General features: G+C 44.2%; 1 protein-coding gene across 1 annotated transcript; it reads left to right on the forward strand.

Annotated features, from left to right (window-relative positions):
* The first annotated feature begins 25334 nt into the window (after positions 1-25334).
* HS3ST2 (heparan sulfate-glucosamine 3-sulfotransferase 2) lies at positions 25335-117823 on the forward strand. The gene is made up of 2 exons (XM_060031890.2): positions 25335-26242; positions 116456-117823. The coding sequence occupies exons 1-2, from the start codon at positions 25758-25760 to the stop codon at positions 117072-117074; spliced, it is 1104 nt and encodes a 367-aa protein (XP_059887873.1). The 5' UTR covers positions 25335-25757; the 3' UTR covers positions 117075-117823.
* The last annotated feature ends 91635 nt before the right edge of the window (positions 117824-209458 follow it).

A 209458-nucleotide genomic window follows, 5' to 3' on the forward strand; every position in this document is an offset into this window, starting at 1 on the left:
TTGCAAAAACGTTAAGGATGAGAAAAATTGATTTGGGGGCACATTTGAAGCAAGAAGATGAATGACAGGATTGTGCCAACACATGACAGATTAAAAGCAGAACTCGGGTCTTAGTTTGCTTCCAACAAAGAAAGTGGTCTTTAGATTTGAAATAAGAAATCCTTAAAAATGAGACTTAAAGAGCAACAGAGATACAGAAAGAGACAGAACTCTGCTTCATTAAATGAGGTTAAGCCTCCAATGTAATTGCCAACCCAATCCCCCACTTCATTTCATGGGTCTTTTTCTACTTCCCCCCAAGCTTAGCAATCAGGGTACCCATCTAGTTCTGGGCATATTCCCACCTCGTTCTACAGCTCAGTCTGATGAAAGAGACAACTAGGGAGCCATATCAGGTGGGTAGAGGAGTCTCTCCTTATCCATGACCAGACTAGAAGGGTCATGAGCAGGTAGGCACCCACGTGCTTGGTTGTATTGCATATATGTACAAGTGCATTTCTTTACTAGGGAAGTCAAGGGGGTGTCTTCTGATGACAGTGAACTAGGCTTTACTGTAGCCAAACATCTCCTCCACCAGAGATAGGAGAGTTTGGGGTGTATAAGGGCTATTGCTCCCCTGCTGCTAATAAGTCAAACAGAGACATACTTTTGGATTTTCCCACTTCCCATTAAATACTCCAAGAACAGCTTCTAAGACCTTACCTTCTCTCTGGGAGCCCCACAAAATGTTCCTGAGATGCAGGAAACCCTGGGAAGTTTGTTGGAGAGATGTCCCAAATAACAATGGCTGACCATATCTTTCAAAGTGATACCCTCTGCATCATTCTGGATGGATAGCAATATTCACCATCCCAGCTCATAATTCTGGCCTAATACAATACAGCAAATGGAACCGTTTGCTTCACGTCCTAATCCTGCATCCAGATCTCCTCATGCCCTCTTCTCCCATTCTTTCTATTGCCACTGATGGAAAGTATTTTTCAACATTTGATTATTGCTTTGATTAATATGCTTTAATCCACGTACAAATTCTTTCCTCTAGAATTTGCTGCCCCTCTCCCCACTGACCTGTCCCTATCATGCTCTTCTTGACCTCTCCTTTTCATAGGCCAAACTCATACTTTACCCATTGTCTCCCTGACAGACTGATCTTGACTATTGTAGTCTGGATTGACCACTGGGTTTCCATGTGGTCATCTAACCACTGGGATCCAACTCTGTCCCCCAGTATACACCCCATTCCCAGTTCAGAGGCATGGCTTCCGTTTTGACGTCCACTCTTTGTTCTGATTCTTACAAATAGTTTATGCCTTTTATCTCCCAGAAGGACACTGTCTTCATTCCAGCTGGGGGCTGGGACCTGTCACCCACGAGGAGCCTTCTCAGATACTGCCTTTCTGTCTGCCTGGGCTTCTGAGCACTGCTCCTCTGGGGCCTCCCCCCACCATATGTCGTCACTCTTCATAGCCATTGTGTCAACCAACCACGCACTTAAACCATGACCGCAGCTCGTCATACTCCTTGGAAACCAGACCTACTGATTCAACCTGGGAGGCCAGCTTCCCCACCTACTTTCCATGCCTTTTTCTTTCTAGGAAAATCTATTCCAGATCATAGTCTCTCTAGCCGACCTACTATATTTTGCTGTGAATTCTTTCCTTCCTGACTCACTTTGAAATACAGTAGTTCTAAAATACATGAAAATGGGATTCCCAGACAACTGCCAGTAACCAATTGACTTCTTGAGGGGCAGAAACTGAGTCTCATTAATCTCTGTAACCTGGGACAGCAAGCAGCCGCAGACTTCATGGGAAGAAAAACCAGAGACTAGAAAAAACGCTAATCTCTGTTTCTAAAAAAAAGGCAAATTTCAAGATGCACAAGAGAGTTAAGCAGCAAAACCCTAAGTGCATCCTTACATCTTTGCTTTGTGAGCACTTGGAAAAGAATGACCTGGTCACCAAGAAAGGGGTATGAGATTGATTTAATTTCCTGATTCTGAGGGGATCGGACTCAGGATATATATGACATAGAAGTTGCGTATCTCGATATTTTTTTACTATATAATGTTTCTTTTCTTTTCTTTTCTTTTCTTTCTATTGTGGTAAAATATATATAACACAGAATTTACAGTTTTAACTATTTTTATGTGTACATCTCAGTGGCATTAAGTACAATTCACATGGCTGTGCAACCACCTCTAGAAAATTTTCATCTTCCCAAACTGAAACTGTACCCATTAAACAATAACTCCCAGGTCCCCTCCTCCTCTAGCCCCTGGCAACCATCATTCTACTTTCGGTCTCTATGAATTTGACAGCTCTAGGAACCTCATGTAAGTGGAATCGTGCAACATTTGTCCTTTTGTGACTTGCTTATTTCACTTAGTGTAATGTCCTCAAGGTTCATCCATGTTGTCAAGTGTGTCAGAATTTCCTCCCTTTTTAAAGACCGAGTAATAGTGTATCTGAATTTTAACTTAAGACAATTTTTCTCCCAACATCCTGTGGATAATCGGCAGGAATGGGGGCTGAGGGATGGGATACTGGGACATTTTGGAGTCCGTGTCATGTGGGGGAAGTTCCACAGTCCTCTTGTCCAGACTGCCTGGGACAGCACTTCTAACAATGTCTTAAATGAGGACAAAGTAGGGCTGCCAAGCTAATAACATGTGAATGACACAAAATTGGGCATAAAAGCTCTTCTGTTGAATGACGAATATAGATTCAAAATCTTTAGTATATTATAATGATAAACTGAAACCAAGGAGATGAAATTTAACAACAGTAAATGTAAGATACTAAAATTAGGTTAAAGGGCATATGTGCGGACACACACACACACACACACACACACACACACACACAGCAGTACAGGATGGCGTAAACTGGCCTAAGAGCAGCATGACCAAGGTTGTGGGTTTTAATTGACCACAAGCTCAGTCTGAGTCAACAGTGGAATGTGGTTGCCAAAAAAAAAACAACGAGTGTGATCCAAAGGTGCATTAATAGAAGCACAATGTTCGAACTGAGGCAGGAAATAGCTCCTCTGCTGGCTTTGCTGGTTAGGCCACACCTGGAATGTTGTGTTGGACGGGGTTCCGCAGTTTCTGAGGGACAGCCAAGACCAGGAGGGCATTTGGTGGAGGACAAACGGTCTGGAAAACGTACCTTGTGAGGGGCAGGAAACAAATCGGGGAACATAGCGGGTAGAGGAAAAGACTACGGGGGAACACAGGAGGTGACTTTAAAATTTGGAAAGCTTGCCTTCATGTGGCCTTAGAAAATGGAACTGGAACTCATGGATGGAAGTTATGGGAAGGTTAAGTTCTCCTTAGAAAAATAAACAACGTCCTGATCGTTGATGTACCAGACAATAGAATGGGAGGGTGCAGGAGTGAGTTTCTCATGGTTGGAGGCAAGTAATGAGAGTTGTTTGAGAATAGTGGTTCTCAGGAGGAATTCCTCCCCCAGGAGATAGAGATATTGTTGATCTACACTAATATGCTTCTAAACACCCTACAATGCACAGAACAAAGAATTATCCAGTCCACAATGCAAATAGTGCTGAGCTTGAGAAACCTGCTTTAGAAGGAATCCCTACACTAAGAAGGTTAAGAACAGAGGCCCAAGCCCCCGGGCTGGATCTGGCCTGCAGATTTTTTTCTTTTTCTATCACTTGTCAATTTCACATAAAGATCTGAATTCCAATCTTCCTTTAAAAAAATCCTTACATGGGGTCTGCCTTCCGGCATGGCAACAACTGCCTGGAGCTGCTGAGTAGCTGACGGCTCTTTTGGATGAATCCAGAGCTCTCTAGTTCATCACAGTCGTCACCTCATTACCTGTTAGATCACCGCAGGCATTTGAATTTGTGACCCCCGGGCCTTTGATCCAGCGGTTCTCAACTTTGTCTTCGTATCAAATCACCTGGGAAGCTTTAAGAAATCCCAGTGCTGAGGCTGCACCCCAGACCAATTAATCAGACCCCCTGGGGGTGGGCCCCAGGCAGCAGTGTTTCTTACAGCCCCCAAAATGGTTCCAAGTTTCCAAGGTGTAGTCAAGGGCAAAAACCACAGTTTTATAATGCAATGATAACCCGTGGGAAGAGGCTCTAAGGCAAATAAAATCATACCTAGTCGACAGAACTTTCTAGTCGTCAAAGAATTTAAACAAGCTTCAGAAGTGAGCTCCACATTTCTGGAGGTAATCAAGCAAGAGAATTTTCAAGAAGAAATCCCTACTTTGGAATACTTAAAGGGGAGGGAGACTGGACCAGAGCAGAGGTGTTTACCCTGTGTGTGGGTAAGATTCACCTGAGGAGTTTCCCCGAGTACAGAGGTCCAGGGCTCACTCTGGAAGATTATCATCTAGTAAAGTCAGGTAAGGGCTGAGCAGGTATGGACTGAAAAAGCTCTCCAGGTGCTACTGCTAAGCGCTCCTAGGGAAGAACCACTGAGCGAGGTGGATGACCTCTACAAGCCCCAACCTGAACCTTAGCAATGACTCAGGTTCTTTAAAAAAACCTGCGTACATCTTCTGAAATAGAAACATAAATAAGATGACCACCATGGGTTGGGGAGTATTTTAACACAGGAAGATGAGGTTACATTTGAAGCTGCAAAATTCTCTGATTCAGTCTAACACTGAGACCTAAAGGATTCAAGGAAGGAACTGTTTTCTAGGTTCCAGCTCTTTTTCTGACATACTTGACATGTGATGTTTGCTTACATAACCTCTCAAAAAGCAGCTTATGTGCTTGTGTCAGAGTGCTTAGCTTCAAGCGACAGATACTGACGCTGCCTGCGAAAAAGAGATCCATTGAATGGTTATTGGGACAGCGTAAGAAGGCTTTAAAATATGCTTGCCTTAATAAAGTGTGATACATCAATGTGATGACTTATTATACAGCCATTAGAAATTATCATACAGATTAAAATGTATTGGAGTATAAAGGTGTCCACAATATAGCACTCTGTGAGAAAATTAGGTTATAGAATAAGTCATAAGATATGACACAATTCATTTTTATAATAGCATATATTTATATTAATAGTTATATACAAAATCTGGAAAATATGAAGAGCACATATTTATATTAATAGTTATATACAAAATCTGAACCTTGGCCTAACCCTCACATCTTATACAAAAATTAACTCAAAATGGATCATGGACTTAAATATAAAATGTAAACCTATGAAACTTTCAGGAAAAAAAAAACAACACAAGAGAAAACCTTTAAGGTCTAGGGCCAGGTAAAGAATTCTTAGACTTGACACAAAAAACACAATCTGTAAAAGGAGAGATTGATATATTTGACCTCATCAAGATTAAAAGCTTCTGCTCTGGAAAGAACTGTTGAAAGAATGAAAAGACAAACTGCAGACTGGGAGCAAATATTTACAAACCACACAGCTGACAAAGGACTAGTATCTAGAATATATAAAGTACTCTCAAGACTCAACAGTAAAATAAAATAAAATAAAATTAGAAAATGGGCAAAAGACATGAAGAGACATTTCACCAAAAAGGATATGTAGATAGGAAATAAGTACATGAAAAGATGTTCAATTATTAGCCGTCAGGGAAACATAAGTAAAACCACAGTAAGGTATCGCTACATACCTACCAGCATGGCGGAAATAAAAACCAGGGACAATACCAAGTGCTGGTGAGGATGTACAGAACCTGGATCACTTACATACTGTAAAACAATGCAACTATTTTGGAAGATAACTTGGCAGTTTCTTACAAACTAAACACGTAATTATCATTTGATCCAGCAGTTGAGCTCTTGGGCATCTATCCCAGAGAAATGAAAACTTATGTCCACACAAAAACCTGTACCTGAATCTTCCTAGAGGCTATATTTGTAATAGGCAAAAATGGGAAAGGTCCTTTAATGGGTGAATGATGAAAGAAACTGTGATATATCCGTACCATGAAATACTACTCAGAAATAAAAAGGAATGAACTATCGATACACAAAACAAATTGGATGGCTCTCCAGGGAATTATGCTGAGTGAAAAAAGCCAGCCTCAAAAGGTTACATACTGTATGGTTCTTTTAATGTAACATCTGTGAAAAGACAAACTATCAGAAGTGAAGAACAGATTTGGGGGTTAGGGGTGGAGAATGGGCTGGGGGAGAGGTGGGTATACTTATTACAGGACAACATGAAGGGCCCATGTGATGATGGAACTGTTCTGTATGTTGACTCTGCTGGTGGATACATGAACATGTGATAATGTTGTATAGAGATAAATCCACACACACGAGTACAATTAAAACTGGGGAAATCTGAATGAGATCAGTGTATTGTACCAATGTCAATATCCTCGTTGTGATGTTGTACCATAGTTTTGCTAGAGGTTACCATTGGGAGAAACTGGGTAATGAGTATGCAGTTCTCTGTATTATTCTCTGTATTATTTCTTACAAGTGCATATGAATCCATAATTATCTCAAAATTAAAAGTTTAAGTTAAAAAACTGCCTTGGCATGTAAAGATGTCCACAGTATAGGGTTTTGTGAGAAAATTAGGTTACAAAATGGAATAAAGAATACAATAAAGAAACAATTTATTTTGATCATTTCGTGTATTTATATTAATAGTTAGGTATAAAATATGGAATATATGCTGAAGTGATAATAATGAATTCTTCTGGGTGGAGGGACTATGGGTAACTTTATCTTTTATTTCTGTGTATGTTTTATTTTTTCTACTGGACACATGGATTAGTGGGGTGAAAATAAGTAAACATTTAAAAAAAGAAAATAAAAGGCTGTTGGGTAAGTAGTTCACAGAATCGCTGAGATGTCTGGAGAAAGAAAAGTGGGGAAGAACCAGGAGGGGCTGGGCAGCAGGAATCCCTGGCCAGGTTCCCTCAAAGGATCTGGCTGGGGCAGCACTGTTGCTGCCCTGAGCTGCTCTGATGACATAACTTGCCCATCAGCATCACAGGCAATGGACTGGGTGCCCCCAATTTCCCTGCTACCGCTTACCTCCAGAACTTCAATCTTGCTGCAACCACTATTGCTGCACGCACACACACACGGACACACACACACACACACAGACACACACACACACACACACAGGGAGAGATGGAGACAGAAAGAAAGATCTCTCTGGTTCCTGCTTCCTGGTATCCTTTGCTCCTGACTCAAAGCCTGGAGCAGGTACTCAAGCAAATCTCATCATTTTCAGAATCTGGAGCAAGAACAGAAATGGAGGTCCACATACTATATGCTTAAACATTTAAAAGTTATGAATAAAACCTACAAACTATTAAATAAAGTATGTTCTATAATCCAATCCTGACAGATATACCTTCAGAGCATCCTGGAAGGCCAAGTTCAGATTTAGAATTCTGACTCCTCGGAGATCTACACTTGAAGGTGATGGTATGGGGAAACCCCCGCCCCGCCCGGCCTGTGGGCCACCCCACTTCTCTTTCCACTCCTGGCTCTTCCTTCACACGAGCATGTAAACATCAGAGCTCCATTCACACCCTCTCTTGTAAAGAGTCATTTCTTGGCCACCCTTTGGTCTTCAGGGTGCTGATGCAATCCACCCTCGGCAGGACAAACGTGGGGAAGAGATCTGTGTGGACTTAGAAATGAGTTGAGGCTGTTTGACCAGGTATTCCAGGATCCAGGATACCTGGAATGTGGTCTATAAGGAGGGGTGAGCACACCTCCTTAGTCCTGTGGACTCCTCACTCCATGGGAAGGGACACAGCCAGAATCTGGCTCTCCCTAGCTGCAAGGGAGTCCAGGAAAGTGAGATCTGACACTTTCAGCTTCTTAGTAGAGGATAGGTTCTGCCAGCTACCAAGACTCATAGCATGGGGAATTCCAGAAACATAGGAAAGATGCTCAGAGCTGGGCAGCCTAAAAGAAGAATAAATGTTTACTATGATGCTTTAACACTTAGATGTTATCCATTGCCATCTCAGAGATTCATACTTGGTGATGATGATGATGATGAGGGAGGCTAATATCTATTGAGTACTCATTTCTGTCGGGCACCGTGCAAACCTCCTTACATACTTCATCTTATTTCATCCTCTAAGCTGTAGCCCCTTTTGTTATTGCCACCTCCATCAGAGACAAGAAAGCTGTGATGCTAAGAGGTTAGGTAACCTGGTCAAGGTCACTCGGGCAGCTAGTAGCAAAGACAGGCTTTGAACTCAAGAATGCTTGGCTCCAGGGTCTACAAGCTTTACCACTACATTGGGTATCCTCTATAGAGTAGACTGGTAGAGATGATTTTGAACCTAAAAATCAAAATGTGTGCTAATAGCTATTTGTTGCCTTGACTGTAGAAAACCTGAATAATACCCCCTACAAATGTCTGAGCCTGAATAGGGACACCCAGTGGGATGAGTTCACTGTAGGTGTGTCCCCTGAGCAGGCTATCAAGCTGAGGTGAATGATACTTTACCACTGTTGCCCTGATACCCTTCCCTCTCACCAGTCTTCTTTAGGACCAAGGATTCCCAGAGGTCAAAGTTGTAGAGATAGGGCTAAAGAGTCCCAGTAGCAATGGAGAAGAAAGGGCAAGTGATTGGGAGGTAAGCATGTGTCACCCTGGTGCATAGACAGTTGGCCTGGTTTAACGGAAAAATGATCCAAAATGGTGTCTGGACAGAGAGAGGATCCCATCAGAAATAAAAAGTCAGCACTGGGCTACAGCAGTGCTTCTCTCACTGTGGGGTGTTTGTTGTGACGGCACCAAGATAATTTCCGGTGTCACACAGCCATCAACTCACAAAGAAAGTTATTCTTTTACAAACATCTTCCAATCCTTCTGAATACATAGAGGAGACTTCTCAGTCTGGTGCTAAAATGTCCTTAAAACCTCTCTTGTTTATTCACCTTTTGAACAAGGAGACAAGTCTCAAACTCAGTGTCTAACAGACAACAATATCTAAAGGATGAAATAACTCCATTTTGTCTTTATTGTATAAGTTCTTGAAGTTCCCTTCAATTTGGGGAAACGATGCTGGTTTTTACTTTTAGTAATGGTCAGGCTCACCTTAATAATGATCAGGTTCATTTTAACTGTAAAAAGTGAGATGATATAAAGAAATTTGACAGAAATAGTCATAATGTTGGTAGGGCAGAAATCATGAAGGTGGCATGTAAATGACTGAAGTTGGAGAAACGCTGCCCTGGAATATCTCCAATTCCCTGCGTTCTCTCTCTTGAGAATCTGAGCATGGTGGAAAGGGCACCGAAAATTACAGAACCCCAATAAATAGTATCCATATCTTTCCCCCTTCCATTTTATTCTCTCATTTTATACTTAGAAGGGGGATTCTAGACATGAATACATCACCTCTTTTAGTATGTTAATAAATTATCAGAAATGTGTCCTTGCAACTCACAGTATCATTACACAGGGGCTGGGATGGCTGGGAGGCAGAGACAGGGTGGAGGGAAGGATTAGGGAAGGCGCAGTCGCCGATGAAAATAAAGAAGCATTTTCAAGGTCTGCAGCTAAGCCTCAAGCCATCACTGTGTGAGCAAGGAAGTGCTAGAAAGTTGTTTGTGTGAAATGGAGCGTAAACTGCAAACGTTGTTGAGGTGGAGGAGAAGGGAGCAGAGATTGAGGGGGTAGGGATGAAATGTGCGGAAAGAAGGAGGGACCCATTTAGGAAGCATCAGCCCCCACTGCAAGTGGGAGACCGTAGGAGTTTGGCTGTCCTTATTTATACAATACCAGATAACGCTGCAGCTCACACGCCATGTGTTTGTTGCTGCATCTCCATCAACAGATGGAGGTAATAAAGAGGCTAAAAATGGAAACACGAACTGGTGTGTAGCTTTGTTGTGGCAGTTTGTCACGAACAGTCAAGATTCCCTCGCCAGTAAGTGTGCTTGTCAAGGTCACCCATGACCTCTTTGGTATTAAATCTAACAGACACTTGGTTGGCCAGGCTGTAGCAAGGCTAGGGAGGCCAGTCTCTTGGGGTATGAGGTTGGCCGCTGCCCACTTGCGATGAGCCCAGCTCAAGCAATGCTTTGGCTTCCCTGGGGCTTCTGGAGGCTGTTAGTTCCAGCTTTGGTCAATAACCTATGTAGTTAATCAACTTAAAGGGAGTGCTGTTAGCAATGGTTCTTGACCCTGGCTGTGCACTGGAATCACCTAGGGAGCTTTAAAAATAATACCAGTCCTAGACCTCACCCAGGACCAATTGGTGAGGCCTCAGATATCAGCATTTTTTAAATCACTCCAGTTGATTTTTAAATCACTCCAGTTGATTCTCATGTGCAGTCAGGGCTGAGAACCACTAGGCTAGATCATTAGGGGCCAAGTTCAGACACAGATATACAACGGCAATCTTGTTCCTTCTCTACTCTGTGACCTCCTACCTCTCCCTAGTACACTCTGCATTGGGGTGGATATAGGGGATTGGCATTGAGAGAGCAAGAGGCAGTAATTTATTTAAGCAAAAACCAATTGATGCAGTTTTAAGATTGCTTCCAGTTTTATATGAATAATGCTGTAACTAACCAATAATCTCATGCACAAACCTGTGTATGTATCCATCATTTATTTTCTTGGGATAAATTTCTACCCTGAGTAAAAAGGTATGAATACTTTCTAAAGTTTGTAATGTAGATTGTCAAATTGTCTTCCAGAACAATTGTTCCAATTGATATACTCAAGGATGCATGAGGGAGCCCTTTCTCAATATATTTGATGGCCTAGAGTTTATCATTTAAAATTACTGGCCAACTTGATTGGTAATAAATTCTACTTAACATGATTTTACTTTGTACTTCTTTAATGTTCGATTTTTCCATTTGTATATTAGTCATTTGTATTTCTTTTTTTCTGAAATAGCCATTCATATAAGTTGACCATTTTTCCATTGTGGTGTTCATCTTTTCTTACTGATTTTTAAATGCTCCTTATTATACTTTTATAAAAGGCATATACTCTTTTTTTTTTGCAGTATGTGGGCCTCTCACTGTTGTGGCCTCTCCCGTTGCGGAGCACAGGCTCCGGACGCGCAGGCTCAGCCACGGGCCCAGCCACTCCGCAGCATGTGGGATCTTCCCAGACCGGGGCACGAACCCATGTCCCCTGCATCGGCAGGCAGACTCTCAACCACTGCGCCACCAGGTAAGCCCTTTTTTTTTTTCTTTTTTCATATACTCTTTATATAAGAGGTATAAAACTCTTAATATACTTCTCTCTATATACCTCTGTATTAAGGGTATTAAAATTTGTGTCATTTACATTACGAATATTTTTCTTGGTGTCATTTGCTCTCAATTTTATTTGAGACGTTTTAGATATATAACTGTAAGTTGCTTGTGTAGCCAAATGTACCAGTCTTATCCTTTATGGTATCTTCCACTGCTTTTAGGTTTAAAAAGTTCTCTTTTTATCTCAAAATGTTCTTATAATTATTTTATGACCTAATTTCTAATATTGAATGCTTTGCTTCATCTGAAATTTGTTTTGGCTAACAAATGGCCTTAACTCCAATACCCAAATGCCAGCTCCCTCACATACCGAACGTAAGAGTCTATTTGGGAGTTTTCTTTTTTGTCTCATTCATCAATGTCTGTTCTGTCTTGATCTATTAACACACTGTTTGAATTACTACAATTTTATCATTTAAGATCTCACCAAGTACATTATTTTTATTTTCAAAAGCATTCTGTCTATTCTTCATGATCCTCATTTGAATATGTTTTTGGAAAAGTCTTGTAAACTTGTTACAAAATTAATGCATGTTAAGGCAATATTGTCTGAAAATTTTGACAGTTAGGTCTATGGATCCAAAGAGAGAGTCCAAGAATGAGAAATGTAGTATTTTATATCTGTGAGAAAAGAGAGGACTATTCAGTGATTGATTTGGGACAAATGCTTATTCAATCGGAAAACATTAGAATGCTACCTTAGACTATATACAAAAAGATTCCAGGAAAATTGGCAAAGTCCACAAACAGTCAGTTTACGTACAAGGAATCCCAAATGGCCAAGAAATATATAAAAAGATTTTTACCCTCAGTGATAATCGGGGAAATGCAAATAAAAACAATTAGTTACCATTCTTTTCTTCCATATGACAGGCAACATTATTTTTAAAATATACTTTCTTAATAGTAGAGTTGATGAGGTTGGGAGGAATTGCTGCGGGAGTATGGATCAGCAAAGTCACATTGGAGGGAAATTGGGGAGGATCTATTAAAATTTAAAACATTCACACCTTATAACCCAGTGAATCCATCTAGAGAGATACTAGCATGTGTACGCAGTAAGGGCAAGGAAAAGCCGGCCTCTACCAGTTGCTAAAATACTGATATATTTCTCTTTGGGTTGGTAGACAGCCCCACCTCACGTCCTACAAGTGCTCTAAATCCCCACTGCCCAGGGCACTTGAACCTTTTCCCCTCAGCCTCAAACTGTCCCTACTGTCCTGTGATCCGGCAACTAAATAGTTATAGTGAGTTAACTGACTGGCACAGAGGGAGCTTGGACTGCCCTCCAGCCCTGGCCCAGGGACGCTGTAGCTGGCTGGGGATATTTAACTGTGATTCTTGTGTTAAAAGATGTTCATTGAAGCATTGTTGTAAGAACTACAGATGGAAATAACTTGAGGCAGAAACTGCTAACAGCCTGCCAAATATCCTCGTCTCTTTCAAAACAACTGAACCTAATAACATTACTGCCTGTCAAAAGAATACATGTCCCAGGTTTCCTTGCAGCCAGGTGGCCATGTGATTAAATTCCAGCCAGTGAACTGTGAGCTGACAGTTGTGTGGGACGTCTGGGAAAGCTTAAAAGTTAGGATGGGCACCCTTCTTTCCTTCCTCCGTGCAGTCACCTCTATTGAGGATGTGATGGTGGGGACTGCAGCACCCATCTTCAACTACAAGGAGGTGAGACACACCCAAGGTTATAGAGAGCTGGAAGCTTGGGTGCCTAGTAACTTCTGGGAACCGCCATGTAGACACAGACTGCCTACTTCTGGACTTCCTTTAAATGAGATGGATTGATATCCTATTCAACCTGTTGTTGCTTTGGGTTTCTCAGTTATATGCAGCCAAATTAAATCACAATGGATACAAAGCTAAAAGCCTATCTACAGGGACATGGCTAAATCAACCCTGATCTATAAAAGATGTAAATTGGAAACAACTTGAGGCAGCATATATATGATGAAGCACTTTGCAGAGACTGAGTTAAGTCCACAGGTATTAACATGTTGAGTGAAAAAAGCATGTTGCAGAATATCATAATTGTATATGAGGACTACTCCCTAAACCCCCAATAAAGAATGCTGTTTTTTTCGCCCGATTTTTCTATACACGAAAGCGTAGAAGAAAGACTGAAAGTATACTACCTAAACTGTGATAATGTTAGTAACTTTTGGGGAGAGGACAAAAATTGCCGGGGCATGGTCAAAGGGCACCATATCTTTGGCTGCAGTATTCGACATTTTTACAAAAGGAATGATTCATGTACTACTTGTATGGTACAAATTAATTAGGTTTCCCACACACCCACCAGCGGACCTTCTTAAACTGTTTACTCGCCTGCTGCTTGCCACCTGCAGGGTCCACATTGGAGAACTGTCAGAGCTTAAGGCTCAGACCTGGAGGAGCAGCCTCTTTGGCACACAGAGATTAGCTTGAAAGCCACCACCTGAGCGCTTTCTGTTGGAGCAGTTCAAGGTTCTTTCAGAACCCCTCTGTCACACAGACTGTATTTCTTACAATACCACTAAGTCTAAAGGCATGAAATAAAAGTATTAATCTACAGGGACAAAGAAAGTGAGAGGACACAACAGCAAATGAGAAATTACAATAAAAAATTGGACACAGCACCCAGCACAGCAGAGCTGAGAAAATTGCACTGAACGCCTGAAGTAGGAAATACTGCTGGAGAGAATCTTCAAAAGGCTGAGCTTTGGAGTCACTGGGTGTTGCAGAAAGCAGGGGGAGGGGGAGGAGGTGTTAGAGGTTTAAGAAGAGGTGAGAAGGTACTAAATGGTTACATAGGGGAATGGGAAAATGGATTAGGGAAAGGTAGTATGATTGCTAGGAAGTGTTAAGGATCCACTTGAGATTAGAAATGGTAAATTTTAAGTGAGGATTAGTCATCGTGCTTGTGCATTTTCTGTGTTCAACTGTCTGGGTGCAGGCATTGGGCACTGAGTGGGCAGAGAATTGATTCTAACTAGGAAATACAGCACTGTGAGAGAAGGTCAAGGGAGCTGATGACATAAGCAAAAAAGTGATTATTGTGTTTATCCACGGAATTTACACTGAATAAAGAGGGAAGAGTGGGTATGAAGGAGGTGATCAATAAACAGAGAATTCAGTCCTTTAAGTTAAGTTGTCCCATATCCTCAGGGCTAAAATTATTGTCCTCCAAGCAAAGGGGTCTTTGAAGGTATTACCTATCTATTTGTATAATAAGCATTTATTGAACACCTACCATGAACTGTCCAGAGAGGATACCTGGTTACTTCCCTAGAAACATTTAAAATATCAAGGATATAAGTTAGATCCAAAGCAGGAGGTGTCTTCGGTGATTAATGAGAACAGAGATTTACTTTATTGTCAATAAAACTTTTAAATAGATTGAAAGATACATACTTAATTGAAAAGTATATACCTGTATCAATCAAAATAGCTTAAGTCAAAAAGAATTTATTCATGGATGTAATTGAAAAGTTTGCAGCATAATAATGGCTAATGTTTACTGAGGGCTTATCGTTAATGAGGATCTGTTCTAAGTGCACTGCATTTAATCTTATTAGCAGAGCCAGGATTTGAACTCAGGCAGTACGCTTCCAGACACTGCACTCCTAACCACTGTACTTTACTGTCTCTTGAAGAGATAGCTTCAGGCAAAGCTGGATCCAGGGATTCAAACATTATCACCAGGACCCAGTCTTTTCCTCCCACTCTGCTCACTTCTGTGGTGAATTAATTCACATGCCTGCTAGGTTCTCTCCACTCATGGTAGCTGCAGGCTTACACCATCCTTACATCCAGCATTTCCAGAAGAAAGTTATTTTCTCTTTCTGAAAGCACTAGACCTACACGGGTCTATACTTAGTGATATGACATAGATTCACAATATCATTAAGTTAAAAAAAAAACAGCTTACAAAACAGTAGCTATGGGCTGGCCCATAAATAAACAAACAAATGCATTTATAATTGGAAGGATTTAAAAAAAATTAATGACAGTTGTTTCTGAATGTTATGATTTGGGAGACTTTTTGCTTCTCAGTATTTTCATTTGTTTCTCCATTGGAGAATGTATTATCTGTAGAATAAAAATGTTGAAAAGAAACAAAAAACTCAATATAAGCTGACAAATGTATCTCCCTAAATTGTTCTCTGTACCTAGGTAGATCTTCCACTCCTATACTACTAAAATCTATATCACAGGAAATTGATAAATTCAGGGTGACGACACCAGCAGTGACATTCTTATCTGCTTCCTTGTGGTTAAAGAGGGAGTATCAGGAGGTCAGCTCTACCATATTATTGTACAGGTGAACAGGCTTAGTATCTTCCCTGACATTACAAATAATTCACTTTGGAAAAATTCTGAAATGAAATATTAGTTCTTTTTTGGAAGCCCTGATGGGGTGATATTATTTAGTGGTCCATCAAGAAGAAGAAAGGAGATGGAGATATATGTATACATATAGCTGATTCACTTTGTTATACAGCAGAAACTAACACAACATTGTAAAGCAATTATACTCCAATAAAGATGTTAAAAAAGAAAGTTAACTTGCGATAGTGAAAAAAAAAAGAAGAAGAAGAAGAAAGGAGATAAAGAAACCAAGGGAGTCCCGAAGTGAATATGCAGCCCAAATTCCAAGTTCCAGGCTGAGCTGGAACTAGCTGTTTAATCCCCACCACCAGGGAGTTTACAGTCTTATTACGAAGGCAAGATGGTAAGATAGGGTGGATATAAGACAATGTGGGTTAAATAATGCAGGATGGGAGGTGGGGCCGTGTAACAGCTCTGACCCAAAGGAACATTACAGGTAAAACTGATCGTCAATCACCCCATTCATGCTTTTTTGCACTAGTTTCCCCCTTCTTCACCCTGAAGTATCTGAGTGAGAACATGGACAAATCGACCTACTTGACACTGTTTCCTCATATTTAAAATAGGGATAGTAACAATCTGTGTCATGTTTATTGAGAGGATTAGATTAGTTAATGCATCTAAATGCTTTGCCCAGTGCCTGCTACTGAGTAAATGGCGCAGTAAGGAGTGCCTATTATTGTTATGATTGTTGTTGCCAATGGCAAAAGTAAACCGTCATGGAGAGTGACAAGAGGCCTGGAATCTAACAAAGTACTTAAAATCAACCATGGTTCCTGGTCTTCTAGATTTGGTTCCCTTCTATAGGAAGTACCTGGTCCCTTGAACTTTTGCCCTCTGATTTTATCCAGAGAAGGGAGCATGTGTAAAGTCTTCTCTCACCCTCACTCCTAACTTCTTTCTTAAATGTGGAATATTCATTCACATCCTCTCAGCTCAGATGTGAATGTTGCATCTCACACAACCTGCAGACCATGAGACTTCATTTCCCAGCCTTTTGCCTCATAAGAACCACCCTCTTTGGAACATTTTTCTCACATTTTATAAAACTCGGCACTAGGGAAATTTTTGAAAATGACACTGAAATAAAACTGAATAATAAGACTTGATTGGGTCCAAAGACTTAAGGGAAAGAAAATGTCATTTTATAATTTCAAATTCAAGGAGGTCTTACACGCAAAGTATTAGAGTGGGAAGGAAGATTCAAGATACTGCGGATGCAAAAGAGAAAACAAAGACTCAGAAGGAAAAGGATGAGAAAGAAATGCGTTCTGTGGCTGCTATTCTGTTTATAAGCCCAGTTCTCCATTCTTCTCATTAAATTCAGGTATTACCTGGAAGTTCTTCTTCTGTGTGAATTATTCCAAATTCTGCTTTTTGCTTATGTTAGCCAGAGTTAGTTTCTGTTACCCACAACTCAGTAACCCTTACTGATTTACAAATAAAGAAAAAAAGGGGAGTTGCCGCAGCTGTTGGCTGAGCCATGTGGCTGACAGGGTCTTGGTGCTCCGGCCGGGTGTCAGGCCTGTGCCTCTGAGGTGGGAGAGTCAAGTTCAGGACATTGGTCCACCAGAGACCTCCCACCTCCATGTAATATCAAACGGCAAAAGCTCTCCCAGAGATCTCCATCTCAACGCTAAGACCCAGCTCCACTCAACGACCAACAAGCTACAGTGCTGGACACCCTATGCCAAACAACCAGCAAGACAGGAACACAACCCCACCCATTAGCAGAGAGGCTGCCTAAAATCATAAAAAAGTCACAGACACCCCAAAACACACCACCGGACGCGGTCCTGCCCACCAGAAAGACAAGATCCAGCCTCATCCACCGGAACACAGGCACCAGTCTCCTCCACCAGGAAGCCTACATAACCCACTGAACCAACCTTAGCCACTGGGGGCAGACACCAAAAACAACGGGAACTACGAACCTGCAGTCTGCGAAAAGGAGACCCCAAACACAGTAAGATAAGCAAAATGAGAAGACACAGAAATACGCAGCAGATAAAGGAGCAAGATAAAAACCCACCAGACCAAACAAATGAAGAGGAAACAGGCAGTCTACCTGAAAAAGAATACAGAGTAATGATAGTAAAGATGATCCAAAATCTTGGAAACAGAATGGACAAAATGCAAGAAATGTTTAACAAGGACTTAGAGGAACTAAAGAGCAAAGAAACAGTGATGAACAACACAATAAATGAAATTAAAAATTCTCTAGAAGGAATCAATAGCAGAATAACTGAGGTAGAAGAACGGATAAGTGACCTGGAAGATAAAATAGTGGAAATAACTACCGCAGAGAAGAATAAAGGAAAAAGAATGAAAAGAATAGAGGACAGTCTCAGAGACCTCTGGGACAACATTAAATGCACCAACATTCAAATTATAGGGGTCCCAGAAGAAGAAGAGAAAAAAAAAAAGGGACTTAGAAAATATTTGAAGAGATTGTAGTTGAAAACTTCCCTAATATGGGAAAGGAAATAGTCAATCAAGTCCAGGAAGCGCACAGAGTCCCATACAGGATAAATCCAAGGAGAAACACGCTAAGACACATATTAATCAAACTATCAAAAATTAAATACAAGGAAACAATATCAAAAGCAGCAAGGGAAAAACAACAAATAACATACAAGGGAATCCCCATAAGGTTAACAGCTGATCTTTCAGCAGAAACTCTGCAAGCCAGGAGGGAGTGGCAGGACATATTTAAAGTGATGAAGGAGAAAAACCTGCAAGCAAGATTACTCTACCCAGCAAGGACCTCATTCAGATTTGACGGAGAAATTGAATCTTTACAGACAAGCAAAAGCTAAGAAAATACAGCACCACCAAACCAGCTTACAACAAATGCTAAAGGAAATTCTCTACTCAGGAAACACAAGAGAGGGAAAAGACCTACAATAACAAACCCAAATCAGTTAAGAAAATGGTAATAGGAACATACGTATCAATGACTACCTTAAATGTAAATGGATTAAATGCTCCAAACAAAAGACATAGACTGGCTGAATGTATACAAAAACAAGACCCATATATATGCTGTCTACAAGAGACCCACTTAAGACCTAGAGACACAACAGACTGAAAGTAAGGGGATGGAAAAAGATATTCCATGCAAATGGAAATCAAAAGAAAGCTGAAGTAGCCAATTCTCAAATCAGACAAAATAGACTTTAAAACAAAGACTATTACAAGAGACAAAGAAGGACACTACATAATGATCAAGGGATCAATCCAAGAAGAAGATATAACAATTGTAAATATTTATGCACCCAACATAGGAGCACCTCACTACATAGGCAAATGCTAAGAGCCATAAATGGGGAAATCGACAGTAACACAATCATAGTAGGGGACTTTAACACCCCACTTTCACCAATGGACAGATCATCCAAAATGAAAATAAATAAGGAAACACAAGCTCTAAATGATACATTAAACAAGATGGACTTAATTGATATTTATAGGACATTCCATCCAAAAACAACACAAAACAGTTTCTTCTCAAGTGCTCATGGAACATTCTCCAGGATAGATCATATCTTGGGTCACAAATCAAGCCTTGGTAAATTTAAGAAAATTGAAATCATATCAAGTATCTTTTCCGACCACAACGCTATGAGACTAGATATCAATTACGGAAAAAAATCTTTAAAAAATAAAAACACATGGAGGCTAAACAATACACTACTTAATAACCAAGAGATCACTGAAGGAATCAAAGAGGAAATCAAAAAATACCTAGAAACAAATGACAATAAAAACACGACGACCCAAAACCTATGGGATGCAGCAGAAGCAGTTCTAAGAGGGAAGTTTATAGCAATATAATCCTACCTCAAGAAACAAGAAACATCTCAAATAAACAACCTAACCTTACACTTAAAGAAATTAGAGAAAGAACAAAAAAACTCCAAAGTTAGCAGAAGGAAAGAAATCATAAAGATCAGATCAGAAATAAATGGGAAAAAAAATGAAGGAAACAATAGCAAAGATCAATAAAACTAAAAGCTTGTCCTTTGAGAAGATAAACAAAATTGATAAACCATTAGCCAGAGTCATCAAGAAAAAAGAGAGAAGACTCAAATCAATAGAATTAGAAATGAAAAAGGAGAAGTAACAACTGACACTGCAGAAATACAAAGGATCATGAGAGATTACTACAAGCAACTATATGCCAATAAAATGGACAATTTGGAAGAAATGGACAAATTCTTAGAAAAGCACAACCTTCCAAGACTGAACCAGGAAGAAATAGAAAATATAAACAGACCAATCACAAGCACTGAAATTGAGACTGTGACTAAAAATCTTCCAACAAACAAAAGCCCAGGACCAGATGGCTTCACAGGTGAATTCTATCAAACATTTAGAGAAGAGCTAACACCTATCCTTCTCAAACTCTTCCAAAATATAGCAGAGGGAGGAACACTCCCAAACTCATTCTACAAGGCCACCATCACCTTGATACCAAAACCAGACAAAGATGTCACCAAAAAGAAAACTACAGACCAATATCACTGATGAACACAGATGCAAAAATCCTCAACAAAATACTAGCAAACAGAATCCAACAGCACATTAAAAGGATCATACACCATGACCAAGTGGGGTTTATTCCAGGAATGCGAGGATTCTTCAGTATACGCAAATCAATCAATGTGATAAACCACATTAACAAACTGAAGAAGAAAAACCATATGATCATCTCAATAGATGCAGAAAAAGCCTTTGACAAACTTCAACACCCATTTATGATAAAAACCCTCCAGAAAGTAGGCATAGAGGGAACTTACCTCAACATAATAAAGGCCATATATGACAAACCCACAGCCAACATTGTTCTCAATGGTGAAAAATTGAAACCATTTCCTCTAAGATCAGGAAAAGACAAGGTTGTCCACTCTCACCACTATTATTCAACATAATTTTGGAAATTTTAGCTACAGCCATCAGTCAATAAAAAGAAATAGAAGGAATCCAAATCAGAAAAGAAGAAGTAAAGCTGTCACTGTTTGATACTATACATAGAGAATCCTAAAGATGCTACCAGAAAACTACTAGAGCTAATCAATGAATTTGGTAAAGTAGCAGGATACAAAATTAATGCACAGAAATCTCTTGCATTCCTATACACTAATGATGAAAAATCTGAAATTGAAATTAAGAAAACATTCCCATTTACCATTGCAACAAAAAGAATAAAATATCTAGGAATAAACCTACCTAAGGAGACAAAAGACCTGTATGCAGAAAACTATAAGACACTGATGAAAGAAATTAAAGATGATACAAACAGATGGAGAGATATACCATGTTCTTGGATTGGAAGAATCAACATTGTGAAAATGACTCTACTACCCAAAGCAATCTACAGATTCAATGCAATCCCTATCAAACTACCAATGGAACCTAGAGGCAGAACAAGAATAAAGATGCAGACGTAGAGAATGGACTTGAGGACACAGCGAGGGGGAAGGGTAAGCTGGGACGAAGTGAGAGAGGGGCATGGTCTTATATACACTACCAAATGTAAAATAGGTAGCTAGCGAAGCAGCCGCATAGCACAGGGAGATCTGCTCGGTGCTTTGTGACCACATAGCAGGGTGGGATAGGGAGGGTGGGAGGGAGGGAGACGAAAGAGGGAAGAGATATGGGGATATATGTATATGTATAACTGATTCACTTTGTTATAAAGCAGAAACTAACACATCATTGTAAAGCAATTATACTCCAATAAAGATGTTAAAAAAAAGGCAATTAAGAGTCAGAAGAAAACAAGACACAAAGAGGACTAGAGAAGATGGAGACGGTAGTTGGATCCTATGACTGCCCAGATTTTGAAGGATTCCAGTCGTAGTCTGTGTATTTCCTTAAAAATAAGCCCCCACCCCACCTTCACCATTTTTTAAAATTAAAATGGTCCCTGTTCCCTGTAAGTGAGGTGGCACCTGTTTTTTGTATTAATCAAGACTCTTTCTACTGCAAGTAACAGAAAGGTAACTAATGAGTTGGAGCAAAAAGTCCAGGGACCATGCTTCTGGCACGGCTAGATTCACATACCATCAGGAATCTGATTCTCCATCGTTCAGTCCGCTCTCCTTTGTGTCTGTTTCATTCTCCAGGGTTTCCCCTCTTGATGGCGGAGATGGCCATTGGAAGCTTCAGGCTTATTTTGTACTAGTTTATCATCTCAGAAGAAAAAGTTTCTCTTTCCAGTAGTTTCAACAAAAGTTCTGTGGTTGCTGCTCACTGGAAAGTGCTGAGTAGCTTTCAGTCACTGAAACGTGATTGGAAAATTGTGATTGACTGGGCTTGGTCATATGCCTGCCCTTGAACTAGGTGAACACACACCACATAGGAAAAGAATGAGGGGAAATGCTCTAAGAACGGTAGAGATTATGAATTGCCCTCCATAAGTTTTTGTCAAATTCTTTCTGGGTAACAGAACACCCACATATTAGCCAGGAATATAGCCACCCAGAATCAAGACTACATTTCAAAGGAGCTCTTGAAGCTAGAAAGCCAGGTGACAATGTTCAGACCAACTGAATACAAGTGGAAGTGATGCAGGTCACTTCCTGGAAACATCCTCAAAGGAATATGTCATGATTTTCTGTCCTTTCTTCCTTACCTGTGTCCAGAATGTGGACAGGATGGCTGGAGCTGAATAAGTCATCTTGGACTTACATGGTGATTTGGGGATGGAGGAAACACATGGTAGAGCCTGGGTCCTTAACACTGTGGAGCCACATCAGCACTGAGTCATCTTTATCTTCTTTTATGTGATAGAAAAGTAAACATATGTCTTGTTTAACTAGAAAAGTAAACATATGTCTTGTTTAACTGAGTGTTATTTGACAAACCACACAACCCAACGTAATCCTACCAGAACCCCCCAAAGGAAAATCCTGGCATTCCTGGAAAAAATAGGGGCAGGGATGATGTGCAGGCATGTCCACTGTCTCACTCCCTGAAAAATTTTATCTCAGTCACGGTCATGACTCTGCTTGGAAATTTGAAGAGGTAAATCTGCCTGGCTCTGATATATCTGAATATCCAGAAATTTCAGAGCTTATGAATTCAAAGACAAAACTAATTTTAAAGTTGAGCCAAGCACAGAATTATGAGAAATAACCATATCCATGTTTTATTTTCCCTAAAGAAAAAAGCACTTGTCAGAGTGGATTAATCCACATTTAACCTTGTAACTTTAACAGTGAAATGTAGAAATAGCAGGCTCACAATGTGGAAAACTGTTGAGAATACATATTAGAACTTCTTTCAATAAATTTGTTTTGACATTTTTATTAAGAATGTGAGTGAGGAATTAAATTGTAATCAAACACAGAGATGGGATGATGCCAATACAACGGTTCATGCCTTGAATAATGGAATCAGAATTATGCAATGTCAGAACCCCAAGAGGTTTAAGTTTGTCATAACTCCCCATTGTACAGATGAGAAAACTGAGGCTCAGAGCTGTCAATCCATTGCCCAAGGTATACCTGGAATCTAGGGTAAAGCTGTTGGCATTCCTTTTTTCTACTTTTTCTTTTTGAATAAATGAAAGCTATGTCATGATTCAAGATTCAAGTAGACATTTTTTTTTTAATGGAGTGAGATGATGAGATAAGATACAATTTCATCAGGTCAAATGTGTAAGGACCTACATGTTGGGTCCAAAAAAGCCCACTGTACAAGCACAGTATGGGGTAGATGTGCCTTAATCAGCAGCACTTGTAAGAAACACTTAGAGACATTACTTGGCTGAAGCTTGAGCTGTCAGCAGTGTGACGTAGCTACAAGAAAAAGATGATGGAGTCATGGGAGGCATTACTAGAAACAGAGTTTACGGAAGGGAGGGGAGAGTCCTGTTGAACTTTTCAGTCTGTTGAGCTTTTCAGTCTACAGTGGGGAATTCCTCATTCAGTCCCAGGTGTCAGACTTCAGAAGTGACATAGACAAATTAGTTCAGATCTAGGATGGAATTATGTGAGGAATGGTCAAAGGAACTTAGGAAACTGCAAAGCACTCTAACAAGGAGCTTGAATCTTGGAGTCCGACTGCCTGGGTTTCATCCCAGCTCATCCAATTACTGAGTATGTGTTCATTAAGCCTTAATCTCATTGTCTGTAAATTAGGAATTATAATAGTACCTGTCGCTGAAGATAAATGAGGTAGTGAATGCCAAGTGATCTGCATGTTACTGGCACAAAACAAGCACTCAGTACGTGTTAGGATTAAGGAAGCAACGTGATGTGAGGATAATGGTAACAATCCCATAGGTTGTGGTGAATATTAAATGAGCTAACACATGCCCCGTGCTTGAAACAAACTTCCTAGTTGTTATCATCTGTAGGAGAGGGATTGGCCTAAGGTTTCTAGGGATGGGTCTGGTTTGGGGACAGAATATTCCCTTAGCTTGGGCTAAAGTCCACAGAACCTGACCAGATTATTCCCGGAAGAAGGACCCTGAAAAAGGATGTTCAGTTTGGGGAGAGAGAGGGGTGCAGTGAGGGTGGTGGTCACTCAGACATTTCATGGGGGTACTCACTTGGTGAACACCTGGACAGGATGACATGGCACTGTGGAGTGACAGCCCAGCTGCATTCTTGGCCATGGTCACTTAGGCACTGTTGAACAGTTCTGATCCGCTAGTGTGGTCACGCAGGGCAGTACTGGGGTTGGTCACTCAAGCCTGTTCTGGGCACGGTCACTGATAATTGTCCTGTGGGCAGTCTCTTAGGAGCCATTCGAGGAGGAACTGCTCCTGGATAAGTCCTCCGCGCCCTCTGTTTCCTCCTCCCAGTGCCACTGCGTGCAGAAGTCCTGGACCTTACGGACGCTGTGGGACCCTGGTCAGCTCCCCGGGGAGCAGCCCACCGCTAGAGGGCGGCGGCTGAGAGGGACCCGCCCTCGGGGAGCCCGCTCCTTTGGGGCTCGCTCTTCCGCCAGGCCCAAGGAGAGGTGGGGTGACAGTGGGTGGAGATGCACGCTTCATGGGTGTGAGAGCGAGCCGCCTGGGTGTGAGTCAGCGCGCGGGGGTCCAAGGAGCTCCACGGATAGTCACGGAATCTCACTCACGCTCGGCTCCTCCGCCCATCCCGTCTAGAGCGTGTGTCCCGGTCCTGCGCCTGCGTGCGCACACCGCACGATGTCCGATTCCGGGCTCTGGGTGTCCTTTGGGTGAAACGGGGGTGGGCGGAAGAGGGAGTGTCCCTGTGGGTGTTTCTGCGCCCAAGTTAGATTTCTCTCTCCCCTCCCCGTGTGGGGTCTGGGGGTGTATCCCGCTCAGGTACGCGTGTACCTGTGTTTGTGCGTGCGTGCGTGTGTCAGTGTGGTGGGACCTGTTATCAGTGCAGGGTGCTTGCGTCGGTGCCCGGGTCTCTGTCTGGGTCTGGATGTTGGCGCAATCTCGAACCCCTGGGTGTCGGGAGGCCCTGGTGGCCGGGGTATCCAGCCTCCCGGAGGAGCAAATGCCTCGACACCTTCCCCTCACCACCCCAAGCTGGCCCGGGCTCCTTAGGGAGCTGCCTACGTGGGGAGGGCCCGGGGTGGTGTGTCCCTGGGAGGGATAGAGAGGGGGGGCCAAGGGGCTGGCCGGGTCCCCGGGCGGGGCGCGGGCTCGGGGGACCCGCGCGGCTGACGTCAGGCGACTCCTTAAATAGAGCCGGCAGCGCGCTCGGCCCCGCATTTCTCGAGGAGCCGGAACGCGGCCGGCGGCCAGCGCCACCGTCCGGCCCGCCCTCCCGCACCGCCGCGCCGCCGCCGAGCGTTCGGGGCGCCGCGGCGCGAGGATCCGGGATGGGGCTTCGGGCGCTGGGCGCGCTTCTAACCCGGCGCACGTGAGAGCCGAGGAGCGCCGGGCGCCGCCCCGCTGCCCGGAGCCCCAGAGCCCAGGACGCGGGGATGTCGGAGGCGCCGCCGCCCGTTCCCCGAGGAGACGCCGCCTCCGGGATCCCCGGGCATGGTGCGCGCCCGGGCCGGCAGCTCCCAGAGAAGACGGCGCCCCCTATGCCCGACCCCCGTGGCCCGGGCCGCGCGGCTCGAGCCCTCTAGGCGGCCGCAGGGCCCCAGCCGCTCCGCCGCCGGCGCCCCCTCGGAAACCATGACCCCCGGAGCGGGCCCATGGAGCCATGGCCTATAGGGTCCTGGGCCGTGCGGGGCCACCTCAGCCGCGGAGGGCGCGCAGGCTGCTCTTCGCCTTCACGCTCTCGCTCTCCTGCACTTACCTGTGTTACAGCCTCCTGTGCTGCTGCGACGACCTCGGCCAGAGCCGCCTCCTCAGCGCGCCTCGCTGCCTCCGCGGCCCCAGCGCGGGCGGCCAGAAACTTCTCCAGAAGTCCCGGCCCTGCGATCTGCCGGGCCCGACGCCCAGCGAGCCCAGCGCTCCCAGCGCGCCCGCCGCTGCCGCGCCCGCCCTTCGCCTCTCCGGTTCCAACCACTCCGGCTCGCCAAAGCTGGGTACCAAGCGGCTGCCCCAAGCCCTCATTGTGGGCGTGAAGAAGGGGGGCACCCGCGCCGTGCTGGAGTTTATCCGCGTGCACCCGGATGTGCGGGCCTTGGGCACCGAGCCCCACTTCTTCGACAGGAACTACGGCCGCGGGCTGGACTGGTACAGGTAAGGAGGGGAGCCCCACTCAGCGCGCCCCGGCTCCAATCGGCTCCGTCCTCTGAGCCATCTCCTGCGCTTTCGCTTCCCCTTAACCCGGCTCGCTGAGTGGGTTCCGGCTGACACGTGAGGGGGTGGGGGAACTCTGGCAGAAGGATTTATCCAGAACTTCCCAGTGATTGTGCAGACGGGCCCCGGTTTCTTGAACGGCGAAGGACAGTTGGCTCTGGAATCGCTGGAAGGGAAGGGAGATCTCTGGCCTGACCTCGGGGCGAGTTGGAGGGCTGGCTCCGTGTCCAGCGTCTGGGGTAAAGCCGAGTGCCCAGGGAAGGGTCAGCCGGGACAGGTGCTGCCTGAACACAGCCCTGTCCTGAGTCTCGCCAGATCTTTCCTGGCATTTGACGGACCCAGAGAAGGGAAAGTCCGAGGAGGGCCCCCTCACGGCAGGGCTCTGCGCTTGGGCGAGGTCCCCGGAGTTCAGGCCGAAGGACAGGGCATCCCCTGAGGTGTGGGCATGACAAAGGTCCCTTCCGCAGTCTCAGTCTGAGCCCCAGGTATTTGCTGCTGTATCTGGCCTGAGACTCCCAGTCACTCTGACCCTGAATTAGTGTTTTTGAATAGTGGAAAGGACCCTGGATGTGAGTCTTGGCTCTGCACTTAGCTTGAGCAAATTCCTAAAATTCATTGAGCCTTGATTTTCTGGTCCATCACAAGGATCAGGAAAAGTCCCTGCCCTGTGTGCCTCTCAAGGCCTTTCTAAGCGCTCTAAAAGTGTCAAAGAGACACTTCGCACTGGGCGACGCTTCTAAACCAGCAGCCAGGGTGTGGAATTTGGAATACTTGTAGGCGCCTCAGATGAAGGCTGGCTAGGGTCATAGGGGCAACCAGTCATAGGCAGACTCCCACTGCACTGCCAGGGATGACAATCACCCAAGCTGGTGGTGTCTGGGAATAGCCTGAAACTTCTGGAAGGTAGTTGCCTCCACTGTTCAATGCCCATTTCCCTCCCAAGCCCTGGATGGTGCTGAAGTGTAGGACTGGCCCACGTGTGGGCTGAGCAGGGCATCCCTGGGGGTGGTATAATGTATGTGGTCCCCATAAAACCTGGGTCACAAATTTCTCACCATTTGCCTGACCCCTTGAAGACTTGCTAGAAATGTCTGCCTAGTAATGGAACTGGGGAGGGGTAACATGGTAGCTGACACAGTAGCTGAGGCTATTCTTTAAAAATTTTATTAAAGTAAACCCTCTAGGGAGTAGAAAGTCATAAGCATATTGGATAAAGGACAACTTCATTAGAAGGAGGACCCCACTGGGCTCATAATAAGGACCCTGGATTTGTAAGAATCGGGGCAACAGGGCCAACGTATCCCCTTTGCCAGGGAGCCCTGGCCTGCAGTGGTCATGGCTTATGGGACCAGGGGTGGGACATGCCCCTTCCTCAGGAAGCAGACACACAGTCCATCTCCAGTGGAGTGCAGCAAGGGCACAGCTGGTCTGGGGGTGGCCCCAGCACCTTTGTGCTGGCTCTATGGAATAGGGAGGGTGGCACAGAATGGCAGGTCTGGTGCTTTCCAAGCTGTGACCCCCCCAGGCATCCCATCTGGGTGTACAACGTATTTGAGGACAGCGTCTGAGCCAGACCGTGGGGTGAGAGAGGCAAACACATCTAACAGCAGAGCACGATGTGGGTCAGCCCTGGCCATACTCTAATACACGGCAGGGTTTCCTCGATGGAAAATCTAAAGATCATTATGAACCCCTTCGCCAAAGGGGTGCCTTTTAAGTGCAAAATAGCAAAATTGTGAGCATTGGCTTTTATGGCCCTCCACTAAACACCTATTCCCCGCACCCAGCCCCTGCACTCCCTCGTCTGTGCTCTGACACCAAACACCATACCTCAGGCTTCCTTCTCGGAGCCTGTGTCATTCAGGGATGGCTGCTTTTTATTTTTAACCTTGGCATGTGTGATTCTAAGCCAGCTTAGCTGTGAACCTTAGAGATGGGAGCCGTGCCTTTTTTTTTTTTTTTTTTTATATAGCACATTTGGATTCTGCTAAAATTCTCAACTGAGTCTTGGTAGGTTTTATTTAACATCAAGCATGCTGACAGCTCCACTTCTCTCTCTACTACCCCCCACTTCCCAGGGTCTGTCTTACCGTCCCTTTCTCCCTTTATATTTCCGAAAGAACATTTGGCCTGTAGGTCTGGTAGTAACAGCCCCCTCCCCGTCACTTCCCCAGGAAGGCTAGGAGCCTCTAGCATCAGGAGGGGCTGTGTGATCTGTGCTTATTTGGGTTGCAAATCCACACCCCCGGAGCCCAGGGTTTCGGGTGTGGATGGTCATTTCTGCCTAAGGTAATACTGCCCCATTTGGATGCTGTTTCCAGAACATTTCTCTGTATGTGTTTTACTCTTTATTATCACTCAAGTAATATGCATTAGTTGCAGAAGTGATGGGGATAGATGGTTTTCTTTAAAACCCATGCTCTCACTTTATTCCTGAATTCCATGACTTAGGACGGCAGGTGGTAAGATGCTTCTCTCTCTGCCTGTTGCCCTTATCATTTCACAGATGTGAAAACTGCAACCCAAAAAGAGAGCATCTGGAATGAGACCCAAAGCAAGCTGATGAAATTTAGGCCCAAAAGTCATTGGCATGCACTGTCCCACCAAGATTTACACATACACGCTGTGTGTGCGTGTGTGTGTGTGTGTGTGTGTGTGTGTGTGAGCTCATGCATGTGTGCATTTCCAGCCAAGTACTCTAACCAGTGTTCTACACAGCTTGCCACCATAAAGCCCGTGTCCACTGGGTAGACATGGCCAAAGAGCCCTTGCACCTATTGTAGGGGACTGTGTTTTCCAAAGGTAGAGTTGCAGGCAGTGGATCTCATTATGATCTGCCCACCTTGAAGCCCCTGGGGATAACCTCCCAGGTCTGGAGGCCCCAGTCAGGTAGACAATGGAAAAATCAAAAGGAGAGACTTCTTTCTGTGAGTAAGTGGAGATAAACCAGGAGGGGACAAACGGTGCCTGAAGGCAAAATGAAACATCCAGAGGGGCACCATTGGCCAGAGACCAGGAGACAGAATCTGTACCTTCCTTACCCCCAGCCTGAATCCTCTCTTGGAACTAGCCCAGTTCAGGCCACCCTAGGAAGGCCCATCACTGAAGCTTACCTCACCTCTGTACCTGGCTAGCTTCCCCTCTCCCAACTTGCTCCACACACAGAAGGGTCCTGGCCTTAAGTTCTACTTTCAGCAGCTAGGTGTGCAGGGTGGGGTCGGCTAGCTGCTTGCACAGGGAGGCAGGGTGAGACCATGCTACCAAGGGACCCAGGATAGGACCTGCTGTCAGAAGGCAGGAGATAGTCCCCTATGCTGGGTAACTGGAAACAGAGTCCTGGCTTCCTCGTCATAGGATGGCGCCTGTGGTAACTATCACAGAAGGTTGTTTTGAAGAATGAATGAAACCCTGTATATGAAAGTGCCCTGGAAAATTCCCTGGTGTATAAAGATAAGACAGTAATGTTATCACTGTTACCACTATTACTACTACTACTTCACTAACACTCCTTTTACCACCATCAGTACTATTAGTATTAAAACTATCAGTTTCTTTCCCCACTGCTGTTACTACATGGGGCTGAGGAATTAATTAATTGCTGGAAAAGTAGTTTCATGAACGCCTGGGACGGGTCCTGGCCTTAAGTTCTGCTTTCAGCTCTGCTTTGATTGTCCTTTTTCCCCTCCCTCCCTTTCTTCTCTCCTTCCTCCTGCATTGGTAAAAAGTCGCTTCTCATTTCTGGGTGTCAGTTGGCTCACCTTTAAAATGAGAATGATATCTGACAATGTGTGTGAAAATGCTTCTCCCAATCTAAGGTTATATTCGGGATGCGTCAAAGGTTGAGTATGAGACAGAGTATTCAGGGCCTTCATCTTTCATAAAGAGACATAAGTTGTGCATTGTCCAGTAGTTTTTAAAGTCTTAGGGGAACCTGAATTTTGTGTAAAGTGTCCTCCGTTTTGCTAGTTTTCAGCGACTGGGGTTGGGGGGTGCCAGTGTGAAGGCGAAGTGAATCTTCTCTAAATGCACTGAAATGCCAACAAGAGCAAGTTAATATGTGCTAATTGACTCTGTGCTCTGGTGTCAAAATTGTGATAGATGAGCCTGTTCTGTAAATTTTAGACTCCACAAGTCTGGTTATTTATTTGTTCAGTGGCAGTGGTGTTCTGCGGATGGCGTGAGGCAAAGAAGACATAGCATTTGCCCTAGAGGCAATAGTCTAAGTGAGAAAGAGAATTAAAAGCACAGAATAAGGTCTATCACCCTATCCAGCTCATTTCAATCAAGAAATCAAATTTCAAGAACAAAGCCAAACTCTAGAAAGGCAAACTTTAAGAAGAAATAAAACCAAAGGCAGGAGGCAGGGGAAGTAATGAATGTGGAAGGCTTTACCACCTTTAACAAACTGATGGACACATGGCACAGATGGACCCGTGCTTGCCGTGTGCACAGATGTGTGTGCACGCACAGCTCACACGTGGGCACCCGCACGCACAATTCCAGTGTCTGTGCAGACACGTCTTCATAAGGAGTTTTCCTGCTTCTGTCCAGGAGGATGTCACACAGGCTGATTAAATGGATCCGCTGAGTCCATAAATCCTCTGTCCGCCTTGTAGGTCTCTGTCAGCCTCGCAGCAGCTGGAGATATAGTAGTTAGTTCCAGCGCATGTACAGTTCTTGTCAGGCACCGAGGAACATTCAGGATGGGCAAGAAGGACTGTCATCGCTCAAGGAGGCTTTTTGAAGCCTGGCTTGGCTTCCCCCTAGAGCTGGGTGGGACAGTGGAAGAGCTTGGAATGAAGACTGGGCTTTCCCCATGGTCTTTGGTATGTGGCTATCTAGGGGGGAAAGACCCGGACCAGCCCCAGTGCTATTCAACCGGCACACATTGTTACATCTGTTTTGGATGTTAAACTATTACGTAGATTCTAAGAAGCACATTTTCTCTTTCACCTTTTAATATCTCTGAAATTAGGATGTGTCTAATGATTGATGGGGTCTTAAGTCCTTGAGATACGATGTTTCCATATTGGATGGAAACTCTCTCCCCCAGAGATGCCCTCTGCTCTGGAAACTCACTGGACCTTACAAAGGGCCAGCAACTAGGTGGCAAATGCCCGGCCCAGCAGGGAGCCCCTAAGACCCTGCTTGTCTCTGCAGCCAGCAGGGGTCTCTTCTGATTGGTGAAGGAGCTGTACCCATTTTAGATTTTTGATTGTTACCCATGCTATTTCCTATCCTGAAATGAGGGGAAGTGTGGGTTGACAGCCACCACGAGACAACAAGGTGCTCTGGAGGTCATGTTCTTCACGGGCTGCTGTTCTGCCCAGATATTTGGAGTCATATCCCAAGAGTCCCTAACAGGTTCAGGGCATGCTTGATGCCCAACAGGTGCTGTTACCCGCAGGGCTTGCTTCTGTTCCATGCATCTGGCGTGCAGGACTGTAGAATAGTTTTCTTCTCGTTGGTTAGACCTCCACGCATCATTCCTGAATGATTGAGAGACCGAGTGGGCGGGGCGAGGGCGGAAGCACACAGCTTCGAATTCAGATCGCCTGAAATGAGTGCCCTTGGAGGGCACGCCCTCGGCCGCGGGTCTGGGGTGGGTAGGTAAGCTCGCTGGCTGTGAGTCAGGCTGGAGGGCGTTTGCAAGGTCACGCAGTCTACCTAAACCTGTGGGACTCTCTCTCCCCTCCAGAACTAACCCCAGGGCGGGTTAGTCCATTTATTTGTCAAACGCCTACCATTTGCCGGAATCAGTGCCGAGCTGCTGTAGACCGGCTCTGCTGCCACTGTGTTCTCCTAGTGGGCTGCGCGGATGGGCTGTAGTCCATGGGCAGCTGGATGAGGTGGGTGAAAGCCACAGTGATGGAAATAACTTAGCATTTCAGAGGTAATTGCTGCCTGTCGAGCTCCACAGCTGGGCTGTTGGTCCGATGCTTCTCTCACGGGGCTTCGTCAGAGGATAACGGCATAGAGAGAGAGGGGGGCAAGGGGTTACTACTGAGCGTGTGCGTCCAAGGAACTTGGGCCAGATGGACTGGTTGGGTTACCTGGGGCTTGAGCACCACATGATTTCCCGGACACAAGTCCACTGGGCGTGGCTTCCCAAGCTCAGAAATCAGCGGCGTTCATTGTGGTTCCATCTCAGTGCTTGTGGCCGCCGGCTCCCATGAGTAAGAAACCCAGGGTGTCTGCTCTGGGTGGAGGCCCAAGGACCTCTCCCTGCTGTTCTCAGAGAGGCAGCATCACGCCCACATCTTCGGAGGGTAGCATTTTCCAGGCTTCAGTCATTTTTGTACCGCCTCATATTTGCCAAAACCTGGCATGACCTCTACTATTATTTTCTTAATAATTTGTATGTTTATGTTAACATTTTAAAATTATATTTTTTATAAAGAACTGGGTTGATTTTTCTGCAGTGTGTACATTTTAGAATAGATAATATGTTCCCATAGTGCAGACTTCAAAAGTGACAAAGGATATTCAATGAAAACCATTCTGCTCCTTCCCACTCTGTCTCCACCACGCAGTTCCTCTTCCCAGCAGTCACGGGATCCGTTTTTGTGTATCCTTCTAGAGATGTGCTGTGCCTTTGTAAACCTAACACCCGTTATGCAAATGTAGTCAAAACACATATTTTTAGGGCTTCCCTGGTGGCGCAGTGGTTGAGAGTCCGCCTGTCGATGCAGGGGACGTGGGTTCGTGCCCCGGTCCGGGAAGATCCCACATGCCGTGGAGCGGCTAGGCCCGTGAGCCATGGCCGCTGAGCCTGTGCTCCGCAACGGAGAGGCCGCAGCAGTGAGAGGCCTGCGTACCGCAAAAAAAAACAAAAACAAAAACATATTTTTAGAAAACAACTTTATTTGAAAACCACCTTAAATGGAAAACCAGCATCACTTGCCATAATTAGAAAGTAATTGTAAAAATAAGTAGATTGAAAACAAACAGTGCTATTGAATTTTTGCTACTGAAAGTGGCTAGAATGTTCCAAGCCTGTAGCCTGCTCTATCTTTGTTTAAAAGAGGACGTCAGGGGATACTAAGAAGAGCAGTTAAAGAAATACTAATATCAATGTGAAACATTTCTCCTTAATGTAATCAGAAGGAATGAAAGTGAAGTGGAAAAGATAATAAATTTTCTCCCCAGTAGGTCTAATGTAGTATCTAAAATTACTGAGATGAGCTATGCGACAACATCATAGGAAACACTACTAGTCTGCAGAAAATCCAGTGTAAGTAAATCCAGTGATGTGTCTAGCGTTCAGATTCCTTTGATGTGTTAATGATTGGAAGAGACAAGCCAAAGGAAAACTCAGCACAAGTATGAGCATTCAGAAAGTATTGGTGCTTGCAATATTTACAAAGTAGTCTAGCCTTCAGAAGAACAGGATTGCCTGAATAAAGGGTATAGCAGGTATTAAAAGAAAAAAAAATCCCACAAGTTTACTGTTGGTTTCATCACCGCTTTTGCTGGTGGAAAATCAGCGGTCTCCCCCTTGGATATCGTATCTCCATAGGTCGTTACATACCTGCAGGCATCAGTGTTACAAAAGTCAGAAGTAAAGTTGTTTCCACTAGGGACTTGGCAACTTATGTGAAAGGGGCTCAGAGCTTTTTTCTGTTTTTTGGTTTTAAAATTTTGAGGCTCATCTGAGAGAGGATGTCTTTTTGAAATCTCAGGATGCAAAGTCCTTTTTTTTTCCCCACTGCGATGCATGATGTGAGGCTTAAACATAACGGCAGGGCAGGGTGTCACTCTTGCTTTCTCAGACAGTTTGATCTCACTGTATAAAGAGGGGAAGACAATGTCATATCTTTGTAAATAGTTTTTAGCTGCATAAAAGGAGCTCCGATGGGAAAAATTGTCCTTGGGACTTACCAAATGTTCTCAGCAGAACCCATTTAGAGGGTGTCTGTGATAGCAGGGCTCCCCAAGCTTGCCTTCAGATGGGTAAGTAGTCATCAACCCTGATGAGGTGGTGGCTTCCTGCTCACTCAGGGCCCCTGGGTCTTGGTGCTCACTGCAGGTAATGGAATCCCAGACCCACCCTAGGCCTGGTGGAAAAAAGAGCTGGCATTCAAGCAGTGCCTCAGGGAACACCGGAAAGAGGGAAGGAAGGCAGCCCTGAGTTCATGGATGAGATGAACTCAAAATAGAGATCAGAAGACCGTTTCAGCACAGTGATTAAAAGCTCGGGCTCTTGAACCAGAATGAACGAGTTGGAATCTTGTCAGTCCACCAACAAGTACCCCAGTTCTATCTGCACATGGGGACCAACCCTCTTGCCTACATGTAGGACTGAACGAGTGATATCATGTAAAAGTGCTCAGAAAATTTCTAGCATGTGGAAGGTGTCCAACAAGTGTTGGCTGTCATTATCGGTCGTTGATTTTCTCGTCATTCCTTTACTGAGCTAAGTGCTAAGAACCTGAAGGTGAATAAGACACAGGTCCTGCTCCTGGGTTCCTCCCAGTTTGATGGGTTATGAAATGTTCATGGGAAGTTTTTACGCAAGTCAGAGCTGATGATAGGAACCATAACAGAGATGCAAGTAGAGCTATTGTAGCATGGCGGGGAGACAAAATCCGATTGGGGGCATTTGGGAAGGCTTTCTGGAGGAGATAGTATGTTATTTGGGTCTCAATGGGCAGATGGGATTTTTGCAGGAGGCGGGTGAAAGGGGTGGCCCTAGAGGGATGCTGTTTCTGAATACATTCATTGCACAATTTCAATTCTGATTACAGTCAAATCAAAAAATAAAGTTTTTTCAAATCACTTTAGTTCTGCATGCATTTATTGACTACCTACTGTATGCCAGGCACTGTGTTAAGTCCTAGAAAAATTAAGATACAAAAGGACTCTCCTTTAAAGAATTGAAGGGGCAGACAAATCCAATAACAAGATTCGCTGAGAGAGAAAATACTCCTGGCATATGGGGTCACAGGAGGGGCCCCCACTCAGGGTGGGTCAGAGAGACTTTCCAGGGAGCTGATGCCTAAGCTTTAGGACATTTGCAGTGGCTGTTTCCTCCGCCTGAATCACTCTTCCCCCAGAGCATCCCTAGATCTGGCTGCTTCTCATCGTGCAGGTTCCAGCTCACATGTCACCTTGAAGACGCTTTCCTTAGCTACCCAGTCTAAGCTGACTCACCTTCCTCATTACCCTCTATCTCTTGTCTCCCCCTTGGTTTATTTACTTTTTACTTCTTATTGCAATTTGAAATGATCTTGTTCATTTTTCTTTTTACTCACCGTCTCCCCCACCAGACCGAAAACTCCGGGACAGGAGGGATCTTGTCTGTCTTGTGCATGGTTGTGTCCCCTGAGCTCAGAGTAGTGCCTGGCACACAGTAGGTGCTCAATAAATAGTCGTTGAGTGACTATGCTTAGGTGTACAGGATGACTAGGAATTGGTGAATCTGTCCCAAGGCTACAGGCTGGCCCCAGCCTTTCATTAGGCTTTTCACACGTGGGTCTCGGAAGGCTGGGCGAGAGAGTGCAGGGTGCGGTGCTGGTGACTCAGCCACCACTTCAACAGATATTTAGTGAGCATCTGCTCCATGCCAGGTACTGTTATAGTCCCCGGGGAGAGAGCAGTTAAAAAAAAAAGCAGACAAACATCCCTGCTCCTGTGGTGCTTACTTTCTATGGGGTGGGAAGGAGATGGTCAATAAAGAAGTAAGTAAATTACATCTATGTCCGATGGTGACAGGTGCTGTGGGAAAGCAAAGGGAAGGAGGATGGAGAGAGCTCGGTGGGCAGGGAGGGGGGCACCGCGATTCTAGACGGGGTGTTTTCGGGAAGGCCTTACAGAGAAGGTGACGTTGGAGTAAAGACCTGAAGGAGGTGAAGGAGCAAAGCATGTGTGATCTGAGCGAAGAGCACTGTAGGCAGAGGGAAAAGAAATGCAGAGACTCTGAGGGCAGCAGGGTCTCTGGTGTGACTGAGGGAAATCTAGGGGCAAAATGGCTGGAGTGGCCACAACAAGGAGGTGAGTTATGGGAAGTCAATTCAGAGAGGTGGCCAGGCCCCCATTCAGATCCATGAAGGGCATTGCAAGAATTTTTTTTTATGATTTATTACTTTTTAAAAAAGTCTATGCTGTGTCATGTACCAGTGAAAACTGAGAGATCCAAAATGTTCCCCTCTCACTTTTAGAGTTGAAGAAACTGGTCTTCTCAGAGACTCAAAGATTTGACCAAAGCCATCTGGCTGGGAAGCAGCAGAACTGGGACTTTTGTTTGTTTCCAACAAAATGAAGACCCGTAGTATAGATACATAAAGCACGATTTTCAATCCTGCATTCTCTGCCTAATATTCCATCGTTAAGATGTTCCCACACCATTAAATATTTCCAAACCTTGATTTCAGTGTCTGGGTCTCTTTCTATCATGTGGTCCCGTGGAGCGCTTACCCATTCCCCTCTTCTTGGACATTTAGTTGCTGATCCCCAATTTTTTTTTTTCTATTTAAGTAACTCTCCATTGCCTAGATCTCTAATTCTTTCTTTAGCATAGAGTCCTAGAAGTGAAATTACTAGGTCACAGTGAAGAACTTTTTTAAAGGCTCGAGATACATACTGCCAAAATGGTCTCCAAAACACTGCAAGCATTTTGGCTTCTCCTCTGAGCGAGTGGGGAGATATATTGGATGGTTTGGAGCTAAGCAGTCATATGATCTGACTTATATTTTGAAAGGATCTCTTGGGCTGCTTGACAGAAGCAGGGAAACTGATTAGGAGGCTTTTGCAGTGGTAACGGTGGAGGTATGAGAGGTGGGCAGGTGCTGGGTACCTTCTGAAGGTACAGTTGCAGGTTTTGCGGATGGATTCATAGGGACCAGGTACGAGAGGGGAGTCAGGGAAGATGCTGGTGTGATGATGACATCTCTTAAGGGCTTGCTGTCTTTCAGACCCTTCCAAGTGACAGCAGGCTGGGGTCTGAACCTAACATACTTCCCAACACAGCCCCTGGCTTGACGGGCCAAGCATCTACCTGTAGGTATCCTTGAACTAGCCAAAGAAAGGAATGTCACGTTCTACTGTAGCTTGGAGGCAGCAGGGCCCCCCCCAAATTGGTGAGAGATGGCAGAGTCCCTCTTTCTGGAGGTCTTTGAGGCCCTTTTTATAAGTGCAGTGTTCTTAGGTAACCTCTTGAGATTTTTGAAGATTGAATTAGCTTTGCTCCAACCCAGAAAAGGCATGTGTCACTCAGTGTGTGTATCACCCAGCTTCTCATTCTTGTCCCAGCCTCATAAACATGCCTGGCAAGGGAGCTGCCTTGATGGCGTGCTAGATTTAGGGGGCTGACGTGTGGTTTCTTTCAAACAGAATCGAACACCATGATGCCTTCCCCCAAGGTAATCAGGACCTGAATCTCCCCACCTTCGCCAGAGCTGCTGGAGCATGAGGAAATGTCCTCTGCCTCGACAGCCTCTTTGCAGTGCATTTCTGCTTTGATGGTTTTAATGAAGGTATGAAATCATCCGACAGCTTTCATTTTGCTCAAGTGAGATGGCTTAAAGTGGAGGTAGCATTTCCCAGGATCGAGCCCCATTTTTAGAAGTGGCTGGTTAAACTCTCTACAGTTTATGGCCACTTCTGGCTGAAACAGTGTGGGATCTGAATTATTAATTCTGTGAGAAATGAGTTAAGTCACTGCAAAGCTCTGTGGTGGCAAAATCCCTACTACTTTGAGTCCTCTTTCTCCTGTTTTCTCTAGCACGAACATCTCCGTTAACCAAGAAATTCTTGGGCAACTTGGCCAAATCTCTGTCTGACCGTCATTTTGTCAGGAGGAAAAGGATTTGACTTAATTCGATTGTTCTTTCCTACCAAGGATGACAAGGAGGAGATAGGCACAAAGACTCTGAGAGGTACTTATTTCAAAGCTATTTTTTATAGGTACTCAAACTTGGACATGATTCAAATGTCAACTGTGCAAGCAAGGTCATCTCTAAAACATGAACCTCTGAGCACCTCTACCCAGTCCAGGTGGCTGGTGCCCAGGGAAGTGTGTAGAAGGATGGAGAGCTCTGAGCTGCTCTGATGATGGCACTGGGAGCTGGGGGTGGTGACCCAGCTGCAGAGAGCTCCCATCCCCTGGAGAAGCAGTTTGGAGCAGTGATGGCATCGCAGACTCAACATCCTATACTCTGTGGGCATGTATGTGAAGAAATGAAATTGGCTGTGGGGCGTTAAGGGGTGGGGGGACACTTGTCCCAGTAGTCAGTCCCTAACAGACTTTTCTTGCCATCCTATATTGCCAGATCTTCTAGGTATTTTGTTGTGTTTTTTTTAGAAAAAAGCTTGAAATATGGCATTTTTAAAAAATGTGAACTCTCGATTTGTAAGTGTGTTTTACTGATTCACACCTTTTATAGAACCCTTGTGGACCGAACAGAACATGTTTGTGGGCTGGATGCTACCCATAAGCTGTCCTCTCATCACCCTGAGAGGGTGGGCCTTAGATGCAGGCTGGACGGCTTTCTAATCCTGCCTCTGCCACGTGATCGTTGTGGGGTTAGCTGCTACCTTCTTAAGCTTTGGTTTCTCCTCTATAAGATGAGGATATCAAGCATCCCTACCTGCTAGGTTGTTGTAGTGATTCAATGTCATAAGTACGTGTTAGATCTTATTACTGTTGAGGGTCCCCCTTCCTGGATTGTGCTTGGAAGAGATATGACCATCACTAAGCTGATGGGAATGCCTGGAAGACAAAAGGCATAATGTGGATCTTTGTCAAGGTGAGGAAAATGGGACCTTATCTGTTGGGCCGATGGGGAGGAGAAGAATCTGGAGCCAGGATGACCCGAGGTTGGAGAAAACCATTTGGTTGTAGGACCAACCCCCAGGGAGGGAGCCAGCAATCCCCACTGCTTCTTATTGCCATTCTTGTACATGCTCACAGAGTCCCTGAGGATTTTGAGTTTGTGATGCCACCATTGCTCTAAACTGCTTCTCCAGGGGATAGAAATCCTCTGCAGCTTGGTCACTGTCCCCAGCTCATGGTACCATATTCAGAGCAGCTCAGAGCTCTCCATTCTTCTACACATTTCCTTTGGCTTGTGCGGAGATGCTCAGAGATTCATGTTTTAGAGATGACCTAGCTTGCACAGGATGTGAGAGCCTCTCTGATTGGGTGGTTTGGTACAGATAGAAGTCCAACCTGGAGAGTGAGGTCTTGGTTGCAAGGAGAGGCTAAGGGATGGGCAGGGGTGGACCATAAAGATCATTCTGGAAAGACTTCTCTCCAGCCTAGTTGGCACCTGCAGAATGACAGGAGAACATTGGGACGGTGGTGCAGAGGAGACTGGAGGGAGATGGGTATGATGGAGAAGAGAAGGCAGCCACCCCTCAGGAGGATGAACTGTGTCATTTCTGACACAATTCCCTTTAAAGCCAAGCAGAGCTTTGATGTGGAGAGAGCTCCACTGGGTTGGTTGAATGATGAGTATTGAGAGTCTGTGTGTGTGAACCATTGGTGGAAGAGCTAGGCAATCATCCAGGTTTGTCTTGCCTCTGGGGTAATCTGTCAACAAGCTTCTCCGATCACACAGTCAGCAAAGTTCTGTCTAAAATCTGACACATTGTTTCCCAATCTTCAGTCGTTCGGATGCCATCTACAAATACTTTTATAACCTTTACATGGTGTTAAAGTCCACTCATAATTTTTGCTTTAACCTATTTACTTAAGCATGAAACTTTATATCACTATCTTAAATGAGAATCATCACTTGCCAGAAACAGGTCATAGAAACCAAGGCAGTAAAAACCAAACAATGCAATTAGACTCCAGCCGGATACTGTTGCCTGTGCCACATTCTGCCTGAGGCAGCCTCTTTTTTCTGTTAAAGAGAGAGATCAAACTGTGTTGGGGAGGGGCTTCCCTGGTGGCGCAGTGGTTGAGAGTCCGCTTGCCGCTGCAGGGGACGCAGGTTCGTGCCCCGGTCCGGGAAGATCCCACATGCCGCGGAGCGGCTGGGCCCGTGAGCCATGGCCGCTGAGCCTGCGCGTCCGGAGGCTGTGCTCTGCAATGCGAGAGGCCACAACAGTGAGAAGCCGGCATACCGCAAAAAAAAAAAAAAAAAAAAAAAAAAAAAAAAATCTGTTAGGGAGGTGTTAACATCATAGCACCTAAGACTTTCTCCATGATGTAATCAGAAGATTTGAATAGAATGAAAAAGGAAAGATGATTACTTTGTAATGATGTGATTAGGTGGCATTTAAAGGCATGTCTACGTGCCCCTCAAATATTTTTTTAACCAGTAGTGGTACATATCTCACACTTTGGGAAATGCTGACCTACCCACCTGGATCCTTCTCGCTTTGATGTCACTGTATTATTTTATCATACTTGGTTGTCATGGTCCATCAGCAGCTTGGGAGGGACTGGCTGACATTACAAAGTCTGGGTGGTTAAAAAAACTGTGATTTCAATTTAAATTGCAAATTGATGGGGCATCATGGGAAAAGCAAATACAGACGTGAAGAACTGAAGGAAAAGATCCAGCTATGTAGTATTTTTAGATCTTTTTCTCTGGACCGATTTTGTATAATTTTTTTCTGGACTCTAGGTTTGTTAAGACCAATTACCTGAGGGCTACCCAAAGTTTCTTGACAATTCCAACCTAAATGGCCTATGTAAAATCTTTATTTACTGTTCCTTAAAGCAAACAAACAAACAACAAAAACTGTGACTTGGATGAAGCTCTAAGGCATTATGCCGAGTGAGAGAAAGGTTACGTACTGTATGGTTCCGTTTACATGACACTCTCAAACCGGCAAAACTAAAATGGTGGAGAAGAAATCAGTGCTTGCCAGGGTTTAAGGCAGGGGGAGGGTGTGAATATAAAGAGGCAGACGAGGGAATGTGCGGCAGGTGCGCGGTGGGGAGTGAAACCCTTCTGTGTCGTGATTGTCGTGGTGATCACATGAGTCTGTACATGTGTTAAAATTCATAGTGCTTAACACTAATAAAAGTCTATTTTCCTGTGTAATACTTTTAAAGATAAAATAAAAAAGTAAAGCTTTATTTTTAAAATATCCATGATTGTAGAACTCGGCTACTGAAGGGCCATCTTATATCCCTAATTCTTTTTTTTTTTTATCTGTGTTACGCGGGCCTCTCACTGTTGTGGCCTCTCCTATTGTGGAGCACAGGCTCCGGACGTGCAGGCTCAGTGACCATGGCTCACGGGCCCAGCCGCTCCGTGGCATGTGGGATCCTCCCAGATCGGGGCACGAACCCACGTCCCCTGCATTGGCAGGCGGACTCTCAACCACTGCGCCACCAGGGAAGCCCCCTAATTCTTAATTATCAAAGCGAACCAGCTCCCATGTTTTTGGAGTTCACAAGCCTACCTTCCATCTTTGTTATGAGTCAGAATCCAGAATGTGGGTAGCCTTTAAATCTTCCCCACCCCACACCCACATTTCCGAACGATGCTGGGGTCTGATGCAAAGGTTGGGTTTCCATTGTGGTCTGGGGCCTTGGTGGCCAGTGCATATGTCCAGCCAGGCCTCCACCTAAAGGTCTGAGGTCAGGACATGGAGGAGGCAGCAGTGCAAAATGCATCTCATAATCAGAGTGCCTGTTGCTGGATAAGAAGGTTTGGCTGAGGTCCTGGGGAGAGTTGGTGGGGCATGTGCGATGGGGGAAAATGGATCACAAACCACAGAGGAAGAGGTATCCAAGGATTTCCCCCTCAGAACAAACCAATTCACACTCTACCAACAGCAGGTCTGACCACCTGAGCACCAGACAGCCTAAGGACGGAGACAGAAGTCTCCCCCGCTCCCCACTCCCTCCGTCCCGAGCCAACTCAGCAGGGACAAAAAGCTTCCCTAGGCACCCTCTCCTGCCAGAGCACCCCCAGAGCTGGACTGGAGATGCCCACAGCTCCCTCCTCTCAGTACTTGGTGAAGAACCCATGCTTCCCAGAGCCCCACAAGACTTCACTCCTCAGCCACCACTATAGAAGGGCCAGCAATCGTGTTCTTTCTTTCCGTGCCATCTTAAATTAGACGCAGAGACTGTGTGTACAGTAGAGAGAGGCCATTAAAGTCTGCCTGTACTGCCTGCACTTTATGTCCGCCAGGCACCCACCCCAGCATCCTTTCACAGACCCCAGTTTTCCCTTGGGTTAGTTTGAACGGATTTCTTTTCATTAGGTGATGAAGACGCAACTTGGGTGGTTATGCTGAAGTCACCTGGGCTGGAGGCAAAAATGTGAGTGTTGCCAGCCTGTGGGTTTTAATTGAATTCACGGAAGGAGCTGCAGTAACTCAGGCTCCTGTACCGCTGGAGAGGGAGGTCACAAGGTGTGGCGTGACCAGGAAGTAAATGGACACAGCGATGGGGAGGGATAGAGACGGGCGGTCCGCACATAAACCACAGTGAAGCCAGGGGTAGGTGCACCAGATGTGTCTGAGGTGTCCATCCCTCCGACATCTCTTACTCTGTGCTGGCCCCTGCGGAAAAGATGGTTTGTATTTCCTAGCATTACCTTTTTCCCATGATTATTGGTCTATTCGGACTTTTCCATGGTCAGCTCTCGTTGTTCCTACTAACCTATTTAAAATATGATGATGGTCGGGCTTCCCTGGTGGCGCAGTGGTTGAGAGTCCGCCTGCCGATGCAGGGAACACGGGTTCGCGCCCCAGTCCGGGAAGATCCCACCTGCCGCGGAGCGGCTGGGCCCGTGAGCCATGGCCGCTGGGCGTGCGCGTCCGGAGCCTGTGCTCCGCGACGGGAGAGGCCACAGTGGTGAGAGGCCCGCGTACCGCAAAAACAAACAAGCAAAAAAAAAACTGCACCTCTTAATTACTCAGGTAAGTGAAGAATTTCAAGATTGTAATTGTGCAATATGTGGAAAATAATGATCATGTGTACAATACTTAGAAACTAGTCAGATGTAGTCAGAGCTCTACTCCACAGCAGACAAGCTTCTTTATTAAATGAAGAAGATGAATTGACTAAGGACTCCACCCCCAAAGTTGGAAGAATGATAAAACAAATGTAAGGAAACAAGGAAGAAATCATTGGGAAAGAGAAAAACAGGAAATGAATCTAGGAAAACAGTAATATTGGTTTAAACAAAAAACCCAAGAACTGATTCTCTGAAAAAATCAATAAAATAGACAAACAGCTGTGGTATTTAATCAAGAACAAAAAAGAGCACAAACAGGCAAAATTAGGAGGAATGAGAAAAAGAGTAGAGCCAGAAGGTTTAAAAAAAATCTGCGGAGGGCTCAAGCATCTTTATACTGCTGATAAAGAACTAGATAAAATCGAATTCGTATTTAATCCTCATAAAACTCTTAGTGCATCTTAAAGATACTTTTTCTCATGATTTTAAAAATAATTTTTAACATGACATCCTGAACTCACCTGGGTATCATTTCCCCCAAACTCTATCTGCTGATGAATCACAGAAGTGCTAGGAAAGCGTAGATAATTGATAAAAGAGTTCAAGTGTAACAGCTAAAAACAAAAAGCTTACCTGCGAACTGTAGAAAGAGACATTGCCAGGGGCCAAGGAGGGTGAGAACGGAATGGAATGGTAAGTGACAGCGGCTGTTGCTGAGGGCTTTGTTTCTAAGTAATTATTATTAAGTCATCTCATATAATGTATCTCAGTTCAAATATTACATTTGCTATTGTCCGTAAGCTTCATTACTGTATTCACAGCATAAGTCTGTGTTTACTGGTGCCAGTATTCACCTTCCTTCCTCCATTAATTTATACCTTTCTTTAGTTGTTTGTTTTTATCTCTCAACCAGTTGGAGAACTTTTATCAATAACTTTTTTTTTAAGTTACTGTTTTAATTTGAGCCCTTTGGTAGGTTTAAGCATATCTTTCTGTTTTTCTCACACATGAACAATAATTTGGCTGAATTAAAATTTTTAGGGCAAAACCTTGAAAAAGGAAAACAAAAACCCTTCTGAAAACAGCGTTCTACTGTCCTGTGGCGTGTGTGTGTGTGTGTGTGTGTGACAGAAGAGAAGTTTGATGTCAGCTGGATTCATCTTTTTCCTCTGCAGACAAACTGTTTCATTTTGTGTGGTTGTTTTTCTCCCTGCCTGGATGCTTTGTGATTTTGCTACTTACTAGCACTTCTACTCTGATCAATAGCATTCATCTGGATTTTCCATTGAATTCTTAATAAACTTTACAGATTTGTCCTCTAAAATTCTTTTCTCTCTATCACTTTTTTCTTTTGCCTCGGAATTCTATAAGTGTCTCCTGAGTTGTTTTATTCACTGATAGTAGTTTGAAATGTGGAGTCCCACCTCCATTTGTGGCTTTTACGTTATCAATCAGTTCTTCTTTTCCATGCAACCCTTACTGACTTCAGACTATTCCCTCTCTACAGTTGAATGGATGTAGTGTTTTCTGAGTCTTGTTGAGAATGCAGCTGTTTCTAATATTACTTTTGTTCCTTGTAGCGACTATCGTGCTTGAACGTTTACTCTTATTTCTCGCACTGATTTATGAGCTACAGTACTTTATTCTTCCATACATCTGGTGATCTTTTCTCTTTTCTCTACAGGAGTAGACAGTTGACCTATTTTGTAGATGATTCCCGGAAGGAGGAAGGATAGTGGATAGAGGGACAAGGGGAAGGGGGGAAAGTCAATTACGAATAGCTGGTTGGCACGGTGGTGACTTGGACTCAATTGTGCTGGGGAATCCAAGGAATTCTAAGGAATCATCTAGAAAGTGCCTCAGAGTTGTCTCTCCAGATGAGAGCCATTGGCTCTCATAGGAGAGCCAATAGAGACATAGGAGTTTCTCCAAGGGGTGTTTCCCTCCCTGTGCTTCTTTCTGGACTGCCCTGGGGGAGGGGAAAGTGAGCAGGGGTGCTGTCAGCGTTCACAGGAACTGTCCATCATAGCTGCCGCTGAAGTCCAAGGTGGGCTAAGGGGAGTGAAACAGGGCACAGAATGTATCTGTCACATAACATATCGTGCACTCTTTCTTGCCCATGAGCTCAAAAAGAAGTCAAGGTTAGGTTAGGGTTACTAACCAGCTGCTTACTCTTCCAAACTACTTTCTCTGGAAGCAGACACAGAGATCTCCCAAGGACCAGGGATCTACTTTGCTGCGCAGTAGTGGTAGCTCAGCTGTGACTTGCAAGTCCTCCAGTTTTTTAGATTGAGCTTGGTCTAGACAGAGGGTCCCATCTTAGTCTCTCAGTCCCATCTTAGTCTCTTGCTAAAAGGTGCCTATCAGGCCTTTGTTTGCTCGGAATCCTTCAGACCAGGCCATCTCCTCCAGGAGGGTCCCTGAGGTGCAGCGCCAGGGCAGCCAGCCATTCCCAGGGCTCTGTGCTCCACTGTGTCCAGTCAGTGCTGACCTCGGGTGGCTGGGAGATAGCTGAGCCTTCCTAGACTAATGTCTCCACATGGGTCTCCCAGGGGAAGTATGTGATGCTCGGAGGTCCTGAGCCTTGAAGGAAGGAAAGCTTAGTCCAACAGTGGTGTTAGAAGAGCTCCGGTCTTGGGTTAGGAAACCCATGTTCCAGTTCCCACAAGTTCATCAACTTGCCTTTGCTCTTGGGTGGATGACTTGTGTACCCTTAGTGTCAGTGTTTTCATTTATAGAATCAGGGAGTTAGACTAGGTTTGTGTAACCTGAGTGGAGAATGTGTCATAACTAGGTGGTTTGGGGTGATCCTTGAGGTGATTTGGGATGATGTATACTCGTTACACACATCAAAGTTCATGGTGAAAACATGCCCTTTTCAATACCCATTCCTCATTCCAGTTGAGTCAAGGAGAAGATCTGCTTGGTGTTCATAGCTAACACTGCAATGCTACCTAGTTAGAGTTTAATCTTTTTTTCCTCTCTGTACTTATTTTTACGGTTACCTACCATTTGTGGCAAGAGACATGGTTTTCCATTTATGGTTCTAACAAAGTTTTTTTAAAACTAAAAAAAATATGTTTATGTAAGCAAAAAAAAGTGAGTGGATTTTAAGGAGAAATAGAAAGTAAACAATAGCACAAGAATATGGCCAGGATTGTGTGGGCTGTATCTGAATGACTGAATTTGGAGAAAATGGACTTAAAGCTCCTTTGTCTCACTCTAGAATCTCTTTGAGCAAAAATCCATCATGCAGTTGGGACTCAGGATGAAACATTCCATGGCCTGGGATTTTGAATGGTCCATGTTGGATTCCTTTGGAAGGTGTTCCCAGCAGACCCACCAAGCACCACCCTTCAGATTCAATATCCTCTGCAACGTTGGATCAAAGAGGCTTTTTTGACAGTTGGTGGAGGCTCCTAACTCTTACAGCAGCTGCAGAATGAGTCCTTAAAAAGCATAAATAACAAATTGCCTCTTTGGTTGCTTTGACATCTTTGTTTAGGTCAATCCAGGTGTGTCGTAGCTGAATAGTTTGGGCCAGAGTCCTTGCTGGGGAGAAAATTGTTATGAAAAGCTATCGATTAGGTGTCCACAGCTGCTGAAACCCAGCAGTGGAGGCTCCTGGAGCTGCATTTATGAAAGGGCAGGGGTCATTGAGAAGTGCAAGAATGGGATTGAGAGAAGAGACAATTTGTTGAAAGGACCACAGCGTATGCAGGCAGGTGACCACTGCAAATCCAGTTCTTCCTCGTTCCAGGTGACAGGGTGGGTGGTACAGGGTCTGCTAGGGCAGCAGTCCCCTACCTTTTTGGCACCAGGGACCAGTTTCATGGAAGACAATTTTTCCACAGACTGGGGGGCTGGGGATGGTTCAGGTGGTAATGCGAGCGATGGGGAGCGGCAGATGAAGCTTCGCTCGCCTGCCTGACACTCACCTCCTGCTGTGTGGCACGGTTCCTAACAGGCTGCAGACCAGGACTGGTCCGCAGCCCCGGGGTTTGGGGACCCCTGTGCTAGGGTGTGTGCCCTACTGCCATTTGCAGCATCGGAAAGAGTCTGGGGGATGCTTTTTCTTCCTATAAGATCCTGCCTTGGTCTCATTACCCTGGGACTCAGGTATAGTAATGCTGATCTACTGTTTTTACCACAGGGTCCAGTGCTGCCCAGCCCCACCCGATGCTGCCCTTTACTGCCCAACCATGAACGCCCAGCCCACACTTCCCTGCGCAACACCAGCTGGCACTGTCACCCCATCTGTGAACTGCACTAAACTGTGATGATCACAGTGCATCCCTACATTGCCCTTAGCAACCCTGTGTAACACACTCCCTCACTACACTGAATGTCCTCAAACATCTGTGCATTACTGCAAAATGAAGCCCAACCTTGTCCCTGGCCATCTCCTCTGTGCCTGGCACCTAATAACATTGCTACCTGTTTGTTGAATGAATCAACGAGGGTTTGTAGCACCTGAGCAGGGCAGGACTCAGCCTCACTCACAGGCACCCACTGAAACCACATTGCACTGCTGACTCCCAAGAGAATGAAAAGCTTCTCAGGAAATCTGGAAGGAGCTCTTGAAAACAACAGAATTGTAAGTAGCGAAGGAGGAGAGGTACAATGTTCCTTTCTGCCTATAGCTTTAGAATAGTTGTAATTGTGAATGGCCTGTCAATCACATTTGATAAGTTAAATCATACTTTAGAGCAGTGTTTCTCAATGTTGTTTACTTCTTGACACAAAAGCTTTTGCATCGGTAACTTCTATAAGTTATGTGAAATCTTCTTTCCAGGGTAGAAGCCACTCCACTCTTTTTTTTCCAACTCAAGGTAGCATATTATATGCTTTTTTTTTTTTAGATGACACACAGTTTTGTCCCCTTTCACCCAAAGATTCCAACATGCCCCATACCTATCCCTCCTGCTAGTTAGAATTAATGTCTTAGGTGCTTCTAACTTCATTTTGCTCATAAATGTCTCCAAGAACATGATGAAAACTATATTCCCATTCCCCTCAAATTTATAAATATGTACCTGCAACATTTTGCAGAATTCATCTTATTGCAATGGAAATTGGCTGCCTTCAAGTCCATGCACTATGAATGTGATGCTTGCAAAAAGCATCTTTTTACCTCAGCTTTTTAATGTAAAATAAATGGTCATTTTCTAGAAAAAAAATGCTCAAAGTTGTGCAGAATAAGACAAAAAGTAGCCTTTAACTTTACTCAAAAGGAAGTTTCAATGATGCTGCCACCAGCGTTTAGCTGGTACAAGAAGCTGAGATTGTGGTGCAGTGTGCATGTCATCTTTGACATCAAATCAATTATGACTTTTGGTTTTCATGGCGATGGGCACCTGACTTACAAAGGTAAGTAGAAGCAAGTGAAATCAGAGATTCAGTGGGTTGCTTTGCCCAGTGAGAGTGGCCTGGTGTCAAGGAGCACACTTCCCCAAGACTCCTTAAGTTGCATTCATACCACATCATTTCCTTTGTACTCATGTCGGGGAGGTCACCTCTCTCTCAGTCTGCATATTCTTTGCTTGGCAAAGAAACTTTATTCTTTCAGAGATGTCGCCTGCTTTTGCAATTACCCAAAGGAGCTCACAAAATAGGAATTCTCTGATGGTGTCAGAGTGCATATAAGAGGTGAAAACGAGCTTCTGGCTGCCCTGGGAGGGAGCAGTGATTTTGTCCACCTGCAAGTCCAGAGAGAATGGCGCAGTTATCATTCCCCTCATGACCTGCCTCATGCTATTAGGAGAGACATCGGTGGTTCTGGAGTGGGTGACAATGTCCTACCGAGGCACGTCTTACATTTCTTCCACTGCCCCACACCATAAGCCACACTGACTCCTCTCCTTCAACTATTTTGGACGTTATCTGTAATACTCAGATGCTTTCAGGGGCTATCCTTATAATTTTAACTTCATAGTCTACAACCTGTCAATACTTTACCTTCTTCCCCCAAAATACAAGAACCTCAGCATACAAATCCCTATCACCAGCCCCCATCTACCGTGTTTTTGTCTAGGATTTTAGTTACACCTTGTTTTTACCAGCCCACATCCTATTATCATTATTACCTCCTTTTCTAAAAACAGGAAACTTCTCTGTAGATCTATCCAGAGGTTTCCTAATTCCTTTGGTCACCATTGCATCTTTCATCCACTTCCTCCTTCTACGTTCACTTGCTCTCTACTCAAGTATGCCCTTCGCTAGTTTTTACTAAATTCTGTCAATATCTTCTTTGTCTGAAAATGTCTCTATTTGCCTTCACTCTTGATTAATAGTTAACTCAGTACAGAATTCTAGGTTGGCAGTTATTCTCCCTCAGATCCTGCAAGATATAATTCCAGCATCTTCTGAACTTTTGTATCATTGTTGATGAATCTGCTCTGAATAAAATTGTGATTCCTTTATAGGCAAATATGTCTTTTATCTCTGGTTGCTTTTCACTATCTCTTTGATGTTCTGTAATTTCACTACAATGTATCTAAAGTATGGATTTGTTTTATTTTGATCCGAACATACTTTGTTTCCTAAATCTGAAGATTAATGCTTTCTATCAATTCTGGGAAATTCTCAGCCATCATCTCTGAGTATTTTCTTTCCCATTGTCTATTCTCCCTTTTTCCTCCTAGGTCCTCCTGTTAGACACATGTTGTACCTTCTAATGCATTTCTCTCATCTCTTAATATTCTCCCCTGTTTGCCTTCTTTAATCTCTCAGTGTCAAACTATAGAAAATTTCCTTTGTATTTTTTCATTTGTTGGAGAGTATTTGTTTTTAACAAGAGAAAGGCTCACTTTGGAAAGGTTAGAACTTTTACCAAAACTAGGATTTGCCTGGTTTTTCCCCCCTAATGGGCTATTCTTTTATTCATGTTTCTGGGGTTTTTTTAAATCTCTTTAATTATGTTCAACATATTTATTTCATAGTTTCTTTTAAATGGCTTTATTATCTCAAGTTCTTGGGAACACCCATTCCCTTTTTGTCATATCATCTTATTCTCCATTATGATGGATTATTTCCTGGAGTGTTTTTAATTTTTAAGTTTCAAGTTCATCCTAGTGGGGATTGTTTCTGCCATGTGAGTTCTAGGTGTCCTGGGTTGGAAGTGTTTCCACTGAGTGGCTTTGCATTTGCTTCTGCTGCACTGGGACAGACTTTTGTGTTAGTTTCTTGCTTTGGGACTCCTGCACCATGCTCAACACAAGCTCAAGGTTTCAGTTTTACAAGACTTAGTTTTTCCTCCCAGAACCCTGAATAAAGACAAAGTTCCTTACAGTTCCCCTGGGCCAGTGGGACAAATTTCTCTAGTCTTCCTTCCCAAAGATGACAACCCTTGCAAGTTTCACAGCTCTATACAGGGGTCTTGATTCCAGGTAACCACCTCCCGTGAGCTTAGGGTCACACCTTCAGTCCTTCTGAGGGCATAACAATTCCATCGACTCAGGCCTATATATGGTCTGTTATCTCTATGGCCACTGTGCCATCATTCTAACTATCAAAGTTCTCTTCATGTCTGCCATTCAGGGATTTCCCTTTCTTTTTTGTGAACTCAACTATGTATTTTTACTGTAATATTTTATCTAGAATTTCTATTGATAGGAGAGTCCATGTTAACTCAGGCTACTTTGCCACAGGGCCATATGATGTCTCTTTAATTATGGCTGTATTTGCTTAGCAATACGATAAGCAACTTAGTAGGATGTTGAAGTTAAGGATTTTGTTTGTTTATTTGTTTGTTTTTGTGGTACGCGGGCCTCTCACTGTTGTGGCCTCTCCCTTTGCGGAGCACAGGCTCCGGATGCGCAGGCTCAGCGGTCATGGCTCACAGGCCCAGCCGCTCCGCGGCATGTGGGATCCTCCCAGACCGGGGCACGAACCCGTGTCCCCTGCATCGGCAGGCGGACTCTCAACCACTGCGCCACCAGGGAAGCCCCCTAAGGCTTTTTGATAAAGCAAATTCAACTTTTGGTAAAGTTCCAGTCTTTTTTTTTTTTTTTTTTTGATGTGGACCATTTTTAAAGCCTGTATTGAATTTGTTACAATATTGCTTCTGTTTTATGTTTTGGGTTTTTGGCCCCGAGGCATGTGGGATCTTAGCTCTCTGACTAGGGATCAAACCTGCACCCCCTGAACTAGAAGGCGAAGTCTTAACCACTGGACCACCAGGGAAGCCCCCTCCAGTCTTCTCAAATTGAGTTTTCTTTTCTTTAACAAAAGATTTTTATTGTCTGATTTCATTCAGGGTGGTCAGGTGTAAACTGGTCCTTCAGCTTGGTTGCTGCGTTGAGCCAGGAGGTCCAGTCAGCCCTTGTTAACGTATTATTGGCGTTGGACAGTGATGCTCCCAATCTCATTGCAAACCCTTTTGTCTTCCCACCTTTAATGCCTCCCTTGTTATATGCTTGGTCTTACTTTGTACCCTCATGTAATCTTAGTAAGATCTTGGACCAAGTCACCTACTTGTTCCATATCACCCACAGTGCCAAGCACATAGTAGGCAGTTTAAAAAAAACCTGTATGCTTTATATGAACTCATTTGTAATTGGAGATATTAAGATTAAAACAATCTGAGATATCATTTCACACCTATTAAACTAGCAAAAATTAGAAAAATGCTATGTGTCAGAGTAGATAAGAGGGTATGAGAGCTCTCGGGCACTGCTGGTGGGAAGGCAGACTGGTGTAATTCTGTACAGCGATCTGACATGACTGTCAAATTAAACATATCAAAAACTCCAGAGTTCCACTCCTGGGCAGATAACCCAAAGACAGCCTCACAAATTTCCGTAAAAAGACACGTACAGGGAAAGATACTGCAGTGTAGTTATAGAGGTGGGGAGCTGGACCCAGTCTCCATCCCCAGGAAAGTCGGTGGACAGGGGTGGGGATGCACAGGTGGAGCCTCCTGCAGCCCTCAGCATCAGCAGATAGATGAACACGAAGCAACACAGATAGACCTTAAAGGTAGAGTGCCGGGCTTCCCGGGTGGCGCAGTGGTTGAGAGTCCGCCTGCCGATGCAGGGGACGCGGGTTCGTGCCCCGGTCTGGGAAGATCCCACATGCCACGGAGCGGCTGGGCCCGTGAGCCACGGCCGCTGAGCCTGTGCGTCCGGAGCCTGTGCTCCGCAACGGGAGAGGCCACAACAGTGAGAGGCCCACATACAGCAAAAAAAAAAAAAAAAATGTAGAGCGTGGAGTGAACAATGCAGGAAAAGGAATGAGATATTCAGCGTAATACCATTTACGTAAATTTTTTTAAACCTACATGCCAAACAATATACATTTTACAAGAACATACTCAAGCAAAAAGATATCCAATAAATATATGAGAATGGATTGCCTGTGGGAGAGGGGAATGAAGAGAAAAGTGTGTACATTAATTAATAAATACGTAAGAAAGGGGCTGTCACAGACCAATGATGATGACAAGCCAGAGAGCGAGGAGTATGATTAACTCTCAACACATGGTGTTCAGAAGAATAAATAAGAAAGAAACATTTGTTCAGTTGGGAGTCTCATTTTCTCCTTGAATTCTTGCCTGATCAGGCCAGCCTTGTGTGTTTTCTAGAACCCTGTAATTATTATTTTAATGTGTGTCCTTTCCTTCCAGCTCACTGATAAGCTCTTTGATTGCAAGAGTTATGTCTTCTTTGTTGTTACATGGCTGCAGCAAGATGTAGTTGAAAGAGGATGGATTTGCGGGCCAGATGAGCCTCTTCCACTGACTGTGTGACCTTGGGCAAGGTCATGTTATCTTTCTGGGCCTCAGTTTCCTCATTTGGAACACAGGGGCGCAAAGAACTTTGAGGATTTTTACCAAGACGAAATGAGGAGATATGAACCATTGTCCCCAGTACAGTACCTGTAGTAGATATTCAGTAAATCCTAGCCTCCTCTCCTTGATTATATTTTCTATAGTCTCCAACATATCCTAGGTGTTCCAGCAAGATTTTTTGAACAGAAATGGACTGATGTTTACATAGACTGGAGCAGAAGATGGTGGCTTTAGGTGTAGCTAAAACAGAGCTTCTGCACAGCATTGTTTTAAAGCATCCAGATCGCTTCTGAGTGTGGTTGTGAAATATTCTCCTTGGAGCACCTTTGGAAAGGAAGTCTCTGCTTTCACACATGCCTCTGCCGTCCCACTTCCCGGCCCTGTTTCAGGCTCGAGGACTCTGTGACTTCTCACTCACCTTCCTCCCCACTGGTCCTGGGGAGAAGGACTCTTGTGTGTTCAAGCTGATTTCTGTCTCCCTTTTGTTCTCCGCTGTCTGTTAGAGAGACCATAACTTAACGCGAGGCTAGATGATTATCCCCACGCCTGCACAGAGTCGAGAAACCCTGACACTCTACCGCGGACTGTGATGATTTTCCGAGGGCTTTAGAATGATTGCATTCATCTTAGCAGCAGGTTATACACGCTATAAAATTAGCCAGCTGCTTTCTAAAATCTTGTATTCAACCTGAAAGTCTTTAAAAGCGTTCCCATTTTGAACACTTTAAATCCAGCAGGTTTGGGACAAGGCAGCTGACTCACTGTGATTTGTGTGGGTTTTTCTTACCCCTCTAGGCCTTGTTTTTCTCATCTAGGAAACGGGAATGATCTTCAGCAGGGTGTATTTAAACACCCAGAGTGTCGTGAAGCAAGCAACGAGCCCTAAATAGCAGGTTTAACAGAGACACTCTCACTTGCTGGTAGTTATCACTCCCCCACTCATGTTATTTCACCACTGCCAGCCAGCAGGAGCTCACAGACATATGCATTTACCTCTTTGAAATAATTGGGTCCTCTGTCTCTTTAAGATAAACCAGCCCACTCAGATACTAAGACCATAAATTAAGAGGCGGAAAAAACCTTTTACTGAAATGTTTGCTGTATGGACATGTTACAGCTCAACTTCAGTATGTGGGAATAGCATCCATTTTATTGTCTAGCTCTCATTCTAACTCGATTTAGACAGAGTGAATAGGCTAGGTCATGCTGCATAACAAACAACCCCAACACATCATTAAGATTAGCAGAGCAAAGGTTTGTTTCTTGCTTATGCTACATGTCCTTCAAGTGTCAGCAGGGGACCTCTTCTTGTGGTCACTGAGGGACCCAGCTCATGGAGACCTCATCTCAACATGGGCTTCCAAGTTCACCACAGTAGTGGAAAGGGAATGTGGCAAATAATATGCACTGGCTCTTAACATTTCTGCCTGGAAGTAGCTTCAGGAAAGGCTTGATCCAGGGCACCAACAAGGCCGTTATGCTCTATCCTTTGGACCTGCTTCTTCTGGGTTATTTCTATCCTCAGGTTCTGGCAGTTCTAGGCTTCCCATCATCACAGCACCCATTTCAGCAAAAAAGACAGAGTTCCCTCAAATAGTTCCCACACAAACCCTGAAGTCCCTCTCTCTTCGTCCTGGAGTGAGTAATATCGCCATCCTGAAGTGATAACCAAGGCTAGGGCAATACAATGCGTTATCAGCTTAGTGTAGACATCTCCACTTTTAGGGCTGGGTATGGGAGTAACGTTGTTCCCATAAAATAAAATACAGGATACCCAGTTAAATTTAGATTTCAGGTAAACACAGAATTTTTTTTTAGTATAAATCCCAACTATTTCAGGAGACATACTTAAACTAAAAAATTATTCATTGTTTATCTGAAATTCAAATTTAACTGGATATCCTGTTATGTTATTTGCTAAAACTGGCAACACCATATGGGAACCCCCTTCCCAAGCCAGTGGTTCCTTCAAAGCAAAGAGTGGATGCTGTATTATCAGAATAAGAGACTACTTGGTGTCATCAACCACGAGTTGTTCACCATAATAACTGTGCTAGGGCTGAATGGTCGTGGTGCTTCTCTTAGATGTATATGTGTGATATAGCTCTGAAATAATACCTTACAATGGCATGTGTAACAAACAACCCCACAACTTAGTCACTTAAACCAATAATTTATTACTGTCTCTCATGGCTCCATGCAATGACTGGGCTCGTCGGAGCAGCTCTTACACAGCATCTCTCATGCGGTTGCGGTCAAACGTCAGCTGGGCCTGTTATCATCTGAAGGTTCTACTGGAATGAATGTCCCAGGTGGCTCACTTACACGGCTGGTAGTTGATGCTGGCTGTTGGCTGTGAGCTCAGCTGGTGTTGTCAACCAGAGTGATGATGTGTGGCCTCTCCACCTGGCTTGGGCTTCTAGCAGCATGGCAGCTGGGTTCTGAGAAGAAGCACCTCAAGGACAAGTGTTCCAAGAGGTCCAGGCAGAAGCTGCGGGACTTCTTATGACTTAGCTTCAGGAGTTCCAGAATTTCACTTTTGCTGGCTTCTGGTAGTCAAGCAAGTCACTGAAGCTGGTCTAGACTCAAGGGCAGAAAGGAATTAGACCCCATCACTTATGAGAGGAGACGCCATGTGTGTAAAGGGAGGGAAGGGATTGATGGAGTCATCTTGGAGACTGTCAACCACATGCATTTCATGTATGTTATGTAATTTAAGCCTTACATCGACCCTACTGGGTAGAAACTGTTATAGCCCCATCTTACAGATGAGGAAACCAAAGTCTCGGTGGAGTCAAAAGACTTGCCCCAAATCAAACAGCTACTAAGTGGCAAAACAAGGACTAGAACTCAGGTCTTCCAATTCCAAGTCAAAGTTATTTTTTTTCTCCATTGCAGCCCAGCTGTCTATTCTTTGGAGTGGGACCATTATTATACATGTATTTTAGAATAAAGATGAAAACCCATCCTCCTGAAGGAGGGTATAATCCATATTCCCCTGATTCATGGGAATTTTCCACTCCCCACTTGTTGTATTTCATTCCTGGGTCTCTCCTAGGATAACTTAAGATAAAAGGTAAAGAACTTATTAGACTAATATAATTTTCAGCCTATGGTGGTGTTGATGGCTGGGATAGTTTGGGTTATTATTCCATAAATAATCACTCTTGTCTCCCCTCCAGCAGTGTTGGGCTTGGCCATGTGACATGCTTTGCTCAAAGGGATGTTAGCTGATGTAACATGACCAAAGGTTTGAATGTGCTTGTGTCATTGGGCTTGCCCCCTTGTGCTTCTGTAACCACCACCTGGTCCTAGAAGGATGGAAGACACGTGGAACAGGCCTGGCCTCAACCAGAAGCTTAGGCCCAAGCCCAGGTGAGCCCAGCCCAATTCAGCCTGGACCAGTGGTTCTCAGCGGAAAGTGATTTTGCCCACCAGGTAACATGTGGCAATGCCTGGACACATTTTTGGTTGTCATGACTAAGGGGAAGGCGTGATGGGCATCTAGTGGGTAGAAGCCAGGGATACTGCTACACATCCTACAAATGTACAGGACAGCCCCCATGACAAAGAATTATCTGACCCAAAATGTTAGCAGTGCTGAGGTTGAGAAACCTTGGACTCCAGCCTACCTGTAGACACATGAACAGAAATAAGTGATTGTTCTTTGAAACCTCTGAGTTTGGAGGGAGGTTTTTAATGCAGAATTAGAGGTAATAAATGGCAGATAGGATGGCAAATAAGAGAAGCATGTTTTATGGGGCAAGCTCATGATTGGTTCCTCCCAGCTAAGCTTTGTAATCTCCCTGCTATCTCTGTCCTCCAGGCATTTCCTCTGGCAAAGGGCAGCCCAGCAGATCAGCTTGGATTCTTACTTCCTGGGGAAGGGGGACACCACCTTAAGCCCCAAAGATTCCTCCCTCAAGCTTCATATCATCCTCTTTCTTGCCTCCCGAAGCCCTTAATGTCTCTCTGCCTCACAAGGTCTGCCCCTTCCCCTGTCTGTCACATTCAATTTGTCTGAAGAATTTTCTCCAGCTGGTTATTAATGCTTGTTTTCTCCTGCAGAAAAGCTCGCCTTTCCTCTCATCATTCCAGGCTAGACTCTCCAGTCCCGACGGCTACGTGCATTCAATGGTGACTCGTATCCCCAAGGATCTTAATTCATTCTGCACTTTTTCAGAAAAGATGAAAAGTGTTCCTTTTGGTCCTTTATAAAATCTCCACCTCCCTGAGGATGTTTTAATGTAGTCTTGGTTCTCAAACTGAGAAAAGAATCAGGTTCTGACTAATCTGCACAAAAGAAATGTGTATTATAACTGAATCACTTTGCTGTACGCCTGAAACTAACACAGCATTGTTAACCAATTATACTCCAGTGTAAAATTAAAAGTTAAAAAAATTATAGAAACATTTTTACCTACTGAATATGCAGTCCCGTTTCATACCAGCTCACCTTTCCTCATCCACTTGGAAGGATTTTTTTTTTGATTGCTATAAAATTTACATACAGTGAAATGCACAAATCTGAAGGGTACAGCTTGATCAAATTTTACATCTGTATACACCCGTGTAACCACTACCCAGATCAAGATCTAGAACATTCCATCACCTCAGAAAGTCCCCTTGTGCCCCTTTCCAGGCAATCACTACCCCCACAAAGGTCATCCGCTATTCTGTCTTCTATCATCAAACGTTAATTTTGCCTGTTCTTGAACTTCATAGAGGTGAAATTATACAGTGTGTCATGCAGTATTTATTCATGTGTGTCTGGCTTCTTTCCATCCACGTAATGTTTTGAAACTCATCCATGTGGTTGAGTGTATTATTTAGAGGATGCTAAATGGCTTCTTCCACAGGGAAGAGGAAAGATTTGGTAACATTTCTACCACTGCTATTCCAGGAGTCCATGAATGGGTAAAAGAGAGGATCAGAGACTTTTTTTTTTAACATCTTTATTGGAGTATAATTGCTTTACAATGGTGTGTTAGTTTCTGCTTTATAACAAAGTGAATCAGTTATACATATACATATGTTCCCATATCTCTTCCCTCTTGCGTCTCCCTCCCTCCCACCCTCCCTATCCAACCCCTCTAGGTGGTCACAAAGCACCGAGCTGATGATCTCCCTGTGCTATGCGGCTGCTTCCCACTAGCTATCTATTTTACGTTTGGTAGTGTATATATGTCCACGCCACTCTCTCACTTTGTCCCAGCTTACCCTTCCTGCTCCCCATATCCTCAAGTCCATTCTCTAGCAGGTCTGTGTCTTTATTCCCATCTTGCCCCTAGGTTCTTCATGACCTCTTTTTTTTTTCTTAGATTCCATATATATGTGTTAGCGTACGGTATTTGTTTTTCTCTTTCTGACTTACTTCACTCTGTATGACAGACCCTAGGTCCATCCACCTCACTACAAATAACTCAATTTCGTTTCTTTTTATTGCTGAGTAATATTCCATTGTATGTATGTGCCACATCTTCTTTATCCATTCATCTGTTGATGGACACAGGTTGTTTCCATGTCCTGGCTATTGTAAATAGAGCAGCAATAAACATTTTGGTACGTGACTCTTTTTGAATTATGGTTTTCTCAGGGTATGTGCCCAGTAGTGGGACTGCTGGGTCATATGGTAGTTCTATTTTTAGTTTTTTAAGGAACCTCCATACTGTTCTCCATAGTGGCTGTATCAATTTACATTCCCACCAACAGTGCAAGAGTGTTCTCTTTTCTCCACACCCTCTCCAGCATTTATTGTTTGTAGATTTTTTGATGATGGCCATTCTGACCGGTGAGAGATGAGATCTCATTGTAGTTTTGATTTGTGTTTCAGGATTAGAGACTTCTGAAGAGGATGGGCATCTAAGTCTTCCTCCCCTTCCCCCTCATGCCCATGACAAGGATCAACACAATAGGAGGAAAATCTGCATTTGTTTTATCTTTTTATAATTTTTATTTTTTATTGAAGTATAGTTGATTTACAGTGTTTCAGGTGTACAGCAACATGATTCAGTTATACATATACATATGTATTCTTTTTCAAATTCTTTTCCATTATAGGTTATTACAAGATATTGAATACAGTTCCCTGTGCTCTACAGTAGGTCCTTTTTGTTTATCTGTTTTATATATACTAGTCTGTATCTGTTAATCCCAATGCATTAGTTTTAGATATTAAGAATAGCTTCACCTGTTTGGTAGAAACTTCAAGGATTTTCTACTAGATCGGTTACAGATAAGTCTGGTCTGAAGGTGCCTTGGAAGGCAGCCTCACTTTTCCCATCCTGAGAGGAAGGAAGAGGGCCTCGGGCGGGTGGAGATCCCTAAAGCAGAAGCCCATGTGCTGGCTGGGTTCCCTCCATACTGGAAGGCTGCCGTGCGCCGCAAAGCTCTATGGAAGGCATCTCTCTGGGGCTGGCATCTCCCTGGGGCTAGCATTCTCCAAGGCTACCTGTCTGGTCGAACAAGAAGCCTAGCACCTTTATTGGTCTAAGCAGCTTGACTCTTCTTGAGTCAATTTTGGTAATTTATCTTTTCCTAGAAAATCATCCATTTCATCCAACTTTTCAGTTTATAAACGCAGACACGCATGGTCTCACAATTGTATTTTGAATCAGCCAGTGGTTGGCTGGAATATTATTGCAATAGAATATGGCCATTGAACCTCTGAGCCTTCAACAGCTGAGAATAGCTTCCTTTTTGTGGCACATGAGGACAGCAGCTTGGCTGTGTGTTTAGAGACCTGGGGTTGCAGGCTTCCAGAACCCCCCAGACTCGACATTGTCTTCTGTTTGACGCTGCAGAGGTGAAGTCTGTGGCAAGGCTGACTCATCCTTTACAGGTTAGCTTTTCCCCTGAATATTTGTAGCTCTTTTCCTTGAAGTCAGAACTTTACCAGAATACACATCTAGGTTTTGGTGTCTTTTATGAATTTTTTTTCCTGATGTGATTTTTGCATTCTTTTGAAACACAGATTTGGTTTTTCTTCCATTCAAGAAACTTTTTTTCTCATATCGCACATTGCTTCTGTTACATTTGTTTTGGCGTCTTGGTCACAGATACAAGTTTTCCTGGTGCTGCCCCACACTGCCTGTCTTTAATATCTCCCATCTTCCACAATTTTCACCTCTGTTCTCTTCCTCTGAATCCTGGGGAACTCTTTCACACTTGCCATGTTGTCACTAAGTCGCTTTTCTGCATTGTTCATTTAGCTGTTACTGTATTAAATGCATTTAAAAACTTTTTAAATTTTATATTGGAGTATAGTTGATTCACAATGTGGCGTTAGTTTCAGGTGTATAGCAAAGTGATTTAGGTATACCTATTCATATACCTATTCTTTTTCAGATTCTTTTCCCATATAGGTTATTAAAGAGTATTGAGTATAGTTCCCTGTCTATACAGTAGGTCCTTGTTGATTATCTATTTTACATATAGTAGTGTGCACATGCCAATCTCAACCTCCCAGTTCATCCCTCCCCAGCCCCACCTTCCCCCTTTGGCAACCACATGCCCACCCTCTAAGTCTGTGAGTTTGTTTCTGTTCTGTAAACAAGTTCACCTTCATCATTTTTTTAGTTTCCACATATAAGTGATATCATATGATATTTGTCTTTCTCTGTCTGACTTACTTCACTTAGTATGATAACCTGTAGGTCCATCCATGTTGCTGCAAATGGCATTATTTCATTCCTTTTTATGGCTGAGTAATATTCCATTGTATATATGTACCACATCTTCTTTATCCATTCATCTGTCGATAGACATTCATCAAATGCATTTTTAAATGGTTTAATTTCTTTCTGCCTCTAAACCAGAATCATTTTCATCTCTTTTTCTTTTCATCTCATCTATGTTTTTGTTTCATGATGTCTGCATTTTCTTTAATTTTATTGAAAGCCCGAAGCAAATGCTATTGGAATTTACTTCTATTTCCTTCAGTAAACCATTTTCAAAAATATAGTTGTGCTCTGTCCATTTTATGATGCAGTTTTGAGGCTCCATACTTTTCCTTTTTATCATTTTTAATCGATGAGAGTTGCATCCAGCTCTGGCATTTCCTCCCAAGTAGAGGGCAGTGGATTCTCCTAATAATTTTCCCTCACATGGATCCTGAGCTGGAAGATTTTGCAAGTTCCTGGATTGAGCATCCTGGGAGGCAGAGAAGGAAGGTGAGGCCACAGACAGTCCCAGCCCTGGGCTATGGCTTCTCCACAACTGACCAGGCCAACATCACAGGTTTTGAACATTCCAGATGTCCAGACTTCTCAAAATCAGTAGGGGTCATGAGGCTCAGGACTCTTTTGTGTGCAGGTGACATTAAAACAAATGTAGGCTGCCTTGAGCAAAAGAGAACTTTTTATCTGATATAACTGAAAAGTTCAGGGGTCATTAGGTCCGGCTGGGTACAGGGGTATCAGAAGCAACACATCAAGTCTCTCTCTTTTCTCTGTTCTGTGTGTTGACTTCATTCTCAGGCTCCCTACAGTGGCATGATGCCCACCACAGCTTCAGCCCTCATATCCTCACAACTCCAAATACACCAGAAAGAATATTTTCTTCTTTCCCAGCATTCCCAGGAAAAGTCTGGTTGTAGACTCGTTGGCTCCAGTTGGATCACATGCCCATCTTTGAACCACTCATCACATCTAGGAGATGGGATATTCTGCCCAGTTTTGGCATGGGTCATAGTCCTACTTCTCAAGCAGGGTTTGGAATCTACCCCATCCAAATCCTAAAAAAGAAATGTTAGGGTACTATTACTATAAAAAGGATGAATGGATGGTAGTGACACAAACAATAGATGTCCACTGTAGAAACCTTCTCCACTTAATTCTGTGAAACCACTCTCCTTCCTCAGAGTGGTAAGTAGTGAATTGGCCCAGCAGGGATGCAATGTACAGTTGGGCAGGTCGTGCACTACACAGCCATGCCACATTTAAAGGGTCCCAAGTCACATCATAGACATTATAGATTTGTGTAAACTTTACAGTTTCCCAACAGATGGAAGTATCAGATGGGGCATATTTTACTAATTGCATAAAGGTGGCTTATAGGCTGATATCAAATGGCAGGCTTCTCGAGGTGTATTTTACTCAGTGGTTCCTTCTGCAATCTGTAATTGCTTTCCCTAAACTGCTAGTCCTGATGCAGTTTCTTCAACTTATTTTTGCATGTTTAAGTATGTAAATCCTCAATCCTGTGTCATTCCCCAGAAATAGAAATCCTATTGCTAATGTAGGATTATTCTTCTTTCCTGCCTCCATGGCTATAGCCCCAAAACATATACCTTCACTAAGAAACCAAAGCTTTCCCCATCTCTTACCTCTTAGGTTTTGAGCACTTCTGGTGGTAAAGAGTGGTAGGAAGTCCACTCTGGGGCAGGTGGAGTAGGCTCTGGAAGAGAAGGAGAGCTCCATGTCTGCTTCCATTTGGTAACTGATGTGTCATCCGTTGGTAGTGACCTTAAAGTGTCCCAGGAAGCAGCAATCCTGATTTTTCTCTGCCTTGGGCATGTCATGTCTCTCCTCTGGGCCTTTACATGAGGGAGCAGTGCTGGGTCATTTCTGAAGGTTTTTCCAGCTCTCAGCTGATGCCTAGAGGTGTCATTCAAATGTAAGAATAGAAACATTTCAACTGATGCTATGTAGTCTCAATAACAACACTTTATTCAACGCTAATATGTATGAGGCCCTGACCTAGGCGTTTTATACACACTGCATCATTTAACCCTTTCAACAACTCCACAGGTATATATTACTATCACCCCCATTTTATAAGTGAGGAAAGAAAGTGAGGCTCAGGGAGGCTGAATGACACCTGTTTGTATAATAAAAATTCAGTTAGCTCTCATACGCATGACTTTATGTGAGATTTCCTGAATATAGTGACAAAAATAACATTAATTTTAATGACTCAGATCTGTACAGCAAAGGTGGATGGCCTGTGACATGGATCAGACAGGGCTGCGTTCAGATTTGACTTTTGTTCTTCAATACCTCTTTGACCTCGAGCACGTATTTTCTCTTCTGTAAAGTGGAGATGATAACATTTGCCTCGTGGTCAGGAGGATGAAATGAGTCGATATGACCACTTGGCAATGATATAAGCACTCAGGAAATGCTCCTCCTTGATTATTTACATTTATTTACTTGTTAACTTGGGTTTCCACAGTTGTAATTTTTCACGTGAGCCAACATGTACTCTTTCACAAGACATTTCTTGCGTCTTTCCTCACGTGTGTTATCCAACCATCATTTTCTTTCTTCAAGCCTTTGCGTGATTTCCCTTTAAGAAAGCCTTCTTGTTATTTCCACTGGAGCCTCTTGATGAGTATTTGAGATGATTTTAAAGCATAAACAGTGGAAAATGCATTAATATCATTTCCTTTCCAGCCCCACTTCAAAACGAAAGGAAAGTGTGTTTGGGGAAAAATTCACTTACAACTTTGGCCAGAAGCCCAAACTCTCAAAAGAGCTTGACAAACAGAGAAAAGTTTAACTCCCTCTAAATAAAATCCCCATGTCTCTGACTCTGCGCTGGGGAAAGCTCTTACAGTGACCCATTTGCTAATGAGAGCCTGGAAATCAATAATGGAATGTGAAAGACAATCTTCTAATCAATTTTTTTTTCTGCTGGTTTAGATTAAAGCACAGAAAATGCCCAAATGCTCCATCTGCTTCCTCTAAGATTTCTGGTGGGCTGGAGCTCAATTATGGCTGCCTTATCCATTTTTAATAATCTACTTATGATTATGCAAACACAGGGTGCGCTTATACCCACATCAGCTTCTGTTTCAGAGCTTCCATTTCCATCCATAATTAATAAGCCACTCAGTGCATCGGAGGGGAGCTGAAGGAGAGATGTGAGGGATTCTTAAGCAGGATAGCTTTTTCCGTTGTTGTTCATTCATTCATTTTACAAATCTTTCCTGACATCTCCAGCGTGCCGGGTGCAGTGCTAGACACAAAAGGTAAAAGAAGAACGTGTGCTGAGGCCCTCTTGAGCAGCACTGGGCTGTCAAAGAGGATGTGTACGCACATGCATTTGTGGTGTGGATGGTACTTGTTTTTAAACCAGAAAACTCACCCGCTGAGACAACAGAATTCTCTATGTTCTCAAATTATGAAGTATAGCATAAGTAGATTACTATATTATTACAAATATAATTCCAGGAAGACCTATTTTAGAATCAATTTCTTCTGATTGAGGGGGAGTGAGCTATTCTGGGGAGGTAGTCAGTTTAGTAAGGAGGCTAGAGTGGTAAGAGCTTTAAAGATCCAGTCAGACAGCCTGGGTTCAAGTCCCTGCTTTGTACTGTATGACCTTAGACAAGTCCCTTCCCCTCTTTGAACCTGTTTCTGCATTGCAAAATGAGGGAAATGCCTCCCTTGCTGGGTGTCTCTGTGATGATGTACATGAATTCATTGGATATATTGCAAAGTGCTATATAATATAACATATACAATAAAGAAAACACCAAGTCTTGCTGACCAGAAATATGATAAAACCACTCTGTCCTCGTTTTTTGATCTTGCCTCCCCACCCAATGATCCCAGTCAAATGTTACCCACACTCAGGAAAGACCCACGCCTCCACACTCGAGAACAGCACGAAGTATTTTGCCACACTCACGGTACACATTCTTGTTCGTGTTTGCAAACAATGCAAACGGCCTCTAATAATTCTTGGCACAAAGGGGATATTTGGGGAAAGGTAGTGGGAACTCACAATTTGAAGAAGGCTGGATAACTGAATTTAGTACCTATTCTGTGATTCTTTGCTGAAAATGTAATTGAGTCAGTAATTTGCTACTCAGTCTCATGGTCGGTATTCCAACTGTCAGGTCTCCTGAGAGCCTTTCTGAGCTGTGCCTACTCTCCTGTCTCAAAGACTTCCTTGTTGGGCCAGAGTGGTCCTCTCCTGTCAGAGTTGGCGGAAGGTGGTTCTTATTTCAGAGGGGCCTGGACATGGGGTTGTGCTCTGGAATGTCACAGGGGAGCTGGAGGAGATGAGATCCTCAGACCAGCCTTGTCCTCTTTCTTAGGCAGGCACCTGTACCATTATCTGAATACAAATTAATTTTTAGTCCAGAGCTGTGGAGGGGGGCCTCCTTCCAGGAGTCATGGGTCAATGGAACTTAAAATAATAAAATACAAACCTCCTACCACGGCCTCCAAGATCTTGGCTATTGCCGACCTCTGTGGCCCCTGGCTCACCGCCCTCACTAGAGTCACAGGGGTCCTCTCCGTTTCCTGAACCCACTGAGCTACTTTCCTGCCTCAGGGCCTTTGCACTTGATTCCTAGAGAGAGCACTCTGCTCCCCAGTCCTGGCTGCCTCCCATCCTTCAAACGTGAGCCCAGTATATCCACTGTAGAGACCTTTCTTATCTAAAGTAGCGTCTCCCATCCTGTGTATTTTCTTCATGACGTATTTCACTTGTTTAATGTCCACTGCTTGTCTCTCCACCCCACCTTGGGAATGTGAGCTCTGTGGGACGGTGGGGATCGGGGGAGTTCATTTACCAATGCCTAGCACAGCATCCTGCACTTAATAAATGCTCAATAAACACTTGTCGAATGAATACGTGAGTGAATGCACCAAAAGGCCTACTAGGCATTCTTGTTTTAGGATCTAAAGGCAGCTGGTGTGGCTGCGCGTCTCATTTGTGAGGCAGGATTCTCCTCAGTTTCTTTGAAGAGAGTCAGCAGCACCAATTGCAAACTGGTGGAATGTGGAGCGAGATGCAGCCTGTGGATTTGCTGAAGTGGTTTCATTGGCCTCCCACAGTGTTTTAAAGGCAAACTAACCAGGCACCTGTTATTCTTGCAGTCCCAGCTGTTTAGCATCACTTGTCTTACACCCTTCCCATCTCACACGTCTCTGTTCCCTGCCTGGCTCTGGCAGCATGTGAGCTTACCTACCCTAGACCGTTGGATCTTTCGGACTCAGATTGTTCAGACACCTTCTGTGGTTTCTACTGGCTCCCGGCGTGGATCAGAGTCCGTTCTCAGGAAGCTGGCTGGGGAACCAGTCATCTCACGTGTCTCTGATGTTCCCAGGCTCGGGGTGGGTAGCAAGCTATGCCTGCTGGCTTTCATCTTTCCAAAGGAGCTGAGCAAGGTTGACAGCCGAGAGGAAAAGAGTAAAGGTTTGGAACATCCCCTACGGGGATGAAGGAGGCAGCCCATGAGAGCAGGAAACAGGTTTGTTTTGTTCAATGTTAATGTCCTCTGTACCCGCACAGCTTGGAAAATAGTGGATGCTGAGGAAATACTTGAGTACAATTTTTTAAATGGCCCTGGCTAAGATGACCGTGCTTGCTTTTGAACTTACAGCATCCCCATTTATAGGTTTGATTACTTTCCCCATCAGCCTGGTAGGAAGAGCAGAGAAAGCAGATAGTGGTGATTTTGGTGTCCTGGGATGCCTTTAAAGATGCAGTGGGGCAAAAGTAATAGCGTGTGTGGGTGGCCCAATAAAAAATGCAACATGCCTGCCAAGGCCAGCATATCCTGAGAATTCCCTGGCACAAGCTTCCCACTGCCATCAACTTGAACTTGACGGGTAACAACTCACTTGGAGCAGAAGGCCCTTTGGTCCTCAAGATGAAGGTGTGTTGTCAAGCCTTCTGCAATGTATTAACCACCCATGCCCACCACTGGAATCCCAAGATCTCTGCACTGCCATTCAGCTTTGTCAACCACAGGTGCACTGTTTGCATCTCTGCCCCTACGTCCACTTCCAAGTCTCACACCTCCTTGAATGCCCAGCCCCCTTGGCTGTGGTGATTGGTTCATGGTACGCGCTGAACCGTAGTGTCTGCGGCAGGACTTTCCTGCCAGAGTCATCAGGGCAACTTCCTTTTTCTACTGAAGTTACCGGGCTGATAGGATGCCTGCCCCTGGCATGTGGATAAAGCAGTGAGGGCGTTGGGACTGGGAGAGGCAGAGAGAGGCTGAGCTCTGGGGACACCCTCTGAACCCCCGGATCCGGTGGGGTCTGCATGCTTCCATTTTGTGGCAAAAATTCTCTCTCCATTCAAACCCTTTTTGTTTTGGTTTCTGTTTGCAACTCAAAGACTCCTTCCAACCTCTTAACAGTCATGGGTCCCCCAGCTCCTGCAAATGGTTTTTTCTGCCCTGAGATCTTGCCAGCTTGACACCGGAGCTCTGCTTGGCACTCACGAGTGGCTCTCTGCCTCCTGACCTAGAACATTCTTGTGAATGTCCTCTCTCGTGGACATTCTGTGAACAGACACACTGGCCATGGGTGCTCTCAGGGAAGCCACAAGTACAGTGTATTAGTTTCTTAAGGCTGCCGTAACAAATTACCACAAAGTCCTTGACTTAAAACAATGAGAGTTTATTCTCTCACATAGTGGAGGCCAGGGTCCAAAAATCAGGGCCAAAATCAAGGTGTTGGCAGGACCGTGCTCCTTCTAGAAGCTCTTGGGGAGGATCTGGTCCTGGCCTCTTCCAGCTTCTGGTGGCTGCCAGCATTCCTTGGCTAGTGGCCACATCACTCCAATCTTTAAATCTCTCTCTGATCTGTCTTCACACCACTTGCTCCTCTGTGCGTGTCAGATCTTCCTCTGCTTCCCTCTTACAAAGAATACCTGTGATTTAATTTAGGGCCCACCCTGATAATTCACGAAAATCTCCCCAACTTAAGGTCCTTAACTTTATCGCATTTGCAAAGACTGCTTTTCTAAATGAGGTCACATCTACAGGTGCCAGGGGTTAGGCCCTTGTATCTCTGGGGCCATTATTCCACCAACTACACAAAGTCTTCCCAGTTGTGCTGTGCTGCAAGTGAAGCACTACAAGTTGCCCAGGACCTTATATAAGTTCTCCTGGGATTCCTGGTAACCCCACTAGTGCCCCCCAATGAGCAGATTCACGGTATGTGTTTGAGAATGATATGCCTCCTGAATCCTGCCCTCTGGGATGTTACATCAGTAGATGTGATTGCTAGTTTGTCTCCACCTTAGGGCCATAAAGTTGTTCTTATTCTCATGGTGCTTATGAAAACAGCCATCTCACTCACTGGTGTCATTCCACACACAGGTCCCCTGACTCAATGGCCCTCTTCCTCTGAGAAGCACTCAAAATGTTCCGACCTTCCAGGCCAGGGCCCTCCTGAAGGACCCACGTCCTTAAGACCATCAACTCCTGCTACAACACCTCTGATCCAGCAAGTGTCCTTTACTCACAAGGCTTACACACGGGGGAGTGTGTCCCATCAGTGAGGCAAAGATTCTAGCTGTTTTCGTACAATCCATAGTTCTCCAGGCCATCCAAGATGCTCAGCGGCAAATACCCACCACCCTTTCCTCTCATCCTCTGTAGCTCCCAGCACCCATGACAGCACTCCACCGTTCCTTCCTCTGTTGAGTTTGGCAGGGTTCCTCACTCCATCTGAAAGTCCCTAATCGTGGCGCTCATGTGACCAGGTTTTAAGACTTTGTTAAATTAACATTTGCTAAGTGGAACAACAGGGTGTTGGATGGTGAGGAGGTTTAACAAAAGACCACAAGAGAAACTGGAGTAGAGAGTTAATTACTCACCCGTCCTGGAGGAAGTACATGGCATATCTCACAAGTACATGGCATATCTCGCAAGTACATGGCATATCTCGCAGGGCCACACGGGGAAGTCAAGGCAGGGGGCAGGCCGAAAGAGAGATAGAACCTGGGAAATATGCCTTTATTAGGGTCTGTGTGTGGAGTACTTTGGGTTCCCGGGCTAAGGCCAGATTGGTCAATTTGAACCAGAAAGAGCAGGGTTTTGGAAAGCTCCGTGGGGGTCTTATCTAAGGGGCACACAAGGGGAAGACCTTGGGAGGAGTGTGGGGCTGCTGGAAAAGTCATATCAGGAAGTTACATTTGCCTGTGACTCTGGGGGCTGTTACCTAGGGCATGTGCCTACATGCGGGAGCTAGTGTCAGCTTAATGCCTCCACAGCCCACTTGACCAAACAGAATGGATGCCAAGGCAGCAGTGCCATGGAGTAGCTTAGATAAACTCTCACCACCACAGTAACTGCAAATGTATTGGACAAACGCTCCTTTGGTAAGTTGGGTAGAAACTGAAGTCTCAAGGTAACATATAAACTTAAAAAGTAAGAATATAGAGAGACTGAAAGTCATCTGATCCACACTGTCCCTTCAGTCAAGGCCACACCAACATGACCAAAATGCAGTTTCTCTGTTTCTGAAGGAGGTGTTGTGATGGATGTCTGACCCTCAGCGACCGTCTGAATCAAGTATCATCTGGTTGAAAATAGCAGAAACTTATTCAAATTAGGTAAAGCAGAAAAGGGGGTTTATTATAAAGTTACAGGGATATTTCATGGAACCAAGTCTAGGAAATATGGCAGGACCTCATGAAGAACTGTAGCCAGGAACCAAGGCAGTAATTACCTATTTGAGCAAATGGCAAATATTAACTAGTGTATCTGATTCTCAGTTCCAAGTTCACAAGATTGCTTGACTGCTGTAGCTTGAGCCAAGTGTCTGCAGCTGCTCCGGTCCAGATTAGGAGGTCAGGCTACTCAGTACAAACAGAATGCAGGGGCCACTCCTGCGAGTGAAGGGGTCGCTTGCAGAAAGGGAGATGTAGACTGAGCAGACAGCCCTGGATACATATGACTGAATACCTACAAATCACACATTTACAACTTCTGCTAGGAGCATGGCCCTCAAGACACTTTAATTGATAAATAAACCCAAGTGCTGCTTTTTTAAAAATGCAAACTAGATCTCTGGATAGGTAAATCAAGGAGGGGGGGCGGGAAGAAAACTTGAATGCACAATATTAGAAAGACAAAACAGCAGATTTAAAAATATATGTATTTCACTTATTAAAAGGGAAAATCTCATTTAAGCAGATGGTTTTCTACGGGAAAAAAATTGACTCAAGAAGATGTAGAAAAACTGAAAACATAGTAACAACCATGAACGTATTTGAAAATAATGTCCCCCCAAAAGCTGCTAGACCATGTATGCTAGTCCATGTATGAATTCAATCAAATCTTCAAGGAGCTTGATAATTTATGCTATTCCAGACATAAAAAAAACATACTTCCCTGTTTATTTTACCAGCAAGCAACTGTATTTCCCTGATACCAAATTCTGAACACTAATGCAGAAAACCTAATGATAAAGGAGCAGATAATATTCAGTTAAATTAACACAAAGAAATATATATCTAGAGAATTGGTGAGGGGTATTTACTGTAGCCAAGTAGAATTTCTTCCAAGAATGCTAGGAATGGCTTGTTATTAGGGTGCTTAATAATATGAATAAAGCATATAGTGGGTAAAAGGAAGGAAAAATTCACAATCAGTTGGATGGCTTTTAAATTAGGCATTGCTAGAAGTCAGCGGTCATTTCTGAAAACAAAATACTAAATTAGGACTAGTGGATAGTCTTTTTATTTATCTGACTAGCTTCCTACATTATGTTTAAGTGGCATTTAAAGCCCAGAACAACACCATTATGACTGCAGTTATTTAGTATTGTTCTGGAAGGTATAGCCAATGCAACAAGACAAGAAAAAGGTGAAACTAGACACAGATTCTGAAAAGAAGTCACCCTTTTTCTTGATTAGCAGATGATGATATTGTCTGCCCACAAAACCAGAGAATCAACTGACAGTTTAGGAACTAATAAAAGAGTTTAGCAGAGCTTGGCAGAGGGAATAATACCTACACACACACACACACACACACACACACACACACAATAATCAGTTAAGAATATTGTGTATTGTTACACACAATATACAGGGAGGAGGGCTGTTTATGACAGAAATAAAATGCTAAATACTTAAATAAATGCCTAGAAAGAATGTGTATGAACTATAAAACTTTACTAGATAATGTAAACAAAGACCTGAATGAGTGGAGGGCATGGCATGTACCTGGATGTCAACTCTCCTCAAATTAATCTATTCCTTTCATTCACTTAAATGGAAACACCAATGAAAAGAAAAATCTTGACTTTTAAGGTTCATCTGGAGATCAGCGAGAACACTGGAGAAGATTTTGAATTTGGAGAATATGATCATATTAAAACATAATGTAAGTTTATAATAATTAAAAGTATAGTACTTCTATAAGAAAGTTCAGTGGAGTAGAATAGAAAATTCATAAAATATTTGAGTTTGTTACATGATAATGTGGCACTTGAATCAGTGGGAAAGACTTATTTAAGAAATGGTATTGGGACAACTGGGTAGCCATTTGGAAAATAATTCTTCCCTCACATATATCAAAATGTCTCAACATGCTTGTTAAAAATAAAACCACTTTATAGCTATGGAGTCGTCAAAATTTTCTAAGCATGACACCAAGACAGAAAACATATAGGAAAAGACTAAGAAATCGGACTACATAAAATTGTGAAAGCATTTTTACACCAAAAAAATTATAAAGGTGAAGCAGAAGTTAAAAATGGATAATGGTATATGCAACACAGACAGTCAAGCATTAACTATCCTTAACTTGTAAAGATTTATAACATATAAATAAGAAAGAGACAGACACCCTAATACCAAATGGGGCAATGAGCGTGAAAAAGCAAATGTGTGAAGCAGAAATTCAAATGGACAATCTACAAATGAAAGAAAAGTGCTCAACTCAGTAGTCATGAAAAAAATGAAGTAAAATAATGGCAGCATTTTTTCACTTATGAAATTGGAAAATGTGAAAATACCCTCTTGTAGTGCTATTATGAATGTCAATTGGTATAACTGTTCTGGAAGGAAATTTGACTGTTTGTTGGAAAGCCTTAGACTCAGTCACATTCAGACACTCTGCTTTTTAGAAAACACGTTCAAGAAAATAAAGAGTAGATGTATATTTAGCTTCAAGGATGTTTAATATAGTTTCGTTTGAATATTTTAAAATGCAAACAAACAAATGTCCAATATAAGAGATTGGTATGGAATACTATACAACTGTTTAAAGCGATGAAGTCCATAGTGTAAACTATTAACATGGAATATTATCCATTGTATATTAACAAGTTTTAGAAAGTTACAGAACATCACGTTCATTTAGTGTGATTCTGTTTAGTTTTTGAAAATACACGCACAAAATCATATAAATAGAAACATAAAAAGTCTGAAGAATATACAACACACTGTTAATAATGTATATTTGTATATGGTGGGATTACGCAGGATCTTTGTTTTTTCCTTTTTACTTATCTGATATGTTATTTCCATGTAAATCAGCCAGAGAATGCAAAGTCAGGAAATATTTGAAAGTCAGCGGCAGTTAAGTTTCAGATCCATTTCTGAGGGTGGGCCGTCCCCAGGACTGTTGTTAATCTAAAGATGGATTCATCCACAACTGTGCTCCATTTTATAATCCCGGCATTGATTTGTTTCTTTTTGGAGTTAATTTTGCTGCTGCAGCATCCTGAGGTCTCCTGAGCTGGGGGTGCCTGTTTAGCTAGCAGTCCTTTGTGTCCCTTGCTAGATTTATTCAGCAGTTTATCTGGTGCTTTTCCTAATTGAATAAAACCCATCATTTCATTTTTAAAATACATGAGTCCATTAGTGTCAGTAATTAGACGTTAACAAATATGAAGATGGCCCATTAATGAAGCAGCAGTTTTAGGAGGCTCCACTGGTACAGTCTACAGGGGGAATCGCTTATAAATGCTGTCCCCTGAGGACTTCTGATGGACCTGTTTGTGATCATCTGAACAGCGGTGGGACCTACAATGAAATTAGCATTTTCCTGACAGGTATTCAACAGCGAGACCTGCCGCTGCGATGTATGTTGTTGGAAGAGCAGAGGGAAGCCCAGGGAATCTGGCGAAGGGGTTCTCTGTAAAACTAGCCCTCCGAGGCAGGGCTGATTCTGACTTTGCCTTCTGTTAGAGACCTCCCTCGTCAGCCTTGCTGGACAAATCTTTGAGGAGAAAGTCTTCCATCACATTCGGGAAGCAGCATGGTATTGTAAAGACATGGGTTAGCATCAGACAGCTGGGGGTTCAGCCCCGTCATTTTCTAGCTCTGCAGTCTACTCAGCCTAACCAAGACTCGGTTTCCTGATTCAAGATTACAGAGCAGGCCTAAGCTAAAACCTCAAGATCTTCAACCTTTTCAAAATTTAAGTCAGGGGAACAAAAGAAGCCCTTTTATACCAGATGTGGTCCAGCTCAGGGTGAAGGCAAAGGCTTAGAGTCTCAACCTTATTTGGGTTACTGACACTTTGAAAAAATGGGATAAAAATAGCTAACGTATATTGAATATTTACTATGAAGTGTTTTACAAATGTAGTCTTCAATTCTTAAAACACATAAGGTAGGCACAGTTATTAATATCCTTGAGTTTACAGGTGAGTATACTAAGGTTTAAAAGCTTGTGTAGGGTTACAGAGAGAGGAAGGTGCTCACGTGGAATTTGAGCTCAGGCCATGTGACTGCACAGGGCAGTTTATAATCCCTGGGATGTACTGTCATGTACTGACCCTCCCATATATATACAATACACAAAACAGCATTTTGCAGACAATTTCAGGGGACCCATGGGCCCCAGCGAAGCCCACCAGCAATGCCCAATAAGCTTGTGGTGGCAGTAATAATCAAGAATTTGGGGATTTGACCAGTCTGCCCACTTCTTACCCTCTCTCGCCAAGCCAGCATCATCTCTTTTGGGAATGACTGTCAATAGCCTCCTAACTGATTCTTGCTTCTGCCCTTTGCTTTCTTCTGTCCGTCTCCAGCACTGCAGCCTGTGGGATCTGCTAAAACATAGATGGATTAGATTACTCCTCTGCTTCTCATTTCATTCGGAATAAACATCGAAGTCCTTCTATGACCTCCCATGTCCCACACCCCAGCCTTTTCTGCTTTGTCCCTCTGACCTCCTCTCCTGCTATTCCGTTCTAGCAGCACGGCTTCCTCACTGTCCCTAGCATACACCAGGCACAGTGTCACCTCAGGGATCATGCACCTGTGTTTGTACCACCTGGAATGCTTTCTCCTCCAAGAGCCTCGTGCCCCCTCCCTTACTTGCTGTAAAATTCTGCCCAAACACCTCTTCTGAGTAAAGCCTTCCCCAGACACTCTTTGTAAAACTTTAATCCCCTTACTTTTCATCATCCCCGTCCCTGCTTTGTTTTCTTCTCCTTAGCACTTATGTTCTCTAATATGCTATCTATTTTGCTTATTCATCTTGTTTATTGTCCATCTCCCACAACACAATCTCCATGAAGGCAGGGGTTTTTGTCTCTTTCGTTCAGTCTACCTTTGGACTCTGGAACAGTGCCTCACGCATAGTAGGTGCTCAATAAACATTTGATGAATGAATGAACCTGGTCCAGTATCCTTCCACCCACAGGGGCCTGGGATTTAGAGGCAAAGTCTCCCAAGGAAGCCAGCAAGTCTCCTACCTTGAGAGCAGCCGCTGTCAGCAACACCTCATGGGCTAGACACCTGTGTGGCTCAGACTCCGATGCTGGCAGGGAAAAGGATTCATTTTCGGAGCCAGGGTAGGCTCACCTGGGAGGTACAAACGATCCTGGAATAGGCCTGTGGGAACTGACCAGGCATATAAACATTTTGCTGGGTGCCAGTAGAACGATTACAGATGGTGCCTATTCTTCTCCAGACTGTGTGTTTATCGTTGATGGAAATAAGATCTGTATGCTGTTGTAGATACCCAAAGAGCCAGTAGCACAGCAGACTCTCTGAGATGAAGATTTCAGAATTTGGCCTGTAAATCCGCTCTCTACACAGAAATGGGACAGTCTTGGGATTTGTCAGCTGAGTATTAGTATGTCAAATGGCAGCCCTGGAGGTAAACCCAAGTGAAAGACTATTTAATAATCCACCCTTCACTTCTCTTATCGACCCTAAAGATGATTATTCCAGACTTATTTTCTAGGAGATAAATTCCCCCTTAAATTCATTCTGATTTTTATTGTCATTTACCCCGAGTTTGATCTCCTCTGCCAAATAGAGCAAATGCTGCTCTTGGGCAATATTTGGCTTAAAGAAGTTTTGTTTGGCTCACGTGGTATTTTGAGAAAAAAAAAATTTATTGGATGCCAACTTAAAAATAAAAACACATGAAAAAATTAAATTTCTGGCTTGCCTTGAAAAATGGGAAAATTGGGCAACAGTGCACCCATATTCCTGCCTGCTAACAATCATCTGGAAAGAAATAATTTCCTCTTTCGATGAAGTGTGTAGCCAAGGATTCCGCACCAGCCCCACCCAGCCCGTTGCATTCACCAGTTACCAGCCTGATCCACGGAAGTGCCTAAACTGGCAACTCTAGCACCGTCCACTAGGTGGCGGGCTGCTCCGTTGAGGACAGAGAAGGGGGCAGCTCTGGACCCCAGAATATAAGATTCTCCCAAACTTCATCCCAGAGAATCCAAAACATGGGCTTGTCAGGCAATCTGCTTCCCTGCCTGGGGCGCTAGTATTGGTTTCTAAACAGCAAAATGAGAAGGAGGTGGTTGTATAATGACTTCCAGGCTTTCAGCCACGAATATGGAACAATCTGGCTAAAATAAGCCCGTGAGGCAGAAGGCCTGGTGTCAAATCGACCACTCATCAGATGTGTGACCATGCACACGTTTCTTAAGCTGTCCATGCCTCAGTTTCCTCATCTGTTCCGTGATGGTAACAACAGTTCCTACCCCATTGGTTTAGAGTTGAGGATTAAATTCTTTATGGAAAGCACTCAGAAAAGGACCTGGCACATAAGTAGCGGTCAACAGGAGTTCGCTGGAATAAGGATCCTGAGGTAACATGAAAACACCTGAAGTTTGAATTAGCAGAGCAGATTTCAAACCCTGGCTCCTCCACTCCCGGGGAAAACAACGCCTCTTTTCTGAGCCTGGGCTTCAGAACCTGCGGAAGCAGAATCTATCTCGTAGGTTAAGCGGGGGCGAATGAAACCGAGAATGTTTAAAACACCAAGTTCAAAGCCTGGCACATGGTAGGCATTTAAATGTCCATTAAGTCTTATCTTACTTTAACGGCAAGTTTCTTGGACCATTTTCCCTTATGTCAACTTACATCCGCCTAAAACTTTTGGGGGACAGATAAACTAGACCGGGAAGGGAGGAAGCACTGGGAGATGGCTTTTTCTTTCTGATACAGGTCACTTTGAATTCATAATCACTCCCTTTTTCTTTAAATCTCTATAAATTGCCACCCTGGGATGTTCTAAACAGGTACGTCAGAGTCTAGCTGGATTAAGCTGTGTCTACTCTGGCGATCTCTGACAACACAAAATCCATGTGTTTCCGTTTGCTTTTGTTGCGTAACAAAGTACTCCAAAACGTCGTGACTTAACAGCCATTTATTAAGCTCAACAACTCTGCAGTTTGGCAATTTGGCCTGGGCTCACCTGAACAGTTCTTCTGGTCTGGGCCAGGCTCACCTGAACTTGACTGGACTCCCTCGTGCATCTGTGGCCAGCTAGTGGCCGGGCTGCCTGGTAGACAGTGTCTTGGTCCAGGATGCCTGAGATGATGGGACCCCCACCTCCACACAGTCTCCCATCCCCCAGCAGGTGAGCCTGGGAGCTCTCAGTGGTGGCCACGGGGTTCCAGGAGCAGCAGGAGGGCAAGCCTCGATGCAACAGCGATTTTCACGTTTCTGCATGTTTCACATTTGCTGCTATCCTATTGGCCAAAGGAAGTCACGTGGCCAAGTTTAAAGTCATTGTGGGAGGGCTCTACCGAAGGGGGTTCGTACAGGAAGGGGAGTTGTTACCACTTTTGCAAACCATGACTGTGAGCCTACTTGGAAAACTACTGCCTTGACTTCTAACAAGTGGAAAATCTAGAAAGGGAGTATTCTTCCCTTGCTTCCAGTTTCCACATTCTTGGACTTGCGGGGAATTTGTTCCTTGGCGGACGCACCAGCCAGCCTTCCAGCGGGGCCTGTACTCTGCTCCCCTCAAGCCTGGTTCACGGTGATACTCATTCAAGTCCCCCAACCCCTGCTGCCCTGCATGGCCTGACTTGGCCAGGGTAGCTTGGGCAGCGGGCCCATGCGACCGTGAGTTTGTGCCTTTTGAATACCAAACTCTACCAAAGCCATATGCTGTCTGGGAAAAGGCATTATTCACTGTGAACGTCACTGCTGAGAACTGGCAGAGGCAGCTGCTGGGGCTGGAACCTGTCACAGTCGGGAAGAGCACTGAGACCTGCTGTACCCACAGGCCCCAGGAAGCTGAAGCAGCTGGACTAATGAAAGCTCTCCTTGTTCTCCTGAGATCCCTGGGTCCTACATCCTTAGGCCACTAGAACTAAAGGGGACTAGTGTTCTGAGCCCCTCAGGCATTCAGAAGATACTCAGCAGGGTTTACACCCCAGAACTTTGCCTGTATCTGGACAATCTGGGACCTGCCTGATCCTCGTACCCTGTGGGGAGGCAACATGGGCTACATCCCCCTGTGCGGCTCCCCTAGGGCTGGATGGATGCAGTGGGCAGGACTCTTACCTGTGGCTAAAGTAGGAAGGTCAATACCAGACACGAACAAGAAAGGGTGTCGGGGGCCAAGGCTGCAGAAACATGCCCTAGTGGGACCATCATAACGGCAGCCAACATTGACAGAGCATTTGCTGTGTGCCAGGTACCATACTGGGCATGTACCCTGCAGGTGCTATTATTGTTATCACTATTTAAATAAGGGCAAACTGAGACCCCAGGAGATGCCATCACTGTACTGGCCCAGCCAGTGGTAAGTGGAAAGGATGATGATCAAGCCCTAGCCTGTCTGTCTGACCCTGGGGCCCATGCCCTTAACTGGCTACACCTGGATGCCAAAGACGGGGAGGAGTGGTTGGAATTGTGGGCTCAGAGGATGAAAGCAGAAAAGGGGGATGAGTGAACCCAGAAGGGTGGGCTCTTGCCGTGGTGGGGTTCTCACACAAATCAGATCCCTCTGAAGGGACTTGGACCCTGGGGCCTTGGCATGAGTGTAGGTGTATGTTGGGGGTAAAATACAGCCTCTGTGGGGCAGTCTTCCAAGAGCACCCCCAGTTGGGTCTTGACTATAGATTCCCTGACAACTCAAGCCCAGGTCCTCTGCCTGAACCTGTGACTTCTAGCCTCTATAGACTTCCAAGACTTTATACCCTGTTGAAAGTTGGGGCGGAGAGGAGGGCAACACGTGAGATTGCATTCCTCTCTTCCCTTCCCAAGTTCAGGACCAGTTGTCAAGAGTCAGACAAATGGCGATCAAATGGTCAGCTCTGGGCTTCCCTGGTGGTGCAGTGGTTGGGAGTGCCGATGCAGGGGACATGGGTTCGTGCCCCGGTCCGGGAGGATCCCACATGCCGTGGAGCGGCTGGGCCTGTGAGCCATGGCCGCTGAGCCTGCGCATCTGGAGCCTGTGCTCCGCAACAGGAGAGGCCACAACAGTGAGAGGCCCGCATACTGCAAAAAAAAAGGTCAGCTCTGTCACTGATGAAGGTGGCTGAGAATGTGGTCCAAAGAGCCTGCCAATGGCCCTGCTGAGTTAGACTCACACCTGGTCACAGCAGAGCTGGGACTTTGGGCATCCCCCAGCGCTGTCCCTCAGCGTCGATGGACCAGAGGAGTGGGCACTGACTTTTTGGGGGATAGCTGCTTCTGGCAGGGCTCTGGGAGGGTTGCTGACCACAGCATGGTTTGTTACTTCTTCCAAACTCACCAGCTAATCAGGGCAATGTGAGGAGTGACTGCAGGGTAGCGAGAGAGACCAGGAGTGTTATTCTAGCTGAAGACTTTCCACATGGTTCTAAGTGGGCAGGGAAATGGAGGTCCTTCTGACATACCCAGTTGGCCAGGTGACTCGGTGTTCAGGGGAGGATGCATGTCCTTTTGTGCTGGGCTGGGAGAGCCTCACTTCGGATAGAGGAGAGGAATCTGAGGGAACCCCAAGGTCCTGACTTACCCTGAGGACGGTGCAGGCCAGGTTCAGTTTGGATTTCATTCTAGACTCATCCCTGACCCCAAAGTGCCAGGCAATCAAATTGCCCCGCAGTGTCCATGAGATACAGTGTTTCACTCAACAGTTATTGAGCATCTGATGTGTGCGAGCCACTCCACACAGTAGATACAAGAGGCATAGGGCAGTCTCTGCTCCCAAGGAACCGTTGTCTAAACAAGTGCCGTGTAATTCGTGCAACAATACAGGTATAAACACGGTAGACAGGCAGCAGAGAGAAGCAAAGGATGAATTCTGTCTTGCATAGAGAGATTGCAAGGGGCTTCTCAGAGGTGGTGACGGTGACGCTGACTTCTGATGCATGAGCAGGGTTTCACCCAGAAGGTAATGCTGGGATGCCCATTCTGGGCACAGATGTGTGAAACTGCAAAAAATGCCAGGGGAATCGTAAATCCTCCTGTATTTCCAGAGTCAAGGTGCATGAGGAGAGTATCTAAGAGACTGCACCACGTGCCAGGTCGTGAAAGGCTGAGTGCACCGTTGAAGGATATTTTGAGTCTGTTGTATACATAACGATTTCTTAAACTTGTGTCATTCGTGTAGCCCCTTCATGATTTTCTTCATATCAGGTACTTGGGCTTTCTACTTAAATTATTTAGAAAGTGAACTTTTTACCACTGGTAAATGAAAACCTGGTATCTTTTGTCAAAGAAGTAAATACAACAAACACAAAATGATATTCTTCAATTCTGATTAGACACTGTCGCCTGCTGAAAGCTCAGAGCGTGAGAACTGATCTCTCTTTGTTAAAAACGGAGAATAACATGTTAGAGACACGCTAACACCGACTGAGACTTTGTTCTTGACTAAGCAGGAGAGGGTGGAAAGGTTAAACTTTTTGGTCTATGATTCAATGTTAATAAATGCTGAGCCCCAGGACCAACCAAATCACCCACCCTTATGGGAGACCCGTAAGACATGGAGAACCGCTGAAAGATATTAAGCAGGGGCATAACATGATCCAAACAACAGAAATAAGTAGATTATAGAGTAGATTAGGAAGTGGTAAGTGAGGCAGAGAAAAATAAATCAAGACATAAGGGCAAGGAGTGCTGGGGGAGGGGTGTTGCAACTTTAAGTAGGGTGGTCAGGGGTGTCTTCCTCCAGAAGGCGCATTGAGTACGGACTTGAAAAAGGTGAGGGAGGCGTAGAGCTCCGAGGGAAGAGCTTTCCATGCAGAGAACAGCACGTGCAAAGGCCCGGAGGTGGGAGTGTGGCTGGCGTGTTCAACTGCAAAATGGCCAGTGAAGCTGGACTGGAGTGAGGAGGGGGGAAGTGGTGGGTGATGGAGTCACAGAAGGAAGGGGGAGGTTGCAGAAGGTCTCCTGGCGTTTACTCAAAGCCCTAGCTATATATTCCTGCCACAGTCTTTGGGGAGAATATGTGAAAAATTCGGTCAGCCATTGTGTGCTCTGTTCTCACGAGCTGAGCACCAGCCTTCATCAGCCAGTGCCAGGACCATCTATGCAGGGTACCTGGGCTCTGGCTACACACTCGGATTCTGCTTTCTGAGCAAATAACCAATTTGACTGATTATTTCTTTGGATTCCAACAGAATCCACCAAGAGGTTCAGCGTCTCACAGACTTAGGAGCCTTCCTCTGCTTAATCCCCTGCAGGGTGGGACTGTGACTTGGAGGGTTCTATCCTCGGAACTGTCACTGAGCTCCCCACGGGCAGGTAATTGAGCTCCTCGCGCGGAGGATGTTCTTGCCAGGCGTCCTACGCATCCCGCACCATGTCCTTGGAAGGATGAAAGCAGATGATGGATGGAGGTGGGGGGCAGGGGCAGTTGGAGCACCCTCTGCAGTGTTGGTAGCCCAGCTGGGTATCCACCCCAGGGATCTGCCATTGAGTGCACATGGCCCTAGAGCTGGCCCCATTTTACATGAGATTAGCTGTGTCCAAGGTGTGGCGAAGACCTTGGAGCTAATGATCTGAGCTTGTGGCAGCATTAATGTGGTTGCACACCCAGCAGGCATCACCATCCATCAGTCTGTCAGCCTCTCTGGGGGCCACTGGAGTGTAAATTAATCTGGAGGTAGCAACTCCACCGCCGAATCCTTTCTGCAAATATGTTTGAGTCTGAAATCTTTCCCTGGGCTCCCAGAGTGGGTAAGGCAGCCACTTTCTTCTTCTGCCACAAACGCTTGGGGATCTCCCATGGCCAAGGTTCCCAGGCAGGATTCAGGTGCCGTTGGTCCGGGAGAGAGACCCTGATTGCCAGCCGCGGACTGGGTGGGTCAGGGTGAGAGAGAACAAAGAACACCCTAGCCCCACAAAGCTCCAGACGGCATAGAGCCCAAAATTATTTAAGGACATTCTGCCAACCTAGATATTAAGGAGTAATCAAATGAATGCAGAAAGGCTCAAATTTACTGTCTCCTATCCTATCTCGATTTGTCTTCTTTCCAATAAAGGTGTGGGAAAAGTTTTGATATCAGAAAGTGTAGACAACATCTATTGGTTTTGCTCCCCCAGCGTCCATTCCCCTCTTTGGCTGGCACTAGACCTTGATTTCACTTTGGGGAACCTCCTTTGTGCCATGTGGTCCTGGTTGAGGAGTATATAGACTGCACCCTGTTCACTGAGGTGGGCACATGACCTAGGCTGGCCAATCAGGGAACTCTATCCCTTGGCCACTGTGATTTGTTCAGGGATGGCATGTGACTCAAACTGAGCCAGTCAGAACTTCCCTAAGATATGATGTATGGACTCCGGTAGAAATAAGTCTCTCTTTCTCTGGGACCTCAGGCTGTGCCAATGGACATCTTTGCCAGTCACATGGAAGGAACGGTCTGCAACATGAAGCCAGCATACCAAGGACAGCAGAGCCAAGTGATGGAGACAGAGAGCCCCAGTGACACATTTGAGCCCCTAGATCTGGATACCCCTGAGACTAGATGAATCACTGGAGTTCCAAAGTGTGTGTGGCAATAAATTCTCTTATTGTCTGAGCTGAGTTTCTGGCACTTGCAACCAAGGGATAGACCTCTGTTCAAATCCTAGCTCTGCCATCTACTAACTCTGTGATCTTGGGAAAGAATTTACCTCATCTACATTCACTTTACTTATCTGCAAGGTAGGAATAATAAAGCATGTCCCTGGGGGACATGTTGGGAGGGGCAACGTGAGTTTTCCTTAGGGCTGTTGGGAGGGGCAAACGCGAGCGCTCCTGATTATTTCGTGGCATCAACAGGTGCTCAGTGCAGTTCTGGTTCCCTTCCTTCCCTGGTGCTCTACCTCTTGGTGGGCAGTACAGACATCAGTGCTGTCAGGAGGGGATATACGGCGGGATCCACATGAACTCTGCAGGCTCTAAGGGCTGCTCTCAGGCACGGCTCTTGCACTATCTCTACCCCTTTCCTCTGTGTCCCTCAGTTACCAGCCCCCTCCATGTTCTAAAGAGGGTACCAGAATGCATGTCCAGCCATGTCAGAATGGAAAGTATCAAATCAAACCAAGCTGAAAGAAAGCAGAGCTTGCAGGAAGCCCACAGGAGTAGAAACAAAGGTTACCATAGGGGCAGCTGACTTCCATGGCAGAATACTCACTGCTCACCAAAATGAGGACAGGAAGGTTCCAGTGACCTTGGGAAGCTGGAGAAGACACGTCATAGCATCTCAGAAAGTGACGTCTTAGGTTCTTGCCTTAATTTACTTATTTGCAAGACCTGCAATAGCAAGAACTGTGGGTCCTTTGCTTGCTTCTCTTCTCCCCACATCATCTCAAGTTCTTGGCATTTACTTGGTCCTTAATAAACATCTGGTAAAAGCAAGAACATGCCAGTGGCCTAAGGCACAGAGCTTGCAAACTGGCAGCCAGTAGGCTGTAGTGTCACGGAACGTATTTGATTTGGACCTAATCATGTTTTTAGTGGCTGTTGATGTTGTTTAAAAACACACGCCAAAATTTTATAATTGAGAACTTTCATATGAAAATCTTTATTTCTCATTTCACTTAAAAAATAGCATATGTGGGATTTCCAAGAAGAGTCTTGGGGATCAGTAAGGGAGGTGAACTCAGCTCCGTTAAGATTCCCAGACCGTAGCAACAATCCCGCCAACCATATGCTCCATTTGGGGCAAATTCAGGTCACTTTACAGCACTTGCAGAACATTATAAACTGCAAACAGATGCCAGTTTCCAAATATGTTGACCGTTTGTGCTTCCTTCTCTGAGAGTCACGGGATGAGAGAAAGTGACAGAAGCAGCCCAGGGAATGCTCTCCAGGTTCCCTGTGTCAGGCAAGTGTTGCCCAGATCTCAGCCCAGCAATGCAGAGGGGTTTTCATACCCTTTAAGAGGGAGCCAGATACATCGGAGAGGCCAGAGGAAACCAAAGAAACCTGGTCCGATGGGCAAGAGTTGAAGGAAAAGGAGCACTTTTGCCAGGACCAGAGAGTTCTAAGATAGAAGTGTTTGCAAACTGCTCCACAGAAGAGCCGTTGATGGGAGGCCTGCCTGTGCTGTGGATGATGGAGGGGAAGTTCAAGGTGTCATCATTAGCGCAATCAAAAAAAAAAAAAAATGAAGTGAGCTATCTTGAGAACTCACTAGAATGGCTGGAATAACCACTTAACTGGGTTTTTCCTCTTTTTGGCTTAAGGATAAAATATTAGATGGTAGTTGAACTGTATACTTCCCTTCTGTTGAGGTTTGAGGTTAGCAATTAATCACACCCCTCTTCACTTCCTGGTTCTAAACGAAATTTTAAAAATAGTTGTAGGTGGAAATGAAGCTAGATTGGAGAATGCATCTTGAACACAAGACCAAAAGTAGGCATCCCACAAGTTCCCACCACCCCCTGAACCTGACTTTGGGCCAGCCTGCAGGAAAAGTTGGGGCACCCCACCAGCCAGCCACAGAGAGGTTCTGGGTCTGCCTCACCCTCTTTTGAGAAAAGCCAGAGGGTGGTTTCCAGACCTGTCTCCTGAAACCAGAACAGGTAGGACCTGCCCCAGGTGGGATAAGGGCTCCATTTCTAGGCAAGTCACAGAAACAGAGGAAGAGGGAGAAACACAGGGTCAGGAAAGAAGCTGAGCCTTGCTTGGCCCAAATATCACCATGTAATTAATTAATTCTGACATCTAACACTTACAAAGTGCTTATTACATGTCAGGGACCATTCTAAGGGCTTCACGTGATCTATCTCGTATTATCTCATTTAATCCTTGCAACAACAATCCTCTGAAGTATTACTATTATTGTCTCCACTTTATAGATAACAAACCTGAGGAACAGAGGGGTTTCCTTGCCTGAGAACATACTAGGAAAAGGTTGAGCTGAGCTTCAAATCCAGGTTAATCTGACTCCAAATTGGAGCTCCTGCCAAGATAGAAGGAAATGAAGAAGCTTCATTCATGATGCTTCTCGGAGAGGATACAAGTGTTGGCAGGAGTCTCCCTGGCCCATTGGCCCAGGACTCTGTAATAGAAGGGGCTTCATATCTTGTATCTCCTCCCTGGATGCCACGTCCTGCAGTTTCACCCTCCAGGGCAGGCGCTGGGTCAGACAGAGCTGAGTTCAAACCTCCACCACTTTCTAGCTGGATGACCTTGGGTAACTTCCCTAACCTCAGTTTTTCCATCTGTAAAATGGAGGGGGGAAAAATATCTACTGTCAGCTTTATCCCCTGTGAAAAATTAGGCAGGATCTGATTCCATCTAGACATCTACGTTGATTGTTATTCCTTTTTGCCAGATACATCTTCAGACCTAGACCATGGTGTTCTTCACTCTTATATGAAAACACACAACCACAGTACCAACCCCCTTCCCCCATTTTTGCCTCTTTAACTTAAGGGTCTGTGAGAGGTAGCTTGGAGGAAGAAAGCCTTCCCACCCTTGTTTTCCTAAACCTCAAATACAGGAGAATCCTTCAGAGCCCAACCCAGTCCACAGTCTCTGAAGAGGCAATTGAGAGAAGCCAAGAAAACCCCAGAAAGAACAGAACATTTGAACTTGGGGCTCTTGCCCTCAAATGTCACTTCCTACCAGAGTGGCCTCATTGTATGTCCCTGTAGATTCCATTTTGTTCTAGATTTTTACCAGAGATGCTCCTCTACTGGCGATACAGTGGGGACCCTTCCCTAGAAGAACAGCACTGACCTAACCATGGTGTATCTGGAAGAGATGAGGTCTTGGGTACAACACCAAGTGGAAGGTCTGGTCCACAGTCTTGGGGTCAATACCGTCTGGTTGCCAAAAGCAGGGGACTCAGAGATTTCAATAGACCGCCTCTGGCCCAGCCTGGCTCTCTCCCAGGGTCAGGTCATCAGAAATCAGCTGTTCTCTCATGTGGGGCTCCAGGCTCCCCCACACCCAAGACCGAGAGCTACATTTGCATCAATTACAGGGGTGCAGTTAACACATGATTATATGCTCAGGAAAGTAACCCTGGAGGTTCACTTGCTTCTCTGTCGAAAATCTTTCCAGACCACCACAGATCCCAGTGTATAGCTTGAGTTATTTACACAATTAAACCCAAAGCAGCCCGGTTTATGAATATGAGATGCCAAGTTTCCCTGCAAAACATAGCAAAGTAACAGATGCTTTAGAGCAATAAACAAACTGAAATATAGCTCTTCTCTCTCCCTCTCTCTGATACTGATGGGAAAACCTTTCCGGGAAAATACAACTTGGGGAGGGGAGCTGTAAGTTAAGGGTAGGTTCACATCACTCCCTTGGACATGGGGCCTGGATGGCCTGCCTTTGAGGAGCCACATTGGCCCCAAACCTTGGTAAAGAGGACTCCTTGTATGAAGCCCAGGGTCACCACCAGCCTCCTGGAAAGTAGACAAAGTCATCACTACCAGTAAACCAGATGCATGGGAGAAACTTAGTAAACCTGAGGGCGACTGGATTCTACCCCATTTCTCCCTCGGCTGGAACACCTTGCGGCAGGAGACAATTTGTACAACTTTAGGTCGTGGGCCTGATGCAGGTACTTTTATGCTGCCCAGAAAGTGACCTCTGCTTCATAGTTTTTTGTGGGGTTTTTTTTGCGGTACGCGGGCCTGTCACTGTTGTGGCCTCTCCCGTTGCGGAGCACAGGCTCCGGATGCGCAGGCCCAGCGGCCATGGCTCACGGGCCCAGCCGCTCCGCGGCATGTGGGATCTTCCCGGACCGGGACACGAACCCGCGTCCCCTGCATCGGCAGGCGAACTCTCAACGACTGCGCCACCAGGGAAGCCCCATAGATTTTTTTTAAAAAATCAAAATAACAAATTCGAGAAGCCAAGGAGACATTTGCTCCACTCTCCTTCGCTGGATTACACCTCACATTTGAAAGATGTTACTATGGCCTTGATGCCACTGTTGAATTATGGATCCTACACTTCATCAGAGCTCCGAGCACTTCTGAGTGATTTGTGTGTGAGCTTTGAGGCCCCCTCTCTCCATCCTTCCGTGGCCACCTCAGACCTTTCATTCTGTGTTCAGTCTTCTGCTCGCTCTTCCCAGCCCTGCAGCCGGTGACCTTGCTCCCTCAAATCCTTCCACTGATCACGTGCGGGGAACTGTGCTACCACGTTATGTACGCTTTCTTTAGCCCTCACAGGAACTCTGTGAGAGACTGTATCAGCCAGGGTTCTCCAGAGAAACAGAACCAATAAGACATATATAGATTATATATAAAAGGAGATTTATTATAGGAATTGTCTCACGTGGTTACAGAGTCTGAGAAGTCCCACCATCTGCTGTCTGCAAGCCGGAGGACAGAGGAGGTGGTGGAATTCAGTCCGAGTCTGAAGGCCTAAGAACCAGGGGGGCCGATGGTGTAAATCCCAGCCTGAGACCGAAGGTCTGAGAACCAGAAGCCCCGAAGTCAGAAGTCAGGAAAAGATGGGCGTCCAGCTCCGGAAGAGACTGAATTCGCCCTTCTTTGCCTTTTCGTTCCAGCCGGGCCCTCGGTGGATGGGATGATGCCCTCGTATGCTGGGAGTAAAGAGAGGGCCACTCTCTCAGCTGAGTCTATTGATTCAAACGCTAATCTCCTCCAGAAACAAGCTCCCAGACACATCAAGAAATCATGTTTTACGAGCTCTCTGGGCATCTCTTAGCCCAGTCAAGTTGACACTTAACATTAGTGTTATAGCTGAAATTCTCCATTGTAGAAATGTATCACTTTCTCCCTTTCATATGTGTAGAAAGTGACTCAGAGTTGAAGTGACTTGTTCAGTGTAAGTGGTGGAGACTGGATCAGAACTCAGGCCAGAGCTTTCACTGCACTGAAATCATTTCCTTGTGGAGTCATGCTTGACACATTCAGCAGGTTTGTTGTGAGGTGGGATAAGACCTGAGATTTGGGGTATTACCTATAACATTGTTCTCGGATATAATGGACTTTTGACAAAAATATTTCTTTAAAAATAAAAATAAAACAGACTAAAGAGCTGCCTTTGGAGCAATGGCTATTATTTTTATTTTAACATCTTTATTGGAGTATAATTGCCTTACAATGGTGTGTTGGTTTCTGCTTTATAACAAAGTGAATCAGTTATACATATACATATGTTCCCATATCTCTTCCCTCTTGAGTCTCCCTCCCTCCCACCCTCCCTATCCCACCCCTCTAGGTGTTCACAAAGCACCGAGCTGATCTCCCTGTGCTATGCGGCTGCTTCCCACTAGCTATCTATTTTACATTTGGTAGTGTATGTATGTCCATGCCACTCTCTCACTTTGTAGGAGCTTACCCTTCTCCCTCCCGGTATCCTCAAGTCCATTCTCTAGTAGGTCTGTGTCTTTATTCCCATCTTGCCCCTAGGTTCCTCATGACCATGTTTTGTTTTTTTTTTTAGATTCCATATATATGTGTTAGCATACGGTATTTGTTTTTCTCTTTCTGACTTACTTCACTCTGTATGACAGACTCTAGGTCCATCCACCTCACTACAAATAACTCAATTTCGTTTCTTTTTATGGCTGAGTAATATTCCATTGTATATATGTGCCACATCTTCTGTATCCATTCATCTGTTGATGGACACTTAGGTTGCTTCTATGTCCTGGCTATTGTACATAGAGCTGCAATGAACATCTTGGTACATGACTCTTTGAATTATGGTTTTCTCAGGGTATATGCCCAGTAGTGGGATTGCTGGGTCATATGGTAGTTCTAATTTTAGATTTTTAAGGAACCTCCACACTGTTCTCCATAATGGCTGTATCAATTTACATTCCCACCAACAGTGCAAGAGAGTTCCCTTTTCTCCACACCTTCTCCAGCATTTATTGTTTGTAGATTTTTTGATGATGGCCATTCTGACAGGTGTGAGATGATATCTCATTGTAGTTTTGATTTGCATTTCTCTAATGATTAATGCTGTTAACCATTCTTTCATGTGTTTCTTGGCAATCTGTGTATCTTCTTTGGAGAAATGTCTATTTAGGTCTTCTGCCCATTTTTCGATTGGGTTGTTTGTTTTTGATATTGAGCTGCATGAGCTGCTTGTAAATTTTGGAGATTGATCCTCTGTCAGTTGCTTCATTTGCAAATATTTTCTCCCATTCTGAGGGTTGTCTTTTCGCCTTGTTTATGGTTTCCCTTGGTGTGCAAAAGCCTTTAAGTTTCATTAGGTCCCATTTGTTTATTTTTGGGTTTTTTTCCATTTCTCTAGGAGGTGGGTTAAAAAGGATCTTGCTGAGATTTCTGTCATAGAGTGTTCTGCCTATGTTTTTCTCTAACAGTTTGATGGTGTCTGGCCTTACATTTAGGTCTTTAATCCATTTTGAGTTTACTTTTGTTTATGGTGTTAGGGAGTGTTCTAATTTCATTCTTTTACATGTAGCTGTCCAGTTTTCCCAGCACCACTTATTGAAGAGGCTGTCTTTTCTCCACTGTATATTCTTGCCTCCTTTATCAAAGATAAGGTGACCATTTGTGTGTGGGTTTATCCTGGGCTTTTTATCCTGTTCCAGTGATCTATATTTCTGTTTTTGTGCCAGTACCATATGGTTTTATTACTGTAGCTTTGTAGTATAGTCTGAAGTCAGGGAGCCTGATTCCTCCAGCTCCATTTTTCTTTCTCAAGATTGCTTTTGATATTCAGGGTCTTTTGCATTTCCATACAAACTGTGAAATTTTTTGTTCTAGTTCTGTGAAAAATGCCAGTGGTAGTTTGATAGGGATTTCATTGAATCTGTAGATTGCTTTGGGTAGTAGAGTCATTTTCACAATGTTGATTCTTCCAATCCAAGAACATGGTATATCTCTCCATCTGTTTGTATCATCTTTAATTTTTTTCATCAGTGTCTTATAGTTTTCTGCATACAGGTCTTTTGTCTCCTTAGGCAGGTTTATTCCTAGATATTTTATTCTTTTTGTTACAATGGTAAATGGGAGTGTTTTCTTAATTTCACTTTCAGATTTTTCATCATTAGTGTATAGGAATGCAAGAGATTTCTGTGCATTACTTTTGTATCCTGATACTTTACCAAATTCATTGATTAGCTCTAGTTTTCTGGTAGCATCTTTAGGATTCTCTATGTATAGTATCATGTCATCTGCAAACAGTGGCAGCTTTACTACTTCTTTTCTGATTTGGATTCCATTTATTTCTTTTTCTTTTCTGATGGCTGTGGCTAAAACTTCCAAAACTGTGCTGAATAATAGTGGTGAGAGTGGGCAACCTTGTCTTGTTCCTGATCTTAGTGGAAATGGTTTCAGTTTTTCACCATTGAGAACGATGTTGGCTGTGCATTTGTCCTATATGGCCTTTATTATGTTGATGAAAGTTCCCTCTATGCCTACTACTTTCTGGAGGGTTTTTATCATAAATGGGTGTTGAATTTTGTCAAAAGCTTTCTCTGCATCTATTGAGAAGATCATATGGTTTTTCTCCTTCAATTTGTTAATATGGTATATCACATTGATTGATTTGCGTATATTGAAGAATTCTTGCATTCCTGGGATAAACTGCACTTGATCATGGTGTATGATCCTTTTAAAGTGCTGTTGGATGCTGTTTGCTAGTATTTTGTTGAGGATTTTTGCATCTATTTTCATCAGTGATATTGGCCTGTAGTTTTCTTTCTTTGTGACATCTTTGTCTGGTTTTGGTATCAGGGTGTTGGTGGCCTCATAGAATGAGTTTGGGAGTGTTCCTCCCTCTGCTATATTTTGGAAGAGTTTGAGAAGGATTGGTGTTAGCTCTTCTCTAAATATTTGATAGAATTCACCTGTGAAGCCATCTGGTCCTGGGCTTTTGTTTGTTGGAAGATTTTTAGTCACAGTCTCAATTTCAGTGCTTGTGATTGGTCTGTTTATATTTTCTATTTCTTCCTGGTTCAGTCTTGGAAGGTTGTGCTTTTCTAAGAATTTGTCTATTTCTTCCAAATTGTCCATTTTATTGGCATATAGTTGCTTGTAGTAATCTCTCATGATCCTTTGTATTTCTGCAGTGTCAGTTGTTACTTCTCCTTTTTCATTTCTAATTCTATTGATTTGAGTTTTCTCTCTTTGTTTCTTGATTACTCTGGCTAATGGCTTATCAATTTTGTTTATCTTCTCAAAGGACAAGCTTTTAGTTTTATCAATCTTTGCTATTGTTTCCTTCATTTTTTTTCCATTTATTTCTGATCTGATCTTTATGATTTCTTTCCTTCTGCTAACTTTGGAGTTTTTTTGTTCTTCTTTCTCTAATTTCTTTAGGTGTAAGGTTAGGTTGTTTATTTGAGATGTTTCTTGTTTCTTGACGTAGGATTGTATTGCTATAAACTTCCCTCTTAGAACTGCTTCTGCTGCATCCCATAGGTTTTGGGTCGTCGTGTTTTCATTGTCATTTGTTTCTAGGTATTTTTTGATTTCCTCTTTAATTCCTTCAGTGATCTCTTGGTTATTAAGTAGTGTATTTTTTAGCCTCCATGTGTTTTTATTTTTTACAGATTTTTTCCCCTGTAATTGATATCTAGTCTCAGAGCGTTGTGGTCAGAAAAGATATTTGATACGATTTCAATTTTCTTAAATTTACCAAGGCTTGATTTGTAACCCCAGATATGATCTATCCTGGAGAATGTTCCATGAGCACTTGAGAAGAAACTGTTTTGTGTTGTTTTTGGATGGAATATCCTAGAAATATCAATTAAGTCCATCTTGTTTAATGTATCATTTAAAGCTTGTGTTTCCTTACATATTATCATTTTGGATGATCTGTCCATTGGTGAAAGTGGGGTGTTAAAGTCCCCTACTATGATTGTGTTACTGTCGATTTCCCCATTTATGGCTCTTAGCATTTGCCTTATGTATTGAGGTGCTTCTATGTTGGGTGCATAAATATTTACAATTGTTATATCTTCTTCTTGGATTGATCCCTTGATCATTATGTAGTGTCCTTCTTTGTCTCTTGTAATAGTCTTTGTTTTATAGTCTATTTTGTCTGATATGAGAATTGGCTACTCCAGCTTTCTTTTGATTTCCATTTGCATGGAATATCTTTTTCCATCCCCTTACTTTCAGTCTGTTGTGTCTCTAGGTCTTAAGTGGGTCTCTTGTAGACAGCATACATATGGGTCTTGTTTTTGTATCCATTCAGCCAGTCTATATTTTTTGTTTGGAGCATTTATCCATTTACATTTAAGGTAGTCATTGATATGCATGCTCGTATTACCATTTTCTTAACTGATTTGGGTTCGTTATTGTAGGTCTTTTCCCTCTCTTGTGTTTCCTGACTAGAGAAGTTCCTTTAGCATTTGTTGTAAAGCTGGTTTGGTGGTGCTGAATTCTTTTAGCTTTTGCTTGTCTGTAAAGGTTTTAATTTCTCCGTCAAATCTGAATGAGATCCTTGCTGGGTAGAGTAATCTTGCTTGTAGGTTTTTCTCCTTCATCACTTTAAATATGTCCTGCCACTCCCTCCTGGCTTGCAGAGTTTCTGCTGAAAGGTCAGCTGTTAACCTTATGGGGATTCCCTTGTGTGTTATTTGTTGTTTTTCCCTTGCTGCTTTTGTTTTTTTTTTTCTTTGTATTTAATTTTTGATAGTTTGATTAATATGTGTCTTGGCATGTTTCTCCTTGGATTTATCCTGTATGGGACTCTCCGTGCTTCCTGGACTTGATTAACTATTTCCTTTCCCATATTAGGGAAGTTTTCAACTATAATCTCTTCAAATATTTTCTCAGTCCCTTCCTTTTTCTCTTCTTTTTCTGGGACCCCTATAATTCGAATGTTGGTGTATTTAATGTTGTCCCCGAGGTCTCTGAGATGGTCCTCAATTCTTTTCATTCTTTTTTCTTTATTCTGCTCTGCAGTAGTTTTTTCCACTATTTTATCTTCCAGGTCACTTATCCGTTCTTCTGCCTCAGTTATTCTGCTATTGATCCCTTCTAGAGAATTTTTAATTTCATTTATTGTGTTGTTCATCACTGTTTGTTTGCCCTGTAGTTCTTCTCGGTCCTTGTTAAACGTTTCTTGTACTTTCTCCATTCTGTTTCCAAGATTTTGGATCATCTTTACTATCATTATTCTGAATTCTTTTTCAGGTAGAGTGTCTATTTCCTCTTCATTTGTTAGGTCTGGTGGGTTTTTATCTTGCTCCTTCATCTGCTGTGTGTTTCTTTGTCTTCTCATTTTGCTTAACTTTCTGTGTTTGTGGTCTCCTTTTCACAGGCTGCATGTTCGTAGTTCCCATTGTTTTTGGTTTTTGTCCCCAGTGGCTAAGGTTGGTTCAGTGGGTTGTGTAGGCTTCCTGGTGGAGGGCACTAGTGCCTGTGTTCTGGTGGATGAGGCTGGATCTTGTCTTTCTGATGGCCAGATCCACGTCCGGTGGTGTGTTTTGGGGTGTCTGTGGCCTGTTTATGATTTTAGGCAGCCTCTCTGTTAATGGGTGGGGTTGTGTTCCTGTCTTACTAGTTGTTTGGCATAGGGTGTCCAGCACTGTAGCTTGTTGGTCGTTGAGTGGAGCTGGGTCTTGGCATTGAGATGGAGATCTCTGGGAGATTTTCGCCATTTGATATTACATGGAGCGGGGAGATTTCTTGTGTACCAGTGTCCTGAACTTGACTCTCCCACCTCAGAGGCACAACCCTGATGCCTAGCTGGAGCACCAAGAGCCTGTCATCCACACAGCTGTCCCGTGGTCCCCAGGACTGTTGCAGCTTCAGCTGCTGAGGCCCATCCAGAGCCGGCAGCCTCAGTGAGGCCGCCCTCCCCTTGGGCTCCGGGGCAGTTCAGTGACAGTGGAGGGAAGAGACCCTGAGCCAGGAGTTCCAGCACTGTGGAAACACAGGCTCCATTCTGGGAGCAGGGGGTGGGACCGCCACAATGGCTATTCTTAGGTTTGATTCAAGATATAGCATTTAAATGGTGACTACCTTCTTCTATGTCAAGGTTCTTGATATAATAAGGACAAATCCACGTCTCCTCCACAACAATCTTGTACAATCAGAAAGAGAAAAAAAAATTCTGACATCTCTCCTTTGACCGCCTTGCTAATCAGAAAAGTACTTTTCACATAAGTGGTTGGAATTAAATAATAATTAGTTACATTTACATGACATCCCACCCTTGAAAAATGTTGACATATGAGAGATACAATTAGATAATCACAGTAATAACCAGACTTTGGGTTTTTCTAAAAGGATTTTCTTCTTAAAGGAGCATTGCTTTTTTTTTTTTTCTTTGAAAACCAATGAAATGTTTTTGACCATGATGCAATCATACTTTTAAACTGTTTTCCTCGCATTTTCCTTTTTAGGATATTTGATAAGTAAATTATTTATAAACTTAACACAGAGGACAATGTGCATGTTCTCTGTGACTGCTTTTTCTGGCCATTACAGGGCTCCTTAAAGAGAGCTCAGCTACATACATCTTTCTGCAGTAGGTGACTTCCCCATTGCCTGCATGAGGACATGATCCTTCCCTGGAATCTTCTAATGCAAAAGCACATATATCTTTGTTTTGTTATCATTTTTTGAGGCCTTGCTTAGCACCAGACATTGTGCAAAATACCTTTAATGCTCATCCATCTTCACCCTTAATTATTACAAGAATCCTATGAGGTAGGCACCATAATTGGCCCCGTTTAACAGATGGAAAAAACTGAGGTTTACAAAGGTTAAATAACTTACCCATGATTTGTCAGTTAAGAGGTGATCAAGCAGAATGAAAAGCCATGTCAGACCAACTCCAGGGACTGTAGGTTTAACCACTAAGATATTGTGCCTTCCTAATGTTGAGGAGCTATCAAACTGACCTACTGCATGAGAAATGCCTTACAGTGGGTTAAATGAAGGTTAGACTTTGCAGTTCAACTCCCCCTGCAGTCAGCATCTTGCTGGAACCACTGGTGGGGAGAAGAAATTGCCTGTGTTTAACAGAAGAGGGCCAGGGTTTGCTGACATGTTTAGTTAATCCACATGGAGATGGCTGATGAGGATTCTGGTTAATTAGTTGTGGAATTTTAAAAAACGAGCAGATGTACCATGGTGAAATGCATTTTACTTCTTGAACCCTGGGGGAAAGCACTGGGTATGTTCTGTGGCTGTGTGTACTTACATATCTTGATTGAACATTCAACAGCATGTTTTGCAAGGTTCAGGTATCCTGGCTTTGTTCCAACATGGATAATTACATTCTGCTTCAGCTCTGCCTACAGTCTCAGGCAGGTACAAGATTAATCATAATAGCCACAGCTAACAAGGGCCTACTATGCACCAGCCAACACATGGGGAAATTTCCATGCATCATCTCCAATCCTTTCCACAATCCTGCAGAGTAAGGTTTATTTTCTACCCTTTTTTGGCGATACTGAGGCTCAGAGAGAGGACAGTTACTTGCCCAAGGCTGTACACAAATAAGTGGCAAAACAGAGACTCAAACTTAGACATGTCTGGCTCCAATGCCTGTATTTTTTCCCCTTCTGCATCCTTCATTTGAAGAAAAAATGCACTTGAAAAAAAAGCCAAAGGATACACAAAGGATGTGTAATGAAAATGGAGTTTCCTCCCAGCCATTAGTCTCCTGGTTTCCCTTCCCAGAGGCCCACTCTACCATGCTCTTACGTAGCATCCAATATAACTATGCATGTACACCTCATTCTTTTCTTTGAAGTTGTGGTTATAAGTTGTTTGGCTGAAATGGACCATATCTCTGTACTGAAGTTTCCTATTTAGAATTTATAAATGCTTTGGGAGCAAAACTGGGAAGGATTTTGTATAAATATCAAATGAAGAACAGTCTGTTCTATCTACACATCTTTCAGGAAAAGTCATCAAGAACAGCAGGTCGTATATTTTTATACATAGTTGGGAGAAGTAGAGGAGACCAGAATATCCAGGGGTAACTGTGTCCTTGCTTTTGATATCCAAACACACACACACACACACACACACACACACACACACACACAAGACCAGTTATCATGCGTAATATGGTATTTTCTAACTTCTTTTTTTCAAACTACCAGTTTAATACCAGCATTTTCCCGTATCTTAAACATTTTCTGAAAAGTTATTTATAATCACAGCTTAGCATTTCTCAAAATGCATATACATACCATCATTTAATCATTATAGTATTGTGTGTATTTAGGTTGTTTCTGTTAGTTCACCACTTTAAATAAAGAATACTGTGTTGAGCACCCTTATAACACATCTTTATACAAATATCTTAACATTTCAACAGGCTAAATTCTAACAAGAACCTTCCTTTAAATTATTTTTTGAAGTGTAGTTTATTTACAATGTTGTGTTAATTTCTGCTGTACAGCAAAGTGACTCAGTTATACAAATATATACATTCTTTTTTATATTCTTTTCCATTATGGTTTATCCCAGGATATTGAATACAGCTCCCTGTGCTATACAGTAGGACCTTGTTGGTTATCCATTCTATATGTAATAGTTTGCATCTACTACTTTCAACTTATTTGCAAACCTAGCATTGTATGAGAGTGCATATTTCTATGCACCATGGATAACACTAAATAATAACTTTGTGATAGGTCAAAATGCTATCTTATTTGGATTGAATTTGTATTTCTTTGATATCTAATGAATTTTAATATTTTGCCAGTTTTATATCTTCTTTCAGGAATCGTTTATGTCTTTTCCTCAGTTTTCTGTTGGGGTGTCTTTCTTATTGATTTATAAAAACTCTAGTAAAGATACTAAATATTTGTCTATCATATCTGGAACACCATTTACTTTTTTGCATTTTATTTTCCCTTATGGTTACTTTTTTTGTCTTCCAAAACTTTAACTTTTTTTTTTGGCCTCACCTCGCGGCTTGTGGGATATTAGTTCCCCAACCAGGGATCGAACCCGGGGTCCCAGCAGTGAGATCCCTGAGTCCTAACCACTGGACCACCAGGGAATTCCCCAAAACTTTAGCTTTTAACTTCTTTCTTTCTTTCTTCTTTGATATCATGGTTATAAAGCCTTCCCAATTCTCAAGAATATATACATATTTACTGATATTTTAATCTCTTACCCCATTGTTTTCTTTTTAACATTGAAATGTTTCATTCAATTTGAATTAATATTGGTATAGATGTAAATGAGGAAATCTGACTACATTTTTCCCAGCTTAATCACCTAATTGTCCCAACAAAGTCCCAATAATGTGTAATTTCCCAACTGACTTGAAATACTACCTTTATCATGTGTTTTTTATGTAGCTGTGCTTATTTCTGATTTTGTATTCTGTTCTATAAATCCATTTGCCTGTTTCTGAGCCAGAACCACACTGTTTTAATTACTACAGCTTTATAATATATATTGTGTGACACTGTAGCTTCCTTCCCATGATTCTTCCTTCTAACACAATGCATTGGCTCTTATTTTTAATTTATTCATCCAAAAGAAACTTTATAATTGTAATGTCAAATTCAATTTTTAAAATCCTCTTGGGATTTGGATTGGTATTACATTTGATTTATAGATTAATTTGAGAAGTATGGATGTCTTTCTAATATTATGATTTCCCATCTCTCCATTTATTAAAGTTTTAATTGAACTGTCTATACAATATGGGACAATCTTAAATATCAATTGTGTTAGCAGGCATCTTTGTCTTGCCTGACTTTAACGAGACTCATAGCCTGGAGGTTACAGCACATACAACTAGAATCAAAACCCTTGGGTTTACATCCTGGCTTCACCAATTAGTACATTGGGTCTTTGGCAGATTATTCCTCTGCACCAAATTTCCTTATGTGAATACAAATACCTACCTAGTGATATTGTGGTGAGATTTAAATGAGATAATAGATGTGAAAATACTTAGAACCATGCCTGCCACGCGGCTCTCAATAAAAGTAAGCTATTGAAGAGAACAGACTTGTGGTTGCCAAGGGGGAAGAGGATGGGGGAGGGAAGGATTGGGAGTTTGGGATTAGCAGGTGCAAACTATTATATATAGGATGGATAAGCAGCAAGGTCCTATTGTATAGCACAGGGAGCTATATTCAATATCCTGTGATAAGCCATAATGGAAAAGAATATGAAAAAGAATACATATATGTATGTGTGTATAACTGAGTCACTTTGCAGAAATTAACACAACATTGTAAATCAACTATACTTCAATAAGAACTTTTTTTTTAAGTTAGCTACTGGCACTATTTCATCCTTCAATATACAAGTCCCTGTGGGTTTGAGATGGATATTCTTTTTCATGTTAAAGATGCAGCCTTCCTGGTTTCTTAAGGTAATTTTTTTCTTTATTAGTGATGGATGTTGAATTTACTAAGTGCCTTTTCAGAATCAGTTGAGAGGATCATTTTTCCTTTTGACCTATTTCTGCACTGAGTTATGATTCTGTATTACATGTAATGATATGGATCTCAATGGGATGTGGCAGCTTCTCTCTTAATAAATTGTGCTTTGGTAGATATTACTTGAAATCTTGACTGGTCAGTTTCTCTCAAGAGGGATCTTTCACTTGTCAGCTTGAGGTAGATAAGCTGCCTGCCAGCATTCTGGCAGGTGTCTCGCCCCCCTCTTCACCTTGGCCAGTGTCTGGGGGCTGCCTGTTTTAATAGCGCCACAAGACAATCTCCCCATCACTGCCCTACTAGGAAAAGTGGCTCCAGCCCGGCTGTAGGGCTGGGGGAAGCTCTGTAGGTCCAGCTGCTCGTGCTAGAGACCTGTAACACTGACTGTGCTTCTGTCCTCTCACCCCACCAGGGTCCCTGGTGCCTCCGATTCCAGAGCTATTGGAAGATTCCACTTTCTTCTCAATAGTGACACCCCCTCCTCTCTGCAGCCACTTAAGTTTCAGCTTTCTTTTCCAAGACCAATACCCCTCATAAGTCAGCCTCCCTTCTTCCAAAAGTAAGTCTCTCTTCCTTGTCTGCCACCAACTCTTCACCCATTCTCTTGATATTTTGACTTTATACCTTTTATCCATTCATTATCAACTTAGTGGTGACCAGAGAAGGAAGAGAGATGAACACCGTGATTCCCCCACGTTATATGAACGCACTACCATGAATTGGGCCCTTTATCAATATTAAATGATGCCCTTTGTCTCATTTAATGTCTTTTGCGTTGGATTCTACTTTTTCTGGTGTTAAGAATGTGACTCTAGCTTTCTTTAGACTGGCATTTTCCTGCTGCATCTGAACCCCTCCATCTTCATATAAAATGTTTCCACCCCTGTGTTCTGGGTGGTCTTATGAACACAAATATGACTGACTAGGTTTTATGTGAGAATGAGAAACTTTTATTGTTGTCATTTTTTTTAATTATGGGGTTTAGCCTATTTCCAGCGATTTTGAATATTAACACAGTCAATCCTACTTCTGCACTTCTGTCATCTTGCTCTACAATTTTGGCTCTTTTTTCCTTGCTTTCCTTTCCTGTCTCTTTTGTTATAGGAGCTGCATTTACTTTGCTTTTCTATTTTCCAGTGTTTTGAAGGATGCATGTCCTGTTTTTAATTCTTCATTGTATTTTTCTCTAATAGAGCAAATGAGTAGGAGGGACCTTCTGGTAAAGGATCTCCTGTGCTTTCCCTCTGCCCCTTCCCTCCCCCTCGTCCTCTATTGCCAATTTCTCAGTCTGTGTTAATTTACCCTGGGATCTTGAATTTGATTGATGAAATTATTAATGTTTTCACCTGTATTGGGGTATAAATTATTACTTTTTACATCTAATTTTTAAAGAAAACTATTGATATTAAGAGCTAAATGTATTAATTCTTTAGACTCTGTGCTGAGTTCAATCCCAGTCACTATCTTTTTATATTCAACTTCCCTTTCCCCAGTTCCTTCACACCATCACTCAGGTCACTGCTTTTATCTTCAGAAAACTTTTCGAAGAATGAGGTGGAATGCTTTTCAAGCTTATCTTATAGTGCTTTTCTTTTGGCTTCACAGGCAAATTGTCTAACTACTAAGTATTGGAAGTAACAATTCTTTTTTCTGCAAAACTCTATGAATGATGATTTGTGTTTTCTAGCATTTACTGCTGCTACAAAGTCCTTGTCTGGCTTGAATTTGTAGAAAAACTGTTTTGTTTGCTTTATCCATCCTGGGTATATATAATACTTACAAAATGTTTGCATTTTACGTATAAGGTTAAATGTTTGACCTGACACATGTTTGTATAGATAGATGATGGATGGATGGATGGATGGATGGATGGGTTCACTGATGAAAGTTTTATTTTGTTTGGACTACTCTGGCCTTTTGATCTGCCCACATTGCCATCTTTTATCTCTGGAAGTGTCTATTTAATGAAATCTTTGCCAATAGCTCTGTCCAATTTGTTTCAGGTTTCCTCTTCAGTAACATCGCAAACTATTCGTTGCCTACGACTACTCTGTCTTCCATGTCATCTTTTCTCCCAACAGTTCAATCTTGTGGCTCTTTACTTGAGAAGCCCAAGATCAGGCCCAAGTTTGCTCTGATTTTTATTTTCTACGTTGCTAGTTCCACTCTCGATTTCTGTCAGTGTAGTTTGCTAGTGCATTTTTAGATTCTCTACAGTACCGTCTTACCTCATCCATACCTGTTTTGTCTTACCCTATTGTTTTTCTCATTTCACTGTATGGTCTTTTCATCCAAGCCGGTACTCATCTCCTGAACTTCTGCTCAAATGTCCACTCTGGGGTTTCTTCGACCCCTCAATTCCCTCGTTACACTTGCTCTTCTTTTCTTCCACCCTAAATTGTAATTATATATTTGCTTATTTTTTGTTCATTATGTCCTCCACCAGACCAGAAGCTCCATGAGGGCAAGTGCTACATCTGTTTTCCTTAGAGCCATGGCCTCGGCACCAGCAATGGCTGGTAAACAGTAGGTACTCAATAATTATGTTGAATGAGTCTATGTCTACATTACTCTGGCTTGGATTTCCTTTGGCCAAACTAACATTGTTTTGAGCCAGAGGTTCCCAAGCTTGAGTCATTATAAGGATCACCTTTTTTCCATATTCATGTACCATTTGTACTATTTACTTAGTATTTGTCTTTAGATCAAGTCACATTTTCTATGCTCATTGCATATTTAAGCCTCATCCTAAGCAGTAAAATCTGTTAAATATAGATGATCTTCTAGTTCTAATTTTCTAAAACGCATTAAAATAAACACAAAACTGTTTTTTAAAAAATGTAACTTTCATCCATGAATCACTTGCACACCAGAGATTATATGTGACTGCACTTTGGGAAACTCTTTCTAAAGAGCTCAGGCTGCTGCATTTTCTCAAGGCGCCCAGGTCTTCTTGCCTTTAGGCTTTGATTCTTCCCCTGTTATTCATTTCACCAGCATGAGTCATATGCTTTTTTGACTGCCTGTGGTGGTGTGGCCCAGTGACGAGAACTGAGACTCCACACTCAGCAAGTAAGACAGCATCCCTTCCTGATGGGGTTTGCAGACTAACTGGGGGAAAGGCAATAGATAAACAAACAGATATGCAAGAGATTTACAGGTTGTGCTCAGTGCGAGGAGGGAAATAAACCATGGGGTTTAGAGAGTGACATTTGAGAGTGGTGACATTTGAACAGAGACCTGAGGATGAGAAGGACTGAGCCATGGAAGAGTCAGGGGAGAGTGTTCTAGGCAGAAAGAGCAGAAAAGCCCTGGAGGCAGGAAAGGGTAGGACTGAAGGATCTGAGAGTGTCTGCTATCTCATCTTGCAAGGTGTCCTGAATGCCTTCCAGAACTGAAATGCAGAGCTGGACAATTCCACACCACAGCCTGGACAAGGATCCAGATTTGCACAGTTTGGGTGAGACTTGGACCCTGTAGAAGTGCTGTTGACTCAGTAACCATACATGCACCTTTGGCCTGGATGATATCTGAGCAGCTGACTCCCCAGTGTTTTGCTCAACAGCACTGCTCTCCTTACTCCCTGCATGATCAGAAAGCCAAGCCCTGCTCACCTTTGCAACCACTGGGCTTCGTGTATTCTGATACACCTGCCTCTTCGGGAGACAAAATGGAAAGAACTCCTGATGGTGGCTAACGTCTCCCAGGGAAGCGACGGAATTGTGGAGGACCAGGCAGGAGGTGTTGCCGCCACCAGCTGCAGTTAGATAACCTCCCACTAGGGGGCACTGTTATGCTGCAGGAAGTGGGGGCAGGCTTGTGGAGCTCAACCCTGCAAAATTTAGTGGCCATAGGGACTCTGGAGTGTGACATTGTAAAGCTTGGTATTAAAAAATAAGATGAACGTACTGATTCATCCAGTCTTTGGCTGGGGTACTTGCAGATACCTGGGATGCATTCAGATTTGGTGGGGACTGACAGGTCCTTAGCATGGATCCAGGCACAGGTGGGAGGTGGGCCTCCGTGGACACTGCAGGCAGGGAACACTGGCAGGTGAAGGGAGGTGGAGACGCACAGGCCTGGGGGACTAGCATCCGAAGGCCACCGGGTTGACCATCTCCGTCCTCGGCTGGTCAGTGTGGAAAAATTTATGTGTTTGGCAGCAGGATCATGAAGATGTTTCATGCTAACAGTTTCTCTATTCTCCACGGTGCGAGCTCATCTGCTGAGAGGGACAGAAAAGGGCTGGCTTTGATCATTTGCAGAGAATGGAAAAGGTCTGAGATAGTCATTGCGCAGAATGGGAGAGTGAGTTGGCCAGAGGAACGTGGTGGAATTTGCTGGCTGTGCTGAGGCCCCCTTTGTGTCAAGAATAAGGTATTTGTAATGCAGCCATCCTGCCAGTTTCAGACGTTCTCCAGCAGCACTTTCGCTTCTTCCCCTCCATCTGTTTTCACTTAGATTGATTTCAGGAGACTGCAAGGAGGATGAAGCTTCCCTAAGCCACCCCTTGGTACCACCCCTGGTAGCCTTGGGGCCACTTGGTGGAGCAAGCTGGCTCCGAATGGATGCTGGCAAGCAGAGTCTACCTAGAGAAAGATGCTGAGCTGCTCCTCGAGCTCCGACCATGAACGAGGATGCTGTGATGGGTCCTAAGCTGGCAGGGACCAATGTCAGAAGAGACTGGGTGAGAGGTTACCAGTTGGATTTGGTTATAGATTAGATGTGAGTGTTGCTGGGGCAACTGGTGGATGGTGGGGCCATTAAGTGAGACATAAAGAGATAAGTGGTAAGTGCGGGAAAAATAACTGAAATACGTATGGAGGAGGACTGGTAAGAGGGGCAAAAAGGAAACCAAGACCTTGTGTTCTTAAAGCCAAGAAAGAACGTATTCCTCAAGAAGCAGAGAGTGGGCTAATGCCTCAGATGCCACAGAAAGTTAAAACAACGCCAGGACAGAATGGCACCGGCATTTATGGATGTGCTCAGAGAGAGCTGCTTTAAGGGGGTGAGGAGGAAGGAGGCAGATGTGACAAGTTGAGGATGAATGTGAGGTGAGAAAGTAGAACCATTGAGCTTTTTTTTTTTTTTTTTTTTGCGGTACGCGGGCCTCTCACTGCCGTGACCTCTCCCATTGCGGAGCACAGGCTCCGGACGCGCAGGCTCAGGGGCCACGGCTCACGGGCCCAGCCGCTCCGCGGCATGTGGGATCTTCCTGGACCGGGGCACGAACCCGTGGCCCCTGCATCGGCAGGCGGACTCTCAACCACTGCGCCACCAGGGAAGCCCAGAACCATTGAGCTTTATTTCATGAACTTTGGGAAGAAATGGAGCTTAGATAGGGCTGTAGCAGGAGAGCATGAAGGGACAGATGATTGACTTTTTGAAAATGAGAAAGACAAGCACTATGGCACAGTAACTATAGTTAATAATACTCTATAGCATATGCGGAAGCTGCTAAGAGAGTAGCTCTAACAAGTTCTCATCGCAAGGAAAAAAGGTAACTCTGTGTGTAAGTCTGTGTGGTGATGATGTCCAGTAGACTTACAATGGTGATGATTTCACAATATATATGTATGTTGAATCATTACATTGTACACCTGAAACTAATATAATGTTATATGTCTTTTAGATCTCAATTTTTAAAAATAACTGAATAAATGAAAGAACAAAAAAAAAAGAAAAGACTTAAACGAAAGCAGGAAAATTAAGTAGAGAAAGAGGAATCCATTCATGGCTGGGTACAGTGCTTTATGGCTTACATAGGCCCCTCATGTGTTCATACAGCTTAGACCTCACAGCAGCCAGGGGAAGCCCACCTTCTCATCATCCACCTGTTGCGCTGAGGAAACTACTGTGAAAGTCACAAGGCCAGGAAATGGAAAAGCTGGACCTCCAATCTGGGTTTTCTGAATTCACATCATCTGCAGTTCGTCATCCAATATCCATTAGCCAATTCCATTTAGTGCATAAACATTCACTGACTATGCAATTCATGCCAGGCTGGCCAGGACCTGGCTACTCAACCTGTGGGCCATGGACCAGCCTGTCAGCCTCACTGCAGAGCCTGTTAGAAATGCAGAATCTCGGCCCCCTCCCTAGACGTATAGATTCAGAATCTGCCTTTCCACAAGTCCCCCAGGTGATACAAATGTGCCTCCAAGTGTGAGAAGCGCTGACTTAAGGGACCCACTCCCGGGGAAAAGGGAGGGTAGGCTTGGTGTGGGGAAGGAGCTAAGCCCAGACAGTGAGAGAAGGTGAGAGACCCAGAGTTACCCACACAAGGTGCCCTGCTAGTGTGACCATGGTCAGGCCAGACTAGCCTGATGGCACCTGAGAAACTGAGGTCCAGTTGCCCGGAAACTTATCAGAACTCTACGTGCAGCAGCAAAATCCATTCATTCAACGCCCACGGTCACCCTTCCTCCTTTCCGAGCCAAGATTCTGGAGAGCAGAGCTGTGAATTCCCGGCCTTCCATATCTTTGCTTCTCACCCACACCCCAGCTCCTCCAGACACATTTCCTCCCCCTCACTCCTCAAAACTGTTTCCATGCAGGCTATCTTCTCCCTAAACAATATCAATGGAGATTTTTTAACATAGCTTTTTATTAGCTAGTTTTTTTTTAACTACAAACAATGCATGCTCATGGCAAAGGAAAAAAAATCCAATGAGTGCAGAAAGATAAAGGTGGAAAAAAAGCCCATCCTATACCACGGGCCATCCAGGTCCCCCAAGGTGATCACTGCTAACAATTTACTGTGTATCTTTCTAGAGATGATATATGCATATCCACACTGGCATCTGTGCGTATATTTTGTATGTAAATAGGTGCATATTGAACTCGCTGTTCTGCATCTTGCTTTTTTTTTCACTTAAGAATACATCTTGGACTCCTTTTTGTGTCAATACCTATAGAACCAGCTTATTTTTTTAACAGCCACAAAATAAGCTATTGTCTGTCTTTATTTAACCAGCTTCTTACCAATAGACACGTAGGTTGTTCTGGTCTCTTTCCACTACAAACAGTGTTTCAGTCATTAGGTCAATGCCAGCTGCTGTAACAAACGCCAAGAGAAAAGTGTATGTCTTGCTCATGGTAGTCCAAGGGGGTTGTTTTCCCAGTTATAAGGGGTCTTCATGCCCCTTCTACATTTTGGACCTTCTAGGGCCTCAGAGTTCTCTGCATTTAGCTAGCAGATGGAAAAGAAAATGAAAAGGACACACCTACTTTGTAAGCACCTGGGTCTGGAGGTAACACACAGAACCAGTCACAGGGCCCCACCTGGATGCAGGGGGTGCTGGGAAATGTAGTCCCTGGCTGGGCCACCGCCCTCTAGAGACAGAGCTACACTATGGAGTGAGGGGCAGGGATCTTTGGTGGATACCTCCCCATCTCTGCCACAAATACTGCAACAAACATTCTTGCACACAGGTCTTTACACACTTGCACAACTAAATTTCCAGAAGTGGAATTGCTGGGTTAAAGGTTATGTGTATTTTGCATTTGGGTAGATAATATCTAATTGTCTTCCTAAAGATGCATTGATTTACACTCCCTCCAACATTGGCAAGTACTCTTGCCAGCAATAACGGTTATAATTTTTTAAAGTATATTTTCCAGTCTTAGAGGTGAACAATATGATCTCATCTTAGTTTTAATTTGCATTTCTTTAATTTTAAGAGAGATGGAGTGTCTCTTCATGTATTTATTTCCCATAGGTAGCTCTTTTGCTATTAACTTTTCACAGCCTGTGTTCCTTTATTCTACCAGCTGGCTCTTTTTCTTATTAATTTGCAAGAACTTTGAAAAAATATATAAAACATATAAACACATATATAGATATTAAAAGTATATGAAATCATCCTTTGTTTCCCTATCTTATATCTGCAAATATTTTTCCAGTGAGTCATTTTCCCTTTATTTTATTTATGGTATTTTTCCATCCCAAAGACTTCCATTTTTTATGTATCTAACTTTTCAGTCTTTTCCTCCATGAGTTTTGTCTCATGCTTAGAAAGGCTGTCCTTGTGCCAAGATTAATTTTATATTCTCATGTTTTCTTCTAGTGTTAGAGTCACACTTGCTTGAATCCAGATTTTGCAACTTGCTGCATCGCTTTGGTGACTGACTTTAGTTCCCTGTGTCCCAGATTCCTCAGCCCATAAACAGGAATAGTGAGAGTGCCGGAAGTTAATGTGAAGGCTGAGGGCGGTGGTTCATACACAGAGCTGAGAACCGCATCTGGCCCTCGGTCACATCGAAGGCATCAATGACCCCGGCTCGATCAGCTCCGGCTGCTATAACAAAAATGCCATAGACCACGGAGCTTAAGTGACAGAAAGCTATTTCTCACAGCCTGGAGGTTGGAAGTCCAAGATCAAGGTGCCAGCCGATTTGGTTCCCAGTGAGGACTCACTTCCTGGTTTATGGACGGATGCCTTCTTACTGTGTCCTCACGTGGCAGAGAGGGAGAGATCATCTCTCCCATGTCTCTTCTTATAAGGGCACTAAGGCCTCCACGCTCAGGTCCTAATTACTCCCACAGGCCCCACCTCCAAATACCATCACACTGGGAGTTAGGGCATCAGCGTATGAATTTGGGCCGGGGATGGGGGGAACACAAACCTTCAGTCTGTAGCAGACTATGTGATGGCTGATGTATGCTGTGTGTATGCACCGTAATGATTCAATATACGTTTACATTGTGAAATGATGTTCACAGTCAGGTTAATTAACGTATCTATCACCTCACATAGTTACCATTTTTATATGTGTGTGGTGAGAACACTTTAGACCCACCCTTGTAACAGATTTCAAGTATACAACACAGTATTGTTAACTGTAGTGACCAGGCTATGCATTAGATCCCCAGAACTTATTCATCTTATAACTGAAAGTTTGTACCCTTTTTCCAACGTCTCCCCATTTCCCCACCCCACACCCCAGCCCCTGGCAACCACCATTCTACTCTCTGGTTCTATGAGTTCGACATACAGATTCCACCTCTAAGTGAAATCATGTAGTATTGGTATCTGTCTTTCTGTGCTTGGATTATTTCACTCAGACATAAAAAAGGAAGGAACGCCTGCCATTTGTGACAACGTGGATGAACCCACAGGACATTATGCGAAGTGAAATAAGCCATGTGCCCATTTCTTCTGATTAGCAAGTGGCAGAACTCTTAACTCAGAGCTCTTTGATTCCAAATCCTATACTCACAACCAGCTGCTAAAGTAGCCCACTGCCCTCCGAACATCTCTAGGATATATCAGGCAAGGAGGATCCATTTCTTTCTTTTTTTTTTTTTTTTTTTTTTGGCGGTACGCGGGCCGCTCACTGTTGTGGCCTCTCCCGTTGCGGAGCACAGGCTCTGGACGCGCAGGCTCAGTGGCCATGGCTCACGGGCCCAACAGCTCCGCGGCATGTGGGATCCTCCCGGACCGGGGCACGAACCCGTGTCCCCTGCATCGGCAGGCGGACTCTCAACCACTGCACCACCAGGGAAGCCCAGGAGGATCCCTTTCTTGTCTCCATCGGTCACATGGCAGGACTCAAGACAAATTCCATAATGCACAAAGTATGGGTGAAAGAATAGGTGTCACTGGTGGTCCAGTGATAAAGAATCCGCCTTACAATACAGGGGACACGGGTTCGACCCCTGGTCAGGGAACTACGATGCCATATGCTGTAGGGCAACTAAGCCCACGCACCACAACTACTGAACTCGCGCCCTTCAACTACAGAGCCTGCGTGCCACAAACTACAGAGCCTGCATGCCACAACTAGAGAGAAACTCGAGCCGTGCAACGAAGAGCCCGCGTGCCACAACAAAAGATCCTGCATGCCGCAACTAAGACCCGACACAGCCAACAATAAAATAAATAAATAAATAATAAATCTCAAAAAAAAGAAAATGAATAAGCGTCACTGGGGAAACTTGCACTAGAAGAGGCAGGCAAGGGGTTACTCTGTCTTCTCACCATCACCCTGAGGGACATACCAGAGCCTGGACCAGCTGTGGGTTTATGCTCCAGCGAAGGGACTCTGCCCCGACACCTACATGAACTTCCCTTCTTATAGGGCAGGGGTGAGAACAGCCTTGTCAGCTGGGGGGACAATCAAACTACTAGGACACCAGGTAGGCTGGGCTGAGGGGCCAGCTGTGTACAGAAGTTATCTGGGAAAGCCAGCTCTCCTGCCCCTGGGGGCCTTGATGACTGTCAGAGACTGGGTTCAGGCATGGCCCCTCCTGGCAGAGGAGGAAGCCACCAGCCCTAGTGGGAAGCCAAGTTCAGTGCAGCCCCTTACACTGAGAAAAGGGAACCCCCTTACCCCTGGGGTTTACAAGACTGTTAACTCCTTGAGGACAGAGACTACACCATGCCTGTCTTTGTATCCTGGCATACAGCAGGTGCTCGATAAATCCTTGTCCAATGAATACATGAATGCATACCAAGCACAGGACAGGCCCTGTTGATAGAGATGTGACAGTGGTGGTCCCTGCCTTCCGTGACCTAACACTCTAGGGTGATGACAGATGCAGATAATGTGTAAAAAACGGGATGTGTCTGTAGTGACTACCATGGAATCACAAGGGTAATAAATTGCCTAACTCCTGGGAAGGGGGAAATAATAAGGGCACAATCAGGGAAGGCTCCCTGGTCGAGGTGATGATGAGCTAAGAGCTGAGAGATGAAGAAATTCTGCCTGATAGGCTACAGAGCCTTCCCCCAGAGGGCAAAACATGTCAGAGGTCCCTTAGCATGAAAAATGCAGTTTCGGGGGAGAACCCTGAATAGTCCAGTCTGGCCAGAGCCCAGGGTGGCTGTGGGCCGGATCAAGATGAGCCACATGAATCCTGTTTAAGCCTTTATCCTGTGAGCAGTGAAGAATTATTGATGGGTTTCAGGCTGGGACTCAGCAGTTTCCTCCTGTGTCACATCAACGTAAGGATGTGGGGCTGTGGACTTGGAAGGAGGAGTTGCCGCGATGCTAGAGGGGCCTCATTTCTACGCTCACAGTGGCTGTGAGCTACGCTACACAGGCTGTGCCTGGGCTCAGCCAGCACGTAGCGGGTGAGCAGGTTTAGCAGGTTTAGTTTAGTTTAGTTTTGTTTTGTTTTAACATCTTTATTGGAGTGTAATTGCTTTACAATGGTGTGTTAGTTTCTGCTGTATAACAAAGTGAATCAGCTATAAGTATACATATATCCCCATATCTCCTACCTCTTGCATCTCCCTCCCACCCTCCCTATCCCACCCCTCTAGGTTTAGTGTTAAGAACGAGTTTCTTGCAAGAAAGCCTTTCCCCTCCTCTTTCCCTCCTAATTATCCCTCTGGAGACTGCAATTATTTTTTTTCAAGGAGCCTGCTTGCCCAGCTAGGAGCTAATACATCACTGAAGTCCCCCAGGCAGCCAGGCCTTTCAGAACACATACACAGAGTGTACAGATTGAGCAGGAAATGAAATCTTCCAGAGAACCCTATCAGTGATAATCAGGGGTGTACCGGCCCTGCTCAGAGGCCCCGCACAGCACGTCCCTCTGTGGACAGTGGAGACACAGAAGCTGTCTCTGTCCCACTGGGTGGGTCAGAAAATGCCATTTCCAGAGAGCCTCAAGCTGACAAGTGAGTTCTGGATTTTGTGTGTGTGTGTCTTTTTCGGTAAGGGCCGCAGAAGTCTGTGATTAGGGAGAAGATAAAATACGGACTTTCGTGCACACATCTCCACCGGCATACACAAATATGCTTCTTCCTCGTTGTTCCCAGACTTGGGAACCAAAACCTTGCCTTTCTATTTTTTCTCTTCAGCAAATATTGACTGCGCCCCTACTAAGTGCCAGCCATCTCCTAGGTGCTGAGAGCACAGCCATGAACAAGACACACACCAACACTCTCCTTCTGGAACTTCCAGTCCATGGCTCGGGGCAGGGGTGGGCAGAGACATCCGTCAGATAAATATATAACATCTCAGGCAGTAATGAGCGCCATCGTGTTACTTATGAGGGTGCCTTTTATTAAGGCTGTGCTTCCCAAGCTTCTCTGATCGTGAGTCCTGGGGCAGGGGGCTTGTTAAAAATGTAGGCTCCTGGGCTGTACCCCAAACCCACTGAAGCTGAATGTCCTGGGACTCTTTAAGGCGCACCCCCAGGGGATACTCCTGGGCTACCATATTGAAGGCTATGCGGCTAAAGGAACACGCAGCCCCCAGCCATGGTTCTTAGCCCTGGGGGGCCACTGGGATCATCTGAGGAGCTTTAAAGTTGCAGGTACCGAGGCCTCCGTGCCCACCCAGAGATTCTTATTTAATTAGTCTGGTGTGGGGTTATTTACATATTTCCAAAGCCCTCCAGGTGGTCCCAGAGTCCAGCTTGACTTCCCCGACTCCTCCTCTCCCAGCCACACTACAGATGACCACAGCCCTGTCCTCTTTCAACATTAGAGGGGGCCTTGGGCAAAGGACAGAGTGCAGATGGCAAAACAGAAATGGCACAAGATGTGTTCCTTTCAATCTCATTTTACCTTCATATATTGGGAGGTGGTTTTTTTTGTTTTTTTTTCTTAGCGGTACGCGGGCCTCTCACTGTTGTGGCCTCTCCCGTTGCGGAGCACAGGCTCCGGACGCGCAGGCTCAGCGGCCACGGCTCACGGGCCCAGCCGCTCCGCGGCATGTGGGATCCTCCCGGACCGGGGCATGAACCCGCGTCCCCTGCATCGGCAGGTGGACTCTTAACCACTGCGCCACCAGGGAAGCCCTATTGGGAGGTTTTGATTGAAGCAGAGCTTGGATTCCCCTCAGCCTGTGAGCCTGAGCACACGTGGCCATGATGAAGTTTTTAAAATGGCACAGCGATCCCCTCGCCCCAGGACTATCTGCTGGAACCTTCCTCTGCCCAAGGACAGAATGCCAAGAAAAGGCCAAGCTTCATAAGGTAAACACCGGTAACTTCTGAGGACTCGAGGTAACCTCTGAATAGGCACCTACCTTTGATACTGGATCTTTGATCAATTTATTGAGCACCTATGCCATGCCAGGTATTGTGCTAGGAAGGCAAAAACGAACGAGAAACACACCCAAGATGCTGATGACCTGTGGAAATAAATGGATGGATACCTAGTAAATTCTACACAATGGGGTGAGGTCTTAGTAGTTGGATGCAGGAAGTGCCAAGAAATTACAAGAAAGGGTTCACAGAGGATATGACTTTCCTTTGGACTTGGAAAGATGAGTAGATATTTACCAGGGTGAAAGAGACAAGAGAGATGATCAAGAGTCTTAAAAAAAAAAAAAAAAAACTCAGCAAGTGCAAAACATATGAAAGAGCAGGATGTGTTTGGGGAGTGGATTTTGTGTCCAGCATAGTATGAGCATCAGATTGCCAGGAGGTGGCAGGAGATAAATTCTGGAAAGGTAGGCAGCAGCCTTGAGTACCAGGTCAAGGAATGTGGGCTTTCTTCAAAAGAATAACTGATGGTTGACAAGATTGGATTTGCTTGAGAAGGAGTTCCCTGGTGGACACAGACTGCAGAATAAATGGAAAGGGAGACGAGAGTAGAAGCATGGAGGTCAGAGAAAAATCTGTGGTGTGTGAGTGCTGGGGGAGGGGGAGGGGGAAACTTGAGAACTTACAAGAACGACAGACATTAGATGTGAGAAGGGGTCAAAAATGACTCTGACATTTTTCTGCCTTGTGAGTGGATTCACAGTGATATCACCTACACAAACAGGCAAAAGAGAGAAGTAAGCTTGGAAGGAAAATGGGGAGTTCAGTTGTTGAGATGAGGTGTCCACTCCACAGACAGTTGGACGTTCCAGTCCATAGTGTGGGAAAGTTGGAGCTGCAGTTACAGGCTTGTGAGGAGTCGACAGCTCCTGGGCAGTGCTAATGGCTGGGGAAGGCATGAGGTCATCCAGGAAGATGACGTAGAGTAAGAGAAGTGGGAGATAGACTCCTGGGAAGGTTCCCAGTGGTTTGGAGAGAGTTGAGAATGTGAAAAAGGATGAGGGCTTCGTTGCATAACTGGATTAGGTTCTTGGCTTCGTGTAACCTCAGACATATTGATGGAAACTTTACTTGTGCCGTGGCTGTGGAAGACTTTGCAGATGTAGATGCAAATAAGGTGCACCTGCCCTCCCTCATGGAGTTTATAATCAAGTAGGGGTGAGCGTAGCTTCCACAGAGAGGAAGCCAAGTTGTGTATGACACGTTGGAGTTCTTGGGTTGCAAACTACAGAAACGGACTCTAACTTAAAGTAGTCCAGAAACAAACAAATTAGAAGGATGTGCAGTAACTCACAGAATACAGAGGAGAGTGGGAAAAGCAGGTCTCAGGAAGGGCAAGAACCCAGAGAGCTGAAGGGATTTGGTAAAAGAAACCGATAGGGAGGCTCTTCCCTGCTCCTGTGTCTGGTTGGAAGATTCAGTCCACTTTCAGTCTCTATGATACATTTTTGTCTTTATGACACAATTGGCACTAATTAGCCTAACTTCAGTCCTGCACCCTCCCCTTGGCCTGCTAAGATTTTATCTAAAGCGGGAGTGGTGGTTCCTTAAAAAAATCTGGGAGCTGCTACCAGATGTGGTGGAAATTGTTGCTTAGCAGGTTAAAATAACAGATGGGAGGTAAGTCCAAATGACGAGTGTTAGACCATTCTTTCAGTAATTTTTGCAGAGCTACACAGAAAAGGACGCTGAAGCTTAAAAGGGTTACAGGGTGAGAGAAAAGTTCAGCTGTTTGTTAGCAGCTGGAAACAAATCAGCAAAATTTGAACAATGACATGAGGAGGAAAAATGAGCCTAAGGAAAAGCCTAATGGCCCCTTCCCACCACAGAGCAGGGAGGTGTGTGTCCAGATGGTCTCCTTGTACATTATCATCCCACAGGCCTCCTGTGCTCTATTCCAGTGACCGAATGAGAAATAAATATATAGGGGTGTCCTTTGGTGGGATAGATTGGAGTACACGTTTGACTCACGATGTGATGACCTCGGTGTCATGTTATTTACAGTCTGGTGTTTGTATCTTCCTTAGTATCTGTAATTTGGTTTTGTAGCTGATATGCCAATTAGGAATTAGAAGGGTGGAACGTCACTTCAGTGCACAGCTGGGGGAATGAAGATCACTGGAATTGGTCAGAATTTCCCAAACTGGTAACAAAAAGGTGTGTCAATTGGTGCTCCTGGCAAAAGTTCACAGCTCCTTGGTCACATAAGCTTTGGAAATGCTGCACCTTCAACTCCTCTCTTGGATGTTCTTTAGCGTATTAAAGGATGTTGCAAAGAGGGACTTCCTTAATGGTCCAGTGGTAAAGAATCTGCCTTACAATTCAGGGCACTTGGGTTCGACCCCTGGTCAGGGAACTAAGATCCCACATGCCATGGGGCAACTAAGCCTGTGTGCCACAACTACAGAGCCCATGCGCCCTGTGCACCACAACTAGAGAGAAGCTCGCGTGCCACAACTAGAGAGAAGCCTGCGCACCGCAACAAAAGATCCCGCATGCCTCAGTGAAGATCCCGCGTGCTGCAACTAAGACCTGACGCGGCCAAAAATAAAAAAAATAAATAATTAAATAACAAATAAATCTTTTTTAAAAAAGGATATTGTGAAGAAATCTGTTTCATGGCTTATCAGGTCAACTTTTTGTGTGCTGATATCAATAACCCCCATGAAGTTTGGAAAGTCCTTGAGTTTAAATGCACTGTCACATATATGTAATTTCATCTACTCTTGTCATAAAGGCCAAAACCTCATTACAATGTATGCCAAGGTCGTAAAATATTACAGGCAGATGTCTAAGAAAATCCAGCCAAAGAATTCTATTCAAGTACACCTGTGATTATTTGCCAAGAATGATATCCAACTTAGGAAATGGCCTTCTCAGTATTAATAAATACTTTCAAAGTTTCAAGCCATGAGGGTGCGTTATAGACTCTGGGCCTAGAAGCAAATTATCAGTCGTATCAGCTTATCAGCTGCAAAGAGAATTTGAATATTCAAGGGGATAATGGGTAGATTTGCAGGGAAGGCAGTAGGGGAAGGGATCTGACAGCACAGGTGGGCAGGTGAGCCCTTGCCTACCTTGTCTTCTGAGATTAGTGGGAGGGGTTCAGGATGGATAATAGTCACTTTCAAGGTGAAGGAGAGGAAGACTGAAGGAGTGGAGGGGTGGCAGCTTATCCTTTTCTAGAGTAGTGGGAGACTAGTTGTGTGTTAGGGTGGTTGAGTATGGTTGAGAGTTTATGGTGAGAATTTGGAACACTTACTATGAGGAATGATGGGGGCACTGTAAAGACAAACATAAAAGATTATTGAGCAGTGTTGAGGGCTCAATTTAAGCTAGAATTAATAAATATATAAAGGAGAAGCAATCCTCTGTCAGGATCAGCAATTTTCTCTACTGCTGTTTGACGACACAAAGATGGAATTAGAAAGGATGAAAACTGGCAAGACGCATTATTAGAGCTTGGAAGAGCAAGTATTACAAAGAAATTAATGTTGATGATGATGGCGATGGTGGTTAGGGTTAGGGTTAGGGTTAGATGTGAAGATGATGCTATTGAAATGATTGTTCACTGGGTCCAGAGAAGGTTTAGAAGAAAGTGAAATCAAGAATATCACAGATGAATCTGAAGATCGGGTATCAATACAATGAATCCGAAACCGTGGTAAAGGTAGAAAGAAAGAAGGTTGTAGTCTGTGTGTGTATCCTGTGGCCGCCATAACAAATGACCACAACATGGACGTCTTAAAACAATGGAGATTTATTCCTTCACAGTTTTAGAGGCCAGAATTCTGAAACCAAACTGTCAGCAGGGTTGGTTCCTCCTGGAGGCTCTGAGGAAGGATCTGCTCCGTGCTCCTCTCCTGGCTTCTGGTGGCTGCCAACTGTGCCTGTCCTTTCTTGGCTTGTAGACATATCACTACATGCTCTGTCTTCATCGCCACATTGCCTCCTTCTCTGTGTATCTCTTCTCTCCTTCTCTTCTTTTCTAAGGATATTCCTTACAAGGAACCCTAATCCAGGATGACCTCATCTTGAGATCCTTAACTTACTTCCATCTGCAAAGACTCTTTTTCCAAATAAGGTCACATTCATAGGTTCTGGGTGGAGGTATCTTCTGGAGGATTACCATTCAACCCACAACATCGTCCTAGAGTGGAATTTCAGTGTGAATCTTTTCAGAATTAGGGCAATTCCGAGGACAAGACCTATGGTATGGCCATGAGAAAGAGTGCTAAAAGGAAGAGAAAAAGGAGGTATTTGGTCAAAGAACTGTAAGACCAGATTACTGAAGAGAGATGACGATAGGGGCTGGGATGAAGAAGACCAGGTACCAGGCGCCTCTATTCCAGAGGACTGTGAAGATGCATTCTGTGGGCGTTGGGAAGCTGTAGTGTTAAGAGTGGGGGAAGGATGCTGTGTTGGTGGTTCTCACCCGTACCTTCACATTAGAATCATCTGAGGAGCTTCAGAAAGGAACCCACCCCCAAATATTTTTAATCAGTTGGTCTAGGATGCGGCTCGACATTTGTGGGGTTTTTTTTTAACTTTCTTGGATGATCTAATGAACAGCCAGGATTAAGAAAAACTGATTAAGGGTAAAACACAACCTTCAGAAAGAAGTAGCAGACTTCCCTGGTGGCGCAGTGGTTAAGAATCCACCTGCCAATGCAGAGGACGCGGGTTTGATCCCTGGTTCGGGAAGATCCCACATGTCGCAGAGCAACTAAGCCCGCGCACCACAACTACTGAGCCTGTGCTCTAGAGCCTGCGAGCCACAACTACTGAAATCCGTGCACCTAGAGCCCGTGCTCTGCAACAAGAGAAGCCACCGCAATCAGAAGCCCGCGCACTGCAACTAGACAAAGCCCGCGCCCAGCAACGAACACCCAACGCAGCCAAAAATAAAAACAAAATTTTTATTTTATTTAAGAAAACTGTAGCGACTGGGAGCCAGAGGTGTTCTCCTTCACAAGGGCCTGAAAGAGACACACCTGAGAAGGAGACATCAGCGTGTCCCACCATCCTCCCTTAAACCTTAAGCAAACCAGGAAATTAAAAAGTAAGGGAGCAAGAGGTTGCATTAGGGCTTCCGACTGAGGTCCCAACCAGCCTGCAGTTCTGTGCTTCTTCAGTCTTATACCAAGGAGGGAAAGACATCAGAACTCATTTCTAAAACACATGTTATCCCTACAAAGCATGCCTTTCCTCCCCCCAAAAGATTTTCTTAATATATTTAGAGAAGTATCTTTTGCCAGAACAATATTTGGTGGCTTCCTTTGTATTTTTTTAATATGTAATAAACACAATAAAAATTTCAAGCAGCGTAAAAGATTACACAATAAAAACTAATTCTCATTTATCCCTGACCTCCTGGCTCTGCTCCCGTTCAAGTCCCCTCCCCAGAAGCAATTACTTTGATTGGTTTCTTGGTATCTTTCCTGAGATAAACAAGTTGTATCTTGCTTTTTTTCATTTAAGCACTAAATCTTGGAAATCATTCCATAAGAGTACACGCAGATCTGCCTAACTCTATTAATCGGCTATTCCATCAATTTATTTATTTCACACTGATGGACATTTAGGTTGGTTCTTGTCTTAAAGCAAACTGTTAAAGACCTAAAAAACAAAGTCAACAAGAGTTAAAGTGGGGTCTTCATCAGATGAGAGCAGGTGAGCCTCAAAGGTCCCGTTGGTGAGGGGGCGGGTGCTTCACTAGGGAGCTGGGCGGAAGGAAGTGATCTCCAGGCCCCCAACAGAGCCCCGGCTGATCATGTGCGTTTCTGCCCCGCAGGAGCCTGATGCCCCGGACCCTCGAGAGCCAGATCACGCTGGAGAAGACCCCCAGCTATTTCGTCACTCAAGAGGCCCCTCGCCGGATATTCAACATGTCCCGAGACACCAAGCTGATAGTGGTCGTGCGGAACCCCGTGACCCGCGCCATCTCCGATTACACGCAGACGCTCTCCAAGAAGCCGGACATCCCCACCTTCGAGGGCCTCTCTTTCCGCAACCGCACCCTGGGCCTGGTGGATGTGTCCTGGAACGCCATCCGCATAGGCATGTACGCGCTGCACCTGGAGAGCTGGCTGCGCTACTTCCCGCTGGCCCAGATCCACTTCGTCAGCGGCGAGCGGCTCATCACTGACCCAGCCGGCGAGATGGGGCGGGTCCAGGACTTCCTGGGCATTAAGAGGCTCATCACGGACAAGCACTTCTACTTCAACAAGACCAAAGGATTCCCTTGCTTGAAAAAAACAGAATCGAGCCTCCTGCCTCGATGCCTGGGCAAATCGAAAGGCAGAACTCATGTACAGATCGATCCGGAAGTGATAGACCAGCTCCGGGAATTTTATAGACCTTATAATATTAAATTTTATGAAACTGTTGGGCAGGACTTCAGGTGGGAGTGAGCCATCGAGATGCCAGGGCTCTTCCACTTGTCTCTTCCGCGAGGTTTGCCCTGAGAGCCCTTGACCCTCTTCCCCCAGGGAACCCAGGCTCCAACCCCTGTTCCCATCTCGGATTTCATCATCCTGGAACCCAGGAGCCCAGCTAAGGCCAAGAGACCAGGGGGGTCCCTGACACTAGCCCTCCCAGTCTGTCCATGCAAAGCTGATCTGCTTCTGACGTGTCCGGTCAATTCTGAATGGTTTTCCTTCAGCCCTTAAGAGGCCTTGGGAAATTGCTTTAGGAAGAGTGGGAGTGCGTCTTCCAATTATGATACATATTATAAGGGATGATGGTCTGTTGCTATGAACACAGCAGTCTGTCCCTGTCACCATCCACCCCGGAGTGGGTTTGTTAATTTCGAGCGGCATGTACCTCCCCTCTCAGCTTAAGTCTCCGAGCCACCCTGGGTGATGGATGGGGGACCAGCCTCGTCCTCCTGACCTTAGCAGCTCGTGGCGAGATTACAGAGCTGGAAGTGTCCCCCTGGCCACTCCTAGGAGACAGACCCTTTGCTGATGAAATAAACCAGTGAGTTCAAAGCCTGTGGTCTCAACTGCTTGAACTGTCTTTGAAAACCACTCTGTGACTCTCCCTGCTCCCTGTGGGCAAAGGCACATAATTCTGCTGTTACGGGTACTTTCCTCACGCGAGCTTTCATGTTCAGCATGCGACAGAATCACGCTTGTCCATGTGAAATAAATACGGCTCTCTCGTGTCCTCGTGGCTGGGCTTTCTCTGTCAGGCCTGGAGCACGGCGCATTCACCCAGCTCCTCCGAGCAAGATGGGGCCGCGCTGGGGATGGTCTGGGAGGGCAGCGAGGGAAGAAGCAAGGGGGTGGAGGAGGGAGAAGAAGAGGTTCTTGCTGGCAAAGCCTGGGGAGGTCAGTGGGGACATCCTCTTTCTGAAACATAGTCTGACGGTGTCAGCTCTCTGTTGAAGCTTTACATCTGAAGGGAAGCCAAACCAGAGGCTGATAGGACATCGGACATGTTTCTGCTTGGCCAGCATGATGTTTTGAAATAATTTCCAACATTTAAAACTTGGGAGTGTTCATATAAAAATATGGATTTCCAGCTTCTATTTTTAAAATTTTTATTAGAGTATAGTTGATTTACATTGTTGTGTGAGTTTCTGCTGTACGGTAAAGTGAATCAGTTATACGTATCCATATAGCCACTCTGTTTACGTTCTTTTCCCGTATAGGTCATTACAGAGTATTGAGTAGAGTTCCCTGGGCTATACAGTAGGTCTTTATTAGTTAATTTATTTTATACATAGTAGTGTGTATATGTCAATCCCGATCTCCCAATTTATCCCTCCTCCCCTCCCCACTGCTCACCATAAGTTTGTTTTCTACATCTGTGACTCTATTCCTGTTTTGTAAAAACGTTCATTTGTGCTAGTTTTTTAGATTCCACATATAAGCGATATCATATGATATCTGTCTTTCTCTGTCTGACTTACTTCAGTCAGTATGACATAGAGACTTGGCCACACTGAGCCTGTGCTCCAGCATGGCGACAATGGCTGTCACCTTTGGATGGGACCTGCACTCCTCGGTTTTTCAGTTCCCACCTGGCCCCCCTCCTCATCTGCCTGACCCTGTAGGCATTTGCGTTCACAGCCCTGCTTTGAGTGTGTACCGTGGCCTCAGAATGAAGTCCGAATCCTCCAGCGTGGTGCCCAAAACAACCCCAATGTCGGTTTGGGGATTAGCCACTTCTCCTCCCTCACCCAGCCTTACAGAACTACGTGTCTTTTCTTGATCCTTTTCTGTCTCCGTGCCTTGCTTGGAATGCTTTCCCCCATGTGTCTCCAGCTAATGGAAACCCCTGCTCCTGTAAGACTTCACTCAGCTGTCGCTGCCTTGATATTTGTGAAACCTTCCCCAACGAAGCTGAGTTATCCGCTCACTCTTCTGCACTTGGTAGTTTGTATGCATCTCAGTTCCAGCTTTTATCTCACTAGAGTATCATTTGTGTAAATGCCTGTCTTGACCATAGACCGTGAACTCCCTAAGAGTCAAGGTTGTATCTTGCTGGCATGTCGTAGGCACACAGCAAGTGTTTGATGGATGAATGAGTGTGTGGATGGATGTTGGAGGTCTGGTGGCATGGACAGGAATGCCCCATGGAAGTGCACTTCTGGGACACTTCCCACGTAGCTCCATAGGACACACAGGCACCTGGGAAAGATTGCTGAACCTCCAGGGGCCACTTTGCCTTTGTCAGGCATCATGGAAGCTTCCTGAAAATAAGAGTCTGAATTACAAGTCTTATAAACATAAGATATTAGCTCTGGGTCTTAGCCCATCTTTCCACCCCAAGCATCTTAGGAGATCCAATGACTGAGAACATGGTACCAAGAATCCAGTTCTGGGAGCCTGCCCCCTCTGGGCATCCCCCATGGGCATGGAGAAGGGACACAGAGGCCAATGGGAGCTGCTACCACCCAGAAGCTGAGCCCTGAATCTCTGATGATCAGAAGAAGGATGAGTTGTATGTGGACATTAATGAATTGCCCTTATAAATTCCCCATCCAGAAGTATTTGGTGTCCTGTGATCCTGGGCCACACGGTGGCCGAGGCTGTATCCAGAGGGTGATGGAATTACATTGGGACACAAAGGAAAAACCCAAGAAAGAGTCAGTGAAATTCGGTTGTTTATCCTGATGAGGGAGAATCTGGTTAGAATTAATGCAGCTTTATTCCCTTGCATTATTAGTATTCACAGACCTCCCAGACTAAGTAGCCTCTAAGTATTAATAAATAGGTCAGAGTCTATTGTAATTAGCATATCAATCATCGTATGCAAATGAAAGACGCTAAAGTACCTTAAAAATCCTAAACGAGTGAAATCAGGTGTATATGTGAGTCTGCTCAGCAACCTCTGATTTTTAATCCAGTGCAAAAGTACCCTTTCTCCCAGGCTGCCCAAGGGCAAACTTGCACAAGTTCCAAATTAGTGTGGTTTAAATAGATGAGGTCTGACTATTCAATTCGAGACAAAAAAGCCTCCTCCGGGCCTGAGTGTGTGTGTGTGTGTGTGTGTGTGTGTGTGAATCGTTTTCCTCTCTCACTCACAGTCCAGGGTGCACGGTGATTCCAAACTACCGGAGAATCAGGTTCCTTCCATCCTGGAGCTCACAGTTCACGATGGCTCATTCCACACTCACCAGCAGGGAGCGTAGAAATCAGTGGAGATCGCCCCAAAGAGAACACGCAGAGCCTCCTGACCCTTCAGGTGTGCCCTGAAGGTGGTTATTGGCTCCGCGAAGCTGGAGGTGGGCTAACTAGAAGCGGGCATCCTACGTGACTGTTTTATGGGCATACTTGACTTTCTCTGGTGGGTCCTCAGTTAGAAGCAGGGACATTAAAGTAGGACAGCTGGCAGTCATCGAGCAGGTCCTGACCATTCCAGGCCAGTTGCTCCAGGGGTATGGGTCAGAGCTCTGTTGTCATATATGGTCTGGCTGTTTTCCTTTCAAATATTCAGTCTCCTGGGAGCAAAAGGGAGAATGGGCAGAACAAACCTCTGCCAGTCAAGGCTGCAACATCCTTTTTACTCACATGTTCCTCGTATTGTGAACAGCGCCCCCTAAGCTTGTGCGAGGATAGTGGTACTATTTTCGCTCTCATCACCTTGGGTAGAACTCTTAGATGCGAGGGGAGTAGGGAAATATAATCTGTCATTTTGGTGGCACAGGGCCCGGCTAAAACTGGGGTCTTCTATAGAAGCAGGGGGAGAGCAGATATTGGGGGACACCTAGCTGTACGGGGCACAGAACCCTATCCACGCATCAAAGCTTCCAGCTGCATCTGGATCTCTTGCGTCTGAGTGTCGCTCTGTAAGTGTGTTTCTCTGAGCCTATCTGAATGTGCCTACACCTGGGTCAGCCTTGCTTTCCCTGCCTCTGTCTAAAGACAATATATCATTGGGAGCCCAGTAGGTCTGAGTTTGAATCCTACCTCTGCTCTTTCCTACCTATATGATCTTGGTCAGACTGTCAACTTCTTAGAGCTAGTTTTATCCTTAGTAAACTGGGACAGAAATTGTACCTACGATAAGGGGTTTGTTGTGAGTCTTAGGTGAGAAAGTACGCGCCTGACACACAGTAGGTGCTCACTTGTATTCCCTTTATTTTCACTTATTTGGTTCCTGGCAGTGGAATCTACCTCTCCTGTCAGCTTAGATCCACCGCAGCTCTAACAGAACCAAGCTCGTAGCAGTTCCCTCCATCCTATCTCTTCCAATGTGCCTAGGAATTAAGTTACTCTCACAACCCAGGAGCAAGTGGCTGAGTCTAAACTGATGAGCTGCAAAGATTTCGGCCCAATAAACTCAATACCCATTACGCCCAGGGTAGCGTGATCATTCATCCTGGTTTTCCCAGGACAGATCCAGTGTATAGCTGATGTCCTGGAGAAATTATTGACACTGCCCCTTCCACACTCAGCAGGGCCCCAGTTTGGGTGGTGAATTCCCTGGTGTCCTTATTGCCCCCAGGCCAAAATTGTCCCAGTGTTCTGCTCCTGCTGGCCTAGACCCTGGGTCCAGTCTTCTTCTAGGTTTTCTTTGGTTCTGACCGTTTGCCATACCTACTACTCTGATCTTACCCTGAACTCCAAAAGCAGTTTATTCTTCCTAAAGAGCTGATCCTCAAGATAGCATGGCTGGCTCCTTCTCATCGTCCAGTTCTCAGCTCAAATATCTACCTAGAGTTGTCCTCCCTTCCCCCTGTCATTCTCAGTCTTGTGATTCTGTTTTCCTTCCGTTATGGACTTACTGCTATCTGGCATTATATGTGAGTTTACTGGTTGATACCTTTCTCCCCCCTGGGTCTGGAAGCTCCAGGAAAGAAGAGACCATGTCCATCTTCCTCAGCACAGTGCCCAGGGTACAGTAGGTACTTAATTATTATTTGAGTAAATGAATGAACTACTGGGGCTCTGTACCCTGAACGCATAACCCCACTGCTTAACCCCAAGAAAGGATGCTGTCCATAGCTCTACCTTCTGCCTGGGATCTCTTAGGTCTCTTGGGGTCTTTACTGCCTTTATTAGCCTATACAGCACCATTGTGAGGGTTAGGAAAAGGCACTCCCTCTTGGTGGATAAATAGAAAGGGTGCCCCTTTGGTATGCACACAGCCTTTGGGGGACACACTATAGCAAACAGAGTGCAGGTTGGACATCAGCCTCCACGCCCCCTGCCACTCCCAGCTGACATCTTTGTGTAGGGCACAGACTGCACCATCACGCGTGGCAGTCCTGACAGCCCTTCCTCGCATTCACTGAGATTCCCTGGCCCTGAATGCACCTGAAAGTAGCACTGAGACATCCAGGATGCTTTCTGTTCTCCCAGCTTCCTGCCCTGTCTTTGAGGCGCTCCTCCATCCCTACTGGTGTCGTGATGCGTAGTGGCTCCCCACACTCCACATCCAGTCCCTCTGGTCTGTGCACACGTGTCTGAGGATGCATGCTTACGTGTGGGTTTGTGTCTTCTTGTATGTGTGTGTCTGTCTCTTTCCTATATCCTCATACACACTTATTAACACTCAAAACTAGTCAACATTTACTGAGTGTTTGCAAAAGGAGAGTATGGAGGTCACACCAGACAACCTTTGTTGAATGCTTTTTCTGTGTCGGCTGCTGGGCTTTCCATATCTTATCAACCCTACAAAGCAAGTCCTATTTCAAAGTCCAGTGAACACAGGGCAGACGGGTGTGGTGGTTACAAACATGGGCTGCCTGAGTTCTGACTCTGGGATCTTGGGCCAGTTATTTTATGCTCTCTGTGCCTCAGTTTCCTCATCTGTAAAACAGCGATGCTAGTAACAGTGCCAACATCATAGTGGCTTTATGAGGATTAGACAAGTTAATCCGTGTGGAGTTGAGAATCACATTCAAAAGTGGTCACTGATATTACCCCTATTTTTGAGGTGAGGAAACGGAGGCTGAAAAAAGTGGAGAAATCAAGTTCACACAAGTAGCAGAGCCAGGATCCAGACCAGGCGTTCCTCTCAAGGTCACACCCCCTCCCTCCCTTTTTTAACCTCTTTATTGGAGTATAATTGCTTTACAATGGTGTGTTAGTTTCTGCTGTATAACAAGGTGAATCAACTATACGTATACATATATCCCCATATCCCCTCCCTCTTGCGTCTCCCTCCCTCCCACCCTCCCTATCCCACCCCTCTAGGTGGTCACAAAACACCGAGTTGATCTCCCCATGCGATGCAGCTGCTTCCCACTAGCTAGCTATTTTACATCTGGTAGTGTATATATGTCCATGCCACTCTCTCAATTAGTCCCAGCTTTCCCTTCCCCCTCCCTATGTCCTCAAGTCCATTCTCTACGTCTGCGTCTTTATTCCTGCTCTGCCCCTAGGTTCATCAGTACCATTTTTTTAGACTCTATGTATATGTGTGAGCATACGGTATTTGTTTTTCTCTTTCTAACTTACTTCACTCTGCATGACAGACTCTAGGTCCATCCACCTCACTACAAATAACTCAATTTTATTTCTTTTTCTGGCTGAGTAATATTCCATTGTATATATGTGTCAAGGCCACACCCTTAATTGCTGCAGTATGGACACTGCCCTGGAGTAACTCACACAAGAGAGATGTGAGCAAATAAGTCCAGGGCAATAATTGGAGCAAATGCAGGGGGGAGTGTGATATAAAGGAGGAAACATAACACAGTCAGTGAGGACTTCATGAAAAAGGACGGGGAGTTCCTTCCCCTTATAACAAATCTCACCACCTATTGCATAAAGCTCAGCTTGTTTATCAGACACTGAAGGTGCAATGACATTACATCTCCCAGGAATGAGAAGGAAGTTAGGAGGTCTGGTCCTCAAATTTGGTGAAGAAACTACTAGATGAAATACAAGAAAATATAGGAATCAATGGGATTTCATTCGTTCTGCATATATTTCCTGAACAATTTAGGCTGACTAGCCGGACACGGAGGATACACAATTGTGTGAACCTTTGTTCCTGTTCCCCTCACAGAGCTCTCAGACTAATGAGAATGAGAGTCACATAAACAAACAATTACTCTATAATGTAATAAACTGAAACTTGGTGATGAGGGCTACAGGGAAGAGAACGGGAACTTTCCTGGCAGAAGTGACAGTGGGGCCGTGTCCTAAAGGATGAGGAGGAATTCATCCTTTGGAGAAGAGTGTTACATGCCAGCCCAAAATGTCCAGGAGTGTGTTTTTCTAGGTTGGGGCAACTGGGAACAAGGATTAAGGGCACTGGGCTAAATTCTGTTCACTGGATTGGACCCTGGGCCCATCTACACCACATCCCAGTTCCAGGGCTACTCTCAGTCTTTCCACAAATTCAGGGTGTACCCCACACCTGCCTACCCAATACTAAGGGCAGAAATGGATGTCCGCTCTTTTTCCAGGATAAGATGGGCCACTAGTCAGCTTGGATGCCTTCTATGGGAGACATACGTAATCTCTTCATCTCCCCCACCTCCCATTGCCCAGCACTGGAGAGCTGAAGAACGAATTCAGGTGGATAAACAGATGCCCCAAGGGGCCCCTCGCACTTCAACAATGAACTTGGCTCTTGATAAAATTGGCTTCCTGATAAATAAATAAGGAGAACATGTTGCTTTTATCATTTTGGAGAAAAAGAAAGAAAAGAAAAGAAAAGAAAGAAAGAAAGAAAGAAAGAAAGAAAGAAAGAAAGAAAGAAAGAAAGAAAGAAGGAAGGAAGAAAGGAAGGAAGAAAGGAAGAAAGGAAGAAGGAGAAAGAAAGAAAGAAAAGAAGGAAGGAAGAAAGAAAGAAGAAAGAAAGAAAAAGAAAGAAAGAAAGAAAGGAAGAAACGAAAGAAAGAAAGAAAGAAAGAAAGAAAGAAAGAAAGAAAGAAAGAAAGAAGGAAAGAAGGAAAGAAAGAAGGAAAGAAAGAAAGAAGGAAAGAAAGAAAGAAGGAAAGAAAGAAAGAAAGAAAGAAAGAAAGAAAGAGGGAGGGAGGGAGGGAGGAAGGAAGGAAGAAAAAGAAAGAAAGAAAGAAAGGGAGAGAGAGAGAGAGGGAGGGGGGGAGGGAGGAAGAGAGGGAGGAAGAAAGAAAGAAACATATATACCTCAGCCTCCAAAACAACTTAGAACAAAATTTATTCCATTTTTCTAGTATGAAATGGAACTATGACTGTGCCTTTTAGGAACTATATTCCTAACTGCTTTTTATTGACAACAGTATCTTAAACAAATTAGGAATTTATTCTCTCAAATGAAAGAAGTCTGGACTTGGACAGTCCAGGGCTGGTACAGCAGCTCCACTATGTTAACAGGGACTCAGGCACCTTCTGTCTTTCTGCTACATCATCCTTAGTCCATTGGCTTTCATCCTCATGGTCCAAGATGGATGCTGGTGCTCTGGCCACCACATCTCTGTTTCAGTTAGAAGAAAGAAAAAAAGAAAGTCAGAAAGACACTCCTCCTAACCAAGCCTAAACGAGTCAGATTGCATTTCATCCGATAATGAGAGGGAGTCATGTCAGACAAGCATTTAATTCACCTAAATTCAATTATATTCTGTCAGAGAGGTGATTCAAGCAGCGTGAGCAGTTCTAGCTGCCATTTTGCTTCATGACAGTGACGATGAGAAGACGCTGGGGTCTTCTGTCCCCTCCATCCTTGCATGCCCATCACCATGTGAGTATTTTGCCTCGCTGATTGTGAGGTTAATGTAGATTTTTACTTATTCTTCACTCTCCATAGCCCCTAAATGCAAGCCAGTTACTTTCTCAAATGCCCAACTGGATAAATAAACACCTCCGTAGCAGTGATGGGAGATGGAAGCGGCAGTGTCAGATTGGGGGAGTTTCTCCAGGCGGTTTGGCTTCTGTGCCTCTGTCATGTGGCCTGTTGGCTTTAGAACCCACTCTCTGAGTAAGAGGCAACTCCCTTTGCTTGCCTCCCACCCCTTGGCATCCCCCCTCTGTGCGCGCGCGCGCACACACACACACACACACACACACACACACACACACACAGTCTGCAGGGGAAGGGACCAGACCATGAATGAAAGGGGGTGAAAGAAAAGCAGGGGAGGATGGGAGAGTTTTCTACATCCACATTCTCCTGCTGGAACCACGTGGTTGGTGTCCATTCCTCACTCAGAGTTTGGCAGACATGCACCCAGTGACCATGTGTGTGACTGCCGTTTATTTTACTCCCATGCGCCTTGAAGGATTGGAGATGAGTCTGTGTGACTGACACGTGTCAGGCTGACCCACGTCTAACCAGAACATGATTGATGACACATGGCTAGTTGGATCACGGCTGGCTGACACACGCTTTGTGGGCATAGCCTGCCCAGCACACCTCAGCCGGGAGCTTGTCTGAGGAATACCAGGTTGACTCATGCTCAGCCCTGCAGTAGAGCTGGCATCTTGCCAGCAGTCCTGCCCTCAGGCTTCTGGGATGGGGCTCTGTGCCCCCCTAAGCCTGGAGCAAGGGATGCGTTTGTAGCTTGGCTGCCGCAGCTCCTCAGCCCCTGACCTGGCTGTCCTTCCACGCTGGGCATCTAACTCTATCAGAGCCCAGTATGAGCCCTGCAGTTCACACTACCCAGATGAACCTGGTCCTAATGGGGTTTGTTCTGGGCTCCTCAAAGTGGCTCTTCAAGGCACCTCATGCCACTTTCAGAGTCCTGAACCCTCTCTCCAGAGGCTGCAGCCACTCAGAGCCCTTGGGCAGAGGTACAGCCAGGAAACTCTGGGTAATACGGAGACACAAAGATAAAATGGCAGAGGCAAAATATCCAGGGAAACAAAGATGTTTATACGGGACTTCAATCTCTCCTGCTTTTGAGTAATATTAACTTGACCGTAAACTTGTTAATATCCAGGGAAACAAAGATGTTTATACGGGACTTCAATCTCTCCTGCTTTTGAGTAATATTAACTTGACCGTAAACTTGTTTAAGGGCATAAAGTCCTTTCATATACTTTACATAATTTTCTCTTTATAATAACTAAGATCTGTATTCCCACTTTGCAGAGGGAAGAAACTGAGACCCAAAGATTTTTTTTTTTAAGCTACTTGTCTAGGGTCACACAACCAGGACTCAAATCTGTAACTTCTCACTCCAGATTCCTTCTTTATGAGAAAGAGACTTGGGCTGCAGCACAAAAATTTAAATTGTCTTTTAGGAAGAACTTGACATCAACAAATGTTGTTAGACCTGGGAATGAAGAAACGACATGTGTTGTCTTTTAGCTAGCATTCTTTAAGTGCAGGAAAATAATATTTGAGAAGTGAAGAAAATAAGAAATTGGGCACAAGTCTGGGTGTTTTGTCTGTGGCAACAAAGGCAAGCAGAGACAGGTGGGGATTTGACCCAAGCCTTCCCTTGGAAATTAAACTAACTTTGGAGAGAAGAGTTGCTGCAGGGATCAAGATAAAATTCCAGATCAAAAGTTAAATTATCAAGAGGAAGATAGAATCAGATCAAGAAATGTATGTGATATATATTCGTTCTTTTTCAGATTCTTTTCCCATATAGGTTATTACAGAATACTGAGTAGAGTTCCCTTTGCTATACGGTAGATTCTTGCTGGTTATCTATTTTATATATAGCAGTGTGCGTATGTTAATCCCAAACTCCTAATTTATCCCTCCCCCTGGGAATTTTATTACTTTATTATTTTTGCATAGCACTATATTAATGTGCCCCGTTGTGGTAATAATTTTTGATAATATCTTCTTATATATCTAAGAGTTTTAACTTCGAATGCTATGTTGTTTGATTTACAATATTTGTAACTTTATGTGGACTATGCCTTTTATCAATATAAATATTCATATTATCTCATTTAAAAAAAAGAAATATATGTGATAAATGTTCCACATTGAATGAACTCAAGAGTGGCTCTGAGCTTCCAAAGAGTCAAGGCAAAGAGGACAACTGATGGGTGATGTGCTTCCTACGACCTAATGTAAGCTCAAAGGAGAAAGAATCAATGTCCTGAGGGCGATCTTTACATGAGAGCTGGAGGTCAACATAATGTATCCTTGATAATTCCTTTTACAGGAACTCCTGGAATATCCACATATTTGTCTTTCTTACATAAAGTGATGATAAACACGAAATAGTAAGAATGATGAGTCTATTAAGGGGATTCTATGGGAGATCAAGGTGATATTGTGCAGAATTGCAAATGATGGCTGGTCCCAATGGACAGAGGGATAAATAAAGGCTGGAGAATTCTGAGAAGGAATAATTGTGATCTTATCCTTCCTAGAGCATCAGCCACCTGATTTTGGCATTAGTTGTAGGCAAAAGATTCGCCACTGATGTCACTAGTCAGCACATGAAATAAGTATTCCATGACTTCATGTGAAGGTAGACCTTCTAATAAAGAAATTGGGCAAATAGTGAACAAAAATGATAGTTTATAATGAAAACAACTAAAATCTTGATTATTCTAAAAAGAGGAGGGTTATTGGAGTAACTACTGACAAAGCCAACAGTTTGTCTCCCCAAATGGTCCTCCGTTAATTAAAAATTCAATAAAGCTACTAAATATCATCATGACCCTAACTTTGAAGATTCCGCAGTTAGAAAATTCCAATGTTCCACTTTCACCTTGAAGTGTACACACCTGCATATAAGGTGACCCCACAGCTAGGGGGACCCATCATTTTCCCAATAATATCTTTTTGTGTGTATTGCCAACTTGAGTTTATGAAGTTGAACCATATGAAATTGCCAACATTCAGCTGTTTTAACTTGAAAAAATCGCAATCTCATATGGTCCGACCTAATATAAACTTTTAGAAATTTAAAGGGAATAGTTATCTACTTGTAGTGTCTCATTTATTGTAGATTCTCAGATGAATTTAAAATCACATTATCTGGACAATTATAAGGATTTAAAATACTGCTTTGTTCCCCTTCTTGCATCTTCATGAAATGATATTATTTAAATTCTTCTCATTAATCTTTGGCATCAGGACCTTGTCTGAGTTAATCTACCAGTTCTCTACCATGGCAGTCTTCCAGTTCCATGTATCCATTCCCAGGAGACATGAAGTCATGATCCCATCAACATAATCACTGAACATCTCATTTAAGATGACCTTCCAATGGCTTGTTTATGTCCAGACTTGCACTGTGAGTTCACATCTCAAGGAATAACGACTGAATTAGTGTTAATTTTTTTGCCTTTTCTGTTACCAAGTCCATCCAGTGATCTATATGAATATCCTAAGTTAGCATTTAGGATAAGTGAATCAGCTCACTTCAGGTGTCCTCATGGTTCAAAATAAAGTTATTTAGAGAATGCCCTTTAAATTAGATACCTCTTAAGGACTCAGATATAAGACTCCATTTTCTCTAAGGGACTTTTTTAGTGGGGAGAGCTGTCACCCCTCATATAAACATATTTGGAAACTGCTTTCAATTTTGAGTGTACACGTGTACAGCAATTAACCTTTTGGGAAAATTTGGCAGCAAAATGGTGCCCAGGTAACCAAGTGAAGGATAATTTAATGTTTCCCATTTGCATGTCAAGGATAGGATAGGATAGGATAATTTAATGTTTCCCATTTGGATGTCAAGATTTTTTTTGCCAAATGCAGGTTTTCTTTTTGGCATAATTCACATTTAGCTCGTTCTACCTGGCACCATTTAGCCAACAGGTTTGGCTGTTTTCTATTGTCTCCTGGAACCAGTGAATGTAACCTTGACATCCAGGGCATGAAAGTATACTGGTCTCCTTGTTTCCTGTGGCAGTAGGACATGCTTCTAGTTCACCTAGAAGCTGCATCAAATTATTGAAGGATACAGTCTTATTTTATGCCATTAAAGAAAAAGAATTTGCTATTCTACCTACTCCTATTCTCACAGTGAATTTAGAAAAAATGAGAGAGAGAGGGAGGGAGAGGGGAGAGGGAATTAAAAGCCTGGGATCAATACTATTAAGATCGTATGACTTGACCCAAAAATGATGCATATATATGAAATCAAAGCTGATAATATATCAAGGGTCTTAGTTTATTCGTTCTAACCACTCTCTATTGAATGAAACAATCAAACCATGATCAATGGTCAAATAACTGAGGTAAAGCTGCCTTAGGAGAACATTAGGATGAGAGACCGACCCTGATCTGCAGTTTGTGAATATGAAATGTTGCATTGAGATTTCAGGGAATATTAATTGGACCAGTGTTTCCCAAACATTAGATATTTGAGCATCATCTTTACAATTTTTCATATATCCACATATTACCTGTACTATTATTACTTTAACCTTTTTCTTTTAATCATCTCCTTTTTGTTCACTTAAATTTATTTTAAAAGGAAAGTTTTTGTTTCTATCACACATGGAGAATCAGCTCCACTAACCCTGATTAATTAAAATACAAAAGCACAACTATTGCTATGAGGGGATGTTTTCCCCCCATTTCTCTGGTTTCAGAGAGAAGGGATTTTCACAAAATACCCTTAGATTCTCGTCTATCTTTTCTCCTCTTCCCAGAGGGGTGAGAATTTACCTGGTTGTTGGGCATAGTCACTGGTCCATATTTCTTGATTGGGTGGGTATAACTAATTTATCAAAATCCTAGTTTTTGTCTCTTTCTTCTTCCCTCTCCCCACAGATTGGCATCAAGTAGTGATCTGGGTAGGTGGGTCTGTTCCTCCAACTCACTTTCCCTGAAGCGGGATTCCCAGGATGCCAGTAAGGAGGCGAGGGCATTAGTAAGGTCCCTTGATGCTAATAAAGCCAGGTTTCAGCCTTGCCTTTGTCATAATAAGAATGTCATGGTAATCTCCCATCTGCCTTGTGCTTTTATACTTTTTCTCAGTTGGTTCAGAATTCAGTGAATGGATGGACCTAGAGATTAATATACTAAGTGAAGTAAGCCAGACAAAGACAAATATCATATGATATCACTTACATGTGGAATCTAAAAAAAAAAATGATACAAATGAACTTATTTACAAAACAGAAATAGACCCACCGACATAGAAAACAAAGTTATGCTTACCAAAGGGGAAAGGGGGGGAGGGATAATATACACACTACTATATATAAAATAGATAACCAACAAGGATCTACTGTATAGCACAGGGAAATATACTCAATACTTTATAATAATCTATAAGGGAAAATAATCTGAAAAAGAGTATATATATATATATATACCTATATGTGTGTGTGTATATATATTTTATATATATATATATATAATATATATACACAAAACGGAATCACTTTGCTGTACACCTGAGACTAGCACAACATTGTAAACCAACTATACTTCAACTAAAAAAAAAAAAAAAGAATTCAGGTGGAAAGAATATTTTTAAAGTCTTTAAAAATTATCAATGTGATACGTAAAATTCTCTCACATACCAACAATGAGGCATTCATCTCACTTTGGGATATGCTAAAAACGGACAGTGATCTGAGACACAGAAATTTATCTTTGTTTTCTAGCTAGAATAGATTACACTTTGCATTTACCTTGATGGATTCTATTCAAAGAGTTAATGATAATCATTCGTAATAATTGGGGCACAGAAAACTGAGAGCAAAATCTAAGGCATTCTTGTGGTCAAATGTTTTCTTCAGGAACAGGGTGATATTCAAAAGATTTAAACACCCATACAACATTGGCTGTGACCAACGAGAACAGATTCCGGCCATGTATAACCAGGGTGGCCTCCTTCAGCCTGGGGACCACGCCAAGTCCTCGGAGGCTCTGCTACCAAGAGTGAGACCACTCTTGGTAGCAGAGCCTGAGACCAGAATCATCAGCATCCCCTGTGAGCTCGTAGAAATGCAGCCTCTCAGGCCCCACTCCAGACCTGCTGGGTCAGAATCCACATTGAACATGATCCCCAGGTGATTCCTATGTACCTGAACGTGTGAGAAGAACAGTGCATTTCCGCATTTCTAAAAAACTGCCAGTGGAGAAGGGAGAAACAGGGCATTATTGCTCATCAGGTATGAAGTTTCAGTTACACAAGATGAACAAGTTCTGGAGATGTGCTGTACGACGGTGCATGCAGTAAAGACTCTGGTACTGCGCACTTCAAATTTTGTTAAAAGGGTAAATCTCATGGTAAGTGTTTATACCACAATAATATAATAATAAATCACAAAGAGACACAAGGAAACTTTTGAAGGTGATGATGGATATGTTTATTACCTTGATTGTGGAGATGGTATCACGGGTATATATGCATAGGTTTAATCTCATCAAACTGTATAAATTAAACAACTGCAGGGTTTTTTGGTATACAATTATATCTCAATAAAACTGCTAAGAAAGAGAGAGAGAGAGTACTAAGGATTTTTTTCTCCTCCCCAAAACAAAACATAAAAAACAGAAACACCTGCCAAGGGATATTAGTCTTGCAGACCCCACCTGGAGCGGTCACGCTCTCTGTAAGGCAGAGATGGATGTCACTAGACTCTGGAATTTGGAGAAAGCTTCCAGGCATCAAAGCTGTGTCTGCACCCCCAACTGCCCTCCTGGGGGCTCTGGCAATAGCAGCAGTGCCCCAGAATCTTCTTTGGGTCCCTGGACAGCCAGGTACTGGGCTTCCCGTTGACAGTGCTGGCTGCCTATTCCAACGTCAAGAAAGAAGTTATTTCCAGAAAAACTTTAGAGAGTCCCTGAGTTAACTTTCTCTGATTGTTAAAGTGAAGCCTTTGATTATAAAAGGAATAGATGTAAAAAAAAAAAAGAAAAAAAAAGATTTACAACAAGTAGGACAAATGTTAACGTTTGTTAAACTTCTATGGTGGGTGCAAGAATGTCTGTTGTTATTTTTTATATGCTTGGAATTTTGAAATTAAAAGATTAAAAATCAAGTAAAAATAAGAGATTCCCAATTGAGATCAGAAAAATCGCAAAGAAAAAAATAAAAATCATCCAAAATTCCACTGCCCAGATATACCTTTGGGTATTTATCCTTTCAGTTCCTTTTCATGTGCAAAAGGAAATTTAAAATTTGCATTTTTATTATAATTAGGTAAGCACATGCTTTTAACGCCTCTCCTTCAGAAATCCCAATTGAAATGATCACAGACAATAAGTAAAAACAGGTGGGCTGGGGGAGATCAGCCCTGAGAAACAGGAATCTTGCCAATCAACAAGCCTAATGTGGGAGTTCCACAAAGAACCCCAGCTCAGAGCAATGGGGACAGCGCAGGACACAGGTCTGGGGAGCTGTTGGCCCTGGCGAGTCCCCCGGCAGCAGGCCAAGCCACTCTAGGCATTTCTGCAGTGAGCTCCTCATTAGGGCATTTAGAGGAGAGGGCAATGCCCTGCTAACTTCTGCTGGGGAAATAAACTCAGAAAGGAAACTGCATTGCCCATCAGGAAACTTCTCTCCTGCAATGCTGACTCTCCCGGAAATTCACTTCCTACTCATCACAGGCAACCGAAACTGCAATCCAGCAAAAGAAAACTACAAAAACACAAGCTTCCAAATCTCCCCTTGGTCTGAGACAAATAGATGGAACAAGGACCCGTGGGTTCTCTGACGGAACCTATTTTTTTCTAAAGCCAGGAATGGACAAGAAGATCTCCCTCTATAAAGAGGCGCAAGGAGAAGAAAATTACAGGGGGCAGAAGAAAAAACTAAGATTCAGGGGTTTAAATAAAGATTATGCTTAGATGCAAGCCAAGAAAAGTGAAAGCTTTTTATAATTATTCTTATTTCATATTTTCTTGTGATTTTAAAAGGCATTACATTTTATAAAAAAGACAGTAATTAAGAAATACTATTTTTAGCCAAAAGAAGGCATAAGTTAAAAGGACAGGCTTTGGATTCAGATGACCCAGGTTCAGATTTGGCTCTTCCGTTTACTAGCTACGTGAGCTCGACGTCTCTGTGCCTTAGTTTCTTCATCTGTAAAAAGGGCTGTTAATGGTAATCCTCACCTCATAGAATTCTCGAGAAGATCAATGTGATGATAGGTGTCAAATGTCTGGCAAAACAGTCACTAATATTATTTATTCTTTTTGTTGCTTTAAAAAAAACCATCAAATGTTTAAAATGCAATGGACAACTTCTGGTTTCCAGAGGGTGAATTTAGCCTACATGTTTATCTCTCTATTCCCTCCCAAAATACCACTGAAGTGGTAAAAAGTAAAAATCGTAGTAACCCTGGAAAAGAGAGAATAGACAAGAAGTTCTAGGGAGTCCCTTGAAGATAGGAAATGGATGCAGACAGACTGACAAAAAACTCCATCAGGGCTGAGCACGCCTCTTCTGCCCTGTGGGCAAGGCCAGGCTGCTCCCCCAGGGCTCCGTGGCTGGCCTGCCCTTCACAGGAAGCAGTGCTGCCTGAGAGCGAGGGAGGCAGAGGGGCGAAGATGCCCAGTCAGGGGCTGATAGAGAATGGAATAAGCTCTTTCAGAATTTTTCAGTATTTCCTTGGATCCGTGGTGTATGTTGGTATTTCCGTCAGAGGAAGGTGCTGTTGGCAGGAGTTACACAATGTGTGTATCTGTGTATGGGGGGGCACTGTGGGGATGGGGGGGTGGGTGTGTACAGGCCTGTACATCCCAGGTCCGCAGGCGCAGCCACATAGGCTCCTTTCTACGGAAGGTGACCAGATGGAAATTTGAGGAGCAGTAGAGAGAAAAGCCCTCCCTCCATCAAAGACAAAGGCAGCTGTACTTTGTGCCAGAACATGTCGTTCCAATCGGCAGCTGTCTTCATGCCTCCAGGGTCCATCCGTCTTCCCCAGAGCAAGAGAACTCCAAGAGACATTGTTAATAATTTCCAGAGTCCTCAGTATCAGCTACTAAGCCAGCAGCCTACTCCACATAAGCAATAATAATTTATCGTTGCAGTTAACGGGCTGTTTTAGAGGAACCCACAATTATAATTGGATGTCAAGTGTTGTGAATCTCAGCGGATGGAAAGCGACAACCGCTGGGGCCTGGTGTTTAATTTTTTAATGGGATTATTAAAATTTCCCATCTCCTTGCTCTTCTATCTTCTCTCAATATGGCTTCCAGCTGTGGCCCCGTCTTTGTCTGTGCTGTCTTCTCCAGCCCAGAATCTTGACCCTTCCTTCTGTTAAACCTGTTTCTGGACCTGTGACTTTTTACTGAGCATGGGTAGGAAGCCTGGCTCCTGCAGAAATAGGGCAGCTACCAACTTTTCTGATTGGGAAACCCACCAAAACAAACCCACCCATCCAAGAAAATATCCTAAGTCCCCGGGTTTGCTCATCTTGCTTTGAACAAACGGAACCCCTCAGCACTCAGCCTGGTAGCCCCAGCCCACCCAGAAGGTGACCATGGGAAGTACCCGGCTCCTTCAACCCAGTGGCCACAGGCTCTTGGAACGGACCGCCTTGGCACTTTGCAGTCACAATCTGTCCTTAGAGTTCTCCTGCTACAGACTCTAGGACTCAGATTAACACGGGACTCACCAATAGCAAGTGTCAGGGAAGCGGTATAGCTGTTTGGGGAAGTGGCAAATAGATTGAGGAACCATGTAAAGCATGCTTTTATGTGTCTACTCCTGGGTGAGGAGGAAGTATGGCCTTCTTCTAAGTATGGCTGAGCAAGGGAAAGAAAGAACAATCAGAGAGGGGCTGGCCAGGGTGTCACTACCTGGGGGTGGCCCTGAGTCCACCTGCCTTATCCATTTCAGATCCCAGCTGAGCCAAGAACCCCGTGTCTAAAGCCAAGTACAGAGCCTAATGGGGCACTAACTTAGTCCCAATCCTAGCCCAAATCAAAGCCAGGTGAGGACCCAACAATTCCCAGGGCAATTCAGACACAAGCCAAAGTCTAACCCAAGTCTAACCCTAGAGCCCTCTCCATAACCCATTTTAGAGCACGGCCAAACCAGAACCCAGTGGAGCAGTAGCCCCGAATTCAGTCCTGCCTAAAATCCATAACCAGGGCCCAAATCCCAAGTCCATGTCAGGATGAGGAATAAGGTGGGGAGTCAAAGACATCACATTATTGGAAACCATCATCCATGAATCATTCCTGAATTCAGAGCCCTCTGACCCAGCAATTCTCTACTGAGAGGGAATTGCCCTCTGAATAGACTCGTCTCATAGCCCCCAAAGCACCATAATTCTCTGGGGACAGAGGTTGTCTCCCATTCGACTAGGAAATCCCAAGCTTAGCACAGGGCCCAGCGGAATAAATGCTTACCCAGTGACTAGATGGAAAACACGGAGTCAATGAAAAAGAAGGTGGTCTCTGAGTTCATCAGATCTGGATGAGAATCCCTACTCTGCCACTTCTTAGCTGTGTGACCGCAAGCAGGTCCCTTCCCCTCCTTCTGTTGGGAAATGGTGTGAGGAGGAAATGGAACAGTGCATCTAAACCACCTGGCATGGAATGTTGGTTTCCTTTTTCTTTCTCCAAGGGCAATGGCTCTGAGGGTGGTGTTAGATAATATCTTTTTTTTTTTCTATCCGTCACTGAGTGCAGAATCCTCAGAGGGTTTCAGATTCCTAGAGTCCTTGTGACCCACCGAATCCGCTTCGCCATCCTGCTGCCCAACTTTTTATTGTGCGTAGTTCCAGGGTGGAGTCTCCGTGGCTTCCTGTATTAGACATCTATTGCCACAACAGGGCTGGGTAACAAACAACCGCAAAACTTCAGGGGTGTACGACAATAAACATTTACTGTTGCTCCTGAACCCCTGGGTTGGCTGAGCCGTTCTGCTGATCTGGGCCAACATCTCACGTGTGATCTGATGTGTCTGCAGTCAGCTGGGGTCCTCAACTCTACTCCGTGGGGCTTCTCATCCTCCAGCAGGCTAGCCTGGGCTACTTCACATGGCAATGGGAGGCTTCCAAGAGATGAATGGAAGCCCACAGGAGCCCCTGAGGCCTGGGCTCAGACCTGACACACCATCACTTCTACAGTGAGTAACAAGGCCAGCCCAGTTCCAGAGTGGGGACATAAACTCTGCCTCTTGATAGGAGGAACTTTAGAGTCATCTTGCAAGGGAAAAGGATTCAGAGAAAGGAAGGATTGTGACCATTTTTGGTAATGAATCCACTATACCTTGTTTGTCCTTCCTCAGTCTCTTTGCTTTTGAGAAGGTGGATAAGAGGCTAGAAGGAATGATATGCTTCGACTAGAGTCAGAAACATTTGGGTTCTACCGCTTGTATTAGCCTTTCTGAACCTCAATTTCCTCATCTATACAGCAACATCAATAGTGAGAACCGCTGACCCTTAGTCTATTCCCCTGACTCTTTGGGACATGACCAGCCCCCTGGTACTAAGAACAGGAAGAAAAATCTAAGCAGCGGATTGTCAAAATCACTGTCTGGTGGCTGCCCTGAGCCTACCTGCCCTACAGAGGCAAGGACTGACTCTCTGCTGTCCTTCTCAGATCCCAGGTGAGCCACGGCCCCAGTGTCCAAAGCCAAGTACAGAGCCACGGGTCACCAGGAGGATGGCCTTTCACCATCTCCCAGGAAAATGTTTCTCCAGGCAGCTATGCCAACGGTGGAAAAGAAAGTCAATGTGGACAAGCAAGTCCATGATTTACTATCCAGTCCATTTTCACCAAAGCCTGGGGGAGAAACCAGAGGTACGTGCCATGTGTTAGTTCTCTCAAAGTAACTTTCGTACATAACACAAATGGTTCCCTCCTGCCCTCGACTACTGTCTACCTTCCCCCAAGGTGGTCCTAACTGGGCCACACACAGCTCCTTCCCTAATTACTATTTATTTCATTTGCATTTTTCCCATTATAATGCTATTATCCTAACGTGTGACTCCTGTTACCTGGGCAACCAAAAGTGGAGCCTAGGTGGATTCAGTCTTGACTGAGACCTAAATTCTACTTCGTTAAAATCACTCTTGGGGTCAAAGAACAAAAAACATCCCACTGTTTCACATGCCTTGTTTCTTTATCTTGTCTTTGTCCAGACAGGACTTGGCTGACCTCTATGGTTTCTCCCAAATGCACTCACATAATTCATTTTAATTCTACTCACCAGTCACAATATCTTATCTCCTCCTATAAGCAGATTCCCCTCTGATCAATACTGCCTACTCAAGACCTACCTCGTGGCGTTGGGGTTAAACGGATAATGCATGTAAGTTCTCAGTACGGTGCTCAGTACATAGCAAACAACTCAATAAAGATTAATGACCACTGTTACTATTACTGTTAATATTAGTGTCAGTACTAGTCTGTCACCATCCTCCTTAGAAGTCACCGGAGTCTTTGCCTCAGTTGTTACTCCCATACCCTATGTCCTCTCTGCAAGACAAAAATCTTCCTCCCACCCCAGGTTCTGTAATACTCTCCTCCCAGGTAAACCCAGGTCAAGGAACTGTTACTGTCTAAGTTGGAAAAAAGCTCCAAGGCCAAGTCCAGAGAAGAAGAGAGAAGAGACCTCACCCTGCATTTTCTCTCTCGATTCCTGACCCAAGCAGAGGCCAGTGCCGTGGAGAGTGGGTGGTCCTGGGGAGGTCCCTATGGGTTTCCCTTCACAACTAAGATGAGGAAACAGCAGCTGGCAGGAAATTAATATGACATGGACGCTCTGCTGGAATAGCTGTAAATAGGGAAAGTCAATGGAGTGGAAAGGAAAGCATTTAACAGCTAAGTGTTCTTTGCCACAGCAGGCTCACACCTCATTCTATCAGACATTATTTACACAAAAGAAGGTGTGATGGTGCTTATGGCATCATTAGACATGGATTACTTCCTTAACTGTGAATACAGAAGCCCAGGGGAGGCAACCGCTCTAGCACTCCTCCAGGACACCCTGGAAACCAAGCACAGACTCAGCTGCCCCGAGTCAACCGGAAATGCCAGCATCATTTCCTCAATCATTTCCTCCGTCACTTACTCAGTTCTCTACCCACCAATAATAAATATAGAGGGGACACAAATCAAAAGTCAGCGTGAATCAAAAGTCAGGGGTAGGGCTTCCCTGGTGGCGCAGTGGTTGAGAGTCCGCCTGCCGATGCAGGGGACACGGGTTCGTGCCTCGGTCCGGGAAGATCCCACATGCCGCGGAGCGGCTGGGCCCGTGAGCCATGGCCGCTGAGCCTGCGCGTCCGGAGCCTGTGCTCTGCAACGGGAGAGGCCACAACAGTGAGAGGCCCGTGTACCACACACACACACACAAAAAGAAGTCAGGGGTATAAGAATGGTCACATCTCTCTATCCTCAGTAACCAGCCTCGTTCCCTGTTCTGAGCTCATGGTGCGAGAAGGGACCTCCACCTCTGTTCTCCAGCCCTCCTTCAGCTCAACCCAGGCTGTGCTGTCAAGGATCTGGGGTCGGATGTAGTGCGAAGGCCGGGGGCACAGGATCTGCAGTCATCAGTCACCCCTGAGAGCTCTATCGTTGCATCTGTGTGGTGCTTTCAGCTCGGAGTTCTCTCTGCTGCTTCCTCTCCAGGCGTGGGACACAGGGGTCTCTGGTGAGGCTGGGAGTCCAAATCCCTTTGGTCTTATGTCCTTGACATACCATGTACCCATTTCTCCCTGGGTCATTCTGTCTTCCCACTGCTCCAGGGATCCACTGGCCACTCTCTCATAGTGCAGCCCAGGGGATATCTCTTTTTCTTAGTCTGAGGGAAGCCCCCCTCTCTCTCTTTCCTGAGCCTCCCAAGCCACTCCGCCTCCTCCCACAAACCCATCCCTAACATGTTTAGGTTTTCAGAACAATGACAGAAATCTCCGGGATAATTCTACCTTCAGCTCTGACACATTCCTCCCCCGAGGCAACCAAACACCAAGCCTGCCACCTGCCTGCAGGGGAAGAAGGAAAAGGGAGAAAATGCAAATTATCCACAATATTATCCAAACACTAGCATTTAAGAAACTCTGACTCCATGTTCTATCCACCCAGACAGTCTGTCCTTTCAGGAACACACGTGTACTCTCCCAGTGTTGATGGCCTGTTTTAACCAAGCCTTGAAGATATTCACTCGGCCACCAGCTCCCTGCTGGATCAGCTTGTTGGTGCCGGAGGGTGGGAGGTGGTCCAGGGAGAAGGTAGGTGGAAGAGTCTTTGGAAGCTCAGGATAGAGCTGGGCAGGACCCCTCATGGGTTGACCCCATCCTGTAGCCTGTTTCCCACATCATTCTCTCTCAGGTTTCAGAGACGCCTCCAGAGAATAAAGCCACCATGCTGCAGACCAGCGTTATTCCTATCCAATGCCAAGGAGCAATTTCTTATTACCTGGCGTTTGAACTTTCTGGAAAGATGAATGTTCACATTCCCTAGTTGTCTGCTCATGATGAGCTAGAGCTTAGATTTCTAACCAGGTGGTCTCTTGGGATGGGAAGGATTCCACCAAACTGGGTTCTCACCGGGTCTGAGTAAAACTAGTCTCAGGAGTGGAAGTGTTGACAGCTGGATTCCTCATCCAGCATCCCGGTGACACCAGCCTCTGCTCAACTGCCTCCACGTGATGGGAAACTTATTACTTCCAGGACAGTCCATTTTGGCTAGAGATCATTTTGACTACAAGCCTTTTTTCCCTAATAAAAGCTATCTTTAAACCAAATATGAGTCCATATATCTCTCCCTTGAACATATTTTCCTTTAATGCAAAAAGAGTTGGAAAATCAGAAAATAAAGGTCTTTACAAGAACTAGAGATTATTCCTTGTACAGTGTCTTCCATTTTCTCTCAGTTTTGCTTCATGTACTAGATGGTCTTTGTAGAAGGGACTCCTTTTTGAGGGAAGATGTGAATGAGCCCCTACATCTGATTTATGACAGAGTGTATTAGTCAGTATAGGCCAGCTGCTGTAACAAACAGTCCCAACAGTCCAGTAGCTTAACGATAAAACTTTATGTCTTTTTTACATCATAGTTGTGGCAGAGTAAATTCTTTGCCACTCCTCCAGTTGAAGGCTGGGGTCTTCTTCTCCTACCTTAAATCTGAACTGGCCCCTATGACTGGCTTGAACAAAGGAATTTGGCAGAAGTGATGCTGTGCCAGTTCAAGGCATAGCCTTTAAGAGGCTGCACAGTCTCTGCTTGTACTCTTGGATGGAAGCCTGCTACCATGTAAGAAGTCAGATTACCCTGAAATTGCCATGCTATGAGGAATCCCAAGCTCTCATGAAGAGAGGTCACATGAAAAGAAAGAAACAGAGAGTCAGAGAGAAGGGGGTGCTGGCCAGCATTTCAGTCATCCCAGCACCAAAGTGTGAATGAAGACAACATCATGAACATTCCAGTCCCCTGCCTTATATTCTATGCCTGTCTCCCTCACTTTAGCTCAAGCTTCGAGTGGTCCCCACAACACCATCCTTCTTGACCATCACCTAAATGAGATGACCCCAGCCTCTGTGAGGAGGAATGCAGACAACAGAGGTCACATGGAAACAGCACAGTCCTCTTTAGTTTTCAAAAGATGACACCTCCAGGTGTGTGTGTATGGTTGGTGTTACATGTGCACATCCTTGCCCACTCACGTGTCACCTAGACCTTTAGGCAGGAGGCCCTAACAGGAACTATTTCTGATTTAGGTTACAGGATCCCAGAGCCAGGATGTCCAGAGGTCAGAGATGACCCCAATCAAGGGCCAGCAAGACCTCAGAAAAACGTTATACACAAACTCATTGTATTCTTTTCAAAAACTGTCAATTTTATTTTGTATTTTGCCTGACCTTATTCAAAATTTCTTCTCATAGACATTTTGGTTGATTTCCAAACAAATTTTTTTAATAAGCCATGGATAATTCACTTCCCAGCTGATCTGCTGCTTATATTAATAACTCCTGCTGTTCAGTTACTGAATTCTCCCGGGTGCCTTGTAGTGACAGGCTACAGAGTATACTGTTAAGACCCAAACTCTAAGGGCCAAATTGCCTAGGTTTGAATTCAGGCTCTGCTACTTATTAGCTGTGGGATCTTGTGCAAGTCCCTTGATCTCTCTGGTTCTCTGCTTCTTCATCTGGAAACGTGAATAAGAGTATCTATCTCACAGAGTTACTGTGAGTATTGAGTTAATATATATCAAGCAGCTGACGTAGTGTCTGGCACAAGTGTTAGCTACTATTGATGAGAGCGTGCCCAGCAGGGACAAGGGTGCTGTTGAGTTCTTGCTCACATCCTTGCTGTGAACTGGCTTGGAATCTGACTGGTCCTGATATCAGCCAGTCATGGTGGTTGTCCTAGATTGGGTGTCCCAGAAGCACGCCTCAGAGCAAGGATTCACGTGAAACTCATTTATTAGAGGTGCTCTCAGGAGAAGCCTGCAGGGGTGGGAAGGTGGGCCTGGGAAGGGAAGGGAAGGGGCTGAGTGTGGGCATGGCATCAGGCAGAGCAGTTTCTGTTCATGTAGCAGAAGCTAATCGTAGGTAAACATTGCGCATTCGTACCCCACGTGCTGCAGTCACTGATACCTTAGTATTAGCGAGTGCTAACTTTTATGGAACAAATGCCATTGTTCTAGGTACTGTGCCAAGTACTTTACATACATTATCCCTTCTGATTCTCAAGACCTATGAGCTATTACAGCATCATAATAGGTCCTAACAGGCAAATGAAACGCCAAAGTTTCTGTTTGTTTTAAGTAAATATCTGATGATGTTTAGTTCATTAGAGTCTACACATGAAATGTCTCCAGATACATTATCTTCCTCTAAATAATGGCTGAGAAGATATGCACATTTATTTATAACCTATTGGCTGATGCAAACTTCTCTAGTGCAGTGAAAGTTGGAACATGCTTATGTTCAATAATTGCAGGGTTATTCATTCTTAAGTGAAGCAAAGAGCTATAATTGTGATGGAGCTTGTAGTCCTTGGTCGGGCAAGGCCCAAGGCCAGTGATGGTCTGTAGGTTTCATCCTGAGCACCAACCTTAATTGATTAGGCAGTACTTGGAGCGACAGTTGTGGCTATCTAGGCTTAGCAGGGGAGACTGCTATGATTGGTTATGCCTGCATGGCTGTAGGACTGTCTTAGTCCCTTTAGCTGCTGTAACAAAAATACCATAAACAATAGAAATGTATTCCTCACAGTTCTGGAGGCTAGGAAGCTTAAGATCAAGGCACCCAGCAGTGTCTGCTGGGGCCCAGCTTCCTGTTTGGTGTCTGCTGGGGCCCAGCTTCCTGTTTCATAGACAACGCTCTTCTTGCTGTGACTTCACACTGCAAAAGGGGTGAGAGAGCTCTCTGGGGTCTCTTTTATAAAGGCACTAATCCCATTCATGAGGGTTCCACCCTTATGACCTAATCACCTCCCCAAAGTGTACCTCCTAATACCATCACTTTGGGCATTATAAGTTTCAACATATGATTCGGGGGGGGGGGGCATGGGGGGGTGCAGGGGACACAGCATGCAGACCAGAGCAGACTGGGAGTGAACAGTGTATGTCAAACCTGTAAGAGCACATCAACTGGAGGAAGCTACTTTAATAATTCCATTTTGCAGATGAGCAAACTGAGACCCAAATATGCAATTTACCCAGAGTCGTAGTGAGAGGCAAAGGTTGAAGCACACACCTAAGCTTTTTGAGTCCAGAGTGGATGCTGGCAACCACCAGGGTATTATGACAGGCTCCTAACTTGACACTAGCCCCTGCCTGGCCCTCAAGCCAAAGGGGATAATGGGGGCTGCTTCTGGTTCTGGCTACAGCCACCCTTAGATCCAAGATCCATGTTCCATCTCTGCCAACCCTACCCCAGCACACTCCCAGCAACCCCAGGATTCCTGGGATACAGGGTGCCCAGCCTCCTATAGGACAAGGAGGCCTTGAGGTGGCCTGGCTTCAGCCCTGCCTGCCCAGTCCAGCAGTCCAGAGCACGTCTTGGCCTCGGCCCACTCCCCAGAATCCCCAACCCACCGCAGGGCCAGCAATCAGGCCGGAGCTGCGTGGCCCAGTGCGCGGGCGCTAGCTTCCCCAGACCCAGGGCTCAGCTACTATTGATGTTGGCGCTCCCAGCAGCCGCTTCTGCCAAGAGAGGCAATTTACCACCAGCTAGGAGGCCATGGGAGGGGCCCAGCCACCCGCGGCTCTTTTATGCCTCTATAAAAACCATTTAAAGGGCCACTTTGTGAGCCACAAGGCGGAGGAGGAGGGAAGCAGCAGAAGCCACGAACCCACAAGCCCTGGAGCCTCCTTTCGAGCCCCCTGTCTGGCTGGAAAGCCCCAGAACCTCTGCTGCCCGCTCCCTGCCTTGGGGAGAGGCTGCAGGAGCTACGAAGCAGGTGCACCAGGCCGGGAGAGCCTCCTCCACGCCGCCCGAGTGGGCAGGACGGGAGCAAGATGCCCACTAGCCCTTTTAAGTCAGGTCACAAAGCCCAACCCTAACCCTCACACTGATCACCACTAGGTGCCTGCTTCCTGCTCTGTGCCAGGCAGCCCTGTGCGCCTCGCTTCCCCTGCCGCCTCTGTAGCAGCTCTACGAGGGCGTGGGCACAATTATCATCATGTCCGTTTCTCAGAGGGAAAACCGAGGCCCAGGGAAGTTAAGTGACTTGCTCAGGATTTCACAGCCTGGATTTAAACTCGGAGAGCCAACTCTAAAGCCAATGGTCTTTAAATTTAATCATCGAAAGACGCTGCAGCCCCCACATTCTGACGCAATTACTTCGGCCTCAAAAGCCAGCTGCACAGGGATAACGTGGTTTATCCGCAACTAAGATGAAATAACCTTCGGCCGTACGTAGGGAACCAGTAACACCACGCTACCCCCGACTCCAACCCTGTCCCCACTACATTGCAGGCTACTTCTCGCAGGTCTGTTGGCTCCTAAATGCCCTTCCCACTCTCCTCTGCCTGTTCAGCTAGCGCCACCTGCAGGTAGAGTTGTTCAATGTTTCTTTGGGGCCACCGGTGAATTCTCTCATTTCTTTATTCATTCGTTCGGCGCGTTTTTCCACAGATATTGATTGATTTCTGCTCTGTGCCAGGAGCAGGGAACTGGGCTGGAGGCCGCGGGACACAAGTTGCTTACAGTCTAGCGGACATTTAAATAGGCAATTATACAGGATAGAAGGACAGTGAAAGGGGAGGGAAGCTGGGGAGGGAAGCTAGGGAGAGCTGCCAGAGGAGATCTGCCCTTACTTAGCCAACATTTCCCCAAATGCCTTTAGCTGCCACATCAGTGTCCTCCCATCAGAGAGGCCCAGGGGCCCTTCGGCTGAGAGCCCTCAACTTCTGCCTGGCCCTCAGGATCCTTGGGTATCTTCATGATTTCATTCTAAGCTTCATTGCTGCCTCAGAAGAAGTAGCTCTGCCGCTTGGGTTGAATCTAACTTGTCTGCCTACAACCTGGATTCCACACCAGCCTGGGTTTTCCAAGACTTAGCTGCACAGATGGTCCCATCTCTCTTGGGTCATCAATATTTTTTCACTCTCCCTCTGCCAGTAAGCATACTTACATATCCCGAGCTAAACAAATGACCCTTGACCCTGCCACCAGCTTACACTTTTTTCCAAAAAGTCACCTCTGTTCATGACCCCTGTAACCTCACTCTAGGACAATTTGTCTAATGCCAACAAGGCTACCTCTTCTTAAGCATTTGCTGTCAGCCAGCTCCGTGTCATTCTGTATACATGAGCTCAGCCATTTCTCATACAACATGTGAGTTATGATCACCCTCATCGTACAGATGGGGAAACTGAGGCTCTAGAAAGACAGGATTAAGTGAATTGCTCAGTCATACCACTGGCCCTAAATCCTACCTCTAACCATCTAGTCTTAATGAGCCCTCCATGGGGGCAGCCACTCATCATTCCCTGCTGTACCTCCCTGGTAGGTTTGAGGCACTTGATAAGTATCTGTTAAATGAATAGATGTTCAAACACTTTGATGACTTTTTGCCAGTTTTTCTAGAGACGTGTTCTGCAAAGTTTCATAATGTAGTAATACATTTGTAGTAATGTTATGTGTATCACGTGTCTCATCATTCCAGAATTCCTTTATGAATTAAGTATCTTGAAAAATAGAGTGGAATTCAATATAATTTTCAACCCATCTATCTCGTGGCTTCATCCTTGCTGTCAAAATGCCAGTGCCTTCTTAAACAGGAGTGAATGCTGGCTACACATCAATTTGGTTTAGCTCCTGAAGTACACTCGGGCATGCATAGCACAGGAAAAAAAAATCAAGAATGAGACAAAAATAATCAAAAGGGATGAATCTGGTAGGTCCTGTACAAAATGCTGCAGGTCTGAAAATATTTATTGGGAGAAACATACACATAAAGAGAGGTTATTCAGCAGACAGAGGAAAAAAGAAGACATTCACGAGAATAAAATAGTACACGTTTAGGGAATGTTTCAAAGAAATTCAAAATTAACTCAAAAATTTCCTTAAGCAAATTGAAGAAAACATCCTGATATTTATGTGTACAGGCAGCTAGGTGAATTAGTGTTAGATAAATTAGCTGCTACAAATCAGAGTGGGTTAGGTTCTGCTGCAGTAGCAACCCTCAGATCTCGGTGGCTTACCAAAGCAAAGGGTGTTTCTTGCTCACTGCACGTTTCCAACCTGGGTTGAATGAAGCTCTGCTCCATGTTATCTTTATTCCAGGATACAGGCTAATACTACAGTTTCTACTTGGTATATTACTGAGATGTGGTAAATCATGTACTAGCATTGAGAGGAGGAACACATGCCACTTTTGCTCTCATTTGACTGACAAAAGCAAATCTTACTGCTTGGTCTGAGCTCAAGGAACAGGGATGTATAACTCTCCTACAGGGAAGACAGCCCATAGCAACCCTCCACTTCAGGCAAATTGGATTTAGGTAAATGGCTAACACTCTATTTCCTTCCTCCCCTCCCTATACATTCCCTCCTTTAGGTTACAAATTTTAATGTGCATAAAACCACTGGGAAACAAGTTACAGTGCAGATTTCTGGGATCCACCTCCAAAGAGGCTGATTTAGGAGATCTGGACTGGTCCCCTGGGATCTGCATGGTCACTACAGGTAATCTTGATGTCTAGTGGTATAAGGAGCATTTGAGAAACACTGATTTAATCTCAGATGAAACTTGCTATGTGGATCCTTCTCACATCAAATGACCTTCACCTCACTGCTCGCTCAAGATGCTCACTCCTTGCTCCTGGCAATCCAGTGGTTAGGACTCGGTGCTTTCACTGGTGGAGCCCAGGTTCGATCTCTGGTTGGGGAACTAAGATCCTGCAAGTCTTGTAGCACGGCAAAAAAAAAAAAAAGAAAAAGAAAAAGAAAACGATGAATACAACCAAAAACCCTCAAAATGTCAGTAACTTAGTAATTAAAGAGACACAACAACTAAATGCAATGTGGGATCCTGGAACAGAAAAAGGACACTAGGGGAAACACTGAGTAACATTAGGGGAAATCTGAGTAAGGGCTGTAGTTTACTTAACGGAACTGTACTAATGTTAATTTTCTGGTTTTGAAACTCGCACTATGGTTATATAAGATGTTAACATTAGGGGAAGCTGGATGAAGGATACAGAGGAATTTTCTATACTATTTTCTCAGCTTTTCTGTGAATCTAAAGTTATTTCCACGTGAAAAGTTAAAAATCAAGTTATTATAGGGCTTCCCTGGTGGCGCAGTGGTTGAGAATCTGCCTGCCAATGCAGAGGACACAGGTTCGAGCCCTGGTCTGGGAAGGTCCCACATGCCGCGGAGCAACTAGGCCCGTGAGCCACACTACTGAGCCTGCGCGTCTGGAGCTTGTGCTCTGCAACAAGAGAGGCCGCAACAGTGAGAGGCCCGTGCACCGCGATGAAGAGTGGCCCCGGCTCTCCGCGGCTAGAGAAAGCCCTCGCACAGAAACGAAGACCCAACACAGCCAAAAATAAATTTTAAAAATTTTTTTAAAAATTAGAAAAAAATGAAGTTATTATAAAGATATTCATCTCATGGGATCATGGTGATGTTAAAAGAGATTATATGCATAAAGAACATGGTACTATATTGTGCTGTCTGCCTACTGCTCCCCACAGGGCCTACGCAGTGGCCTGCCTTCTGCAGGTGCTTTCTCTATAAGTGCTCGACATATTGAATTAGCTTGAGAAAAAGGAAGGCACACTAACTTTATATAAGTCACACCATTTCATTCTTACGATAACTCTATGAGGAAGGTATTATTATCCTCGTTTGACAGATGAGGACTTTGAAGTACCAAAGCTTTTACATCTTACGCACTTGAACGCAACTTGTTTCTGCCGAAGCTGCAGTGAAACCACTCTCGCCCACAGTACTTCCAGCCCAGGGGAGCACCTGTCTGCTCTCCCCAGCACCATCCTTTCCAGCTTCCTGGTTTGTGCTTTCATAAAATAGGGCTGCTTCTGCCAGTTTGCTGCTCCAGCATTTGGATTTCATTAGCAAGCACAGTTCTAATTGAACTTTTATTCACTAGCCACAACTTGGCAATTAATCAAGCTTCTCCCAAGCTCGGAGCCTATGTTCACTTCCTTTCATCGAGAAAGAAAAAAAAGAAAGCAAACCTTAATCCTCATTCCTAAGGCAATGTACCCTGCTCCTGCGCTGGTTTCTGCATCTCCCTGTGTTCCCAGGACACTGTGCACTTAGTAATTTCTAAAGAAGACTGTTAGATTCAGATGGTAATCACAGTCCCCTTCTGGTACATTCCCTGGACTCCTGGCCTCATTAGAAATTCTCTCATTGCTTGCTTCCAGCCGTTCACTTGCAAGTAACTGCTGGTCTCTGCTCTCCTTCCTGCCAGAATCTCAAGGCACCTTGTTTACTTTTTTCTTAAAGTAACATTTATTGTTGTTTCCCCCCATTCTCTGATTAAAGAAGGAATAATGTTCATTGCAGAAAAATTGGAAAATGTGAAAAATCACAAAGAGAATAGAACTCAGTCATAAGCCACTGGCCAAAAATAAGCATGGCTAATATATGGAGATGCAAGTGATCCTTGACTTTCTTAAATACGGCTTTTGTGCAAATTGCCCATTATATGTCAAAAATCTCTAATTCAGAGAACCAAAATGCGAGTAAGAACAGAGGCAGGGCCACCACATTGCACAATTCTAGCAGGTACCATTCATATCAGTCTATGGGACTGATACCCTCTGAAACTGTGCAGTGCACAGTCTGTGCAGCTGTACTTGGCAGCTGTGTAGAAGATCTGAGCCTGGAAGCTGTAGGTAAACTAAAGGACCAGGGCAGCTCCTGACAGTTGCTGTAATATAGGGATATGAGGCCTAGTGTCAGAATCCTGTGATTACTTTTTTCAAAGGGAGTTAGAAATCTGTATTTTTAGATAAAATCACCCAGTTTTTAAATGCTGGTGACTAATTCAATTTTTAAAACCCACTATGCTAAACAAACAGGCCTAATCTGGACTGTGGGGTGTCTAGTGACTGAAAATGATTTCTAGTCATCCCAGGGCCTTCCCCTCTCCTGGCCCAGCCTCTCCTTCCCTTCCTACTCCTACAAATATTGTGTCAAATTTTCATGTACTATATATGAGTGCTCATTTCCCCACCCCCTGGCCCACAGTAGATTTAGAGCTAGATTGTGGGACAAGACACCTAAACACTCAGCTGAGGCATCAATCAGAGCATAACTGGAGGACTCAAGTGTTACTGAACATTGTATTCACCAAAAGTCCTCTCAAGGAGAGGGTCCTATGTGGCTGGAAGGAATATGCTGATGAGCCATTTGTAGAGGATGAGTGAAGCCCTTCAAGAGGCTTATTTAAGGACCAAATGGATCGTCAGTAAACTACTGTCTGAGGAAGGTGGCTCCAAATAACTGCAAGGATGTTATTTGCTCAACGGGCATGCAAGTTCAGGGTCAGAGCTGAATTGTTGGGGCATAGACAGAGAGGCTGAAAGCTACTGTGAATTGTCCTCCTTTTCTACTCTTCTCCACATAGCACTCAGCCACTCCACTTTATAATAACTGAACATTAGTTTTAATCATGTATTTTGCATTAATTGGAAGATATACATGATAAACAGATAACTGAAATAAAAAGCAAGCTGAAGAGCAATAATTTTGTATTCCCCACTTTTTAAAGAAAACCTGTGTAAGTACTCATATGTTTCCAGATGTTTATGTAAGCAAAGGAAAATATGGGAGATATACAATATTTTAAAATTTTTATTTTATTGAAATATAGTTGATTTACAATGTTAATTTCTGCTGTACAGCAAAGTGATTCAGTTATACACACACACACACACACACACACACACACACACACACACACATATATGTATACATTCTTTTTCATATTCTTTTCCACTATGGTTTATCATAGGATATTGAATATAGTTCCCTGTGCTATACAGTAGGACCTGTTGTTTATCCGTTCTATATATAATAGTTTGCATCTGCTAATCTCAAACTCCCAATCCATCCCTTCCTCACCCCCCAATTTTTAATAGTGACTATTAGGGATATTAGTTTGTAGAGGGGAAGAAAAAGTTATTGATTTTACTTTAGATGCTTGAATTGTATCAGTTGTTTCAACAAGCACATACAACCTTCATAATTCAAATGTTAAACTTTTAAAATTAGATTTGAAGAGACACCAAATTGTAGCATACCCAGAAGAGGCCACATGTCTCAGAACATGCCTGACTGGATATTATTTTTGAAAATCATTGCTGAAAAACTGGCAGCGTTAAATATTGATGACATGGAAATCATAACAGGGATCTCTTTTTGCCCTTGACAATATGGGATTATTTCTAGTATTTTGCTTTTAAGTTAATGAAATGTTGTTTTAAGGTAGAAATTGTTCATCTTATTAAGGAACTGCACCTTCATTCCAATTTTATCTAGCGTCGTTAAGAAAAGTGAATATTAAAGATTATCAAATGTTTTTTACAAAATCTACAGAGTTGATCATTTGGTTTCCCTCTTTGTACTTATTGATATAATGAGATGTGTTAATAACTTTCCTAACATTAAACCATCCTTGCATTACAAGACTAAGTTTCATTGGATCATGCTTTAATGTACTTTTAGTACAGTGTTAGAATCAACTTGATTAGAATTGATTTGATGATATTTTATTTAGGATTTTTGCATTAAGGAACTTCGGTAGTATTCTTTTTTGTGATGTTTTTATCATATTTTGCTATCAGTTATGCTAGTTTCATAAAACAATTTGAGAAACATTTTTAATTTGCTCTACCTATCCAAGTAGTCTGGAAATGACTTGTTCTTTGTATGTTTAAAAGAACTCATCCATAAAATTGTCTGAACATGGAATCTTTTGGGGAATGGGGTTTTGTTTGTTTACAACTTTTACTATTTCTTTCAAGGCTACTAGTCTATTTACATTTTCCACTAATTTCTTTAGTCAATTTTATTCATTTGTATTTTCCTTGAAAAGACTCCATTTCATCCAGATTTTCAAATTCATTTGCACTGTATTATAATATATCCTTTGATAATTCTTTTAAAACATCCTCTAATTTCACACTTCTGTTTCCTTTTCCACTCTGAATTTTGCTTATATTTTTAGATTTGCCAGAGGCTTGTCTGTTTCATTGGTCTTTCAAAAGAGCCAGATTTTGGATGTAGCTATCAATGTTTATTGGCCTTAGAATTTCTAGTTCAATTCATGATCGTTCTTTCTGTTAAGTCCTCTCTCCTGCTTTCCTTGTGTTTATCTTGTTGACCTTCCTCATTCTTGAGGTCAATGCTTATTTCATTTGTTTTTACTTTTTACTTGTTTAATGACTAAAGAATTTAAAGCAATTATTTTTCCTGAATTCAGCTTTAGCTTATCCTCTAAAATCAAAGATGTTGCATTTCCTTTCCACTTTCTTTGAAATGGTTTATATTCTGAGTTTTAAGGACAGAGTTTTTATGGTTGTTTTTTAAACTGTTTCCCAGAGATTATTTTAAATTAAAAATAAATTGATTATACAAAACAAAAATAAGGGGAAAATCACCCAGTCAGACAGTTATATACATCTCTCCAATCACTGGTGCCTACGGATGCTTCTCTCCTTTCCTTTTAAAAAATCATATTATCTATTTTGTCTTAAAAGCCGCTTTCTTTCCCAGATGTTGTGTGTGTAGTTATTAGGAACTCTTGCTACTATTGAGGAGTTGTGGACTTTGGGGTCCTACAGTAACATATGAACATGGAGATTGTTTGACAGGCAGATTTTAGGAGATTTTAGGAGATCCCTCCTTTTGAGAGACAAAAGAGGAACTGTGACAAAGATTTCATAAACAAAAATATTGCTTTGCCTCCATCTCCTTTAAATAATGATCCCTTATCAAGCTGGAAGATAAACGGCATACAATGGAATATTACTCAGCCATAAAAAGAAACGAAATTGAGTTATTTGTAGTGAGGTGGATGGACCTAGAGTCTGTCATACAGAGTGAAGTAAGTCAAAGAGAAAAACAAATACCGTATGCTAACAAATATATATGGAAACTTAAAAAAAAATGGTTCTGAAGAACCTAGGGGCAGGACAGGAATAAAGACACAGACATAGAGAATGGACTTGAGGACACGGGGAGGGGGAAGGGTAAGCTGGGACGAAGCAAGAGCATGGCATAGACATATATACACTACCAAATGTAAAATAGATAGCTAGTGGGAAGCAGCTGCATAGCACAGGGAGATCAGCTCGGTGCTTTGTGACCACCTAGAGGGGTGGGATAGGGAGAGTGGGAGGGAGACGCAAGAGGGAGGAGATATGGGGATATATGTATACATATAGCTGATTCACTTTGTTATAAAGCAGAAACTAACACACCCTTGTAAAGCAATTATACCCCAATAAAGATGTTAAAAAAAAAAAAGAACTGGTTTTGCTGCATTCAAAAAAAAAGACAAAGGGCACAAGAAACGTTCCTCAGGTCCAGGACGCCTGCCTCCTCCCCAGCATCCCCAGATTTACAACCAGACCCATCCTTTACCAACCAGGCAAATCACATCACTTCTTGGGAGCCTCACTTTCTGCATTTGTAAAATGGGAACAATCATAGTTCCTCACTCATAAAATAGTGGTGAGTTTTAAACAAAGTAATGCATAGAAAGCATTTAACACAGGGCCTGGGCCCTGTGTTAAATTATGTGCCAGGGCCTGGCACGTAATAAATACTCACTGAATGATAGCTATTGTTGTTGTGACCGAGCCCCCTACTTTGCAAACCAGCAAAATGAATAAAAATCTCACTTCCCAGCTGAGACTGGGGGAGACCTCAATGCCGGCTACTCATCTGCAGTTTTACCAAAGCAATTAAAGCTCGCCTGTGATCGTGAGTCTCTTGATTGTCCTTGAAGCCCGAGTTACCCTATTGAGAGAGGAAGGCGGTGCCCTTGCACCCGTTCCCGTGCTGTTTATTATGCCAGAGAGGCAGCTCAGACTCATTACCGCTGCGGAATACAGGCCCCGAGGGGCTGAAGTGGAGCCGGATAATTACCAACAGATCCCTACTAGGGATGGACTCAATGGAAACAAGTCAATCAGGAGCGAGGCATTTATGTCTAAACTATTCCAATCCACGCTTGGGGGCACCGGAGACTGCTAATGAGGGCCGTGCTCCGAAGGCCGAGGGCCTGACCACCAGTTCCAGCCTTGAGAGCCCTGTGCCTAAGAGGCTCCTAACACGGTTCCTCCTGATCTACCCAACAGCTCACCTTCAGGAGAACTACGAGGCAAGCCGGTTTGGTTTGATACCAGAAGCTTCTCTGCCTTGATGGCCTGGCCCTGCTCTCTCCAGTAAAACAGCTGGTTCTCTCAGAAATTCCACCTTTGGGGCTTCCCTGGTGGCGCAGTGGTTGAGAGTTCGCCTGCAGATGCAGGGGACACGGGTTCGTGCCCCGGTCCGGGAAGATCCCACATGCCACGGAGCGGCTGGGCCCGTGAGCCATGGCCGCTGAGCCTGCGCGTCCAGAGCCTGTGCTCCACGACGGGAGAGGCCACAACAGTGAGAGGCCCGCGTACCGCAAAAAAAAGAAAGAAATCCCACCTTTAAGAGAAATCTCTCCACGTAAGCCTCCCTCTCTGCTCTTCTTTCCTTCAACTCCTGCTACCTGTCTCCTCCTCCATTCTCACCGCAGGTAGCATCCTTGTGAAACTCTGCAGTGACTTCCAGAAGCCACCTCACCTCTGCTCACCAGTTCTTTCAGAGCCGCAGCGTTGCCTTGAGGTAGCATGGTTTTATTTCTTTTTTCCCCTTTTAATACTTTTTTAATTGAAGTATAGTTGATTTACAATGCTGTGTTAATTTCTGCTGTACAGCAAAGTGATTCAGTTATACATATATATACACTCTTTTTTTATATTCTTTTCCATTATGGTTTATCATAGGATATGGAATATAGTTCCCTGTGCTCTACAGCAGGACCTTGTTGTTTATCCATCCTGTACATAAGCTTACATCTGCTACCCCCCAACCTCCCACTCCATCCCTCCCCCAACCCCCTCCCCACTTGGCAACCAAAAGTCTCTTCTCTATGTCCGTGAGTCTGTTTCTGTTTCTGTTTCATAGATAGGTTCATTTGTGCACATTTTAGATTCCACATATAAGTGATATCATATGGTATTTGTCTTTCGCTTTCTGACTTACTTCACTTAGTATGATAATCTCTAGTTGCATCCATGTTGCTGTAAATGGCATTATTTCATTCTTTTTATGGCTAATATTCCATTGTATATATGTACCACATCTTCTTTATCCATTCATCTGTTGATGGACATTAAGGTTGTTTCCATGTCTTGGCTATTGTGAATAGTGCTGCTATGAACATAGGGGTACATGTATCTTTTTGAATTATAGTTTTGTCAGGACACATGTAATGTGGTTTTATTTCTGACATTTGCTATCAGTACAGCATGTACACGTGCAATTCAATCTAAAACATGACAGATTACGGTTCTTGCCAAACTGCCCCCCGGAAGTAAGAATTTCAGGCCACGAAATAGGGGTGCCAGGAATTGAGCTTTCTGGATGGTTCTAGAGCTGATCTTTATTGGTATCCCAAGCCCCGTTTCTTTTGGGTGGTGGAAACACAATCTCAGCAATTCAAGAAGCCCCCCTCACTTGTTCTCTGGATGGGTGGGGCACCTATATTCTGGGGGCAGAAGGGCCAAGTGCCAGAGGGTGAATCTGGCCCTTGGTCACTGTCCGCCATGCATGCTGGCATCCTCCAAGCCACGCTTCTCCTCTCCCGCCTTGGTCATTGTCTATCATCCACGCAGAGTCCCTGCTGAGTGAGACCTGTGCATTCCCATGGCAGACTCACGCTGGTCAGTCATTCAGATTTCCAAGCCCTTCTCCCCAAATGGCACACACTCACTGCTTTTCTGCTGTACCATCCCTCCTCTGAGCACTAAAAGCCACTAACTCCACGGACCAGGAAGGACAGAGAATCCTTAGTTAATATCTAAAGTAAGTATTTTCCCACAAGGGTTACAAAGGGAAAATGGTCGGTGGTCAAAGGTCCAAAAGGACCCTTACCCCTTGGGAAGCATCTGTTACACGAGTACAGTTTTGGACACAGCTGTTGCTCCTAGAAGGAGTGAGATAAGGAGGATCATTAAAGGAGAAGGTAGCCGTGGAAGTTACCTCCGGGAGGGAGCTTCCTCTGGGTTCAGAGGCCATCGGTGGCTTTCTTCATTCCAAAATTCCATAGAAACATAAAAGCGTAGCCATGAGGAGGGATAAATAATTGCACAGAGGGAAAGAAGCAGCAAGGCTTTTTTCTCCCCTAAGGCTGTGGGAACGTGTGATTATGTGTCATCCAAGTAACAGCTGGGTCCACCATGGTGGCTTCCCTACTCCCTCTCAGTTGCTTCTGGAACAAATTGTTTGTCAAGACCCCCAAACTGGGGCCTTCCCTGGTGGTGCAGTGGTTAAGAATCCTCCTGCCAATGCAGGGGACATGGGTTCGAGCCCTGGTCCGGGAAGATCCCACATGCCACAGAACAACTAAGCCCGTGCGCCACAACTACTGAGCCTGCGCTCTAGAGCCCGTGAGCCACAACTACTGAGCCCGTGTGCCACAACTACTGAAGCCCGCACCCCTAGAGCCCATGCTTCACAACAAGAGAAGCCACTGCAGTGAGAAGCCTGTGCACCGCAACAAAGAGAGTAGCCCCCGCTTGCCGCAACTAGAGAAAGCCCACGCGCAGCAACGAAGACCCAACGAAGCCAAAAATAAATAAATAGAATAAATAAATTTATTTTAAAAAAAAGACCCACAAACTATGGGAGACCTTGAGCAAAAGTCAGAAGCAGTCAAAGCCTCTTGGGCTCCTGCAAAAGCATTAGCCTGATCCAGAAGTTTGAAGGCAGGTCATGCCACCAGGCAGCCCTACCATTCTTGGACACCAAACAGAATACAAACAGCTTGCATCATCTGTCCTTTAGATCTTTCCCATCCCCACATTATCCTGAGCTTCTTCCCCACCAACTCTTCCAGCCCCAAGCAGAAAAGAAGCCATGCCATCGGACCACCTCTAGTCTCATCCCTGACATCCTGGACACTCCCCGACAGCTTGGGTAACTTCAGTGTCCGTGAGACGGCCTATCCAAAAACAAGCCCCCATTCTTGAGCTCCACAACTTTGATGTCTCCCCGCACCAACTTGAGCGGTACCTGGAACTTCTCGGCATCTCCTAGAAGTGCCCCGTGTCATAAATGCTAAATTCTCCAGCTGTAATCTCTTACCCTCTCCACTGCTCCAATAACACTGAGACCTCCAGGGTCTTGTCTTTTTTACCTTGCCTGTGAGCTTCTTCTTAGCTTTACATCCTTCCCTAACCAGCCCAGACCCCACAGTCCCTCCTTTCAACTAATTGCTTGCCGCCCACACTCTCAATTCCCTGCTCCTCTGCCACCCCCTCCCTAACCCAGAATTCATTCAGGCGGCTGAGGACCACCACAGAAATGCACACAAATGTCACAACGAACGCCTGCTCTCCACCATCGGCTTCACTCTCCAGCCTGTCAAGGAATCAGTTGAAGAATGAAGTCAAGTATAAACATGTTTGGTTTAATTGTCAAACTGAATCAAGTATTTTAGCTTCATTGTGATGTCAGTGCTTGTACCTAGGAGAACCTTTAACAAAAGTAAAACCAACCATTGCCTCTAACACAAGGAGCCACAAGGTTCTATTTTAACAGATTCTGTGGACTGTGAAACTGTTGCCATTGTTCCATTTAAGAGACCACCATGCTTGCCCTGGGGACAGTTTCTGAGGCTTCTGGAATCAATTCCTCACCACCTCTAAGTGGAGCCTGGTGGGTCACAGACCCTCATGGGTCACTGTGTCCTGGCACAAGGACCTAAGCAAGGGGTTGTTCATGTATTGAGGGATTAGCACTCGGGGTCAAGGTCAGCTCACGTGTCCAGAGGCATTCTCAACTCTAGAGTGACGATGAGGCTAGTCTCTTTGACAACAGATCTCCCCAGTTTGGGGAACTAAGAGCACACCGACATCTGTGCTTATGGGCAAGACTTAACTCACATGAACCATGGAAGCAGAGCATGAGGTGGTCAAAAAGAGGCAAGCCCTTCCCACCAGTATAAGCACATATGACCTTTCTTATCAAACGCATATAATACACTACACTCGAATTCCTTCGACAATGATCCAGCTACACCACTCCATCCAGTTGAGCTGTAGCCATCAGACCATGGGTCATTCCAGCACTCAGTCCGCATGGCTGCTTTGGGAACCCCTGAGCTATGTCTCACCTTGGTGGCCTGCGTGACGGGTCTCACTTGGCTTGTCTGTCTTTAGTATTCACACTGTGACATGGTCACTCACCCCGTCCTTGTTGACAATCCCAGGCACAGGCAATAGGAAATGAATGGCATGGGAGGCCAAATCGGGTGCAATCAGTGAGACTTATAACCACTCTGGGAACCCCAGAGTTCCAGCCACATTCCTCATTTCCATTTGGTGTTAAGTAAGATAACAAAGAACTTAAAACAGGGGACACAGTAGGTGCTCAGTAGTGGCTAGTTGGGTAATAACGTTAAGTAGTGTAGGGTAGTGGCTCAAAGCATGGATTCTAGAACTGGATTCCTTTTATCCAAGCCCAGCTCTATTGTTTACAGGCTGCATGATCTTGACTTAGTTGCTTAGTGTCTCTGTGGCTCAGTTTCTCCTCCTTGAAGTGGGGACAATAATAGTCACTACCCCATTGGACTGTGTGGACAGCACTTAGTACATAGGAAGAATTCAGTAAGTATCAGCTAACTTTATTAACAAGCTGATGACAATGACAATGATGATGATGATGATGGTTACAGGAATGAGAAGCCTTTGGATCCCACCTTAATGTCCCCCTTTTCCCCCATCCTTTTAGCCCCACCTATCCTGCAAAACCCCAACCCAGGATCCATGCACCCTTGTCGTCTCTGCTGGGGTTCTGGGAGCCATTTTCACACTTGCTTGGATTGGCGTATATAATGGATTGAAGATGGGCACAAATTCCTTGACACTGCTCCCATTGAGAGTTGGGGTTTGCTCTTGAATCTGGAATGCTCTTAGTGACTTGCTTGACTAATAGACTGAAGCAAAAATGATGAACTGGGACTTCCGAGCCTGGCTCAGAAGAAGTCTTTGAGCTTCTGCCTGGATCTTGTGAATGCTCACACTTGAGATGCCCCTTCTCAGAACCCAGCCACCATGCTGTGAGAAGCCCAAGCCACACAAAGAGGCCATGTGTAGCCTACAGAAAAGTCAGAGAGAGGAGGTTTGTGCAGAATCCCTGAGGGGCATTAAGTGTTGCAAGTGTCCCAGAAATCCAAGAGCAGGAGTCATAGTCAGGTCTGCCTTGGTGAGGCTGGGAAGCAGCGGGTGAGCAGAACTTGAGGAAGTTCCAAATATTTCTTCTCGCCCCTTCAGCATTCCATAAACACCTGCCAACCAGGTCCACCCTCGACCAGGCTCACTCGGCTGCATCCTGATACCTGCCTTTCCCCAAGCTATCTGTAACCCCTGATGCTTCCCACCAGCACCCTCATCATCTATACTTTCTTTCCTCTACATTATAAATCCTTTTGCTTCACAACTGTCCCCTGCTCATGACACATGCCCCTCCCTCACATGACCCCTACTCAACGTGACAACTGCTCAAAATGCAGTTTGATCACTTTGGCTGGAAGTGCATGTCTCAGAACAAATTCCTGACAGCAAGGAAGGAGCCACCCCTCAGGCTGGGTGTCTAGCCCAGGGCAGTCAATGCTTGGAAGGCCGGCCCCATGTTGATGTGCAGAGGTTCCTAATAGCAGGGGCAGACAGAATGACAAGTCAAGGGCTTGGAGAGCGGGGGACCTGAACTCCAAGAACGACTCTGTCACTATGCCTGGTGCAACCTGCTTGCATCTTGGGTCTTCCTGTATCGAATGAGATAGTTCCATCAGGTGGGGGGCGGGGGGGATTGCATCTAGTAGATTTTCCAGAATCTAAGGGTAGAGAAGCATGTGGAGTTTGTCAAAGGAAACCTACCTTATCTCTTCTAATCCTCAAACAACTCTATCCAATAGGAACTAATGTCACCCTCACTGTACAGCTGGGGAAGCTGAGGTGTGGCGAGATGAAGGGCACACCCAAGCTCACACGGCCAGTACATAACTCAGTGGGGACCGAGACACAGATCTGTTTGCCCTCAAAGCCTGTGTTCTGAGCCATTCCCTTTTCCCCTTATCTATGTCCTGGTCTGTGTGCCCAGGAGGAAAACGGCATAAAATAAAAGAGGTTGAGAAATGCTGGAACAGTATATAGTACTTCTTTCAGCACTGCATCTTTTCTCTTATACTCTAATATTTTGTTCTGTTAAGCGTTTCAGGACCTTGGGGGTTGGGTAAGTATTAATGGGCTGGATATAAACCAAAGGGCTCAAGGAGAGACGACTGCTCACAGCACCACCCCCTGCCATGGGATGATTTCATGATATCACAAAATACAAGGGTCAGGAGATCTCTTTCTTTAATACTCTTTCTATTAATACTGTTCAGTGGAAATTCGTTAAAGAAACGGACCTGCATCATTTTCTGCAGCTGGGGAAACGGGCAAAGGCCTTGGTCTCTGTAACCCTTTGGGCCCTGTGAGGCTATGCATGCAGAGCATGTGCGGGGTCCTGGCCAGGGTGATGAGCACCCCTATTAGCTGAGCTCTCCCTCTAATGAGCACAGCCCCCAAGGAGGGAGGACAGAGGCCCGGGTCAGCGGGAAGGACTCTGCCCTGCCTACAGATCATGGTTTGGAGAACAGGCTTCATGGGGTCTCAAATGTGCATTTGAATTTCTGTGCTGTCACTCCCTGGCTTGAATACAGATGAAGGCTGCTGAAATACAGTGGCTGCTACAGGCAGGAAACCTGCCCCAGCTTTCTTAATGTCTGCCTGGAGACAAGGGAGAATCCTTCCACCCAGGGGTTCTCAGCTGGGGTTTCCCCAAACTAGAATACACTTAGGGCAAAAGCTCAGGGGGTACACACCCAATGAGGGGGTGGGGAATGCTGATGCCAATTAGCGTTCAATAGTTCTGAAACAAACTTGGTAGACATCCTTATATGTATTCATTTTTTTTAAGTTTTTGTTTTAATTACATGTGGGATGAGTGGTGGAAACCATAATCTAATAATTATAAAATAGCTACTCTTGTGTGTAGCGCTCACTGTGTACCAGGCCCCATTCTAAAAAATTTTTTTAATATTAATTCATTTAATACTTTTTAACAATAAATGCTGGAGAGGGTGTGGAGAAAAGGGAACGCTCTTGCACTGTTGGTGGGAATGTAAGTTGATACAGCCACTATGGAGAACAGTATAGAGGTTCCTTAAAAAACTAAAAATAGAACTACCATATGACCCAGTAATCCCACTACTGAGTATATACCCAGAGAAAACCATAATTCAAAAAGACACATGCACCCCAGTGTTCATTGCAGCACTACTTACAATAGCCAGGTCATGGAAGCAACCTAAATGTCCAATGACAGACAAATGGATAGAGATGATGTGGTACATATACACAATGGAATATTACTGAGTCATAAAAAGAAATGAAATTGGGTCACTTGTAGAGACGTGGATGGATCTAAAGACTGTCATACAGAGTGAAGTAGGTCAGAAAGAGAAAAACATATATCGTATATTAACACATATTTGTGGAATCTAGAAAATGGTACAGATGAACTGGTTTTCAAGGCAGAAATAGAGACACAGATGTAGAGAACAAACGTATGGACACCAAGGGGGGAAAAGGGGGGGGGGGTGGGATGAATTGGGAGATTGGGATTAACATATATACACTAATATGTATAAAATAGATAACTAATGAGAACCTGCTGTGTAGCAGAGGAAACTCCACTTTGCTGTACAGTAGAAACTAACATAACATTGTAAAACAACTATACCCCAATTAAAAAAAATACTTTAACATTTTAAGTTACATGATCTTTTTTTTTTTTTTTTTTTTTGCAGTACGCAAGCCTCTCACTGTTGTGGCCTCTCCCATTGCGGAGCACAGGCTCCAGACGTGCAGGCTCAGAGGCCATGGCTCACGGGCCCAGCCACTCCACGGCATGTGTGATCTTCCCAGACCGGGGCACGAACCCCTGTCCCCTGCATCGGCAGGCAGACTCTCAACCACTGCGCCACCAGGGAAGCCCTACATGATCTATTTTTATCCTCGTTTTACAGGTGAAGAAATTCAGGCACAGGGAGATTAAGGAATCTTTCTCAGGTTAAACAATTAAATGGTGAGGCTGGGATTTCAACCTAAACAAATGTACACCATAGTTGTATCAGTTAGTTTTTGCTACATAACAAACCATCCCCAAACAGAATGGCTTTAAACAGCACACACATTATTTCTCATGGTTATGTCACTTGGCAGGCTGTTCTGTTTGGGCCAGCTCAACCAGGTCCACAAGTCGACCCAGACTTGTGGGTCAGCTGGTCTAGGACAGTCTCACCCATAAGTCTGGTGGTTGGATCCAAGTCAGCTGGGATGATGGGGATGACTTGGCTGTGCATTTCTCATCATGCAGCAGGCTACCCTGGTGGTCACAGGGATCCCAAGATGGACGAGAGGGGGAAGATCCCAATGAGCAAGTGCTTTTTGAGCTTCTGCTTGTATCATGTTTGCCAATGTCCCATTGGCCAGAGCAAGTTACAAGGCCAGCCCAGAGTCAGTGTGGGAGGGGACTACCTAAGGTCATGGACACGGGAGGGGAATAATTAGGGGCTGTTTTTACAATCTCCACAATAGTCTTAGCTCTGAAACACTCAACTATACTACCTCTTAGGCTTCTAACAGTCCTAACCCAACTCCAGCTCTCAACGGAGCCCAGAGCAAGAAGAGCCAGGAGAAATCTTACAGCCAAAAGCGACCAGATACTCTTCACGCATGCCCGCGTCATTCCTCCTTCCTCCCAACCCAGTCAGCAGCCCACCACTGTGTGGAAACAGAATCTGATTAAACGTCCCTGGAAGAAAAAGGAAATGGGTTGTGAGCAGGAAGTTTGAGTCCTGTTGTCTGAAACGAGCTGTGGGACCTTGGGCAGATCACCTCATCTCTCTGGGCCTCCATGATTTTATTTTATTTCAATTCAATTTATTTCAATTCAATTCAATTTTATTTCCATTCATTCAATAAACATTTATTCACTTCCCACTGTGTGCTAAGCATCATGTTGGACAACACAGATACAGTTGTGAAAGTAGGCAGGTCTGGCCCTCATTGAAGCATTTAGCATAATGGGAAATAGGCGTTAACCAAATCATTTCAGTAATGAGCATATAATTGCAGACCGAGACAAGTGCTCTAAAAGACAAAAGCCCATTTCTATGAGAAGTTACCACAAAGGAATGTGGTATAGGCCAAAAGAGGGGGGAATAAAGGAAGGCCCCCTTCAATAGAAGGCCAGTGGAGAGGAAACTAACTGGGAGGACCAGGGGAAATGATATGGAAACCAGAGTGACTGGGAGACAGTTCTCCATAGATCTCATGTGTTTCTGTACATCTTGAAAGCAGAGGTCCTGACCACCTTTGTCCGAGGCTTGCTTTTCAAAGATATTTTGATAGCAAACAGCCTTGGAAGATAGAGATAATAGCTCCCTCTGGAGCATTGGGTAGACTTGCACACTGCCCAGTATAAAAGATTCAGGCTCCCTAAGCTCCAGGTTCCTCTCCTATAATGCAGCCCACTGGGTGCACAGGTGGCACTTGGGCCTCTTCCCATCACCCTGTGGGAACTGGGGCTCAGAAAACCAAGCAAAATGATGATACTCTGGACTTTGCTATTGCTGTGAGTAATCAACTGTCCTCTCTCTCTGACCCAGATGTCTCATGTCTCCCGCCGGCAGCCATGAAACCACGGCCAAGCTCACAAGTTAGCTTGCAAGGAAGGCAAAGCTCAGACTCATCACAGTTCTTGATATTCGCAGGTTCTCACAGTGACACAAAGTGCAGCTGGAGGATGATTCAAGCGGGAGGAGAGAGGGAGGGAACGGAGTCCTAGCTGAAATCAATCTGTAGAAAGGCTTGGAGGTGGTGGAGAGCAAGGAAATGGAGAACAAGATCTGTTCAGTGCCCTGGGAGTAGGAAACGTGATGAGGCAATGGAGAGAGAGGAAGCCAGAGGGCGGGGGAGGGGTGCCAGCCGCGTTAAGCAGGAGACTTTATCCTAAAGGCAGTGCAAGCCTCTGAGGGATATTTCAGGCAGACTTGGCTCAAAATGCATCAAGGGAGATCTGAACGCTCCCCACCCCACATCTTAGCCTCCAGAACCTTTTCTACCTCAACATCCCCTGGAAAATAGCCTTGGGTACAGCACAGGTTGGCATAGCAACTGATGTGGCTGTTTTCACCGTAGTTTTATTTTTACCAGCTCCAGGTTGTCGAGCTGGCCCTACGTGTGTTCGGACAATTACAGGGCACTGGGCAAGGGAAAGAGAATTAGGGGGTCAACCTCTTTCTGGCTGATGATTGGACAGCGACAGGAGCTAATTTCTTTTGGGAGACTGTGACCCCTAACCAGTCCTTTCTGGCCTGACAATGACTGTTTATCTAATCCAGCCAGGCCGGTCTGCTCATAGGATAGCAGCCTCTTTCCTATAATCCACAAAATATGTGATGAGAGAGGTTACACCTGGAGTTTCAGAAGGCACTAATTCCTCTTATTTGAGTGTATACGACATATACAGTGTATTTGAGTGCATACAGTGTACAGTCAGACTGCCTGGGTTCAAATCCTGGCTCCTCCCCCTACTAACTGTGTGACTTCAGGCAAATTAATTACTCTTTCCTCAGTTTTCTTATTTGCCAAATAGGGCCTAACTCATAAGGTTGTCATGAATATCAAAAGAGGATTAAATATGTAAAGTGTTTAGAACAGTGTGTGGCACATAGTAAATAAACATTAGCTATTACTATCACTACTTATTTGAAATGTACTTTCTTACCACCTCTGTCATTCAAAAACTCCAAACATTTACACCACTCCCACCAGAGCAGGCTTTGTGCAGCAAATTAAACACCTGTAGTCAACTACATCATAGTAAAAAAAGAAACTCCCTCTTGGAGCCCGTTGGAATCACTACATTTTGATATTTGAAACTTGCCAAAATACAGTTTAGGGATTACTTCAACCTAGTTCATTGATGACTCCCTAGTGCTTACAAACTTTCCTTCCTAAAGGACACATGTTAGAACTGGGGGATTTCGCACAGTTGTCCTTGGGCTCCAGGGTCTTTGAATTGGGGAGGTCCCAGTCAATCCACAGAACATGAGAAATAATGAATCATTATTGTTTTAAGTCACTAAGTTTTTGGGGTTTTTTTTTTGCGGTACGCGGGCCTCTCACCGTTGTGGCCTCTCCCATTGCGGAGCCGAGGCTCCGGACGCGCAGGCTCAGCGGCCATGGCTCACCGGCCCAGCTGCTCCGTGGCACGTGGGATCTTCCCAGACCGGGGCACAAACCTGCGTCCCCTGCATCGGCAGGTGGACTCTCAACCACTGCACCACCAGGGAAGCCCAAAGTCACTAAGTTTTGAGATGCTTGTTACTCAAGAATAGATAAGATATGAATTTCCTTACCACAAGCCCAGAGATTCTGTGAGGTAGGGTTTGGGTAGCTACTGTCAACTTGTGTCCCCAGGTGATTCTAATTTACATGGTTTTCATTCCCCCCATTTCCTGATAAGAATCACCTGGAGACTCCTGGGCCCCAACCCAGACCTTCTGAATCAGGTAGTCCAGGGAAGAGCCAGGAATTGAGAGACTGAATATACAAATGGACAACAGCCAGACTATATATAAAAATGGAACTCCTACCCATTATCTGCACCATCCCTCCCAGGAAACTAAACAACCCCTGTAACCATTGGCCCAAAATGACCAACCAGAGAAAGCCAAATATACTCCCCTAGCCAATCACAGGATGCCCTGCTCTAGTAAGCCCTGCCTCCAGCTTCCCCAAGCCAATAGCCTCCAATCAAGGCACACCTGATGCCTTCCCTTTTTTCCACTATAAAGCTTTCCCTCTCCTCTACCTGCCTTTGAGTCTCTGCCAAAACTCACATGGTGGTGGCTGACTTCTTTGCTAGAGCAAGCTCTAAATAAGTAGCCTTTGCCTGTTCTCATTTGTGTGGTCTTCATTTATTTCCATAGAATGTATATATTTAATAGGAACAAGTGATGATTACCGTTGGGGTAGTTTGGAAAACACCATCCCAGACCCTTGCCACTCAAAGAGTGGTCCCCCAGAGCCACAGCAGCAGCAGCATCTGGGAGTTTATTTAAAATGCAGAATCTCAGTTCCCGCCCCAGACCTGATTCAGAAACTGCATTTTAACAAGATCTCGGAGGTGACCCTCCAGCACATTAAGGTGTGAAAAGCATTGACCAGGAGCATTGATCCAGGTCAGTGGGTCCCAGCCCTGGGTGCCTATTAGAATCCTTTAGGGGCTGTTTGAAAGACCAAAGCCTCCCTACTCAGAGCATCTGATTTAACTGGCCCTGGGCAGGGCTTGGTCTAAAAGGTCCCCAGGTGATTCTCACATGCAGTGAGTGCTAAGAACCACTGATCCAGGGCAACATTCCCAGTCTTGTGTGTGTCAGAATCACCTGGAGGGCTCCCCAGGTGCGCAGAGGTCCAGGCTTGACCCAGGCTTAGGACAGCCCCAGCTTGGTAAGAATCTCCAAGCTCCCAGATGATCCAGAAACTGACCAAAATAGAGCTGCTGGACTAGGAGACCGGCGGAGAGAGGGAGGAGCCCCATGGAAACCTCCCATACGATTCTCTTCCTATTTCTTCTTCCTCAGTTCTACTTGTCCAGCACCGTAGATCTTAAAACTCAAAGAACAAGAGGATCTCAGAACTGGAGGAACTGGAGGCATCTTCAAGCACAGTGAACAAGGGGCTGTCGGCCAAATCCAGTTCAGTGTGTGCGCGTGTGTGTCTCAGTGTGTGTGTGTTTTAATCGGCACAGTTTTTTTTTTAAGTTTTGAATTCATTGCCAACATTTCTAAAAGGAGATTGTACATAAAAATCTAGCTTTCTAGATTCTGCTGGAAAATCAGGGGATCTTGCAACAATCAACTCACATTCCTGTGTGGCAACAAGTGGCTTTAACAGCCCCTTTAATGGGGCATGTGTCCATCAGTTTCCCACAGTCCCTTGCCTGACTCAGGTCATTCGTTTTTGTCACCTGCCTGGCACTGCAAAGCATTTGAGTTTGGAACATTTATATAGAGAGAGTCCAAGTCCTTCTTTTGCAGATGAGAAAACCAAGCCCCACCCCACAGTGGGTCACATCCCTGAGTCATGGCCGGTGGTGGAATTTGAGGTAAGATTTCTGTGTCCTGCTTGTAGGAGGTTGGGGATTCTGCCTTCCTGAGACCCGACTTCCCCACCAGAGAACAGGGACCTAGACCCCGCCCCCCAGTTCCCACTCAAAACTTGAAGTATAAGCAATCTCTGCTCTTGGCCTTGGGGCTGTCACCTACTCAGACACAGCTACAGAGCAATTTACTGAACCTCTCTGAGCCTCAGCACACATCTACGCAGTGAGAGTAACAACAGAGTCTGATCCATAGGATTATTTGAGGATTCAATTAAATCGGGTTTGTAAAACATTATTCTGGCACCTGAGAAGGGCTCCACAGTGAGCACTAAATACTATTAATGGCTTTTTCCAATGTATGCCTTCATCTGAGAGCACCGTCACTGTTCAAGATAGTTATTGTTCAGTTTCTGCCAATCCCAAGCTTACTCAGAAAGCAATGGGTTAATAGAGACCCCTTAGACAAAGCTCTGAAAACTTGCTAAGCTGCAGCGTTTTTCATCTGTAAAATAGAGATAATAATAGCACTTACTCCTCAGAGCTGAAGTTTAAATGAGATGACGCATGTCATGTGCTTACCTGTCACATCGCCCAGCTGCCAATGATAACCTCAGGTTTTGACTTTTCGAAGCATGGTCACCACCTGGCGGTTTAAGACAGCAAATGCAAGCTCTACAGGACAAAAGAGGAAGGAATGGCCAAAATATGGCCCCCATGGGTGGATAGAGAGGTCTGACTGGACAGCGGAAACTGAATTCAGAAAGAGTTGGCCAGCCACCCAGTGATCTTAGGTATTGTCCCTAGGTCCATTCCTGGGCCATTCTCTGCCATTGCAATCCACTCCTCATGACAACCCTGGCTTTTCAGCTTGTTTGGGGAGTTTCCTCTTGATGTTAGCTAGCTGGACTCTGGACTGAACTGCTTGGCCCCTGGTTTGGTTTCTGGTTATTCAACTGACTGCTCGAGCACTAGCTTGGTTAATGTGTCCTGCTCTCAACTATTTAGTTGTTGGACGCTGTGCATGTTTGGACCCTAAGTTGGCTCTGCGCCATCATCATGGCTCAAGTCAGCTGGACTTCCCCCAGCTGTGGATAAGAGCCGCTCTTCTCTGCTTGGAGATGTTGTCAGCTAGAGGGGCCCCTTCCCTTCCATGAGGGACCTGGAAACTGACCCCACCCTGCCCAGAAGAAACCCAAAGCACAGCAAGGTGGCATCATCTACTCACCACTATCAAATGGGGCCTCTAATTGGTCTGCAAAAGTGCCCTGTATTGGCCTCTAAAAATGTACATTGAGGTTCCTTTTCTCTGCCACTGTCCTCACCTAGCTTCTTACTCCTCCCCAAGCAGGACCCAGGAGCAACAGCAAGATACTCCTCCCTCAAGGAGAAAGAGAGCTGCTAGGATTAATTGAGTTTAAGGATGTCTTATGCTTTCCACTATCCCAGTAGTGGGCAGGGGAAGGCCATGCCAGGTGAATGGGACTTCTCTCCACACTTTCTCTTTTTCTCAGTTTCCCTAGTATGACAGATAGAAGAGACTATGGCCTGATGAGGGAAACTCACCCAAGGAGATGGAGACTGAAGATTCATTCTTTCTTTTTTCTTTTAATGAGCACTTACTATGTGCCAGGCACTGTTCTAGGTGCTGGAGATACAACTAAGAACAAAACACATGCATGCTCTCCTGGACCTGAATTCTGAAGCAGAGAGATGGACAAAAAATAAGATAAATAAGTAAAACACAATGTGTTAGTGTTAAGTGCTAAGGAAAAAATAAATTGGGAGATGAGAAGGTGACATTCGGATGAAGACTCAAAGGTGGGGAGGGACTGAACCATGTGAATATCTGGAAGAGGAACATTCCAGGTGGAGGAAAGGGCAAGTACAGAGCCCGGAAGTGGGACTGTAGGTGTCCTAGGAGCTACAATGAAGCCAGTGGGGCTGGGTGGGTGAGTGAGGGGAGAACAGCTGGGGATGAGGTCGAAGAGGTACTGGGTGGGCCAGAAGGAGAGGGTCTTGGGAGCCATTGGGGAGTTTCAAGCAGAAGAGTGACAAGATCTAAATTATGCTTCCCAGGGTCACTTTGGCTGCCTTGCGGAGAATGGACTGAGGTGGGCAAGTGCAGAAGCAAGACATCCATTTAGAAGTAGGCGATGATTGTGGCTTGGACTGGGGGTTGCAGTGGAGAAGAGAAGCGGTGGGAATCCGAAAACAACTCTGTTTGGCGACTAGTCTTACAAAGGACTCAATGCACTCCATGTGTAGCACCTGCCACAGGTGCAACTGATTCCATAATCTCTCGTGTTCTATCTATCCCACCTGATAGAGTATGAGCACTCTGTTGTCCGGAACCAAGCCTGTCTTCTTCAGTCGGTGTCCCAGCATCCAGCATAGTGCCTGACACTGTGTGCGCACTCGAATGGATGGGTGGATAGATGGATGGATGGATGGACAGGTGGATGGATGAATGACAAGGATGGAAAGTTCCATTTCCCCAACTTCCCCTTGTTCAAACACCAGAGTTGTGATTGATCAATTTTAGAATAATTCATGGATCTGACCACTCAGTGAAGGATATTCCAGAGATGCCCCCCAAGTAAAAAAAAATAGTTACGGACACAGCGGAAGCCCCAAGGAGCCTCATCAGATGCGCTGGGGAAGCCAGAACTAGAGACTCTGTATTTATCCCAACTGAGCTGAGACACATTCTAAAAACTGGGCTTTGGACACTGAAGGGAATTTTCAGTGTCTGAAACATCTGCTGACTTAGGGCTTGGTGTGTGGTTCTTTTCATAAGCACTTTTTACATAACCCTGCACAAAGAAGACTCTAGAGCCCATGCCTGCCCCATATAGTACATATTCCCAAGGGGATAGTCCTGAAGGGACCATTGTCTGGGTGACATTGAGGGAAGATTGCACCTCATATGGGTATTGTGTCCAAATACTTATCCAAGGACCCACACACTACCCCAGGAAGAAATCTCTTGTTAAATATTCAGGCTTTCAGGGGCCCCCAGCTCTGTCCAGACTGCTCTCCCAACTGTGCCTCACCTGTAGCCACAGAAAGACTGGAGACAGAAAGTTTATCAAAAATAAAACCCACTTTGATGATCTCAGCAAACAATGTCTCAAGAATAGTTAGTCATGCGATTCCCAGCCTGGACTCAGTCTGGCCACAAAAGCTTCTTCTGTTCCACACGGTCATTAGCAACCCTGAAATCAGTAGATAGCCCATGACAGCCCCAAGAAATGCAAGAACAATCAGAGCTGCAGCCTGGTTAAGGTACTGTGGTGTTTTGGGAGCTCACTACGGAGAAAACTGCAGTCCAATGACTATATATTTTCCCATTTTCTCAATAAAGACATCTGCATAGCAGGTAAGTACATACGTCTGTGAGTGTCTTGTCTCTCTGTCTCTCTCTGTCTCTGTGTATATATGTCTCACTCTTTGTCTTTCTCTCCCTGTATCTTTCTCTCTATATATCCTTCTCTGTGACTCTCTCTCTCTCTCTCTCTCTCTCTCTCTCTCTCTCTCTCTCTCTCTCTCACACACACACACACACACACACACACACACACACACACACACCCCATTCTGGATTCTTTTGCCTTTATAAATAGCACTGGCAAGCATGTACAATGATAATGATGTCTGAGACAGCCAAAGAGAGGAAAAAATGTCTGCACAAGTAAGAAACAAAAATCCCACATCTGGGACAAAAGTTCAAGGGACTATCTTAAGTTATCATTAAGATGCAGCAAAAATAAGAATGTAATTGTCTATTTGCCCTACAAAAAAAAAAAACACTAACTTTCAAAATAGAGAAATCAACCCATATGTTTAAATTTGTGTAAAAAGTATTTTTAATGAAATAAAGACCTCTTATGGAAATGTACAAAGAAATATGCAAATAGGTAAATTCTTTCATTCATAAAAATTATGCTTTAAATGAATATTTATTGATACCAAATATGTTCATTTTATATTGTTAAGGGAAAAATGAAATAAAACAACATAGGATTTGCATTTCCAGTAATCTAATAGACTGACATCCTGAAAAAATCACTGACACAAAACATGTAAAAATCTTTTCAGTTAGTGAATAGACTAGGATTCAGTTAGTGAATGAGCTAGGATTCAAAGAGCAGAAATCCCAGATGCCAAGATATGAAGTGAGGGCTGAAAACCCGAGTGACAAATTGACACTGAGACTGCTAAGGGCTTGAGAATATCTGCCAACCTCAGTGACCAAGAGGTTTTTACAGTTTTATAGATTTTAACTGTTACAAGGGGACAAAAGACCAAAGTCCTAGACCTACCCATGGTGGAAAAATAAGGCCAGGACCCTCAAAGGTCTCTGCCCTTGGTGAAAATAATTCACCCACTGATAAAGAGGTTAGAGTAAGGAAACCTGTTGGACTTGATCTGGGATCAGAAAGGGAAAAAACATTTCCCTGAGAATTCATAACCACAGATTCTCATGTGCATTTGGGGTTTAAATTGCACTCCCTACATGGTTTGGAAAACCTCAAGGTGAAAAATTAGTAGAGTGATTCCAGGTTGGTAGCATTTCAGAGTACCCAGAAGAATTCTCTCTAGAGGTACCCACCTTCAATCCTAGCCTTGCAGGAACCCACAGAAAATGTCTCACTAAATGTTAGCTCGCTAACCAAAACTAAAACACACACGGACAAGTAAGCCACCATGAATGAAAATAAGCAGAGGGACTTCCCTGATGGTGCAGTGGTTAAGAATCCCCCTGTCAATGTAGGGGACATGGGTTCGATCCCTGGTTGGGGAAGATCCCACATGCTGCGGAGCAACTAAGCCTGTGTGCCACAACTACTGAGTCTGTGCTCTAGAGCCCCCAAGTCACAACTACTGAAGCCCACATGCCCTAGAGCCCGCGCTCCGTAACAAGAGAAGCCACCGCAATGAGAAGCCTGCGCACTGCAACAAAGAGTAGCCCCTACTTGCCACAACTAGAGAAAAGCCCATGTGCAGCAATGAAGACCCAACACAGCCAAAATAAATAAAAGGAAAAAAAAAAAGAAAATAAGCAGAAATAACAAACAGCTGAATTAAACCCCCAAGAACTTCATAAAATAGGATTGTCAGGTTCAGAGTATTAAAATAGGTATTTTTAAAGGAGAAAGAAAGAATATACTATCCCAAAAGAGCAGAGGCAAGAGGGAAAAATAAGCAAATATCATTTTTCAAGGTCAAAAAATAATAATAATGTAAATGAAAAATTCAATGAACAGATAATCAGCAGATTAGAAACAGATAAAGAAAAAATAATGACCTAGAAAACAGATGTGAAAAAAAACTACCCAGAATATTGCATAGAGAGATAAAGAGATACAGAGTTATGAGTGGTTAAGAGTTATAAAATTAAGAGTGATTCTAGAACGTATATCCCATCATAGCTCCAAGGAAAGGAATAGAGAGCTGCAAGGTGATGTAAGCAAGATGGTGGGATAGAAGATTACAGTCCTTACCCTGACAGAAACACCAATTTGACAACCATCCATGGACGGGAATACCTCTGTGAGAACCCAGGAGTCCAGTGGAAAGCTTCCAGCACCCCATTCAGAATCCAAGGACAAACACATTGTAGAGGGCGAGAAAAACAGTTTCACTTTACCTGTGTCACCGCTTCCTCACAAGGCGGCACGGCTCACTGCCAAGAGAGACCCTTGCCTGCAATTTCTCCCATAGGGTCAAATGAGAGCAGAGTGAGTACCTGGCTTCCCCAGACTGGAGAGATGTTGCCCAAGAAACCCACTTCTTTCTTGCCCCACCCAGGTCACTGAGGGGATTGGCACAGCTGAATAGTCCTGGGGGAGCTAGAATCAGGGAAAACCCACAGGGGCTCATAGCAACCACCCCATGGGTCTCAAAAACCAGCCATAGGTCCTACTAACTGGCTCTTGGACTCCACCAAGAGGCCTGCCCATGAGTCCTATGGAACTTCTCACCTGTAGCATCCCCAGCTGGCCAGTGCAGCCCCCAGCACTCCACACATACCCCCAAGACAGTGCATGTGAGCCTCTGCAAATGGTGTGCATGTGCTCCCACAGAGGGTGTAGACAAACCCCTACAGATGGCACAGAATATCAGCAGTGGGCTCCATTCTTCAGGATTCAAGGCACAAACCATAAATACTTCAAAGCACTGCCCTGGGGAGATAAATGGGAGGCTCTCGGCATCTGGTCTGACTTTGTGAGATTAGAGAAGGCACACGAGAAGGAATCCTAAGACTTCCCCTCCAAAGAGGGGACAAAAGAAGGGGATAGAAGGAATGAAGAAAAGTGATCTTTGAAGAAATAATGACTGAGAATTTTCCAAAATTAAAGACATTAATCCTCAGGCTCAGAAAGCATACAAATTCAACTTTTAAAAAATCCACACCTGTGCACATCACAGTGAAACTAAAGAATATTCAAACTCCTTCTCCACACACCCCACCACCAAGAAGAAATATCTTAAAAACAGCCAGAAATAAAAGAAAAAGAAATCAAAATTTGAATAGCAGAAGATGTCTCAATAGCAGCAATGGAAACCTGTAGACAATAGAATGAAATATCAATGTGCTGAAAGAAAAAATCCTGTCAATTTAGAATTGTATACCTAGCTAAACTATCAGTCTCTAACAAGAACTAAATAATGCCATTTAAGACAAAATAAAATAATGTCTTCACTAAGGAATTAATAAAGGACAGTATTTTAGGAAGAAAGACAGTTGATCCCAGAGGATAGGTCTAAAATATATAAAGAAATGTGTATAGAATTATATCCATGGATTTGATGGTCCTACATAAATTTGGCCAGAATCATAACAGTAAGGTATCTCAATGGTGTTCTCAAGTAAGGATGGCCAGGTGTTCCTTTTGAAGACGCTAAAGTATGCAGAAGCTCCTGCTCTGAAACATTTTTCTGATGGATGCTCCACAGTTCCCCTGTTGCTCCTTCTGGATGAACTCAACCTGCAACTTTATCCTCCATTAAAGATACAGAGCTGTTAATTTTCCAGATAATCCTTCAAATCCATATGCCAGCTTTCTCCTCAACTGACCACAATTCTGAATAAATCAGCCTGATGCCTCATATAAGTAGCAAACATATTTAAGTCATAGATTTTATATTAACCACAAAGTTTCCTTTGCCTTATGAAGACATCTGCCAAAAAAAAAGTAAGGTTGTTGGAAGCTTTTAATTTTTCTCATTGGTCTTTGATTCTGTGCCAAGGATTTTCCAAGATCTAGGAACTTGAGATAAATCTTTAGGCATTAAGTCATCTAAAATGTCTGTATCTTTATTTCACTACAAGAACCAGAGAAAATAAGACTAGTTGGGGAGCAGATCAAATCTCCATTTTTAAGAAACAAGTTTCCATTTATAGCCAAGTCCTCTAATTTAGACCTTGGTAACCAGACATATTGCTTCTATATGAATTGAGTCCATGCCATTCTCCCATAGGAAATAGGAAGAGAAGTATATGTTCATGTGCTGAGGACAAGGCTTTATTATCCTGAACTAAGATTTATTACCATGGACCTCATGAGACAAGTAACTCTAGTACTTAACTGTAATCATAAAAATATCAGTCTTGTAAAACTAAAAATTATTGTCTTTGGCAAACATTCCTCCAATTTATTTGATCAATACAGATCTTCCTTGACTTACAATGAGGTTATGGCCAATAAACCCATCATAAGTTCAAAGTATCATAAGTCAAAAATGCATTTAATACACCTAACCTACCAAACATCACAACTTAGCCTAGCCTACCTTAAACGTGCTCAGAACACTTACACTAGCCTGCAGTTGGGCAAAAATCCTCTAACACAAAACCTATTTTATAATAAAGTGTTGAATATCTCATGTAATTTATTGAATGCTATACTGAAAAATAGGTGTCTGGATACAGGATAGTTGTAAATGTACCGGTTATTTACCCTCATGGGTCATGTGGCTGCCTGGAAGCTGTGGCTTGCTGTTACTGCCCAGCATCACAAGAAAGTATCATACCACACATCACTAGCTTGGGAAAAGATAAAAATTCAAAGTATGGCTTCTAGTGAATGCATATCACTTTCACACTATTGTAAAGTCAAAAAAAACGTTAAGTTGAAACATTGTAAGTCAGGGACGATCTGTATTAAATGACTGCTACCAAGTTAACATTTTAGGGTATCTGTGTATGTTTTGCTGCTAACTGGACTTAGCAGACTTACAGTGAGACTGTGATGTCAATAGCAAATGTCCTTGGAGGCATGACTGAGGTTTTTCTAGTCCAGGCAAAAATAATAGTATGTACAAGTTCGTGATGGGGAGAAACAACATGGTTTGTTCAAGAACTATGAATATTGCCACTGCATAAGTATTGGGGGAGAAGAATAGGATGTAAAATTGAAGAAATAAGTAGTGGTCAGGTTGCAACGACTGCACTATGCCTTGCTGACAATTTGGAACTTCATCTTATAACTAGATTTCTACCCAAAGGGTATTGATCTGGGAAGAATTAAAAGTACTTTATATCAAAAAGTATGGATGTATCCAATGTAGCATACAAAGGTATATTTATAGCTTTAAAATCATCCTAATATCTAAAACGTTTTTAAAAAGCATTTCATCTTAAATTTTTGAAAGGAGAAAATTCGTACTCAAAGGAAAATAAAAGGTAGGAAATAACTAGGCTCTCAAATCTCATTTTATACCTCATGCTTTATATTTGTTCTCTTAAAATGTCCTTGCTCCTCTTTTGTCATATGCAAACTCCTACTCATCCCTCAAGACCCAAATCAAACGCAAGTTCTGTGAAATACTTCCTGAATCTCTCTATACTAACACTGTACCTTGCAAATATTTCAGTTTTTGCCATTATTTCTCTGTGTCTATCTCCATCACTAGACTGTCAACTTCCTACAGACAAGAGCTAGTTTTTTCTTTATCTTTGTACCCCCAGGAGTTGGATATATAGTAGGTACTTATTCACATGTATTTATCGAGTGAATGAATGGCCCCTATGGCTCTGGATTTACAGATGAAGTATACGATGGATACAGACTATTCAATCACTAGGTATTCAGGTCCTACATCAATAATTTGGATCCCGGGAGAAGTCTAGCTCACAAAATGTAAGAGCCCCTCAGTAAATACTTTCTAGTGAACAGGGAGGCTGTGGCCCACGACAAAATAAGTGACTAAACCTTGGCAATATATGATGTCCCATAGGGTCTGGGATCAGAGATCAAGGAAGTAAGGCAAAATTGAGCCCTGGGACTGCAAGAAATACCAGAGGGCTCTAGGACTTTATCAACCATCACGGTCCTAGGGACATTTATTGAGAAATCTACTCATTGAGGTTGGTGACCTCTAGATTTGGATTTGTCTGTCTACTCTCTAAGCTGCTCATTAATCTGCAGGAAGTTCTCTGAGCCTTGATCATCACTGCCTTGTTAGCATACCACTAATTTCCATGTAAAGTAGGGGTCACAGACCATCACTATGACACAGTATTTCCCAAAAGGTAGAGAATTGAATCATTTAAATTTCTGAACAGAAGTGAGAAGATATGTCTCAAAAAAAATGGTTCACTGATAACAGAACAGGAGCATCCTTGAGTAAGAAACAAAAGAGTAGGAAAGAGAATGTCAAAAATTCCAGGGGCTTCCCTGGTGGCAAAGTGGTTGAGAGTCCGCCTGCCGAGGCAGGGGACATGGGCTCGTGCCCCGATCCGGGAGGATCCCACATGCCGCGGAGCGGCTGGGCCTGTGAGCCGTGGCCGTTGAGCCTGCACGTCCGGAGCCTGTGCTCCGCAACGGGAGAGGCCACAACAGTGAGAGGCCCACGTACAGCAAAAAAAAAAAAAAAAAAAAAAAAAATTCCAGGCAAGGACTCTAAATGTCTGTGGTAAATGTCCAGAAAAGACAAATTTTTAGAGACAGAAAGTAGAGTAGTTGTTGCCTGGGGCCGGGGGTAGGAAAGGAGATTAAGTATAAGTGGGTTCAAGGGGTCTTACTGGGTGATGGAAATTTCTAAAACTAGATTATGGTGATGGAGGCACAGCTCTGTCCAGTTATTAAAAATCATTTAATTACACAGGTGAGTTTTGTGTATGATATGTAAACAGTAACTCAGTAAACATGTTGTTTAAACGATTTTAGTGCATCAAGGCAGACACAAGGTTTGGTCAGACACCACTCGTAGCAGCCTTGGACGCAGCCACACCAAGAATTAAGGACACCGAGGCCAGGGAAGACCTAAGCAGGGGCTTGTGACAAGGTGCTCACTGCAGCGCAGTTAACTTTCCGCTATAGAGAATGTCAAGCATGTACTGAAGTGGAGAGAATGGTCTAAGAAACCTCCATGTACCCGACACCTGGTTTTGACACTTATCCAACTTGTGGGCAATTTTATTTCATCTAAAACCCCACCCACTTCATCTCACCCCACATACTGGATTATACAGCACTGTTTGTTTTTTTAATTTCTTAGTAGAGAAATATCAAACGTATACTAATGTAGATAAAACAGTACAATAAACCCCCATAAACCTACCTTCCAGCTTCAACAATTATCAGCACATGGCCGGTCTTGTTTCACCTATAGCGTTCTTACCGCCCCCATCCCTGCATTATCTGCAAGCATACCTCAGACATCAAATCATTTCATCTGCAAATAGTCCACTGAGTATCTCAAAAGGTGAGGACTTTATTCTTTTAACTTAGCCACAGCACCGTTATCACATCCCACAAAATTAACAATACTCTCCTAATACCTCTAAACGTCCAGTGTTCAGATTGCCAATTGTATCATAAATGTCAAAAAAATATTTTTAAGGGTTTGTTTATTTGAATCAGGATCCAATGAAGGGTCACATGTTGCTATTTTGCTGATATAGCTCTCAAGTTTCTTTTCATCTGGAGGCCTTCTCCCTGACACCATCCATTTCTGCCTCATTTTCCTTGCAATTTCTTTGCTGAAGAAACCAGGTCATTTGTCTGGAGAGTTTTTCACAGCCTAGATTTTGCAGCACTATTTTTAATAACAAAACATTGGAACCAGTAGATGCTGGCCATCAAAAGGAAGTCAGTTAAATAAATGATGATATGACCGTGTAATGAAATTCATAAAAGCTGTGTGATTAACTTACACCAACCAGAAAGAGGCAACAAATATTTATTAAATACATGCTATGTGCCAGGTTCTATTCTAGGTGTTAGAGAGATAGCAGTGAATAAAACAAAATCTCTGCCCTCTCGGAACCTATATTTTAATGGAGGGTGACAGACAAAAACCGCATAAATAATTAAAATACATAGAATGTCAAGTGGCTGTAGCTGTGATGGAGAACAATACAGCAGAAAAAAGGAATAAGGACTTCTATTTGCTCACACAGGTTTCAGGCAAACACCGGCTTCACTCGGCTTGTCCAAATCTCTCCTGCCCTTTTCTCCCTCCTGCTCAGTATTGATTTCTGAAGTACAGCATTGTTCAAAAGTTAACCTCAGGGTATATGCCCAGTAGTGGGGTTGCTGGGTCATATGGTAGTTCTATTTGTAGTTTTGTAAGGAACCTCCATACTGTTCTCCATAGTGGCTGTACCAATTCACATTCCCACCAGAAAACCATAATTCAAAAAGAGTCATATACCAAAATGTTCATTGCAGCTCTATTTACAATAGCCAGGACATGGAAGCAACCTAAGTGTCCATCATCGGATGAATGGATAAAGAAGATGTGGCACATATATACAATGGAATACTACTCAGCCATAAAAAAAATGAAATTGAGCTATTTGTGATGAGGTGGATGGACCTAGAGTCTGTCATACAGAGTGAAGTAAGGCAGAAAGAGAAAGACAAATACTGTATGCTAACACATATATATGGAATTTAAGGGGAAAAAAATGCCATGAAGAACCTAGGGGTAAGACAGGAATAAAGACACAGACCTACTAGAGAATGGACTTGAGGACACGGGGAGGGGGAAGGGTAGGCTGGGATGAAGTGAGAGAGTGGCATGGACATATATACACTACCAAACGTAAGGTAGATAGCTAGTGGGAAGCAGCCGCATAGCACAGGGAGATCAGCTCGGTGCTTTGTGACCACCTAGAGGTGTGGGATAGGGAGGGTGGGAGGGAGGGAGACGCAAGAGGGAAGAGATATGGGAACATATGTATATGTATAACTGATTCACTTTGTTATAAAGCAGAAACCAACACACCATTGTAAAGCAATTATACTCCAATAAAGATGTAAAATAAATAAATAAATAAAGTATTGAAAAAAGAAAAAAAGTTGACCTCCACTGAGCTCCAAAATCCCCACTCCAAGACTGTGTATCAGTTCTCCTGCCTAGATGGGAAGTCTCTGGGGGCTCGTCCTCCCCACGGATAAGGAAGCAATCTTATTAAAACCTCTCTTCTCGGGCTTCCCTGGTGGCACAGTGGTTCAGAGTCCACCTGCTGATGCAGGGGACACGGGTTCGTGCCCCAGTCCGGGAAGATCCCACATGCTGTGGAGCGGCTGGGCCCGTGAGCCATGGCCGCTGAGCCTGCGCGTCTGGAGCCTGTGCTCCGCAACAGGAGAGGCCACAGCAGTGAGAGGCCCGCATACCGCAAACAAACAAACAAACAAAAAAAAAACCTCTCTTCTCCAAGGCCACGAATACAAAAATAATTTATTCATGCAATAGCCATAATAATAATCCATGCAACAACGGACTTGCTTTTTGCTCACATATTCTGTGGCTGCACTCAATCAGGCAGGGATAATACAAAGATAAACCAAGCTTGGTCTCTGCTCTCGAGGAGTTCATGGAAATCTAAGCAAATAGTAAGACGGATGCCACCCATGTAAAATCATCAACTGTTAACAGAATTCCATATGAAGTTTAGCTTCCAGATTTTCCACCTGCCTCTGTGCTCCCCCGAGTGGTCTGTCATTGTCTCACTCTCCAACCCTGGTCCACCCCACCCACCTACGCCTTCCTCCGTCTACAGCTCTGGGTTCCCTCCATCTCCCCCAGGTCCTGAACCGATCCTGAAAAAGCCTTCCCTCCTGTGACACTGAGCAGGGTAGATTTCTCTGCACTGAACTCCAGCAGCACCCATGGCTTCTTTCCCCCATCCCCCATCCCCCATCCCACACCTACCCCTTCCCGTCTTGGAATGCAGCGTTAGTCACAGACCCAGACTTGGGATCTGGGTGCCCCAGCGCTCGCTTCCAGGCTGTCTCCCTACCTCCTTTGATGAGTAGGGCATCTCCCTTCCACTTGACGTTGAAGGCAGGCTATTAAGATGATGGGAAGGATGGCTGAATTGGTCAGTCACTAATGAAACACTTCAAATACACATAACTCCTTTGAATTTGCTGAGGACAGCATAGTCTTATTGTCATGTGTAGAAAGTATCATGACATTAATAAAACTTCAAAGGTGTCGTGATCCATTCTGGTTTCTGACTTTTGCACTGAATCCTGGAATCTAAAGGGGTACGTTCACAGCATCTCATCACAGCCCAAGCAGATTATTTCCTCTCTCCATTCCAGCTGCTCCTCCAATTCCTAAATCAATGGGACCCTTTCTGCCACTGCCCTGGCACCTCTCACTGTCTCATCCAGCTGGGATAGGCCTGGTAAAACCCCAGCAGCTGGGAGTCTAAGAAACAAGGAGTGAGAGAGACATAAGCCATTCCAGGTGGGTGGGGAGTCTGGCACCAGGATAGATTTGAAATGATTCAACCCTAAGTTGATAATCCTTGTCAAGAGCCTTCTGTTTGGCACCCCCTATCTCATTCTGTTCAACTATTCATTCATTAGAAAGGCACATCAAATTTTTTACTAAAGAGGGTTGAATTCTAGCTTGAAACCCATTATTTTTCTCAATTCTTCTTCTTCCTCCTGGTTCCCTCCTCCAGCCTATGTATTCAGATATTGCGTCTGAAAGGAATGCAGCTAAATACACTGAATTTCCAAACAAATTTCTTCCTTGTAAAACACTCCCACATGGGAGTATTAGGAGCCAGGGTCCAGATCCATGATGCCTAGTACTCACTTTGTGCTCTGCTTTTCAAATAAAGAATGGCACCCAAGAGCTAAGGTTCTTTGCAACTTATTAAGTAGAGGATTTACTTACTTTCTGTACCTATATTTCTGGGAACCTGGCTATGGCCTCCCCTCTCCAACCCCAAAAGCATTTCCATTAACTCTTTTGTGGAGTCTTCATTAGGAATTTCACAAACATAAAGGAAATTCTTAGCTACAAATTTTTTGCTGCTAAATTAAATTCAAATAGCATTTACCAAACACACGCTATGTACTGCACATTATGGGGGACACAAAAAAATGGGAAAATCTTGGTTCCTTCCCTCCAGAGGCTGATAAATGGAGAGGGAGAGCTGGACGTACACAAATAAGTGAGCTACAGCAGATTCTGCTAAATGCTACGCATGAGGCATGTAGCAGACACCCTGTGGGCTGCCCAGATCTTCCCAGTATGACTTCATTCCCCAGCTGCCACAAGTGTCGGTTGTCGTCAGCTCACAGCTGGATTCTTCTGCAGGCGCTGCCCTCAGCTGAGGGAATGTGGGTTGCTCACCCTAAGGCCTCCTCCCCAGGGGCAGCCTCGTGCAATGACGGGCTGATAATGGCGTTACGGGAGCCTCCCACCTCTGAAGATTAGCCAAGGTCTCTCTTGTAACTCCACCGTGGTCCAATTTCTCCCTCCACCCATTCCTGCTTCTCCAGCTTCCTCACTGGTGCTGTACCCAAGACCACTCCCCGCCATCTTTCCTACATGCAAGTCTCTTCCTCAGAGTCAGTTTGCTTAGAATCCAAGCTATGATAAGGTACAAAGGACAGAAGAATTTACTCAAACTAGAAAATTTGGAAAAGCATTTTAGACATTTATTCAACCAGTGGTTATTAAGTACCTATTCTGACCTGGCACTGTTCCAGGCACTGGGGATGCAGCAGCTAACAAGACAAGTCTGGTCAATGCTCTTACAAACACTGCTAGGTATCGGCTAGAATATGCTACGAGGCCAGGATGACTCCCAGATTTGGGGCTTGGGCAACGGGATGGACAGTGGTGCCACTTAGTAGAAAGAGGAAGACAGATGAGTAGGCAATTAAGGATAGACATCGGATGAAAAGGATTCCGGGTGGAGGTAACATTGACGCCAGCGAGATAGGAAAATTCAGCACACATCTGAGAATCTGCTGCTCATCTCATGAGTCTAATGTGGTTGGAGTGTAAGTGGGGGTGTGGGGAGGAGAGGTTGGAATAAGTCATTCAACAGGATAAGGAACACAGGGAGACAATCAGCTGTGAGAGAAAAAGATAATTGAGTCTGGGTTGGGCATTTTAAAACAGTGGTCTCTTGGTGGAAAGTGCTGTTGGCAACTCAAAGTACTAACTTGGAGTTCCAGAGAGAAGTGAAGGCTCCACACAGAGACCTGTTGGAGGTGGAAGCTGTGGGCAGGGTGGAGAGCACACAGGCAGACACACCTGCATGATGAGGGCGGGGCTGAGTGGAGTCCTGGAGAATTGTATTCGGGGGCAGGGTGGGGAGGAGATGGAAAAGGAGTCTTTGGGGTCAAGGAACATCAGGACAGCTCCAGACAGCTCAGGGTCACGGGAGCCAAAAGAGGAGAGAAAGGCTCTTGCAAAGTGCAAGCCTCATGAAAGAACAGGCACCCACCCTCCTTTGCATCTTGAAGTCTTCTTGACAAGTGTGGCCTCAGGGTTCTGCTCATTTTTACGGGAAGAGCCTTCTGCACCTCCAGCAGAGCCTAAGTCCCGGTGGCCAGAGAGGATTCCCAGGGACCAACACCTCCCTCTGCCAACTTCATCTCTTCTGCTTTATCTTCTTTGTTTCTTTTTTTTTTCCATTTATAATATTATTTTAATTTCAGGTGTACAGCATAATGATGCAGTATTTTTACAGATTATACTACATTAAAAGTTATTACAGGGCTTCCCTGGTGGCGCAGTGGTTGAGAGTCCACCTGCTGATGCAGGGGACACAGGTTTGTGCCCTGGTCCGGGAAGATCCCACATGCCGCGGAGCAGCTGGGCCCATGAGCCATGGCCACTGAGTCTGCGCGTCCGGAGCCTGTGCTCCGCAACGGGAGAGGCCACAACAGTGAGAGGCCCACGTACCACAAAAAAAAAAAAAAAAAAGTTATTACAGGATAATGGCTATAATCCCCTGTTCTACACTATATGTCCTTGTTGCTTATCTATTTTACGCATACTGGTTTGTATTTCTTAATCCCATACCCCTAATTTGCCTTCCCCGTCCCTCTCCATAATGGTACCACTAGTTTATTTTCTATATTTGTGAGTCTGTTTCTGTTTTGCATACACATTCATTTCTACTATTTTTTATTTTTAGATTTCATGATTCCATAAGTATTTGTCTTTCTCTGTTTGACTTATTTCATTAAGCATAATATTCTCTAGGTCCATCCACTTTGCTGCAAATGGTAATGTTTCATTTTTTTATGCTCTTCATTCATTTGTTGTTGCACACCTGGGTTGATTTCATATCTTGGCTATTGTAAATTGTGCTGCTATGAACATTGGGGTGTATCTTTTCAAATGAGTGTTTTTGTTTTCTTCAAATGTATACCCAGGAGTGGAATTGCTGGATCATATGGTAGTTCTAATTTCGGTTTTTTGAGGAACCTCTATACTGTTATCCACAGTGGCTGTACCAATTTGCATTCCAGCCAGCAGTGTACTAGGGTTCCCTTTTCTCCACATCCTTGCCAGCGTTTGTTATTTGTAGACTTTTTTTTTTTTATAGAATTAAGAAAAATACCTATTTATTATCTCACAGTTTCTGCAGGTCAGAAGTCCAGGTACAAGCCAGCTGGACTATCTTCTCTATTTGTAGACTTTCTGATGATAGCCATTCTGACAGGTATGAGGTGATATCTCATTGTGGATTTGATTTGCATTTCTCTGAGTGATCTACATTTTTCACTCCCCTTCCTTAAATTTTGTGCTTTTGTTGTCATATTTCACATCTTTATGTAGTTATGGTTGCTTTTACAACTTTTTGCCTTTAATCTTTATACTGGCTTATTTAGGCAGCTGGTCCTCAGACCTTGCTGTACTAAACCTATCCTAAAAGAAATGTTGAAGGGTCTTCTCTAAGTGGAAGAGAAGTAAGAATCTTTTGGAAGGGGAAAATTCCTCTTCTTTGTTTCTTACAATAGCAAGGCTATGGCTTGGAAACACTGCTCTCTGGGTTAACGCGAAGGCACTTTACAGCGATGGTTCTCACACTTCACATGCATGTTAATCACTGGAGAGCTTGTTAAAGTGCAAGTCCAATCTTAGAGATTTGGGTTCAGAGGTGTGAGATGGGGTCCAAGGGTCTGTATTTCTAACAAGCTCCGAGATGCTACTGCTACGGCTGCTACTGCAGGGCTGCAGACCACACTTTGAGTTGCACTGCCTTAAAGCAGCCTGGATTGAAATGCTGACATCTTGCAGGCAGGCTTCTGGAGTTGTACTAAGATAATAAAAATAATAGTAAATATTTCTTGAGCTCTTCCTATGTGCTGGTCACTTCTAAGTGCTTCCTGTGCATTACCTTATTTAATCCTAAAACAATGCTATAGGGAGGTATGATTATTAGCTTCATCTATTCTCAGAGAGTTTGAGTAACTTGCCCAAGGTCACACAGCTTTGGTAGCGTTGAGGTCCTGTTTCTGTCTCCTCCCTCTGAGCCTGTGACCTTAACCAGTACTTACATCAAATGTCCAAGTGGGTGGGACTTACCAAGAACCCAGCATGCTGAGGACTATGCCAGCCCTGCTAGGTGGCCCTGAGACCTCTTGTTATGAGACTGGCCATCTGTCCCCTGCAACGATGGTTCTCATCATTCCCCACTATTGACACACATACCAGTGGAATTCACAATATACCTCCACAGACACAGCAAAATTTCCACTTTGTGCATGGGTAAAATGTAAAAGAAACTTGAAGCAACGGTAAATCATGACTCACAAGCAGTCCAATAATTCCCAACTATCACAGTTAAGACAACAACATCACAGCAACAATCGATCACAATGAACTATGGCCAAGACGAGAGAGTCTGCATATACGTGTGATTCTTAACACACTAAGTGTGATGCAAAGGGGGTGAGGGCAATGTGTTATGAATGCAACCTAAAACCCACTCAAATTAGGGGAGTCAAAAAGTCAGTCATTTGAAAACCTCATGTGTCCCCATCTGAGTGACATCTGTGTTTTGTCCTGTCTTGTATCCATTCCACCTCCAATTGAGCCTGAGAAACAAGCCCTCCCTCTGTCTCATGCAGACTGAGTAGAGCCATTCAGGCCTAGTGCCAGTGGTGGGCACGTGGCCCAGACTCGGCCAATGAGAACACGAGACTCCCTATTGCTTCAGGATTGGTCACCTGACTCAAGCAGGGCCAGTCAGACTCAGGGCTGGGACTTCAGTCAGAACTGCTGAGAAGCAAGAACCTCTCCCATCTCTTGGCTTTAAATCTGGGAGGATAAAGGCCCAGAGCTGCTGGGGTCCACAGAGTTGGGTGACTACATAACTTATCACCCAAATCCGAACACTCTTGAGAGTAAAAAGAGATGCTATTAATAATTATGCTGGACAGCAGCGCAAACATTAGGACTTTCTCAAACTGGACTGACTGGTCATTCTACCCATAAGAAGAGCTGACAGCAAGGAAAGCAGAACCCAGAAATAGTGGGTCCTGCTGACAGTTTTGTTATTTAATAATTTTTTTAAATAGATTTTATTTTTTTAGAGCAGTTTTAGGTTCACAGCAAAATTGAGTGGAAAGTACATAGAGTTCCCTTACACCCCCTACCTCCCCACATTAAAATACAGCGTCTCCCGCTATCCACATCCCACGCCAGATACATTTGTGATCATCGAAGAAGCTGTATCATCACATCATTATCACTGAAAGTCCATAGTGTTTACTTAGGGCTCATGCTTGACGTTGTACATTCTATGGGTTTGGACAAATGTATAATGACATGTACCCACCATTATAGTATCATATAGGGTACTTTCACTGCCCTAAAAATCCTCTGTGTTCTGCCTAGCCATTCCTCTCTCCCCCGAACACCTGGCAACCGTTCACCTTTTCAATGTCTCTATAGCTTTGCTTTTCCCAAAATGCCATATATTTGGGATCATACATTATGCAGACTTTTCAGATTGACTTCTTTCACTTAGTTGTATGCATTTAAGTTTCTTCCATGTCTTTTCATAGCTTGATAGGTCCTTTCTTTTTAGCGCTGAGTAACATCCCATTGTTTGGATGTACATAGCTTATTCATCCATTCACCTACTGAACGACAACTTGGTTGCTTCCAAGTTTTGGCAATTACGAATAAAGCTGTTATAAACATCCATGTGCCAGTTTTGTGGAGACATAAGGTTGTAACTCATTTGAGTAAACACCAAGGATTTAATAAACTTTTTATTTTGGAACAATTTTAGACTTACAGAAAAGTTACAAAGATAGAACAGAGGGTTGCCATATACCCCTCACCCAGTTTCCCTTAATGTTAACCACTTACATCACCATGTACATTTATCACAGCTAAGAAAACAACATTAGTACCTCACTATTAACTGAAGCCCAGGCTTCATTCAGATTTCACCAGCTTTTCCACTAACAACATTTTCTGTTCCAGGATCCCATCCAGGAGATTACATTTAGCTGTCACGTCTCCTTAGGTTACTCTACTCTGCGATGTTTTCTCAGACTTTTCTTGTTTTTCACAGCATTAAGAGTTTTGCAGAGTACTGGTCAGGTATTTGGTGGGATGTCCCTTAATTTGGGTTTCTCTGATGTTTTTCTCATGATCAGACTGGAGTCATGAGCTTGGGGAAAAATACCCCAGAAGTGCCCTGCTGGTCACAGCACGGCAGGAGGTACATGTTTTCAAAATGACTTGTCACTGGTGATGATGACTTTGATCACCTGACCAACATAATTTTTGCCAGGCTTCTTCACTTAAAGTTATCTTGTTTATTTTCCCTTGTCCATACTCTGTTCTTGGGAAGCATGTCATTAAGTCCAGCCTGTGCTCAAGAGAGGAGGTAATTAAGCTCCAAATCGTGACTAGTTTTGAGCTCCTGGATCCACCTATACCTGAAGCCAAACACCCCCAGCCTTTTCGGTTTACATGAGTCAATACATTCTTTTATTGCTGGAACCAATTTGAGTTGAATTTCTATCACTTGCAAATGAAAGACTACTAACAGATGCTCCATACTCCTTTTTGCCTCATTCCAATCCATCCTCCACACAGAAGCCAGCATGATTTGTGAATATATGATAAGTTCTCAGAACCACCACTAGGTCATAGCCTATTTGTACAGCTTGCGTGATGAACATCCCTTGAGTTCTCGAAGTGATGTAGCCCTGAGGCTTCAACCCCATCTTCCCCTCTGGGATAATATATTCTGTTGACCCAGCACTGTCAGGAAAGCAGTCTATTTAGATTTGCTGTTTTACCACATTTCAAGAGCTTAAACACCCAGCAGTATTTATAGACATGATCTCTATCAAAGTGGGGGGAAGGGTACTTTGTCAATCTCAGTGACCCAGATTGGAGGTTAATGATCTTGCTGGGGCTGTTAAGTTCAATCTTGTGATTCTGTGCATTTCACAGTAATGAGAGGAGCCCTGATATACTGGGACATCCAGTTCCTTGACTGTTCATTCATTTATTCAATGAATATTTACTGAGTTTGTTATATGTTGGGTACTGTGCCAGGCTCAGGGTACACAGTGCTGAACAAGACAACATCCTTACCATCATGGTGCTTATCTCTAGTAGGTAAACAGATGATAAAGAAGTAAACGAGGAGATAAACCAGGTGATTTCAGACAATAAGTGCCATGAGGGAAATAACGGGAGACCTGACAAGAGAATAACTGAAGGGTGAGAGGAGAGGAGGGCTTTACATGGGGGTCTTTGGGAAGATGTCTCTAAAAATCAAAGGGAGAAAAGGAACCAATCATGAGAAACACTAATGAAGATATTTCTAGGCAGAGGGAATAGCAGTGCCAAAGCCAGAAGGCAAGAAAGAGCTTGGTGTGTTCCAGAGACAAGAGAGAAGCCAGTATGAGTATAATGTGGGGAGTAGGGAGAAAAGCAATCAAACATTTCATTGAAGAAGTGAGCACGGGCCATCGTGTAGGACCTTTGTAGCCATGGAAACAAGGAGTTGTGAGAAAGACAGCAATACTCTCCAGTTTGTGTTCTTAAAGACTGAGTAGAAAAGGGATTGCAAGGTGGCAGAGTGGAAAGAAGGAAGCCGGTTAGCTGTCACTGAAGTCCAGGCAAGAGGTAATGCTGACTAGATCCGAGGTGGTGGCTATAAACTCAAGGACAAAGGGAAAGATCTGAGATACCTTTTGGACAATAGGACATGCTGGTGACTTAGAAGTGAGGAAAGCAAACTGATTCCTAGGTTCGGGGCTTGAGGACGGCACCATCACCTGAACTGCAGGGTAGGGTTCCACTTTGGACATATTTCCTTTGTGATGCCTGTTAGTGGATAATGAACTTGGGCATCTGCTGAGAGGGAGACGTGGGGGGGAGGGGGGGCGTTAAGAAGAGATGAAAACGTTTGAGATAGTAGTCTCAGAGAGCAATTAAACAAATGCCGTGAACATGTGATGAGGTTTCTGTGGAGGGTTATATGCCCGTTTGAAATCTGTGGTCCTAAAGCTAACAGGAAGCAAGGCAGCCCAGATGTGTGATTTTCTCCTGTATTTAACTGCATGAGTGCAAACTGATTGTTTGGTCCAACCAATAATGAGTTTTTTCTAGATGACTAGATAAAGGGACAGTGGAGGATGTTTGAAATAGTGTGATGATAGTACTGGGAAATGGAATCTGCTTTGGATAAGAAATAATGGGAGGACATTCAAGAGATGGGATGAAAACTTAATTAGGTCAATGGACCAGAGCTGCTTTGTCCAATATGATAGTCACATGTGGCTATCGAGCCCTTGAAATGCGTCTGGTCGAAATTGAGATGTACAGTAAGTGTAATGTACACATATTTCAGAGTATGAGAAATAGAATGTAAACTATCTCATTAATAATGTTTATGTTGGTTACAATGATAACATGATAATATTTTGGATCCACTGGGTTAAACAAAAATATTATTTAACTGTTTATATTTCTTTAATGCGGCTACTAGAAAATTTTAAGCGACACACGTAGCTTGCATTATTTTTCTGTTGGATGGGACTGAACTAAAGGTCTCACCGAGTCAGGAAATTGTTTGGAGTGGAGGTATTAGAGTATGAGAGGCAATATTGGTCAAAAAGGGGGAGATTTGAAATTCAGATTTAAGAGGTTGTACAGTTACCATCAATGGCAAGCCCATGGGAAAGGCTGAGAAGTGATGGGAAAGAGACGTGGATGTGTGGGAAGGCCAAGGAATGGAGACATCAAAGGGTTGGATGAGTTATCTGTGTAAATGTTGAAATCACTGAGAATGACGAAAACAGGGTGGGAATACAGATAGTGGCTCATTAAGCATGAGCGTCTCTAATGACTGAGAGAAGAGCTGGTGACCATTTTGACCATAGCTGGCACTATAATCTGAGGGCTTCGCTTGAAAGATTCTGGGACTTTTTGGAAAGGGAAAATGTTTTGGAAGTGGCAAAGGGGAACCTTGGGGTACATGAGTTGAGAGAGAAAAGCAACTTACACTTGGGAAGGCTGGCCAGGAGGCGGGAGGGGTTGGGGGAGCTCTGGCTTAAACCAAGGCAAGAAATGAAAGAAAACGTTTGGAGGAGAAATTGAAAATATAAGGATGGGGCTTCCCTGGTGGCTCAGTGGTTGAGAGTCCGCCTGCTGATGCAGGAGACACGGGTTCGTGCCCCGGTCCGGGAGGATCCCACATGCCGCGGAGCGGCTGGGCCCGTGAGCCATGGCCGCTGAGCCTGCGCGGCCGGAGCCTGTGCTCCGCAACGGGAGAGGCCACAAGAGTGAGAGGCCCGCGTACCGCAAAAAAAAAAGAAAAGAAAATATGGGGATGTCTCCTGGTTACAAACTGGGAATTCCAAAGGGCTCAGAGGAAATGTTTGGAGAGGGGAGGGAAGCTGGTCCAATCAGTACGTAGAAAGCAGTGTGGATCTAAGATTCTGGGTGATGACGGATGCCCTAGAAGACTTGGACGCGATCATGCATGTGTTGCGTGAGGGCTGTGGTCCTGAGAGTCTCTCAGAAACAAATGGATGATCAGCTGAAGCCATGTCCTGAACACTTAGCTTGATGATTTAGAAGCAAAGTGACAGTCTGCAGGCATCTGACATCCTCATTGGTTCTGAGAGATGTTTTAAAGTAACAGTAATTAGCAATGACAAAAAAGAATCATTAAAATGAGAGGTACCATGAATAATTAGAACTTGCAATGATGTGGCTACTGTGAAGACGAGTTAGAAAGGGCTTCTGATTAAACTAGATCAATGAGGAAAGATATTGGAAACAATGAGTGAGAATGTCTGCAAATGTGCCAGTGGAGACATGGGTGAAAAATGCTGCCGATGGAGAATTTAAAAATGCTTACCCAGGGAAATGTGCTCACAGAGAGATTTATGTCTTTTTTAGTATTATTTTAATGATATATGTGAATTAGTTTATGCACTGAAAGGAATCAGGAGGAATCTACACTGACTAGTTAACTGAGGCTTACCAGTAGGAATTGAGTTTAAAAAGGGATGGGTACTATCATCATTACGTATTTCTGTGATGTTAACATTTTTATAATTAGCAGGTACTACTTTTGTAAACAGAATATATATACATGTATAAATTTTGAAACTACATTTGGGGACAGAAAGGGTAATATATACGTAAAATTTGAAATTCTATATAAATCCTTTCAAAAGGATTTGTGGTTTGTGACATAATGCGGGGGTTGACAGACTAGAGAGAGCAAATATCTTAGGTTTTGTGGGCCACACTGTGTCCGTTGCAACTACTCAACTCTGCCCTTGTAACATGAAAACGGCCACGGACAATACATGAGTTCATAAGTATGACTGTTATTCCAGTAAAAATTTATTTACAAAAAGAGGCAGTGGTCCCAGATTTGGCCCACAGGCCATAGTTTGCCAACCCCTGAAGTAATACACACATAGAATGAAGTAACAGCCAATTGAAGAGAAGGAAAAAGGCAAAAGACATAGGCTTTCCCTCATGTTTGCTTGGCATAAATTATTTAATGTAATTCTGGGTGCAATTTACACCATGTTACCACTTTTAAAGAGAAAAAAGATTTAAGAGAAACAAGGCAGAGTCAATGAAACAATTATCTCAGACAACATAGACTGACATGCTGCTGACATGATCCAGAGAATTTACCTTGGAGTTTCTTAGAGGTCAAGGTAAAGAGGGGACATGAGATTTTCAAACCTCCCATCAGCAGATAAAAGGAATCATCCCTGTTTAGCAGGAGAAATGGTCTTTTTCCATTTTTTGAGCTTCAAGAGAATCTTGTTTTCCTTTGAGTTTTTATTTAAGGGAGGGTGACCAACTGAGTTTTCCCAGGACTTTCCCAGTATTAGCACTGAAAGTTTTGTGTCTTGGGAAACTCTTTCATCTCGGTTTTAAAACCGAAAGTCCTGCATCTCAAGAACCCCTTCATTCTTGGGCACGTGAGGACTGTTGGTCACTCTAATTCATTAAGGGACCTTAAGGGTTGAGTTTTCAACAATAGTGTCTACAAAAGTGTTCTTTTCACACGTCTATTTCTTTTATCAACCAAAAATAATGGGCAACTGATCATTGGCCCAACACTCAAGTATTTATTGAGTGCCCCCCATGTATTAGACACTGTAGACACTAAGGTAAATAAAATAGTTAGCTTCCCAGCCCAGGGTCAGATAGTACGTACTAGGAAACGGAACAGAAGCTTGGACAGCTGCCTCAGTTGATGAGATCATGAGGAGGAAAAGGTAGACACTGGATACCAGAGGAGCAAACACTTGAATTGAACTGTGAGCTTCTAACATGCATGGCAGAGAAGGCAATGCGATTGTTCCCATGGTCACAATGGAAGGGGAGAAATAGAAATCTCAAGGAGACACAAGGTTTCCTCCATTGAAAGTGTGCAAAGGCATTTGTGATGCATAACTTCGGGCTGGGAACCCTGGGATACAGAGGCCACCTGCACTTCTCAGTTAAAGCTGATGATGGGGGGAACTTCTCTGGTGGTCCAGTGGGTGAGACTCTACACTCCCAATGCAGGGGGCCCAGGTTCAATCCCTGGTCGGAGAACTAGATCCTGCACGCATGCCGCAACTGAGAAGACGGAATGCCGCAGCTAAGAGGTCCGTGTGCCGCAACGAAGATCCCACGTGCCGTAACAAAGACTTGGTGCAACCAAAATAAATAAATAAATATTAAAAAAAAAAAAAAAGCTGATGATGCAACACCCAAACACAACTCAGTGCGGGCAGCTCTACTGAAGTTCACAAATAGATGTCTGCAGGCTGGCCCTGTGTCACAGACACCTGCACGTATGTCACCTCTCTGAAGATCCTTACATTTAAAACAATTACTTAAATTTTTAAAATCGGGGATTTTCCACAAAATCATCTGAATTTTGTCAAAAATCAGAAGACCTGATGATTTCTTCCCGATGGTACAATCAGCTGCAGTAGGTACTGGCAACCCCTGTAGACAGGTGTCCATGCTCCAGTGTGCGCGGACCCCAGCACTCCCTGTTACCCTCCTGACACCAAAGCCACAGGCCAGTCACCATTTGCCATCACACTTGCCCTATTCTTTTGTTCACACTCAGATGCGCCATTTATTTATGTCAAGTTCCTGCCCTTGTAGGCATTTCTATATTCAAGTTAGTGACTGCCAGGCTAAGCTAATAGGCTGAGACAGAGTTTCCTGGTGATCCCTGGGGCATGAGGGGAGCTCAGGATCCTTAGAGGACCCAGTGCTCTTTAGATCAGCCTATAATTGTTTGAGCTCTACCTCACCTAGGAGATGGTGTCCTTCCCATTCCTCACATAAGCTGTAAAAATTTACCTGAACCCCTGCCCTCTTTGCCCTCAGATGACAGGCTAGCCTTCGTTTCCCTCCCCCCACTGAACCCCATACTTCTCTTTGGGGAACCTCATCACCCACCAGACCATCAGCTCCATGAGGGCATGGACTGTGTCTATTCTGCAGACTGCTAGATCCTGGGCACCTAGAGATCCTCAATAAACATGGCTGGATAAGCAAATAAAATGTCTGGCCTTATCCAAGATTAATCATCCTTCTGACTCTTAATCCCACTCCCTTCAAGCATCCTTGGACGCTTTGCCCTAGTGAGGGTCTCCCCCAAATCCAGCATGAAGCGATCACCTTTCTTGTGCCCCAAGGAAAGGTGAAGTTTGAACATTCTAAAATTCAAGGCAGTGTAGATGAGGTCGGCAGAATTCTAAGACGACACCACGATTTCCTGCTCGAATCCCCAGGACTGTGAATATGATGTAAAAACATGCCTGTGATCACATTACCTTACGTGGCAAAAGGCATTTTGCAGATGTAATTAAAGTTACTAATTTGTTGCCTTCGAGTTCATCAAAAGGGAGATCATCCAGTGAGCTTAATATAATCATGTGAGCTTTGGGCTTCCCTGGTGGCGCAGTGGTTACGAATACGCCTGCCAATGCAGGGGACATGGGTTCGAGCCTCAGTCCAGGAAGATCCCACATGCCGTGGAGCAACTAAGCCTGTGAGCCACAACTACTGAAGTCCGCGTGCCTAGAGCCTGTACTCCGCAACAAAAGAAGCCACCGCAATGAGAAGCCTGCGCACCTTAACAAAGACCCAACACAGCCAAAAATAAATAAGTAAATTTTATATATATATATATATATATATATATATATATATAAATATATAATCACGTGAGTTTTAAAAGCTGAGACTTTTCTCAAGCTGACAGCAGAATAAGTCAGAGAGGTTCTAAGGATGAAAAAGGTTCAATGTGCTATTGCTGGTTTTGTATATAAAGGGGACCACATTAAGGACTAGAGAGTGGCCAACAGCCAGCAAGAAAACTGGGACCTCAGTCCTACAACCACAGGAACAGAATTCTGCCAACACTCTGAATGACTCTGGAAGAAGTTTCTTCCCCAGGGCCTCCAGATGAGAGCCTAGCCCAGCCAACACCTTGATTTCAGCCTTGGGAGAACTGAAACAGAGAATCCAGCTAAACTCTCCTTGACCCCTGATCCACAGAGCTGTGAGATAATAAGCAGATACCGTTTTAAGCCACCAGGTTTGCGGTGATCAGTTACACGGCAATAGAAAACCAATACCGTGAAAAGATGCACCCCAATGTTCACTGCAGCAGTATTCACAATAGCCAAGACATGCAAGGAACCTAAATGCCCATCAGCAAGTGAATGGATAAAGAAGATGTGGTACATATATACAATTGAATACTACTCAGCCATAAAAAAGAACAAAATAAGGCCATTTGCAGCAACATGGATGGAACTGGAGACGATCATACTGAGTGAAGTAAGCCAGATGGAGAAAGACAAATCTCACGATAGCTGACAAGAGCCATGAGATATGGTGTAGGCTGACCTGGGCTGGGGACATGCCATCCCGTCTACTCTGAGCCTAGAAATGAACCCTTAAAAGGTCCTCATCACAGCTTCCTTGCCCTCAGGCAAGCCACCCATGCGATTAATAACTCAGGAACCTGGGCTTCTGGGTCCAGTCCTGGCTGAGGCCCAGCCCTGACCACCGTGAAAGTTGTCCATTAACATGACTGTCTTCTGAGATTAAGTGGACTCATCAAAGCATTCCTGGCTCTCAACAAATATTAGGTATTGTTATTATTATTATATTGGGGGTTTATGAACAATGCCTGGCTCCCATGAGGCAGGCTGTATGTAATAGATAAGATAACATTATTTTGGGCCAAGATCACACAGTTATTAAATGGAGCCAGGATTCAATCCAGGCAACCTGATTCCCAGTCTATGCTCTACGCCACTATGGCCTGCCACCTCTCCAGTATAATCACCAGCAGCTTTATTATATCCTAATATAATTGCGACGCTAATGCATGGGGCTTCCTCAGGAAGCCCCCAGGAAGAGTGCTCAGGCATGAGAAGGGACACTGCAGGAATTCACAGGAAGCAAGCCTCCAGGACAGCTGTGCTCCCAGCCCCAAGCAGAAGAGATCATCTCGGCAGTTATCATCACTGAATCCCTCAACGGCTCCCAACAGATGGAAAGGATTAGGAGGCAGGGACAAGGTTGGGGCCTTGGAGAACACTAAATACTGGTGCAGGACTTTTAGAGCCTTGGTATCAGCGATTTCAGCTTGGTTAGCTTTTCAGGACACTGCAAACAAATTGGATGTGGAGGGGCAGGTGCAGGGAGCAGCCTCTGGTCCTGGAAGGCTGCCACGCCACCTGCAATGGGAGAGAGCAGAGGAGGAAGCTCATTAAGCGTCCCCGGATCATTAACTCTTGCTCCCCAGCGGCACAGTCACTGCCTTTGGACTTTCCCTTTTTGTTGGTCTCTCTGCAGGAGTCCCCGGGGGCTCCAGCCTGGGCCAGGGCGCTCATCTCAGGAAGAAAGTGGTACAAACCTCCCCTCTGGACAGAGGAGTTAGTAACCATTGTTATTTGGGTAGAATAACAAAGACTACTGTTTACTGAAAGCAGCTCTGCTCAGGTGGGGAAACTGAGGTTCAGAGATGTTAATGAACTTGCCCAGGGCACACAGTCTGAAAGTGGCGGAGTCAGAGGCCAAAGCAAACCCATCTGATGTCCAATCCGTATTCTTAATCATCACCTTGCCCTCCTTTTTGTAGGATGGCTAACAACAGTTCTCCATGGTCAGCGAGAGTATCCGAGAATGTACTTCAGGGGCCTCAGGAGCAGGCAGGGGGGTGCAGGCAGGAGGAGAGCTGGACAGACGGCATGGGTTATTCAGGTAAAGCATTGATGGTCCCTTGCTCAGTAAATAACTTTGTTGGCTGACATTTATTGAGCACCTCCTATTTTTGAGGCCCTGGGGATGGAGGGGGCAAATGGGAGAAACTGGGTCCCAGCTCCCGCGGGGAGGGTAGGGGAGAGGGGACCGCGACACCAGTCATCTCAGTTGGTGGTGGGGACAATGATAGGAAGGGAAAAAAGGACGAGGCACATAGTAACAGCGACACAGACGGCAGGGCCATCTCGGAGACGCTCCTGGGGAGGTGACACTTGGCTGAAGCCGGAACAGTGAGAACTGACCCCTGGGGAAGTCTGGGGAGAGAGAATCCAAGGGAAAGAAACAGCAAAAGCCCTGACACGAAGAACAAATCTGAGAGCAGCAGCGTGTCTGGGGAGCAGGAATGACGGGGGTGGGATGAGAGCAAACCAAACAACTGCTGCCCTCAGGCTGACTCCACACCTCTTCTCTGACCCTCACACTTGGATTCTACTTTTCTGTGTGGTTTGCAGGCCAGGCTCTGACGGGTCCTGGCACAGGTCTGGGCACAGAGTCGGTGCTTAATTGGTCTTCACTGAACAGATCTGACCCGAACCCACAGGGAGAAGGTGGTACCTATGGGCAGGGTTTGGGTGACAGCCGCTAAGGCCACCGGGCAGTGAGGTCAAGCTTTGCTGCTGTAATGAGATGGGAGCGACTGCCCAGCTTGGCTTCCCTCGTGATTGGGGACTGTTTAGGTCTTTTTGTGCAGAGTCAGGGGTCTGTGTCTTGGCTGCTACAGGATTAGGCAAAGCTCTGTCCTCTCTGCCTGCACCCTCCTCCTGTGGGACCACGTGGCTCCCTCACCTCTTTTAGGACTTTCTTTAAACCTCACTTTGGGAGAAGACTTCCCTGATAACCCCTCCCCCAAGCTCCAGAACTTTTCTCCCCTTTCTCCATCTTATTTTTCTCCGGAGGACTTATAACTCTTAACATGCCATAGATTTTACATATTGACTTTGTTTCTCGCCTGTCTCCCCAGCACTAGAATGCAAGCTCTGTGGAAGCAAAGATCCTTGCTTTTTGGTTAATTGCTGTGCCAAGCTCAATAAATATTTGTTGCATGAATGAGTGAAAGAACAAACGAATGAATGTTACCAGAGCCAGATGACTTGAGGCAGAAGAAGCATCATCTGTAGGACACCAACTAAGCAGGGGCAGCCCCAAAATAAGACAGTTTGCATTTCAATAAACTTATTCAACATTTGCCAATTAGCACATCTAAGATGAAGCTATTTCAACACGTACACTTTGTGTTTTATGCTTCAGTATTATTTTTATTTTGAAGTAACAGTGGTGATCTGGGGAATGAGATCATTTCAATGCTTAAAGTCTTCAGATCCAGCCTTAAACATTGCAGCTCTCCATCCTGACAAAACTTATCTATCAAACAGAGCCCCCTAGTGAAAAACGCGACTCCCATTGCCTGCGTATTCTTTTAACTTTCCTCTAAAATTTAGAGCCTTTCTCAGTTCAATCTCAATCTTTCCTTTGAGTAAGTTTTACCTAGCTTGGGTACGGTTTAGTAAAATGCAGATTTCTGGACCCAGTGGGTCTGGGTGGAGGCTGGCCACAGACTTTGCTGTGAGAAACACTGGTGTCACTGCCGTGAAGGATGGATTTAATGTCGGTGTCCATCGGGACGTGGGGTCAAAGGAGGGGGACTCAAGCACTACACTGGTTAGTAAAAAGCGCATATCCTCCAAATATCCCAAGTAGGCATTAAAAAATCCTAAAGTGATGAAGAGTTCAGGAAGAGAAGATGGGGATCTGCCCAAGACAGAGCAGCAAGTGAATTTCTCCCTTGTCTCCCGACAGCATTCCATCCCCGACCTTGCATCCTGCCTGGTTACACAACTTGGCTACTTCTAATGCTGCATGGGAGAGACTAAACTTTGGGAAAGACTGTTTATTATTGCCCTGGGAGAAGGTGTTTCCTACGGCCTTTTTCCTAGGCAAAATCATCCCCTTGGAGATAAGCTTGGAGGAAGTAACTAGATACCTGAAAATGTTTAAACATCACAAATATCTAGTCAAGGTAGGAAATCAAAACAGCCCTTGGCTACCTTCTCATATAAACATCCACCACTGCTACTGAGTGTGGATGAAAGCATGGGCACCAGGGTCAAGTTCTGGCTGTTCCACTCAGTGGCTGTTTGCCCTTGGGAGTTAATTAGCATTGCGTGCCTCAGTTTACTCATCTGAAAATGGAGATAATGCTTGTATCTACCTCATTAAGCTGTTTAAGAGAATTAAAGTTCTTAGAACAGTGCCAGCCGGAGTAACAGCTGTTCTCTTCATTTGAGATTCTGGAATCACTCTTCTTAGGTCATTCTCTCGTGCCATGTTTTGGAGGGAGTTGCATGCAACTCTCTGAGTTTCCTCATCTGCCAAAAGGAGAGGAGAACAGCTGCCTTTGTTGCCTGGGATTTGACCCAGGCATTGCTGAGTAGGCTGGATTCTAGATTCAACATTGAATGGGATGAAATGCAGGTAAGTAGAATGCAGCGAAGGGGAGGGTGTGGCTGGAATGAAACAGGAAATATGGCATAAATGGAAGAGAAATGAGTGGAGCAGGCAGGAAGCAGAGGAGGAGTGTGGATGAAGTGGGACGGAGTGTGGTGAATGGGGGAGAGAGGAGGGAGGGGTAGTGTGAGGCAGAATGGAGGGAGGAAGGAAGAATTGGTGAAGTGGGGTAACATGAGATGGGACCTGCCTCCTGACCAACACGGGGTGCCCCAGCATAGCTGTTATCTGACAGGGCATCAGGGATGGTGTGGGGAGGGGGACCTCAAGGCTGCCTTCCTTGGTAAGACCAACAAGAGGGAAGGGTAGAGAGGCCATGATGCACGTGCAAGAATGGATCCCCCTAAATGCTTGAACTTCCTGACACTCACCCACTTCAAAGCTCACCAAGACGTGTGCTTCCCTCTCCCTCAACCTGTAGACCAAGCTCCCAGAACCTGGCTATGACCTCAAACATTCTTCGACGACCTCAGTGAGGTGCCACGACCTTTATGCTATGATTTCACCCATGGTTCTGGTCTAGTAACTAGCAACAGAGGCCTCCAGGCTTCCAAAATTAGCCTTCATTGGTGGGGACAAATCCCAGGCAATGAGGGCAGCTATTCTCATCTCCCTTGAAACTGGCAGTGGCGCCCCATGTCCCCAGCTAGTGTCAGAGCCTTGGTGAGAATCTGCATTCCCAGAGTCCCACTGTAAGTCATTTTGCAGATGAGCTGACAAGATGAAGTGGGAAACAGACTCTAAGGCATAGCCTCCAAGGAAAACCCGTTGTAGATTAGAGCTTGCTACACCTCACCTCAGAGGCACTGATACCATCTCGGGACACAGCCTCCCTTCTCCCTCTCCTCAGACAGGGCTCAGCACACCCTGCAGAGGGAAGCTCAGATTAGAATCTTCAAATATCTGGGAGCTGGCCAGCTCTCGGCACATACGGGGTTGTGAGTTTACTAATGTGTTCCGAGGTTGAGTAGGGCTTGGGCTGGTGGGCGAAGTGCTAGGAGGCATATAGCAGGTGGGAGGTTATATGCTGGGACTCTTTGGTTGCAAAGAATAGAAATGATACTCAAACATAACTTAAGCACCCAAAAAGTAAACATATTGCTTCACATCCCAAAGAAGTCCATGAGTTTGAATGCTTCAGATATGAATACAGGGAGATGACATAGATATAGATATACATATAAACATAGATGATATAGATATACATATAAATATAAAGGTATTTATACATATAAATATTCATATAGATATATAGACACAGATGCTCAATTTTTATCATCAGCTTTTTCCTCCCTTCCTCTGTTCCTCACCTCTGATCTTACTTTATTTTTAGGTATACTAGTTCTACATGGTAGGAAAATGGCACTCAGAAATTTCTGTTTCAATGGTCCTTTTAGAACCAAAGAGTCTCTCCTTCTCAGTGTCCATGTTGATCCCTCTAACCCAACATGGCTTAGAATAAGCTGCAGAGTCAAAGAGCCCTCCTGCACCCCTCCTCTCTGTTGTGGGAGTGATGGACACAGAACTCACGTGCCCAACCTGGAATGTGGTTAAAAGCCTGGGCCTTGCTACTGAGGGTTCAAGACCCCTTGATTGATCACATCGCTAGGCTTAGATGGAGAGAGGAAGGGGAAGGTCCCAGAAGTAGAGGACATAACAGTCTTTTATCAGATGGGGAGGTGGCACAGAGCAGAGGATATGAGCCCAAGGCTCTGATGAGCACAAGTAGTTTGATCGCCCAATGTGTGGATTTAGACAAGTGCCTTTGTTTCTTCCCTCTGTCCTCTCTCCATCCATTTCTCTCACTGACATCAAAAAAAAACAAAAAAAACTTTTTATTTTAAGAAATTGTAGATTTACGTGCAGTTTTAAGACAAAATAGAAAAAGATCATAGAGAAGAGCTTCAAGATGGCGGAAGAGTAAGACGCAGAGATCACCTTCCTCCCCACAAATGCATCAGAAATACACCTACGTGTGGAACAACTCCTACAGAACACCTACTGAACGCTGGCAGAGACCTCAGACCTCCCAAAAGACAAGGAACTCCCCACATACCTGGGTAGGGCAAAAGAAAAAAGAATAAACAGAGACAAAAGAATAGGGACGGACCTGCACCAGTGGGAGGGAGCCGTGAAGGAGGAAAAGTTTCCACACACTAGGAAGCCCCTTTGCGGGCGGAGACTGCGGGTGGCGGAGCGGGGAGCTTCGGCGCCGCGGAGGAGAGCACAGCAACAGGGGTGCGGAGGGCAAAGCGGAGAGATTCCCGCACAGAGGATCAGGGCCGACCGGCACTCACCAGTCCGAGAGGCTTGTCTGCTCACCCGCCGGGGCGGGCGGGGCTGGAAGCTGAGGCTCGGGCTTCGGTCGAAGCGCAGGGAGAGGACTGGCGGCATGAACACAGCCTGAAGGGGCTAATGCGCCACGGCTACCCGGGAGGGAGTCCGGGGAAAAGTCTGGAGCTGCCGAAGAGGCAAGAGACTTTTGCTTCCCTCTTTGTTTCCTGGTGCGCGAGGAGAGGGGATTAAGAGCGCTGCTTAAAGGAGCTCCAGAGACAGGCGCGAGCCGCAGCTAAAAGCGCGGATCCCAGAGACGGGCGGGAGACGCTAAGGTTGCTGCTGCCGACACCAGGAAGCCTGTGTGCGAGCACAGGTCACGCTCCACACCCCACTTCCGGGGAGCCTGTGCCAGGGTCCACTGCCAGGGTCCCGTGATCCAGGGACAACTGCCCCTGGAGGATGCGCGGCGCCTCAGACTGGCGCAACGTCACGCCGGCCTCTGCCGCCACAGGCCCGCCCCGCCCTCCGTGCCCCTCCCTCCCCTCGGCCTGAGTGAGCCAGAGCCCCCGAATCAGCGGCTCCTTTAACCCCGTCCTGTCGGGGCAGGGAACAGACATCCTCAGGAAACCTACATGCAGAGGTGGGGCCAAATCCAAAGCTGAACCCCAGGAGCTGTTCGAACAAAGAAGAGAAAGGGAAGTCTCTCCATGCACCCTCAGGAGCCGCGGATTTTATCTCCACAATCAACTTGATGTACCTGCATCTGTGGAAGACCTGAAGAGACAACGAATCATCCCAAATCGAGGAGGTGAACTTTGGGAGCAAAGATATATATATATATTTTTCCCCTTTTCCTCTTTTTGTGACTGTGTATGTGTATGTTTCCATGTGTGATTTTGTCTGTATAGCTTTGTTTTTATCATTTGTCCTAGGGTTCTGCCTGTCTGGTTTTTGTTGTTGTTGTTTTGTTTTTTTATTACTTAAAAAATTTATTTTTCTTAATAATTATTTTTTTATTTTAATAACTTTATTTTATTTAATCTTCTTCTTTCTTTCTTTCTTTTCTCCCTTTTATTCCGAGCCGTGTGGATGACAGGCTCTTGGTGCTCCAGCCAGGCATCAGGGCTGTGCCTCTGAGGTGGGAGAGCCGAGTTCAGGACACTGGTCCACAAGAGGCCTCCCAGCTCCACGTAATAGCAAATGGCAAAAATCCCCCAGAGATCTCCATCTCAACGCCAAGACCCAGCTCCACTCAACGACCAGCAAGCTATACTGCTGGACAACCTATGCCAAACAACTAGCAAGACGAGAACACAACACAACCCATTAGCACAGAGGCTGCCTAAAATCATAATAAAGTCACAGACGCCCCAAAACACACCACCAGACGTGGACCTGCCCAACAGAAAGACAAGATCCAGCCTCATCCACCAGAACACAGGCACTAGTGCCCTCCACCAGGAAGCCTACACAACCCACTGAACCAACCTTAGCCACTGGGGACAGACACCAAAAACAACAGGAACTACGAAGATACAGCATGTGAAAAAGAGACCCAAAACACAGAAAGTTAAGCAAAATGAGAAGACAGAGAAACATACAGTAGATGAAGGAGCAAGGCAAAAACCCACCAGACCTAACAAATGAAGAGGAAATAGGCAGTCTACCTGAAAAAGAATTCAGAATAATGATAGTAAAGATGATCCAAAATCTTGGAAACAGAATGGAGAAAATACAAGAAACGTTTAACAAGGACCTATAAGAACTAAAGAGCAAACAAACAGTGATGAACAACACAATAAATGAAATTAAAAATTCTCTAGAAGGGAACAATAGCAGAATAACTGAGGCAGAAGAACGGGTAAGTGACCTGGAAGACAAAATAGTGGAAATAACTACTGCAGAGCAGAATAAAGAAAAAAGAATGAAAAGAATAGAGGACAGTCTCAGAGACCTCGGGGACAACATTAAATGCACCAACATTCGAATTATAGGGGTCCCAGAAGAAGAAGAGAAAAAGAAAGGGACTGAGAAAATATTTGAAGAGACTGTAGTTGAAAACTTTCCTAATATGGGAAAGGAAATAGTTAATCAAGTCCAGGAAGCACAGAGAGTCCGATACAGGATAAATCCAAGGAGAAACACACCAAGACACATAATAATCAAACTATCAAAAATTAAATACAAAGAAAAAATATTAAAAGCAGCAAGGGAAAAACAACAAGTGACACATAAGGGAATCCCCATAAGGTTAACAGCTGATCTTTCAACAGAAACTCTGCAAGCCAGAAGGGAGTAGCAGGACATATTTAAAGTGATGAAAGAGAAAAACCTACAAGCAAGATTACTCTACCCAGCAAGGATCTCATTCAGATTTGAAAGAGAAATTAAAAGCTTCACAGACAAGCAAAAGTTAAGAGAATTCAGCACCACCAAACCAGCTTTACAACAAATGGTAAAGGAACTTCTCTAGGCAGGAAACACAAGAGAAGGAAAAGGCCTACAAGAATAAACCCAAAACAATTAAGAAAATGGTAATAGGAACATACATATCAATAATTACCTTAAATGTAAATGGATTAAATGCTCCAACCAAAAGATATAGACTGGCTGAATGGATACAAAAACAAGACCTGTATATATGCTGTCTACAAGAGACCCACTTCAGACCTAGAGACACATACAGACTGAAAGTGAGGGGATGGAAAAAGAGATTCCATGCAAATGGAAATCAAAAGAAAGCTGGAGTAGCAATTCTCATATCAGAAAAAATAGATTTTAAAACAAAGACTATTACAAGAGACAAGGACACTACATAATGATCAAGGGATCAATCCAAGAAGAAGATATAACAATTGTAAATATTTATGCACTCAACATAGGAGCACCTCAATACATAAGGCAAATACTAACAGCCATAAAAGGGGAAATCGACAATAACACAATCATAGTGGGGGATTTTAACACCCCACTTTCACCAATGGACAGATCATCCAAAATGAAAATAAATAAGGAAACACAAGGTTTAAATGATACATTAAACAAGATGGACTTAATTGATATTTATAGGACATTCCATCCAAAAACAACAGAATACACATTCTTCTCAAGTGCTCATGGAACATTCTCCAGGATAGATCATATCTTGGGTCACAAATCAAGCCTTGGTAAATTTAAGAAAATTGAAATCGTATCAAGTATCTTTTCCGACCACAATGCTATGAAACTAGTTATCAATTACAGTAAAAAATCTGTAAGAAATACAAACACATGGAGGCTAAACAACACACTACTTAATAACCAAGAGATCACTGAAGAAATCAGAGGAAATCAAAAAATACCTAGAAACAAATGACAATGAAAACACAACAACACAAAACCTATGGGATGCAGTAAAAGCAGTTCTAAGAGGGAAGTTTATAGCTATACATGCCTACCTTCAGACACAAGAAACATCTCAAATAAACAACCTAACCTTACACCTAAAGAAATTAGAAAAAGGAGAACAAAAAAAAAAAAACAAAATTAGCAGAAGGAAAGATGTCATAAAGATCAGATCAGAAATAAATGAAAAAGAAATGAAGGAAATAATAGCAAAGATCAATAAAACTAAAAGCTGGTTCTTTGAGAAGACAAACAAAATTGATAAACCATTAGCCAGACTTATCAAGAAAAAAAGGGAGAAGACTCAAATCAATAGAATTGAAATGAAAAAGAAGAAGTAACAACTGACACTGCAGAAATACAAAGGATCATGAGAGACTACTACAAGCAACTCTATGCCAATAAAATGGACAACCTGGAAGAAATAGACAAATTCTTAGAACTGCACAACCTTCCAAGACTGAACCAGGAAGATATAGAAAATACGAACAGACCAATCACAAGCACTGAAATTGAGACTGTGATTAAAAATCTTACAACAAACAAAAGCCCAGGACCAGATGGCTTCACAGGCAAATTCTATCAGACATTTAGAGAAGAGCTAACACCTATCCTTCTCAAACTCTTCCAAAATATAGCAGAGGGAGGAACAGTCCCAAACTCATTCTATGAGGCCACCATCACCCTGATACCAAAACCAGACAAAGAGGTCACAAAGAAAGAAAACTATAGGCCAATATCACCGATGAACATAGATGCAAAAATCCTCAACAAAATACTAGTAAACAGAATCCAACAGCACATTGAAAGGATCATACTTTATGATCAAGTGGGGTTTATCCCAGGAATGCAAGGATTCTTCAATATACACAAATCAATCAATGTGATATACCATATTAGCAAATTGAAGGAGAAAAACCATATGATCATCTCAAGAGATGCAGAGAAAGCTTTCGACAAAATTCAACACTAATTTACGATAGAAACCCATAGAGGGAACTTTCGTCAACATAATAAATGCCATATATGACAAACCCACAGCCAACATCGTCCTCAATGGTGAAAAACTGAAATCATTTCCACTAAGATCAGGAACAAGACAAGGTTGCCCATTCTCACCACTATTATTCAACATAGTTTTGGAAGTTTTAACCACCACCATCAGAGAAGAAAAAGAAATAAAAGGAATCCAAATAGGAAAAGAAGAAGTAAAGCTGTCACTGTTTGCAGATGACATGATACTATACATAGAGAATCCTAAAGATGCTACCAGAAAACTACTAGAACTAATCAATGAATTTGGTAAAGTAGCAGGATACAAAAGTAATGCACAGAAATCTCTTGCATTCCTATACACTAATGATGAAAAATCTGAAAGTGAAATTAAGAAAACACTCCCATTTACCATTGCAACAAAAAGAATAAAATATCTAGGAATAAACCTACCTAAGGAGACAAAAGACCTGTATGCAGAAAACTATAAGACACTGATGAAAGAAATTAAAGATGATACAAACAGATGGAGAGATATACCATGTTCTTGGATTGGAAGAATCAACATTGTGGAAATGACTCTACTACCCAAAGCAATCTACAGATTCAATGAAATCCCTATCAAACTACCACTGGCATTTTTCACAGAACTAGAACAAAAAATTTCACAATTTGTATGGAAACACAAAAGACCCCGAATAGCAAAAACAATATTGAGAAAGAAAAACAGAGCTGGAGGAATCAGGCTCCCTGACTTCGGACTATACTACAGAGCTACAGTAATCAAGACAGTATGGTACTGGCACAAAAACAGAAATATAGATCACTGGAACAGGATAGAAAGCCCAGAGATAAACCCACGCATATATGGTCACCTTATCTTTGATAAAGGAGGCAAGAATATACAGTGGAGAAAAGACAGCCTCTCCAATAAGTGGTGTTGGGAAAACTGGACAGCTACATGTAAAAGAATGAAATTAGAACACTCCCTAACACCATACACAAAAATAAACTCAAAATGGATTAAAGACCTAAATGTAAGGCCAGACACCATAAAACTGTTAGAGGAAAACATAGGCAGAACACTCTATGACATAAATCACAGCAAGATCCTTTTTGACCCACCTCCTAGAGAAATGGAAATAAAAACAAAAATAAACAAATGGCACCTAATGAAACTTAAAAGCTTTTGCACAGCAAAGGAAACCATAAACAAGACGAAAAGACAACCCTCAGAATGGGAGAAAATATTTGCAAATGAAGCAACTGACAGAGGATTAATCTCCAAAACATACAAGCAGCTCATGCAACTCAATAACAAAAAACAAACAACCCAATCCAAAAACGGGCAGAAGACCTAAATAGACATTTCTCCAAAGAAGATATACAGATTGCCAACAAACACATGAAAGAATGCTCAACATCATTAATCATTAGAGAAATGCAAACCAAAACTACAATGAGATATCATCTCACACCGGTCAGAATGGCCATCATCAAAAAATCTACAAACAATAAATGCTGGAGAGGGTGTGGAGAACAGGGGACCCTCTTGCACTGTTGGTGGGAATGTAAATTGATACAGCCACTATGGAGAACAGTATGGAGGTTCCTTAAAAAACTAAATTTAGAACTACCATATGACCTAGCAATCCCACTACTGGGCATATACCCTGAGAAAACCATAATTCAAAAAGAGTCATGTACCAAAATGTTCATTGCAGCTCTATTTACAATAGCCAGGACGTGGAAGCAACCTAAGTGTCCATCAACAGATGAATGGATAAAGAAGATGTGGCACATATATACAATGGAATATTACTCAGCCATAACAAGGAACGAAACAGAGTTATTTGTAGTGAGGTGTATGGACCTAGAGACTGTCATGCAGAGTGAAGTAAGTCAGAAAGAGAAAAACAACTACCATATGTTAACACATATATATGGAATCAAAAAAAAGAAAATAGTCAGAAGAACCTAGGGGCAAGACAGGAATAAAGAGACAGACCTACTAGAGAATGGACTTGAGGATACGGGGAGCGGGAAGGGTAAGCTGGGACGAAGTGAGAGAGTGGCATGGACATATAACACTACCAAACGTAAAATAGATCACTAGTGGGAAGCAGCCGCATAGCACAGGGAGATCAGCTCGGTCCTTTGTGATCACCTAGAGGGATGGGGTAGGAAGGGTGGGAGGGAGGGAGATGTAAGAGGGAAGAGATATGGGGACATATGTATATGTATAACTGATTCACTTTGTTATAAAGCAGAAACTGACACACTATCATAAAGCAATTATACTCTAATAAAGATGTTTGAAAAAAAAGAAAAAGATCATAGATCTTTTCCCCCAGTTTTTCCCCAGTGGTAACATCTTGCATAAGTAGAATATAATATCAAAGCCAGGAAACTGACACTGATACAATCCACCAACCTAATTTAGATTTCACTCATTTTACATGCAGTCGTGTGTGTGTTTAGCTCTAAGCAAGTTTATCATGTGTGTAGATCTGTGCGACCGCCACCACAGTCAAGATCCATTACCGCAAGAATTTCTTGTGCTGTTCTTTCATAGCCAGAGCCACCGGCCTCCCTCCCCTATTCTCTAATCCATGGCAACCTGGAGTCTCCATTTCTATAATTTTGTCCTTTCAAAAATGTTATTTAAATGGAATTTTACAGTTTGTAAACTGTGGGGACTGGCTTTTTTTCCCACTCAGCCTAATTCCCTTGAGATCCATCCAAGTTGTTACATGTATCAATAGCTTGTTCCTTTTTATTACTGACCAGTAATTCATAGTATGGGTGTTCCACAGTTTGTTTAACCAGTCACCCATTGAAGGACATTTGGATTACTTCCAATTATTGGTTATTATGAATAAAGCTGCTATGAACATTCATGTACAGGCTTGTGTGTGAATGTTAAGTCTTCATTTCTCTGGGACAAATGCCCGAGTGCAATTGCTGGATTGTATGCTAAGCACATGTTTCATGTCATAAGAAAGTGCCGTATTCTTTTTCGAGAGAGACTGTATCATTTTACATCCCCACCAGCAATGAATGAGTGATCCAGGTCCTCTACATTCTCACCAGCCTTTGGTGTTATCGCTATTTAAAAAGAAAAAAAATTTAACCATCCTGATAGATACATAGTGGTATCTTGTTGTGGTGTTAATTTACATTTCACTAACAGCTAATGATGTGAACGTGTTTTCACATGACCCTCACTGACTTTTACAGGATCAATCTTCAGAAAGTTTTCTCACTTGGTAAATGAAGATAATAATGACAATAGCACTTACCACACAGAGATGCTGTGAAGTTCTTATGAAGCACCTGAAGAGTGATTGGCATGTAAATATTCAAGAAATGTCAGCTGTTACTTTCCTGTAAGAGAGGGGTTAATAGTACAAGCTGCAGAGTCAGACAGAACCTTACTTTACTGTAGCTGAGAATCCTCTCCCTAAGTCTTACTTTATTGCTCTATAAAATGGGAAGAATAACGTTACTTACCTTACAGCGTTGCTGTGAAACTCAGATAAGACATGTAAGGCACTTACTACACTGCCTAACAAGTACTTAACTCTGCTTTTCCCTCAAGTATTCAGTTTATCAGAGGCCCCTATAAGCCTTGTCTCCTTAACTGACTCTTCATGCCTCTCCCTTCATTGCTTTCCAGTCTACCACGGTCACTCTGCTGGGGCTGTGGTGGGGGAATACTGGATACAAACTCTCTCTCTGAGGATTATTATTCCACCGCTCCTGAAGAAACAACAGATTTGGCTGGGGAGCTGGGTGAGATCACATTTATCTAAGAAGCTTCCAAATGAAAACTAGCATTTGTACTTATTGCATTGCACCTCCAAATTTGATTACATTTCTCTTCTGCTGTAAATCTGCCTTTCCCTCTGCCAACTTATTATTAAAGCCAGGATGGAATTGGTGGAGCGATACGCAAAATTTCCATCTTGGCTTTGACATTCCAGGAAGTTACAAACCAATTACAGCTGCTGAGCCTCAGGCCCTGATGAATCACAGAGCACAGCAAGGGATGGAAGGGGCCAGGATGGGGACGTTGGGGAGGCAGTGAGCTGGGAATCAAAGGTCAATTAAAATAAAATGGTCCATTTTAATTTGAATGTCTTGCTTATATTCACATCGTTTTCCCATAAATGAGAAAGGAAATGAAGCATTTTCATTTGTGTGGGTGTAGTGTGTATTTTTTGAGGGCAATGACGGGTTTTGAAATGGTTTCAGGGTCTCAAAGACTTGAAATTTTAAATGTCCCAGGGAGAAAAAAATCTGGTGACCTGCCCAAATGTCAGCAGCTGCCTCACAAAGAGCCATCAGCCCAAGCCT

Source organism: Delphinus delphis, chromosome 15, assembly GCF_949987515.2.
Source record: "Delphinus delphis chromosome 15, mDelDel1.2, whole genome shotgun sequence".
Classification (NCBI taxonomy): Eukaryota; Metazoa; Chordata; class Mammalia; order Artiodactyla; family Delphinidae; genus Delphinus; species Delphinus delphis.

Bases quoted from the DNA above. Each gene is read 5' to 3' on its own strand.
- HS3ST2 (XM_060031890.2), top strand. From the start codon at position 25,758: ATGGCCTATAGGGTCCTGGGCCGTGCGGGGCCACCTCAGCCGCGGAGG. The intron at 26,243-116,455 runs GTAAGGAGGGGA...TCTGCCCCGCAG, and splicing joins CGCGGGCTGGACTGGTACAG to GAGCCTGATGCCCCGGACCC.